The 288,358-nt window shown below is 40.7% G+C and overlaps 4 protein-coding genes and 1 long non-coding RNA gene across 10 annotated transcripts; 2 read left to right on the top strand and 3 right to left on the bottom strand.

Moving 5' to 3' along the window:
• Positions 1–44,010: 44,010 nt before the first annotated feature.
• Positions 44,011–55,655, top strand: BET1 (Bet1 golgi vesicular membrane trafficking protein). Its single transcript, XM_067562187.1, has 4 exons — positions 44,011–44,280; positions 52,715–52,830; positions 54,750–54,806; positions 55,494–55,655. The coding sequence occupies exons 1-4, from the start codon at positions 44,262–44,264 to the stop codon at positions 55,647–55,649; spliced, it is 348 nt and encodes a 115-aa protein (XP_067418288.1). The 5' UTR covers positions 44,011–44,261; the 3' UTR covers positions 55,650–55,655.
• Positions 55,656–65,650: 9,995 nt separating this feature from the next.
• Positions 65,651–180,331, bottom strand: LOC137162403 (probable acyl-CoA dehydrogenase 6). 2 transcript variants are annotated; one of them, XM_067562188.1, is made up of 9 exons: positions 179,563–180,331; positions 159,050–159,170; positions 94,182–94,311; positions 84,257–84,363; positions 81,008–81,175; positions 78,063–78,236; positions 72,044–72,205; positions 71,754–71,904; positions 65,651–65,813 (listed from the first exon to the last, which is right to left on the bottom strand). In XM_067562188.1, the coding sequence occupies exons 1-9, from the start codon at positions 180,175–180,177 to the stop codon at positions 65,690–65,692; spliced, it is 1,752 nt and encodes a 583-aa protein (XP_067418289.1). In that variant the 5' UTR covers positions 180,178–180,331; the 3' UTR covers positions 65,651–65,689. The 2 variants fall into 2 exon arrangements, with proteins under 2 accessions (XP_067418289.1, XP_067418290.1); XM_067562189.1 differs by lacking the exon at positions 65,651–65,813 and adding an exon at positions 66,058–66,859.
• Positions 180,332–180,461: 130 nt separating this feature from the next.
• LOC137162406 (guanine nucleotide-binding protein G(I)/G(S)/G(O) subunit gamma-11) lies at positions 180,462–193,757 on the bottom strand. 3 transcript variants are annotated; one of them, XM_067562195.1, is made up of 3 exons: positions 193,739–193,757; positions 185,125–185,223; positions 180,462–180,710 (listed from the first exon to the last, which is right to left on the bottom strand). In XM_067562195.1, exons 2-3 carry the CDS (start codon positions 185,218–185,220, stop codon positions 180,585–180,587), a joined length of 222 nt encoding a protein of 73 aa, XP_067418296.1. In that variant the 5' UTR covers positions 185,221–185,223; positions 193,739–193,757; the 3' UTR covers positions 180,462–180,584. The 3 variants fall into 3 exon arrangements, with proteins under 3 accessions (XP_067418296.1, XP_067418295.1, XP_067418294.1); XM_067562194.1 differs by lacking the exon at positions 193,739–193,757 and adding an exon at positions 185,618–185,772; XM_067562193.1 differs by lacking the exon at positions 193,739–193,757 and adding an exon at positions 185,346–185,465.
• On the top strand, positions 192,933–200,451 carry TFPI2 (tissue factor pathway inhibitor 2). Of its 3 annotated transcripts, none has more exons than XM_067562190.1 (5): positions 192,933–193,449; positions 193,766–193,948; positions 196,333–196,512; positions 197,790–197,963; positions 199,385–200,451. In XM_067562190.1, exons 1-5 carry the CDS (start codon positions 193,344–193,346, stop codon positions 199,462–199,464), a joined length of 723 nt encoding a protein of 240 aa, XP_067418291.1. In that variant the 5' UTR covers positions 192,933–193,343; the 3' UTR covers positions 199,465–200,451. The 3 variants fall into 3 exon arrangements, with proteins under 3 accessions (XP_067418291.1, XP_067418292.1, XP_067418293.1); XM_067562191.1 differs by having other exon boundaries at positions 199,388–200,451; XM_067562192.1 differs by having other exon boundaries at positions 192,933–193,437.
• A 5,685-nt stretch (positions 200,452–206,136) lies between these two features.
• On the bottom strand, positions 206,137–212,360 carry LOC137162135 (uncharacterized). The gene is made up of 3 exons (XR_010922296.1): positions 212,217–212,360; positions 210,064–210,145; positions 206,137–206,331 (listed from the first exon to the last, which is right to left on the bottom strand). It is a non-coding gene; the product is annotated as an uncharacterized lncRNA (long non-coding RNA).
• Between the last annotated feature and the right edge of the window lie 75,998 nt (positions 212,361–288,358).

Genomic DNA, 288,358 nt, shown 5'->3' on the forward strand with positions numbered 1-288,358 from the left:
CTCTTAAAAATCTCCCATGACAGAGATTCTGTAACCTCCCCAGGCAATTTATTCCAGTACTTAACTACCCTGACAGTTAGGAAGTTTTTCCTAATGTCCAACTCAAACCGCACTTGCTGCAATTTAAGCCCATTGCTTCTTGTCCTAGCCTCAAAGGTTAAGGAGAACAATTTTTCTCCCTCCCCCTTGTAACAACCTTATATGTACTTGAAAACTGTTATGTCCCTTCCCAGTCTTCTCTTCTCCAGACTAAATAAAGCCATTTTTTTTCAGTCTTCCCTCACAGGTCATGTTTTCAAGATATTTAATCATTTTTGTTGCTCTTCTCTGGACTTTCTCCAATTTGTCGACATCTTTCCTGAAATGTGGCACCCAGAACTGAACACAATATGACATCTGAGGCCTAATCAGCATGGAGTAAAGTGGAAGAATTACTTCTCATATCTTGCTTACAACACTCCTGCTAATACAGCCCAGAATGATATACATTTTTTTTGCTTGTTTTTTGCAAGAGCGTCACACTGTTGACTCATATTTAGCTGTGATCCACTATGACCCCCAGATCCCTTTCTGTTGTACTCTCTGCTAGGCAGTCATTTCCCATTTTGTATGTGTGCAATTGATTGTTCCTTCCTAAGTGGAGTACTTTGCTTTTTTCCTTATTGAATTTCATCCTATTTACTTCAGGCCATTTCTCCAGTTTGTCCAGATCGTTTTGTATATTAAAAAGAATTTGAAGGTACCCCAGTAGGTTCCCATGGCTCATAATGGTTGTGGAGGAGGAATTGCTGGGGTCTTCTCGGAACCTCAACACACTGCCTTTTTAAATAGTCTGTTCATAATGGATAGGCTTGACCTAGGGGACATGAACCATGCACTGGCTCACAGCTAGATCCAACTGCAAGTGATATGTCCATGATTGAATGTAGGACTCAGAGAGGTGGGCAGACAAACATGGAAACTTCCAAAAATGGCAGACTACCTGGATTCCTAAGAGTTAATCTTTAAATTCTTATTTAACTTAGAGGGCAATATTGTAATGATTAGTGTACACAGCACATCCCTCAGTAGATGGTCATATCTTTATCTTAATGTTGTTTGTCTTCTTGTGTAGTATGTTGTTCTTCTAGCCAGGGGTATTAGCAGGAAGTGCTCAAAATGTTCCAGTAAATCTTTGTGATTCTATAAGGGAGTATTATAATATACTATGTTTTATGCCTAAACCCCTGGAGAATTCCCAGAGGCTCAGAGACTTGAAGACAGCTGCAAACCCAGCAGAAACTCAAGATGGAATATCAGTAAATGTGTGGCAGGTATAGCACAGCCAACTTTGAACCTGGTTGGGTGGGTGGAAAGAATCAGATGTATTGGAAAGGGGGGAGAGACTAACAATCACCAAGTTGAGGCCACGGTGCTAAAGAGGATAGAGCTATTAGCCCAAAGTATAAAAAAGGTTTGAGGTTGATCTAGTTCTTAGTATTCTTCATAAGATACAAATACATCCCTTTTTTTTTTCTTGCCTACTCTCTCTCTACCATTTCACTTACTGTGTTTAGATATTTATATTAACGATAAACAGCATCATTGACAGTGAGCATTGAGTGGCAAAAGAAATAAAGCAGAGCTGTGAGAATCTAGATTGTGGGTTATAGTTAATTACATATTGATATTGCTTTTGTACTATAAATTGTTTCTTTAAGATAGTCTTTGGAATATAGTTATTCCAAATTGCAAAGGAATCTTTGTTTGAAAGGGGTCACTGCTGTGACATGTTAAGCCATCTCACGTTTTCTGTTTCAACAATAATTATGCCGCCAATGGTAGCTGTTTGTATGTTTCAGGGCTCTTTCTTCCCACTTCTTTTTTTAAAAGCACATTATTTTTTAATGTGGTAACGTATTGCAAAGGGCTTTGTTTCAGATTAAAATTGAGGAGCCAAGTAAAAAGAAAGAGTATCACAAAGCACATTAGCACTGAGTTCCACAGGGACTTACAATGAAGAAGCATTAGTCAAAGTGCCAGTTTCTTCTCTACTAAGGCAGGGGTTTGAAGCCTAGGAGCGTTCCAATTCTTCTCCTTTAATTGCTTTGTCTGTAATACTTGGTAGTTTGCTAAAGGCAAATGTAGGCAATGGGCCAGATTCACTAATGCATCCAGCTCACACTGGGCACCACAGAGTGGCGGCTGTTGTGAAGCTGGTTACAGCTCCCTGATTTTCTGCCCGTGCCACAGGGTATTTTAGAGTTTCATCGGGAGCATATGCCAGCTGTTGATTGATTTCAGAGGAGCTATGCTGATTAACACCAGCTCAGGATCTCTCCCATGAAGTATTTTTCTTAATACACTAACATTTGACTGATTCTGGAAAATACCAGATTGTCAAGTGTTAACATATCCTTCATTGAATCTTGAGGTGCTTCCATTTATGTACTTTAGGCTGTGTAACTTCCATGCTAATACAGAGAGCAGTGATCAAATAAATGTTATTAAATCACAGTAATAAAATATGCTAATATCTAAAATAAGGATAAGTCAACCTAGCCATTTTCTAGAGAACAGATGAAGATCTTTTTATAGCTTTCTTCCTCTATTAAACCCACTATTTCCTCTTCCTGCTCACAGGAGGTTGCCAGTTTTATATCCAAGAAACATATTCTGAACCTCCCAAGAGTATAAGAATTTGGCTGGATAAAGCAAAACATATTATAGATACATTTCACTGTTAACATAGTCAGCTTGAGCCTCCTAAGCTGAATTGCTTCAGACCTGTATTGGCACATGTGCACCCAGGCTGCTTGAAAGTGAACTCATTTCAGTCTCTGGGTCAGAAGCACATGACCTCAAACAAAGGCAAGAATACAATTGTCTTGTGTATCCACATCTGCATCTAAAAGGCTGCTACTGAGATTTTTTTTTTTTTTTTTTTTTTTTTTTTTTTAAAAAACCTTCCTGGTGGATGAAATTGCATCTCTTGTAGAGAAGTTGGATCCAATTAGTAGTTTTTGTTTCTTCAGTTTCCTCTTTAGCATGGAATATTGTTATTTGCACATAGCTTGCATTTGATATATTCTTAACTTTCAGATTCTGGGAAGAAGCAGGATGACACTTTTTAGACAGGGGTTGCTGAAATGAAAGCTGAGTGAATAATTGATTTTGCAGTTCGCTGGCAGTCCCAATTAAAAAAAAATCCGTTTGAATTCTGAAAATTTTTGGCAAATTGAAGTCAACAGCAATTCCATTTTGGGTAAGAAAAAAAAATGTTCTATTTGACTCTAAACAGACTATCATTTTGGAGCAATTTTTGAAATAAAAGCAAAAGGAAATGAAAAGCTAGATTCATAAGACAGCCATAGAAGGGGAATGAGGTGCTTGTGCCCACTTCATAACTTTTAGCCTAATGGTTAGACACCCATCTGTGATATGGGAGATCTGGGTTCAGTTCGCCCCCCCCACTGAGGAGAAAATGGGATATAAACTTGGGTCTCCCAGATTGTAGAAAAGTAGGATAGTCTATGGGATATTCTGAGGTGGGTTTCTCAATCTCTCCTGTTGAAGCTGTTCCACTGTGTATTAATAATTAAAGAGTTATTAGGGAAGGATATGGATTTGGGTCCTCCCCCTCCCAGACAAGTGTCCTAACCACCAGACTATGGAGTCATTCTTTTCCTCATTTGCTCTCCCTGGCTCAATGACTATTGAAGTTTTTTTTTTTTTTTCCTTAGTGTAGAACAGCTTCCACAGAAGCTGCTGCTGTAGTGAGTTCCTGGAATCTCTCTCCTTTGATATCATCCTGTTCGCCCCAAAATCAGAACAGAAAGTAAGGCCATATTTATTTGCTCTGAGAAACCTAGTCAGCTGACAGTTGCTGTTTTTCAGACTGTTCACTGAATAGAATTATTAAAGGCATGTGTTTTTCAGTCCCAGTTAGGCTGGTCCAACTGGCAACATTGCTATTAACCTACCATGGCTTAGCTGTGGGGCCCTTCAAATACAAGGAACCCAATTCTCCAGGACCTCCAAGCTGTGCAGGGAGGGAGATGGTACAGCTCCCTAATTCTGGGGTTCCGGCCCCTGCATAAGAGCAGGATCCTGTTCTAATTTACACTGGTGATGCCCCTTATACCAGAAAAGGTTCAGGTATAAAAGAGTTCAGCCCCATTTTGCCCTCACCCACCATTTCTCCCCCACTTATGCCAGGAACAGGGGAAGTGGCTGCTGTAAAGAGAAGAGGGGCTGGCTTATGTTGCCTCTGTATGGAGAATTTCCTCCTACACTGGAGAATTACCAGCAGGGAATTGCCAGATAGTTGGATTTCTCAGATCTGCTAGTGACCTTAAACTATTTCACAATTTTCAGTATTTTTATTAGCTTTCTTTCAGGATTGACCAAACTAGGGAGTTTTGCTAACAGGAATGGGATGAAGCAATTTTAGATGAGTCAGATGATGACTGGCCAACTTAACTTTCACATTTAGCCCCGTTGACTGATGAAAGCATTGCAAATCAACACAGTGTAATGAATTGGCAACAAAACCACAATACGTGTTGACATTAAAGGCAATTTATTAATTTTATCATAAAAAAATCCCTCCCTTGTGGAATGTGACGTCCATTTCCTTCAGTCCACTTTAGACAGAAATAATTAGTCGTCAGGGTGTACTTTGAAACAGCACACACATCTCAGTCTTTTCCAGATAAAACATTTTTATTACACACAATTCTACCAAGATAACATGTAGAAAATCAAGAAGTGTAATACAAATGTAAAATGATCAGAATAACTCTTTAATACAACATCCTAAATTTCAAAGCTTTGAAAAAAATATTAGTGTATATAAAGCTAAATAAATGAAAGTATATCTAGAAAGCTGCTAGTAGAATTAAGGCACAAAATTAAACAAATAACTGGACTGCATTGAATGAGATCATATTGTTGAACATTTCATGGACTTTACTGACTTGGAGCCTGATTCAAGTCAGTGCAAGCCTTGCCATTGAATTCAATCGTTCAGGATCAGATGATTAATCAGCTGTATGGGGACAATGGTCAAATTAAGAAAGGTTTGGATCTGTCAGGGTCCTAACAGACTGGATTCTGATCTCAACTATAATGTTGTAAATCCACACTAACTCTATTGACTTTAAATGTGTGAATAAAACCAGTTGGATTTGGTCCATTATACGTATTACTGTACTCATTTTGAAGGCTTATTACATGATTTTGTATTTCATTCAAAACACAGCTTGTGTGGGGAGAAGACTGGATTTAATGTCTTGATTACAAATTTTGTCCTGAAGTGAAAATAATTAAAAAATAATTTAAAGGAATTTATTGCCCATCTCCTTGAAATATTCTATTATTTCATCTATATTTTATTAATAGTGGTTTGCATTTTGAAATATTTCTGTGATGTGCTGTGAGAGTGTTTTGACCATGTAAACTATGCAATACATTTTTAAAGGACTTATGCTGCAAGATTTGTTTTTATTTTAAAAGGGATGAAAATTTTTCCTACATGAATGCAATAGATTGTCAAGTCTATTTTCATGAAGCACTTTATTTGGCACTGCAGAAACAAGAAAAAATATGATGCAGATACAAAAACATTATGGGTCAGATCCAAGAGGTGCTGCACTCATGGACTTAAATGGGAGCTCTGGACTCAGTGCTTTGTAGAATCTGGACCTATGACTCTAGCTTTCAGTGTTATACCTGCAAAGTAACAACCCCTGTGGCAGTCTTTTAAAGCGGTAAAATAAAGCAGATCATAATCCAACTAATAAAATGGCCTTTAAAGGCTAAAATTTTCAAAAACAGACAAATTTGAGTCAAATCCTGAAAGCTGTTGAATGCCCTGAGCTTCTATTGACTTCAGATGAAGCTGAACGCTCTCATCAATTGTCAGGAGAAAGCCAGGTGCTTCAGGTAAGGGCCCTAAGCTGTGCTACCAAATATATGTATGCACAATCAATTGTTCATGAAAGATACTCTTTTTAGGTAAGGATAGGACATTGCATAGACAAATAGGTACTTCAGCATACAGGAATCATTTGTATATGATGGTCATCCATGTGTGCGCAAATGCATATTTTGTCCATAAATTACTTGTTTGCACATGTACGCGCACATTTTATAGAAGTAATTTTTAAACAAGTGCATAAAGGTTCCTAAATTATCCTTGAAGAACTAGCAAACTTTCCCTCTTATAAAAAAAAAAAAAAAAAAAAAAACTAGTAATGTGATGGCATGCTTTTTGCTACTTAGGCTTTTCACTGAAATTATGATACAAATGTCTTGGTGGCTCATGGTAGTATTAGTGAAATGGTGACCATTTCAAAAAACAGCCTCAATTGCTATTCAGCAAAAATCATTGCCATTCAAGGTCTGCTTGCTGACCTGTGAGACGTTATTTGGTGGTCTCAGTTAAGAGCTTAATGGACATGCCTCCACATTGCAAAATGCCAGAATTCTAACTTGCAGTTACTGGCCATCTCTGTTGATAAGCCAAGGACTGAGTGAGTAAAAAGCCTAAATTAACTTCTCAGCCAAGAGATGATTTTTCCAAAAAAAGACTAAAACACATCGAAGCACAGCATGGGGAATGTGGAACTGCTGCTGTTTAAGTTATACCTTCTGTTGTGTTCACACATAGAAGTAACCTCTTTAAACAGAGGAAATCACTGAGTGGCCTGATACATTACATTCTGTTATTCCAAGACTATTCCATGTTCATTACATGTGGTTTAACCTTTACAATAGCTCAGGGCTGTCAGACCTCTTTATCTGTTTCATTGATAACATTGTAGTTATTAAAAAGCTGCAACGGTGAACACACACACCAGACACTATAGGCTATTGTGGGTGTAGGTAGGCATTTGATGTCCATGTGGGGAATCTGTGAGGATTCCTTCTCTCATCACAGAAAGCCACTTTTTTCCCCCCTGCAGTGATAAAATGATTATACTTCTCCTTTATAAAGCAGCCAATGTGAACCAATAAGAACTCTTGCTTCAGCTGCCGTACACAGCAGTGAGGGCCTTGTCCCAATTAGACTGAGTACATGCCCACTCTTCCCACACTGTTACTATACGCCTGGTGAGCTGTCAACTGGTGTTGCTGCTTCCCAAACTCAGGCTTTATTTAACCCATGGAGGGGGGTTTCAGATCAGAGTTTTCTTACTCCTAGGTAGGCTGCCCTTCCACTATCTGGTTATTTTTAAGGCACCAGATACCCGCCTTTCACACTCCCACTTCTAGTAAAAATACCTCTGCCACATGATGGCAAGTGACAGGGAGTTTGGCTGTCCAAAACTATCAGACAGTGGCCTTTCATAGATGTTGGGAGCTCATCCCCAAACCCACCCATACCAGCCTCTTGGGAGGCTTATTATAATGCTGGACAATGTCAGCAGAAAGAGCCCAATGGGAGAAAGTGAGAAGCTGCCATATGCAGATGACATAATAATAAGGGCATCCTCAAAAGAAAATCTAGAAGAAATAATAACCCAGTGGTATGACTAGTTAAGATGACATGGGATGAAAATGAGCATGATTAAGACTGAAGTCGTGTGGGTCAACAGAGGCACCACAAGGAAACTGGGCATAGAGATTGATGGAGTAAGACTAAACCAGACTGTGGCTGGGTCATAGAAGACAGTGAGCTTGAACATGAGATATGGTCCGAATTGGGGAACGTTGCAGAGAAGAGGGTGGAATAACTTCTTAGGGGTTGTGTATGACAAGTGTGTGCCACTGAGACTAAAAGCCCATCTGTATAGAACAATAGTGAGCCCACAATGCTCTATGGTGAAGAAATGTGGGTGATAGAGACAGTAGGGCTGTGCCTACAGGTATGAGATGAGAGGTCTTCACACCATAAGGGGAGTTACACAGACAGATTTTGAAACGGAAGTATTATAATGGAAGTCAAAGTCTGTGATGTGGCTGACAAAAATCCAAGAAGTGCAACATCCCTGGTTTGGACACAGGCAGAGGATGAAGGAAGGGGACCTGGGGAAGGCAGCATGGCAGAACAGGATGGTAGAAAGAGACTCAAAGGGTAGCTGAGGAAGTGAAGAATAGATTGCATCAAAGAAGAGGGTAAAATGGGATAAGGGAAAAAAGATCCTTTATAAAGCACTTTACAAGTTCAGGATGATTGAGTTTGCTCAACTTAAATTTAAAAAAAAAAAAAAAAAAAAAAAAAAAAAAAGAGCACAGTCCTGCATTCACTGAACATTCTAAATGCCCAGCAGAGTTGTAGAGTGGGAGCTCTGGCTGCACAAAGCACCTAAGATAGACTCCACTGGGCCAAATTCAATATGTATAGTATAGCATATATAGAATAGTAGAGAAACTCAGTTACAGTAGAGATGAATTTGCCCCAACATATATGGGCTCCTCTGTTGGGAACCCTTTCCAAACATTCCTGTCCCTTTTTCTGTAGTGTGTACTTGGCATATCTTTCTGAGATATGCCACACAAATATTATGGAAAGTTAAAGTTGATCAGAAATGGATTAGCAATTGCACATCCCATTAGTCACAAGCTATAAACTCGGCATAACTAAATCCTGCTCTCAGGATTCCTACTTTATTTACGTACATATATATCTATCCATCCATCTGTTCGGCTACCATAATGCCCCCTCACAAGTTTCTTGCACCCTTGCAATGAGAAAAGATCAAGAGATTAATTTAGATGGGCAAGTAACATTATTTTAACGTCACCCTCCCAGAAGTATTAGCACCAAAAGCTCTACTGTAAGAGCTAGAGCGAAGGAGAAGGCAAGAAACAGCAAGGAAATGACTGAAATGTCATTATTTCTCTTCCAATACTGCTTAATGTGGGGGTCCATTAAACTGGTAAATATTCCTAAGGAAATAAGGCTCTATACTAAATCCAGATATAAACAGTGACTATTCAGTGTTGATTACAATTACAAGTGCTTCTCCATGCCCTCTCTCAATTGATATATTGTACTTATTTGCTTGTCTGTCTTTTTTCCTGATCTGTATTGGGACAGTTTCAGTTCTGCAACGCAACACCTTGCATACACCACCTACAATTTCCACTCAATTGTTATTAAAATATCTATGTAAGTTTGAGTTTCTAAACTGAGGCCCTGTCATAAAAGTTTCATATTTGCAAAGGCGAAGCTTCAGCATATAGAATGTTTGAAGTTCTAGAAACAAAAACTACAGGATATGACTTCCAACAATTCTTAACATTTTCTGGGCCAAATCTTCATATGTCTGTGTCTAACTGAACCTGCAAAATGTGTGCGCAGCTAGATAACTGCACAGATGAAATGAGTATTGGCATACAGAACATAGTTACTTGTGCACAAGCAGTGATTGTGCAGTTACTTGTTTTTGCATGTGCAAATAGATAATGTGTTTGCAATCTACATGTGTGCACACAGCTACTTTCCCCCTCCCCCCATCACAAAATATAGGCACCATCAGTGGAAAAAGTGGCTTTATGTAAAAAGGTGCTAAAATGTAAATACAAAAAAAAAAAAAAAAAAAAAATCAAATAAATGAGAAGGGGATAAAATAAACTGAACGCAAACTTCTCCCTTTTTTTAAAACCAGAGGCTTGGCATTGTTTTGAAAATGTACAAAGCCTCGTGACTAAAATAAGAAAATTTTTGTCAATAGAATCCCCTTTTGTGCTGCATTCATGAATTTCATTTGCTGCAGTGGATTGTGAAAGGTTTAGTTGAAATCACTTCACTCATTTTCAACATGTGTGTCTAGTTTGCTTTCACACACACAAATGTCCTCTTAGTGTGAATAGAATGGCATGTCATTACTGAAGATCTTTAAAACATGCAGAAGAATGGCTAAAGCTGGGAAATGAAAGTAGCTAAAGAAAAGTAATAAAAAGCTAAATGATAAATCTATAGGTTCAGGTGCATCTGTTGCCATTTCAAGGCTTCCAGACTTGTGACTGGGCAATAGAACTACTGATGTAAATAGTAGTGATCTGAGCAGTTCTATACAATAAGATTGTTTTTCTTAAAGCACCACTGGCCAGCTTGTTACCAACCCTTTAAAGCAGTCTATAGGAATAAAGACAAAAAAACATCCCTGCAATATATAGAGACTTCAGACTTCATGATAAGACTCTTTTGGCTAGAAATATGATTATCTAGTTGTGAAGTGCTATGTAAATTTACAGCATTATATAAAACAACATTAACAGGACAATCTACAGAGGTCAGGTTTCTAAGTATTATACATTTATTTATCAGTATTATTAAACAGTACCAGGGACCTGATTTGTGTCTCAGAAACATTAAAAATTGCTTATTTGAGCCCTTATGGAAGATTAACAACCTCAATAGCTTTTTACACTGCTGGCTATTGTGTGATTGACCATGATCTTATGATCTTAATTTTAATTGCCTTTTAAAACTTCATGTTTTAAGGTCTGAAATGCTTAATTGCTCAAACTTAACAGTCCTTCCTACTCTTGCTGCTGCCAGAATTAACACGCAGGAGTGGCCTCTGGGAATGTTCAGAGCAAATTCAGAGCAAAAAAGTATTGAGAGGACAATCAATCCAGAGTTTTTGACCAAGGATATATTCATTCACTAAACAAATGTATTCAGAAAAATTAATGTTAGAGAAGGGAAAAGAACACATCTCTGCTTCATGTAAATTCTGGCTGCAGCATGTTTCTGAAGAACTGAAAAGTTCAAGCAAAGAAGAATGTCAAATCATGCTTTAAAACACAGGAGAAAACCTCCTGCACTTTAGAAAACCATGTAAGGTGGTCACCCGGTCTTGTTAAGCCATCAAGCAAAGCAATTAGACAGTGGAATGATTTGCCAAGGGATAGCATGGAGTTACCAGCACTAAAGGTGATCAAAAACAGACTAGATAAATATTAAGGGGCAAATTCTGCCTTGCATGTCAAAAGTATTTTGAGCTAAAATCTGCATTAATTTGATATGTGCAACATCCATATAGAAAAAAAAAAGTAGAAACGATTCAGAAAAGAGCTACAAGGCTGCTTCAAAGTCTGGAAAACTTGCCTTACAATGAGGGTATGTCTTCAGATCGATCTATCCAGATCAACTGAGTGGTCTGTGAAGACCCACTCAATTGATCTGGAAGTCGATGCATTTAAACCACCCCCTGAAGTGGCGTAGCACTGCATTGATGGGAATGTATTTCCCATCGGCTCAGCGCAGTGAAGATGCTATGAACAAGAGAAGTTACGCAGTCGACAGGAGTTACGCAAGCTACAGCTTGCATAACTCCTGTCAACTGCTACCGAATTTCCAGGTAAGTGTAGTCCTGGCTGAGAGATTTAAGAAGCTCAGTCTATTAGTTTATCCAAGAGAAGGTTAAGAGGTGACTTGATTACAGTCAACAACTTAATACCTATATGAGGAAGAAATTTCTGATAGCAGATAGCTCTTTAATCTAGAAGAAAAAGCCATAATAAGACTCAATGACTGGAAGCTAAAGCTAGACAAATTCAGACTAGGAACTTATCTACACTTGAAATGGTACAGCGGCACAGCTGCAACTGCACCATTGTAGTGCTTCAGTGTAGACACTCTCTACAGCGATGGGAAGGGTTATCCCACCGGCAAAGTTAATCTACCCCTCCGAGAGGCAGTAGTTAGGTCGATGGAAGAATTCTTCTGTTGCCCTAGTACTGTTTACATTGTGGGTTAGGTCAGGTTAATTACATTGCTCAAGGGCATTTATTTTTCATACCCTGGAGAGACGTGGCTGGGTCAACCTAACTTTTGAGTGTAGACCTGGCTTAGTAATAAAGCCCATATTTAAGTGTGGGTAATTAGTCAATGAAATAGCTTACAGGGGGATGTGGTGGATTCTCCATTATTTACAGTCATTACACTAAGACTAGATAGCTGTTTAAAAGAAATGCTGGAGCTCAAACAGAAGTTATGGGCTTAATGCAGAAGTTACTAGTTGAGACTTTGTTATTTGTTATGGAAGAGGTCAGCCTAGATCATAATGGTCCCTTCTGGCCTAAAAATTTATTTTCCATGTGGAAGGACAGCAGAACTAGGCTCAAAGGAGTGCTGAATATTCACAGGGAGGAAGAATTTGACTTTTTCTTGTGTCATAGTAAAGAGCAATTCTACACTTGAGGACCCAAAAGTTCCTTTAAAGACTGATATTATATGGAAAGCATGGCTTTGTATGGAAGGGAAAAGAAACATAAGAACAGATGAGACAATAAAATGGATCATCTGCCTAACACTGATTTTACCATAAATTTTACATAGCAGATATGGAGGTCTCCTACAGCATGAAGCTCTAAATTACAGTTTATTTGTCTGCTTGGAGAGCGGGGGGGGGGGGGAAATCACAAGAGCAGTAATATCTGATCACAATCCTGTGTTTACATTTTTGATATTTGAGAGAAATATCACCAGTAAATTGTTTGCTGCAAGGATGAGTAAATTACTTATTGATGGTTAGCACAGTGAGTTTGTGTACAACAGACTTCAATCAAACCCCAATTTAGGTCACAATTGAAAATGAAATTGATGGTTTTATTCTAGTCCTTCTGTGTATTATAAAAACACTGTACAGATCACATGGTGTGTTTTGGTTTTGGTTCAGGTAAACCAAAGACTGGATCAATAGGGGTGCCACAGGACAAATATCCTAACCTCAGTAGACTATTGCTGTTAGTCCCTAATTTCCATGAGGACAAAATTCACATGGGAATCCAAATCCTGCCTTCTGACAAACATGCGTATTTTCTATTGAATTCCAATGGAAGCACTCATTTGAGAACATAATTAATCAAAGATTGTATATTGCAAAATGAGAGTCCCATAGAACTGTTTCTTTTTTATTTTTACAGAGAGACTCATTTTATTTACATATTAGAAAGAATTGTTAATTTTTCATTCTTGCATTTAGAGGTCAACAATAATCTCATACAAATTGATGTCATATTAAAATGCATTGACCCTTAAAATAAACAGCAGCTTTGTCTGTGTCAGTTTGTAGTATTACATACCTTCTGAATATTTTCATTAGAAATAGTTTGAAATCTTTCCATAATGCCTGTGCAGAATGTACCAGTATTTACAAACAAATGTTCTAAAGGGAAAACTAAGCTACGGATCCAGGCAACATACTGATCTGTGATAAGCCAATCAAGAGGTAAAATTTGCATATGTAAGTTCAATGACTTTAGCACTCATATGCATAAACCAGCAAACATATGTGACTATTTATACATATCTTGCGTGTATCATCTGATTGACTGCAGCATGTGTTCAGAAAAAAATTAGTGGATCTTGAAAATCCAGACATAAGGAACAGCTGGGATCTCATTTTTATGAATTCTCCTTTCTTGGATAGCTCAAGTATTCATTCATTCTCAAAAAATGTTTTTCCCCTTTGTCTTCTATGACAAACTGACCTTTGCTGTCTGTCTTCTAGACAGACATTATCTGCAGTCTTCCAGGATTCATACAGCTTGAAAGGTTATGACATATGGTTTCTGACACTGAAGCACACCACCTCTGTGTGTGTGGGCGTTTTAAACTAGGACACTGAAATGTGGGTCTTTTTTGATTTTGGAGTATAGAATGCATCCTGCATCAAACAACTCATCACAATTAGAAAATTAATGTGTTAGGTTAAAAGTGTTATTTTTATGGAGCTTTAGTATGCAGAGTTTTAGGATTTTATATGACACAGGAAATGTGCATGGCCCTTTACAAACAAAGACCTTACAATCGAAGGCGCCTATTCTCTTGGTACTGAGTGAACCCATTGATTTCATTTTAAGACATGACATGACTCAGGTTCAGGCATGATATTAGGGATGGTAAACTTTTTTTGGGCAAGGTTGGGGAGGAGAGAGAAGAAAGAGGCAGCAGTTGGGACAGGAGGAGAAAGGTGGCAGCAGTAAGACAGTGTGGTTGTTTTAATTAATAACGTGCAGCTTTAGTGTTAGGTATTTGTTTTTCCTGCTGCAACAGTTTATTAAAGAGAGGAAGATTAGTGATTATAAAGCTTGTAGAAATAGTACATTTTGAGGAGAGACTTGGAGACAAAGCAGGAAGATGGGGTTGGGAGGAGAGTACATTCATTTTGATCATCAGTACATTTTGGGTTTGAACAGAGCAAATATTTTCAAGGCTTGGGAGGGTCCAAGGATATGCCAAAAAGTAGAATTTTTGCATCCACCTGCTACAGTATGGTGCTTCACTGTCTTCTGCTTAAAATGTAAATTCAAATGATTTCCCATGACCTCACTATGCCCAGTGAAACACTCGTTTCAACAGCATGACCTTGCTGTACAACTCAACATGCTTAATATGAAATTGCCTGAAAAGGAGTTCACATAAGCTCCTGCGGTGCTGCTATAATGGGAAAGGGGAGGAGAGGTATGTGCAACTGCCTGCATGGAGACCATGGCACCTTCAACAGTGGGACATCTTTGTAAGTCTTGGTGATGTTCCCTGACATCTCTGCATCCTCACCAACTTAAGGAAGAACTTCCTACCATGGTTTCTCCATTGGAAGGTGTACGCAGGCACTATTTCCCAAGCCCACTCCAAACAATTCTCAAACCTCCTCAGTTCTTGTTTAATCAAGTCACAGCCAACTAGTTTTCAGACAGTTATAAAGAACACCTCTTACCCTTAGTCTAAGTTCCATCAGGTCTCTCCTCACCACTCCAGTTCCAAAATCTCTAAAATCTGCCTTCTTTAAGCTTGACTAGCTCTCTACCTCTCTCAGCTCAGGGCTAGTACTTCCATCTCCCTTATAACAGGTGGATAATGAGCCAGCCGCAGCAGTGAGCCAGCCCCCATTTCACCCTTGTTTAGGTAGTTCACTGCCTGATGACAGCCTGTGTTAGGGGAAAATCTGAGTTCAACCATGACAATTGGAGCACAGTGAGAAACCGTGAAGTTAGTAAGACTGTTTGGTCCATTATTTGGGCTAGTGACCTAGGACTTGACTTTTCATATTTCTCTCAGAGTTGTATTATTTCTGTGAAAAAAATAATACCTCAGGGCTTTAATTTGCTGTGAGGCTTTTGGATTCTTTGTGCTGCCATGAGATTCAGCACTGATTCCTATGCTGGTCTGCAGGATTGCTGATGGCTCTTGCAACTAGCTCAGCAGAAGTCTCTCTTGTGCATAACTAATCTTTCTTCTAAATGTAAAGCAACCAATCAGCAGTTAATTAAGCAATAAAGTACAATGGACCATACAGTACAGCTGATTAATTCAAGTGAAACCCAGTGCCTCTAGCCCACCTGAAGCATATGTTAATCTGCACATACAGCCTGATGCAGCTTGTTATAATTATTCAAAGGATATACTGCTAAACAGTGTTCATATCTGAAAATGCCTCTATAGTCCAGTGGTTAGGACAACAACCTCAGCATTGGGAGACCCAGGATCCAGTTCTCCTGCTCAGATCACTAAGTATTTATCTACAGTGGAACAGCTTCAACAGAATATCCTATAGCCCAGTGATTAGTCCACTCTCCTGCGAAGGGGGAGAATGCTGTTCAAATCCTTTCTCCTGCTCAGGCAGAAAAGGGAACTGAACCTGGGTCGTCCATGTCCCAGATGAGTGCACTGATTACTAGCAGATTACTAGCCTAGAAGTTATAAAATGGGCACCACAAACTCGTGTGGAGCGAGGTAAGTGCCTAATTCAATCCCACAAGAAACTACGTATGTGTCTAAGCCACCTGACTCGAGGAGACAGGTTCCCATTCATAGATGGCTAAGCAGAGACTGCACTGCAGGAGGGTGCCAATGCCTGACTGTAGGCTGGTGGCATGGTCCAGCCGGGGGAGCCGTGACCCTTCCTCGGGCCCAGGCTCCAAGGAAGGCCATAGCACCTTTGTCGAGGGGAAGAAGCTCCCTGTTTATGGTTCCGTAGCCCCAGCCCCCAGGCAGGGCGGGCTTCTCTGGCAGTCTGTAGCCCCCTGGCCCTCACGTAGGGCAGGGCTGGCAAGGAGTCCCAGCCTTCCAACAGATGGGGTGGGCCAGCAGTCTATTGCCCCCAGCCCTCAGGCAGGGTGGGGCAGGCAAAGGAGTCTTTAGCCTCCCAGCTCGCAAGCAGGGCTGGAAAGTACAAAGGTCCTACGGCCCACGGCCCTCAAACAGGGCAGGGGTGGTGAGTAGTCTGTGCCCCCAGCCCTCAAGTGGACGGGGCAGGTAAACAGGTTACAGCCCCCGGCCCTCAAGCTGGGCAGAGCTAGGGAGGCAATCAATAGCCCCCAGCCCGCAAGCAGGTGGGGCAGGTACAATGGTTTATAGTCCCCAGCCTTACAGTCAGGCAGGGCTGGCTAAGCTTAGGGTCCTCTGGCCAGCAGTGCAGAGGACACCAAGCACTCCCGGGGTGGTTAGGAAAGGAGGGAGGGGGGACGCAGCCCACCCGACTCCACTGCATCCCAGCCCAAAGCCCTACCAGTGGCAAAGCATTTGCCACTGAGTCAGCGGGGATCCAGCCGCAACACACTGACTGACTCTGTCACACTCAGCCACTCTCTAGTCGACTGTCCCTGGGCTACTTCCTCCCACCCAATCCCCAGGTACCTGCATCCACGTAGCTCCCTCCGGGTCACTGGGGGAGGCAGCAAGCAGGCATCCAGCAAGTCCCTCGCCATCAACTAGTGGCAGGTCTGGAAACTTCTCAGGGTCATCCACAGAGGGTAGCTCCTCCAGGTCCCAGGGGTTCCTCCAGTCCATGAGGTTCAGTCCACTCCAGTGGGTCCTCCACATCCAGCAGCTCCTCCAAGTCAGGGCCGGCCTCAGGGGGTTTCTCCCACCCAGCAGGCTCAGGTAGCTGTTCCCAGTCACTAGAGTCCGGTGTCCCTCTCCAGTCACTTGGGCTCGATGGCCCTCTCCAGTCACTCAGGTCCAGCAGCTCTGTCCAGTCACTTGGGTCCAGCAATTCAGGCAGGCTTTGGAGGCTCCAGCCACAGGGCCTGGGTCAGGCCTAGACCACAACCTCTGGAAAAACACATCTGCCTCCTACAGCAGCTTCACTCTGACTGAGCTGCTGGGCCTGCCTTTTATACTTCCCGCCCTGGCCCTGGCCCTGGCCCTGGCCCCGCCCCTCTGCTTCCGGGTGACTGGGCCTGCAGGGCCTAGTTCTGTCCAGCGGGGGCATCGTGATGCTTCCTCGGGCCCAGGCTCTGAGGAAGGCCACAGCGCCTTGTTACACTGACTTAAACCCCTAACTATAAGAGGGGTTCAGATGTAGCACACATCCCTCACACCATCTCTCTCGATTTAGTTTAGGTGGCTCCCTGCTGAATGCACTGATTTTTGTGAACTGCGTTTTAAGGCATCTATCTCTCCCCATTCACTGTATAGGGATCCTAGGTGCCTGAACTCAGGCTGTGTGGATCATGGTGTTTTTTTGATTTTCTAGGTACCCAAAAGTTAGACACTGCAACCCTGAGCATTGTAGTGCCTAAGTCCCACTGTAAATCCAGGCCTCTGGTATTTAAACAGATGCAGGATGTTAAAAGGAAGAAAATTCTCAGCTGAAGGAAAGAAAGGACAAAAGAGAGGAAGAGGTCGAGAGAGAAATGTTAATAGGATGCACCTGAAAAATTCCCATTTGTGATTTTTCATCAATTTCATCAGTTCTACCATAGTGGTCATAGTTTCTTTATTTTGATTTCTAATAAGATACAAAAATCCATCTATGCAGCATCCTTGACACAACTTAAAAATCAAACTAAAAAACAGCAGAAAACACATTGGCAGCCCCCTGCCAAGTTCTACTTAGGGATTAGAGCAGTGGACTGGAAACCAGGACTTCTGGATTTCTATTCTTGACTCCGCCTCTGAGTTGCTGTGTGGCCCTGGGCACTTAAATTCCCTATCCCTTTGACTTCCACATCTGTAAAATGGGTATGATAATACTCAGCAAATGAATCATACAGGCACATTGCAAAGCTTCATTAGTTTATGTAGAGATGAGCCAAAAGCTAACACTTCAGATTCAATTACCCTCAAACTTTCAGAGTGGATCTAACTTTAGCCCATCTCTGTATTAATATGGTAATAAGGGTCTTTGAGATCCTTGGATTAAGAGCGATATTGGTTTGAGGATCTAAATAAATCTGAACTTTTCCAATATTTGGGGATAAGGGATCCAGTCTGATCCTATTACTCAGAAGTTAGCAGGACTAACTAACTTGGAAAATTTTTTCTTGATTGTGAATCTTTAAACATGGCCACACTCTTACTCCTTCTATTTGTTTCCTTTAACTCAGTCAGGAAATTAAAATCAGCTTTAGATGCACAATGGAAGAAAAAGACAGTTATTGAACATAAGAAATTACAAGATACCTGTGAAAACTCTTCACCAAGCCCTGAATTGACAAGAATTTGGGCTAGAATGCACGTTTAGAGTCATAGAGCTTAAGGCCAGAGAAGACCACCACATCATCTAGTCTCACCTCCTGCATATCACAGGCCACTAAACACCAACTGGCCAAGCCCCATACCAAGCCAACAACCAGAATTAGACCGAAGTATTACGGCTGTCAGATGACAGAACTATTGTGTGCCACAGGCAGAGAACAGGAGGGCCCAAGGCAGGGAATTGATTTAGTGAGATATACCTAGATGATTCAAGCAAGTGACCCGCACCTACATGCTGCAGAGGAAGGCAAAAAAACAAACAAACAAAGGTCCTGCCAATCTCATCTCATCTCATCTCATGGATCCTCTTTCACATCCACCCTTCTAAAGCTAGTGGCTTATAGTGTATTCTACAACCTGAACAGTAGTGTCATATAGTACATAAAGCTGGGCATTGCTGGCATATAGATGTCTGATTACCCTCCTCACCCCACCCCTTAATAGCCGCAGCCTAATTTCTACCTGTGGGAGACTCTTAATTCAACTTCTCTCCTCCTCAGGCAGAGGGATGAATTTAAGCTGGGTCTCCCACATCTCAGGCAAGTGCTCTAGTCACTTAGATAAAAGTTATAAGGTGGGCAGAACCACCACCTCCTGTGGCCAGATTCTGAATGGAGCCCAGTCCAGCTCTGAGCTGACCTACCAGCTTAGGCCCCACAGGTGAGTTCGGTGACAAAATGCCTATCTTCCCCGGGTTGATGGATCACGCTTAGGCAGGATGTAATTATTGGGACTCCTAGAGGAAGGCAGCAGTGTCCACGCCCAGAGGAAAAAACTTAGGCATCAAAGGAACTTTTCCCCTGAAAACCTAGACACCAAGTGAGTTTAGGCACCTACAAGGTTAGGCAGCAGCCAAGCAGGGGTTTTGTGGATTCAATACCCTACTGTGCCACAGACTTCCTGTGTGACCTTGGCCATGTCGCTTAAGGCTTATTTACAAGGGGGTTTTAAACCAGATCAAACAGAGTTAGCTGGGTTTGAAAACGCTTCCACACACAATACAATCCATCATTGTGCACTTACTACACATTTATCACGAGCTCTGGAGGCCTCTTAATCTCTCTGTGCCTCAGTTCCCCATCTGTAAAATGATGTTAGTAGTCCTTTCTTACCTCACTGGGTTGTTGTGAGGATCAATATATGAAAGACGTTGAGGCACTAAGATACTACAGTGATGGGGGTTGTCTAATTACTGAGCTAGATTTACCCTGTAGTGACTCTGAGGTTTGAGCTTGCAAACACTTATGCACATGTTTAAGGTTACTCGTGCAAATAGTCCCATTGCCTTCCCATTTGGAGTAAAGTTAAACCATGTGTAAAGTGCAGGATCTAGCCCTAAACAGATTCTGAACTTGTAATATCTGAAAAGCCTCAAAGTTTACATGTCCTGAGCTCTAAACGAATGTCAGAATTAATTTACATTTTCCACTGAGACAGAGAGATGCCGAATCTCTTACCAAAGCCTCATTATACATTGGCGTGACCAAGATACAACAATTCTTAAACCCGACTTTTGATGTCTTGTCAAAAATATTTCCTCCAAATCATTTGAGGCCAGATTGTGAATCTTTTACAAACAAGTGAAGTCAACAAGATCAATCATGTGAGTCACTGCTCAATACTGTGAGGTCTTCAGAACCTGGCCCTAAAAAAACCCCAAATAGTAATAAATAATAAACCAGATATGTCTAACAGATGTGGCAAATAACAGATATTGTAAAGATATCAGAAATGCCTATGCATCTGAACAAAGGCAGTGAAAGTAGAACACAGAAATATTTAGCTGAGATATTAGAGATTATTTTTTACAATTTGTACCGTACACCTATTCACATATTTATGTCCATCTACAATGCAGAAAACACATACAATATTAATAATCCCCAGATGACTTCATATCAATCCTCTTTTAAAACAAGAAACAAAAGAAAATACGCTTTCCACTCAGCAGAGTGCCTCAGGAATGGAATAAATGAGCAATTTTTTTCTTTGCTTCTCCTCTAACTAGTTTTTTTTTTAGATCTTGATTTTCTCTCTTGGTTTCTATTAACTTCCTGAGCCTGAGGTTTCCTAGTGCATCTTACATTCTGCAGTACCAGTATTCTCCCAATTATCCTGCTTTGATTCATCTGTGTAAAACAAAGATACTTCCTCAGACTCCCAAGACTTCCACAGAGGTCTCTTATAATAGCAAACCCTATTATAATTACCTTTTTATTAATTCTTTTTTTTAAAAAGGAGTACTGTTGAGGATATTTTTCAAAGTTTGTTTTTTAAATATATGCTATTGTTTGCAATATTATCTCAGAAAATTAGTAATACAATATATTCACTTCTAATTCTGTTCCCAGTCTGATTTTTCCCTTTTCTTTGTAGTGAAGTACAGAACCAAGCATCAATCTGGTCACTTCTGTCAGCTCCAGCAGTGGGGAAATTATCACAGGTTCAATCTCCGGTAAAGTGTGTGGGGTAATTCTGATTGGAAATCTGCCCTCCCCAGCATGGAACATGCCGCTGCTACCTAGTTTTACTTCCACCAGGGCCCTGGAGCTATGGTTTTACCCTCATCCCTGATTTTGAGCCCATATTTCCCAGATTTTGCTCCCCTCCACACTCTGTGTGGCTCAGAGTTTATTAATTACTTGTAACAGCACAAGAAAACACAAAATTATTTTGTGTAAGTCTGAAGAGTTGTATGCACGTAACCAATGGCAAGATTTGGCCCTTGATATGTATATTATTTTTAGATTCTTAGTGCAGAAGTGGTTATATATCTTTCTCTTCAGACCCTGGATTAACATCAAAGTGCTTCTACTTTGGGCTCCTGCATAAAATCTGCAGTTTCTTTCTTTTGCTTTGAATAGAAGGCCTATGAATGATCAGATCAAAGTTTACATGGGGTATTTGCTTCTAGAATTTGCAGTCAGCACACAGATCTTTTCTAGTTAATGAAAATACTGCCATTTTTGATATACAGAATAAAGGCAACTGTTGGAAACAATATTGGAATTTTGCACATGCAGCATAACAGATGCTAATATTTCATCTGAAGGAAAGGAGTTGTAATACTGCATTCCATAACAGTTAGACTACATAACAACCTGCTTTAATAAATTGATTCCCCTAATTATGTGTCATCAATTCAATGATAAACTCCACAGATTTAGTTTCATAACATGCAAGAGTGCTAATTATATCCCACACAGCTGCATATTTAGGGAGTCTGGTTATTTATTTATTTACATTTTTACTGTCATGATCACTGTAAAATCAACTTTCTTCATGAAGCTATAAGAATTTTCTCTTTCAGAGTATTTTTCATTAACAAAACGTATCTAGTATAACAACATGTGTGCTTTTTATTTGTCCTCTTATTGACTAACATATACTTAATACTCTGCAAACTGTCTGGGGTCTACAGACAGAATTTTCCCCAGAAGATAGGAAATATATCCTTCAGATACAGGGTCATAACAGGAGCCTTTGAAATATGATAATGAAGGTTGTTAGCAAACTGCAGTATCTTTGCAGAAGAAGATATTAGGAATTCAGAATAGAAACTTTTAAGGAGGACACAAGTACTCATAAAAATAACCCAAAAGAAATTTCTCTGAATGGCACAAATCAAGCATAATAAAAGACCAGTATAGAATTAAAGGTCAGTTAAGTCTGTGTGTGTGCCAAAATATCATTTATGTTTCTCCAACTCCTTAGAGCAGCCCTGCGCATAGTAGTGTGATCATTATGGATTGATATCCTATAGGATATGACTACACAGCAGCTAGGAGGGTGCTTCCCAGCGTGGTCAGACATTCATGCACTAGCTCTGCTTGAGTTAAAGTGCTAAAAATAGCAGTGCAGCAGCTCTGGCTAGTGCCTGAGTACAAACACATACATAGACTAGCCTGAGCTGCCACTCAGGCTACCACAGCCACACTGCTATTTTGAATGTTCTAGTTCAATTGGAGCTAGTGTGTGTCCATCTACCCACACTGACTGGGAAGTACCCTCACAGCTGCTCGGTAGACAAAGAGTTGTGAAGTGGTACAGCATTGCTTTGTAAGCCTGCCTAAAAAATGCTCAGGTTTTGAGTACTCAGAGAACTATTAAGAAACAAAAGAGAGAATCATTCTGACCTTGATTAGAAACTGAAAGAAATATAGTAGATTGTTGTAGTGAAATGACACACACTATGCTTTTATCATGTCTACAAAACATTGAACTTGATTCTGATCACTAGATTTTAACCAGAGAAGAGGCCATTGTTAGCATCTCATCTCATCAATGTAACACAGGCCATACAGTTACACCCAGTAATTCCTGCATCAAGCTCACCATTTCTGTTTGAGCTATAACATATCTTTTAGAAAGACATCCAATTCTGATTTAAAGGCTTCAAATGAAGGAGATTCTCCTACATTTCTAAGCAGGTTTTTCCAGGGATTACTTACCCTCACTGTTAAAATATGTACCTTATTTCTATCTGATTTTAGCTCTAGCTACAGCTTCCAGGCACTGGATCTTGTTACACCTTTGTCTGATAGATAACGTCTGCTACTATAAGAGATCCTCTCTTCATATAGCTACTTTTAGAATGTGATCAAGTTACCTCTGAATCTTCTCTTTGTTAAACCAAATATATTGAGGTTTTTTTGTTTCTCACTGAGGCAGGTTTTTCAGACCTCAGATCATTCTTGTAGCTCTTTTCTAAACCCTTTCCTATTTGTCAACATCCTTTTTGGGGTGTGGACACTAGAACTAGACACATTATTCCAGTAATGGTCTCACTGACACTGTTTATAGAGTCAATACATTCACACTACTCCTACTCAATATCTCACTGCTTAACATTCAATGCTTATGTCAGCCATCTTAAACTGTTGCAGTAGAATGATCTCACCTGGTTTTATTCAAGTGTAACCCCAAGAAGTTTCAATAGAATTACTTCAGATCTACACTGGTGTGAGAGGAGAGTCAGGCTCATTGACTGTGAAGAAAAAGCTGCAGCAGATTTAAACATACCTGTGTTGTACTGTACATTTTCCTGGCTGTCCACAAATGTGGCTTTTGCAGAATGCAGCTTTCTGAAACTTAACTGGATCAACTTAAAGTTTTGAGTAAGTCAAAAAGACTCTCAGGATTTGTGATGATATTAGTAGAATATGAGCTAGCAAAGCTGAACTACAGATAGTTACATTTGTATGCAAAAAACAAAAACAGAAAATTAAAAACTTTCCACTGAGACATGGAGATTCCCAAGTTTGAGTTGCTGCAAATATTTTCAGTTAATTCATTAAAAAAAAACAGACTTTCAAGGGCATGAGCTTGTCTTAGGAAGGAAGATTCTTAGGGTATGGTTTTAGTAGAAGTCAGGATGCTGGACACAGAAGGGTTTAGTAGTGGGGAGGCAAAGGGATAAGAAAGAGAAGAAAAGGCTGCCCATTCCTCCCTTGTGTTTTCTGGTTTGTGTCTTCTTCTCTCCTTTCCTCATATTTCCTCTGCCATTTATTCTCTCTTATCACATTCAATCAAAATCCTTTGTATCCCCAATGCAGCCCTCCTACATCACTCCCAATAACACAATCTGATGCTCACCTTTGGTGTAAGGAAGGTGAACAGAAGCATGGATACCAGACTCCAGTAGTGTCAATAGCCACCTGTACATGATAGTGATGTAGCTGTTCTGCTTGTAGTCTCATCACTTACAGAAATCCCCATAGTTTTATTCCACGTGTCTTATTCTACAAATAGGAAAGAACTGGCTTAAAAGGCTGCCTGGAGGACAGGCTGGGAACACTATTCTCTGACTGACCTAGAAAGAGTTCTTTGAGGTATAAATGTTCTCACCTAGACTACTGCCAGTTACACCAGCTACTTCAGACAGCCAGTCTTCAGCAGGGCAGGGGATTTACACTGTCTTTTGGAAAATTAAGAGACCAGAAAACAAGAAGGAACAAAAGTAAAGTCCCATGAGCACAGTACATGTCTGCTCTTACAGGCTGAAGGAATTCTGCCAACAAAATGGCTACTCTATCCTGCACACTGGGACAGTTCTCAGAAACTTAAAGGCTCAGTACACAGAAGATTTCAAAGCATCGTGGAAAATAACACTAGCTAGCATGAGATTGCGGAGAGGGCACACTGCAGGAATGGAAGTCAATAAAGTTGGGGTCAAGATATATCTATTTTTCTGTTCTTCAGTTTTGACACCTCAGATCAGGCCTTTACAAAGGACCCTGTAAGACTTTGTCATCGTATTGGGCCATGAAGTTTGAGAATGAATTTGGTGACTCTTAGGAGTCTACATATGCAGCAGCTTGTAGGGTGTGTGCAGCTACACATGGCAGCGAAAGGCAGGCTATGTCCACACTGCATTATGTAGATACACGCGGCAACAAAAGGCTCTGGCAAGGGGGAGGCAGCAAGAAAATGCTCCAGCAATGTAATCCTATACTGCTAAAAATAGCAGTGTAGATGTATGAGGCACTGCTTGGGTGTGTAGAGAGCTGTGTAGGGTGTATACTCTATTTCTAGCGTGGTTGCACTCTACTCGCCTACACAGTGCCTCACTGTCAACACTGCTATTAATAGCTGTGCTGGAGGCATGCAATGTATGTACTCTACACACCACTGTAAGTGTAGACAGACTTTAAGAGTCTCAGAATTCATTCTCAAACTTCATGGCCTGATATGATTATTGTGGAACAAAATAACAACAACACTGAAAACAAGCTCCATACACCACACTTATGAATGAACCTGGAGTCCTGTGAAGCAGCCATGGAGATGGGCTTTTTCTATGAAGGTGTCACTTGCTTGTTTCCCACGACTTCCACCATCTGGGTTTTCATCCCTTCACCTGCACAAAAGCTGGGAAAGTTATGACCAAAAACATTTTTGGATATATCAGTAGTTTTAAAGAAAGAAAACTAAAATTGCAGCTTACTAGGATCTTTGAAGTAAATCAAGTTTTTACAGTATAGTTTTAAAATGAGGGATTTGCTAGGAAAGACCTATTTTATCATAACAGTGATCTCAGAAAGCAGAAAATACGTTTTTTGGGGTGAATATAGTTTGTGCAAATATATCTTATTAAATGGCTGTGGCCTTACATTTGCAGAAAAGCCAGTGTGGTAATGAGTTCATTTCCATAGAAATCACCACACTGGTATTCATTCTTCCTGGCATCCAGGAAGTCACAATTCACTTAATGAAATTTGATCAGTGTTCCTGAATCGCTGAGTTTACAGGAATCAGTAAAAGCGTCACAAGGAGATTAGGACACTCTTTTTATTTTTTAAGGAAGAAAAAGTACATTATTAGAGCTGAGGAAGGTGCATTATAAAATTATACTATTGCACACACACAAAATCAAATACAATGAGAAAGCCCTAAGGGAGTGTTCTGTGCCTCTTGATCCTTTTGTGCTAGACATTGTATCTGATTTCAGGGATGAAATCCTGACTCCATTGACATTAATGATGAAACTCATTGATTTCAGTGGGGTCAAGATTCAACCCCAGGTATGCAAATTCAAATCATATTCTCTGACGGCCAAAACCTATAGGATTTACTGAGGCAAAACTCCCATTGACTTGAGTTTTGCCTCAGTATGGACAGAAGACTACAGTATATGGTCCTAGATTCTTATTTATGTTCATATTATGGCTTTTCCAGCTGACCATGGTAGTTTAAAACAACCTCTCTAGTCTGGGGTAGATGATACAATCTGAGAATTAGCTGTGATTGTGACAGGTGAAGTAAATGAGTTAGATTTTTTCCACCTGCCTGACACTTTTGGAAACCTTGCTAGCTAATACTCTTTTTTTCCACCTGTGAAAGCTCTATCTGAATCCTCAAGTGAAGTCCTTTTTCATTCAAATAGATTCCAACAATGCCTCAGAATGCCATTAAATTTACTCTATCATTTCCTGTACTTTACAACCTACATGCTATGGTTCAGGTTCATTTACATAAATCAATTCCATTTTCAAAGACATGTTTATAAAGCCACTTCTATAGCTCACAACTGCATTTCAGTGATAGATTCATAACATAGCTTCTGGTCTCCTGCTAATTGAGTTTAGAAAGCCATTACTGATATAAAAGTAATAATGATATCTTGCAACTCAGTAGGAACCTGATAATAATTCAGCTGTGGGAAGAAAACAATCTTTTCGTATTCCCTTCTTAAATGTCATTTAAGCTCCACGTTAGCATTCCATGAAATAAAATCTTACACATCAGTGTGTTAGGGTCTCTTGATAAAGCATCTAACACTCTGCTGAGTGCTTCCAACATATGGAAAAAAAAGTATTTGACTTTTAGGTTATATTCTGAAGAGTTCAAGAAAACAAAGCTCTTAAAAATCAGAAGTTTAACAGTTAAGCAGGTTTTAAAGACTTGGCTGGAACTTACTTCTACATTATGTGGTAGATAATATGGTATGTGTAATGCTAATAAAAATAGGTCACTTCTATAAAGTAGTACATTTCACAGAAGAATCTCAAACTGTTCAAAATTCACTCTTACAAGCACCCAGGAGCTCTTGTGCCCATGAAAGTATATTGCACTGAGGGGACCAATATCTTTCAGGATAGGGCACTTGATTTTCTTGCCTCCATAGGCAGAGAATCAGGATATCTATGAGTTGCCTGGTTTTGGGCCTGCACTGGTCAGATATGGGGTTCCAAGCAATGTGCTTACCACCATAAAGGGAACACAACCTGATTTCCATTCTGAAGAAGTACCATTTCCTTCATTTGGAGGGTATTTTTTCCCCCTTCATTTGGAGGTTGATTTTTTTTTTCTCCACACTCAGACACTTTTTGATCTCCTTCCAAGGTCATCATCAGTACTGATGACACATGAGAGAATTCAGCCTGGGATAGAATTTAGAAATTAAGAGACTTAGGACCAGATTCTCAGTGGGTTTAACCTGGCATACCCCCAATTCTAAATATAAAATTAACCTGTATTATTTCTCTGTGCTCAGTGATATTTGTAATATATCCTAAGTGCAGATCTAGTGGCCCAAAACTTGTACAGAGAAGCAGAGGAGAAGGGGCTAGTATTTTAGACCACAAACTGGAACAGTGACCACAGAAAGCTCCCCTGCAGTTCCACAGCCTGATTGCAAGTTGAGGGACGGGTGTGAATGTTACGCTCTGCTTCATTTCCTGCAGGAAGTTCAGCTACTTACTTATTGAAAGTCTCTAGGTAAGGATAAAAGGGGTAAAAAGCCAAAGGTGGTGTCATGATAGGGGTCTACTACAGACCATCTAACCAGCAAGAAGAGCTGGATGAGGCTTTTTTTAAACAACTAACAAAATCACACAAAGCACAGGACTTGGTGTTGATGGGGGACTTCCACTACCCAGACATCTGTTGGGAAAATAACACAGCAGGGCACATATTATCCAACAAGTTCTGGGAAAGTATTGGAGTCAATTTTTTATTTCAGAAGATGGAGAAAGCTACTAGGGGAGAAGCTCTTTTAGATTCGATTTTGACAAATAGGGAGGAACTGGTTGAGAATTTGAAAGTAGAAGGCAGCTTGGGTGTAAGTGATCATGAAATGGTAGAGTTCATGATTTGAAGGAGGGAAAACAGCACAATAAAGTCAATGGATTTTAAGAAGGCAGACTTTAGCAAACTCAGGGAGCTGGTAGGTAAGATCCTATGGGAAGCAAGTCTAAGGAGAAAAGCAGTTCAAGAGAGTTAGCAGTTTTTCAAAGAGATATTATGAAGGGCACAAGAGCAAACTATCCCACTGCATAGGAAAGATAGGAAGTATGGCAAGAGACCACCCTGGCTTAACCAGGAGATCTTCAATGATCCAAAACTCAAAAAAAGAGTCCTACAAAAAGTGGAAACTAGGTCAAATTATAAAGGATGAATATGAACAAATAATACAAGTATGTAGGGACAAAATTAGAAAGGCCAAGGCACAAAACGAGATTAAATTAATAGAGACATAAGGGGTAACAAGAAAACATTCTACTAATACATTAGAACAGATATCTTCAAACTGTGGGGGATGCCCTGAACATTTGGGGGGGCGTGGCCGGGCACGGGACCACCCCCCATGAGGGACAGAGAGAGAACACCACCCAGCTCCACTCTGCCCTTAGCTCTGCTCCAGACCCAGCCACGGCCTCCAGCCCCAGCTCCCAGCTCGGCCTCGGCGTCCAGCCCCTGACTCAAATTATAAAGGCCCCTGATTTGGCCTCCGTCCCCAATCACAGTGCATGGCCTTAGCACCCGACCCCGCTTCAGCCCCTGGTCGCAGCGGCCAGCCATGGTCTCGATGCCAACCCCTGGCCATGGCCTCAGCGCTTGGCCCCCTGCAACTTCTGGTCCTGACCACAGGCTCCCAACTGTGGACCCGCTCCCAGCTGCAGTCCCCAACCCTGACTGTAACCCTACTCCCAGCCGCAGCTGGGAAGGGCAGGGGAGTGCATGTACAGGGATAAGTGGGGACATGGGGTAAAAAGTTCAGGGACCACTGCTTAGAAGCACAAGGAAAACCAAGGACAGGGTATGCCCATTATTCAATGATGGGTACGAAACAATAAAAGAAAATGTGGAAATGGAAGAAGTGCTAAATAACTTTTTATTTCAATTTTCACCGAAAAGGTTAGTAGCAATTGAATGTCTAACATAGTGAATGCCAGTGAAAATGAGGTAGGATCTGAGGCTAAAATAGGGAAAGAACAAATTAAAAATTACTTAGACAAGTTACATGGCTTAAAGTCACCAGGGCCTGATGAAATACATCCTAAAATACTCAAAGAGCTGACTGAGGAGGTATTTGAGCCATTGGCGATTATCTTTGAAAAGTCATGGAAGATGGGAGAGATTCCAGAGAACTGGAAAAGGGGAAATATAGTGCCAATCTATAAAAATGGGAATAAGGAAAACCCGGGAAATTACAGACCAATCAGCCTAACTTCAGTCCCTAGAAAGATAGTGGAGCAAATAATTAAGCAACCAATTTGCAAACACATAAAAGATAGTAAAATGATAAGTAACAGTTAGCATGGATTTGTCAAGAACAAATTGTGTCAAACCAACCTGATAGCTTTCTTTGACAGAGTAACAAGCATTGTGGATGTGGGGAAGCGGTAAATGCGGTATATCTTAGCTTAGTAAAGCTTTTGATACCATCTCACATGACCTTCTCATAAACAAACTAGAGAAATACAACCTAGATGGCACTACTATAAGGTGGGTGCATAACTGGTTGGAAGACCATTCCCAGACAGTAGTTATCAGTGGTTCACAGTCAAGCTGGAAAGGCATATTGAGTAGGGTCCGGCAAGGATCAGTTCTGGGTCCGGTTCTGTTCAATATCTTCATCAATGATTTAGGAAATGGCACAGAGAGCACATTTATAAAGTTTGTGGACAATACCAAGCTGGGAGGGGTTGCAAGTGCTTTGGAGGGTAGGATTAAAATTCAAAATGATCTGGAGAAACTGGACCATCTGGAGAAATGACCTGAAGTAAATAGGAAGAAATTCAATAAGCACAAATGCAAAGTACTCTACTGAGAATGGAATAATCAGTTGCACACATACAAAATGTGAAACGACTGCCTAGGAAAGAGTACTGCAGAAAGAGATCTGGGGGACATATTGGATCACAAGCTAAATATGAATCAACAGTGGAGGAACGTGCAGGAGGGTGAGTAGCAATGCCAGCCTTAGTCTCGTACAGGGAAGCAGAGAGGACTGGAGCGAGCAATGACACCAGCCTTGCATGGGGATGGGTGGCAGGGCTCAGGTGAGCAGCTCAGGCCAGCCCTGCATGGGGAAGGGAGGGAGATCGGGCAAGTGGCTCTGGCCAACCCCACGTGGGGAGGAGGGGTCTCAGGCAAGCGACTTGGGCCAGCCCTGCACAGTGCCCTTTGGGAAATATGGTCATCCTAATTATCATCCCCATTTTGTAGATAGGAAAACTGAGACACAGAGAAAAGAAATCACTTTCCAAATGTCACACAGGAATTTTGTGATGGTGTAAAGCATAGAACCCAATTCTCTTTACTTTCAATCCTATGCTGAAATCTCTAGATAGGCCTTCCTCTTTTAGAAAGCACTGTTGCTTTGGCAATCACAGACATAAGAGGAACATTTCAATCATAGCCTGCATTTGAGGTATGATGACACAAGTAACGTGGATGAAAGATGCTTGCAGAGCTAAGAAACTTGGAGCTCTACATCAGCCCAAGATCCTTCCTTCTCTTTTCAGTGGCCCCTCCCTTACCAATAAAGCCCAGAATCCTTCCCACCCATGCCCGTCAAATACACACAAGTTTGACCTCAGCTATATCTAGTAAAAGTATGGAGTGTATGGTGTGCAGGGAAATTGGCATGAGGGTCCTTTGTGGGGAGGGAGGATGTTTCCCTGGGAGGTTGAAGGTCAAACTTGGATCTTCCAATGAACCTGCAGGGTTCACTCTCTGCCAGCTGAACTGCAGAAGACACTTCGTGAACCAAATCCTGTAGGAGTCACCTGGGTCAGAAGCTGACACTTCAGGTAAATTGACAGAGAACTTAAAAGCATTTAAGAATGCTTTGATTATGAATTGCATGGCAGCTAGCTTTAATGTCTCAGCGTGTAGAAGGTTTTATTTTATCTCTTGGTTATTTTTTAGGATGCCTCTTCCAGATTTTTTGTAATATTTGTTTCTTGTGGTGTTTATTTATTTGTTTAAAAATGGCGTTGAACACAAGAGAGAAGTACTATACAGTCAGCTACATTCTGTTAACATTCAGCTACACAGGTTGGATAAATAAACAAAAGCCCGTTTCCCAAACCAAAATGAGTGGGCCAAATTCATCCCTGGTGTAAATAACCCCATTGTGGTCAAAGATGATATACCAGATATAATTTTGGTCTAGTTTCTATATAGCTTAATCTATGCGTTCATTTAAACCATAGAAATGATTGGTTTATGCAGATATTCACTGCGTTTTCTTTCTAAACAAAACCCCAGGATATCCTGACTCTTTCCTGGCTTACTATGTAGCTTGTTCTGGTGGCTTTCCCTCTGCCTCTACCATTTCCTTGAGATCCCCTTGGGGAAACATGATTTTCATATTGAAAAGCTACTAGGTAAGATGGCAAAACCAAGCTTTGCCAGAAAAATCTGTCTTAAATGACTTGCACTGTAACATACTTAAATGCTCTCAACATTTCATTTCAATTTCTAAATAATATCCCTCAATATTAGACTCTGTGGAATTGAGTACTAAAATAGATCAAACATCCTAGACAGACTATTGAACTATCAAGTGTGGTAGCCTGTCTTGAGCAGATGCCAAAACTTGGTGTTTCAGAGAAATGTGAACCAGTCAGTTTTACACAATGCTGAGCTAAGGGTCAGAAGGATGGTGGGGGGAAATTCACTCGACTCTTGTAAGCAAAAAGCATGAACCCTGACGCCCAAGGCTCTAAACAAATATCCAGGACATGTCACTATAAATCTTACAGTCTTAATCTTCCTGCCTTACTGAATAACACCTGTAAATAAAATAAGCTTACTTTTAATAAACTGGGTTTATTGAAGTTTATTAAGACCCACTTTTAAGAAAAATGTACTTAAGAATATATATTGATATTATGATTTTCAGAATTGCTGAACGCCCAGTTTCCTTTGACATCAATGAGATTTATGGATGCTTAGCACTTGTGAAGATTAGGCCACTAGGCTATTATAATGTATAACTTTTTCCTAGAATTTCTAACCGAGCTATGAAAACTCAGTTTTGACTAAAATGTTTCATACACACTGAAGAATACATACAGACCTGAAGAAGAGCTTTGCTGTGTTTGAAAGCTTGTCTCTTTCACCAACAGAAGTTGGTCCAATACAAAATATTACCTCACCTGCCTTCTCCCTCTAATATCCTAGGACCAACATGGCTACAACAACGTTGCAAACAATCATACATGCTGTCAACTCAAGAGTGCTATTCTACCTTTATAGCTAGTTTGATATAAGCTGGCTCTCCAGTCCCTTCTAGAAACCCCTCTCAAGCAGTCTCCTCTGTAGCAACCATCCTTCTGTACTCCTCTCCCATAGAGATCCCGGCCCCCACTCCCTTTACATACTTATGCCATGCTCTTCTGTTCTCCTCCCATAAGTTGGCCCCTTAGTAATGTGTTGATTTGAAATGCCTTTTTGCACTCGTGTAGTTCAAAAATAACTTTGTTTTTAACAAACTTCAGTGAGTTGTTTAAGACATAAAGTTCACACCATAGGTTTCTTAGAGCAATTTTCCATGTGATTAACATTGAAGTGAAGTTGAAAATTTGATAACACTGGTGTTTGCCATTTACTCCATGCCATGAATGTTATTTGACAAACACAAAAGAAAAAGAATTCCTTGTCATTGGAGGAGTTTAAAGTTCCATTCATTCCGTTCAAAATTTTCCATTGCAATGGCTGTTGCAGCCAATTTAAAAGACAACTTATTTCAGGAGGATTTCACATAGCGTGAAATTCACCCTGGTGTAGATGGACGACACAAAGTCTTCCACACCACTTAGAAACTTACTTCAGAAAGTATAGAGGGAGGAGTTGGGCATGGGCTGCAAGCAAGACCATGGGATCCACAATTATATAGATCGAGGGGCCTTAACAAACCACGTAAGCCATTTGGAAGTTCTGTGGCTGCAAGTCCGGCCCACAGGCACAGCAGCTGCAGCGGCAGAATTTGAAGGGTTAAAGATTTCTTCCTCAACACTAGCGGACTTCATCCACATAAACCTCAATTTGTCAGGCTTTATTCAGTGAATTTCACACAAAATAAGAATGCTCTTGAGAGTAAGGGGACACCATGATTTGTGTAGAAATGGAGAGTTGTGACAGAATACATATAGGCCCAATATTCAAATATACATACTTTGATAGGATGTCTATATCTTACATTTGGATTGTCAAATTGGTAGCTGAACATGTAACTGTGTTCTCATGCCATGCCCATGACTTTAATATGAATACTTAAATACACTTTTTTTTTTTTGGTATTGCCTACATGCTGATATGAGCATCCACATAGGGGATCTGGAGGGTCTGTTTAGGCACCTATATTTTTAAAGTAAATCTGAGTGACAATAAGACATTTTTCTATAATTTGTGAGATACTAACATCTGATTTTGCAGGGCAAATGGGTGGGCTGTGGGTGGCTGAAATCTTACTGCTTGTCATATAGTAAAACATAATTTAGAAGGATTGTTGTTGGATTTTATTTTTAAAGCTATTTTTACAGTTAAAAATGAAAAAAGATCAAGATATTTAACTCTAAAATATTGTTTGTGTATTTACATGCTAGTTTCTTTAGGCCTTGTTCCTGTACCATTAAAATTAATAGGAGTTTTGCCATTGACTTCGATAAAATCAAGGTAAGATCCTTAACAAGGATTTTTAGTGAATACAACAGGAGTTTCTTAAAATTATTGTAACTATATTAAATAATATTGAGCATACTGCAGTCCCTTCTTCAAAGCTGTTATACTGTACATTCTAGCAGCTTAATAAAAATATAGAACCTATTGAAAATGGTTATTATACCAACACAAATACCTATTCAGGGATTAGCCTTCTGAGCCAAAGTATTCATTTAGAGCATTTTCTAAACTGAATAACATTGTTCACCTGATTGCAGTATAGCTTTTTACATATTAACTCTTACATTTCAGATTAAGAAACAGTTATATTTTTGTCATTTTCTGACACTAGACAACTAGTTTTCTGACACTAGACAATGTTTTCTGACAACTAGAATGAGAACAAGTATGTACAATATTCTAATTAACTAACTGGACATAATCAAAGGTAACAAACAAATTATGCAGCTACTAATTGATTGTAAAGAAACTACCATAATTGGAATTGTATGAACATAAAGTGCAATGTTTATTTTAGTGAAATCAGAATTAATTTTGTTTTCCTGCCCTAATTTCATTGCTGTGGTCCTACTGGAAAACAAGTAAGATCTTGCAAAATGTTTATGGATTCTCAACAGATGCTTTTTAAATTTTTAATTTCTTTCTTCTCAGATAAAATATAGGATGAGGGGAGCTCCAGATTGGGAATTCTTTCTGTTTAAACGATGACTTTTCTAAGTGCCCCAAAGCATAACACTCGCTTGCCACATGGATTATACTGTGGTGATGCAGAAAGAGAACTCAAGAGGGTGGCTGGCTAGCCACTAATCACAAATTGTGGTGGCTCAAGGGAACATGTGCTGGCCAGTAAATCTAAGCTCATCCTGTAAATTTGAATCTAACCTATGGCAGAAATCTGAAAATGTAATATAGGTATGTTGCTACAAACTGCTTCCATGGAAGATTTTTATTTTGAGGAAATGTAATCTGACTGCAGCAGAAAATTCAGAAGGCTCTCAATCTACATTTGAAAAGAAAACAAATTACACATAGAAATGTTTGCTGGGAGGGAAGAGGAGGGTAGCTGGGGATAGCATCAGGGGATTTGGTTCTGCAGAAAGAAGAGGGGGTATTATTGAGAGGGGAATAAATGGGAATGGATGGTAGAGAAGGGAAGGGAAGAAGGGTTGGGAGGTTCAACTCAGGGGAGAGGGTGAGGATTAGAGGGAGTGGGAGGGGTGACATGGAGATGGGTTGAGGCTAAGAGGGGGATTTGGGGCAGTGGGTGCCTGTCAGCCCCACATTGTCTCCTCCTGGGTGTGAGCTATGATCTGGAAGAGCGGGGAGCCCTGCTGAGTTCAACAAAGTTTAAATGTCTGATAAAAGGAAATGAATAGTTCAGACAGATGCCCATGCAATTGTAACTCTGTCGTCTTTGAGTGATGCCTCAACACATATACACTCTGCCTTTGCTCTGTACTGAACAAGAACTACCAGAATCTGTCCTGCACTCCTACACTTAGCCTACTGCACTGAAAGAACATATCTGCTAAATTTTACAACCTCTTCGATCCCTTTTACAATCCTTTCACCCTTATGTACATGCCATCTAACGTTACACTTCCACTTAGGGCTAGTCTACACTTAAAACTCATAGTGGCACAGGTGCACCGATACAGCTGTGCCACTGTAAGAGCACTTGTGTAGCCACATTATGTCAACAAGAGAGAGCTCTCCTGCCGACATAGTAAAACCACCTAAACAAGTGGTGATAGCTATGTCAGCGGGAGACACTTTCCCACTGACCGCTGTCCACACTGGCGCTTATGCCAGCAAAAGTTTTTCGCTTAGGGGGTGCTTTTTCACACCCCTGAGTGACAAAAGTTTTGCCGGCACAAGTGCTAGTGTAGACAAGGCCTTACCTTCATTAAACCTTGAGATCACACTCATCTACCACCTAACTGCCAACAATCCCCAAGGCAAGATCCCTGTGCCCCACCACTGACATCATCTGACATCAGCTGCAGCCCATTGTTCATGCCATAATGATGTCACAGAGAGATCTGAACAGGGCAAGTAGGCCCACAACAAGTACCTCAATGACAAGTGCACTCTTGGGTAGTCGAAGAGGACTACGTATACCAGAAGACTCGGTTTGCCCTGATCTTCTCAAGCATTCTGGCTATAGCAACCTCATGATGGACATGTGGAGAAGTGATGTTGCTTAACACAGAGAGCCACATTACCAGTGTGGGTCGAATTGTTCCAATTATGATGCACATGAATGAGTGTAGATGTGTGTCAACCAATTTGATGTGAGATGAATAGAGCCAGACTGGCACATAGTAGTTTGCTGCAGAGTAACAGAGGGCTAAACTGGATGATAAGAGAGTTTGAGTATTTGGACCCCATGAAGTGCCAGCCAATTTGCTTAGAAGGTTGTTACGCGTCCTCACCTTAGGAGCAGTTTTCCTCAGGTGGTTAGGATATTTGAGAGATCTACCTAAGGTAACTCTGAGGTAGTTTGGGTGATGTCCACTGAGAAAGATATTCATTCTTAGTCTAGTCTGGTTTTGCAAAGATAAAACATGCAACTGTTTTGGTCACTCTTGCTTGTAAATGACACTGACTACAGTATTCGGTCATTTTAATCAAATTGATGTTTAGGGCATCTTCAAATTTTGGGAATGACCATGCTTGGATGCCTAAGCAAATGTCATCTGCATACGTGAACTTGAAGATCTGGATGAGCGGAAGGTCATTTGTGTACAGGTTGAAAAGTGTTGGTGGCAGCATAGAGCCTTGGATTAGACCATTGGTCTCGCTTGTCAATGTTTAACTTTGTCTCCCACATGCATTCAGAAATGTTTGTTGCAGAGGAGAAGGTCAACGACATTGACTACCCATGCTAGGAGTGCGCTTTACAATTTGATGAAAAGCCCCATGTGTCAGACTGTGTCATATGCTGCAGTCAGGTTCAGAAATATGGCTCCCATCCTCAGGTTTTTTCTGAAAACCATTTTTGATTAATGTTGTCAAAGCTACATGATCACAGTTGCTCTGATACTTCCAAAAGCCTGCTTGCTGAATGCTGAGCATTGACTCCACTTCTGGGGAGATGTGCTGAAAAATGAGATGTTCCAGCATCTTGAATGGCACAGACAACAAAGATACGGGTCAATAGCTTACAACATCATGTGGGTCTTTACTCAGTTTCAGGAGAGCAATGACTTTTGACATTCATCATTATCAAGCTGTCTGAAGTGGCTCGTGAATGTGGGTGCCAACAGCAGGGTAGCCTGTTACAAACCAGGGCACAAACCCCAAACTGGTTGTGTGTTCTACAATTAGATTTCACCAATTCCAAGCATCAAGTGTGAACTCTTCAAGCACTATAGCAGACTTAACATGGAGTCACAGACAGTCCCTTTGGACACTCTGGTCTATCTTGCCACCCAGGCAAGCCTGCCTTTGTGTTAGATTGTCCCTTACCAAAAATCACAACAATATTCAGATTACTCCCAGTCCCAAAGGACCAGTCACTTACCCTAGATCAATTGCACCTCAGATCACACACTGAAGACAATGCTTGTAGCCAATCCTGTAATGAACCGACTAAAGATATATTAACTAAGAAAAGGAAACAAGAGTTATTTACAACGTTAAAGCAGGTAAACATACACACACAAATGAGCTACACTCTTAGGTTCCAAAAAGTAATAGCAGCTCCTGTAATGTGCAAGCAGTACATGTCCTTAAGGACTAGGCCAAGCTTAAGCTTAGAAATATTGCCCTCTCCAAACTCCAAGCCGCACAGTGATACAATTCCTCCAGGTCAGGGATTTTTATTCACTTCTTCCAAAGTTCAAACTGTGATGAGATGAAGGTTTGTGCACATCCCCTCTTCATGGGTGTGGGGAAAGCAATCAACAAAGTCTTTTGTCCACCAATGTTCTGCAATGGTTTGTCTGGTGTCTACAGGCCTTCTTTTGTTGGGCAGTAGATAAGACATCTTGTGGTAAACTAGTAGTTCATATTTGGTAATGCTTCTCTCATGATTGTGGGGGTTGCCAGTTTCAGAGCAAACATTTTTATAATTACAAAGCCAACACTTAAATATGAACTTGTAACATGGATTCAGATATTATAAGTGAGATTAGTGAGTGCAGCAACTCACAATAATATGAGAAAGTCCAAACACTAAACACATTCTTATAAACTTAACATCTGTTTTAACAACACTAACACACAGGTGAGCCAGACTGGTTTTCAGTTATGCATTTGTCACTATGCAATGAGACCGAGAGGCCCTGGTATGAGCTGGCATCTGGTCTGCCAGCATCACAGCCATGTCTTCGCAAGTTGCTTTTCATTGACCATTCGCATGAAGGACCACTGGTAAGCATGAGTGCTGAAGTGTTTCTAGAACTCTGGCTATATGTTGTCATAACTCAGCAGCAGTGCCACTCCTAATATCTCTCAAAATTTTGTGTAACTCAGTGGCTGTAAATGGCTCTAAGTATTGCCAAGTGGCTTTTCTCCAATGGAACTGACACCATTCATCATGGACTTGTTGTCTGACATGATTCTTATTTGTGGCCTCTGGCACATTCAGCAGACGACTGGCAGCTTGGTTGGCTTTGGACTGGTGGTTTCTGAGCTGCACCTAGATGACAAATCAAATTCCAGCATTTCCAGCCTGAGTGAATGATGTCTAGATTCTGAGTCATCCTTTCCCGTTGTGCCCGTCCAGCGGCAAATAGTGACTTGATTAGCTGGTCAGCAATATGTGGGTCTCCAGAAGATTCATGCTGACTGAGCAGGTTAGCACATTCTGCATCCAGGCATGATGTGTAGACTGAATAGTGGCCACATGGTACGGATGGGCAGGTGGCTTTGAAGATGGCTCCTCAGAATCAACTAAAAGCTTCATCGGCTGCCATGATAAATAATGGTAGAGATGACATTTTTTTTCTAGAGCATCTGTGTACTTTCTCCAGTCAGTTTTCCTGAAGTTCCAACTTGCCTTATTAAAGGTGCTAATGATTGGGAGTTGTAACCCCATGTGGATAACAAATGATCTGTGTTGGCTGTGTGGAATGTCTTCCAAAACCAGACAAGATGTAGGTTAGGAGCAACTATCCATGGATGATACCCAGCACAAATCAGGAGTGTATTTATGAGAACATCTGGCTGAGCAGAAGGTCCCTCTCTGCTTTGCATCATGGATGAGGTCAAGATGGTTGTTAGATGCCCACTCCACCAACTGGTCTCTGTTAGCGTCTGATGGTGAATATCCTTAATTGGGTGGTGACTGTTGAAGTCACCTATGTTGACAGCCGGGTGAGCTAGTCTTGGCAGAATTTGCTGGTCCCAGTTAACATTTGGTGGCTTGTAAACATTTTGATCTGGAAACCTCCCACCTGAATCACATCACAGACAACAGTAGATGTAATTGGAGCAGAATCTAAGATGTTTGACCAGATGTAGGTGGCGTGGCTGTGTTTCACAAATTATTATTTAATTGCTTCTTAGGAAATATTAGAGCCATGTGTTCTGCTCATTATTATTACACATTATTGTTTTCCTGAGATAAATTGGCATTTAGCTTCTGGTTTTAAATGGTTTAGTCTTTAAATAATTTCAGTTCTTCTCTTTAGACAGTTATTAATGTTCAGGCTGCTGCAGTTGCTCTGAATTCTTATCTCTCACTCAACTAATATTATTAACCAGTCAAAGCTAACATCAGAAATAGTACCTTAATGTTACAGGGAAAAAATGTGACTAGCATTATTTATAAATTACACAGCATATGCTATGTAGAATACAAAGAACCAACTGAGTTAGTTTGTTATGAGGATTTACAACCAGATCCAAAGTCAAATGAAGTCAATGGAAATATTTCCATTAATTTCATGAGCTTTGGATAAAGCCTTTATTTAGAGAATTTAGGTAGAAAACTTGCAAGTATATGCACAACAATGTATTCTATGTTCTAATCTGATTTGGTAGCCCTGAAAATAAACCTACAAAAGAAAAGCAGAGACATGACAGAGGTTACGCACTAATGAATCAGACAACAGATGCATTAAGAATGCCATCTAAAAAAATTTATTATAGAAAGAACTTATGACTCAAATAATCAAGATCAGACTGTTTAACAATAACAGTTAAGTACATGTTAATTATTTTTCAAATGGTAAATAATCAAAAATTAAATCTGAGAATATTTTTCAAATCTAGGTTACATCAAAGGATATACCTATACTGGAGAAGCAAGCACCCAGTCCTAATTTTAAAATGACTGTTACCATGGGGAATAAGTTACTATTTTTTTTTAATTTAAAATATTTTCTTCTCCTTCTAGGATGCCTTCCACTGAATTCATTCAGATTGTTTCCCGTTCCCTTAGGTTAGTCACAGATGGCATCCCTCAGCATACTCCCTCAACAATTTAAAGCTTTATGTCAATAACAATTCTTTCACGACACCTGATATCCTTGAAGATGGCAATGTTTGGAGTCAAAAATCAATAAGAGGAGGGATACTGACTTCCTTAATAGGACCATCCTCAATGGGAGTTTTGCCAGTGTAAGGAATGTAGGACGAAGTACTTGGGCAGTGAGCATTTTTTGACTGATTTCATTCTGCTGACCCCAGCAATTTGTGCGTTTATAACTGCCAAGTAATGACAGTAAGACACAAGATAATGGGAAGCTGAGGAAAGATGGCCACATTATCTTTTTTGGAAAAACAGTCTGTTAACTTGGAAGATTGTCTGATGCTAGTCCTGCTTTTATGTAGCTGATGTAATGGATTCTGTTTATAAATATGTGCAATCAGCTGTTATCTAATTGCACTGATGGATCACCCATTAGATCACTGGCCAGGCTTTTTAATGGAAAAAAGGTCACTATTTTAACAAATAGCAGTGACTGAAAAATTAGATTCAAACACATATCATACAGTACCAGCTTTACAGCTCTCTAATGATGTCAACATATGGTGGCAGTGTACTGTGATTCATTAGGTTGTTATCACAACTTGTAAATCTGGGAAGCAATGGGTTTTAATCAAGGATAGTGTGAAAAATTGTTTTAAAAACACTGTAGTAACCAAAATATCTCAATCTTTTTATTCAATAATAAATTATTATCGTTATCACATTAGGATTTCTGATTATCTAATAGTGTCTTCCAAGTTCAAATGAATAGGTCCTTCTGAATAGGCCTTTATTAGGCTGTTCCCTTGTCTTTACTGGTAAGGATTGTGACAGAAGTGGAGCTGCTCTGTAATAATTTATGAATCCTGCATCTTGACCTGGTTATTGGGCTATTTAGTTTAATAGGAGGCTGCAAGGTAAAGCAAGCAAGAAGGAAGCAATGGCTCAGGATAAGCCCCTGCCTTGTAAATATTTAAGGGTTGTTAAGAAACAATGCCTGAACTATTAGCTGTGAAGATTCTACCCCCTTGCCCCAGCCAACTTACTGAGCAGGACCAAAGCTCTGACAAGCAGGACCAAAGCTTGAGAACTAAAAAATAACAAATGCCTAGGTTAAAAAGGGACTCCCTCTCAAGAAGGGTGAAGCTGTTCAGGAGTTGCCCCGGTAAAGCAGACGGAGACAGACACCCACTAGAAGTCTGAAGAAGCTAGGTCTGCATCAGGGATTGATAAGCCTATAGGTAGGGCCCTACCAAATTCATGGTCCATTCTAGTCAATTTCACAGCCATAAGATTTGAAAATTGGTCCATTTCATGATTTCAGAATTTTCACAGTGTTGTAACAGTGGGGGTCCAGACCCAAAATAGGGTTGTGGCGTGGTCGCAAATCTGTTGTAGGGGGTGGTAGGATTACCACTCTCACTTCTATGCTGCCTTTACTGGTCACACTTTATTCAACCATTCCATTTATAAATTGCTTACATTACATTAATAAATGGTTACAAGATGTTATAAGCATGTTACAGGCATGAGTGGCATAAGTCCACTTTTTCTACCTAAAGCAAAGAAAACAGAGAAACAAGCCATGGGAAACAGGAAAGATGACGTGCAGAAATATCATGAAGAGCCAGGAAATCCTCATCATAGAGCAGTGACATCATGCACAATATAAAGAAAAAATAAGTGGGATTATATTCCGTAGTAAAAGACTCTGGGTGAACTCCTGGTTACATTGAAGAGAAATAAAGTTTTGCCACTGACTTCAGTGGTGGGCCAGAATTCACTCTCTTAAGTTTGAAGCACTTCCACAGAGATTGTCTCTCTGCAACCCACCAAGGAAGAAAATGTTATTACTGATGGAGCCTAGGTCCAAATTTGCAGAGGACAGGGATAAGGGTCTCTCAGAATATGGCCCTTCGCTATGGATTTCACAATTGCCATAGATGAAGCTAAATCCAAATCTTGCCACTTAAGAAATGACTCCTGGATCACATCCTTAAAAGTAGACCTTTGTTTAACAGCCAAATCAGGGAAGGGACCTGTGGTAGTAAAGTACCTAAAAGATTTTCTCACAAATAAGCATCTTTGATTTGGATGGAAGTGGGGAAAACAATATGAGAACACTGTCCCCTTTCATGAAGGAACTAATACATTTTCCTGAACTGACGTAGATGAATCCTAGACATCTAAAATAATGGACAGCATAGGTACATGTAAGGGTAAATAATAAGAGCCGTTGCATTTCAGATAAGGTTTTATGGAAAACTGCCTGGTGCTGGAGGGAGATTGCACTAGACAGGGTGAAAATTTAATTTTTTCTCATGCTTTGCTTTCTCCTCCATTCTCTACTTTGCCCTGCGCCTAAACGGCCACCTTCACTCCCTCCCTCTAATCCTATTACTGTTGTATGCATGCTGCACACCTGCAAACTGCCAGGCTGCTCCTCTGTCTCTCCTTCAGTATGCCAGAACCCAGTGTAGCCTCCTTTTTCTAGTAAATGACTCACTTAAATTAGGAGACTATAAATAAGCCTCATAAAAGTATTTTCTTGAAACTCAAGTACCAGGCAATCACTCAGCTTCAAATGAAATTAAACCATCTGATATGCTTATGTTTGAAGCTCAATAATATTTTCCAAATAATGTATTTATCAAATTTTATATTTAAAATAAATCATTTAACTTTTTTAATATTCATCCTAATATAAAGCTTTGAGTGGATCATTCATGAATATATTTGTCTGTTTATTACAAAATTGTACAATGTATTTTAAATAAAATGTGACAATTAACACACACACATATATATCCAATTCTAAGTATATTCTAGAATCTTTGTCTGCACCCTAACGCAGCACAAGCCAGTGACTGCTGAGTCCAGAAAGTGAGTTTTATTAAAAAATTGTGGGACGAACAAGGGAAAATTGAATTGCAAAAGGAGTGATCTATTGCATCCACAAAATATATTTTACCAGTAGAGTTATCATCCTGGGAAATAAAATTAATCTAGTGGAATACAGAGTGAATCACAGCCCTAATAAAAGGATATAAAGCATTAGAATGGGTTGAGGATTATAACAGAAGATTCAAATTTCATTTGCAAAGATAATTCATCATTCCTAACACTAAATATTCAGTAATAGTGAGACTGTGAGGTTTGAGCCGCTGCGAACCGCAAGGGCTCCTTTAACATTTACAAAAGGGGCTTCCTCTAGGACAGTGGCTCTTAATTTTTTCAATACTGTGACTCCATCTTACAATAATGAAAAACAATGTCTTGAGAATTGATGCTTCCTATCCAGCCATAAAAAGGGCAGGGGCTCCTGATGCCAGGAACACCTAGACTGAGACTATACCAATATACGAAATGATCAATCCTCAGAAGAAGTTTAGGACACGTGATTCAAAAACGAGGTCTCGGCTTCATAAATTAAAGCCCGCTATATTTGCAAAACAACTTTTAATTTAAGAACCAAGGGGGGGAGGGGCTCACCAGACCCTGGGGCTGGGACAGTCCAGCCGCCACCGCCGCCGCCCCTCCTCCCTAGTGAATAATGTGAATAATGACCCGTCCCCTCCGCACGCTCCTCCCACATCGGCCTCAGCGCCGCCGCTGCGTAGGGAGGTGGCCCGCGCAACTGCAGAGCCAGCCAAGATGGCGCCGCCGCCGCCGCGCTGGAACTACATTACCCAGGAGGCCCCGCTCTCCGCCGGCAGGACCCCGCCCATGGAGCGGAGGCACGGCGTTACTCAGCGGGCCGCGGCGGCGAAGCGATGTCGTGGCGTTCCCTTTGTTAGTGGGGGCGGGGCGAGGGGTGTGTGAAGACTGGGCTGAAGTCCGTGACCCCGGCCCGGAAGGAAGCGGGAACACGGACGGAGCAGCTGTTGGTCGCGGTCGCCGACGCGTCCAGCGCCTCTTCCTCAGCGGCTGCGGGTGGGAGCCGGTCCCGGTCCCCGTCCCCTCCCCTGCCCGTCCGCCGCGCGGGCTCGGGGCGCAGGGATGAGGCGCGCTGGGCTGGGTAAGCGAGGAACGGGCCGGGCCTTGCAGGGCGGAGAGGAGCTGGTGGGGAGGGGGCGGAGCCTCAGCACCCGTGTGGGGGAGGGGGGAGACACGGGCCGGTCACCTGCGAATGGGGGAAAACCCCGGCTTCGGGGAAACCAGGGAGCCGGGTTGGGGGGAGGCGGGCCGTGGTGCGTACGGGATGGGGGAGGGACAGGCCGTGCGAGGTGGTGGGAATGAGGCATTCATCGTTTGTGTGGCCTCTTTACCACCATCCCATCGCTCAGCTGCTTTTTAAGGGAGGCTCTTGGGGGACTTTTCCTTCCCATTCACTGATCTCGGTTCATCGGACACACACCACTCCAGCTGCTTCTTTCCGCTCCCCAGTAAATGCAGGTTGTGATGGTAGAAGTTCTCTCAGGTGCCTTGGGCAGGCAGCTGTTACCTACAGGAAGTAAGAGCAGATACAGTTGACATGCTGTTCTTATTTTTGCCTTTTTGTTTTGCAGCATGTTAGTACTAAGATCACGGACTTAGAGCCACGTGGCTTAAAAACATATCTGTAAATGTATAGGTAGCTTTTTGTTGCTTTTCATCTCCCACCTAAAGACAGGCTACTTCTGCAGCTGGCATCAAACTTGCAGATGTGTCTGGAGATTGGCTTGGAAATAACCCTTTATATGTTGGATAACAAGAATATTGGCCATTGGAAGAATTATGTAAAATGGGGACGTTGGAAGTTACAATCATGTTTCTGTCTGGGGCAGGGACTATTCCTTGTACAGCACATTGCATTTAAGTCCAAAGGAGACTGCAGTGAGTTACAAAGGGATCTCTCAAAACAGGGTGACTGGGCAACAAAATGGCAAATGAAATTCACTGTTGATAAATGCAAAGTAATGCACATTGGAAAAAGTAATCCCAATTAAACATATAAAATGATGGGGTCTAAGGCCTTGTCTAGACTTAAAAAATAAGTCAGTCTAATATACGTCGACTTACACCCACCATGTCCACACTGCTCTCCTTGGGTCGGTGGAGTGTGTCTTCACCAGGAGCATTTCCACTGACCTAAGAGACAGTCGGGGGGCGGGGGTGGAGGGAGGGAGGGATCAGAGATCCCCATCTCTCAGCTCCCTGCTGTTGTCAGTTGTTGGTTGTGTGTGTGTTCTCCCAGTGAGTATGTTGTCTCAGCTCTGTGCAGATAACCAAGACCCCAACCATGATTGGATTACCCAATAAGACCAGAGATCCGTTTCAGTAACAAAAGCACCCAGCCAGGTTTATCGTAGACGAAGCATGGTCCTAGTATCCCATAGACTCTACAGGACCACTAACACATAATGCTTGTTACAAGGGACCAGCTCAATAAACTGTGTTACCCCTTGGCTGGACGAAGACACTCCCTTTGAGACCCTTTTATACACTGATACAAACAAGTGGCATATTGCCTCCCTGACGTGGTAGGATACCTACCACCTTTTACCTTGTACAGGATGGTTTGATCAAAACATCTCTCTATTCATCACATTGCCATTCTGACCTTATCTTTAAGAAGGGTCAGTGTGTCCTCATGTTTGGGGTGTGAGTGTGTATCGTTCCTGGTACTGGGATGTTCTGGTACCATCTTTCTGGAATGTACTTGCTGAGTGTTCTGTGCCTAGTGCTTCTTTAGGAATGTGTGTTTTTTGCAATACCAGCTCTGTTCTTGCCAGATTCTGTGAACTTGGACTCAGCAGAAATCAGGCTGTGAACCTAACTTTGCTTTATAGAGCTTGACTATTACTTTAGCTCAGGCCTTATACCTGGCTTGTCATACTAAGCCTCATGTCTCAGGTTCTCACTTTCTGCTACACCTGCCAGGAGCCCACAGTCTCCTGGACTCCCTGTGGGCTGCCACCCCATTTCCCGGTTCCTGCCAGGCACCGGGGGAAGCTGCAGGGGACTTCCTTCCCATCTCTCATCTGGAATGGGCTTCCACATTAATTTCACAGCTCAGCCCTGTAATTGACAAGGCTGCCCCAGAGGGGAGCAGGTGGACAAGGACCCAGACTCCTGGCTCCCACTCCCAGCCAGGAGCGGGAACCAGCTACCCAGGCTTAGGCTTTGACAAGAATGACATCCCTACAGCCGATGTAAGGGGACGCAGTGTCTCCATTGACGCTGTCACCCTAAACTATATCAACAAAAGCCCTACACTTCTTGTTGAGGTGGTTTTATTTTGTTGAAAAAACTGGGCAGTTTTGTCAGCAGGGGGTCAGTTTCAGTTTGTACACCACCTCTGTTTTGTCGACCAAAGCTGACTTTGGTCAACAAAACTCTCTGGTATAGATCAGGCCTAAGTTAGCTGTTACCACTCAAGAAAGAGATCTAGGAGTTATTGTGGATAGGTCTCTGAAAACATCCACTCAGTGTGCAGCAGCAGTCAACAAAGCTAACAGAATGTTGGGAATCGTTAGGAGAAAGAGAGGTAAGACAGAAAATATATTATAAATCCGTGATACGCTCACATCTTAAATACTGCATGTGGATCTGGTCACCCTATCTCAAAAAAGATAAATTAGAATTGGAAAAGATACTGAAAAGGGCAACTAAAATGATTGGGGTGTGGAAAACCTTCCGTAAGAGGCAAGATTAATAAGGCTTGGAAAAGAGACGACTAAGGGAGGACATGATAGAGGTCTATCGTGACTAGTGTGGAGAAAATAAATAAGGAAGTATTATTTACTCATAATACAAACTAGGGGTCACCAAATGAAATTAATAGGCAGCAGGTTTAAAATGAACAAAAGGAAATATTTCTTCACACAATCAACCTGTGGAATGCCTTGCCAGAGGATGTTATGAAGGCCAAGACTATAAAGGGATTCAAAAAGAACTAGATAAGTTCATGGAGGATAGGTTCATCAATGGCTGTTAGCCAGGATAGGCAGGGATTGCTGTTTGCCAGAGGCTAGGAATGGCCGACGGGTGGATCACTTGATGATTACCTGTTCTATTCATTCCCTCTGAAGCACCTGGCATTGACCACTCTCGGAAGACAGGACATGGGGCTAGATGGACCATTGGTCTGTTCCAGTATGGTCGTTCTTATGTTCACTACTGTGTAAGGTTGTGATTTTCCTCTTCCTTGAAATGGTAAAATAAATGAGGAAAAATTGTCCAAACTGAAAAAACTAATTCTGTAAATAAAATAAAATAATGGATTACCCAGTCTACTAGTTAGTTAGGGTCTATTAGTTTTTACCAAACCATTCAGAATGTGGTAAAACAGGCCCTATTACTTAGGCTGTGTCTATACTACAAATCTGATGTGAGTATAGCCCACTAGGGTGGACTCAGCATATGCCAAGAAACAGAGGAATTCTTTGGGTATAAAAACGCCACCTCCCTCCATGACCTTACCTGTGCCGAGAGAAGCTTTCGTCTGTTGGCATAGCTGCATCTACACTAGGGGCTTTGTCAGCATAGCTATGTCACCAGGTGTGTGTTTTTTTCCCCCCTACACCTCTGACTAACATAGCTATGCTATGCTAGTATAAATTTTAAGTGTAAACGAGGCCTTTGACTAAATACTTTGGGCCACTAAACCATTTTTTTGTTATCGGTTTCCCTGATTCCTGATGGGGCTTTAAGCTATGTCTACATGACACACTGCTTTCAGCAGTGTGTAGGTATGTGTAGATATGTGCTGCAGTGAAAAGCAGGCTGCGTCCATGCTGCAATGTGTAGCTACACGTCAGTGAAAAACTCTTGCAGGGGGTTGGCAGTGGGGAAAGGCTTCAGCAGGTCCCTGAGCCTTTTACTGCTGTGAGGAAAAGCTGTGGTAGGGAGAGACTCAGCCTTTCCCTGCTGCCGGAATCTTTACCTGTGGCGGGGAGTTTCCAGAGCCTTTTGCTGCTGCTAGAGGCTTCCGCTGCTGCCAGAGTCCTTATCTGCAGCAGGGAAAGGCTATGGCAACATCTTTCCCTCCGGTGGGGAAGGGCTCTAGCAGCAAGGTGCTGGCAGAGCCTTTCCTGCTGCCGTTCCTTTGCTGGAGTCCTTACCTAAAGTGGGGACCCCCCTGCCAGAACCTTTCCCTGCTGCCTCCTCCTGCCAGTTTTTTCTTGCAGCAGGGAATGTCTCCAACAACTGAAGTAGTGGGACACTACACGACTAAAAATAGCAATGTAGACAGGAGGGTGTGGTTCAGGCAAGTAGAGACATATTGGGTATGTACTCGGATACATACCCTCACCCTTCAGGTGTGTGTACTCTACTCACCTGAACTGTGCCTCACGGTCTACACTGCTATTTAAACCTGTGCTGGAGGGGCTACCTTAGTACAGTACATACTCTACATGCCACAGAAAGAAGCATACTGTGTAGATACAGCCTTAGAAACTGCTGCAATACCAACAAATATTTTTTTAAATGTACAGAATCTAGGACTATTATTTTACTTCCAGTCTTCCATTATGATGCAACTGCATGATACAACGTACTCTACAAACATAAATTTGGGGTAGAAATCTGGATCTTTAATTTAAATGCTAGAAGAGAGAGAATATATTCTGAGTTATCAGCCATTTTTCTGATTCTTCTTTGTACTGGGGATCAAGCATACTAATTAAGAAATAGGTTCCATAGCTGCTTCTGAATTTTCATTTTTTTTCTGGTGTGGATCTAGTTCTTTGATCAGATCAAGCCAGATTTCCACTGAAGGAATTGTCAGCTTGTAGTGTTAAGTCCCTGCAAACACAACTTCAGTTGCTATTTTTTTTTTTATTTTAGTGCCTCTCTATGTAATCCTCTGATTAAAAATCATGCTTTTTTAAAAAAAAAGTTTGTGCTAAGTATACATTTAAACATTTATGGTAGTTGGGGGCAAATACAGAGACTGTTCCTGAGTTCCAGAGTCTTTAGGAAGTTTGGGCATCCTCATCTTTCGATCAGCCAACCATGGTGATAGTAAAAGAACTTTTGAACTTCCATAATATGTTTTAGGACTGGTAGGTATTAATACTTCATCAACAAGATTTATATAATGCGACCCATGCATCAGAAGTTTAGGATTAATTCAGACCACATTCTTTGATTTTCTGTTCAGACATGGGATCAGTATTAAATTGGAACATGCTTTCCCTGAATGGGTGTTTGTACGCAGTACTGGGTCATATCGTGTCAGTCATCTAAATATAGGGGTTGTTACCAGCTCATTCTAGAATATTGATTCTTGTAACTTTTCTCCTTTTTTCACTTGCAACATCTAGTAGCAGACCTGCAAATTTAAATATGTCTGGATGATTATACTAAGGTTGAGGTGCTTCAGGCACTTTCCTGAATTGCTCATTTTGTGCTACATTGAAGATAGTGTTTAACATAAAAAGGAGTTTGCAAATTGATAAAATTCAGCTCTGTGCTTTTCATTTGTTTCTATAGTATTTGTTGACTTTTGGATATCAGACTGTTCCTGAATGCCTGGCCTTCTAATAGCTTTTCAACATCAGTTTCAAAGTGACTTAAATTTATTGTGTGACCACATCTCTCTTATGATGGCATTAAAAAATGTCCTGCCCGCTTACAGGATTATTAAACTTTGCTCTATCATTTCAATAGATGATTTCATTCAATAGAATATTTGATCTTGAAAAATAAAAAAAAAACCTTTCAAAATTTGTGCATTCGGAGATAAGCGTGAATCCTCTCTGTCTTCCTGTTAACAACTCTTGACAAATGCTTACATTTTACTTTGGGAGAAATCTGGGTTTTTTTGGTTTTTTTTCAGTCTATTCAGTTTCTACTTTCCTACCCAGTCCCTCTCATATTGAAGCAGGTTCAGCGGGGCTGTGTCTAGATAAATTCTTTTATTCTTATTAAAAAAAACCAGAGTCCTGTAGCACTTTTAAGACTAAAAGACTAAAAATTTAATTTCTGTAGGCTTAAGCTTTTGTGGGCTGCAACCCACTTCATCAGATGCAAGAAATAGAAATCAGATAGGGGGTATATATACACATCCTAGGGGAAGGAACAACAATGGGGAGAGTAGGTGTTAGCAGAGTCCATTCAGTTAGAGTAGATGAGGCCTATTCACAACCATTGATCAGAAGGTGAGAATGTGTGAACAGTGACGATTTACTGTTCACACATTCTCACCTTCTGATCAATGGTTGTGAATAGGCCTCATCTACTCTATCTGAATGGACTCTGCTAACACCTACCCTCCCCATTGTTGTTCCTTACCCGAGAGAGAGAGAGAGAGAGAGAGTGTGTGTGTGTGTGTGTGTGCGTGTGTACGTACACACCCCCTATCTGATTTCTGTTTCTTGCATCTGATGAAGTGGGTTGCAGCCCACGAAAGCTTAAGCCTGCAGAAATAAAATTTTTAGTCTTTAAAGTGCTACAGGATTCTCTTTTTTTTTTTTTTTTTTTTTGCTGTATAAAGACTAACACGGCTACCCCTCTGTAACTTTTGTTCTTACAAATACTTATAATTTCTAGACTTTCTGCCACTGCTTCCAGCCACCAGGCCTTCCTTGGTTGCCTATTACACAGTGGTGTTTCCTGTATTCTGGTTGTTACCATAATGACAGCAGACAGCACTGTGGACAGTACAAACACCACTGATTTCTCTTATAATTCAAAAGTCTGCCCTTACTTCTTCCATGCCTGTCTGACAACCCCATTTCCACTTGGAGTTGTGGTTTATGTAAATGAGGTTTGTTTATTAAAAAGGTTTGGAACGGTTGTTCCACTTGTAAAAGACCGCCTCATGCAATGAACTTTGACATATAACTACAGACTTTGGCTTCAAGCTATAGGGTATCAAAGTCCATTGTAAACACATCACTACTATAATAATCACTTAGTAATGAATATTATGAGGTTATTTCAGTTATAACCTATTTTGTACATGACTGTAACACTGTGAAAAGGTGCCTTTTGAGCCAAATTTCCATACTTGGTCTTAGTCCAAATTGGACTCTGGAAAAAAAAAGATCCATTTTCCCCATTTTTGAGTAACATGATTGTGAAATGGAAGCTTTCCAGTTTATTCATCCTTACTGAAAACTTGTCATCAGGCCAACTTGTGAAATTTTTTTTAATGATTTTACAGATTTGTTTTTACAAAAAAAATATTGAACAAAAAACCCACCTTGATATTACATAATATCATAAATCCATAGTATCAGTAATCTGGTTTTGTACTGCAGTTTTCTTGCATAAACCTTTATTATGTAAGGTACAGTGTGAAATTGATCAAGAGATTGTATCAGCGCAGTGCATATCTAATTTTGTGGATATGACTGCAGTCTTCTCTCTCTCAAAACCTTTTCAAAGATGAACTGAGAAACTATTATCTTGTTGAGGGGATTCAAACAGTTTTAGTGTGATTTGAATTTTTCAGCTATCCATCTGATAAATGATTATAGGAACTGGATTGCTAGCTGAAAGAAAATAATACAATCTCTGCCCTAAAGTTTAGCTTTTTTTTTTTTTTTTTGATTTCATCATTATCTTTCCCAATCCTGGAAATCCGGGTTTTTACCCATCCACCTCCCTTGATATGTTTTCTACTTGTGGCCTTTTTCACCCTGCTATTCCTCTTAGCCCTGAGAAGCTAGACTGCTTTTACTTTGAGTAGTAAGGGGTCGGGGCAGGGCTTTTGGTGCATCCCTCTCCCAGTCTGCTGTTTAGCTGATAGTTGGAGAGCACCTCTTTATTACGGGGAGGAGCGGGTGATCATACTGAGCTGAGGAGTTTTGCACTGACTCTCCTCTATTAGTAGTCAGAAATCTGCCAGCTGGCAATCTGAGTAGCAGCTCTGAAGCTCCGTCACCCACCTAGCAGATGATTTGCCAAGTGTAGCATCCCGCTAGAAAGCAGAGGTCTCTTGCTGGTAGACACAGGAGTAAAGCTCTGATTATGCAGTCTATATAAAGCCCTGTATGTTAATCCTTTTTCCCTTTTTATACACTAACGGGATATTAAAACCTATATTCATATAACAGGTTGCAAATGTAAACATTCCAAAGTAAAAAATGTGAAGGTTCTTACTGAGTAAACTTAACTCCTACAAATGGCATATTTGGAATCACTATGTACCTTAATATACAATGGACTCAATTCTACTTTCAGGTATGCGTTTAACATACAGGCTGGCTTCACTGGAGGATGCACAAATGTACTGTATCTGAGAGCAAAATTGGGTCATAATATGATATGATTTATTAAATCAAGGCTACCAAATAACCTTTCAGTTGACTGATTTTTTTAATTGAAAGCTAAACTCAATGGTCTAAATGGCTGAGAGCATTTGTATAAGTAACAGTGTCTCTTGCTCACTCTTGAGGATGCTACGGGGATGCACAAGGAAATGCATTTGTAACCATAAATACACTTGGACCCCCAGGGTACTGTATTTTGCCTGGGTGATATTTCTTTTCTGTAAATCTGATTTACTGGTTTTTTAGGTGAAGGAGCAGCAACTGGTAACTATGGCTATACCAATAGTGGGTACAGTGTACACGAGGAAGAAAATGAAAGGTTAACCGAAAGTCTGCGTACAAAAGTCACTGCCATAAAATCAGTAAGTATACAATTATAGTGGCTTTGTCGCTTTGATTGAATTAAGTGCACAAAGTCTTATGGACCAGTCAAGCAGCAGTATAGTAAAAGTTTAGAACATAAATTGAATACAAGAAAAAAATATTGCCCGTCAAAAAGCACAATGCATCATTCACGTAACTGATTTCCTCTTTTAATTAGATTTTAGCTCCAGATGTCCTTTTTGGCTAATCATGAAGCTACTTGCCTGTTGAAGGCAGTAGAGTCTATACTTACTGCTTATTCTCAACTCTAGAAGTCAGCTTTTCCTGGAATATGAATCACATTGGCCAGGGGAAACTAGAAGCCTGGGTTTAGCTCAGTAACTGACCTGGCAGCCAGTTTGTTTTTGTTCCTGTTAGTTTAGGGAATTAGACTACTTAGCAGAGACAGTAGTTGAAGGACAATCACATAGTTGAGGTTTGGACAATTTTTACTACATCTATTTATGAATTTGTAATACTGAATAATTATATTGGAAGTAATATCCTAACTTCCTCAAAAGGAGAAGCTTCTTGTCTAGGGAACCTAACTCTTTCTAGAGATTAAGAACTGTATTTTTAAAATAAACCCTTTTCTAACCAAAACCCCACTCTGCTCACAAGAATCTCCATTTTTCCAACAGTTACTCCATTCCAAAACCTGTTGAACATCTTTGAGTCCTCACTATAGATGCTGTTTCTAGAGATATAATACAAGGCAATGACTGTTACAGAATCAGAGCTCTTCAAATATTACTGCTCTGGCTGCTGCTCATAATTAAGCTATTCAGTTCCAACTAGACAAGTGTAGATTATTTTCAATAAACACTGTTATCTTAAATCAGATTTTGAACTAGGATTATCAAATTGGGAGTTGCATCACAAGTGGCATCTGGGGTTTTGAAGTAAAATCACCAAAACATGACTGCTAAGACCTAATGGGGGAGTGAGCTAAAGGGAGGAAAGGAAAAGTTCTGGTTTCTGCTCTCACAACTTGTCATTCCTAACCACCTTCCCCACCCCTAGCACTATGCTGTATTCCTGATAAGTTCCACTTAGAATCATCTGTTCAGTGCCCTCACTGAAAAACAGCTAAAAACCATGAGGTTGGGACCATGACACACAAACAGTAGGTCATTTGGATGGCCCCAAAGTAGCAAAGCTTGAATTCTGTTGTACACATACCTGTGTTAATAATATAGGAATATATGGGTGTGCATTAGTTAGGTGATTGACATACGCTCAGGTGCGCGGAGAGTCAGGAACACTGACAGTGCTTTCAGCCATCCATGTGGTCTGCCAGTAGACCAAGAACTGCACTCTTGAATAGCTTATTGCTATTTACATTTGACCCATATCTTTTAAGTTTCTGGAAATTCATGAAATGTCTCTTTTCAGCAGTTCTTAGTAAAATGAGAAAAATAGGGAAAACACTATCAACATCTTCTCCCTACTATTTTGAATATTTGATTCCAAATTCTTAATCTTTATGGACAACCCAAAAAAAAAAAAAAAAAACCCTGAGAAAAATGTGTGCCATAAAATAATACGAGTCCTAGGCTGCATATGTTCTTATCGTAAACTAATACGACATAAATTTTGACACTGTGGTGGCACGACATCACCAGATGAGGATCTGTGTATGTCAGGTAGATGCACTTAGGTTAGAGCTGCTTTGCCATAGGGGAATGATAAAAAGTAATGTGTCCCAGACTGAGGGCCTTATCTATTGCACTTGTGCACAATTTCATAGATGTGTTTCTCTAACTTACATTTAGAAAAAGATTAGAAATCTGTCATCATGTTACTACATCTAGAAAAACAATAGATACGACAGATAGTTTCAGAATGACGTCTTTCACTATATAATAGAATCCAGTTTATATGGCTTAAATAATGGTAATGCTCGCTTCTTTTACAGCTTTCCATTGAAATTGGAACCGAAGTTAAAAATCAAAATAAAATATTATCAGACATGGTAAGTATGTAGCAACTAATCTTATGAATATTTACATTGATATATACATATGCTTTTTTACAACTGGCATTTTTTAAATTAAGAAATTTGTACTGACAGGACTAAGAACTTATCCCTTATGTTATATCACACCACAGAAATGTTAATTACTTCATTATAGGGACAAAAGGAAGAACAGTTGTCCTATCCTTCAAATTTACCATAAGCTACTATTTCTATAGCAGCAGTGTTTTCTCATATAAACGCTTTGTATGAATATAACTTTAAAAGGAACAGTCAAGATTGGTAGATCCCAGGTGAGTCTAATTATTTCTGCACCATTAAAGCAAACATGCAATAGGATTTTAAAATATAGCTTTGATAGACCTGTATAGGAGGCATGTCAGTGCTAGAATTGATTTTTTTTTTTAAATGGCAGAGGGAAGCAAAAATAAGGAAATGAAAGAAAATTGGTTATTTGCTTAAGATGTGCTTTTACCTGAAAATAGGTAATAAGATGTAATGGATTTGTTATAACCTTTGTTATAGGCTAGCGAAATGTAACTTCCTGTTCATGTGCTCGTTTGAATTTTTGTTAATACTCTAAATGTAGGAAGAAAAGACAACTGCAATAAGTGATTGTGCATAGTCCATTCTAATGTGTGGTATTACTTTCTTAGAATCATTCTATGTTCTCCTCTTTCATAGGATTCTGACTTTGATTCTACGGGTGGATTTCTAGGTGCGACTATAGGCAGACTGAAAACACTCTCCAAAGGGAGCCAGACAAAGCTGTTGTGCTACATGATGCTCTTTTCACTGTTTGTCTTTTTTGTAATTTACTGGATTATTAAACTGAGATGATGCAAATTATATTCAGTTTTTTTGTGCCACTTCAACAGAATTACAGAATGGTCTTAATTTGTAGAGAGAGTTTAAATGTACATATTTTGTTGATAAATATGGTTAAATGATGGTTGTAAATTATATTAGATATCAGTGCATTTATGTATATTTTGTCTTAATATTTACCATTCCAGAAGCTTCGTATCATATCCCCTGTGTTCTGGGGTTAACAATTGTAAATATGCACAAGGCTAAACATTAGTATATATAACATCTTGGCTCAAGTTACTTCTTGGGAAATATTTTTGGAAATGCAAAAACAAAGTGTGCCCTTGCCAGGACAAACTTTGAACCTTTAACTCAGAAATTTCCTTTTATGGGTTTCAAACCTTTAATAAAATTTTTTTTTTTTTTAAATTAGGGCCTGATCCTGAGCAGGGACCTCTGGATCGGTTTGGTAGTAATTTGCAGATTATAGAAGTACGAAAAAGGCTTGTGCTTTATCCAAAACAGATTTATTGTAACATTGATAGATTAAACCACCTGAAACTACAAGTACAGCACAGTCATACTTATTATGCTTTGGGTGGGGCTTGGCAAGTTTCTATAAGTATAGTGGCTTAGAATTTTTTTTTTTTTTAAATTTGCAGTTAAGGAGGAATTAACTGACCTAAAGTGGAAGAATGTTGGTTAATGTTTCTTTGAGACCAAGTAGCACTAAGGACTGATCTAGAATGGGAACTTAGATCAGCATAGCTACATCTCTGAGGTATGGAAAAATTCACACCCCTGAGAGATTTAGCTATGCTGACAATCCCTCCTATAGACAGCACTCAGTGGATGGAAGAATTCTTCTGTTGACCTGGCTTCTGCCTCTCAGGAAGATGAATTACCTACACCAACGGAAGAACCCCTCGCATCACCATAGATAGTGTCTACAAAATAATGCTACAGTGGTGCAGCTGCAGCAATGTTTCATGTGTAGACAAGCCCTAAGGCAACATATTAACTACTTAAAACTTACTGATTGTATTGAATTACTGTGGTTTTTACCCTTCGTACATTTGTCAGTTAATGACCTCTAAAGCTACTTAATTTTGAAATGTGAAGTCAGATTGATAAGCTCTTATACTGGAGAGTATTATGATGCAAGATAGTACTAATTACCTCTTATTAGAGGTACTTTATTTGTTTAAGATTTTTAAGCCTTAGTTTTGGTTATACATAAAGATAAAAATTTTTTGACTAGCAACTATTACACTGTTAAATGCATCATACAAAATAGAAACCATTTTCTAGAGATTGACCTTTTAGCTAAAAGAAAACTTATGCCTTGTCTAAATTTTCTAGAATCATTAAGTGCAATATGTTGTCATGACTTGTAGTATTACCCCATTACAAAGTAACAAATAAAGCATGTCTGCAGTATTTTTTTTACCACATGGATTTGTTCTTGAAAATGGAACAAATTTGTGATCTATCTTTTGTCGTCTTTCCTAGCATAAAATATTCAGCACTGTTGAAAAAACCTCTTTTAAAATAGCGTTAGTCAGTATTCAGTATTTTAAAAATCACCATTTAATTATGCAGCTACACCTGTTTGGAAAACCTAACTATTAAACAGCTGGTAACCTGAGGTGCATGATGAATCCTTAAGTATCAGACTAGTATGAGTGTGGTGGCTAGTGACTATTATAATCCATATTCAGCATTGTGTATTTATCTACCATGTTTGAAGAGAATTAGTTCTAGATAGTCCACAAAAGAACTAATTACTATAGTTCTAGTAGACTTGAAAATTTTTGGCTGTCAAACATCTAAGAAAATGTCTATAAACAATGTGTTTGAAACACTGACTCGTATGTAACTCCTCCTCCTCCTCCTCTGAAGAATTGCTGTTTGTGTCACTATAGGTATATTGCAGTGACCCTCTAGCCAAGGAACCCTCCATTTTAACAAATGTGCCGTCAGAAATCGAAGTGCACTCACTATTCTGTTTGTAGATACTTTAGTCTTTGGGAGTGAATATTACCCTCCCCTGCCCCCCCCAAAAAAAAAAAAAAAAAGCGGACACTACAAGCATTAAGGCAGATACATTGCATTTAACCTCCAGATTTTTTTGCCTCCTGATCAGAGTAAATAAGCTCCATTCTGGGGACAGTGTCTTCCCCCTTTGTGCTTATTTATCAATATTTTCAAGATAGGCCTTGGGCCATGCTCCCAGGAGTACTCTGCCAGTAAATGAAAGAAACAAATTTAAATTAAATTTTTTCCTGCCCTGGGCTGCCAATCCTTCCCCTAAACAGGTATTCAGTTAGGCTGCTCTCTTTCTTATAAGGGAGACTTCTCTCCTCCCCCTTTCTCTCCAGAGGAGGGATTTTTTTAAGGTCTCAGGCAGCCCTTAACAGGACTCAGGTGTTTTTAGTTGACCTGAGGGAACTTAGAGGGAAAAGGTCTTTTATCATTTTAGGGCTAATATACCTGCCTTCCTCCCCTCTCTTGCTGCTGTTCAGCCTCAGAGACACAAATTTCACTACAAAAACACTTTTTCCCCTTGCTGCTAAGTCCATACAACTACCAATATGGCCATTATGCTTATGCAACATTTCAGCATAATGGAGCTATTCTTGAACAAATATTGGTATGCTTATTTTCTGCCCTTGCCCAGAAGTGTTGCACTAACACCAATGTACGCACTAAGGTCTAGTCTAAACTAGGAAGTGTTGTCGATGCATGTTACAGTGATGATCAAAAAGCGATATTATTACAACACTTGTGCCTGTCCATTCAGCACTCATTGTCACCAAAGCACATCCACAGATAGTGCTCTAGCATCGATGGTGAGAGCAGTAGACTGTGGGTACTCGCCCACGGTGTAGCCCACTGTGCACGCGCCACCTTGTGCCGCTAGGAGTTGTGGAAAGGTGGAGAGGATCGCAATGCATCATAGGTTTGGGCTCAACGTCCCATGATGCGGTAATTTCCGTCTCATCCCAGGGGTTTCCAACTGCGTTTTCTGGCATTTTTCAACAGCCCCAGTTTCCTGTGTGCTCGCCCTCTCCATCTGAAAGGATGGATCCTGCACTGTTGTTGTCAGTGTTTTCAACACATCACAGCTGGTCATGCAGTATATCATGAGCTCTCAGTTGGAACAGGAATCTGAGGCACCACATCGGCTGTGTGCCATGCAAACAAACACCAGTTACTGTTTGCATTCACGGAGCATCTGCATCTTCTCCATGTGAGCAGCTTCGAACCTGCTCACCTGGGTGTTGCTTTGGTCCCTGCACAAGTGATTGCCGATTGGCACGATAAAGTTTCCTACAATGGGGGAAGAAACAAAGCAGCTCTGCTGAGAATCTCCTGCAGAGGATTGGCGAGTACCTCCAGGAAAGTTTCTAGAGATCTCTCTGGAGGGTTCCTGTGAAAAACCAGTGTGTATTAAGACACTTTTCCACCGCACTGCTTAGCTGTACAGGGGAATGGGAAGCACATGCAAACACAGCTACTGTTGTGCATTTCTATCCCTTCAACCACCTGCATAATGCAACAAAGCAAAGGACAGTTGTACCTCATGTAACCGAGCAGCATCAGCTCAAAAAAATCACTTACCAGAGCCCCCCTCGCCTGCAGCCTGCATGCCGGAGGGCTGGGCCTGGTTCAAACCCTTGGTGGTTGAGAAGAGGTCCTGGCTCCCCATGTCCGCAAACGACACGGTCCCCTGCTCTGCACCATCTGCCAATTCTACCTCCTTGTACATGACTTCTTCATTGGGGTTGAGTCCTGTATCTGCTGCCTCTGGCTGTGCGGAAGTGTCCACGGGTCTCTTGGTGATGGAGGTGGGGTCGCTACTAAGGATACCTTCCAGCTCCTTAGAGAAGCGGCAGGTCTTTGGCTCTGCATCAGAGTGACGTTCTTACTCCCTAGCCTTTTGGTACCCCTGCCAGAGCTTGATTTTCGCATGGCACTGCAGCATGTCCCGTTCATAGCCCTTTGTGATGTTCCCCTGGTGCAATCTGGACTGGTGAATTGCTGTGTCATCGTAATCCCCCACTCCTGGAGCCGTATTATGCAGTTCTGCTGTGAGAACCCCCACTCCTGGGCTGTTCACATACAACCTCCAGCATGTAAGTTGCTCCCAACCCAGTGTGTATTCTAGCCAGCCATTTCTTAGATTATACAACAGAATGACACTAGCAAATACCCCAATCCCAGATGCAACCCTAGGAACCTCTGTCTTGCAATGTCTAGTTATGCCCACTGAACAAGGTAAATTCCTATAAATTCATCAACTTAACAAAGAAATTGATATGCACCAGCCTTGTTATTCCAAGTGGCATCTCCAGCACATTTCAAACCAAATGCACTGCTTTAAACAGAGCAAACAAACAAATTTATTAACTACGGAAGGATTTTACATGATTATAAATTAAAGCATAAATCAGATTTGGTCAAAAGAAATAAAAGCAAAACGCATTCTAAGTTAAGTTTAATCAACCTTACAAATTTAGGTGATACCACAAGATGGCTGGTTTCCCTTCGGCCAGGCTCTCCCCTTTGGTCAGTACTTCAGTTGCCTGGTGGTGTTTGTAGATGGAGGTGGAAGAGAGGGAGCATGGCAAAATTTTTTTTTTTTTGTATTATAATCCTTCTTCCCTCTGGGGCTTCCCCTCCCCCCCCCCCCCCCAGGTCAGGTGACAAACAATGTCCTTATATAGACTTGTTCATGTCCTGTGTCAGTGACCATCGTCTCATCATGGTTCCAAACTCACCAAGGGAAGGGAAGTAATTTACTTGAGAGTCCAATTGATCCTCCATTGATGCCCAGGCCAGTTCTTTGTTCCTGGAAGGCTGAGCTGGGTTTGTCCTATACACACCTTGATGGGGTGCAAACTGACCCTATGCTCTTGGAGAGTTTTGCCTGGACATGTTTTAAGCCATGAGGACACATCTTTGGGAATATTACATAGTGTAGTCTCATAACTATACACATGAAACTGCAACCAACATACTACTATAAGAATAATGATCAGTACCTCATGAGCATTCCAAAGACATCTAATGTGACATACTTTGCATTAGATAATACATGATCATACTCTAAGGGTAACATGGGGGTGCAAGACTTCACACCCTACTCCGCCATTAAATGAGAAATTTGACCGTATGTATTGAAGTTCCTTTGGCTGGAGTGGAGCTGGGACTGCACAGTCTTCTCTCCCCAAATGCCAATCAGATCCAGAAGCTCCGGTGTGCTCCAAGCAAGAGAGCATTTAGTGTGTGGAGCCACCATGGTCAGCTGGGAAGATGAGATCTGAGCTCTCCACACCGACCAAGCAGGATGTGGAATTTCAAAAATTCCCAAGACTTTAAAGGGACAGGGCGGATGCCTGTAGGGCAGTGAATGCAAACTGATGGCCAGAGCAGTCAGGATGGGCACTGTGGGACTCTTCCTGGAGGCCATTTACCACGACAGAACCAAGCGTGATGTCTACACTGACACTTTGTTGCTAAAAGTTTGGCGCAAAAAGCTCTACTCCTGTCGTGAAGGTGGTTTTGTTTTGTCAGAAAACCAGGGGAGTTGGTTGGGGGGAGGGGGAGATTGCAGTGTGTACACCACCGTTTTGGTGCAAAAAGCTGACTTTGGTTGACAAAAGTCTACATCCGGCCTAATACTGCTTTACAGTGTTTATCCTTGTCCTTACTCAGCCTTTGTGGGAATCTTCAGCTAATAAAATATGCTTCTATTTGATTGTCTTAGATTGTCTTAAAATTGACAGGATTCTGAGGTGTAGGTTTTAAACCTCAAACAGTTGAGTAAAAGGTATGTCTATGAGAGACTCAACTTCCTTAGCTCTTGCTGTCTGGGAAAACTGTAGCTCAGGTTTTAGCCTTTTCTGATATCAACCTCATGAGTTTTCCAGGCAAAACAGATCTGATACATCAAATGCAGAAACAATCTTTGGAGAAAATGAGGCTATCTTTAAATAGAAAGGAACAGTAAAATGTGAAGAAGGGAAAAAACAAATTCCTTTAATCTGTTATGTTTGCCTAACTCCTAAATATGCTGTATCAGAAAAAAACAATTTTGTAGCAGTAGTACAGTACAAGGCTGGCCTGATTCCTTGGAATGCATGAGAACTTGATGGCTTTCCTCTCTCCAACCAGAGATTTCTGGTACTCCATTTCCATAGCATCAGTACGGGCTACTTTAAACAATGGACTTGAATCTCTGAGAAATGAGTTGTGAAAAGGGTACGTGTATTTTTAATCCCACTGTAGCACCTCAAATTTAATGGCTATAGGTTATTTTGATATCTCTCATAGCCTGAAATTATTGGGCCGGACTACAGTTAAGATAGTGCAGCTCATGTAGAAGACTAAGTTACAAACTATGTGTTTCAATAGGTTTTACCAGTGTGTGTTAAATTATAAATATGAACAGTGGATGAAGTGTTGGTCTTTTAACAGACATAAATGTACAGTGTGAAGACGTGACTCAGAATACCAGCCATTCATTTGGAAAAGGTTGAGACAGAACTGCTATAGAAATGGAATTACCTCTTACCTCTTCCGGAGGAATATTTCACTGTGTAGATCAGACTATTTGGGGGAGACTATGCATTGCAGCTCCTGTTGTGCAGAGGCCTGGACACGTAAGTTGTTCAAGGTAACAAAAGTCCAACTCAGTCTGTTAACATAAAATTACTTTGCAAAGTCAGCAGCAGTTAGATTGAATTAGTCCAAACAAAAAGGTATCCTTGTATCACCCAAGGATTGCTAAAGTGCTGATAGGTAAGAAAAAGCAAATGGAATAAGAAATGGACCAAAATTGGTGTTAAAAAACTAGACCTAAGCTGGTGGACAAAATAATGAGTAGATGGGCTAGTCTTCTCATTACCCCCTTTTCAGTTGCTTAAAAGACTTTGGAGGGAATCACAATGGTGGAAGGTAGGTGGACTGAAAGGAGTGAGTTTCACCACCCTGACTGCCACCTTCACAGTTTTCTCGGAACTCAGGATTCATTGTGATAGCACTGGTTCTTCATTATCTTGAGCATGAGAGATGTCCTGATCAACCCAGCCCACAGAGGAAACCTAGAGGATATTGTCACTTCCACCAGCTCTGACTAAATCCTGACCACCAGCTGGAATGTAATACTTGGGTTCCTGCTCTTACTCCTTATCTTGTTTGTTCTTTTTCCTTCTCTTTCTGTTTTTTTGTTTAATAAGAGTCTGGCTTAGCCACCCAAACAACTGCAACTGGCACTGTGGTAAAGCCAGAGATAATCAAGAACAATGCCCTAACAACCTTATGTTGCTAAAAGTTGTCAGAATGCCTTGATAAGACTGTATGCTGTACATGTATTTCTTCAGCAGCACGATTGCAAGTAAAAGTCCGCACCAGAGACAGAAGTTGTATTTTCTATCATTGTTTTTCTCCTCTTTTGTGTGTGTTTTGTCTTCAAATAGGATCAGACTTTTATAGATCCACTCTCATCTCAGCTAACCTTTTTTCCCTAAAAGGACAGTTGTTACAGTCTTTAATATCATCTAAAAGATTGTCAAGCCAGGTGCTTTTTCTATTAAATTGTCTACAGCTACATGGAAAGGGATAGTGTTAAAATGAAAAGCTCACTTAATACTTTACATTGCAAATCTCTTATCATTTCCTTTTTCTGTATCTTTAATAAAAGATTAGCTTTTTAATGGTGGTTGTTGCCATGATGGATGAGATCTTTACACAAAACCCTGGCCTAAACCATCTTTAACTGTGTAGTGTTATACAATGACAAGGTCACTAACACCTGTGACTTTCTGGGCCCATTTATTCCATTGAAATTAGCACCCCTCAGAAATAAGCATTGACCTTTGGATAGCTTTAGCTACAACAGAATATAATTATTTAGAACACTTTATAATTCATACCAAGAATGTTAGTCACTCCATATATCAGCAAGTATTTGAATGCTATGAGATGGTCTTATGGTTATAAAATACTCTGCATTTACCTACTGCAGAGGTGGATGCTAGATGAAAACTTTAGTGCATTTGCTAGTAGTTTGTAAATGCACAAATATTAGAGCTGAGTAACATTTTTCAACCAAAACTATTGGTGAAAAGTGCAGATTTGGGTTGACCACAACACTTTGTGAATTTGGGTTGATTTCAGTGAATTGTTTTGGTTAAAAAAAATCAGTTTTGTTCTGACATTTTTTAAGCTAAACATTTTCAATTTAAAACTAGTTGAAATGTCTTTTAATTTGATTAAAAAATCAAATGTTAAATGCAACTTTTTTTTTCTGGGTCAAACAAAAATGTTTGGTTCACCTCAAAATGACTTTTTTTTTTCTTTTAAGTTTTCAGAACTGCCAGCAAACCAAAATGTCTGTTATTCACACAGTTCTACAAAGTATATTATAATTATCTTTGCTTTTGTCTCTAAATGCAATTGCTGTGGATGTTGGGGTTTTTTTAAGTTAGTAGTTTAAAATGACTACCACTTAATGCAAATTATATTTTACTGTACCAGCAATACAAGTATCTCAAGTTGCAATGTACTTTTATATTAGCTTTCATAACGCTTGTATCTACTTTAAAGAATTAACCCTGCAGTGCTGTGGAGGCTCCTTAATACATACTTTATTATTTATCAGTAAACTGAAAATTCTCCATGTTAATAAGGAGTAATCCCATCAAAAGCATCTTTTTTTGGCAGTAAAATGGTTTTGACAGCTGTGATCTTTTCATATATTTTAATTTAAAAAGCTTTGTTCTCATGTAAAAGTGGTGGGAAGAATGACCGAAGTCAAAGGTTGAAGTAAATGTAAGGACTAATTTTTATTCAATGTAAGGCATAGTGTAAAACTAAACTTTACATTTATCGCAAGCAGCTGTACATTTCATGGCAGGGACTTCTGTAACTAATTATGCTCATTGTCCAATCAAATTTCATTTGTCATACATTTGTACTTTAAAGCAATTACAACTTACAATACTCTGAAACAAATTTAATCAAGTTTAAATAATTCCAGTGAGTGTAACTGACATTGATGAATCAACATTCAAAATGAGTAAATATTAATGGCCTGATACATTTAGAGAAAAATGTAAAAAAAAAGTATTGACTATTTGGTATTTAGGCCCTAACCAATGTAAATTGCTGTTAATCATAGATTCCAAGGTCAGAATCATAGAATCATAAAATATGGGAGGGACCTCAGAGGTCATCTAGTTCAACCCCCTGCTCAAAGCAGGACCAATCACAACTAAATCATCTCAGCCAGGGCTTTGTCAAACCAGGCCTTAAAAACCTCTAACGATGGAGATTCTACCACCTCCCTAGGTAACCCATTACAGTGCTTCATCACCCTCCAAGCGAAAAAGCTTTTTCCTACTATCCAACCTAGATCTCCCCCACTGCAACTTGAGAACATTGTTCCTTGTTCTGTCATCTGCCACCACTGAGAACAGCCTAGTTCCATCCTATTTGGAACCCCCTTCAGGTAGTTGAAGGCTGCTATCAAGTCCCCCGGGGGGGGGGGGGGGGGGGAATCATCTAGTATGATCTCCTGAGCAGTAGAACTTCCCTGGTTTGATTGCATACTGTAACAATTTAGCTAAGGACTAGGTGTTGTAAGGCAATATCACCAGACTTATGGCCACTGTTCAAAATGAATGAACTTCATGTAGATCCACTTTTTGCAGTGTGTGAGCTATTAATCATTGCATAATACAAGTGAAAGTTGTGGCAGCTATAGATGAATGAAGGAGAGCAGAATTACTGTTCCAGTAGTTGAGTATGTAAGAGACTGCTTATAAGTTTAAGAAATGAGGCAAAAATTAAGATATTATATTATTGTGGTGCCTAGAAGCCCTAGGTGTGGACCAGGACTGCATTGCTATATTGCAAGCCTCCAACAGAGGATAAGGTGGGTGTTCAGTGCAGTTTTACTTTAAAATTTGCTTAATTACACTACTGGTAGAATTCTCAGTTTTACTGTGGTTTAGGTTTTCTTTCAATATGTAATCAATACACTATATATCTCTCATGAATTTTCACTGAAAAGATGTGATTTTGCTCGGTGTTAACTTCTTCTGTGGAAGAATTTCCATATATTTGCATATAATGGAAAGCATGACTTCATCTGCACCAGCTCCTATTGACAGTAATCTTGAGTCTCTGCAGAGACAAAGAACGGGGGAAAACATTTGTATGATACATTATCAGAAAAGTCATGTTGAACTGAAATATTTCCCATCCCGTCCCCCCCCATATGTAGTTACAACAAAGCTACTTTTCCTCTGGTTTTATTACAATGAAACGTACTCTAGCTTTAGAAGTGTACATGTATCCTAGACAAAACCTTAGTTAATATTGCACGTACACATCAATCAGAGTGAGGGAACCTTTGCAGGTTGTTTAAAAAAAAAACAAACCCACAGGATTGCTTCAGATATAGCTGACGTTTGGAAATGCAATTTTCTTCAAGTGTAATGTTAGCTCTGAATTTCAGTAATTTTGTTTCCCCATCAAATTAAAACTTACAAAGTTTTTCTCTCTTTATTACCTTTTTACAGCTTTAAAAATCTGCCAGAGAAACCTTTAAAGAGCAGTCTGGTGTTTCATTGTCTATCTACACTGTTTGTTTGGACTGTCCAAGTTTGTTAGGCTGATGCTTGAAATCTCCATGCTCACCACTATGAAGGCTGCCACCTTACAAAATGAACTATGATCCATCTCTTCTCTGGAAATATGTCTGCTGGGGGTGGAAGGTGTGAATGAGTAGTTCTAGAGAGAAAAGACATCTTGCACCTTTAAACTTTTCAGAAATTTGGTGTAGTCTGTTACACTGAATTTCAGTGATCTCTGTAGCGAAGGATCACAATCATCCAGCAGCGAGAGTATTGCAGAACAGTGGGGGAAGGCATTTTTGCACAATGACTTCAGAGTAAATACCTCTTAAAAAACATCATGGTCTCTAACATCCACCCAGATCCGACAAGACTTTATTTTTAAGGCCTTACTTTTACTCACTTTATCTACCTGGAAGGGCCACTCTAACCCTACCTACTTCTGAGTGAGTGGTTTCAGCGATATTAATTGAAAAGCTGGTCTTTACACCACTGAGCCATACTCACCAGCAAAGCCTAAATTCTCACAGATACTCAGGCTGTAAACCACCGTGCCCTCTCTCTTTGCTATTTTCTTTGTAAATTTGATTTTCTCTGGGGAAAAAAAATGGTTCTGCTAAACTACCACTCCTCAATTCAATCATGTCATTGTGGCAATCAAAAGCATATCAACGGAAGAATGAATTACTCAGAGTCATTCTAGATCAGATGTATTTATGGTCAGTTTGAAAAACAACATAAAAAGTTACACTGAGGTTTTAAACATTCTCTAACAAAACAAATTGATAGTGACAGCAAATGCTTTGTTATTCAAAGTAATAACTTAAAAATCACACATCTGCATAATTTTTATCTACTATTATTACTACTAAAACTTCACACTGCAATAACAAAGATATTTGAGAAAAATAAATCTCTTGGTTTTCCCCAACTTTGCACATTTCGCAACACCATTTACAGTCATTTTACCAAAGGGCATGCACAGGAATAAAAATTTGTCTGCTTTTGGAAGGGCACAGAAGTACCCCCCATGGCCGGAGAAGCTGCTTCTCCTCCTGCCCCCCGCCATGCAGCTCCCTGGATGGTGAAGCTGGCTCTCCCCACTCTCCAACCCCACAGCTGCTGGAGCTGGCTCTCTTCCCCTTCTCCAGGCGGCCAGAGGAGCTGGCTCTCCCTCACCCTGCCCACAGCCACCAGCCCCCAGGTCCAGAGGAGCTGTCATTTCTCACCCCAGCCTGGGGCAGGAGGAGCTCGCTCTCCTTGCCCAGGCACCGAAGTTCTGTGCTCCTGCTGACTGGGGTGGGGGGAGCCCTGCCCCTGCCCCTGCTTGTTCCCCCTTGCGTATGCCCCCGATTTGACCTGTTTCACATGCACAGCCAATAATCAGTTTCCCCTGGTGATTGCTTGGATTTTACACATAGCAACCGAGGAAGGAAAACATTTAAGAAGCAGAAATGTGAGATTGCAACATCATAACAGTTGGCAGAAGTCAGAGATAATTTATAATACTTAAAACTACTATAAAAATCTTATTTTTTGTAACTTGACTAGATTTCAAGTTGATCATAACCCTTTACAAATGTAAATAGTTTCTAATAAAGCAAATTACTGAGTCACTGACAAGCTAGAAAACATGTTATATTAAAATGAAATCTAAATTTGTTGAATATCCAAATATGTAATATATATGGAAGATGTCTGCCCATATAAAATGTGGATGTTTCCATGAAACAATCAAAATCTCTAGAGTCGGTGAGCGAAACTGATTTTCTCCTCCTCTCTCCCCATCCCCAAAAAGAAAAGAAAAGAAAATCCTTTTATCTCTTATTTAATAAACACTGAAATATAAGAAATGAAACATATGGGAAATGTATTATATAAAATCAGCTAGGTGTGTCGGCAGGGGTGGTAACTAGCCTTCATTAATTTCTTCTTCAGAAAACTCTATACTTCAGAAATACTTGTGTAGAACAAATGACTTAAGGTTTATTGATCTAAAATAATAACAAAAACAACGAGAGTCCCGTAGCACCTTAAAGACTAATAAATTTCTGCGGGCATAAGCTTTCATGGGCTGCAACCCACTTTGTCAGATGCATGAAGTGGAAACCACAGATAGGAGATATATATATACATCCAAAGGTAAGAGACATAACAATGGGGAAGGCAACTGCTAACAAAGTCAGTTCAGTTAGAGTAGATGAGGCCTATTCACAACCGTGGCTTAGGTGAGAACGTGCTCGCACGTTGACTCTAGTGACACCATCACAGGTCCTAACCACATCAGCTGCACCATCAGGAGCTCACTCACTTACACATTTACTAATGTAATATATGCCATCATGTGCCAGCAATGCCCCTCTGCCATGTACATTGGCCAAACCAGACTGTCACTACGCAAAAGAATAAATGGATACAAATCAGACATAAAAAATGGTAACATCCATAAACCAGTCGGAGAGCACTTCAACCTCCCAGGACACTCTGTCACTGACTTGAAAGTTGCCATACTTCTACAAAAAACTTCAAAAACAGACTTCAGCGAGAAACTGCAGAGCTGGAACTCATATGCAAACTTGACACAATCAGACTGGGTCTGAATAGGGACTTGGAATGGTTCTCTCATTACAAGAAGTAATTGTCTCTGTTCACACATTCTCACCTTCTAATCAACGGTTGTGAATATGCCTCATCTACTCTAACTGAACTGACTTTGTTAGCACTTGCCCTCCCCATTGTTATCTCTTACCCTTGGATGTATATATATGCCTCTTATCTGTGATTTCCACTTCATGCATCTGATGAAGTAGATTGCAGCCCACGAAAGCTTATGCCTGCAGATATTAAATTTGTTAGTTTTTAAGGTGCTACAGGACTCTCGTTGTTTTTGCTGTATACAGACTAACACGGCTACCCCTCTGAAGATAATAGCAGTTAATAAAACAACTTGGCAGACAGGTTTGTAGTCTAGTTAAAACTCCCAACACTGTTAAGCAATTTTGAAGTTGAATGTATTGAACAGTTACCACAGTGCATGATACTTGCTGAAGTAATAGCAGACTGACCTGTGTGTCATGTCCTTGGAAGCTTACTAAGAATTATGCTGCAAAATAATTTTCATGGTATGACTGAATGGACACGTCGAGCAGTTAAAGTAACAGCTGCTTGCTGCTATACAAACGTCACAGTGATGTGAACCGATTACAGCAAAGTCTGAGTAAAAGGAAGAGCTAATATTAAGAGACTGGCTGCTTCGTTATAACTAGAGATTACCAGGGATCACAGATTAATCTTGTGTTTGTTCTTTTAGGTGATATTCTTACTTCACCCTCCTGGTGACTATGATTACCCAACCATGGAATTATATTAGTTCATAACAAAATTCTGGAGTTTGAACTTCACTATTTAAGTCTCTTTATAATGATTTTTCTTTTGAGATGGCAAGGATCTGGGTTTTTTTATATTAGATGGCAGGCACAAGCTGGATACCAATAGGAAATGATCTGGATTTGCCAGATGGGGAGCAAATACATGACTACACTAGTCTGCTTCTTAGCTATCCTGGAATGGGCCCAGAACAGCCATGTCACAGAATCAGACGGGTGCTCCCAGAAGTAGCAATAGTGGCAAAACCACAAGTTCGGAGGACAAATCAAACCAATACAAATGTATGAGATTTATTTCCATCCTGCACATAAATCCTACTCCTGAGGCACACTCCCCAGTCCCACACATATATATTACAGCACAACTGCCAATAGCAGCATGTTCTGAAAAGGGCAGGAAGCGTGCAAAAAGATGCTCTGGGGAATGAAGCACTTACAATGCTCCCAGCTGGGGAAATTGCCACATCACCACTCTGTGGTCAACACATCAGCGCTCTCTTTTTCAGCCAGCCCACATCAACCTTGCCTCTCTGAAACAGTAGTTCTACAGTCTTTCCCATAAAGGGACAGCAGTTTTAGATCAGATATGTTTAAACAGCATTTTCCTTTTTCTGTTGCTTTGGTTTAACAGAAGAGGTTGTTAGCAATGAAACTGTTGACAGTTTATGTCCTGTGCTCTGATGTACTTTTTAGTAAAAGTACTTCAAAAGCTTTATTTCTAGAAACAAAGTAATGTGGTATAAAGAAGTAAACTTTGTATAATGTCCATTTTTTCAGTTTACCTGTTGGCACTTTACACAGAAATGGTATATTTATCAACATCTTGACTGATCGAAACACTGATTCCACTAACACTTTATTTGGCATCTTATTATGAGTATTGATATGTACGCTGAAAGCTACTATAAGCAGAAGAATTTAAAATCCATGTTTTGTTTACGAAACAGTGCATACAGCAATAACTTTACTTGGCATATAGACTTGAAACATCCTCCAGAAAAATGCAGGGACACTGGAGCCAGCATTCCGCTTAAAGGATTATTGGCACCTCATGGAAAATACTCTCCTTACAATTTTGCTCATTTTTATAATCAGTATTTCTCTTCCCTGTTTTCATCATTTTCAGCATGGATGTCAGTGGATTCAGGGTGTATAACTTGGCAGCTCCTTTTTAAAAGCCTATGGAGACTCTCCAGGTGAAATTCACTTAGCGTGTAGGGCCAGTGCAAAGACTTTGCACCTATCAAACCCCATCCAAGGGGCTGCACTGCGGCGGCGGGCAGAATCTCATTCCTCCATATGCCTTGGAAAGGATCACTGAGCTAGCCCCACAGAGGCTGCCCAGAGAAGACCATTTTAAGATGGACTAGGGGAAGGGTTGTTGGATCTGTGTGGAGTGTTGAGTTTCAAAAATAGGAATCTAAAGGTAGGCTCCGAAATTCATTTTTATGTTTTGTAGGGGGCCAAGGTCTGTTGCTGTTTCATTTTCATTTTGGTTCTGTAATTTGTGTCAGGAGCACCTAGCACCTTGGATACGCACCCCCTTGCTATCGAGGAAAGACCCTGTCAATGACATGTCTTTCTCTCTGGTCCTACTGCCTGAGAGACCTATAGGGCTAGTAGAGAACTGTAGAAGGACATGGAACCAAATGTGACCACTCCCTTTACTTGAGCTTCAAACCAGACTTGTGGGTAGATGAACCCACACAATTACTGTTTAAGGCCATGATCCTTCAAAAGGGATCTTCTTCCATGTTCCTTGACTGTTAACACCCAAGCAAAGTCACATTGGAGCCAATAAACTCTGTGCCTGTGGATCCCCACTGCAGGATCAGGAAAGAGACAATCAAAGCAAGAGATCTGTGGCTGGTATAACTCCAGTGGAACTTCACATCAACTGAAGATCTGATCCAGATTATTTACACTGCAGCAAAATTGGAAACAGCAAACATCCCATGTAGGGTTTTTACTACTCTATATAGTTATTTACTATTTTATATTAATATTTTATATTTATTTTTATTTATTTATTTATCGTTATTTACTCTATAAGTTATTTAAAGAAGAGTCCAAACCTTTCACATTCTCGAACAGTGGCTCACCTGTAAAGTCTGCTCACTAGCACCTCATTGGTGAATCCCATTCCTCCCCAGAACTGGAGGCAATTATCAGTCAGCTCACGGGCTAGACGACCCGCCTTTAGTTTAGCCATGGAAGCAAATTTGGTCACATCCTTGCCTCTTATATAGAGAGCTAAAATAAAAGCACACGTTCTCCAGTAAGTTACTGACTGCAGTAAAATTTCGCTCCCAATCCCCTTTTTATATTTTTCCAATCATAAAATGTTTTTGATGTTAAAAGTATATTCCTGAAGCCAAATGTGGAAGCTTACCAACAGCCTGGTAGAGCAGAGAGCGAAGAAGTTCCACCTCAGTTGCTAATTCTGCCAGGCGAAAGTGCACTATTTGGTTATGCAGTACTGGCTGGTTGGATATTTTCCGTTGGCGAGTGTAGTCAATAGTTTCTTCTATTACATTTTCCATTGGTGCCAGGACTACAGGAATCAAAGCAAATAACAGCAGCTGTTTTTACTCCAAGGTTTTGGGGTGTGTGTGGTTTGTTAAAAAGGAAGACTTTTTTCTTCTCCCAGATTGTGTAAAATAGGTACAATGAATAAATTAGTTTTTCTAAAATGAATTATTTTATGGGTCTCATTTGGTATTTATAATTTCAATTCCCTGCAAATGTCTGTCATTCCCATATGTCTTGAAGAAAGATTTTAGAAAGTACTGTATATACTGTATTTATAATCTGGAATATTAAAAACACCTTCTTTTCCATCTCTACTGCCAGTACTCTAGTCCATGCTTCGATAATCTCCTACCTGGAATTCTGTAACCTCCTTCTCTCCATCCACCTCACCCCTTCCAGGCCATCCAGATGGCACAGCTGCCAAACTTCTTCCCTGCCTCATCACCAGTCTTTCCTTCAGGTATTCTACATCCCATTCTGCATCACTTTTAAGATTACTCCGTGGTTCAGGCTCTTCATTAGTCACCCATCACTCTCCTCTGTGGACTTTGTGCTCTGCTGGTTCTGCCTCCCTCCATGACCCCTTTGCTCCCTTCCCAAAAAAGTGCCTGCATGCTGTCCCCACACTCTGGAGTATCTTCTCTTATCCTGCACATAATGCAGCCTCCCTCTCACCCTTCAAATACGTCATCCTTATCGACCTCAAACAACACACTCCCTCAAACATCAATCCTCCAATTCGCTCTAAAACAACATACATTTAAAACATTAAAATACACCCACAAAATAAAAACAAGACCCAATAGGCATTACAGGCGCATATTGTACCACCCCACCAACCCCCTCATTCTGTGTATTCTTTCTCCCCTCCCTCAATCTCTTGCCCCTGCCATCTCCCATACAGTGTTCTATCTTGATATGAAAAATTTAAGCCCTGATCTTGAGAGTGACTGCATGCAAAAGGATTGCTGCACCTATGCAGACCCTCATTAACTTCACGTTATGTAAAGTGCCAGTCACATGGATGGTGCTATTTACAAATTTTAAATGACAATAATAAAATTGAAAGCAACAGAAAAAGGATTAGACTGAGTCATAATAGTACTCGATGGTTGTCTGCCATGTTAATCTTAGGAGTGCAGTAAACATGGAATTTTTTTGCCCTGTAGTTGTATAGTATTTTTGGATAACATTTGTACTGGTACAGATGGCCAGGTAAGGCCTATATATCAAGTAAATTCCACGTAAGCCCTATTTAAATGGTCCATAGTTGTTGTGTTGGCTCTCTGAACAGGAGTGAATTTCACCCTTTGTGTGGGAGCTGTACTGTCTAAAAGGAGCAGCCATTAAAAAAAAAAGAAGAAGAATCGAATTATACAATATTATACATTCAGCAACTGCATGAATGAAAATGAAAAAAAGATAACATTACTTTCACAATGTCAGTAAGGTGTTGCCAACCCCTCCCCCACAAAAACCCAACAAAACAAATAAAAATCTAGGAAAAGCAAACTATTAACTACAATCAGCAGGATCTGAAAATTCTTTATTTTGCATATATGACCTTGTGGCCCAAATATTGTGTCTACAACATGCACAAACTCCATTTATCTGGAACTTTGTAAGAACTAATTTGGTTCAGAAAGACTTGAAGGAATTGATCTAACTCTGAAAACACAGAGAAATAGATAAAGAGAATCCTTTAAGGGCAAGTGCTTATATCACTAACATGGCAAAGCATAAATGTACAGCAAATAAAAATAAAACAGAGATGTTACTAAAGTTATTAGTGCCAACATACTTATACAGCAAGAGATTGTACATCTTACTAGAGATATGATAATTACAGATACTGAAGTATCTTTCCCTATGTTAACAATAAACTTTCATTTTCTCTGTATAGTCTATACCCTTCTTCTTCAGCATGAAATTTCACCAAAGCCATATCACTGCTGTCTGGCTGTTTCTCTTGTCATGTAACCTTCCGTACATGTTGGGTCAACCTAAACCTAAAGGAACCAAGAATTCTGAACTGAGCCGGTATATAGGAACATAAGAGTTACTAAACTTGATAAGACCATTGGTCCATAAAGTCCAGTGGCCTCAAAGCATGGTGTAAGAATCCTACAGTAGGCCTGTGTGTGACAATCTGCTCCCCTGAACATAACTTCCAATGCCTAGTCTTTCTGCAACTCTCCTTAAACTAGAAGAAATGAAACCCAATAACCACCTCAAACGCACCAAGAAATCTGTTATCTGCCACCAGAGAATACACTCTGAGGAGAAAGTCCAGGATATACACTTTAACACACTTAAAACTGCTGTCACTGAACAAGGACACTCCACCAGAGAAGCAGATCGCATCATGGAAGAGGCCACACAAATAGCCCAAGAGAAGCTGCTTCAGTACAGAAATAAACTCCCCTCTCACCACACACACTTAGTTGTCACCTACCATACTCCACACGAGAACCCATTTGGGATATGATCAAACAATTACAACACATACCCAATGGGGACCACATCCTGAAATAAATATTTCCTGAACCCCCTCTTCTGCCTTCAAACAGAAGCTTTCCAAGCTTATCATCAGAAGCAAGCTCCACACAGACTATGACACACCAATTCAAATCAGCATCAGCCCCTGCCAGAACAACAGATGCAAAACAGGAGTAACGAGTAGAAGTAGGGAAGTGATTTTACCTCTGTATATGGCATTGGTCAGACTGACACAGAAATAGTTCATACATTGCTTGGGTCAACATTTTTAAAAAGATAGTGACAAATTGGAGAGGGTGCAAAAAAGAACCACAAAAATGATTCTAGGGTTGGAGAAAAGCTTTACAGTGAGAGACTTAAGGAGTTCAATCTGTTCATTTTATCAAAGAACAAATTGAGAAATGACTTGATTACAGTGTATAAGTATCTTCACAGGTGTTAAAGGGCTCTTTAGTGTAGTGAGGTAAGACATAACAAGAACCAGTGCCAATGCCTGAACACTGAAGCCAGACAATCTAATTAGAAATAAGGCACACATTTTTAACAGTGAGGTTGATTAACCACTGGAACAAACTACCAAGGAAAGTAGTGGATTTCCCATCTCTTGATGTCTTCAAACAAGAAGTTATTGTGCTTATTTCTGGAATAACTAGGTGAAATGTGATACACAGGAGGTCAGGCTGAATACACTTCCGGTCCCTTCTGTCCTTAAACTCTATGATTCTATGATGTAATTCAAAGTTTCTCTTCCCTTCTGCTTTTATGTGGCAGGAAAGTGGTTAAAATTTGAGTAGCCTTCTCAGCGGGACAGTTGTTGGAATGTTCACTCATCCCTGCGGAGGGGAAACCCAGCTATTCAGTTACTGTGGTGATTTTGAGAACTAGTCAGAAATGAGAGATCTGCAAATTAAAATTAAAAAATTATTTGACAAGATTTCAATGGGAACAAAGCTGTCTTTTCTTTGCATACGATCCACAAGGGACAGATGGTAACTGCTGTGTAATGACATGCTAATTAATTAAGAAAAAAACTTCTGTTTGATTTTGATGGGACAGGAAGAAGAGCAGAATGATACAAATAGCTGCAGGAAGAATTTTGTGACAGCCTGACTCCTTTTATTTTACTTTTTTTTTTAAAAATACTTTGTATTTTAAGCTTTAGCAGCAAATCTTTCTCTTTGTTATGGAAATAATTCTGCAGTTGATCCCAGTGGTAAGGGACAGCTCATGACTGACTTTGTGGATATACAAGACTGAGGAGATGGAGGCAGGAGTTACGCCCAGCCGAGGATATAGACACAGTCATGATTCTTGCACTCTCTGGATGAAATTCCCCTCTGTACAGAGAGCCAGCATAAGGCAAACAGGAAAAATCAAGTTTTGCCCCTTTAGCTCTGGGCTGGAGGAAGAATGCTCAGTTGCTCTGGGCTTGTCTACGAGTGGCTCTGTTGGTGCAATGTACACAAGTAACTGTAGTCAATGTACCTTGCGTTTAGTAGCCACGCTGTCTCCACTATGCTATGTCAATGGGAGATGCTCTGTCTTTGAAATAGCTTATGCTTCTCGTTCTGGTGGAGTACCAGAGTCAATAGGAAAAGTGGTTGGCAATCGACTGAGCATGTCTTCACCAGACCCGCTCAATCAAGGCCGTTGCATTGATGGCTGCAGCACCAACAGAGCAGCCTAGTAAAGACAAGCCCATTGAAGGGATGGTGCATGCACAGTCTAGTCAGCACTAGGAACTAGGGGAGGCTGGAGCATGCTCAGGGATGGTGGAATCGTTAGAGATATTAAGTGTGAATGAAGCTCCAGCAAGTCTCTACAGAGCATATTTAAACTCTGACTTTTCAGAGGCTTAGCGCTTGGCTTAATTTGGGCAGATTTTCACGGGGCTGGCAAAAGGCACATCCCTCACACAAAGGCCACCCCCTACCAAATTTCAAGTCCCCACTCCAAAGCATGAGGATGCTACAGCTGTTCAAAGAAAAGGTCACTAGCTTGTTTTTAAGAGGAGAAAACAGCCTATTTTTTCCTAGCCTCATTGTCAGAAATGGCTGAGCCATTTTGGATGACATTTCCCAGAAGAACTGATCCTGAATACAGATGCCCAGCATGTAAAATTTCAGCCTGAACAATTAAAGGTGGACAAAGTTACAAGCAACTGAAAACAGTGTCATATAATGGGCATGCTGGGCAACCCTAATAACAGGCAGAGGTACCAGTCCTGCCTACAATATATTTACATAACTTTGAAATTTTAGCAAAGATAATCTTATTAGAGTGGGCCAAATAATACTATAAACTAACCAAAATGCAAATATTGTAAAAGAGTGAATGCTTCAGGAGGCTGGTGAAGGGACACAGGTTTGAATAGGTCCTGGGTTAACCGTGATTGAAATTTGATACCATTTGATTACTGTTTGGTAATCCAAATTAAGTTTATTATTAATAATACTCAGCACTTGTGTAGTACTTTATGCACTAATAAAGTATTAACAAATGCAAGCTGTCACAGTCCAAATGCTAGCTGTCACAATCCAGTTCTCAGTCAATAAGTGTCTGCATCACAAGACCACCACCACCACAAAACTTAAAGGAGGCTCCATAAAAACAACAGACAAACAGAAAACCCTCCATTTGCTTCTGCTTAAATTCTGCAAAATTCCCAGTGACTCCAACTGGAGCAGGAGCAAGCTCTAAATGGGTCTAGAAACTAAGCCACACTCTCATCCCCACAAGAGAGACCTTCCAGTTCAGGGTTGAGACACAATGGCAGAGCAGCATGAGAAAATTTGTCCTACCACTGCTCATGGTGTACCTGTACCTAGGTGAAATAGAGGGTTTGAGATGGAGAGCTGTTAAAGAATAGCACCTTTATACAGCCACTACATTCACTTAAGAAAAAAACAGAAAATTATAACTTCTCCATTATAGTCAGTTTCAGAAGGTCCTTATGGTAAATCCATGGTTGCTATTTTCCATGTGTATTATGATCACTTTTTGTTCCACTGGCACCCCACAAACAGTAATGTCGTATTTGCAGTTTTCTTCATGCTGCGGTCTGAAAGCGCCGGGAAAAAACAAACAAACAAAAACAAACAAACAAACAAACCTCCTTCCCCCCAAAAACAAACCCAAGCCCAAAACAATCAACCAAAAACCAAACAATGAAAACCCCACTGTGCCTCACTAGTAATATCCATAGTTTACTTTCTTTCCATTTTTATTCCATCTACACAAAGATAAAGTTATCCATGTGTAGACTGTGACCAATTTTATAAAAATAAATTACAAGAGGTAACTGCAATTCACCACCAGAAAAGTAAATTTTGTTAGTCATTTTGTAAGAGTGAGTCTTATCTCTTACCAGGAGTACTTACTGTTAGCTACTGCCCATAAACGCTCTTCTTGGAATTGCAACATCTGGTATGTAAAGCCCATTCCTTCCTCCCCGATAAGATATTTGTTGGGAACTCTGACATCTTCGAAAAAGATCTGTGCTGTGTCTGATGATCTCATGCCCATCTTGTCTATCTTTTTAGCAATGTGTACTCCTAAAAATAAAGATATATTAGGAAGGATACAGGAAATAAGAATCTAGGGTATATTTTATATATAATATATACTTAAATATGTGTAATAATAAATAAATAATAATAAATAATAATAAAATAAATTTAACAAAAGAAAGAGTTTTGTACTAAAGTTTGTACATTTCCATGCTTAGGCTATAATAAAATCCTAAATTTAAGAAAAAATAAAAGTGCCCTAAACCATAACATTTCTACCCTACCTATTAGAATGCCACTATTTTTAATGAGCAAATCAGAATTCTCATAATCCTAAAAAAATTAATGATTTGCTAGTAGAAATGGCCTTCATTTTAATGGACCTCTAGAAATCTAGCAATATCAGGTTAGCTTTTATGTGTTATTTTATAACTGTATAAAATGCAGAAAATAATGTAACTTTTTGAGTGACAGCACTGCAATAAAGCCAGTAATAGATATTTAAGAATACAAACATTTTATCTGTGCATTTTGTAACCTCTGAGTTATCTTTTAATTATATGAGCAATTCTGAATTCGTAAGTATCTGTGGTTTAGTCTCACACAATGTACAGGTTGTCATATCAACTCATTTTCAGCATTAATGAAATTAAGTCCAAGACTTTCCTTTCCCTGTATTATTTTGCAATAACAGCATTTTTCTTGAAAGGGGGTAATTGTCTAGTCAAAACTGTCTCTCTCTGTCCAGTGAAATTAAAATAAAAAGTCACATTACATATATATTAAAATACAAGACAACTAACTTCAGTTATTCTCTCATTTTCTTTTGCCAGCTAGCAGTGACCATTTCGCATCTGGACCGTTAAGATTTAAATCACTTGAAATTAATCCCCAAACAGTATCATAAGCACAGAGGAATTTTTTTTTTTCTTTTCACATGAGAAAAAAAAGCATTTCTGCCTGTGGTAGTCTTGAGTGGCATCTAAATGCATATTGCACATTACTTAATCCTCTTGAGAGTATCACTCTTGATATTTTATTAATTGCTCTTTTATGAAAGCAGTTTAAGCATCAGACATTGGGGAAAATGTGTTCTGGTCCACACTGAAACCCTTATTCTCACTGATGATCAGTCATAAAAGCAATCCCACTGAAGTCAGAGGAACTAATCTTGTGCTCCCTGAGGTGTGAAATTTATTCTTGCAGAGATGGGCCAATGAACCACTTAAGATGTGCATAAGTCTTAGGTGGTGAAATTTCACCTAACATAAATAAAATGTGTACAATCTAATTTCAAATTGCCTCTTCTTTACCAACATGGTAATTTGCCAGGCTGTATCATTCACTCACTCCAACAAGGAGAGCCAAACCAAAACAATACGAGAACTCCTCCTTGGCATATAGAGAGCGGATGAGTTTTGCTCCAGGAGGTGGGCCCAAATCCATAATTTTATTCAGCATTACCGAGTTATTCATCTCCATAGTAGACATGATGCCAGATTGGGTTGAAATAAATGTTGTGCTCCTCTAGCCACAGAGTTATTAGTGGCTTGTGCAACTTTAAATGACAAACACCATGTTACTGCAATGGTAAAACTGCATGGCTGACAAAAATGACAAAATTAAAGTTAAATGAATTACCTTAACTCTCTCTCCTTATGTTTATTATGTATTAAAACACAATCTTTATTTACACGATTATACACTATGAATCAAATAATACCATCTCCCATATGCATTTTTATATAACAAATAAATATAATGCCATCCTACTTTATTGTATTATTGTATATGTAATATCTTGTACTGTGTGTATAGCTACAGTCCACAAAAATAATTTTTATTAAAATTGCACAATATAATAATTGAACAACTTACAACAGATAAAATATTGTATACTATTATATAGTAATAGTGAAAATGTGCTCACATATAGGGGCGTATGTTTAAAATTACACCATAAACACTTTCAGTCACTATGTCTTTTCAGTTATGGTTCAAAAATACTTCTTACTTTAAATAATTTACTTAGTAAAACTAAATACTTAATCTCTGGAAATATACATATGTTTTAAATGCTCTTATGGAGAAAAAAGTTTGTAACTTGTGCATCTATGAATATATTGATAACTTTTTAATTGGTAGCATATAAATATAAATTCTGTGCAGTAATTCTCACTCACTAAAAAAAGAGTTTAACAGTGTTTTTGGAAGATGAAAGATGAACACAGACGTTTACAATTTCTATCCACCAACGCTCCATGTGTATTATAAAGATAAAATAATACACAATATATTTTGCGGATTGGATGTAGCTGAACAGAGATGGAGTGGGGTGGGAGTGGGGCAGGACTGGAACCAGGACAGCTTTTGTGGACCCTCTCCAAGACTAAAACACTGGATATTGTGATATTATTGTTCAGAATTTCACTTTAATCTGCTTTTAATTATGTTTGTAAGGTATTAATTTTGTCCTTGGCAATTACTTAACCTATCAATTCCCATAGTAACTTATAAACTACTTCAATACAAGCGTATTGATAGACTTTTTTAAATCAGAAGAACTCTTTGTGTTACAGTAGCTTTGACATCAGAGGCTGAAGTCTGCAAAATATTTAATTTCTGCTCTTTGTCCCTTTCTGATCATCCCTTTATTCAGTGAATTGTGGGTGCACTTGACTGCCTATCATTTAATATTTCAGAGTGACATGGTTACTTTAATGTAACACTGATTTGAGGACACATATACTGAGGACACACATACTGTAAAACACAATAAAAAGAAAACTGTAAGAAAAATAATTCAGTGCTTTTACCAGGTAGGTTCATTGGTAGACATATAAGAGATTTATTTTGGTGGGGAGGTCCTTCACTGGAATTTGCCAGCAGGCACATCCAGTCAGCTTGACACCCAGAAGTAATCCACATCTTGCCACCATTTATAACATAGTCATCACCTTTTCTTACTGCTGTTGTCTTGATATCTATTTAAAAACAAATGTGAAATAAGAGGGAACAGGTGATTCAGGTGTAATTGGTATGGTTAGTCCCTCAGTCACATCAGTCAGATAGCTAGCATTCACTCAATGCTCAACAACTGTTGAGAATCGTGGAAGCAAATGCTAAAGATACCGTAATTGTTCAGTTGCCTTTGTTTAAGTCATACTTCAGATTAAAAAATATCAGGTACCATAATAGGAGTGTGCACACAACCTTTACATTTGAATGACTACTCTACTCTACTACACTTTAGGTCATCTAAAGGAGAAGATGAATGAAATGAAACCAATGAGAAATGTGAAGAACCAGATCATCTAGGCTGTCCTAAAGTTAGCCCATCTGTCACTGGACTATTCCCCCTGCCTAAAGGGAACCTCGTGTGAAAAAGAGCCACTTTAGTAAACATGGCCAGGGCTCCCTTATGCCTGATTGATCCTTGCTTGCCACTTGGAACTACTGGCAGCTGGTACATATAATAGTAGCCTTACACCAGGGAACAGACCCCTCTCCCCCAAGTCTGGGTAAGCACAGAGGTGACTGAAGGCCTCCTTTGCAACCCATATTTCCTTCCTCAGCTGCACTGAGCATTCCTCCCCCTCTTCAGTTAAACAAAGACCTATAAGAATAAAAACAGATTACCTTTGATTTTCTCTTTTATTCCAAGTGTGTTATGCCAATCAAGTTAGATGATAAATAACACATAACTAAACAGAGTATTTAAGTCACCAAGTATCTGAACCACACCATCCCAAAATTAAAACCGTATTTAGAAAGTTCTGATATTGATTTAATTAAACTAGAAAGACATTTGTTAAAATAATTTGTCAGTGCAGTGTTTCTCCAGCTAGTTACTTCAAAGTTAATTTACTTCCTTTTACTGGAAATAAAACTACTGGTGATAACAGTGAACTTTCCTACAAGCACAGGCAATTTTCTGGAAAGAAAACGATGGTGGATGGTACAGAGGGATTTAGATGTATCATTTCCGTTAATGTTATTGGGACTAAACCCCCACATGTAACCTTGAATAATGATCCTGGACATATATTTGTCTTTAGAAATCATAAATCAAAGTGTAATCTCTGTTTTTGACAGAGCAAATATTCAAGAAATGAAACATTTTACATGGTTTTATTGACCAAGAAACTTCAGCCAGCATGAGATATAATCTCATTATCCCTGTCTGCAGGAGCAATTTGTACCATTATAACTTCTACAAGTTCATATGAACTACTGTAATTTGTTAAGAGAGCTGTGTGTCTAAACTAACCATCTTGGCCTGTGTAAATCTGTTTACTGTGTCCACAAACAGCACCACTTCCAACCACTACAGTACCAATTCATGGTGGGTTCCTCTCCCATGGGTCCCTGAAGCAAGGGGCTGTGGGAGTAGCAATCAACATCTGGAGATCTAATGTATCAAATTATTTTTCTGCAAAACACATTCCATTTAATTGTTCAAGATACAGGCTGTTTTATGTATTGAAAAATGTCTACATGGAGAGTTATTCCAGAATAGCTATTCTAATTAAGTATTCCTAATGAACTTCATGTATTGGTGCTCTTATTCCAGAATAATAGTGCCATAATTCTCAATCCATTTTGTTCTGGAATAAGAACGTCCACTATGGAGTTAATCAGGAATCGTTACTCCACTTTAAATTCATACCCTACTTTATTCCAGATTAACTTTCATGTATAAATAAATTCTTAATTTATAACATAGTCTGTAGGTACTGAAACAAGAAAAGGCATAAGATTGCATATGTTGCACTACAAAAACTTGTATGCTTAACATGACAAAATAAATTAGTTCTAAACAAGAAAATAATCAACACTACAGGAGGCATTTTACACTCCACAGAGTGGTCACTGAAGGTGCTGGAAGGATGTATTGCAACAGTGCTGATGAAATGCCAGGGCTTTCAGTACATATTAGTATTGAAACAGTGAATACAAGGGTGGTGAGATTAGCTTTGAACGAACACAACGGCAATTGTGCTGGCAATCCCTGGGCACAGTTCCAAGCACTCTTGTATATTTGGACAAGAGATGTATTGCAAGCATGGTAGGTATTTGCAGTGCTCATTTTCTAGCACAGACAAGGCTAGTGAAGTGAAACTGAATAGGTGCAATTAGTAAATAAAGACAAAAGGACAACCAATAAACAAAGACAGCAAAACTCTAGGGTCAGTATGAAAGGTATCTGTAAAATTTCTTCCAACTTTATAAAAGTATACTTTAGTTTGATAATAATTTCAGGCATATTAACATTTTCCTGCATTCCACAAGATTACTATCTACCCTAACTTATTTAGACAGTGGAATCAGTTGAAAAGTACAATTCACAGCAGGATCTGCAGTGAAGGAGTCACTATGAAATCATAGAGGGAATGGAAGAAAATGAGCATTATGATACATTAATGGAGTTTCCAGCACAATGCCCAATATTTTCCAGTTGTCACCACTGCAAACAAGTGTCAGATCTACATCAGTAAGTGTTGCAAGGGTTATGTCTACATCAGTAACCAGTGCTGGTCTAAGGCTATTTTCTGCAATATGGAGAATTAACATATTCAGTCTCTTCCAGCACAGAATACTTTTCTTCTGAACAATGAGCCAGATTCAGCAATGATGTAAAGAATGACACCTCCCCACTTTATTGTACAATCTCTTGTTAGTTGTGCTTTTCTTTATTCTCTGGTGAGGCGGTAAATAATACTAGTTTCATATATCTGTTGAATGACAAATCAGTGCAAATTACTACCACGTTACCACTTAAAGCCATTGACACCCATTTCTGACCAGTTTATAATTTACACTAATATTTACGTCACTGTGGAATATGGCTGAGAGACTTCCATGGTCTTGTTGGTCTGTTCCCCTTTTCTGACCTTACCCACGCTAGTCATTTTTCCTAGAAATTTCCCACCAATGCCTCCATGGGCGTAGCAGTGATGGGAGAGCCCATATAAACAGGGTACTGACATTTTAATCATCACGCCATCTAAGATTCGCTCCAGTATATTTCCTTTAGCAACCCTAAGCATAATCAGTTTGCTTACTTGCAACATCTGACCCTGCTCCAGGTTCACTGACTCCTAAACAAGCCACCATTTCTCCAGCAATTGTTGGTACAAGGAACTGTTGTTTCAGCTCATCAGAACCAAATCTGCAATGAACGAAGGGAAACACAAGCTATTAAAGGCTTTCGAAGGGGATTTATACATATAAAAGCTAGTCTTTCTTCATGAGACACACTCCACCCACATAACACGTAAATAATTTATCTCTATGGGGTGGTCCAAGCCCAAGGACAGGATAAAGATCCTCTAAGCTCACATTCCAACCCATGGCTGGAATAGCAGCCCTAACGACTTTGTATCCATTGTGTTGGGGGCGTATGAATCTGTATTAATATGGATCCAACCGCCCCCCCCCCCCAGCTTTCTATACCAATCTGCATTGGGCTAGTATGAAGACCATTTCCGCAGTGTGCCTTCTGTACCACGACTTATACAGCAGACCCTTATACACAACCTCTAAACATGTCTTAAGTGGTGTGAAGCGTCTTGTGCTAGACTGCTGCATGGCAGGTGATTTTCACCCACCATGAATGTTAGTACTGCAGGTGTTAGATAGGGTACATCTTAAACTGGTTTTAAAACATGCTGGGAAATCCATTATTGCTTTTTCCCACCTGGACTCCCTGCAGCCCCCACCCATGCAGAGGTAAGAAAGGAAACAAGCAAACCCACTGGCAGAATTTTTCTTCTGTAAACTTAAAAAAAAAAAATTAATACTTGACTTCAGCCCTGTTCTGACAATATACAGCATCTGTGAAACTGCGGTTCAGCAACTTCGCTACATTGAGACGTTCAAGAAAAAATTATGCTCGCTTGCAAGAAGTTAACTGTGTTTTAAAGATCTTAGTTTTATGAAAAAGTAAGCTTGTTTTCCAGCATTAAAATACATGTCAGGGAGAAAAAAATATTCAGTTATTCAGGCAAAACTCCCACTGTGTTGGCTGTGTAAAAAATGTATGTTGTTCAAACAAGCCCACTTTAAACAAGCAACACTATACTAATCTGCCTCCATTGTTACTTACTGTGCTACGATTTTTTGTGCTATCTGCAAATTTTACCGGCAGTGTATTTATATTTTCTTCCAAATCACTGAAAGAAGTTGAAGAGAATGAAGCCAAGAGCAGACCTTTGCGAGACCCCACTAGAAGCATACCCACTGGATGACAATTCCCCATTTACAGTTATTTTTTGTGATCTAACAACTACCATTTTTTTTGAACCCACTTAATATTGGCTACAAGGATTTTGCACACAGCTATTTTTTTTTTCATCAAAATGTCATGTGGGGCTAAGTCAAATGCATTATATAAAATGTAAGCGTATTATGTCAATATTTACCTTTACCAACCAAACTTGTAATCTCATCAAAATATGATATCAGATTTGTTTGCCAAGAGTTATTTTCCATAAAACCATACTGACTGGCATTAATTATGCTACCATCTGTTAATTATTTACTGATCATATCCTTTATCAGCTTTTCATGATTTGTCCAGAATCGATGTCAGGCTAATTGGCCTATAGCAACACAGGTCATCCAGTTTACCCTCTTTAATTATTGGCACATTAACTTCAAGGCAGGTATTGCAATTTACACCACCCGAGGATCTTCCCTTCAGTCAGATGAGCAGGACGGGTGGGAGAACCTGGTAGGTCTGATCTGAATACTAAGCTGAGAACTTTCACTACATCGGTGCATATGGGAGCTGCACTTGATTAATCCTGTTCCTGCTGATATCACATCATGTCAGCAGACCCAATTATAGGAACACCAAGAAACAAACTATGAAGCCTTTGCTCTTTCTCCCCATATACTGGGCCAATTTCTATTGGTTTTATTCATGCAGAAAGAGCTCTCTGAAGACTCCCTTATGGCCTTCTTGCCAGGGATGATCAACTGTGGCTGATCATTCACCAAACAAAACACAAAAATGAATAAATGTTATAGGCGCGGCTGCTAGCACTGCCTGTTATTAAAGCTGCCCAACACTTCCTTTATAAGACTTGGTTTTTAGTTGCTTATACCTTTACCAAACTTTAATTGTTTGGGGCTGATATCTTCCATGACGAGTGTTTGCTTTAGGCTGGATTTTCTGGAAAGTTTCAGCCAAAACAATTCAGCTGTTTCTGAAATCAAGATCAGGGAAAATACAATGTCTTTCTATTTAAAAAAAATACTGACAACTTTTTTTGTTTGCAAAACTCTAGTGCACCCATGTTTTGGAAAAGGGAGCTGAAATTTGGCCGGGGGTGATCTTTATGACAGGGATGTGACTTCTGCTGTTCCTCTGAAAATCCACCTAAAATTTGCCAAGTTATAAGACTTTGTAAAATCTCAAGTTCACACACTCTCTTAGACTTCTTAGAGGTCAGTAGCTAAAATCTCCAGAGATTCCATCTATACAGAGCATGCTCTAGCCCCTCACAACTCCAAGTGCTTACGGGACTGTGCATGTACCATTTCCACAGAGCAACGCAGCATGTTCCAGGCAACCTTAATTCTAACATTTCCTCACATTTGAGTGCTTGACTTTGCAACCTTAGTGTTCTTTTAACATATTTTTATGTGTAATATATATTAAATTAAAGCTCCTTAGAAACATTTTTTTCCCCAGCCCATTGTATAAGCTACTAAGTCCCAATTGTGGCACATTAATCTTTAATGTTAAAATACTTACATAGAAACGATCCATTCTTTTTTGTCCCATACTTGGAATTCATGTCATTCCACCAACATTATTGTTAATATTGAAGCTATGATTAAATATTATACTGTAGATGATGCTAAATGGGGTGAAAAAAAAAAAAGCCCACAGCAAGATCCAAATCCCATTAAATTTCCTTGATCCACTTCTTAGTTCTGTTTATATGCACTCATTTAAAAGCTGAAAGCCCTCTTAATTCATCTTAAATAGCAATACATTTACTTTCTGACAGATGATTCTTGCTGCATTGAATGAAAATATGTCTACTGTGCATCACTATTCTGATTTAATAGAGCTGATGATCATCTTCTTAAAGTGTGTGTGTGTGTGTGTGTGTGTGTGTGGGGGGGGGGGGGGGGGGAAGCTGACAGTTTTAATTCTTTTTTTTAATATTCCTAGGGAAAAAAAGCTGTTCTGAATTGAATTGATTAATTAGTAAGGAAGGAACGTTTCTAATTAGGACTGACACTTTCTGACATACTGTTAGCTGCAAAATGTAGTTTTGAGTATGAACAGTTGCAGATGGTTCTTTACACTATACTCAGCATTTGATTAAACCACATCAAGCTTTCTTGTTTTTGAGCTCACACATTCAACTGGATGATCATCTAACCTACTTCAAACTAGATATCAAGTCTTCTGGGATAAGGTACCATTCCTTACACAGGTGGTTCAGCAATTCTTGTGAGATTAAATGTAACAGCTGATCATGAATGAACATCAGTAAATTCAAAAGGACCAAATCCTGACATGAATGACACAGCTACTTTTAGTTACTCATTATCAAAGGAAATAATAAAGCAGAAAAATAGACTTTGATGAGAAAATCTTAGCTACATCTGCATTATTCCACAACGTGCAACAATGAAAATGATTTAAATGATTTTGCTCATTCACAGTCAAGTAGTATATATATCAATTCCAAATAGCCTCCTACTCAGCCTGGAATTAATTTGTATATTGTAAGTGAATAGAACACCTTCTGGAACAAAGCCCATTCAGCCACAGGGTCGAAGGTTGGATGATTTCCACTCAGTCTCCATTAGGCTGAAATTCTCAGAGTAAAACAGAATTTAATATGACTTTAGCATGGGCATGTCTACACATGAAAGTTATTTTCAGATTAACTTGAATTTTGGGGGGGATAAACTGCCTTGTGTCCACACAAGTTTTTTCTCAATCACCTGGCGCCTCAATACTCATTAGAAAATCCACTTTAAAAGTGAATTTCCATAATAAGGTTGGCATGAATATTGAATTAACTATTCCTCCACTGTCAGCCCTCCCACGGTTTCGCTACACACCTAGATCAACCTGTTTATTTACTGTGTGCCCTTTACTGCTCTGGGATCATCTTGACCAGTATCACCATCCTGTTTAAATGCTGGTGCTCAGCCAGGTGCCCTCATTGCAATTCAGCTCCCAGACTCCAATAGTGAGGGTCAGAAACCTGGGCAATGCACAGGAGGTTATTGATGGATTTCTTGTGGTTGGGGTTCCTGAACTTTTTTGCAATCATTGATGGGACCCATGTGCCTATTCTTTGCCCCTCACACCAGGCCTTGCAGGTCATCATCACTTATGGTGCTGCAAGGCCTGGCTGATCACCATAGAATGATGAGGGGGCAGCAGGGAGCAGGTCAGTAATTGTATGTGCACCTCTGCAGGCTGTCCTTACCTTGGAGGATGTTACCCTAAGGCATCTCTCCAAAAGGTAGAGAAGGATCTTGTTCAGAAACGCAACTGGCCTTTGTCATCCTGAAGTTCTGCTCCCCAGTGCTGCCGTCTGCATCACTACCCTGTCCCAACATGGGATATGCACTTATTTTGAAAAAATGCAGCTTTTTGTGGACGCAAAGTTTCAAAAAGAAATAGCTTAAGCAGTGAGATGTTTTGGGGAATTTATGTACAGCTTATGAATTCCAGTTTGATTGTATGAACTGTCTGTATCTTTATGTCTTATGACCGTCTGTTACTGTATTCTGCCCCAGGCTCCTTGTTCTACGGAGACAAGGGAGTGGTAAGCGCATGTCTATCCATGAATAGGTTGATCATTAAAGATCATCAGCATCTGAATAGCTCTTGGCCATGGGGAACAAAAAGGAGTGACTGCATCCTTCATAAAAGCGATTTTCTCCAACCTTTGTGCAGGTTGGGGCTGAGGTTTGAAGGAAAGGAATTTACCAGTAACAGGACCACAAAACTAGGTGTTAGTGTCAGATTTAAAAACTTGAGTGTGAGTGATATTGTCTCACTGGGTGACCTGAAGGATCAATGGCACACCTGGTCCAAGAACTCCATGTACTCTGCAGCCTGCAGGAGTGGTCAGCAGCGTCAGGTAAATTCACAAATGGAGGGTTTTCTTGTTGAAAGTATGAAAATAACCATGATATCCTTTGTGTTATGGTTTTGATGTTACTTTTTTTTTTTTTAAATTCTGGAACTACATCTTCGGTGACTCTCAATTTTTTGCATTGCATTGGAGAAGCGGTTAGGAGAAAGCTGGAGAATTAGGCAAATGCAGAGGGGATATTTAGGTTTTTTGGCACCCAAGAAAGTGCAGGAGGAAGTTTTGGGTTATGGGATGGGCACATGAGCTGGAAAGTTTCATCAGAAATGGTCACCAGTAAAATAATTAATTATATTGATACTTAAATTTTCGTCATCACTGGGTGTTAGCGTTAAAACAACATGAAAGGAATAAGATGAATGGGGCAGTTCACTCAGTTCAGAGCTATTGTTTTAGGCTTTCTATTGACTCTGTTAGACAAATCTATATTAGTTTGTACTCAGCTCACATGTAATTACCAGGCCGATCACTTAGGGCAAGACCATGGCTCAGCCTATACACTGGCACAGGGGAACAAGATAGCATAAAGTGCACCCTTAGCCCTGGCATGCAAGTCAGAGCACAGTGCGTGGATAAAGGCAGAGGGAAACAGCCTCCGTGGAACTGCTACTCTCTTTTTTGTGCCTTTCCCTCCAAATAATCACCACTCCTCTTAATATCCAGTGCAAGACGGCACAGTTCTGGGGTGCAAGACTGGAGAGCTGAGAGGAATTGGCTGGAGCCTCCCTTTTGATTGTTCATGAATGGCTTGGAAATCATTCATGTAACACAGTTGTGTATGTCCCTGTCTGTGGGTGTCTGCATAAGTGCACTGCTGATCAGAGATTTGTAGCTTGACATCAGCATCCCATTGTGAGGGCCCCCGTCACAATGTGAAAAGCATATTTTAAGTTCAAGTGATTCAATATTGACTAGAAGAAAAATTCAAACTGTAGAGCTGACTGTAATATTCAAAATTAAAATTTGCACTGGTTTGTTTAGTTGGCAAATCTTTCAATGTCTATTCCTATAGTGCGGATCATTTTTTCTGTTCTATATAAATTCTTATACCGCACTCACCACTTCAGCATCTGAGCATTAATCAGCATCATGGACTCACACAGTTTAATGCCATAAGGACAAACTGATTACAGACTGGGGACCGATAAGCTAGGCAGCAGTTCTGCAGGAAAGGACCTGAGGGTTACAGTGCATAAGAAGCTGGATATGAGTCAGCAGTGTACCTTGGTTGCCAAGTAGGCTAATAACATATTGGGCGGCATTAGTAGGAACATTGCCAGCAGATCTAGGGAAGTGATTATTTCCCTCTATTCAGCATTGGTGAGGCTGCATTTGGAGAACTGTGTCCAGTTTTGGGCCCCCCATTACAAAAAGGATGTAGACAAGTTGGAAACAGTTCAGCGGAGGGCAACAAAAATTATTAGAGGGCTGGAGCACAAGACTTATGAGAAGAGGCTGAGGGAACTAGGCTTGTTTAAGTCTGCAAAAGAGAAGAATGAGGGGGGATTTGAATGCAGCCTTTAACTACCTGAAAGGGTGTTCCAGGAAGGATGGAGCTACTAGACTGTTCTCAATGGTAGTAGATGACAGAACAAGGAGCAATGGTCTCAAGTTGCAGTAGGGGAGGTCTAGTTTGGATATTAGGAAAAAGTTTTTCACTAGGAGGGCAATGAAGCTCTGGAATGGGTTACCTAGAGAGGCAGTGGAATCTCCATCTTTAGAAGTTTTTAAGCTGAGGCTTGACAAAGCCCTGGCTGGAATGATTTAGCTGAGGTTAGTCCTGCTTTGAGCAGGGGGTTGGACTAGATGACCTCCTGAGGTCCCTTCCAACTCTAATCTTCTATGATTCTATGATTATCTCATCTCACCTCCTGTATCTCACAGGCCACCAATGTCAGCCACCATCTGCTCACTAAACCCAACAACCAAAATCAGACCAAAGTATTACAGCCAACTGGAGATTAAACTATTATGTGCCACAGGCAGAGAACAGGAGGAACTGAGATGCAACAATGTCCAAGGCCTCAGCAAAGGCAGAGAACTGATTAAGTGAGATAATCCCAGCAAATGACCTGCACTCCATGATACGAGGAAGGCAAAAAAAAATGCCAAGCTCACTCCCAAACTGATCTGGAGGAAAATTCATTCCCCTCCCCACATATGGCTAACACGATGTGACTACCAAGACCTTGAACTTGATTTGAAATTCTATAGGAAACCAGTGTAGACAGCAGAGAACAGGTCTGACATGCTCACAGTAGTCTGTGCTGCTGAGGAGGCATGTTGCAGCATTCTGTACTAGATGACGTTTCCTAAGCACTGAAAGCTTCATGTCCAGGTATATTACAACTTTACCCATTCTAAGCCTTCTGAGCCTCTCCCCAACATCAAAGCAATGAAGGTAGTGTGCTCTCCCACTGGAATGAGATGTTTATGTGTGTCGTCAGTTGTCTTGATCACCTTCCTAAGGGCGGTCACTGCTATATGTTGGGAAAACAATGTAAAATACAAGCCAAAACACTACAGTGGAACAAAATTCTGCTTTCAGATATCTATTGATTTCTTTTAAACCACAGGGAAGAATAAAAAATAACAAAAGCTTGTACAGGTATGGGCTATCCTCTACAATCTTATAAAATATTAGTTTTATCCTCTCCAGTAAAATAAATGAATTACAGTTGTGCTAGGAGTGATCAAAAGATAACTATAGCTACTGTATGTTGTCTTCAGGTTTCTGGTGTATTTGTGTAAGGCAATGGAAAATTCTCTTTGGAAAGATTTCCCATGAGTAAGACCTCCACATTTTTAACTATACAGAAGAAGGATCAGTATAAATCATGGAAATATATCCCTATTTTCAGACTATGGGGCTTCATGACATCAAATATGATGTTATTCAGAAAGGAAAGGAGAAGATATTATGTCCTTTTCTGCAAAACTACATAGGCATGAGTTGACTCTGTGCAATTAACTCTCTTTCTTTATCAACAATAGTTTAAATGACATATTTTAAAGAATATTAATTTTTATTATCTTTATCTATGTTTGACTTTGTTATCACCTTTTACCTTTATTATTAATCCTGCTATTAATAGTTCATCATTCCAGAATGGCCGCTATTATCTAACCCTTCAGTTTTCAGACGTGCTTGTTGCACATACATTGTTTTATTATGGCTCTGATTCAGCAAAGCACTTCAGCATATGTGTAACTTTAAGGATGTAAGCAGTCCCAATGCTGAAGTGCTTTGCTGGCTTGTAACCTAAATCTGGGTAGATGAACTGCTGTTATGGGGCAGGAGTGCTATAGAACTACAGTATGAGCAGGGGCTCCTAGAGACAGGCGAGATCTTTGGGAAGATGACAAGACAACATCTGTCATGTAGAAGTCCATCAAGCTGGATTCAGAAGATGAAAGAGATAGAATGATTAGATACAACACCAGTTGAAGATAAAGAAAGATGAACAATTACAAAGCAAGGAAGGCCCTGTAAAAATAAATATGAATAAACAGCAGTTAAGCAAATACTTGGAAAATGATGAACACATACAGATTAGTCAGTCAGTGTGATATGCATCCTAGGCCATTAAAGGAATTAGTAAAACTTATTGTACAACTGACAATTATTTCAGAAAAGAACCGAGGAAGTACTGGAAGGATTGAGAAAAGCAAACACAGTGCTAAATTGCAAAAGTGAAAGAGGACTGACCCTAGTAATTACTGTTAAATTCATCCTGGGTGTAATTGGATTTGGAAGAATTTAGCCCAGCGAAGATAAAAGAACTATGGGCAACACACAGCATGGATTTATTAAGGGAGGTTGTGGGTGTGGCAAGGGACTCTAAAGCTTATACCCACCTTCCTATGAGTTGTTTTTTCTGCCACCCACACATATACTTCTCCTTACATCATTCGCATGCAAATTACACTCATTTTTAATTAATGCTAATGAATGCCAAAGCTGGAGCAAGTTACCTGTTTTCTAAACAAGTCACACTCAATATGTAAGATACACCACCATTAACATCACTCCTAAATTTGGTTCAATGTGTTTTTATTATTAGTTCTTCTATTTAAACTCTTCCACCTCCCTCTGTCCTCCCACCCCCAACTTCTCCTTTTTCAACAGTTTCATGTGAGGCTATAAAGAGGGTTTCCACTTTTAAGACCATGATATTCAAATCTGCTTTAAGACAGATATCAAAATCCTCTTGAGATTTATCTCCATAGTCAGTGTAACATTAGTCTCAGACTGTCAAATAATTGATTCTCACTTGTTGCTAAGACTACATTACTACCATTTGTCTTCTCACACCAGCTATTGAATCCTTCTCCTGGTGCATATTGATTTGGCCGGCAACGTTAACGTGCTGAGGTTCTGTGTTTAACTTATGTCAAGGTTTGCTTTCAGTAACCAATGTACTGCATTAAAAGGTGGCATATTTATTTTTGTCTGAGAAACATGATTAAATTAGTTAATTTCTATTTGAATAATGCCAACACCAGGAGAAACAAATCAATTATTTAATTCTTTGCTTATTATTCTTCCAGACCAGCTTGTTAGAATGCTTCATATGAGTCAAAGTTCTGTGTGTAGTGTTCTATAGCAATTAGAACACATCACCTGGTTTTAAAAACTTATCTTCCAAATGTAGAATCATATTCTCCAATTACACTGAAATTATTTAAAGGTGGGGGTAAAGAGGCGCTTCTCTTGTTTTTTAAGAAATATGCAAACGGTAAATTTGGTTGATAATGTTTTTCCTAGTGCTAAACATATTATATTATTTCCCAACAATTTTGAAGTTGAAGAGCAGAGTGGGAATTGAGGATTTCTGTTGAAAGTTACCTTGTTAGAGCTGGTGTGGCCATGTCAGTCTGCACTCCAATAGCCATCGGAACACCTCCGCAGCGGATATTTCCCAGTTCCTCAGCCACTGCAATGCTATAGGAGAAGTCCAAGCCCATGCCACCATATTCTGATAAGGAGAAAACATCAATCTTATTAACATTCTTTGTCTGCAACATAAATAAGAGACAAGAAAACCTATTTAATCACAGTCATCTACAAGCTGGGGCTATTATGTACTTTTCAAATATTTAACAATGATCAACTTTCATTCTAGCATAGTGCGACTGCAGATATTTAAAAATGAATTTAAAATTACAACTCCCATATCTTTCCATATGTATTTCATATCTCTTCAGGGCATAATCTTGTAAACTCTCAAAAGCTAAGCAAAATCAGGCCTGGACAGTAGCTGGATGTGAGAACACCATCGAAAACTGAGGGACTACAGAAAATGGTAATTTAGTAGGTGATGCTATTCCCTCTGAGTTAGCACTGAGCCTCCACCCAAAAACTACACTGGGTAGAAATGTCCTAACTATTTATGGTCATTAAAGCACTTTTCACTAGAACAGGGGAAATTACCCTGGTGCTTTGGACAAATTCCAGAGTGGAATTTTCAAGTAAAGAGATATTTTTTAATCTCGTCCCCAAGTTATATTGTGTTGCCTAATACTAATACACAACTGTGTATTGCACCCCAGAAGAAGCTGAGTTTCCATGGTGGGGGAGGTGTTTTCTGTACATGTAATTTATATTTAAGATTCATTAATTATTATTATTTGCCTGAATAGTTTGATTAGGTGGCATTTTACTCCTTTGATTAACTCACTGGAAACTCACCCCAGCCAAGGAAATTTAAAACAAATGGATATGGAAAAATATCATGTGGTTCAGCCACCTGTGTTCTGTTTGTTCTGTTCCCAGGAGCAGCTATGCTCGTTGACATCACACATTTACTATCTGAGCTTACCCATAAATTGAACTTCCTTGAAGTTCGCATTGTAACACCAATAGCCAAATTAAAAACAACACTGCCCATATAAACATATGACTTTATACAGTATTATCTGTTTCCTAAACCCACAGGGAGTGCCTTTTGTGCATCCTCTTTTTGGAGGAGAGGAAGCCGCAAATTCAAAAGGCAAAGTTTAAGCTTTAGTTTTGTCTGGTGCACCTACAGAATATAGCCTGGTTGCACAGGATTTTCAGCATAGTGAAATTACTAATTTCAAAACTTAGTTCAGCATGCACCCAGAAAAAGCCCATACTTAAAAAAAAATCAAAAAACCTCCCACAGAGAGTTTAAGCAATGCAGGGAAATGACAATCACATGGGGGATGTCTGCCACAGACTATATTATCCATCACTGTTAGTGTTACACTAGCCCTAGCAATGAAGAGGCCAGCTGGCAAAGGTTAAAGACAAAAAGGGTTTCACGGCTAGCAATACACTAGCTTCCCAAAAATTGATTTAATATGCTTCCATAACTGAGATTTTTTTTTACAAGTCAGTAACCATATTTCAGATTTAGGAAGTATGGTGGTCAATGCATTGCTTTTCCCCCTAACACTGGATGCTAACTGCAAAGTAGAAAGTAGAGTGGTAAGTAGTATAGACTATCACCACACTCCCCCTGGGGAAGAAAAGAGAGAAAGAATCATATGCGACAGTTGCCAGTCATGCAATACTGTTGTAGTCATATCAGTCCTAGGATATTAGAAAGACAAGGTGGGTGAGGTAATATCTTTTATTGGACCAACTTCTGTTGGTGAGAGAGACAAACTTTCGAGCTTACACAGAGCTCTTCTTCAGGTCTGGGAAATTTACTCAGGGTGTCCCAGCTAAATACAAGATGGAACAGATAGTTTAGCATAAGTAGTTAACACATATTTCATGGGACATTCAGAGTGAAGTGGCCTGTTAACCCCCTCTTGTGGTAGGGAGGAAAGGAAGAGGTGGAAGCAGCTGGGGAAAGGAGCGGGGGTTGTTTGTAGGTGATAGATTATTGTAATAAAAAAAAAATCCAGTGTCTCTGTTCAGTCCATGATTTTTAGCATCTACCAAAGTTATGAATTTAAGCTCCCAGGCTCATCTCTTGAAAGTGTTGTGCAGGTTTTCTTTGAGGATGAAGACTGATAGGACAGATATAGAGTGAGCACTTCGTGTGTGAACACTTTTCACAAAGCGATCACTCCATATCCGAGAGCTTAAATTAATAATTTTGCTAGACACTAAAAATCATGAATGGAATAGAGACAGTGGATTTACAGTTTATTATGGCTATTACAGAATAGGCTTTTAGGTGAGATGGCTTTTAGGTAAGATGCAAGAGTAACAATCTTCAGATGTCATATAATTGGTTTCTTATGTTAATAGAATTTTGAAATCTCTCACATTTACTGACTGTCATAAAAAATGAGATTATGTGGAATCATTCCTGGTATTTGGTACCCTCTTGTAACTCAGTATGAAAACATATAAACTCATTTCTCATGACTTTAGAAAACCAAAAGAAAAAATGAGATTATTCGTTCTCCACCAAACTTGGGTCTGAGAGAATACTATACTGGTGCTAAGAAAATAACAGAATTAACTGACAGTTTTCAGCAGAACATATAATTTTAAATCAACAGATGCAAAGTTGAAATGTTCAGGCCTTAGTCATCAGTCATAAAGATAGTCTAAGAATAACAATTCTAGGCTACACAAGGCCTTGGGGTTGCATAGCTGTTAGTGTTCATTACTAAGCATTACATATATCTCATCATAATTCTCTTCCTGTTTCTTTAACATCAAAAACACAGACAGTTGAACAATATTCAACTGTCTATTCTTCTTGGCGTATTCAAGATCCAAGAAATCCAGCCATTACATTCTGGGATGATCTAAGTTAAATAACACAGCTAATACCCCACCTTCTCTTAATTTGTCTATGCTGGTCATTTGCTTCTTCCCGGTAATAGCAAAAATGTCTCACCACACAGATTGGAAACAACTAGTTAGAGTCCAACTCAGCTATATTTGGATCCACAGATATGTTGCTCAACTAATATGTATGGATCAGTTCACAAAAATGTTAAAGAAAAACAGATGTAAAGCTCTCTACCATGGAGAGGAACTAATTATTCTTTTAATAACCATGTTTGGGCTGGGGCTACAATAGTAAGGACTAGAAACCTCCTTTTTTAAAAAAATAAAAAATTAAAGCTTCAATTCTGCAGAATCTGTCTTGGAACAGATAAATGCATCAAGCCATGTGTCTGACATGCCCCAATGAGTTAAAAAGATATCATGTCAAACGAGCTAGAGTCACATGTTTAAAGGCATCCTTTGCAAAGAGCTACTTTAATTACCCTCCCATTCCCAGTAACCTTCCTTACGTTTTTATTGGGATTTTTATATTTTCAAACATACACAACATGATGTGACTAAATGCCACTTATATGTGAGCAATCACAACTGTATAAATCCTCAAGCCCAACAGAATTTCAGAGTTCCCTGACAGTAAAATACTTTGCAGAGTTCTGTCCCATAACCCACACCGAGGGAATCGAAAAGCTCCACACTACAAATAATGTAAAATGTACACATGACAACAAGAGAGAAACAGTGTGGGAGGAGATTCAGCGAACTTACAAAACCCCAATATTGCAAATGGTCTTATGAACCGCCATCTGTATCAACCCCACGAGAGAAAACTGAAACTAATCCCTACAGAATGTATGGTAATAAAAACCACTGAATCCAGCCAAAGTCCTCATCCTCTTTCTGCTTTTCATCAACTTGAGTTTTTGTTATTGGGGGTTGGTTGGGTTTGGTTTTTTTGATAAGACATAAATAATACAGAAGCTTAGATTTACTGTCCTGGAGGTTTCAGTACCAGAGAATGTGATCTCAGTTATTAAGAATAATAAAACAAAATTAAAATCCAATTACACTCTATGGCAGAGTAAAAAAAAAAAGGGGAAGAAGAAATCAGGACATTTACGAGCCTGATACTGCAGAGTGCCAAGTCCCTCCTGCAGTGATGAGCACCTCCAGCTCTCATTGTAATGCAAAATCAGTTCTAATGAGGCTTCCAGCCCAATTATGCAGGCTAATAGAAACTTCAAATAGACTTCCTAGCTTTCATGTACTTTTCAATGCAAACCTCCATACTAAAAGTCTGTCAATCAGTAATTACTGCAGTAACTCATGAGAAGCATAAACTGCATTGTTGTGATTTGTTTTCACATAGCTGTTTACACTCCATTTACAATTTTTCCACTTAAATCCCTTTTGAGGACAAGCTTAGTTATCTGGGAAGATTGCTGCCCTCCAACCAAGAGGATATCACCCTTCTGACAAACAGGCTCATATTGCAGCAATAATCTTTGACCAGGAAGGTTAGACCTTCAATCCTGTTGACATCATATTGAGGCCTGGTCTACATTGACAATGGAGGTCGACATAAAATGGCTTATGTTGACCACCTAAAGTATGCGTCTCCACTGGCACGTCAGTTCCGCCAACCCAAATCGTGGTAAAATTTGACTTAATAAAGTCAAATAAAAGTTAAATAAAGTGGCGTAGCACTGAAGCTGAATTTTGTAGGTCGAATGAGCATCAGTGTAGGCAGAGTGCAATGTAAATCAATGCCATTGGCCTCCGGGAGGTATCCCATAATGCTCTGTTCTGACCATTCTGCACATTCAGAGTCTGCTGCACTGTGGCCACATAAACAGGAAATGACTCCTCCCTGCAAGCCCCAGGAAATTTTGAATTCCCATTTCCTGTTTGGTCAGCATGGAGACAGCTTGCCAGTACAACTGAACATGGTGACTGCACACCCCAAACACGCTCCAGCCTGGAGTTGACCTTACGTCTTCGATCTCATCAGTCTGTGGCGTGAAGAGTCTGTTCTGGCTCAGCTCCGAGCAAGCAAAAGAAATTTGGATGTCTACGAGAAGATCTCGTGGCATGCTGGAGAACAGACACAACAGGGACGCGCAGCAGTGCCACATTAAGATCAAAGAGCTGAGTGGGACTGTGCTTCCTCATACTTGGTGTGCTTAAGCACTGGGTTCACCCTGGAAAAGATTATTTATGTGTACGGGGATGCTCCGAGAATCCTCCATGCATATCTCCAGGAAGCTTTCATGCAGGTACTCTGCAATCCTTTGCAGAAGGTTTCTTGGGAAGGCAGCCTTATTTCTTCCACCGCGATCAGACACTTTCCCCCGCCACTCTTTTATTAATTGTGCAGGCATCATCACAGAATACAGCACAGTAGTGTAAGGGCCAGGCCTGTAGCCAGATGCTTGCAGCAAATCTTCCCTTTCCGCTTGTGTGACCCTCATATCACTCATGTTTATCTAGGGAAGATGGCATACATTTGCAGAACCCAACTAAGAAAGTTTTTTAAAGTGTGTGTTATTGCTCACTTACTTAAAGTGCGTGTCATTGCGGGGTTGGTTTCTTGGTTCAGCACATCGCAAGTCCCTAAGCAGAATGTTGTTGCTATGGTCATTGGGCATCCGCAAATTGGTTCAAATTTTTTTCCTCCAGAGACAATTAACCTGTACCCACCCCTCACCCTTTTACCACCCGTTAAAAGCCTGATCAATTGGGAGCCCAACATACATGCTGCTCTAGGGAGCATGAACTTGTGCAGCATGGGCCCCAGGGATTTCCCTAACATAGATGCACTCATCCCTTATTTACCACGGCTGGATCGACATTCTGACCCCTGCAATAGTCAGACAATGGTATGCAGTTGTAGCCTTCCCATGGGAATATTCAGGGGACTTATTTCTAATTGTAACATTGCTTTTCATCCATGGGATGAATTAGCAATGGGTACCTTGTGCTTTGCTTCACTGACAGTGGACAACATGACCTTCAACACACCACCGTTTCATACTCCTGCAGAGCACCTGTTGCAGATAAGAAGGCAAAAAAAAAAAAAAAAAAACCCTGGGATGACATTTGATGAGCTAATGAATGCCTCCACAGTTGCTGACACACACCTAAGAACGTGGAGGATTTCATTATCTGACAAACTGAACATGGACATGGACAACAGGAAGGCAGCATAGAAGTATGAGTGTTCAACACAAGAAGAGATGCTGCGTATAATGTGTGATCAGTCAGACATGTTGAGGCATTTGGCTGAGTTTCAGGAAGCTCAGCAGCAAGATAGACTCCCTCTGCAGCTCCTGCAAAACTCTGAGCTAACGCATTCTTTACTTGCCCCCACCCCAAAGTGATCTAGAAGGAGGTTGGGCAGGGTGCAGTATGTGCTGCACTCCTTGTTGGTTGAGGCGAGCAGAAAGAGGTGATGACCCCTTTAAGGAATGAGGATGTGTGATTCTTTCCTGTGTGCACAGCCAAAATGGGCTCTGTATCCCTGGCCCCACATAATGCATGCAGAACATTCCATTTTCTTCCATTTCCCCCCTCCGTGAAGGATCACCAATAAAAAAAGTATTGCTTTACAATTCATTACTGTTTATTTATTGATAAAAATGGAATAAAGGGAGTGGGAAGTGGGAGGGGGAATGGATCAGAGGAGGTGGGGGAAGGAGAATGGGGGGGAACTGGCTCGGTGGGGGATGAGTAGTGGATGCGAAGTGAAGGCATAGCACAGATAAGCAACGCACATCACTGTTGTGACTTGTTGCAAAAGTGGTTTTTCAATGCTTCCCTGAGATGCAGTGCTGCTCAAAATTTGTGGCCAGTCTATCTACTTCCACAACCCAACCCACTGGGAACTTCTCCCCCTTTGTCTCACAGACATTATGGAGCACACAGCAGGCAGAGATGTTTTTTTCACTGGGGTCTAACTTAGTGAGAAGACTTCATCAGTGCACCTTTAAACGTCCAAATGCACAGTCCATCATCGTTCTGCACTTGCTGAGCCTAGTATTAAAACACTCCTTTTTGCTGTCCAGGTGCCCAGTGTACAGCTTCATTAGCCAGGGGAGTAAGGGGTAGGCAGGATCACCCAGAATCACTATTGGAATTTCAACATCACCAATATTTATTTTTTGGTCAGGGAAGAAAATGCCCACCTGCATCTTTTTTAACAGACCTGAGTTCGTAAAGATGCATGCATCATGCACCTTTCCAGACCACCCCACACTGATGTTGTTGAAGCATCCCATGATCCACAATGGCCTGCAACACCACTGAGAAGTATCCCTTTTGGTTTATGTACTCTGTGGCAAGGTGGTCCAGGGCTAAGATAGGGATGTGCATGCCATCTATCGCCCCCCACAGTTTGGGAACTGCATTGCGGAAAAGCCTTCCATCATGTGCTCCATGTTTCCCAAAGTCACTACCCTTCTTAGCAGAAGTCTATTAATGGTCTGGCACACTTAAATCACAGCTGCTCCCACAATGGATTTACCAACTCCGAATTGATTCCCAACTGACCGGTAGCAGTCTGGCATTGCTAGCTTCCACAGAGTGATGGCCACTCTCTTCTCCACTGTCAGAGTTGGTCTCAAGTAAGTATTCATGTGTTTCAGTATTGGGGAGAGCTCTCCGCAAAGTTGAAAGAAAGTGGCCTTTTGCATTCGAAAGTTCTGCAGACACTGTTCGTCATCCAACACCTTCATAATGATACAATCCTATCAGTCACTGCTTTTTTCCCAGGACCAGAAGCGGCGCTCCAACAACTGCAGATGGTGCGTGACAGCCTGCAGCAAAAGGGAATTGTTTCGTTCTATGGCTTGTAGCAAGGCAACCTCTGTAACATCGCAATTTTCAGTGCTGCGGCTCCTGTCTCGCCCCTGAAAATACTGCAGAATAAGTCACGAGGTGTTTGTGATGCTCAGTATAATAGAGCAGAGCTGACCGGGCTCCATTCCTCTCAGGAATGGCGTGCGTGCAGCAGAAAGTGAAGGGTTTGAAAAAATGCCATGAAAAGGAGATTGTCTGTTTGTTTTGGACTGGGACAAGAAGGGATTGGTGGGGTGGGGGGGAGTACGTTGCATCATGGGAGGACGACAACCTTCCCAAAAGCCTCTGCGGCTAGTTGCACTGTAGGATAGCTAACCACGGTGCACTGCTTTGATTGTCGACCAAAGCATGGCTAGTGGGGATGCAATTCCCTGATGCAATGAGCGTGGTGTGATCTCTGACTTCTGAAATTTGGCGGGTGAAAGTTGATTTAAAATAAATCAACTTCACTCCGCAGTATAGACATACCTTAAGTCAGCAACCAGAGTCACCACCAAAGCCACACCAGGATAAACACGTCTTCCCTACAGGCTGAATGTGTCTTCAGTGACAAACTCAGCGCCTGCCAGACCTCACAGAAGACGTGAACTCTGCCTCCCATGGTAGAAAAGAACCCTGTCACTTGGCTATTCTGCGACATTTGAATTATTTCCAAAAGATTAAACGCACATGGAATTTTGAACACATAGGAAATACAAGGAATGCAGCATATTAATATGAGGCTTGGCACAATCTGATTTTTATTTTGTATAATTTCAGCAGATAATATCAGTGTTTATTTTTAAGCATTTTTAAATTTTTATTGATTTAAATTTTTACAGTTGTGGGAAATTAGACAACAGGGGTTCAGATAATAATTATTTAATGACAGACACTGAGATTCAAAGAGTTAAAATTTTATAATTGTTAAAACACAAATTATCAACACTACATGTCAAAATATATAAAGTAAATATCTTTAAATCAAATGCTATTAATTTCTCAAGCAGCATTTTTCTTACTTTGCCTACTGGTAAATTTTGATATTATTGATGAAACTATTTTTGTTGGTTTGTGTTTGCACAGTGAAATTGATGTTTACCAACATTTAGTGATAAAAATCTAATCCTTCTGAGCCTATCAACATACCAGTGTTAGTGATATACTAACCCATCCCTCCCACACACACACACATATACAAATTATGAGTTATTGTGCTCTCATAGGGTGTGGCAGTTGGGCTAAGTACTTCATCATCCATACAGTGTCCCTCATACAATCAATGAAACTGTTGTATGCAAGCTACCTCTGATATCACAATGGTTTAGGACTCTTGGCATGGCATAGATGCATGCCTTGCTGTCCCAGGGGTATAATTTGTAAAGTCAAAGTGGCTGAGAACTTAAAAATTGGACAGCATCAGACCACAATGATTGAATCAGAACAAAAAGAGGCTCAACCATGTAGCTTTTTCCTTCACTTCACACTGACTCAACAGACATCTACCTGTCTTTCTCCAAAGGTCTTTTAGTCCAATCCATGATGGTGAATTAGCTGTTGGAGATCCATATTTGTTTGGGGCAGAAAGAGGAATTGTTTCCAATTAACTGAAGCTATCAATACAACAAGGTTAGGTTTTCTAGATTAAACTCCAGTACAGGAGGTTTATCATTAATGAGGAGCTTAAAGCTATCTTGCATCCCCAAGTATCCATGGCAGAGCATATTGATACTGTTTTGGCCCCAAAAGTGCCATTATCTACATCAATAACAAAAAACGTTCAAACTCAGGCATAAACCACTAAACACCTAGGATTTTGTAACAGCAATGCAAGCATCCATTTAACTACAGCAGCCCTGGCAGGCACAATTATAATACCATTTATCACTGAACACACACCACGCTGCAGAATACGTATCACCATACCAGCAAGCTGAGACCAATAATATAATACGCTTGAATAAACTAGGCTAAAACAGTATGCCTTAAGGAATGATGAGATGTCAAAGTGATCTGTAAGAACTGAGATGAGTTTTAAAACAAATGCCTTTTGGAGTCCTCTACACCTCCTTCCTCCGCACTCCCCCATCTTTTAAACTATAACTTTTGAAAATAATAGAAATACTGAATGAAAATATCTTAGGAGACAGAATTGTTACCAAATTTGTAAATACTTAGGGCCAGATTCTGACATGTTCCTCATCTGGAATAGTACCTCACTTCACAAGTCATTTCACGGCGTCATCTCATGGAGTAAGATACTACTCAAGGTTAGTAAGTGTGGCTCTTCGTGTTTATGTAGATTTACTTTAATCTGATAGCATTTCAACAAATTCTATATTAATTGTTCTTAAAATAACACCATCTAAAATTTTTAAAATATAACAATCATGTATGTGTTTCAGTCTCAGCAGCTTTAATACCTAAATTTAATGCCATACAGCAAAGAAATTTAATTTGCAAATATATTTATATTGTTGATTCTTATGCAATGGCTTTGGAGCTATGATGTAAAATGTTTAAACTCAAAAAGAAAAATGAATGAAAAAATTCACACATACAAAAACATGTCTTCCTCCCCAGAAATCAGACATTTGTGGTAGGCATTTGAGAAAGTCTCTCACAAGCACTAACTTCCTCAGTTATTCATCATGGCTGAATAACCTAGTTCATAATACATCTTGCTTATAATTTAGGAGAAAAGGATCACTGTAAGTCAGAATTTTCCCTTCTCTCCCCTGTGAAAAAAAGACACTCCAAAGTCACTGTTACACCCCACCTCTCCAACACACACGAGTGGTAGTGGTGGTGGGGAGTGGCCAGAAAACAAAAATATTTGTCTACATTCTACATTTTTAACAGTTCAATGTTACAGTTTCATGATATTGTAACATAAATTCTTCCATGTATCTGTGCAATTTGAAAAGGTCCCAGAATTGGCAAACCCGTATCAGACACTGGATCTTTACAAGTTAGTAAATGGAACATCTGAAACTGACCACTGTTAGTCTGTGTGTGTGAGCACATAAATGTATAGTGCTGTATAAAGGTATTCTTGGCATGTATTTGGGAGGACTACATTCCTCTCCATCGTGTATTTTACTCATGCCAAATACTTTACAGAGACACTATTTTAGAAATGTTGGAGAGTGTTTCAAAAATGTTTATTGGCACCACTTTTTCCATCTATCCGCCCATAATATGAGGTTTCTATAGCACCCAGGCACTATTCAAAATCCCTACGTGATGGGGTCTATCAGACCTTCTCTGAACCCCGCTCAAGGAAAATGCATTGAAATCAGGCTACCAACAAGATTTGGTCCTCCAGAAGCCTAGATGGGCTAGGAGGAGACACTGATCAAGCAGGAGCAGCAGGTCAGTTAAGAAAGCTTGCCTACTTCTTCTCAGGGCAGTGCATGATGAGACTAGGACAGAGGATGAGCTCATCATTGACAACCTAGAGCCAGGTCTGGGCCTTGCCCTCAAGCACTTGCCTGGGAGTTTTGTTTGTTTAAAGGTGCAGGAAGACAAGTCTGAGTCTGTTATTTTTACTGAGCTGAAGCCAAGCTTATGGCACAAGCACCCCTGCTCTGAGCAGGCAGCTACAATTGGAGGACTAAGGCAAGGTGTGTGCCTGCAATACAAGACTTGGCCGTACACTCTGCTGAAGTATTGTACCGTGAATATGAAATTATAATTACAAATAAAAGACAAAACAGGATCCGACAAGATGCATACATAATAAATTATGACATTTTGTGTCTTGTCACTATTGCATTGTTAATTTCCTCCTCCCCTTTCCCTCCTTCTTTTGTGTATTGCAAGCATTTGCTGGGCTATGATGTTTAATTGGCTAGATTATGGCATTGGGGCTGATTCAAACTGGGGCATTCTGGCAACTGGGGATCATCAGTAGGTAGTGATACTCTGGCTATGCTTCCTTTCTCCAAGCTATGCCTAAACCCTGAACTACTGCAAACGCACACCAAGAAACCCTTGGTTTATGAAGCTTTTTCACAAGTAGAAGAGTAGGAAAGGGTCATAACTCGCAGGAGTTTCTGGCTCTTATTGTGTTTTTGCTAAGGAAGAAGAGCTCTGCGTAAGCTCGAAAGCTTGTCTCTTTCACTAACAGAAAAGATATTGTCTCACTCATATTGCCACTTTAAATCAACACTGGCAAAAGAGCAGACTAAGCAGAGCAAATGATTCATGCCGGAGTCGAAAAACACATCTCACACTAGCCACCTCAAGGACCAAGCACACTTACTGGGCCAAAGCGTACCAGTGACCTAAGCAATTCTACTCCCAAGCCATACCCTCTTCTCTGCAGTTTAAGGGACGATTAGCCATATAAGTATAAAACAATCCATTCCTTACAGTGCAGATATTTCCTATGCATCCGGTATGCAGGGATGTAAGAAAAACTAATGAAAATATGAAGTTAGATTTTTTTTAAATAAACTTAAATGTTGCTATTGCTAGACATAGTCTATCCAGAGACTGAGTCAGTGAGGCAATCTTTTTCTGATATGGTCTCCAGCTCAGATAATTCCAGTGTATGCAGGCTGCCCATCAGCATACTAAGTCTGTTCTCATCCTGCTGGTCTGAATCAGAGGTCCCTGGCCTCCCAACAGTTAGCTTCTTTCCATTCCTGCCTGTCTTATGCTCTGCTGATTGAGTCCCCACACCTTGCTGGTCAGATCTCACTTGTACTCTGGGCTAAAGGCTCCTGACTTCCACCACCTATGTCTTTCCCAATGAGACAATCATATACCGGAAGGTAAACAAAGCAGCAACACTTTTACCCCTCTTGCCTTTAGAATATAGGCTGTCAGGCTGCACCGTGCCCTACTCACCTGACTTAATCTTCCATTCACCCTGGGTGAGCAACTGAGGGCCTGGGAGCAACAGCAATAATCTTTTAACTGCATTACAACGTAGAAAATTATTTAAATCTTCACCAATAAGTGATGCAGAGAAATGATTCCTTCCTCTCATATTTCCTTTTGGCAGCCGTGCCACTCTTTGACAAGGAGAAGTGTGTGTTCCCACCCAAACAAAGCCAGGTAGACTGGCTGCAGAAGCGGTGTGGAGCCAAGGCCCTGAGCCCCTTAGAGAGGGTAAAATCCAGGAAAATCAGGAAAATCCAGATTGCAATTGTATCTGACCCCTACACAGGGGAAATCCTCCCTTACATCCTCTCCTCTCTCTCTTTGCACACCCATAGACGGATGGACACGATATTCCTCTGAATGGGTTAGGAAAGACTATAGGTAGCAGTGGTATCAGGTAAGCCAAAAGGAGACCTCCTCCATCCATACAAGACAGTTTAAATTGTGCTAATCATGTTTCAGCTGCCACAGTCTCTTTTGTATATCTTAGTGGGTCCCTTATTTTTAATTCTTACATGAAAAAAATACCTGAAAAGCCAAGATGTACAGACAATAACATTTACAATATTGCAGTAGGGTTCACAAGAATTTCTGTGATGAGCACGTATGCTTCTGTCACATAATTCTGTTTTCAGGTGTTTCTGAGCAAAACACTAGGAAGTGCTAAGGCAGTCTCATTAACGATAGTGGAAGTACAATCTGCATAAAGGACCAAGCTGCATGTGTGATAAAAATCTGCTTGGAGTTCACACTCATATCCTAACACACGCAAACTGTTATTGTTTTTTTTATAAATGTCAACTTGGCCATTTTAAATTACAAGAGCTAAGAAATTAAAATAGTTGACTAGATTTTAAATGCATTTGTAGTCTTCTGCTGCATAAAGTTTCATTTAAAAAAATATTTTCAGCCCATTTGTCTGTAATGTGTATTTTACAATACAAATCTTCCAAAGAAAATAACAACGCAGTTAAAGATTGATGTTCTATAGCTGAATGAGATCATTTTCACATTAGTTTCACAGCTAAATAACTTTATATTCTTTACTATTTCAACTGACAATTTGAACTGAGGTAGCTGCGCTGATTGCTGTTACACTACAGAAAACAAAAGAAAGTAGAAAAAACAGTGAAATTCACAAGAGACTAGGAAGCCATTGCTAGTCATTTATACCTGGATTTCGATCTGGTTGAACTATTCGTGGCAAATAACTTTACAAATTGACATTATTTTTTTTCCTGTCTTACAATAGGTAATGATTTTTATGAATTTGTTCACTATTTGTAATTGTTCAATGAACATTTTCTGTGAACAAAATTCAGCATTTAGAATATGTATACATTTTTCATTAACAGTATTCATTTGGCAGTTTCTTGTTGTTATTTGAATTGTGAAATTGTTCACTGAAGAAATATGAGATTGTTTCCATCCCTTGATTGGATGATCACGAGCTTTACAGTTTCTGGGGCACATAAGTATAGCTGCAAAAATTTGAACTTCTCCCTAAAATTCCTAAGAATAAAACACATCCAAGCTTTGTGAACAGCGCATAAAATGGGGGGGTGAGGGATAGCTGTAAATTGAGTTCACTGGTTTTATTTGCATGCACATTCACAGACACTTCTGATTTTTGCAATACTAATCCAGTATACCCTGACTTCTGGCATCTCATGTCTGCACTACAGCATAAGGAAAAATGCTATTTTGAATATGCTTTCAGGAGTATCTTTGAGGACTTTATTTGTTGCTTTAAAAACTGTTGAAGGTAAAATACTACAGACTATTTTACTGCTGGGCAGACAATGAAGGTTCAAGGACTTGGAAGACAAAGCCCAGAATTAACTCATACACATAATATATATTTTAATTTGTATTACTTAAGGCAAATTCAGCCCTTAATAGGTTATTATTTGGCATGAAAAATATGTAATGATATTTACTGTAGAGTCTCTTTGTTTTTACTTGACTTATTGTCACCTCTGTGACTTTTAATATGAAAACTACATTTGAAATGACTCAGGGCATAGTTATTCAAGGTGAATCACAAAGAAGACTAAAATATTACCTTAGTTTCATGGGAAAAATACATATATGGAGATAAGGAATTTAGAAGAAGAAAGAAATATAATTTTATGGTATCAAAATTAATAAGAAGAGAAATTTAAAATAAAAGGCCATTATAAAGCTACCACAATTACTCAGCTTATTATAGGTATTTTAAGACATTGTTAAAATTTAGGTCATCATCATAGCTTGTTGCTCCAAAACCACAGCCAAGACTTGGTGTTATGCCTTATCTTGAATAGTTCCTCGGGAATACAGGATGTTGACAGAGGACACTGCAGCAGGCAGTGTTCAAGTGTTTTCCTAGAACTTCCACAGTCACAGTTGAGGTCATTCCTCAGCTTCCACTTGGTCATACTATCACCAGACTTTACCACCCCAGCTCAATTTAGAGTACACCAGTGTCTTCATTTGAGGTCAGTGCCTGGAGGGAGTTGTTCTGAAGGAACCTCTTCTCCAAGGTCATTAACATTTCCCACCATTTTTGTTACTCTATAGCCTTCCACAGTTGCATTTTTGGGGTAAGGAATTTTCAGAGGCAAAGCTCTTTCTGCACTTCAGCTTCTTGGGTGGTGGAATGTGTTTATGATTTGGATCATGCACCTGTTTTCGTCTCTCCTTCTTACTAAAGGCTTCTCACTTCACAGATGATGGTGCGATCTCTGTGAGGCAGTATAGTGACTGTGTGGGAGCCGCTTTCAAGGTTTCTGTGATGATCCCAGAGGATTAAATTCAGTCATGATTTTGTGTGCTGGCTTGAATGCGACCGTACTTGGGCACGGTACTCTGCAGTAACACAGGGTGAGATGAGCTGCTTGGGGTCGGCTCCCCTTTTTGTGTCAACCCATTTCTGGAGTACACAATTCCTGGAGTTCATTTTCTTTCTCAGCTTCTTGATGTGGTTTTTGAATATCAGTGGTCTAATGTGACCCCAAGGTACATCAGATGTTCACAGAGTTCCAAGATTGTACATCCCACAATATCTGGAGTTTTTGCTTGATCTCTTTCAGGTGAATGGCGCACATCTGTCTTACTAAGGTTGGCATTCAGGAACCATGTGCGACAATATTTTCCAAGTCCATTCAGGGCGTCAGTTAAAATGTGCTCAGTGTTCTCAAATCTTTCTGATTTGGTGGCAACGTAAAGATCATCTGCCTGAATGAATCTTTGCATGTCGGGGAATTCTGGTTGGTCATTTGAGTGGACATTAAACAGCAACGGTGATAGCACTGAACGTTGGGGGGGGGGGAGGGGCAAATTGTTCCATTGAGTTACGCCATCAACTTTGCTGCCCATCCATCTCAACAAAGAAACATTGATTCTCCATCAGGGAAGAGATGACCTGGACCATCTTGCTATTTCTCAAAATTCTTTTCAGTGTCAATGGTTTACAGTGTCATAAGCGGCTAACAGATCAACAAACACAGCCCCTGTAATTTTGCAAGTTTCAAAGTAATCTTTGATGTTTTGAGTTAGGTTTGCAACTTGACCACAGCACAAATATCCTGAGTGGGAAATGGTTTGGTCATCAATCAGCTGCCCTTCTACTACTGGCACTTGTAGGAAGCCGCTGTGGCCTCCCTCGGAGACAGAGCCTGAGAAAGGGCACGAGAGCCCTGATTGGCCCAGCTCACACCCTGCCCCGGAGTCTGCCCGGCAACAAGGAACCCGGGCCGTGATAGAACCACCCGGCCAGGCCAATTGGCAGCCGCGGGGCGGAGCCCCAACAGGAAGGGGAAGGATAAAAGCCTGGCCCCTGAGCTCAGTAGAGCCCAGATTGCTGCCAGAGGCAGACGTGCTGCCCCGCCAGCAGAGGCCGAGGCCAGAGCCTAACCGCCACCGACAAACCCCGGCCCCACCTAGGCCCGGGGATTGGATAGGGCCCTCGAGGAGCTGGACCAGGCAACCCGGCCAGGACGACTGGGCCGAGTTACCCCGACCCCGAGCCCGGGGCCGTGCTCTGGGACCGCCAGACTGGGCTGAGACCCCAGAGCAGCCCGAGTGGCGGGCACCCCCGGAGGCCGGGCCGGATTTGGAGGAACTGCCGGCCGCCGAGCCCCTCCCTGCAGCGGGACAGGACTTGGAGGAGCTGCCCGAGGCCGAGCCATTCCCCACCTCCAACGACCTGGAGGAGCTGCCCCCTGAAGAGGAGCTTCCTGCCTTACCCCCCATTGATGAGGAAGGACTGACGGCACTAGACCAGGTGGACTATCCCCGTGTCACGGAGGAAGCAGGTACTAGGGTCAGCGGGGAGGAAGTAGCCCAGGGACAGCCACGGCCTGTGGCTGAAGCCGCCTTATAGCCGGTGTGTTGCGGCGGGAGCCCCGCCGGCACAGTGGCAGCCGCTTCTGCCACTGCTAGGGCCCTGGGCTGGGACGCAGTGGAGACGGGTGGGCCTGCGTCCCCCTCTCCTTCCCCCGTTCCCTAGCCACCCCAGGAGAATTGCTCTCCTGACCCCGCCTGAAGCTGTTGCCTCCTCTGCTCACCCTGCCTAAGGGTTGGAGCAACTGACTCCTTGTTCGCGCACCCCTGCCTGAGGGCCTGAGTGATCTGCCTTTGCTCACCCTGCCTAAGGGTTGGAGCAACTGACTCCTTGTTCGCTCACCCCTGCCTGAGGGCCTGAGTGATCTGCCTTTGCTCACCCTGCCTAAGGGTTGGAGCAACTGACTCCTTGTTCACTCACCCCTGCCTGAGGGCCTGAGTGATCTGCCTTTGCTCACCCTGCCTAAGGGTTGGAGCAACTGACTCCTGGTTCGCTCGCCCTGCCTGAGGGCCTGAGCGATCTGCCTCTGCTCACCCTGCCTAGGGGTTGGAGCCACTGACTCTTTGCTCGCCCGCCCTAACCGGGGGCCGGAGCGAGTAACTGCTGCTCACCCTGCCTAAGGGCGGACTAGTAGGACTACTCACTCGCCAAACGCGAGCTATTCCCTGTTTGTAGGAAGCCGCTGTGGCCTCCGCGGAACCAGAAACGCTTACACACTATTCTACCGATCGTCATTCGCTCATATAGCTTGTACCTTGAGCAGAATAAGAATGTTGGTCGGTAGCAGTTTGCAGAGTTGGAGTCTTTATGTGGTGTGAATACACGCTGAGTATATGCATTATCTCTATGCAAGAATTACAGAACTCAAGTAGCCACTTCTGTGCTCTCGTCCCAAAGTGCAATAACATTTCCACAGATATACCAGCTGCCTTTTCATATTTCAGGATTTTCATGGCTATTGTGGGCTCCTCAGTGTTGAGCTGCTCATTGTGGACTTTCAAGTCTCCGTTGAGTGAGTGAAGATCCTGCTTAACTTGTTTCATTTTGCATTTTGCTTTGTGGGCTGGTTTACCATTTTGGATGAGTTGGTATGAGACTTGGTTGGGAGCGACTGCGGGGTTCAGCATGTGAATGGTGGCCCATGCTTTTTTCATATTAAAGCACAGGTTTGTTGTTTTAATCAGCTCCCTCCAATTGTAATACCACTCCTTTCTGATCTCTCTCACAAGCATCTCCCTGAGCCCAGTGGTTTCCTAACTAAGGAATCCAAAGTCAAACAGGTCTGAATATCTTATATATTGTTGGCTTGTTTAGTCTGAAAGCCCAGGTACATAGTATGTCCAATATCCCATGGGAAGTGCTTTGGGACAGTCATTCACACCAGGGAAACAAATTCTCCATAGTGCTTGTGTGCTGGAGCAATATTACAAATGTGTTAGTAGCAGATAGGCAATTACAAGATCCAGTGGCTGGACATTAAAAAATAGAAAAATGTAAACTTAAAACAAGACAGATTTTTAACAATGAGGATAAGAAAGGAGACCAGAGAGTGTGTTCCAACTAAAGGGGGATCACACTTCTCAGCTTACCCCACAAAGTCTATGCCAGTGAGTTGGAGAGGAGGCTATGCCTGTTAGTTGAACCTCGGATTCAGGAGGAACCATGCGGTTTCTGTCCTGGACGTGGAACAATGGACCAGCTCTTTGCTCTCTCACAGATACTCAAGGGGTCATAGGAATTTGCTAGCCGTCTACCTTTGTTTTGTAGACCTGGAGAAGGCTTATGACTGCATTCTCGGAGATGTCCTGTGAGAAGTTCTATGGGAGTATGAGGTGCCAGTGCTGCTGCTGCGTGTTATCCAGTCCCTCTATTCCCGAAGTGAGAGTTGTGTCCATATTCTTGGCATTAAGTCGAGTTCATTCAAGGTGAGTTCATTCACTCTGCCAATGGTGTGTCCTGTCCCCACTCCTGTTCATGATATTCATAGACAGGATATCAAGAGACGGCTGTGTTGGGGAGCGTATCCAGTATGGGCACTTGGAGGTGGCATCTCTGCTGTTTGCAGATGATATTGTCCTTCTTGCTTCTTCAGACTGTGATCTCCGATTCACATTCGAACACTTCGCTGCCAAGTGTGAAGCAGCTGGGATGAGAATCAACATCTCCAAATCAGAGGTCATGGTTCTTTCCCAGGAGAAAGTGCAGTGTTCTCTCCAGGTGAAGGGGGAGCAGCTCCCTTAGGTGGAAGAATTTAAGTATTTAGGGGTCTTGTTCATGAGTGATGGTAAGCGGGAGTGTGAGATTGACCGATGAATTAGTGTGGAGGTGGCAGTAATGTGTGTGCTGTTCTGATCTGGGGTGGTGAAGCGGGAGCTAAGTTTTCGGATGAAGCTCTTGGTTTACAGGTCAGTCTATGTCCACATCCTCGCCTATGGTCATGAACTTTGGGCAATGCCTGAAAGGACGAGATCGTAGATACAAGCGATGGAAATGAGGTTTCTCCACAGGGTGGCTGGGCTGACTCTCCAAGATAGGGTGAAGGGCTCCACTATTCGGGAGAGTCTCAGAGTAGAGCTGCTACTACTCTAGATTGAGAGGAGTCAGTTGAGGTGGTTTGGGCACCTGATAAGGATGCCCCATGATAGGCTTCCTTTGGAATTATACTGGGCATGTCCCACTGGGAGGAGGCCCAGAGGTCAAATCAGGATACGTTGGAGGGATTATGTCTCCCAGAATCCCCCAGGAGGAGCTGGAACCTGTTGCAGAAGAAAGAGAGGTCTGGCCCTCCCTACTCTCCATGCTGCTGCCATGACTCTCACCAGGAAAAGTAGCAAGAAGAAGAAGAAACAGCAGCGGCAGCAGGAGGAGGAAGAGGAGGAGAAGGAGAAGGGTGATTAATCACTGGAACAGCTTTCCAAGTGATATGATAGATTCTTCACTCCGTGACTTTTAATTAATATTAGATGTCTTTCTAAAAGAGACACTTTAGTTCAACCACAAGTTATTGGGCTTAAAGCAGAAATTACTGGGTGAAATTCAATGGCCTATATTAAGCACAAGATCAGACCAAATGCTCGTAATGGTCTCTTCTGGCCTTAAAATCTATGTAACTACTGGAATTCAATCAAAGAACCATAGAAATTAGAGATGAATCCCATGAGTTCAGGATAATTCCCTTCTGCTTGTATCTTACTGTCTTATACAATATACTTTAAGACATTTTAAGCAACATTTCCTTTGGTGATTATTTCACAGTCTTATAGACCTCACTGTCAGCAGTTTTTCCTGATATTAGTCTAAATTTTCCTTTTCTTAATGTCATCAAATTAGTGTTAGTACCATCCCAAATAATTCTTTCCTATCCTAGTTTATACTTTTCAGATATTTGTAAATTGTAATCATGTTTCCCTTAGTCACCGTTTAACTAAGCTAAATATTATTTAGCTCTTTAATCTTTTCTCACAAATCAGTCCCTTCAATTATTATTATTTTGTTCTTTCCTGAATTCCCATCAGTTTGCCTACATCTTTCAAGCCAAGACAGCCCCAACCAAGAACTCCAATTTCAAATGCTTGTCAAGTTTGGAAATATTTAGATTCTGAACGCAAGATCCATAGCCACGTTCTGGGTTTGGATCTAGAGTTCTGGATCTGGCTATCTAGAAAAGGTCAATTTCCAATTCTGATATCTTTATTATTAATTATTAATGATTATTCTGACTCTTGCAATATCTGCGCTGTGCGGCTGCAGAAGGCAGCCACCCTGCCAATACAAGGAACATAAATCAACTAAGTAATAAATGCTAGACAGAATTCTGCTCTCACTTACACATGTGCAATAGAACAGCAAAACTGTAAATGAGAGTAGAATGTGGCTCAGTGTATATTACAAAATTTATATTCCTTCTACCAGCAGAATGGCTATCCTCTGCAGCAACAGAAGAAAAATATTGCAAGTGTCACTCATATGTGAATGACTTTTGAAAATGTATTTCTTGCTGACAGAATAGTGATTTGTAAAAACTATTTAAAATCGAGATGACAGTCTCCATGAGATTATAACAATATTAGGTTGTCACATTTTGGCCTACCATACTCACGAGGGCACCTTGAAATGTTCTTTATATTTTATTTGAAAAAAATCAAGCACAATAAACTGACACACAGAAACCAGAAGGCATTTTAAATCAGATCTAAGTTTCTTTTGATGGTGGTTAGACGTGAGACATGGCAAAAAGCATTTTTTTGTTTGTTTCAGATTCATAAGCTCTCAGAACCAAACTGATGCATACGTAGAACTGTGAAATCTCTCTATGCAGCAGTTCCATACTGTATAGTTTATGGCTAATTAGTGAAGAGATACTTCACATAGAAAGGGCCTCACTAGGTAGGTTTATAGACCTAATGTGACTAATAAAATCATCATTTTTATCTGTTTTCCTATAAGAAACTAATTTCACTGATCCATTTGTTCAGTGTGAAAGCTGATCAATCAGGGGTGCTGCAATCATCATTGAGTTCCTGCTACAGAATCCCACTGTCATCTTTCCAATACTGAGTGTGAAGGAAGCACGTAGAACTACAGGTTACCACAAATATTTTACACACTAGAAGTGTCATGTGGCTGGCTATCGCTGCTCATTTTATTCCCTTCAGCTACATGTGAATTACACTGACAGCTGTCATAGAAATGTGAGAAATGTAATATATAGGAGCTTATAATAATAACTATGGGGGCAAGTCCTTAAACTGAGCTATCCTGATTTTTAACAGCTGAGGATCTGACCTAGAAGTCTACATTACCCTTACTATTAATTTAATTAGATAGTCAAGGTGGGTGAGGTAATATCTTTGATTGAACCAGCTTCTGCTAGTGAAAGAGACAAGCTTTTGAGCTTACACAGAGCTCTTCTTTAGGTCTGAGAAAGGTATTCAGGGTGTCATAGCTAAATATAAGGTGGAACAGATTAAGCATAAAGAGTTAACACGTGCTGTAAATGATAATTCAAGGTGAAGTGCGCAGTTAACCCCTCTGCAGTCGTAGGACAAATGTGGTGTACCTCAGCCGCTGCACTAAATGCTCCAATAACAACTATGTGGGTGAAACAACACTATAATTATGCTCCTGAATGAACTCACACAGAAAAATGATAAAAGAAAAACACATCATATCACTTTTCACAAAATAAGCACTCCATATTATTCCTCTTATTCCTTGTTCTCAAAGGAAACTTCCTCAGCACCTTCAATAGAGAGCCTGGGAGCTCAAATTCATAACTTCGCTAGACATTAAAAATCATGTACTCAGTAAAGACACTGGATTTATGGCTCATTACAACAATTTGTAACCCACTAACCCTCCTTTGTTCTTTGACTGCAGACTCCCCATTTGACCTTGAATGGTCTCTTGCAACACGTTAACTCCATTTGCTTAACAATCTGTTCTATCTTGTATTCAGCTGACACCCTGTGTACCTGAAAAGGAGCTCTGTGTAAGCTCAAAAGCTTGTCTCTTTAACCAACAGAAGATGGTCCAATAAAAGAGAATACTGCACCCACCTTCAGATCAAAGAAATCTGATGAGGTTCAACACGGACAACTGCAGAGTCCTGCACTTAGGATGGAAGAATCCCATGCACTGCTACGGATTGGGGACCAACTGGCTAGCCAGCAGTTCTGCAGAAAAGGACCTGCGGATTACAGTGGACAAGAAGCTGGATATGAATAAACAGTGTGCCTTTATTGCCAAGAAGACACGGCATATTGGGCTGAATTAGTAGGAGCATTGCCAGCAGTTCGAGGGAAGTGATTATTCCCCTCTATTCAGCACTGGTGAGGCCACAATTGGAGTATTGTGTCCAGTTTTGGGCCCCCCACTATGGAAAGGATATGGACAAATTGGAGAGAGTCCAGCAGGGGGCTGGAGCACATGACTTATGAGGAGAAGTTGAGGGAACTAGACTTGTTTAGTCTGCAGAAGAGAAAAATGAGGAGGGATTTGATAGCAGCCTTTAACTACCTAAAAGGGGGTTCCAGGGAGAATGGAGCTAGGCTGTTCTCAGTAGTATGATGACAAAACTAGGAGCAATGGTCTCAAGTTGAAGTGGAGGAGCTCTAGGTTGGATATTAGGAAAAAGTTTTTCACTTGGAGGGTGATGAAGCACTGGAATGGGTTATCTAGGGAGGTGGTAGAATCTCCATCGCTAGAGGCTTTTAAGGCCTGGATTGACAAAGCTCTGGCTGAGATGATTTAGTTGTGATTGGTCCTGCTCTGAGCTGGGGGGTTGGACTAAATGACCTCCTGAGGTCCCTTCCAACCCTAATCTTCTTCTATGATTCCCTCTAATATCCTGGAACCAACACAGCTATAATACTGCAAATATTACTTTAACTGAAATTTTATATTGTCACCCACTGCCAAGGTATCCTACCTCACAAAAAATCCCAATCCCTATTATAACCGGTCAAAAGCCTGGATGATATTGACATCAGAACTAAATGAAATATGAAAAAGCTGACTGTCAGATTGGATAAAATCAAACAGTTTCAAAATGAGTAAACTGGGGATTATCACTGTGCTTCTTGTCTATAGCAATGTTACCACTGCTGCAGGTAAGCAGGAATGGATGCCTCTGCAGCGGAATTTGTACAGCATACAGCAGCACCATTTAATGTCTACCAATCTAGCTCCAGTAAATAGTTTCTGAACACTTTTCCAAAGCGACAGAAGGGCAAAACTGAAGTCACATTACTCTGTCATGTAAACAGTTACAGAGGAAGCTAATAAAACTAAAAAGTAAGTGAGGTCTCAGTCTCACCTTGGTATCTTACTTTTGCCATATAAATGACTGGGAGATTTAGGTACTGTACTCTTCATGAGAACTTGTGACGTATAATTGTTTAAGAAATGTTTAAATGAACTACAGAATACTAGCACGTTTCTTATTTTCATGTCAATCGCATTGCCAGATTTTCTAATTTCACTACTAATATTGGGACAGATCTGCATCTGGTGACAACTGTCGTAGTTCCATTGACTTCAATGCTATGACAATTGACATCAGCTGAGCATCTGCCCCACAGTCTGAAACTGGACCTCCTGGTCAGTGAGACTCTCACCAAATTCACACTAGCTGATTAAGGAGCCCAAAGCACTTCCACATCCAGCTCCATTAACAAAGGAAAATAGCCTGATACTAGTACTGTATAGCTTACAACGCTCCCACTCAGAGCAACCCCAGTATGGAAATACTTTCAAGAGAGGACTGGAAGAGGAAGAAGATGATCCACAAGGAGTTGTGCCAAGCACAATGTTGACACTATAATAGACCTGGTCAGGAAATGATTTTTACCCCTCAAAAATATGGGGGAAATGTTCATCAGAATATTTCTGCTAGGGGGAAAAACACACACAATCTGAGAAATCTGGGTGTTTCTTTTTTGTTGTTGTTTTTGACAAAACCCCCAAAAAATTCTGACAAAAGCAGACATATTTAATTTTAAAAATCCATTTAGTCAAAAGTCATTTTTTAAAGCCATGTCAAATGATGTTTCAAAGGAAAATATTTGATCAATTCTAATAAAAAATAATAGCAAATAACTCCTTTTTCATTCTTCACCATCCCTGTAGTTAAGGGCATAAATCTAAAATGTACTTTTAAAAAAAATCTCCCCATGCCATTGTAGTTTATTTGCTATTGTAATATGTAATTATAATGTACTCTTGATTTTAATTGTAAAGTAGAGTGAGAGGTTTTATTGCAAACATTTAGGTTTTAGACAACTTGGTTTAATTATGACACTTAGCACTTACATGGCATTCAGCCTCCATTGGTCCCTGAATGCTTCACAAAGGAGTCTGAATATTATTACCTCCACATACAAACGGATAAAGTGAGGCACAGAGAGAGGTAGAGTGACTTGCCTAAAATCAAATAGCAAGTGAGTAACAGAGTCAGCAACAGAAACTTGGGTCTTTTAAGCCTGGATCCACACCTCCTCACATCCACAGATTGGGCCTTGCAGGCAAGACAGCTGGGGCAAGAAGATCACACTGGGGCTTAAGCACAAGATAGCTATCAGGGTGCCTGCCTGAGGCAGCAGTGTTCATGCCCAGAGGCAGAAACCTGGACACCTAGGGGACTTTTACAGTGGTCATTTATGCACTGAGGGAGTTTAGGCACTGATGGGATTAGGCTGCAGCAAAGCATTTTGTGGATAGCAATGTGCCTAAAACTGGGCCTTAGGTACTTAAATCTGGGGTTTAGGTGCTTAAGTCCCTTTGTGGATCTGGATTTTAACTTCCAGTTCTGTGTGGTCTTTCTATGGGACCACATCCAATGCCTTCATGTTCACTCAGAGAACATTCCTGCAGTTAGTGCAGTTATTTTCAAATTAAATTATTTTCAAATTAAATCATTTTAAAATGGACTAAGGATTAGAGCAAATAAGCCACTTCATTAAATATTAAAACCACAAGTGAGAATAACACCCACAGAGGTCTTTCTGTGCTCCATTGCCAAAGCCCAGGGAATTTAAAGTTGATTGCTTTAACTCTGACTAATTGCTTTTGTGAGTTTGTGTTTCACCCTTATTGTTACTTTAACAAAAGCTGTGTTAAATATGAACACATGCTTTCATATATATATATATCATTTATATATATTTACATATCATATTTATATAGCAGAGTTGCAGGAAATAATGCCTCAAAAAAAAAAAAAAAACAACCCAGCTCAGTATAACCCTTTCTAGAGAATTTCCACTTGCAATAACTTGAATGCTTATAATATTACAAAAGTACATACTCCAAGACACTACTGTACACTGTGAAGAATATACAAAATGGTGATAGTTGTCACTGAGTCAATAAGCAGGATATAAATAAAGGACATAAGGCTTTGTTTCTCAGGAATGATGTTCCTTACTTTGACTAGTGATACATCGACGGGAAAACAGGTAGATTGGGGCATTTAACCGGAGCCCTGAATGAGGTATATTGGGAAGCCACATTCTCTCACGGAGAACACAAAAGGGGGTGCTGTGACACAGAGATCCATATGTGGTTCACTGCTCCACATCAGCAACTTATGTCAGGCCTGACATACTCACCATACCACACACACTGGTGTCATGATATTTATTTAAAAGGTGACGTGATATATTGTTTGAAATCTAGCCATTAATGTCATGTGAAATGTTTGTAACAACTCTATAGGTGAAATTATGGATACTTTCTGATATGTCCTGAAAACTCGAAACAGACAAAGGCGACAAAACAGATTTCTTCCATATAAAAGGGATAGAAAATATGGTGGCAGATGCCCTGTGCAGAAAAGAGAGCTCTGACCAGCTGCCTCTGGGTCAGCCAGTGGCTAACCCTCCTGCAGCTTTCTGAGGGGGAAGGTATGACCGTCAGGGCATCCCCCTGCCCGAGGACAAGGCACTCACTTATCTGGTAAAAGCTGTCATATAATTTGTCACTGGAACACTAATAACTCGCTGATCATTAATATTCTTGCATGATGTATGTATGAGATGCATATAAAGAGTTATGGATATATGCTGGAATGATGACTAAAATGTGTTTAAAGCCAGGCATGTGAGGGAGAGCTGGTAAACCAGGCTGCCCAGACAAAGGAAAGCATTTGCTTCTCTGACCAGCCCAGTCACGCAAAGACAATGAAGATCCATTTACATATTAGGTAAACAAAGCTGTCAAGCTAACAAGTGGGAGAGGAGACAGCATGGCTTCTACACACAGCAACAGAAGAGAGACACTTTGTCGGGGCTAAAAAGACAGAAGGTCTGAACTTCAAGTGAAAAGCAGTTGAACCAACTGTTTATATACAATATTGCTGTATTATAAAAGTGTACTCAGTAAGGTCTTTTCTAAAAGCTTATGACACAGTGGTGATTAATTTCATAGCAAAACGTATGTATTAACACTCTATAAGGAATTTTGGATACTTCACAATCTGTGTCCAAAATGGAGAAACAGGTCTTTCCCAGACAGGAGGGAACATCACAGCTATTTTATGTCTACTATTACAGTAAATATGGTGAAATCAAAACAATGGAAGCCCTATTTACATACAGGAAGGGGAAAACAGCATGAGGTTATCCTGCCTCTTGAAACAAGCTCATTAAACGGTGGAAGATATAAGCAAGGACAGAAGCCATTTTTGTATGCAATGTTTGTAGTTGTGTTGGTCCCAATTTCTGTTGGTGAGAGATACAAGCTTTTGAGCTTATGTAGAGGTCTTCTTCCTGACCTAAAGAAGAGTTCTGTGAAAGCTCGAAAGCTTGCCTCTCTCACCAACAGATGTTGGTCCAATAAAAGATATTATCTCACCCACCTTGTCTCTCTCTAAGAAGCCATCTTTGATATCCATCACTAAACAGACACAAGGGAACGGACCTCTTGCAAGCTGAGAAAGATGGGTCATTCAATTAAAGAGGGGTTGAAGTCTCTGGGAACTGAATATAGGTGAGAAACCTGGTTAGGCAAAGTTCTTACACTAGGACACAAGGAAGCCAGAATCTTGTACTTCTGTTCCTGACTGAGGGAAAGTCAGCCATGGCTGAAGGAATATTGGTGAGAGAAACCATCTGGAACAAAGCCTGTATCTTGCTAGATTAAGTTTTAGACTTTTAAATGCACATGTTTCACTTTTATTTGCTTGTAACCCTTTCTAACTTTATTCCTTTTATTTGGCATCACTTAACCTACATCCTGTTGTTAATACATTTGTTTTATCTTACTATAAACCAACTCAGTGCTGTGTTTGACGGGAAGGGTGTATTTACCCCAGATAAATCAATAAGCTGTAATGTGCTTTTGTCTCTTTGAAGGAGCAACGAACTTACTATTTCTCTGAATGATCCAAGAGAGAGCTGGACACTTCAGGATACATGGTTATGGGAGAATTCAGGACCGGGACTGTGTTGGGGTCTCCCTGCAAGTAGTATCCATGGAGGATCTGCTAGGAGCGGTGGAAGACAAAGTGGGGCTGTAGACAGGCTGCTGAGGTCAGAGTTGCTGAACCAAGGCTCACTGCATAGACACTCAGGGTGCACGATCTGCATGCTTCTGCTGTCTGTGAGCATCCCAGGCAGACAGCTACAGTACTGTGAGGTACTCAGAGTTAGTTGGTAAAAGGTGACAACCCCTCACTGGTCTGAACTGCACCCCAGAACACTGTGACAGGTTTACAGCAAGAGAGAGGGGTGCCTTATGACCCCTATAAGTGTCCTTGCCAGGGGCAACCAGGATCAAAAGTAGTCAATGTTACACTACCAGCCCATGTTCATATATATGAAAGAGAAAAAGCAAATGATATAACATTCAATAGTGGAACAGGCAATTAACAGTACATCTATAATGTCATGGCTCCATAGTTATGGGCATCACTGTCCCCCAAAAGCCATTTCTTCAACCCAAGTGGCAATAATTTTTACTGTATACCTGAAATTGCAGTCTTCACTGTGCTTAAATTCTGCTTTATTTGTGAGAGCTGTGCAGTTTAGGGAGTGGAGTGGTGGCAGACACCCATATGTTCCACGAGCTGGCACAAAGAAGGACGGCTCAGGAGGAATTTCATAGACTTTAGGACCAGAAGGGACCATTATAGCCAGTCCACAAAAGTTCCCCAAAATAATTCCTAGAGCATATCTTTTAGAAAAATATCAAATTAAATTTAAAATGGTCAGTAATAGAAGGTTACAGGAGGCGAGGAGGAAATGCATAGTGAGACATCTTTTCCTGATCTTTAAAGTCAAAAGCCTAGTTTCATTGATCTCAATGGGAATTTTGCCACAGAATTCAACAAGAGCAGGATTTGTCATCGGTCTTCCGAGCTCAGCAGGATTGCAGGACACTGGATCCTACACCTATCACTGATGCAGAATGAATATGGCCCACTCTTTGCCTTCAGTCAGTGTAATTGTATTGGGAACTGGGCTAGTTCCACATTTGAAGGACAGAAATAAGAAGGTTTTGTGGCAGCTGATTTTTAACTGCTTGAAGCTGCTCAGAGATTTGGAATCTTAGACTGAAACCTGAAAATGAGTTAATGAATGGGATGCCAGGAAAGTGGCCAAAAGTGAACAATAAATGCAATTTATCATATGGTGTTTCTTTTCATCACATGACTCAGTGTTATCCTGAGAGAGATTCTCAAAAGCCAAAAAATGGCAATTCAGTGCCTAACTCCCATGACTTAGGAACCTAAGTGCCATTTCATAGTAATAATAATACCTACCTCTTACATTGTGCTTGTCATCGATAGATCTCAAAGTGCTTTACAACACATTAGTATCATTATCCCATTTTACATATGGGAAAATTGAGGTGCAGGGAGGTAAAGTGACTTGCCCAAGATCACCCAGCAGGCCAATGGCCAAGTTGGGAGTAGAACTCAGGTCTTCAGAGTCCTAGTCCAGTGCTCGTGTGCCTTTGAAAATTTCCCTCACATGGATATCATTCAAACAAAGATGGTGTTTGTGTGTGTCTGCATAGACATCTTATTATTAACTATATATAATAATATATCTAATACAGTGAGTATTTAAGGCACTGCTCATAATATAAAGTGTAGATGCTTGCACATAATCTGTGCAAATTATCATGTGGAGAACAAACTTTACAAAAATCCCTTGTGCTTCAATGTCTTCTGCAGAGAAGGTTGACAAATTGTTGAGTTTACAAAACATGAGCAATTGTTATAGTCAGTGTTAGGGAACATTAATTCAAATCCTGTTCAAAACTCATGTTGAATTGAGAGGCAACTTGCAGGTGTAACCTTTTTAATTCCATCTTAAAACAGCTGGCCTGTGCCTTCTTTTTCCCCCCTAAATGATGTCTGGATTCTGCCGATTTGTTCCAAATGCCACTTTGCTTATTTGACCATTACAATACTTTAAGCTTAGCCTCAATATTCCAGCAATGGACAACTGAATAAAATTTGTATTGAAGAATGACTCCAGGTGCTGTAGTGTGAAGCAGTAAGAATGCAGTAAAATGTTTGCTATGCTAAGATGATCTCACATTTCTGAAACTGAAAACGTTCTTTGACTGGCAAATGTCACAAGCAATAAACAGGAGAAAGTATGTATTTTTTAAATGTGTTCTTGGTGTTTCAAGTCTATTCATCTCTCTCTCTAGTTCACTCATGGGAGTCATTTCAGCCTTGGACAAAAGCAGCTCCGAAAGATGACATGGATTACAGAGCATAAATGGACAATCTTCATAATCAAGAGTTATGGAGCGTGAGGTAGACGTGAGGACTGGACTGGGACTCAAAAAATCTGCATTCAGTCTGTCGTTCTGCCAGACTGCCTGTGTGACCTTCTACAAGTCACCTAATTTCTGTGCCTTGGTTCCCCATCTGCAAAAGGGTGGCAATATTTCCTTTCCCCACGCTTTGTTATCATGTCTATTCAGACTGTAAGCTCTTCAGGCCAGAGGCTGTATCTTGTTACATATATCTACAGTGCTTAGTGTGACACTGGCTGGATTGGAGGGGGGCATTTATTATATTATTTAACATCAATATGTCAAAATCATAATAATTCATATGTTATATGCCGTGTCAGGTACCATTAGAAAGGCTATAATGTGCTAAGTAAGATGATAATGTTTATGTTCATGTGTTATGTGTGTAATGGAAGTTATGGATATATTTGTATCTGTATTTCATCTTGTACTGTGTTTCTGGGTGACACCCCCAGACAGGATGGCTGCAGCACTAGCCTGCTTAATGGCACATTAAGGAAATTCACAGGTACAATGGGCCTACGGGGAGAAGCCAGGGATATACCTGAGGAGTCACCAGGACTTACTCATGTGACCCGGGACTCCATCTTATTCCTGTAAATTTCCACAAGCAGCATGGCAAAGGCAAAAAGACATAAAAGGCAGCTACACCGCATCCATTTTGTCTTCAGTTGTCAATCTTCAGTCTTTACCTACCTCTGGATCATCTACAACTTAACGGAACTTAAGCTGTGAAACAAATGACTGAGACCCATCCAGGTACTGGATGTACACCAGAGGGACTATACAAACCTGCAAACTCCACAATTCTTCTAGAAACCTGATATATATGGACTTTCAAATCAACTGTATGTGTCTGATTGCTTTAATCATTTAACATTTCTCATATAGTTTGTTTCTTTCCTTTTATAATAAACCTTTAGTTTTAGTTACTAAAGGATTGTCTAGCAGCGTGGTATTTTGGGTAAGATTAAAACTCATATTTATCTGGTACTGTGGCTGACCCTTTGGGGTCAGGAGAAACCTTTTTGGTAAAGAGCATAGAGTTTTAAATAACGGGTCTCTTTACTGGACCTAGTGGCCAATTGGGAGCCAGAGACTGAAATGCAGTAAAGGGGGCTGTGTATATTTTTATTTTAGCTTCTTGATAACCAGTGTGGGGAATCAGAAGCACTGTTTGTGACTGGTTGGGAAGTCTGACTTCAGTGTCACACACCAGCATTGGGAGAATCTGCTCTCCTTTTGCAGCCTGCCCTGACCTTGGCATTTTCAGGTGGCTACCCTAGGCACAGACAGATCAAGGTCACACTTGGCACAACAGGGTCCGGTTTCTAGGTACTACTGCAACATACGTTGGAACAACTCTCCTCTCTACATGCAGCTCCAAAATTAGGAAACTAGTCATTCCATTGTTACCCAAATTTAAATAATGATTTCACATTACATTTTCTATGTGAAATTATTTGTTTACTTCCTTTTAAAAGTACATTGTAAGGGCATAGTTAAACTACATTTTGAACCACTTTCTGTAAACAGAGACAGGTTAAATGTCAATTATGTTAACTACTTCACTGCTGATCATTTTAGCCGAGACATGCAGCTATCTGGGATAGTGGGCAGAGTTTGGAGTTGTGGATGGTGTTTGTGTAACCCTAACTCTTGTCTAGAAAGCCCTGTGTTGACTAAAACACTGATTCAAATGAAATCTTTATTTTTATTTGATTGAACTTGAATTTTAGCTTCTGTTTCCCTCATATCTATTAGTGTGCTTGAATAATATAGTCTTAAAATGTTCATTTCTAATAAAGCTTTGTAGTTATTTTTAAATAGTCATGGATTATACTCAATATTAAATGAAAAGCTGCATCACAGTGTCAAAAATAATGTCCTAGATTATAATATACCCTTGAAATGTAATTTTGTGTAATTATTGTCATCTTCACATGAAATCCTTTGTGTTTCAAAATAATCTCTACCCTCCCACGCAGAGTATGAGATTATATAGTGTGTGGAGACATTTCCAGAACATGGACCTCTACTGTCCATGGTATTTTAATAAAATAATATTAAAAATGAGTGAAAATTATTTTAAAGTAGTGTAGGATTTTTTCCTTAAGTGCTATCTGCTTTTTAATTCAAAAGACCTTTTTCATTCAAAAGTTACTATTAGGGCTAGATGAAAGGCCCCATTGTTCCTGACATCAGCTACTCCCTGTAGAAGTCTGCAAATTTCCATTCCCAAAGCTTTTTTATGTATTCCACTGCAGGAGAGCTTGTCCTTAACCCTCACTGAAGTAGGATGAGGGGTAGCCCTTGAAACAAATGGTCTGCTGATATCAGTGGGGATCTCATTGCTCCTCCTAGTTCTAATTCCTTGGTCAGGCTGCCAGGAAGACCCTCACAGTAGCTGTGGTTTTCCCTGCCATTGCCATTCCCCTAGAAGGGATTCGGATCACAGAGTAGGATAGCAGATAAGCATTAACTGGCAGGTTTCCAGGAGACCACAGTGCCATGCAGTGGCCATCCTCACAGCTCTCCATTCCTCACAGAACTCACCCTGCACCGCACAGAGCTCCGCATAAGCGGAAAACATGAGAGGTAGTAGTCCGACCAGGCAGGTTTTGTGCCAGCATCCACCCTCCCTGACATCCAGACTGCTCCTCTCCTTCCTTCTGGCTGCACACTTTCAATGTATTTAACTGCAGCAATCTCATTATATTGTGAAACCAATTAATGGTTATTGCAGAGTTAAACCTCAGGATTTTTATATCAATCTCATGTTCTAAGTTTTGAACTCTTAGGTTTATCAGTACTGACACTGGACACCAAGTTATTTTGCACTGTGAGGATTTTATCTTAATGACTTTCCTTAGGCCAGGACAAATGAAAAACTGTTAAAGCTTTAACAGGATCAAAGACTTGAGCGTGTGTGCACACAGTTAAAAAGAAATGAAAATATCCTGCAGAATCTACATCTTTTTAATATTTTGGTGGCCTGATGGTGAGTAAAAAAACAACAACCGCAACCTCCTCGTGGTGAGAGTCGGTAACTGGCGGAGTCCCCCAGGCACTGCTGTGTTAGCCCCAACACCTAACCCCCCTGGTAACGGGTTAGTTTCCCCCTGGAAAGGGTAGCCTCCCCCTGTCCCCCTGTGATGGGTAGTATCTTTTAAATCTATGGAGAAAACAGAAATTTTATTTCATACCGGATTGGCGCTGGACCGGGTTAAAAACGCCCCCGCTACTAGTTTCGATGCCCCGGCTAGTAGTGTTAAATTGATTAGGGGTATTATTCATAGAGCCGGACCGATGCTATCTCCTTATGCTATAGATAGAGTAAAAGATGGAATAGCTGGTTTTATGGATGATTTTAATCTCCGAGTTGGAGAGAAGAGTGTTGTTCGGGAGGAACAAGAGGATTTTAGTGAGAGCCAAGTTTTAGATTTTAATCTTTTACCGATGGCTTTTACGAATGTTTTATATAGTGACCTTAAGATAATCGATTCTAAATCTAGCTTTTATGACAAATATTTAGATTCTTTTGATGATCCATATTTGATAGAATTTAATAATCTTAATAATAATAATACCAATTTTAATAATTTACAACATGATTTTATGGAAAATAGAAGAAATATTTTAGGAGATAATTTTAATACAAATTTTATGAATACAGCTAGTTTTAAAGAGAGTAGTTCATTTAAAGAGGGAATATTTTATTTAGAATATCCCGTAGATTGTTTTAATTGCCCTATATGTTCACAAATTTTAGCTAGTTTCGGTAAATGGGCGAAGCATATAAATAATGTACATAAAAGCACTTCAATAAGAGTTATTTGCAAAAAATGTGGTAAATATTCGCAGTTCCATAACATAGCTTGCCACTACCCCAAGTGCAGGCCCAAGGAGGTGGATAACTCAGAGAAGAAGTATGCCTGCACGGTCTGTGGGTCTGCCTTCTACACTCGCTCGGGGCGGAGTCAACACATCAGACATAGGCATCCTGCGGTGAGGAATGAGGAAAGAAAGGAAGCTAGAGTGGTTGGGAAAACAAGTCGCTCTCGGGTATGGACAGAAGAGGAAATTGAATTATTGATTCAGCTTGAAATAAAATATGCAGGGATTAGAAATATTAATAAGTGTATAGAAAGTGAATTAAAAACAAAAACAAATAAGCAAATATCAGATAAGAGGAGGGACCTGGCCAAGAATAAGGTTAAAAAGGATGAAGATTCTATGGTTTTATGGGAAGAGGGCGGGATGGGAGATATTTTAGAAGATATTCCTCCACGTGAGAAAATTAAACCTTTAAAAGATAAAATTTTAATTGATAGGTTTTTAACAGGAGTTAGGTGTAATGGGGCTCGTATTTTAGAGAAATTGGATTTTATTGAACAGCAATTAAATGCTTCTGCCACTGTAGCAGAAGGTTGGGGATTATTTGAGGAATTATGTAAATTGTTGATGAACTCTCCTCATGAAGATGTAGAGAATTTGGAAAATAATAAAGAAAATAATATACAGAATGATAATGGGAAACAAGGGAGAAAAGTGGGTAAGCCTCCTGATAAATATAATAGAAATAGAAAATATGCTGGGAGAAAAGCTAAATTTAGATTCTATCAAACCCTCTTTGAAAAAGATAAGAAAAGGTTGGCTAGGATCATTATGGGAGAACCTGATAAAGCGACATGTAAGATAGCAGTTAAGGAGATTGAAACCTATTATAATGAAATTTTGGGTAGAGAAGGACATGGGAATACCAGAGGATGGCCAAAAGTAAAAGAAGTGGTAGATAATGAAATTTTAAATTGGCCTTTATCAATTGATGAAATTAGAGAAGCCTTAAGAGAGATTGATAATAGTAGTGCTCCTGGACCAGATGGAATTAAGGTTAAGGATTTATGGGATATTTATAATTTAGACAGTAGGATTTTAGTAAGGATTTTTAATATTTGGTTTTTAAATAGACAGATTCCAGAGTGTTTTAAAAGCAATCGTACAATCCTAATTCCTAAAGTCAAGGATCCACAAGAGTTGAAGAAAATATCATCTTGGAGGCCATTGACTATTGGTTCGATTTGGATTAGGTTGTATACAAAAATTTTAGCTAAAAGATTATCAAGTGCTGTTAAATTATGCCCCAGACAAAAAGGTTTTATCGCAGCCTCTGGCTGTGAGGAAAATATATCGATTTTAGAAAAGTTAATTAAAGGGGCCAAGAAAAATAAAGACGAAATAGCTGTTGTTTTTATTGATCTTGCTAAGGCATTTGATTCGGTTGGCCATGGGCACATTTTAAAGGGGTTAAAGAGATTTGGGATATCAGAGAGTTTTATTGATATTGTAAAGGATTTGTATACAGATTGCTACACTGAAATTAGTGTTGGTGAGGATAAGACAGAACCTATTTTAATTAAGAGTGGAGTTAAGCAAGGTGACCCGCTCTCCCCTATTTTATTTAATATAGCCATGGACCCTCTTTTATATAAATTGGAAGATGAAGGAGATGGTTTTATAGTGCAGGGTAGAAAGATAACTTCATTGGCCTTTGCCGACGATATCGCTATATTAAGTAGGTCCTATAAGGGGATGGTTAAGAATTTAAAAATTCTTAATCAGTTTTGTAAAAATTCAAGTTTAAAAGTAAATGTTAAAAAGACAAAGGGCTTTCATATTTTCCCAAGCATGGGAACATATGTTATTAACCCAAAAGATAAATGGGGATTAGGTGATGAATTAATTGATTATATTCAACCTGGTGAGTCTGAAAGATATCTAGGTGCAAGAATAGATCCATGGGTGGGAGTGGCTAATAATTCCCCTAAGGAAAAGTTAATTGATTGGTGTGAAAGTTTATGTAAGGCTCCGTTAAAACCTGCGCAGAAATTGATAATTTTAAAAGTTTACATTTTAACGAGAGTTTTTTATGAATTACTTTTAATTGAGCCGCCACTTTATATGCTAAATGAATTAGATGTTTTAGTTAGGAACACTCTTAAAAAGATTTTACATCTTCCCCAGTGTACAACTGACGGGCTATTCTATGCTAGAACTAGAGATGGGGGTTTAGCAGTTACAAAATTTAGTACCCAAATTCCAAACATGTTAATTCGTAAATGGAGGAGACATATTGTCTCCAAAGATGATTGGATAGATTTCTCGTTTTTATATGCTGGGGAAAATTTAGTGGAGAAAATTTTAATATATAGTGCTAAAACGGCTAATCCTAAAACGTGGAGAGATGAAGAGTTTTTAAAATGGAGTAATTTAAGATGTCAGGGAATTGGTATTAAATATTTTTAAAATGATGGTATTAGTAATTCGTTTTTAAAATATCCTTGCTTGGCCAAGTCCTCCTCTCTGATTGCGGCATTGCAAACGAGAGCGAATGTTTTTCCCACCAGGGAAGCTCTAGCAAGAGGACGGAAGATGGAGGAAGGGTTATGTAGATGGTGTAGTAAGGTCAAAGAGACAATTCCTCATATCTCTGGTCAGTGCATAAAAATGAAAGAAGCAAGAATTAAAAGACATAATAGGATAGTTAAAGCACTAATTGATAAAGTAGGAAACAAAGGATGTAAAATTTGGATTGAACCTTACCTTCATAATAAAGAAGGGAAGTTGAGAAAACCCGACCTCATTATTGAAAAGGAAGGAGTGGTAGCCGTTGTGGATGTCACAGTTAGATGGGAAGACAACGCTGACAGTGTGGAGGCAGCCCACATTGAGAAGGAGGCATACTACTCTGAGTTGGAGGAGGAGGTGCTGCAGCTCACTGGTGGGAAGATCATCCACTTCTTTGGATTTGTGGTTGGGGCGAGAGGTAAATGGAGTGAAAGAAATGATGAAATTTTTAAAATTTTAGGTATTGATAAATTTAAAAGTTTTAAAGAAAGTGTGTGCAGACTTGCTATGTATGCTACGACGGATATGTTGGCTCTTTTTAGCGATAAACAGTGAACCCGAACATTCATTTCGTGTATCCTGTGGATTTTAGATATATTTTAGATATAGATATATTTATTCTCCATATTTTAAATTTTATCAATGGGCTTTAGTTTTCATACTATTGACCTGTTGACTATGTTTAACTGTCCTTTCATGTAATTTAATTTAATTTTAAAATTAATTGAATAATAAATATTACTTATAGGTTAGATCTTGATTTTAGATTATTTTAGCTACTGAATACTAGATTGGACTGCGGACTGGCCGCATAGTAACCAGGAAAGGGCAGGTATTTACGCCTGTACAAATAGTAACAGCATGGAGAAAGTTCACATAACCAAAATGAAACCTCTGTCTTATCTTAGACACCAGGAAAGAAGAAATTGGATTGCCATAATCAGTAAGTAAAAGTTTAATTTGGAAAAGAAAATTAAGAGCTTGAATATGGTTATGATGTAAACAAGGTGGAAAAAAAGCAGAACATTTCCTGAGGAAATGATTCCTCCTTTACATAAGGTAGGTATTCCAGGAATTTGTCTCATCCTGTCTCTCCCAAATAAGAAACCACATTCTACTCTGTAAAAAAACATGGAAGTTCTATGACTTCCACCCTCATTTCATCACAACAGGAAAGAAAAAGAGACAGCCAGTTATAAAGGTTTTAATGGATTCCTGATGTAAACAGGGTCTGAATGAGCTCCCCCTGACATCCAGTGATGAGCTGGAGGAAAAGACTTCAGGAACAGCCCATGTTTGCATAGACATGCCTGCTCTGCCTAGATGCACAGCATGATGGGACTGCTTTGCCAAAATGATCACTTTTGACTGATGTTGGGTTACAAATCACAGACAGTACCGGGATGAATAAACCGGAACATCACCGCGAGGAATTTATAGATTAAAAGACTATCTACACCACATAACTGACTCAATGAGAGACAATCCACTATTATGGACATACCTACTCCCCATTAACTGCATCCTGTGTAACCCCTGCAATAAGTGATGTTCCCGAATTACTGATCGCTTGTACTGTTAACCGTCATACCTATTACCCCCCATTCAGGATACCACAGATTATGCTTTCATTGTACTCCCTGATTCTCAACCAAACTCTGTACCTGCTGATAATCTGTACATTATGCCTGGATGTCCAGGAACTCTTCCGTTTAAACTCTGTATTTGACCCTTTTTTTTAAACATTATCTTTAATAAAATTTTTAAATCCGAGAGGAGGGGTAACGAAATGTTATCTTTATTGTATGAGCGAAGGGCAGCAGATCTGTACTTAACCTGTCCTGATTGAGGGGATCTCCCTAAACTGAACCTCACTCACTAAGCAGGGGGTGGGGGATGCCAAACCCCAGTGAAGGGGAGAGAGGGTGGCAATAGGTGTTCCTACATGACTTGAGGGTGTGGGCTCTACCTACCGAGTCCTAGATACCATTTGACCCTCTCCTCTTCGCTGTTTAAAGACAGAGCTGATTAGAATCAATTGAAAGTCCTTGTTTTCTTCAGTGATTGCTAAAGCTGAAATCAGTGATAAACAGGTATTGAGCCTTAGACCTGGCTGTGGGACAGTGCTGCAGTGAAAGATCCTGCATTAGCAGTGAGGTTCTCTGCTACCTGCTGAAATCACTGACAGCTGGGTTAAGTGGTAGAATCTCAGAATATGAGGCTGGAGCAGCCAGCAGCAGCAGAGTGAAGGACTATGACTACTGGCCGCTGCGCTAGTGAACAATGGTGGCGGCAGTAGGCAGATTGAACGATGCTACTGTGAGCCAGTTGAAGCAGCAGCGCAGCAGCTGAGGCATTGCTTGAAGCTTCCCTTCCCACTGGGTGGGAAGTTGTGACATTCCCCAGGATGCAACCTTAATTGCTGGACTGCTGTGTCCCTTTAACTCTCTAGCCTCTTCCACTGCTTTACTGTCAAAACAGCCACATCTTGTCTGTTCACAGCCACTAGCATGTAAAATCACTCCCAGATGTTTACATGAATGGTTTCCCCGCCGGTCATGAATAAATACAGAGTGATACCCATATATCCCCAGCCTCCGGCCTTGCGCCCCAGAATTGTGCATCTTGTACTGTTCGGTAGGTCACCGGATCACACAAAATCATAAATAGTGCGTCATTTCAACACAGAGTAATGACTGGATGCACCATCTTTGTTACCGTAAGTTGAGGTTTCCCAAACACTTGAATCAAACACACTGGTTTAGATAAAACAATAAAACAAGCTTATTAACTAGAGAAAGAAAGATTTTAAGTGATAAGGCATAAAAGTCAGAATTGGTTAAAGAGAAATGAAAAGATAAAAAAACCCCACCATCTAATTCTTAAACTTCATGAAGGCTAAAAAGCAAAATAGGCTGTCTCACCATTAGCTGCAATACGTTTCACAGGCTGTGTCTTCTGACAGCCTGGGACTCCTTCTCTTAGTTCAGTATTCTTCAGGTATTCATTAGTATCAAGGGAGGTGGAGAGGTGTCTTGAGGCATTTCCCACCCTTCTTATACTTTGACCCTTTGTACTGTAAAAGTCCTTGCAAGGTCATTGGGTCAAGCAGTTCCAAGGCATATGTGAGTTGCCAACTGTCCTTCAGGAGAATTGTACATTTCTCATTTACAACTCCCCTGCTGGTGAATCTCTGATTAAGCAGGTAATGGCCTGTTAGCCTCTAGCTGGTGTGCCAATGTACTTTTGAGAAAATGATCTGAGGGCATTACCCCGAACTACAGCCTATTTCAGTAACAATCATATAGTAAAATCTCATAGTTCCATGTATTATGTTGATACACACATTTTAACAGGACAATGATGTTCAACAGACTATGAGTTTTCAAATGATACCTCACAAGGCGTACTTTGTGCAAAACGTATCATAACCATATAAAAGTGGTGCAGCATGTCACAGGTGAACACACCTCCCTACTCTGGCTCTTCACTGATCAAGGACAGCAATTGTGAGCAGGGTGCAGTGTAGGAAAAGGAGAACAGCGTGTTAAAGGAACATTTGCTTGTTGAACTTTCAAACTGCAAGTGAGAAACTGAGGCAAAGGACACCATCCAATGTACTCTGGCGTGGGTGTCTGCTCATGGTCATATGCTGTCAAATCATTATTGTAGTGTTTTCCCAAATTAATGCTGGATTCCTCTTCCCTTTTTATTAAAAGGGTTGGTTTTTTTGCTGTACACAGACTCAGTGCTGGTGTTTAATATTCCCAGATTACTAGGTAGGGGCTCAAGTCAATTCTGTTTTGTATTGTTAATAGGAAACTCAGATATTGGACCCAGCCCTTGTTGCTGCCAACTCCACCTGGCAGAAGGGTTACATTAAGGCTATATTGTGACTGGTCATGCAGTGTTGCACCAGTGGAGAATGGGGTGAGCGCGGAAGAAGAAAAAAGCCTCCCTTAATTTTGTGAGGATCTGCTTGATTTATTAGAGAGTTATGTCTCATCAGCCCAATAATTTGGAGTTAAGGAAAGTTCCACTCCAAACCTAACGTCACTGTTGTATAGTAGGTCCAACAGTTATTTAAAAGAACCCTGCAGTTTTGGTGTAAGTTGGCTGGTTTCTGATAGGTTTAGATTTATATTTCAAATTTAAAGGCAATGGATAGTCTAGAAATAGGAAAACAGGGTGTCAGTCTGGCACCATCAAAAACATACATTGGTCATTTTCAATTTAAAATGAAGTCTACAAGCATAAACCAGAAGGCAGAACAGCCCGCAGCAGTGCTGAGACTTTCCCTCTGCCAAGGGCCTCTAAAGGGAACATCATAGCCCACAAATGAGTGGCATTGCCTGGAAGGGAGCATGGGCAGGACAGCAGAGAATGTACTTCCCCTAGTGAAAATTAATTCTCTCCCCCCAGATGGACAGGTTAAATACCGCACAGAATGCAGCAGTAACAAAATCTTTCTCCCACCTTTGACGTGTATCAGTAATGCAAGGAAGTGCAATTCTGATTAGGCAGAAACTTGATTTTTAAGCTTAAGTCTGGTGAAAACACCTGGAATGTGAAAAATATGGAAGGTACTGTTCTTCTCGAGAAGGTCATCTGCAAATGGACAACTTTTAACCACTGAAAGAAAATTCAGCGAAGCACTGAACAGATAAATAAGATGCTATTTTTAAACGATTCCATTTTGTGCAGCAAAGCAGCACAAGGCATACCTATACTGTCTTACTACAGAGGTTATTCTACCTACATGGATCTGAAGAGAACATGGCTAAGCACAAGACAAAGAAGAATCCAAATGTGTTTGAGGAGCTTTAGCGAAAGAGCCACGCTTAATTTATTAGCCAAATGTTACATCAGAGTTGTCCACAGGAAGCATTTGGTTCTCAGAGCTATGGTGATAGAGACTGGGGAAGCAGAATTCCCCTATTAGCATTCTAAGAGAGGGAACTGCTTTATCTACTGTCCAAAACAGAAAATCCCTGAATAGGTTACTGAAAGACAACAAAATAAAGAAAGAACAGGTAAGGAAGTCATATGTATAACCAATTTAATTTTTAATAAGCTTTTCCCATAAAGAGTAAGTTAGTTCTGACTAAATCTGTCTCAATCATTGCAAATTTCACTGGTTTTGAATAAGGATTTTATAGCAAGTACATGTGAGAAAGGGGAACATGTATCAAAAGCATTAGTTTTCAGGCATGCCAGATATATATTACTATGAAAATTTCCAGGTTTTTTATTTTTATTTTTTCCTAAAATGAAAAGTCCAAATTTCCTCTGCAGTTTTTCACAACATACCAGTCACAAGAAACAAAATACAGGGCAGGGTACTTACTGGGTGTGTGCTTTGTGAATTTTATTACTAACACATAAAATATTTTGACTTCAAAGAGATACATTTTAAAAACAAGTAGAAATGACAAACACCCATTGTCAGAGAAACAACAAATGGACAATATCAAATTAAAAAAAACAGAATTCCATAAGAAAGCAGTGTAGGAACTCAGCTGGAAAATTATAGTAGAAAGCTATGTCTTAAGAATGTTAGTAATATTAGGAAGTAGAGGCAAATCTATGCTGACAGTGATAGCCTGTTAAAAGAGGTTCAATAATAAATAACTATTAAAATATATCATCAAGAAGAAGGGTTTTCCTGTGGCTTGAGTGCAAAGTCAAAGATATACTTCAAAAGCTTCCTCTCATAGGTTGTGCATGGGGAATGGGGAAGGAGACTGAAATGCTGAAGACATCTACTATTTTTGAAACACGTGAACTTTGAACATTTGTCCCTACTGAGTCAGGACACCCTGCAAACCCTCCTCTCACAGAAGAAGTTATAAGAAGGTGGGCTGTGCTCTCGCAATCAGCCAGGAAGAAAGGGAGGAAAATATAAAGCATTTTAAAGAAGCCTGGGAAGGTAGATGCACATCCTAATCAAAATTTTTATTAAACTAAAACAGCACATTAAAAATAGAGGGTCTTGTTACTGTACAACAAACAAGCTGATATTTCTCTACTCCATATGCATGGGTGAAATGAAACCCCTTCTACACAAATAATGAGCAGCACCCTGACTCTGACATGGCCAGTACCAGATACTGAAGAGGAAGATGCAAGAAATCCCATACTGAACAATGATACACCTTCCCATAGTGTACGTTTGTTCCTAACCCTCAGTTTATGACCTGAAATATGAAGAATTATGTCTCAAATATTTTAACCTCTCTAATGTAACGATGAATGTTCCCATTACCCATATAAACATCTAATCCTTTTGGGAATCCTACTAATTCTTGGCCTCATTGATACGTTGTAGCAGTGCGTCCCACAGGTTAATTCTGTGTAGTGTAAAAAGTATTTATTTTGAACTAGTTTACATTTGTTGCCTTCTAGTTTCATTGCATGTCTCATTGTTCTTGTACTGAGAGAGGCTGTATTCATCTTCTCCGATAAACAGTACAGTGCAGAAAAATGCTGTCTAAAATCACTGTCACAGAAACACCAAAAGAAAAGGACTGCTGACTGAGAAAGGGCACATTCACCTCTCATGAGTGCCTCCTGTCGGGTGGGTGCGAACCTGCACTCTCTCTGCTTGCAGTGCCCCTCGTCGGCTGTTGCCCTCCTCAGGCAGGTCTTCAGTGGCTCAGCCCTCTGGCTGACTCACACACATGAAGGAACCATTTCTGGGGTAGAAGGTCCAACAGGGCCTGCCTCTGTGCCCTTGTTACCATCTTTAACCCTGTCTCTGGGTTCAGTCCTCATCCCCTTCTGGGATAGCTTTAAGTCTGTGTCTTCCCTGTACAGAGCAGTGCACCCAGAGCTCTCTCCCTGGAGACACTAACTCCTGCCCTTTGCTTGGGCCTCTAAACAAGCCTTATCTTCTTCTTGGGGCTTTGGCCACATTGTCGTGGTCAGTGGGGGGACCAGGGCCTGCCTACTACTCTGGTACTCTGACCCAGGGACGCTATAAATAGCAGCCACGTGCTGCTTCCTGCAATAGTTGCTGCTGCTATTCCCTGGGCCACTTCCCACATAGCCCTTCCTCTTCTTGGGTTCGCTGCGTGTTCCCAGTTTGAGCAGGGTCTCTCCCAGACCTCACTGCCCAACGAGATTCTCAGGCTTGGTTTGCACTACAGCGCCTTATGTCGACCTAATTATGTCAGTGCACACACTACAGCCTTGCTCCCACCGATGTCAGTGCCCTACTACACCACCCTCATAAATCCATCTCCACGAAAAGCATAGGGCTTATGTCAGTGTAGTTAGGGCCACGCAGTGTCCATGTGGACACTGCCGGTTACTTACATTGGCTGTCATCCTTGTCAATTTCACAGCTCTAACATGGAGCCCTGAAATTGACAAGAAAGCCAGGAGGGTGGGGGGCTCCAGCTAGAGCCCGGCTGCTCCTGGGTTGCTGCTGAGGCTCCCTGCTCCGAGCCAGGCAGCACAGCTGCACTGAGGTTCCCAGCTTTCCCCCTCTTTTCCCCCCCACACCCAAGCTCCCTGATGTCCCGAAGCTCCCTGATGAGAGCCAGGCTGCCCCCATCCCAGGCTCTTAGCTCCCTGCTGGGCAGCTACTGTGCTCCCTGGTGGGGAGCGGGAAGCCAAGAGCTGGGGGAGGGAAAGGCAGCCACTGTTCCCAGCAGGGAGCGGGAAGCCGGGAGCCTCAGGGCAGCACCTGGGCTCCTGGCAGGCAGCTGGCGGGGGGCCAGCCGTGCTCCCAGCAGGGACCTGGGAGCCTCAGGGCAGCGGGGAGCAGGAAGCGTCGGTGCAGCCCAGACTCTCTGCCCCTCCTCCCTCTCTCCCCAACACACACTGCTCCTCTTAAGTCAGTGGAAGCCCTCCTTGTGAGGACGCGCACCACTAACAGAAGAGGAGCAATGTGGACATGAACCACCGCCGTAATTACTGAAGTGGCTGTAAGTCAACCGAACATAGGTCGACTTACATTTTTTTATGTAGACACGTCCTCAGTCTCTCTCCTGATTTCTCAGGGTCTTCTCTCAGGCCTCTTTGCTTGGAGCAGTCCTGTCCCTGCTTGAGCAGGGTTTCAACCCATTCTCTTTACCTGGGGAGTTCCACAGTCCCTTAGTCCTTCTTCACTCTTCTGGTCTCAGCCAGTAACTGAATTGTGTTCAGGCCCTGCAGCTCCTTTTAACTGAGCTGGCTGCATTCTGATAGGCTGCAGGGAAGTAGCCATTCTAGGCAGGCCTGCAGGACCCATCTTCACTGCTCCTTTTCTGGAGCGGGGTGTGGTAGGACCACCATGCGTCCAGTAGGGGGCCTCAAAGGGCTTGCTACACCCTGTCACAGTGAAATTACAGAAATCAGAGCAGCTGCCTATCTGATACTCATTCATGGAGGTTTCTTAGATTACTCTTGCAAGAGATCCCTTTTTATATCCTACATAAGCCTTTCTAATACACCCATCCATCCACCTAATCATCTTAAAAACAGATCTTGCCAAAGGGCACATCTTTGAATCCTATCATTTGTTAAGCAAAACTACCCAAATTGAATTAGTTCTGAGAGGAAAGTGAAAGCTTTGTAGATTTTCTCTTTGGTTGCGCTTATCAGCAAATACAGGGCCATACACTACATTCTGCTTCCATAACAATTCCAATTACTTCTCCTGCCTTCAGTGAATACAGAGAACAATTTATTGATCACCATCCTCCTCCTAATAGCCTTTGCATATCTTGAAGAGTTAAGTCCCGTTCAGTCTTCTTTTCTCAAGACTAAACATGCCCACTGGTTAGGTTTTCTAAAACTTCTATTGTTTTTGTAGCTCTCCTCTAGATGCTCTCCAATTTGTCCACATCTTTCCAAAAATATGGAGTCCAGAACTAGACACAGTACTTTGGCTGAGGCCACACCACTGCTGCATAGAGTGAGACAATTACCTGCCATGTCCAACATACCACACGACAGTTAATGCACCCCAAAACAATGCTACCTTTTTCTGCAACTGCATCATACTGTTGACTCATTCAATTTGATCCACTATAACTCCCAGGTCCTCTTCAGCAGTACTACTGCCTAGCCAGTTATTCCCCATAGTTGTGTGTTTGATTTATCCTTCCTAAGTGTTGCGCTTTGCACTTGTCTTTACTGAATTTCATCTTGTTGATTTCAGACCAATTCTCAATTTGTCAATGTCATTTTAAATTCTCATTCTATCCTCTAATGAGTTTGCAACCCCTCCCAGCCTGGTGTCATCCACAAACAACAGAAACATACTCTCCACTCCATTATCCAAGTAATTAATAAAAATATTTAATAGTACTAGACTCAGGACTGACCCCCAAAGGAACTCACTAGATATGTCCTCCCAATTTAACAGCGAATCATTGATAATACGCTTTGAGCATGTCTTTTTTTCAACCTGTTTGGCATCCACCTTATAGTAATTTAATTTAGACCATAATTCCCTTGTTTCCTTACCAGAATGTCATGTGGGATTGTGTAAAATACCTTACTAAAATCAAGATATGTCATTTCTACTGCCACCACTCCCAACCCCCTGGGCCAGTAACCCTGTCAAAGGAGGAAATTAGATTGATTTGGCATTTGTTCTTGACAAGCCATATTGGCTATTACTTATCACCCTATTATCTTCTAAGTGCTTACAAATTGATTGTTTAATAATTTCTGCCAGTATCTTTCCAGGTATACATGTTCGGCTGACTGATCTATTATTCCCCAGGTTCTCTTTGCTCTCCTTTAGAAAGACAGATACGATGTCTGTCTATCTCCAGTCCTCTGGGACCTCACCCTTCCTCCATGGATTCTCCAAAATCATCACTAATGATTCCAAGATTGCATCAGCTAGTTCCTTAAGTACTCTAGGATGAATTTTATCAGGCCCTCTAGCTTCAATACCTCTAATGTACCTAAATATTCATTAACCCGTTCTTTCCCTATTCTGGTTTGTGCTCTTTCCCCCTTTTTGTTAATATTGTGTTAAGTTTCTGGTCACCATTAACCTTTTTAGCAAAGACAGAAGCAAAATAGGGATTGACTCCCTCAGCCTTCTTGATTAGCCTTCCTTTCCCAATTAAATAGTGGGCCTACCCTTTCCTTCATCTGTTTCTTCCTCATATTGTATTGATGAAACCTCTTTTTTTGCCTTTTATGTCCCTTGCCAGATGTAACTCATTTTGTACCTTAGCTTTTCTGATTTTGTCCCTACATACTTGTGCCAGTATTTGTACTCATCCTTAGCAATTTCCTCTTTTTATTGGACTCCTTTTTAAATTCCAGGGAATTAAAGAGCTTCTGAATATCTATGATTTCTCTCCACCTCTTTACTTCCGGCAATAATTTTGACTTTACAGTGCATTCCACCCCATTAACTCAAAAAAGAGAAACAAAGTTGTGATTTGTACCAGTGGCAACTTACTCTGTTTCAAGCAAGGCTTAGCCCCACTGGTCCAAATTACAGCTTTCTTGACTACACCTGGATTTTGCACCACTGCAATTACATTAGTAACTGGCCACTGATTATTACAATTGGGGCAAATTTCCAGTGCAGACAAGGTCACAGAAAGATTAAGTGACTTGCCCACAGGAAGTCAGTGAAAGAGCTGGGAAGAGAATATTCTAACACTCAGCCCTCTGCTTTAGTCACAAGACTAGCCCCTCTCTTTCTTAATACCCAGGCACATACCTATATATACTCGCCAGGCATAGTAAAAAAGCAGATCTTAATTTTTAAAACAATCATGTTATAGCATTCTGGCACAGACAGGATTAAGAGAACTTCATCAGAGGTCACATCAGCGACTTTCGATGACAAAGTTTTAAATTGCAAAATCAGTGGAGTGATTAGCTAAACTGCCTCCACAAAAAGGTTTCCCTGTAACATGACAGTTATAGCAAAGCTGCTACATATTGCCCAAAACATATTCTTCTCTCCAGGAAAGGAAGTGTTCTATACTAGTGACTCACTCCCCTTTTTCTTTTGGAGTATACGTATGTTTGTGGGTTGGTTTCATCTGTAGCAATGACCAGAATATAAAGCATTTGTGAGATATTATGATGGCATCTCTTTTAGTACAAGAGGTAAGTGGGGTTTGGGTTCCTTAGACATATATATATATATATAGGTGGCATGTGAGAGACAAATAAGCAGCAGGACTCAAAATTAAAACAAACGGCAAAAATTAGCAGATAAGGAATGAGTAGATTCTTCCCGAAGGGCCAACCCAATGGGAGAGCTAGTGCTTTTCTTCTCTCCTGCTTCTTACCCGCAAATGTCTCTACTTCAAAGTTAAAGAAACTGCCAAGGGAAACAGGTAAAATAACAAAATAACCTCCTCAGAACACCAGCCCTCAGGAAACGGGAATTATAGGAGTCCGATTTTTATTTTATCTGGCCAGGGTTATGAGCTTTTGTGATTTTATTATTTTAATTGGATGCACTACTGGTTTGATTAAGAATTATACAGAGGAAGGAGGCTAGGTGAACACACAAGTGAAAGGACAGAGGATGCAGCAGGGCTAACGGGAACCAGAATGTACATCAATCTTTTTTAAATAAAAGAAAACTAAATTAAAGCTGACAGTGAAGATTTGATCACAGAGTAGATTTGAAAGAACAAAATACAGGTACTAAATTTCAGAGTACAATAGTTTTGGTTTTTAAGTGACCTCGCCTTTACCACACAATCCCATGCACTTGGACAACAATTTAATATTTTTGTGCTACAGACATCCGTTGAGAATGCAGCATATATAGTTCTAACAACTGCTCCCAGCTCTTTATAAAAATTAATTAAAACATAGTAGAGAAATATGTGTTGAAAAATTTTTGAGGAGGAAATATGTACAATAAGTGCAAAGAACAGCTATAAATATTATTACTCTTACTTAGTAGCTAAAGTTTTATCTCAGCCGTCTCTTTTTATTATATTTACATATTCCTGTTACTGGCAAGCATCCATCTGAATATCAGAAAGTAGGGCAAGCCCTAATCTTCAGATCTGCCTACTGCGCCAAGAAAGGAGGCAGCAGAAAAATGAACAAACCAGTAAAGCAATATAAAGCAAATGCTTTCACTATTGCTACTTCCTCCCTCCTGCCTCCTCCTGGGACCAACTGCATTTATTTCTTCCTTTTTCTCTTTCCTCTGTTGCCCCAAGAAAACTAAAACACTCCTTCTTTCAACGCCCCCATGAACAGCAGCAGCTCGGGAAGAGCCTGAGCAGCTAATAGGAACTCATGGAACTCAGCTTATACTTCTTGATATGTGCTCAGACTACAGTAAACTTGAGCCCTGGAGGCCCAGCTCAGTGCTACTCCCTATTAGAAAGACTTTTGTTGTTTCTTACTGCCTTGCTGCAATTTGGTTTTCCAGACATAGTTTTTGTATCCTGTTGTGCACAGTTCTCTCTGGAATTATACCGGTACTTGATTTAATTTGTCTTGAAATTTCATATCATACATCTCTCTATAAAGATTGGATTTGCATAATTCTTTTAAAATATGCAAGGGAAAAAAATTCAAGGCCCCCAAAATTAAATTGTTGTCATGATGATGGATATCCTTTGGATAGAGTTTCTTTTAAACAGACTCAGCTGAAAAGCATCTAGTAGCTCCGCAGCAGATCACAATTCTGAAAAACAATGTTGAAACACACGTTCTTCCCAAAATATTTCCTGTTGCCTTTATCTAAAATGGTGTGAAAAATAACAACCAGCTTCATTGTATCTTTTCCCTGTACTCTTTTGTACTGTATTCTTATTTGCAGGAAATAACGTTTGCTATTTCTGTTTTTATAATGGATTATTAATTATAGTCAGAAAAACAGCTCCATAAAAGTGTACCTAACTGAGCACCAAATGGTAACTAATTCATGCCACAATATCCCAAGAAACCAATGCAATAAAGGCCTGTTCTATACATTATTTTTTGCATGAGTAATTCTTACTCATGTGAGCAGTCAATAAGACTATTCAACTGAATAATGACTACTAGCACGATGGTTTGCAGAAGGCTCAATATTAACTTCGACGGGTACATATAACACAACAAGGTTTGATCAGGGCATGGAACAGAAATCTTTTTGGTCATACTGATGGACAACTGTCTCATGGCAAAAGACAGAGTGAGACAATGACACTGATACTATTCATGCTATCAGCTGCTTCTAATCATGAAGTACTGTTCACTCACCTATGTATCTATGCAAAAGTTAATGGAATTTCATTATGCTGGCTTCAGTCATTCCTTTCCAACAAATCTCAGAATCATGATGGGCAGAAACTTCTTCTTCCTTAGAGCACTGACAGTGGAGTCCCTAGCTACTTTTGTGTAATGCTCACATGCAACCACTAGGAACAGTGTGCTGGGAACACAGATCCACACATTCTTCTCATCCAGGGCAGGCACACTGTCTCACAGATAACAATGTCTGGAGGAGATTATAGTATGGATGAAGCCCAGATGGCTTAAACTGAATCCAGAAAAAATGAGGTCATGATAATCAGAAGTAATCAACTGAAGCCATACGTGCTCCAGCAGTTAAGATTTTATGCAGTCTCAGGGTCATGCTGGAAACTCCGCTGGCAATGGAGAATCAAACAGCTGCAGTTCACAAAGGGAACTTTCTTCCATCTTTGACCAGACTAAAGACTCTGCCCCCTCCTCTGAGAAGATGACGGGACCAGAGTAGCCCGTGAATTCATCACCTTCAGGCTAAACCACTGCTGCGCTCTTGAAGTTTTGATAAGAAATTCACACAAAAGCCACAGTTGGGTTGGTACACAAACACAGCTGCCCGTCTCCCAAGGGGAACAAGCTGGAGAGAGAATACTGCACCAGTGCTCCCCCACCTGCATTAGATCTACTGGTGCTACTGACTCCAATCCCAGGTCCTCGGTTCTAATATACAAAACAATCAGAGGAATGTATCCACGTCTCTTAAAGCATGCATCTCCTTCAGAAATCCCCCTCAGCAGTTTCAATCGTTCATTACTATAAACTTCTAGATATACTGAACTTACAAGGGAACCGCAGAAAGAGCCTTTGCAACAGCAGACTTAAGATTCTGAAACAACTCCCTTGTGCCCCAATGACTGTTACATCTCAATAATGGATGCAGACGTCTTTTACTCTCACAAAAGGTCCTTGAAATGAGAAATCCAGCTATCTGTGGAGATTGTGAAATAATCCACAGAAAATGGGGAGAAGAACTTGGATAGTACTTAAAATGAAACAACTGGATATGGATATAGAACAACTCCTTCTTCACCCACCTGAGCAGATGAGTTTTTCCAGGTGTAAACTTTTAGCTACAGAGTGGTTACCATACTTTAAATTTCCCCCCAGATATACCACACAATGGTCTCTGAGCTACAGTAAAATTTTCCTAACCTCAGAGTGGCAATACAGTGTTTGGGGAACCAGCTGCTCAAGGCAGCAATGCAAATTTATTCTTGGAGGCTTGGGCCGTTCTTCAATCCCAAGCCTGGGACAATTTCCATACCCCTATTGTAAAACTACCTATCTCTTACAGAAAGTCATACTACTAGAATGGGGCCAGTTGTGTTGCATAGGTGTAAACAAGGGGAAGAATTTATTCTCCCACAAATAAACAAACATGTTGTACCAACCAAATCAGCCTGCTGTGCATCTTCTTCTGGCAGCAGCTAACCAATGTCACTATTTTCAACCATGCTTAATATAATAAAAGATAGAGGGACAGAAAAGAAACATGCTTTAATATAACATGCTAAATACATAATTTTTGCTTAACATTTAAAACAGCCAGAATAATTCCAGTTTTATGCTTAAAAAGCAAGAGAAAAAAGCATTTGATTAAAGGAAAGGGTCAGAAATTAGCAAGGAAAGAAATCTGATTTTCCAATATCTTAAGAGTTTCACAAAACAATGAAAAGTTAAAATAACATTAAACTCTGAACTTGTGTAACAGAGTCCTCTGAATCATTAACTTTCCTATAGCCATGGAAGTATCTGTGTGTAATAATGAGAATACTACTAGTGAAACTGCCCTAACCATTTTGCTAGAAACAATATAATCTGTACAATACTGCAGCTGAATTAATACTATAGTAGAAAAAAATTTGAACAGGAAACATGAATTTTGGTTTGAACTTTTACAGTGTTTAGTATAAAATAAAACATGACACATCTCTAATATTTGTTGTAACCAAACAAGAATTATACAGTTAATTTTAAAAAAGACAATACAAAACTATATACAAAGTAATAGACACTAATATTTCTCTTCAGTATATCTTACTCATTCCCTTTCTATCACAATCAAATCTCACTTCACATCAAAAAGGGGGCGGGGGGAATCCTCACACAATTATCCATCATTTACTGACTGACTATGAAGAAGAAATGTTGCAATTATCCTGAAGAGGACATATTGCTAGACCATTCAATTGAAACTGTAGTCTTCCACTTTCCCTTAAGGAATTATGCAGCGTTCTCAAACCTCAGTGGATTAATTAAGCAAAATTTATAAAGCATTTTCAACATGAGAGTGTTAAGGATTAACCAATTTTAGTTAACACAGAACATAAGTATTTTTATTATTAAGTCTAGTATAATAGACTTCAGAAACATCTTCAGAAACATAAAATACATCTTTTCATTTCCCACTTCACTTACTGTAGAGTATGTTATAACCTCTAAGGTGGCTGTCAATATGATGCCAGCATAAACCAAACAATGCAATCCAAGCAGACCTCAAATGCAGGGTTGGCCCTAGACCCACATGATGCCCCAGGCAAGGAGTGTCTTCAGTGCTCCACTCCCACCTCCCCCCCAATTTGTTAAACTTTTGAAAACCTTGTTTTTTATTGCATTTGCAGCCCATTTCATGACTTCGATGCAGGATTTGCACGCATGATTTATCCCTGTCTTTTAAGACGATAAATGAGCATGCTAGGATCTGTAAATAAAAACATTTATCTCCTCTAAGCTTATAGAAACTTTTAAGAATAATTGAAAGGTACTAACATCAAAAAAATTGAACTGTGCACCAACATTGGACGGACCAGTATTAAATAGTGTTACAGTAGGTGTTAGCCCTAGTCCTTTGGTTCAAAGGTCGCTTTTCTTACCTTTGCCCCCTTATTTTCTAAACAGTAAGGAAAAGTAAACAGGGAAAACAGACACTATTAGGGAGAGCAAAAGTCTATGTTCTGCAGTCTTAGAAAGTCACCAAACACTACGTGTTAAGCATGGTAAAGGAAGTAACAGTATTTCTTTTATATAGTTGTGCACATAGGGGTTTGATAGATCTCTCTGGCATCTTATTAAATATGTCCTTTATTAGTTGCTACTTACACTCTTCAAGTCTTAAGTACACTTTCACAATTACACAATAAAATAAGGTTCATAATATCGCAGCTGGGCTCTCACTTCACTTCAGTTTGTTCTTATATCTCACTGACTGACTGGCGATGCCCCTTACATACCCTTGAGGGCGTGGCTGATAATATCCTAGAACAGTGTTTCTCAATTAAATTTGGCCACGGAACCCTTTTGAACTCGATAAATAATTGCAGAACCCCCCAAACTCTTAACAGTATTTTTACATATGGGGCCAAAAAAAATGTCAAAATAAGCAAATTATATACCAGCGTTTCTCAATTAAATTTCCCCGCAGAACCCTTTAGGCTCCACAGGGAAATTACACTCATACTCAATACCCTCCGCCGAAAAATCCGGGACTTCTTCCCTTTTTCGGCAGTGCGGAGAACAGCTGCTCTCGGCAGCGCAATGTCACTTTTTCGTGGAACACCAATTGAGAAACACTGTCCTAGGAGGTTCAAGGAAAATGCAGTTCTCAGAAAGTCAGGAAGTTTCCATGAGATCCTACAAAGATCCAGAACGTTCTAGGAGGTTAGTGAAATGTGAATCCATATATGGAATACCCGAAACATTTTATTTCAAACATTCCCTTTAGTCACTAAGAACAAAAACAGCATCCTGAGCCTGGCGCCTCCCAAACCCAGCACTCCAGGCAGTTTGCCTGGGTAGCCTGACCCTAAATCCAGCCCTGCTCAAATATAACATACATGAGGTGCTGTGTCCCATGTCACTTAACAAAATGTGTTTACTATCTAAGATTATTTTAAGGCACCTTATCTACTGTAAGTAATGAACAATTAAAAAGGTAGCATGGAGCACGCCAAAAAGGGTCTCAGTTCTCTCCATTTCTACCATGAATCCCAGTTGTCCCACTCCAGCACAAATTAGAGCTGCAAGGCGGCAGCTCCAACGTCACTGGACTATTAGATGCAGTGGAGCTCTGCTCCAACCCGTCCCCGACACCCCTCCTACTCCCTCTATCTCAGCCCAGTAAATAGCTATAGACGAAGTCTCACAGGAGTTCTCCTCCATGGGCCATTTCCAGCTGCTCGAAGTCCTTATGCAGGGAAATGTGGACTTAGAGCAGAGAACCAGGCCTAGCTTCTGTGCGTGGATGGAAAAAACACGCAGGTACAAATTTAGACAGTGGATTGAAGCCATTTTGAAAATTTGTCCCTAAAAGTCAAATTTATTAAAAAAACAACACAACTTGTAATTGTGTACATAACACGAGTAATTGTGAATTACCTATTTTGCATGTGCAATTACTTATTTTGTACATTCCACTCCTTATTTTGTATGCACAGTTATTTGTGTGTATGCGTGAAAAATGTCAGCAATTTAAGCTCCTATTTTAATAGTCTGAAACATTAAGGGTGAAGTCCAGGTCACACTGAAGTCCAGGACAAAACCCATATTGACTTCAACAGGGACAAAATTTCACCTTAAAACTGGAAGTAAGCAAGCATGCAAGAGATCTCAAATTCTCCTTATTCTTGGAATGGTAATTTTATTTTTTTTCCTGAAATGTTTTTTAAGCTATATATAATGTCCTTTTCATTCTCGGAAGAGTCTGAGTGTCTTAGATTTCTAACCGAGGCCTGGTCTACCCTGGAAAAATAGTTTGGTTTAATTGCATCAGTGAGGGGTGTGAAAAATCCATACCCTTGAAGGGAGTAGTTAAACTGACCTAAATCCCCATGTAGCCGTGCTATGTCAACAGAAGAATTCTTCCATCAACCTAGCTACTGCTTCACTGGGAGGAGGATTACCTATGTCCACGGGAGAATCCCTCCCATAGGCATAGGCAGTGTCTGCATTTAAATGCCGCAAAAGCACAGCTATGCTGCTGTAGTGTTTTAAATGTAGACAAGCCATGAGATTGGAGAAAACTAAACTGGTGATGCCTGAATTAAAGGGATGTAATACCTGAGATTAACTGACTGTCCAAGTGACAGCTCTGCCATTTAAGGTATGTCAACATTGCTGCTGCAAGCGAGCTTCCCAAATCAGGTAGACAGATATGCAGCAGTTCTGCTCAAACTAGTGTGCTAAAAATAGCAGCATAGCTGGAGGTAGCATGGGGGCCAACCTGAGTACAAATCCACCCAGACCTCCTTGGAGGGGTTAGCCCAAGCCATCATCCACGCTACCCCAGTCACAATGCTATTTTTAGCACGCTAGTTCAAGCAGAGCTAATGCATGTCTGTCTACCTGAGCAAGGAAGTTTGCTCCCAGCAGCAGTGTACTTGTATGTACCTTAGGGCATAAAGGAACACACACAAAAATTCCATTCTTTCTACAATCTGTCATTATTGATAATAATGTCAACTCTCAAGCCTGGCATAATCCTGGAAAAATATATTTCTTCTGTTTCTTTTGTTATTATTTCAGCTGTTCTATTGGATGGGGGAGTGCAGTGGTTTTGGTTTTATATAAGCTACAACATTTCATCCAAGTACTAAAATCCCCACGCTTCAGATGGGTTCACATCTGGGGCTTTTGAATTAGGCCCATCTCTAAGTAAAATATCACAAAGATATTACTGCACATCTTGAGTGTTTCCTTCATTACTACCTCTTTTTTCCTCCACTGATTTGAACAGTTAACTTCTCCAGCCCCACAATTTCTTCCAGTTGCTGTGATCACTGTTCTATGACTAAAGCTGACCTTGTGTCTTGCAGATTGAAACATTTGTAGATGTAGAAAAAGTAGAACCTGCAATACAATGGACAGAGCAGTGGCCTGGAAGTCTGGAGTCATGGGATCTAATTCTGTCTCTCACTAAACATGTGTGTGATGTTGGGGAAGTCACTGCCCCTTTTTCAGTCGCTGTTTCCCTGCCTACTTGACTGTCTTGACTATTTAGACTATAAGCTCTCTGGAACAGGACTGTATCTGTATATGTGTTTATCCAGTGTCTAGCACCAATCTACAGAAGCTACTGAAATACAAATAATAATCAAAATAATAAATGTAAAGGCTTTCTCCTCTGGTCTCCAGCACAAAAGCAGACCCTTAGGGACTAGTGTGATCCTTTTATAAGTAACCTTGTTCATTTATAACAAAGGTTACCTCACACCCAAAATCTTGTGCATCCCACCACCCTTAAATGAGACTGTATGCACTCTTTTGGATCTTTTTAAAATGTGATCTTCAGAATTGAACTGGACTTTCCCACAAGGTGTAGATGTGCTTCCTAAACTACTCACGAGACCCCCAGCACTCATTTGAGTTGAACCTCCTGTGAACCCAGTGGAATCAAAGATGAGGTGAATTACTCTATTTTATTCCTTACTACAAAATAAGAACTAAAACATTTTGAGGTTCAAAAAGTGCAGCAAATACAAAATATTTTCTCCCCTTTTATTTTTATTTTTCATATGCCTCTACACTTCCAAATTTTAGGCAAGAGTGGAAGTGGCAATGCCAAAATTCCACAATAATGCTGTTCTCTTGATATTTCCAGTTCATTCAGAAAAAGGAAATACCAGAAATTTCATAAGAAAGCCTATTTTCCTAAGATATCTGCTCCATTTTTTCAGATTACAGGGATTCAGATAAGCCTAAACTTTTGATTAATTATCTGAACTACATCTCTGGACCAGGTTCATTCGTCACTAGTTTCGTCAGAGGATCACATCTACGAAGTAGTGAATCATTCTGTTAATTGTTAGTCAGTGACTTACTAGGCTCATTTGTTGATTGCATTTTATCTCACAAGTGCACCACATAATTAGTAAATATTTAAGAGAGCTAATTTGCTGGTTTGTTGGTATGCTTATAAATAGCATATCAGCCCATTTCATTTTAAACTCAAATTCTAAATGCAGCTCTCTGTAGCAGATTGGCAGAGGCCCTAGTATTCCGTGGCACTTCCCTGAAAAGTGAGCTCAAGAGTAGCTTTTTACAGGTCCAATACCATATAGCTGTATACCGAGAACTGAACATGGGGTGCCCAGTTCCAGAGAACATGAAAATAGCCTACCCTGATGGTATACATACAACATATTAGGGCTGAGCAAACAGTTCAGCTGGCCATGTTTAAACCTGCCAAATCAAACACAACATTGCGTGACCATCCCAGATTACAGGAATGGTTTACCAGGGGCTGTGCTTCCAGCCTAGCAAAGCCTCCTGCTATGACGTGACAGGCACCATCTTTTTAGCTTTTACACCCTCCCCTAACTGATGAGACTGCAACATACAAGTTGCCAATTCATCAGCTTCCCAGTGACAAGCCAGGGGACTCCATCCCTTCTCTACTACCAAATCCTCCCCTAAGGACAGATCCCATTGCCCTCCTAGTCCTCCGTTCATAGAATCATAGGACTGGAAGGGACTGCAAGAGGTCATCTAGTCCAGTCCCCTGCACTTATGGCACTACTCCCATAACAAGGGATAGTACCACAAGAAGCCTCTTCCCAAGTGACTTACCAACTACCAAGCCCTAGTAATTTCTTCAGATATCAGTTGCATGCACTGAACTCCACTCAGAACTGCCAGCCACTCCTACTTCCATTCAAATACATAACATCCTTAGGAACCAACTCCCTGGGAGGTGGGGGATGAGGAAATAAATAAAAGCAGAAGAAAGCCTATTCATAATTATGCCAGGGTCAAAATGTTGACTACTATCATAAGAAGAAAAATGTGAGGGGTTTTTCCAAGAGTTTTCATGAAAAATGGATCCACTTTTCATTGAAAAATATGAAATTCTTCAACCAGCTCCATATTAGTTATTTTAAATACAGCTTCCCTCTAAATCTACTTTTAATTCCTCACAGATGTGAGTTTGTCAAATCTCTACCTGAAATATTTGCTCTCCTTTAAAAATGTGTGTGTGTGAGAGGAGTAACAAAATTGGCGGTAGGAGATAAAGAGACCTCTCCCTCCTCTCATCTTTCCATATTTTTATACACACACACACACACACACACACATACACACACACACATACACAAACACACAAATGATGAAGATGGCATTAAAAAGGAAAGATTTGGCAGAGTTTCCAGAAATCCTAGCACTGCAAGCTGTAATTTGAATTCCGAATGTGTTTTTGTGTCAGGTTTTTATCAGGCCCAAGCCAAGAGCGTTGTGATATACAGTGGGGCTCAAGCAATGAATGCACAGCTTATACCGTCCACACTTTCCCAAATTGCATCTCCCAGAAGGAAGGGAAGGACACAGCCATGAATCTAATTTTTCTGTATTTTGTCAGATATAAATTGTATTAGGATTCTCAAACTTTATAAAACGTAACTACAAATGATAAAAATAGACAATATTTCAAGATGGGTTGCTGCAATCATCAAATTACTGAAGGAAATGTTTTGTATGAAATGAGCAACAAAGCAACAACAACACTCTTACATGTCAATTATTTGAACGTGAAAATGCATCACCTAAATGTAGGCACCCATTTACGTGTCTAATTAAATTTACTAAAGGTACACTTGCAAGATAAATTCACCCCAGCAGGAGGTTTCTACTCCATTTAAGCCACCAAAATATGGTTGAAGAGAGATTTACTTGGTGTACAGTCTGCTGTCCCTCTGCTCTGGGGTGCCTTTTTCCTTTGCATGCTTCAGTAGTTGCCCATGCCCTCAGTCTACCCACTTCTTTATCTGCCTTCCTTGAGGCATGTAGTAATATTTGTTCTCTTTGCTATTTTCAACAAGTGGAGTCGGAGTGCATGAATGTGACGTGAACAGTCAGGCATACCACTGCTAATTTTAGGCATCCCTCTCAGCAAAACTTCTTGAAAATTTAGCCACCGTATAAGCATGGGTTCATAAACCATATGGCCAGAAAGAATCACATGGATCTTTCTTCTTGCATTTTTGCAGATCTCCAACTTCTCATCTAATGTGAACACGAAAACCTCCAAAGAATGTGCCTTGATCCCTTTCCTTGGTGACCAACTCTGGTAACCACTTCCCTTGATGGTTAAAAATATTTCCTGAGGTCTAACCTAACACTTTCTGTCCTTAGTTCTGGGAATATCAAATTTAGTTTCAGGGAGAGTTTTAATATCACATTAGTCTAAACATTGTAGTTTTTTGAGAGTCCCACAGTAAACTGAAATGAAAAGGACAGTAATGCACTAAATTATATTGAGATGTTGTTACATTTTTAATTCTGTTTAAGACAGAACTGAGTGAACTTCAGAAACAGACGTTGCTTAGAGAATTAATGTAAAAGAAAAATTAAATTTATTTTGGTTTATTAAATAATAACCTCTCGATTTCACTATGTTTTGTGTATCAGAAAAAATTTCCTAACAAAGTGCTGCAGTAGAATGTATAATACTTTCTCATTGGCCATTGCTTGAGTCACATAAAACCGAACACAGCAAATAACTCAAAAACATTATGCGGGGAAAAATTATTTACTGGCAAGGAGGTGAATAAGATGATATAATATGTCATTTCCTTTACTAATTTCTAGGATTCTCCAGTTATCTTTGGTTTCTTCTTGCCTATGGTGATTACATGACCCCTTCAGTAACCTCTTGAACTCTCATAACAGAACCAGAATTCTGAATTTACAAATACCCACATGTACAAAAAAATTGTACTGAGCAAAAAAAGATATTGAGAAGGTAATAAATCATAATTCCACATGGTGTGAAAATTGATGGCTCCTTTGCAATATAAATACCTCAATCAACTCTCCAATACATAAAAAGTCATTTTCAGTGATAACAATTACTATAGACTTGTAAGACACATGCATTGTAAAATCCTGCTCCCATAAAGCAGTTCATTGTTCACAAACGGAACAGTGTTTATAAAGGAAATAAAACCCAGTTGCAATAAATATCTGTAGTCTAACAGATGTTTCCAGCTATCTAAGCAAAATAATTACATGCCTGATACATGAACCACTTTTCCTCATCAATAAATGCTTGAAAGTTATGTCTGTTGAAAATAAATATTGAACTAAACTGACAGCCTCTTTGTTCCAAAAATGCAGCTGTTACTAAAACAAATGTATTTGATAGATGCAATTCTTACTTAGTGAGTACTGCCTGAATGGAAGCTTAAGTCTGGATTAGGAGGGAAGTAGCATGGAAATTACACTTCTGATTCATGCTGGAAAGAAGAAAATAAGGTATGCGGCGAATGACAAAAGAAACATGAAGAAGTATTCAGTACGTCTGCATCCACTTGAAATTAAAATGCTCTGTTCAAGTTTTCTTCTTTCCACCTATTTCAACAAACACTGATCAGGGCCACAATGGAGCTCTAATATAAATGATAATACAATTTTACATTTGCTTCAAATGTTTACACACACGATAAATGTATATATCACTTCATGACCCACCTGTTTCACTCCACTAATGATAGCAGCCTTCATCACCACTTTCTCTGGCCTCTTCCACAGGCACCTTTGTGCATTCTACCCTGCTGTGTTTATGCATGGGACACGTTCCTCAAATCAAGGTCTACATTCACTTCTCTGCCTGGTTCAAATCCCTTTTTAAGATCCATCTCTTCTGCAATGCCCATGGTAACTGCCTAATGAGAATAGCCAGGCAAGTAAAAAAAAGTAGTTGATCTATTTAATATATCTTATTAAATTACTTTAAAAGCCTCCCAATTGTAATGACAGATAATATACATAACCTTTTATTCCCGTCTTCCCTTCCTTACTTCACTCTCTCCATTGTGTTCTACACCAACCTGTCATGTCTTGTTCTTATTTAGTTTGTAAAATGCTTAGGGCAGGGTCTGTCTTATTTTATGCTTATACAGTAGCCAGCACAATGGGACCCTGATTGGGGCCTCTCCACACTATTTTAATTCAAATAATAAGTAAGATTGTATAATTTGATTGCAATGAAATCTAGAGTCATTACAAAGAGACAATATTAATATTAGAAATGTAAAGGAAACGATAGTTCAGAGATTGCTTTTGGGCATATTTCAGATTTTCCCATCAAACTCATTTACAGGGAGGGGTGTTTTTGGTCTGTATTTTTCTTTCACCCAATAATCCTATTTGTCCTTTAAAGTTAATCTTTAGCAGTCTCTTCACACTGTCAGCATTTTATAAAGAAGTGGCAGCTCAGAGCTAATTGGATTTGTCAAACAATCATAGCTTAACAGTTTTGTGAACTGTAACAACAACGAATAGCCACAGAAAAACCTTCTGGTTAAAATATATTAGTATGCGGATGTTATTTCCAAGAAAAATTCTTCCTCTTCAAGTCATTTTGTGAGAAGACATAATTTGTTCCATAATTCAAACCCAAATCTGTAGCAACATAATGAGATGACATGGTAGCTACGATGAGAGATAATGTGTAAAATACTTTGTGCAGATGATCATTTGCAGTTAAATCACAAATTAACTTTCACCTATTTTTGCTCCAGCCTTGAAAAATAAATTCTTCACTCTTCACTGACCTGACAAAGACCTAGGACTCATTGTCTGTTGTTCTTATAGGCACTTTGACAGAAAAGACAGATGATGAGAGATCTTAGTTGTAGCTGTTGTGATAGAAATGAAATATAATTTAATGGAAGGGGCCAATATACAATCATAGGACAAGGCTATTTAATTAATTATAGTAATAATAGTTTGCATTTCTGGAGCGCCCTCCGCATGAAGATTTTAAATTAAAGCATCAGAACACCTGTATTAAAATAGATAATTATTATCCCCAGAATACCAGGGAAAACAGAGACACTGAAAGAGCAAGAGAGTTTTCCTAAAACACACTGAAAGGCTATAGCAAAGATAAGAACAGAACCCAGATCTCGTCTTCCAGTCCTGTGCTTTAACAACTAAATCATCTTTCTGACTTCTTATTAGATAAATTACATTGTTTAAGATACCGGACCAAATTCTCTAATCCCACTTCGCTCCCTATGTGTTGCTCTGATGGTACAGAGGTGATGGAAACTGCCCACACCTTCACTGCCAGGGATTTCCTCAGTATGAGGGGAGTCGCTGGCTAGTCTAGAGTTGACACAGCTGTTTCTATGCCACCCCTCTTAAAGCTCCCAGAAGAAAGGGTCCATTGGGATGGGATTGGTATCAGGTACCAAGTTTGCTATGTTTGGCTATCCTAAGCAGATACTCCTTTAGGAGTTGTTATCCATTGGGCAGGCTGCTCTGAACTCCACTAGGACTTCAATCTCAGGTCACTGAGAGAACCCACCTTCTCCCTTTCTTCCCCTGGCCCCAAACACATTCTCTTTTAGTGTGCACAGAAAAGGAAGGGCAGAGCAGAAAATATGGGCCAGAAGAATGTATAAAATCCCAGTATCCAGATTTCCTTTCAAATATATATATATATTTTTAAAACTAAATAGATTGCAGCATTTCCTATTCCTGTGAGCTATTGAGGCCTTATTACAGTTTTTTTAAATGATGGATGATGATGATGCAGGCATAGCCTAGAATTGTCTCTATATCTGCTATGTATATCACCAGGTGCTTACTCTGATTTGGCTCCTATGGGCTGGAAGCTGCAGAATAGTGCTTTTTAAACACAGGTACATAATACAGTGATCAAGTGAAACACCCTACCTTTTCTCCTAAATGGTAAAGATAAAATAAGTGTGAGTGCTGTACAGGTCACTCAAGGCACATGTACATGTAGGCATAATGGGTCTAAATTTGTGAGGTACAGAGCACCCTCAAAATGCTTTCATTTTAATGAAGACTGAGAATGCTCAGTATATCTCAGGATCATGCTCAATGTTAACAAGAAGAGGATTCTGTACATAGGCAGACGTGCATCTACAGCAGGGCTTCTCAAACTTTTTTTTCCTGGGACCCCCTTTGAAAATACTTCAGGCTGTGATGACTCCCCCAAAAAAGTGACAATCCCCCCATGCTATGCCACCACCCCCCCCCCCCCCCCCCCACACCCCCATGCCATACCACCATTACTCCTGCGCTGCTCTCTGGCCACCCAGCTCTGAAAGGCTCTGGGCTGTCATCCACACACAGGACTGACAGCTGCAGCCCACAACCTGCCCCCCCCAATAACAACCTTGTGACCCCTTGAGGGGTCCTGAACTCCAGTTTGAGAACCCCTGATCTACAGAGTAACATTCCCAACTCTGGATGTTGTTATGGAAAAAGCAAGCATGAGATTTGCAGGCAGGCAAAAAAGCAAAACAGACAAGCATTTGCTTCCTGTGAATTTCAGAGAGCAAAACAATATAACATTAGGATTACTGCTTGAATACAGGAATAAGCTTGCAAACAGTAGCGAAAATTATTACACGTGTTGCATATGGAGAATAAGCGTACATAAATTCCATTGATTGTCAAATAGCTGCAACTCAGCAATTTTTGAAAATGTTTTCCTTTTTAAGGGTGTCCACATAGTGCATTTAGCAACATAAGCCTCTTTCCTGGATTCATGCTATCGCTTAGATCATTTGAATGTGACCTCAGAAGCAGAATGACTGAATCTCAATGTTGTGCAATTTAAATGTGAGATGCATTATGTGCCGATCATTTAAATTATGCTAACACCTGAGATACCTAGAAGCAAGTGACAGGAGACTAACACCCATGTATTATACAAATTACTAAGGTTTTATTTCATTTTACAGTCTGTAACTAAACCAGGAAAAACCCATCTATTGCATACAAAGAACAACATTTTAAAATACAAATAGTCAACGTTAAGCATCTAAATCTGTGTGTAGGGACCTAAACAGAACACAGTAGACCTGATTTTTAAAGCTCATAAGGAGCCTCAACTCCTAATGACTTTAGTGGAGCTGCAGGTACTCAGCACTTTTGAAAATCAGTTAATTTTTATTTAAGTGCCTCAGTGTGGACTTTGATGCCTTGCTTTATCCACACACATTTGAATACTTTGGCTTCAGGCTTCTGTGTTTAAGCCAATTCCTTCTAGCAATCCATAGTGAGTTTGTTAAACTAAATATAGACATGCTTGTTTCCTGCTCATTCAACATGTACAGTGACATGTATTTAAAAATTCATTTCTGTTACCAGTTCTAGTGGTATTTCCAATTTTAAGTATGTAGAATATCACTAGAATGAGTAACATCTTTAATACTGAAATTAACTTTTTAAGGGCTTCCCACTCTATATTACAACACTACAAGGACCCAAACCAAAATCCCAAATTCAAACTTAGTGTGTCTAGAGCAGGCAAAACAAACCCCCTAGATCTGAATGCATCTTTAACTTGGGGAGAGTGAAGGGAGTAGGGACAGTCCATAGATACAACACCCAGATCTTGAATCTGAACTTTCCCAAAGTCAAGGTGTTCAAATTCAGTCTATAACAGATAGAGATTAGAGCTAAGTGACTTTGGAGCCTGAGTCCCATTTTCAGTAGTGGAAATCAATGGGACTTAGTTTCCCAAGTAGAGCTGTGAAAATAACTGATTTTTTTATTTACTAGCTGTTCTGAAAAAACAGAGGGAAAAAAACCATTTTGAGTCAACCTGAAATGAAATGTTTCCAAATGTTCAGCAAAATGAAAATTTGAAAAATATTTAGTTTAGGGTCAAAAGAAATGTTAATTTAGTTTGAGCTTTTTTAAACTTTTAAAAAATTAAAATAAAATTGAAGTAAATTTCTAAATGGAAACTCATTTCAATTTGAAATACTGAACTATTTCATTTTGAAGAGCTTTTTTTTTGTTATGAAAACAATTTGGTGATTTTGACCCAAATTTGCAAAATGTCTCAGTCAACCTGAATCTGCATTCTGAAACGAAAAAAGTTTCAACCAAAAATTTCACAACGTTCTACTCCCAAGTGCCTAAATCATGTCTGAAAATGAGATTTAAGACACTTTGAAAATTTTACCCAAGATTTCAGATGTAACTTTTGGTTTCTGTCAATATCTATTAAAATAAATTTAAGATAAAAAGATTTTCCTACCTGTTGGTTTGTTAATTCCAAGGAATCCAGCTTGTCCTAGAGTTTTAAATACTTTGTGTGCTGGAAACTGGCTTTCTTCTTCCCATTTGTCCACAAATGGGTTAATCTCTTTGTCAATAATCTGCATTTGGAAAACAAATAAAAGAGTTCTTAAAATCAAAGAGGTTTCTATAGAAACTCTGAATGCTCTGGAGATGAATTTTAAAATAGTTAAAAAAAATTCTACTTTAGCTTTAAATACTTTATCGTAAAAGATATAAAAATATTTATAATGCAGAATGACACTAGTAAAATTTTGAAAACCCATGAGTTTGCTTTCTGTTGGATACATTAATCACCATGGTGTAAATTTGATGTCCAGTAAAACTGCAAATAAGGGCATGATACAAATGTAAATCCATTCTTTTAGAAAGTATAAATGTTGAGTGCATGAAGAGTTATGAAAAAAACAACCCAGAAACCAAGAGAAATGGAAACCACCCCTAGTTTTGCTACATCTAAATTAGTCTTTAGGTAGCACTATGAAGAGGGGCTTACAACAACCTCACATGATTAACTTGTATGTGAGCGATGCAGATTACTTGGACTGGCTATGCACAATGATTACATACACTACAAATAATTGTGGTGACAAAGGCCAAGCCACAAATGAAGACAGCCAGGAAGAGGGGTCAAAATGGCAAAACTAACCATCCAATGACAAAGGAATTCTTTGCCTAACTTGACCCAGACCCAGAGTCCTTGTTAATCTGCAACATTCTGGATCTGGTTCCTGTGCAATGGAATACATCCAATGTAGAGAAGGGCATTCAGGCTAACATCTGCTAATGAGATCCCAACATGGGATGCCCACACCCTGTACGATCCCATATACAATCTCTGTGCTATTAGCTCTTAAATAAAACCAGTCAAAGGGATACATATGCAAAAATGGGATTGGGGTAAAGGAGATGGAAATATATTGGGCCAGCTCCTCGTTCATGCTTGGGCCTATTTGCATCAGAGAGCCTAAAAGGACAGCTGAGGATTCTGCAAGCATTGGGAATTCTTCAACTGGCACAGAGCCAACATAGCCAGCTCCACACCGTAGCATGCATGGTTGGGTTGTGACCATGCTGCAGGACACTGCAGCAATCCCTGCCTATCCCCAATATAATGGCCCAGAGTGGTCCGTACTAGCCAGCATAATTTGAAGCAGCCTTCAAACTGCTCTAAATTATTAAGGGGGTCCCTAATCTGAGGCTAGGGCATAAGCCATTTTTCCTCCTCCTCCAGGTGCACCAATTTTTCAGTGCACATGAAGATTGAGCTAATTAAATATCACACATAGGAGGTCCAAATTAAACATACACACTTTGGAATAAAAAAGTTGCAATATTTTTAATAAGGATAAAGACAGATCTTTAATCTGTGAAGATTTACTTCTCTCCAATATAATGCTGTATTTTAACATACACTTTATTTATTATTCCAAGTGTTTACCCTTCCTAGTGTTTCCCAAGTGTTTACTTTTAGTCCACATCAAACAAATAAATCCTGTAGTGCTGATTACTTCTTAATCTGGAAATAAATACTTACTGCTTCCCAAATCGCTAGGCTGAGAAAGAAGGGACCTTGTGGAGTTTCATTTTGAGAGATCTAGTTATTGTACAGTCTTAGGAGAATTTCAGCCCATTCACGCTGGCTTCCTTCTCTGTGGCTGGCCAAAGAACACTGGATACCTCACATCAGGCAGCAAAAATGACTAATTTTAGATTTCACTCCTAACACCATATTCTGAGAACCAATTACACTAGATGTTTAATTTATTCAATTATTTATAATCTCTCTCACAGTGAACATTACTGATCACATGATTAGCAATAACAAAAATAAACTGCACTTCCCTCTCCCTATGTTGTATCTAAGACAGACTTCCACGATTTTTAGAAATTTTCATATTCCAGATACTTAAATATTCAGGATATAGACCCTTAATGTCGAATTTCCTGTAGCGAAGTATGATTTTTTTTAATAGTGTTCTTCCTTTGTGAGACTTCACTTGATAGTGTTCAGGAAAATGACTGAAAGCGACCACTAACCATGAACAGAAATATACCCGAATGTTTTGATGAAGCTCAGCAGAAGTAGGAAGCAGATGTACTAATATTGTTTTGTGTATTCTATGGCCATTGATACTGAGCCCAGTGCTGCAGCCATATTCATGGATAGCTCCCTTAGAAGTCAATGAAGTCAACAGAATGATTGCAGTATCAAACTCATTTACATTTCCCACCAGTTTTGCAGATTATAACCCTTTGTCCTGTCCTGCTTGTTTTTTGTCCTTTAGTTATAGCTACAAATATTAAACAGGGCCAAAGTAAATTCATTTCTAAAATTAGTGTGATCCAGTTTCATCAAAAATCACTGATCTCTCCAGCCTGACACCATCTTGGAGCTGTAAACAACATAAATGCACAAATCAAAAATGGTGCATTGGGGAGCATTCTACTAATATCTGGAATAAGTAAGACTCATTTTCCAGATGCTAGTAGCATTTCCACCATTTGCCATACCCCATTCTGAATGTCTGATTATCTATGATAATGTGTTTTCACTGTGTTGTCCCAAGTCTTGGCTTGTTGTCATTTGTGTTGTCTGTTTAGAATGTATGCTCTTCAGAGCTGGAAATAGGTCTTACTCTGTTTTGTAAAGCGTTGTGCTCATTTGTGATATTATATGATTATAAATAAAATTATACTTGATCTATTCTAGGTAAGTATTCCAAAAAACAAATATCCAAGAGACTAACGGAAATATAGGAATACATTTGCAAAGGGCCAAAGCCCTGTTACTCAATTTGTAGTAACAATTTGGCTCACAAAATATGTACTTATATTTTTGCACACTTACGGGGGTGAGATGTGGTTGTAAATTGAAGTACTTGCATATCTAACTGCTTGATTTGCACCTGGAATCTGGTACTTAGGTGCACATACTCAGATTTGTGTCCACAATTGAATTTTGGATGCCAAAAGCCAAAAACAATTAAAGTGCAGTTATTAAAAACGGGTGCATAAACTGCAGGCTTAAATTGTGCATTCAAAAGAGAAAGTAGTACCCATTCTAAAATCTAACCCAGAAAGTGCATAGATACATGTATTCAAGAAGTTCACAAAGGAAATATTCCTCCACAATCACAGACAATCAAGTAAGCTGCTGCTGATTATATGCTTCATCATAAAAAGTGCAGAAGATGATGGGTGGCAACATGTAGATTCATTAAAATCAGTGGGACACTTGTGGTATAATAAAACTAACATCAAGCCCTTCAGCAAGATTCAGAGATTTCTAAGGCTGCATTTTGATGTGAGGATTTGCATTTCCATAGGTATTCCCAATTACAAAGGCCAAACTTCTTGGCCTGACCAAGCAGGCATACCGCAAGGGAATTCAGTATCTATGCTGAAGCTAAACAGGAATCAGACTTCCCTTTTTCAGCATGCTGAGAAAGTATCCACAAAAGCATCTGAAGAGTGGCAATACTGTCCTCGTTTAGAGCGACAGCATAAGAATTTCTCTCAGGTACAGAATAGACATTTTCCTCATCCTGCCCCACCAGAGCGTGTCCACTCAAACCCAGAGGCATGATCTCTGTGAAGGAGAGGAGGGTTCAGTTTGTACACCAATGCAAGCTCCTGTCCCTCTGAGGAAACTGCCTGCAAGTTAATATCAATTGTAATTCTTTTAAAAAAACATGGATAGGTGCCCACCAGGAAATTAATCAAGTCAACAAATTAATATAACATAAGATGACAGTAACAACAACAAGCCTTTTTATAAAGTAAGTCTTTTTGAAATTGTATTCAAAATAGCATCTGTAGCTCAGGGTTGAGGAAGGGAGAAATGGGGAAAAAGAGGCAAGGTTTGGTTTTTTTATTTGAGTTTTTTGTAGTTGTTATAGATTATTCTAGCACACATCTAAAATAAACACACAGAAATTTATCTTCAGAAAATCCACATGAAGCTACAGCATACTGCACTATCTACTTGACTTTCCAGACTAAAATTTCACTTACATTGGGATGAATTTTTGCTTAACACTAAAAACTTTTCTGATAAAATTAAAAATATGGGGCATAATTTTAATTCTACCAACAAGGTTTTCCTGTTTTAGACAAAAATACACACATTTCTATATGATTTTACTATGGCAAATTAATGTCAACAGACGAACACATTCTGAAGAAAACAAATCAGGTTTACTTGGGCAGAACAACTCTTCACTTTGTGTATCTGCTTCCAAAATCCATAAACTGAACAGATTTGTATGCTTCCAGTAATGGGTGGGGGAAAAAACTCATAATCCAACATTTTAAGAAAATGTAGTACAGATGACTGCCAAAAAGTTTCATATGAAAATAATTTTATACTCAGAAATTTTAATAGTGCATTTCTTAAATTGAAAAAATAATCTCTGGGATTTCACTCAACACACAGATCTGTAGTTAGCCCTGCAACTCTATACTGCTTCTAGTAAACATTATTAACCATTCTTTGTTAAATTCTCATTACATTCTCTAACAAGTATACTGTTCATACAAGAGCAAAAATATAATTAAATGAATTAGGGCACTGAAAGCAAAAATAAATGTCCTTTAGTGACTAAAGGTCTTTTCCTGTTAGTCACCAGTGAGCTCAGCTTCCACGTAGCAATTTGAGGTTCAAAGCTAAAACAAAACAACTTTTAACCTTTACAAGCATTGTACTTATTACTTACCCCCTCATTTTACTACTTCTTATCCCTCATTTTATACTATTAATGTACAGTGTATTTTTGTCCATGATTAGCAGAATAACATTATACTGAGTGGAAATCTTGTATAAAAATACTGAATTCAAAATAACTCTTACATAAGTTCAGGAATATCATTAAATCTTCCAGTGAGTCCTATTCAAGCTGGGAACATTCTACCAAAATGACAGGGAATTTGAGAGAGAAGAGATATTGTATGAATTAATAGGATATTTAACTGCATTTAATTGTGGTGCCATATAAGTGTATTATGTCAGTACTGATATTAACAGATTTCAGTTCAATGGCTCTAACTTGATTACAAAAAAGATCACTCCCGTTATCATTATGACAACATAATTAAAGAAGTCTCTCTAACTTAGTTTAATGAAAAAATTCAAATGAATAGAAAAGCAACAAACTCAACTAATTAAAATTTTTTACTAATAACTTACTACGAGAAAAACATCAAACAAGTGAACTGGGAGAACTAGATAGTTCAGGGGATTGACAATGGGCTATAGAGCCTTTTACCTCAAGCACTTGGCACAAGCAATAAATAGGCCTTAAGGAGAATAATTAAACAAACAATCTACAGTATAGTGTTTTTCTCTGTCATATCCTACAAAACCTAGAAATATTTGTAATAGCTGCTAATGCATTATAATTTTTAAACACACTATATTTACTGGTATTTAATGTAAAGGGTAATCAGACAAGAATCAAGGGCTCAGAAAAATTTCCTAGATGGCCCTCACCATTTTTATTGTACCAGGATACTATTAATTCATTTAAAACAACCAATGAAAAAGTGTTTCTTATGGTTTTGAGTCCACAGCATATGCAGTACTTTCCTTTTGCTCAGATGTTCAGGGTAACCCTGACTGTTCATAAAAACTGCTTCAGAGCAGCACTGCCTTTCTGCACTTGCAATCCAGGCTGTATCAATATGCTGCATCAGCAAAGTGATGAACGAGGCAGTGAAGCTATAACCCAGAGCATCCCTATGCTTGACATACGCTCATGGAGGAAGTGGAAGGACATACACACTAGTGTGAGGAAGACTCTGCATGGTGCTATTTCATGGAGTTTAACTGAATTGCTTTTTGAGTGAATTGCTTTGTGCCTTCCTACACAGCAAGCAGGGGGTTCCACCTTCAGAAACTGCAGAGCCAAGAGATTCTACATGAAACAGAGAGTCACCTGCATGCTCCTGGGGCCCCAGATCATACACCCCTACACTCCCTGGCCATGGCCTCCCCTGGGAGCTCGCACTTAAAAACAGTCCTCTGGCATACAGGAACGCTTAAAAAAAAAAATAACAATATGGGCCAATACTACCATTCCCAGAAAATCTCTGTGGATCTGGTAGGGTATGATTAGTGACCTCCCCAGACTCCTTTCCCAGCCTGTTGCTTCCTTCCAGATTCTGCAGCCAGCCCTCTGTGGGATTCCAGGAATACAGTGTGGTTCTATGGAGGTCCTCTTCTATATGAGAAAGGCAAGATGCACACATGGAAGACCCTTTTCCTGGGCAGGTTGGCGAGGGGGTGTGTGTTAATCTTTGCCTATGATTCTATATTTGCCTGTCTAGCCAGAAGTATGAAATGGCATCTCTGATCCATCTATATTAAATGTAAATGCTTCAATGAGAGTTGCTTGAATAATGGGCTTCAGGATTGGGCCCAGTGACTAAAGAAGTCTCTGTACCCTTTCATATTGTCACCATGAGGCCTCTGAGAAACAGGCCAAGAAAACATTTTCCATGGGAAGACATGATTTAATTGGAAAAAGGCCATTTTAAGTGCAGACATCTGTTCCATGACCTTATACAAGATACTTGGCACAAATAAAGCCCTTCAAAGATTATATTTTAAAAGAAGAAGATTCACATTACTAAAAGAGAGCAATTAGAATCTTCAGCTTAGACTTTTTTAAAATTACTACTATTGTTCACCTCTAACAAGTCTCAAACTGGCCAGTTTTAAAATTACAATCTTGAAGGGATTCCTTCTGAATTCTAAATATTTTTCTAAACTACCATCAAGAAATTAAATAATAATGTGAGTGTGGTACTCAAAAATGTGAAAGCAACAGAATAAAAATAACAGCTCCCACTTCCCCCTCCCTTCTTCTGCTCAGGCCCCGGCCCCGGGGTTGGGCAGGCTTGGACTTGGGACAGTAGTGTGAGTTGCTGCCCGTGCCACGACGTCCGCACTACTTTTAGTGCCCTAGCCCAAGCAGAACTAGCACAAGTTTGTCTGCCTTCACTGGGAATCATACTTTATACCCAGTGAGGCCACATAAAGGAGTACAGAGGAATGAAACTGTTACTCCAGGAGAGCATAGGACTTTGCAAGTCCAATTCTGAAAAGACTGTGCAGGTAATTAGTAGGGGCAGCCTGTGGGTTACTACTGAAGTCTGAGATACACTCAGGATCCCTTTGATATAATGAGTGAGAAAGGAGAAGAAGGGTGGACAGTTCTGGCTCACTCCAATTTTCCTTGCTTTTATTTGAGATGGTTGTGGCTGGTAAGCTGGTCTCAGCTTCCAGAGGAACTGTGGGATTTGAAGACTGACCTGTACTAACAGCAGTTAGTACAGGGCTTAAGTGGAAAGGTCCATTTATAACCTTACAAATAAATAATATAATTAATGAATAATAATAATACCATGCCATAAAACTCTTAACATTCCTTTGGACATTGTCAGTTATGCTGATGCCCAATCGGTAAAGAGAAGAATGTTGTTTCCTACAGCACTGGAAATGCAAAAGAAAGCAATGATCAGCAAATGTTGGAACTGTTAGTGAATGAAATTGTATTTTCTGATTCTAAGAGAAAAAATAAAGAGGGAAAAAACCCATATGTAATACATCTTTTTTTTTTTTTTTTTTTTTTTTAAATAAAACCACATTTTCAAGAGAAAGAACCACACAACAAATCTTGTAATAAGAGTTATGTATTTTCTTCCTATCCATTCATACAACAATGATTGGGCAGGGTTCTGTTTAAACCACTCAGTATTCTCCCTTCCACTGCTGCTGCAAATGCCAATTAAATTTTACTACTACTATAAATCAATTTCCAGTATCTAAAATACATCCTTGTGTGCAAAGACACTGTTAGTCTATCAGGTCATTTGAGTAGATGTTGCAACCTCAAAGGCACCATTAATCTCCATCTTTCTGTTACAATTCCTGAAAATATATCAATTATATAAAGATGATACAAAGACCCATATTTATATCAAAGCTGTTTTGGCTCTTTGGTCCAGTGATGTTCTTCCAAAGAAACACAAAGGATTAATAAAAAAGTAGCAGAGACTACCCTGTTGCAAAATGTGCTGAGGGCAGCCAACTAAATACCAATGTTTTGCTCATGACCTACACAGTTTCTTAACTTTCCTTTTTGAACAACACTTAGAGTCTATTTTACTAAAGCCATTTCTCCATCTCATCAATGGTAAATTTCCATTACAACTGCTATGAAATCTGACCACAATGGGCAAAGCTACACACACAATACAGCTAGACTAGAGCTTTCTTTATATCACTGTGCTAGTCAACTCTGCAGCTTTCAAATCACGTATGGCACTGTGTTCTTCTTAGGTCAGCTGTACAGACAAAACTATTCAGTTGTTATTAAGATTACATTTTTGCAAAACTGACAACTCTGCTGGGGATATAAAAAACGTATTTGTATTCTAACTTTTAGCACTACAGTATCTGTATTCAGGAATATACACATTATATACAAAAAGATGATATAATGATGGTCTCACTCTCTAGAGAGAGCATGTGATAAGTGACAGCTGGGCATATTCCATATAAATGCAGAGTTAAGTTAGAGTTACTCCAACATTGCTGCAATACCCACCTCTCCCTCGATACCTACTGAGGGCCAGAAATCTGTTCAGATCTCGCTGAATGTTAACATTTTTTTAAAGTAAGAGTATGGGGGAGAGAATGGTGAGGAAACCTAAAAAGATTTTGGAAGAATAGCTTAAATTCTGGAACGCCAGTCTACAAACATACTTAGTCCCAACCACTGTGGTATCTTAGTGCCTTACATAGCTATTAAAAAGAAAACACAAAATTCTCTTTTTTGCCCTCTCTATTTCAGTCAGCAGGATTTTTGTGTGTGTAGTGTTATGGAGGGAAAAGTTAGGTCACAGAAATTCCCTTTTTCATGTACAGCTGGCCAAGAGACTGTGCCCCTCATTCTGCTGGATTCAGACTTGGCCACAGTGACCACATATTCTGGTCTTAATTGTAATTCTCTGTGACTAGTAACGAAACAGATCCCTATAAGAGCTCCCTTGGTTCATAATGAATCAGTCTGGCTGTTTAACACTACAAATTGCCAAGAACACACTACCACATAGCTCCACTTTCTTCACCAGTTCTCTGTTGAATACAATCTCAAACTCAAGTTTAGCATGATCTTCAAAGCCCTCAATAAGACAGCCCAAGCTATCTGATCCAGGACTATGGAGCTCATTTCCAGAAGAGATTGGAAAGACCACAAATCTCACTGCTTTCAGAACAAAATGTAAAACCCACTTTGTGTACCCAGGTCTACTGGGCATCCAGGAACAGTGAGGAATACAGCTGAACTCCAAGGCTGTGGCCACCTTTATGAGCTGAGGCCAGACACATTCAATGCAGGATGATGTTACAGAGGCAATACATTCTTCAAAGTGCCCCCTCTCCCCAACCAGCAACACCTTTCTTTCTTACTAGCATGCAGCTACTAAATCCATCTGTGACAAGTCTGGCATCAATCCCCCTCCATGGGCAATAGTGTCACTGCCTTCATCTCTGTTATGAGATTTCCATCAGACAGTGTTTTTTCAGATATTTCTGACCCTTCTAGTAACACAGCATGATTAATGTATTCCCTTTACACTTGTAGGTCATAACACACCAGGTTTGTACTCTGTGTATATTTTTAATATTAAATTATGCAAGATAGTGGTCACAGGCTCATGTGAGCCAGTGGAGCATCTTATAAAGTGAGCTTACCTAGTCTCACAGAGGTCATATTAACATTCAGTTCAGGGTGGCCCACCTGGACCCTACATTTCAGTCTTTTGTTGACTCAAACAAAAGATGCAGTCAGAGTTCCGCCCTGACCATACCAGGCTTCCTGGGTTCCAGCTTCACCCAGAACCGGCCCCTGGAAGAAGCGTAGTCAGCCTTTTTTATCTTTTCTGCTGGCCTGGATTGGCTTCTGCCTGCTCCCAGCTCTTCTAGCCACTGTAAGACTGATTCGGTGGATTCCACCTGCAGCTGATCCTGGGAGGCCTTTCTAGGCAGCTCCTGGAGGTCTAAACTCAGTACTCTTTTTCCCCCAAAAGGGTACACCATGGCAATGGATCTTCCAGTAGGGGGCAAACAAACACCTAGTACACGTTTTTACAGTAGCAAATTATAGATATGAGGGAGTTGATATAAATCTTTATCTTTATCCATTAGTCCTAAACTCATTGGAGTAGTAAACTTTTATTGAATTATTTCTCTCTTATCATGTAACTTTTCTCTAGGATTTCTGTTAGTCAACAGATGAAACATATAGCAGGAGACAGGAGTTCTCCTGTGCTTCTGCTTTTGGATGAAAGGGTTCAGAATAGCATCTTTTCACCTTCCTTCCCCCCACCTACATGTGAGGGATTTCTCTTTGCCCCCTCAAAAATAATAAAAAAAATAAAATATGCTTTAAGAATTTTAGGGGGCAGGAGTAAAGGGTTAAAAACTCTGGGTGAAATCCTGGCTCCACTGAAGTCAACAGGAATTTTGCTATTGACATCAATAGGCTCAGGATTTCACCCTTTATATGGCTATATTGTACCCTTGATCTTTAACTCAAATGCCCCTTGGCATCAATAGGAGTTCCATTAATGGAATTCGAATAGGTATTCAGTTAGCCCTAGAGTGGTTGCTCTTGGGATATGGACAAATTGGAACGAGTCCAGCGGATGGCAACAACAATGATTAGGAGGCTGGACAACATGACTTATGAAGAAAGGCTGAGGGAACTAGGCTTGTTTAGTCTGCAGAAGAGAAGAATGAGGGGGGGATTTGATAGCAACCTTTAACTACCTGCAAGGGGATTCTAGGGAGAATGGAACTAGGCTGTTTTCAGTGGTAGTAGATGTCAAAACTAGGAGCAACGGTTTCAAGTTGCCCTGGGGGAGGTCTAGGTTGGATATTAGGAAAAATCTTTTCACTACGAGGGTGTTAAAGCACTGGAATGGATTACCTAGAGAGGTAGTGGAATCTCCACGCTTAGAGGTTTTTAAGGTATGGCTTGACAAAGCCCTGGCTGAGATGATTTAGTTGGGGTGGTCCTGCTTTGAGCAGGGGGGTTGGAGTAGATGACCTCCAGAGGTCCCGTCCAAACCTAATCTTCTATGATTCTATGAAATCATAGAAATGTAGGACTGGAAGAGACCTCAGGAGGTCATCTAATCCAGTTCCTTGCACTGAGGCAGGACTAATTATCATCTAGACTATCCCTGACAGGTGTTTGTCTAACCTGTTCTTAAAAACCTCCAATGAGAGTAATTTTTCCAGTACTTAACTACTCTCACTGTTAGGAAGTTTTTCTTAATATTTAACCTAAATCTCACTTGCTGCAATTTAAGCCCATTGCTTCTTAGCCTGCCCTCAGTGGTTACAGAGAACAATGTTTCACCCCCGTTTTTATAACAACCTTTTATATACTTGATGACTGTTATGTCCCCCCTCAGTCTTGTCTTCTACAGCATAAACAACCCAATTTTTTTCAATCTTTCCTCATAGGTCATGTTTTCTAGACCTTTAATTGTTTTTGTTGCTCTCCTCTGGACTTTCTTCAATTTGTCCACATCTTTCCCAAAATGTAGTGCCCAGAACTGGATACAATACTCCCTTTGAAGCCTTCAGATCATAAGAACAGCCATTCTGGGTCAGACCAATGGTTCATCTACCCCAGTATTCTGTCTTCTATCAGTGGCCAATGCCAACTGCTTCAGAGGAAGTGAACAGAACAGGTAATCATCAAGCGATCCATCCTGTCACCGATTCTCAGCTTCTGGAAAACAGCAATCCCTGACCATCCTGGCTAACAGCCTTTGAGGGACATATCCTGTATGAACTTATCTAGTTCTTTTTGAACTTATCAGTGCAGAGTAAAGTGGAAGAATTACTTTTCATGTCTTGCTTACAACACTTCTGCTAATACATCCCAGAATGATGTTTGTTTTTTTTTATTACATTGTTGACTCATATTTTGTTTGTGATCCCTGATAACCCCCTTTCCTGCAGTCCTATTCCTCAGGCAGTCATTTCCCATTTTGTATTTGTTATTTTATATTTAAGATTATTCCTTCCTAAGTATAATACTTTGTATTTGTCCTTACTGAATTTCATCCTATTTATTTCAGATCATTTCTCCAGTTTGCCAAAATCATTTTGAATTCTAATCCTGTCCTCCAAAGTCTAGTTTATTTTTCTCTAGTTTGTTTATGACAAAGTCATGTGAGATAATAACAAAAGTCTTACTAAAGTCAAAATATATCACATCTACTGCTTCCCCACTATCCACAAGGTTTGTTACCCTGTCAAAGAATATTAGGTTGGTTTGACATGATTTGTTCTCAACAAATCCACATTGACTGTTACTTATCACCTTATTTTCTTCTAGGTACTTACAATTTGATTGATTGATTATTCACTCCATTATCTTTCCAGGTACTGAAGTTAAGCTGACTGGTCTATAATAAACTGGGTTGTTCTTATTATTCCCCTTTTTATAAATGGGTACTATATTTGCCCTTTTCCAGTCCTCAGGTCTCTTTCCCATCCTCTACAAGTTCTCAAAGGTAATTGCTAATGGCTTAAAGATCCCTTCATCCAGTTCCTTAAGTATTCTAGGATGCATTTCATCAGGCTCTGCTGACTTGATGACAACTAACTTGTGTAAGTAATTCTTAACTTGTTCTTTTCCTGTTTTAGCCTGGGATCCTATCCCAATCATTAAAGAATGTATCTTACTGAAGATGGACTTGACAGTAGTACTTACCAGTGTTAGTAACCAAAAATCAGTCCAGATAATTTATATTGTGAAAAAAATATGTAATTGTTCTGTAAATCTACCAGGTTGGGCATAATGATATGAAGTAAGTGTGAACACCACTTTATATGGCAGTACTCTTATGCAATCCATAAACAGTACTCACTCCCTGAAGACCAACTACAATAGGTGTAGAAAGGATTTTTAAACTATCATGAGAGAAAGGGAGACATTACAAAAAAACCGCCCAAACAAACAAAAACCCACAGAAAGTTCTAAAATCTAGGACAAAGGCCATCCTCAGAGAAAGAGTATCTCTGAGAATAGGACAAATGGGAGGAAAGATAAACACTGATAAAAAATAATCACATATTCCCACTCAAAAATCCTCAAAACAGAAGCAAGCAACGTTATGTTTTCTGACACACTCTTGCAAGAATCCAAATGAATCACAATATAATCACAGTCAGTTACACTCACACACACATACCACACTTTTTTTAACACAACTTTTAGCTGTGAAAAGTGTGCTAGTATATAGTTGAGTTTAATCAGATGTGCTAATGAAGACAAGCAATATGATATAATAGCTAGCTCTGATCCACAAATAAACTTCTTGGGCCTATTCTCTTATGAACAATAGGAATAATTAATCTAGTACTTGGACATATAGCTGTAGTCGTCTTAGATTTGTGTAACATACTTTGAGACTGAGCGAAACACGAGGCATGATCCTGCTCACAAAATTGCCATTATTGCATTTTGGCTACATGTTAATCATTTCAGTGTCAGATGACACTGGTGACATCAGTCCAATAATCACACAGAGAGAGAAACTTTCTTGAAGTCATAATACAGCATGCTGAACCTTATTTTACTTTTCCACGCTCATCACCGAATTGTAGTTTAAAAGTTAAAACAATTCTTTGCTCTGGCAGCACTCAATATATTGGATGATACTTCTTCTTACACTTGTGTAATATTACTGTCCCTTCCAGCTACAAGATCCATCCTGAAAGTTTTCTCTCTATCAAACTCGTCTAGTACATTGATTCACATCAACTGAGGATTTGCCCCCCAAAATAGTTATACAATACTGCTGTCAGACAAAAGGAAAGGACATGGAGCCCAGGATCTGTGAGTATATTGCATGCTTTCCTCATGAATGCTAGGTTCCATAGAGCTTGTGCCCGTCCTCCCTACAAAACTGAACTTCTCCTACTTAGAAGAACATTCACTGCATAATGTGTGAGACTCATCAGACTTAGTGTTCTGAATCCTTTCCTTCCTGCAGGTTTTAGTGCAAGGAAATATGATTTTGGACTAATATGTTTTTTAACATCTCATGCCCAAATCATGTATTTCCCAACTGATGCATTTTCCTTCATTTCATAATTTAACATCCTCCAACTAAATAATATGATCAGTGGTTAGCCCCTGTTATCTCAACGACTAGATAGCAACCTGTCACCTCCCTCTCAATTTACTAGTGGCTACACTATGAAAAACATGAGGGCATGCTGAAGTATTTTGCAGAAGGTGCTCATCTTCTCAAAGGTTCATGCTCTCCAATATTTACTGCTTTGAAAACTTTTATTTAAATGCTCTATATTTTACACTGGGGAAATGACTCTCGGACTTTAAGGCCAGAAGGGACCATCATGATCATCTAGTCTGACCTCCTGTACACGGCAGGCCATAGAACCTCACCCACCCATTCCTGTAATAGACCCCTATCCTCTGGCTGAGTTACAAAAGATCTCAAATCAAAGACTTCAGGTTACAGAGAATTCACCATTTACACTTGTTTAAACCTACAAGTGCTTGCTTGCTGCAATCCTTGCTGCAGAGGAAGGCAAAAAAAAACAAAAAACCCCAGGGTCTCTGCCAATCCAACCTGGGGTAAAATTCCTTCTTGATCCAAATATGGCAGTCAGTTGGACCCTGAGCATTTCAGCAGACATCTGGGAAAGAATTCTCAGTCGTAACTCAGAGCCCTTCCCATCTAGTATCCCATCACCAGCCACTGGAGATATTTGCTACTAGCTGTCACAGATTAGCTACATGCCATTGTAGGCAGTCCCATCATACCATCCCTGCCATAAACTTACTGAGCTCAGTCTTGAAGCCAGTTAGGTTTTTTGCCTCACTGCTCCCCTTGGAAGGCTGTTCCAGAATTTCACTCCTTAGAAACGTTTGTCTAATTTCAAACCTAAGCTTGTTGATGGCCAGTTTATATCTATTTGTTCATTTCCTTTTGTTACCAATTTCACTGTTCTGGTAGTGGTAAACTCAGGGGGCTTCAGGGTGCCAAATTTAAGTCCAGTGAGCTGCAGAATACACAGGCCTTATCTATACAAAATAAAGAATCATAGATAAGAAGTGGTCACCACATTGATTTGTAGCTTAGCTTTGGGGACATAAATCAAGACTGACTATTAGCCAAAGGACATGGTCTCAAATCTCCTTTATCCCAGTATCCCCTTTATAGCATAACAGCAATGATGGGATAATTGTAACTGGGCCAGATCCTCAGGTGGTGTAAATGGGAAGCTGATTTACACTAGATGAGGCTTTTGCTAAGAATGGAGTATTGCACAAGTTCATGTCCAAGAGCCCCCATCACCAACACAAAATCTAAAAAAAAATTCAGAGTTTATATACAGCAGATTAAGAATTTGTTTCCTCTTCTCTAAGTTAAATTTGAATGTAATCAATCCTTCAAAAAAAGTTGTTGAATCCTATTGCACTATAGTACTATTGTTCAATAGGGGAAAAAGAAGTTACTTCTCAGAGTTTTCCAAGAGGAAGGGTGGTGACCTCAAAAGTAGTAAAGGAAACTACTCACGTAACAATTTCAATACCCCTGCTAAAAACAGCTCCCTGGAATTACATGAGTCTCTTCCTCTTCATACTCAAACAATTGGAAAGTTACAGATAGTTTTAAAATATAACACTGTAATAGATTACAGAAACAAAATGAATGGAAACACAAAATAAGGGTTTCTGAGTAATCGAATCAAATAATTATTTCTGTAACTTCTCTTGTGGTTGCATTAGGGTTTGTCTAATCAAGGAGAAAGTTACATCAATTTAACTAACGGTGTAATTTTAAAACAGGTGCAAATGGTTATGTGGACACTCCTATTTTACTTTAAGAGTGACTTACTGCAGTTTAGAATCTGCTCTACACCTAAAATTTTGCTGACACAGCTTCAGCGCTCAGAGATGTGAAAAATCCACACATCTGAGCAACATAGCAATGCTGAGCTAATCCTCACAGTAGAAACAGCTGGATGAATGATTCCATTGATGTAGTTACTGTCAATCAGGGAGATGGAGTTCCTACAGTGACTGAAAAGCCCTTCTGAAGCTGTAGGCAGGGTCTGTGCAATGGGGTTATGCCAGCATAGCTACAACACATTAGCTATGCCGCTATGGTCCCCATAGTATAGATATGGCCTGTCTTAAGCCAGTTAGGAACAGATTTAAACTAAACCAAAATAAGTCACTCTTGAAATAAAATAAGAGTATCTATGCAAGGGTTTGTACTAGCTTAACTACAGCAATTTAAAAATGGATTTTAGTTGAATACATGTGAAATTTTCACTCATTTAAATCCTCATTCTGGGAGTTATGCATATGCTGTAGAATTGGCCTGTAAAATAAAATAATGGGTTTTATCTTGTTTAATGTAATTTCTTGTGCAATATAGTCATCTATCAAAAGTACTTATATTGCCTCCAAGCTACTGTAGTATCTGAGCATCTCACAATCATTAATGTGTTTATCCTCACAACATCTCTGTGAGGTAGGTAAATGCTATTATCCCCATTTTACAGATAGGGTACAGAAACACTAAGTCACACAGGAGGTATGTAGTAGAAATTAAACCCAGATCTCCCAAGTTCTAGGCTAGTGCCCACTAGACATTTCATTTGTTCTAAGTTTTAGAGTTGTCAAGCTCGTGATATTTTCTATTAACTAAGGGACACGCCCTCGTCCCTATGCACATGCATGCTCCTACAGCCAAGGAACAAAGCAGAAATAATGTAGTTCCACAAGTGAAGAGATGAATGCAATGGTTCTGCAGCCCCTGTGCATCATAGAACCTAGCTCTCCACATGTCTCCCTATGCCCTAGTATGTGGGGAAAGGAGTATGCTGTCCGAGGAAGTTGGTGGATCTGTGATGGTGGATTCTCAGATACACAGGTCAAACCCTCCATCTGCAGCGGGGATCACTACAAACCTAAGGCTGCAGGAGCAGCTATCGAATTACTAGGCTGTCACTTCACAGATTGGGGAGAAGGATTCCTCCACCTCTCTTCCTACTGACCTCGTCTATGCATAGTCAATTTACTCTGGCTTTGTGCAGGGCCCAGGGGGTTCAGTCTAAGTGAATAATAATATTAATGTTTGTATTAACAAACAAATTAATCAAGACACAAAAATCTTCCCTTTATGTGAATGGATATCAAGGCACAACAGACTATATACAATGAACACATACATATACAAAGCTCAGGGGAAGAGGGCTAGCATTATTCATGCATACTGACACTAATTAAACATCCGTTAAAGTAATGAGGCAATGGTACGTTCCTGTTTGAGCATCAGAAGTACAAGATGTATTTTTAAAATGAAAAGAAAATAAACAACACGAATCAAACATGCTCAACTGTCTTTTCTGACACTGAACTAAGAATTAAAAGGAATTTGGAAAGATTAACCTCATCCAGTAATGCACAAAATCCCATAGCAAATGAAATATCATCCACTGGCAGGAATCATAGCATAAGATGGACTTGTTTCACACATATAATGCAAAGGAATGGTGTTTCATCACTACATACTACCTCCTCCCATCATAAACCCTAACAATTTTGACAGTTGTGCCTTGTAGGTCATAGTATAGAAAAAGTGGTTCAAGCTTCTACTTGTGATACTGGTATAGATATCAGGCTGTGATGACCATGTGACTTGGTAATAGACTGAGCTCACTGATGCCATAATTACATTATGTTGTCACTTTGTATTCATTTAAAATATTATTCTATTACAAGCTCCTCTCTTATTTTGTTTTGATGGACGATTTGGTCTTACATAGTCCCTTAATATTCCTCTCAAGAATACCATATGCACTTACAAAAGAGATCCTACTCCATATTTCTTGCACACTTGATATTCTCTCTGAGTTCAATAATAATTTTTCATTTGCCGGGAATTCAGGGTCAGACCCTATTACAAGAAGTATGATCAAGATACTATTGGTTTGCCTGTGGAGTGTACTCTGCATACACTGTGCATATTTAAAAGACCAAAAACATCCATTCAATCCTGTTCAGATACACAGTATGAAATTTACGTTATTATATACATATATAGTGGTATAATACATAATAGATTCTGACCATTACATAATTCTGAAAATGTTTAGGAAAATAGCAAATAATATAAGTATCAAGGAATTTTTCAAATTATTCTTCCGCTTTGAATGGTGAAGCAAACTGCATGTTGTTGATAGCCTACAGCATAAAGAGGATTGAAACAGCTCCAGATGAGAAAGATGGTGGTCCAATCTGTAATTTCTAAACCAACGTCACACGTGGAAAATATTTGTAATTCAGTGGATTAGGAGACTGAGACACTACTGTTTTTCAAATACCAGTACATTATTCATGAGTTAACCTTTTTGTACCTATGAAAATCAAAATTGAACCAGAAATTAGAATTTAGGCCACCTAAAAGGAACTCAGAAAAAAATCTATATTTTACCTACAGCATTCTTACTATAAAGAGCAGCTCTTGGCAATACACACTCTTTCACACAGGTCATAAACCCTGGTTCTCAGTTCTGCATTTTAGTAGTACTCTCTGCAACACTTTTAATGTGCTGAATCTGAGTGTCAGAGAACCATTAGTATGTCTATGTCTGTTGCTTTAACTAGCTGTTAAATCCAGGATCTCTTCACAATAATGATTATTTGGTACAGAGCATGCTGATAGCCACTTCCTCAAATCCCCCCTCACAGAGATCCTTTATTTCACACTAAACAGAAAGTGAAGGGCCAAATTCTAATTTCAGTTGCACCACTGAATGCCTAAGTAATTCCATAATCTCCAGTCACAGGAAATACTCTGAATTTACACAAATGTAACTAAGAGCAGAATTTGCCCTTGTAATGCAGTTGAGAGCAGATTTGAAGCAACACTGTGCAGTCTACTTAGTGCAAAAGTAGATCGAGATTTTAATTATAAACAGAAATGTCAAATTATGACAGCTTGTTTGAGTGTGTGTGTGTCTTTTTAAGTATGGACATCTAAATAGTTTTAAAATTAATCAAAAACAAAGGAATCTTGATCCAAATCACAGAGTCTTGAAAGATCTGTTTAAAAGTCACACACATCTGTTGGATCCCAACCATAAGCCTTCAAATATAATTAGTAGGAAAAGCTCTGTAGCCTCCAGGGCCTGAGGGTGGACTGTGTGTGGCTATGAAGCTAAGTGATGATTATTAGTATTGTCTAGATTACAGCTCAGATTGAAACTGTATTTAAACCACATTACATAATTGCTGATAACAGGCAACACTTAAAGAGTTTTATCAATTAATGTTTTTCAAAATGTGTCCTTGGAGGAAAATAAATCTCTGTCTTGTGATAGAAGGAACGGAATTTGCCCCTGTTGTAACTCTGCTAACTTCTGTGGAACTATTTAAGGAAAAATTTGGATCAATATTGTTAATACACAGTCTCCAAAGAAAGTAATTTTAAAATGATGTATTTTACAGAAGTTTCTTACCTATTTTCTAACAATCTTGAAAAATATTAAGATCATCTGTGTTTTAAAAATCAAATGTCTTTTCTTCCCAACTATGTTTGCTAATTTGATTTGTACGTTTCTTTCAACTTGGCTAGTGAAGCTGCTGGGTGTCTTGCCTCTATCCTTTCTGTCTCTTTCACAACACTACAATTTGCAAGTTGCAAACATGACATGGAGAATGTCTGAATGTGAACAAAATATGGCTTTGCTAATGTTTTTAAACTGTGTCTGAAACGTTGCTTTTAACGTGAGATTGCCTTTGTTATTTTACCAAACCTGCAATAAATGCAGAGACTAAACTACCTGTGATTTTAACTGACGTCATACCAAAGATACTAGCAGCTGTCTTAGGGCAAGGTGATTTAGGCACCTCACTGGAATAGGGCACATTAGGGACTTTCCAGGCTTACACACCAGCCTGCCAGTTCCAGGGCCACCCTTAATTCCTCTCTTCTCCTCCCAGCTGACTCTGGTGCCAGCGGGCTGGGATAGATCCCCAACCATCCTGCTCAGAAAGCTGTACCTCTGCCGACTTGCCAGTCCCTAGCAAAGGGGTCACCGCAAGAGCCTCCCAAAACCCAGAGAGGCTCGGCATGGGGCCTCGAGAGGCAGCAGGAGAGGGCCAAGGAGGAGCGCACTGAGCGGGTGGCGGCAGCCGAAGCACAGGCACAGCTGACCGAGCGGGTGGAGAGAGTCGGGTCACAGGAAGGGGGCCCCGCTGGGCAGCCACAGGGGCGCCGCTGCGCCTAGGCACCATAAGCGCAAAGCCGCTGGCTTGGCTGCAAAGTACCAGAGGGGACCGAGCTACGTGGGGAAACGCCCCTCAGTCTCGGCCGCGCCGCCGGCCAGACCACTACCTTTCTCAGGGACGCCCTCAAGGCGTAATGCTCCGGCGTATACAGCACGTGGTCTCCTTCCCCGGAAGCGCTGCTCCAGCTGCCCGCCCGCAGCTGGGACCGAGCGGGGCCGGCCAGCCAGGAGCACCACTTGCCCCCCTGCCCGCGCGCCAGCAGGCCGGGCCAGCACCGAGCCATGGCGAGGGCAGCACAGCGGCAGCAGCCAGGAGCGCGCGGGCGGCCTGCGGGGACGCTGGCGGGAGTCACCTGCGCTGCACTGCTGGGAGCTTTGCTTGGCGCGTGACTCTTAGAAGGGGCGGAGGGGGCTGTAGACAGCCCTCGCAAAGCAGCGCGCGCAGCCCTGCCGCCGCCTGGACTGGGGGACAAGGCGCTGCGCACAGCACCCTCTGCCCCGTCCCCGGCCGACTGACTGACTGACTGTGTCAGGGGCACAGCCTGCTGCTCCGTTCCTTTTAGTTTGGGGTTGAAAGATGTTTTCTCTTTTGTTTGGCACCGTGGTTCGATAAGACTTTTAACCTTCCCACCTGTCCCCCCGTCACGTAGAGGCATCATCTGAACTGTTACTGCCTCGGTAGTCCAGGGTGGGGCACACGCATTCAACACACATGCAAACATCGGACCACGTTCTTTGCATCTCTGTTTCTGGAGTAACACTGAAGCGTTGGTACAAGCAAGAGTTGTTGGGGTTTTTTTTTTAATTAAAACTAGCTAGGAAACGCAGGAGTCAAGAAAGAACAAGCTAACCAGACACTAGAAGCAAATGCCCATTAGTACATCAAGCAAATAGCTGTCCCCTCTAGGGGACACTATTTAAAAGACAAAGTACTATCGAGTAGAGAGATATAATCGGATCATATAAAACGATAAAGAAATAAACAAGATTCTCATTCTATTTTCACTTAAGATTGTTGTTGTTTTTAATCCATTGACAGTACTCGTTCAACAAGGACCCATGGAACTGAGGACGAACTAGTTATTCACTACGGGTACAATAGTGTATGTTCCAGATGCAGATTTTTCTCTCATGCAATGACACAGCCTCCTTTCTCTTTAAAGGGATTCCTGTCTTCAGGAATACCGTTGACCAAAGGATCTTCTCCAGATCTTTCTTCAATGTAATTCTTTATATCTTCAGAGCATTTGGACACCTTAAAGAAGAGAAGAAATAAGGTTCTGCTTTATACATAGCAATCACTTTTCCCCTTAGAATAAAAAGACAACAGTTCATTTCATAACATTCTTTTTTTCTCTATCTTATATTTACATTATATAGAAAGGATGTAATGCTGCAAGTGCTCCACATGTGATTACTGAGCACCTCCAGAAACAGGCATGGAATTTAAAACAAAAACAAACAAGCACTTGTGTGATAATAATCTCTAACATTATTAAAACTGAAAGTATGTTAAAATTCAAGTTTATTTCTTTCTTTTCCCATTACTGTTTTGTAAGATGTATTTTTTTCTTCCGAACCTGTCAATAAATGGTTTATTTGGTATGCTCTTTGTTCCCCTCCCAAGCATGCTTCATAAGATCAAAGGCCATATTTTTCAAAAGTGACTAGTAATTCTGGGTGCATCAATACTTTAGGTCCAACATGAGACATTGTTTAGGAGCCTCATTTTCAGAAAATATTGAGCATTCTCCCTCTGAAAGTCAGACTTTTTAAAGTATCTCAAGTTGCACTACTAAATCAATAGTCACCTTTGAAAATTTTGGCTAAGATATATTTTTTAAAAAGCAACAGCTCAAAAGTGTGTCCAGGATATTTACTATTACATTGCATCTCCACATAATCTTCTGTGTGAAAACATATATCATAGCCTAGTCCTGCAGTTACTGCACATAAAAATCCTCCACTGATTTCAAAATAAAAATAAAAAGCTAAAATCTAATAATTTAATTAAATTGGGATCACACAAAAATCACATTGATTTCAATGGTATTCGTGGGCACCTGCTGCAGAATCAGTAGTATTTGAACTCAACAATTTTTTATTTCTGTTTTCAAAGTCAATATAACATTACACATTTTTCCAGACAAATGGTTCAGTGGCCTCTTTTTCTATTATAACAAAAGCCAACAGGCCAGGTGCAGTCCTACCATAACAAGCTTGTTGAATGGAAGAAAAAATATTCAACAAGGAAGCACATTTCACTTATCGGTTACAAAGGGTTATTATAAACAACATTAGTACAACATCCTAAAAATTATGAAAAACACATTGTCCTTTCAAGCGTACCATGGTTCTTCATTTGTGTTATGAAATAATATAATATGCTGTGTGATAGTCTGTGACATATACATAGCAAAGTAACATGATCTGCTAACATGATACTATAGTCTCCCTTTCAATTTAGAGAGCTACAGAAGAGAGGAAACTCCTAGAGAAATGTCTGTGCTCTGTGTTCTCTCAAGGGAGAGAGATTTGAAATCCTTCAGAGAAGGCCAAGGGAGCAGTCTCCTCACCCCTTCAGCAAATCCCACAGATTCTCAAGATCCCCTTTGTTTATGCATCCCTCATTCTGCCTGATTGCCTCTTCCTGAGAGCAACATGGCTTCTTCACCTACAGAAGCAACAACTTTTCCCTGATACCTTCCATATCTGAGAGTTGCTGCTTCCCAGCTTTTTCCTCTCTCCCTTCCAACAGAGCCCTGCAAAGGCCATAAGGTGGAGGGGATACTATTGTCTCTGGGAAGGGGAAGACTTGACACTGGCTAATTCTTCTTCTTTTTGGTGGATTTGGGCACCTCCCCAGCCTCATTGTGTTTTGCTCAAACAAACAAATCAAATTCTACCAAAACAAGACACTTCATAGCACATGCTTCTAACAAACAACAAATGAAAGGTGCATAGTCACCTTGCTTAATGCACTATCCGAAGATGTTCAGCTACTATGGTGATGAGCCTGGTATAAAAACTTATATATAATAGAAGTAGAATAGTCATGACAACATAATCAATACATTTGGCCTACTTACAATAGAGAGATTCTAACCGATTAAGTTAAGCCCTAGGCTGTAAGAAAGAACCCAAAGTTTGCCACTGGCCATTAAATGTATCAAATAAGATCTAATTACCCATAACCTATGATTAAGTCACAGTAGGGAGGAACATAGGGCCCATGGTTAATAACTTGGACCCCCTCCTGCAAACTCTTATGCACATACTTAGCTTTACTACCATGAGCAGATCCATTGATTTCAGTTGGGGCTATTCATGGTGGTAAAGCATGCATGTAAGCACTTGCAGGACTGGGGGCTTATTTTGTTTTGATATTGAAGAGGAGTATCTTTTTTGCTTATGAGAAAAAATTCCTCTTAAGTATGAATCAGTGTATTTTCATTCAGGCAGGGAGATAATTTTTAAGGACATTTCTTCACTACACTAAGTCAAAGTGATAAAGAGGGATTTTTTTGCCTTCAGCTGAAGTCAAAGAAACTTTGATAGGCATATTTGCTTTTGTTCAGGAAAGGAGCAGGGGATGTGGCTTTGTATGTGCACAAACTTCTCATTTAAAATGGTGTGAATAATGGGAAATGTAACGGACAGGAATGTAAAAGCTAGGAGTGTATAAGACATTTTTACATTTACAGGAATGTATCACAGGGTGCATCCATAAAGATGAGGGACACTCTCTCTGCTTGCATTATGGAGGGTTCCGGACTATGCATTCTCCTAAATGTCTCAGACTCTCCCAAAGATTTGATTTATTTAAAATAATTTCCATTCTTTTTTAAACAAATTAGATTGTGTGCATCCTTTGGAGTGTTTTTTAGTCACTTCAATGCTTTTTGAGGCAGGCATCAGATATTCTTACACGTCTCTACATTGCACAAGATGTCCTTATGTGTTTACACATTGCAAGAGGCTCTCGATCCTAGTGGAGCTTCTGGGTGCTGTTGTGATATACATAACTATAATCAATCTAATAAAATCATTGACTTCCATTTCATGGGCTAAAGTACACCTCTGACATCAATATTTTGTTTCTGAAGGAAGTCCCTAAACCTGCCCGCTAAGCATCTGTAACTTTATACATATGGGTAGTCCAATTCGGGATTAAATTCGGGGCTCCATCCTCTTCCCCCTGAAGTCAGGAGGAGTTTTGTCAATGACTCCAGTGGGAACAGGAGCAGATCTGAAGCCCATGGATTAAGAGTGTCCATCTACAGCAAATGTGCATGCTAAAATACATCCCACGCTGTTGACTGCATACTACTTCACATGTAAAAGTGAATTGCCAGAAACAACAATAAAAAAATCTTTACTTTTTGAATCAGTCCTTATGGACCATGGTTCTACAACAAGAGTTCTCTGTTGTCCTTCTGTGGCCCACTTCACAAATAGGAAGAGTCTTTGGTGATTTCCTCCCAACTTCCGAGGCCATTCTGTGTCCAGCCTGGTAGCCGAACAAGCCACCAGAAAGAACCCTGACGGCCAGAGTTTGAGAACCACTGGTTTATACAATTTTGTTTTAGCTACCACGACTGTTTTGAATGATAGGACTTGGCTTCTAGAAGCCAACAAAATCATTTTGTGTTCTAGAACATCTCCAACATGTCTATTTTCCGGTCAAATTCAGGGGGGGGGAAAAATCCCTCGGTTGAAGTCATGTGTTCCACTTTTCCGCCCACAGTGGCTATTTTATGCCACAGTTTAAAATTCTGAATGGTTCCTTGTTTTTATTTCCGCTTTAGAGAGCAGTTCAGCTGCCCTGTGCCAACTGCACCACACCCAATCTGGCTGATCCTGTAGGTTTTAGCAGCAGAGAATACCGGATTTATCCCTGCCACCCTATGATTAGCGTGTTAATGTGTTTTCCTCCTCTTTTTTTATTTACAATTACAGGGACATTTCTGGGGCTATATCACGCACATTTAACCTCCATGAGTCTGGATCCTCCTTCCTTGTTTGTTTCCATTAGCATTGCCTCCGATTTCTGTGACGAAGGGTAGCAGGTACAGTCCGCAGAAAATAAACTACGTGGGGGAGAAACTAATCTACAGCTCACTAAAAGTTATTGAGCGTTAAGTATATTTTAAAAACACATAAAGAGATGACGGCCCCAAGGTCTGTTTCATCCCTTCTGTTACCGAGACAGACTTCAATCCCCACCTCTACCTTTCTGCAAGAAGCAAGAGCTCCTGGTATAGGAAATCTCTTCCCCAGTCTGAGATCGCGCGTCTGCTCCTTTTCTCCCAGCAGTGAGCCAATGATCGGAGGCGAAATTAACCAGCTCGTTTAACCGTGCAGACATCTATCTGCATGTCTCATTTCACTCACATAAAGAGGGTCCGCGCTTCACAGGGGCGTGAAAACCCTTCCCCACGCTGTTACATACCTTGCAGTGCCCACCCCTGAGAGGTTGTTTTAGGCGTCATTAACCTGAGGCTGAAAAGAAGTGGAGTAACTTCCAAAATGCCCCTCCCGAGAACTAAGCCCCAGCCGGACCTCATCTCCAATCTGCTTCTCGGGGGACCTTGCTTCCCAGGGCGGTGGGGCTATTTCAGCCGCACCCTCTCGGAGGGTTGGGGAGGGTGCAGCCTAGGGGAACTCACCGGTTGTCTTTCCAACTTCACTTCTTTCCGGAGCTGCTCAACTTCCATTTTCAGTTTATCCTTCTCACTCAGGTCCTCTATATTGATCGCCGGCATTTTCTAGGTATGAGAAGGGGACAGAGTTATCCTCTACAGAGTTGATCATGGGAGCCAGCGATTCCCGAAAGAAACCCTTTCACCTCCCCCCCGCACACACATCCCACCCCAAGGACTTGACTTACTGTTTTCCCGGGCGAAGCTGACCCGATTCCCTGAAGTGACAACTTCCTCTCAAATAAACTCTCTCATCCACCTTCCCCAGACTTCTCCAGTTACTCACACCCGCGACTTCTGGGTTTTAAACCAGCAGCATAAGCCTTCCTAAGCCGATCAAAGCAAGCAGTTTGACCCCCACCCTTCCACCCTGACCAAGCGGACATTTACACTAGGCACTGCACATGTATATAATAACACGCAAAGATTTACTTTTCCCTCCCCTTCCCTCCATTCAAACCTTCAATTCACTCGTTTGCTGTGTGAATAGGTATAAACGCTTGTGTGTAATCTTGGCTGGTCAGTAACGGGGAAGGGGGATCTGGTATCATTGATCAATCCACTGAAATCCCAATGTATTTAATCTGATATTAACACAGAGTAAGACAGCTATGAGCAGTATCACGGGCGTAACACAGAACAAGGCACGGAAGTGAATAAGGCTGACTCTGCTGGGAAAAAGGATGTGTGTGCTGAATACTTTCTCTACAAGCAAGAAGCCAGACATATTTAGAACACACATCGTTTGAGAGGAAACAGATTTGCTAAGGAAATGTCAGGCCCTTTTGTGTGCCAGATTCATGGTGATACCGAATTACAAGGCCGGTTGAGGAAAGCTTAGGGGGAGGTTAAAGACAGCACATGGACTCTCTGTATAATACAGTGTTGCAGCCAGAGTGTTTCTGGTTCACAGCGCAGGGGCTGGAAAAAGACCACGAGATTCTCTTTGAAATTCTTCTTGTTTCAGGAATTAGTGTCTTCCTTTGGTCAAACCAAAAGAATCCTTGAAGATTTAGAGCTCCTGCTGACTTTATTTTCTCTGCTGGCTGCTGGGGATGCAGGTGGAGAAAGGTTGGGATGGAGAAAGGTTGGGGTGGCAAACTCCATGGGAAGAAGGGTGTGGTGTATTTCCAGTTAATGGAGTGGAATGGTTTAAAATCCAGCCCTGCCATTCCCCTACCCTCTCTCTCAGTTTTCTCCCTGGTAGTACCATTCTTCCCCTTCCAAGCAAAGCCTTTTGCATAAACAGCACAATGGCTCAAGCAAAAGGCAGGAGGAGCCAATTAAATGTAGCTGTAGCCCTGTTGGTCCCAACATTAGAGCAACAAGGGGGGGTTAGTAATATCTTCCATTGGACCAGCTTCTACTGGTGAGAGAGACAAGCTTTAGAGCACAGCACTTCTGGAAGGCTTGACACGTTGCTGATTGTGGGCATGGCCAGCTATCTTTGCAAGGGTTCCAGTTTTTAAAGTAGTTCTGCCAGCCCAGCCCAATGGAAATCAGGATCATGTCTGGAGATATGAGTGTGGAATGGATACACAGATAAGTAACACAGACATAATATGTCTCTGTAGGAAATGTCTCCCCCTGACAACTACCCAAGGGTCCCTCCCTGATTGAAGGGAGGACCTGCTACAGAAGCAGCCTGAGAGGGAAGCATCCTCCCTCCCACAAGGACTCTGAGTTTTGTTAATTCTCCTTTACTTTGTTTGGACTACCCCAGCAGGGGAAAGCTCTAGGACTGAGCTGTCTGAGGAGGGTGGGCCATACGGATGGAAGAGGCTGTTACCACCTAAGCAAGGAAGAGAGCTACCATGCTACGTACAGCTGCCAGAAAATGCCTTGTGTGAGTGGACAACCCTCAAACCAGCTTAAAACAGATGGTGACCTTGGGACAATTGCAAGGGGGGAGGTGATAGGAAGTGGCCCAAGGAGGGTAGCCTTCGTGGTCCCTTGATTGTCAGATCACTGATAACTCTCAAAGGGCCATGGGTTGGAGTCTGGTGGAGTGGGAGAGCCTGGGCTCCCCTGACCACTAGAGACAATGCTACCCTACCAACCATCCCCTGGGTGAGGACCATCCCAGAAGAGAAATTGTGTCCTCCCTACCTCCTAACCATCACCATTTTTACAGCCACTTCTGTATCTTGTCTTCAGAGTCTACATTCTCTGGGACATAAACTGTCTCTTAATATGTGTTGTTACAGTGTGTAATATAATGGATCCTGGATCCTGATAGGTATCTCTGGTTATTGCTGTAATATAATTAAGAATACATTCAGACAGTCATGTCTCATTCCACTAAATAAAGCTATGTCCTCAAAGACATCTGACAGGTGATAAGTAACCACATGGAACAAAGAGAGCACACTGTGATGTCATATTTGCTTCCTTTCACCTTCTCCCCACCCCTACCAGCAATGCACCTTTCAGCTCTTATAAAAAATGTCCAAGATCCATCGTTTCCTCGAGTCTTGCTGCTGAAATGCTTTTTGAGGGCTTCAGTCTTCTCTGGCTCCAACCACTTTAACCTCCTCCTCTCTGTTGGCCTATTTGATTTTTACCTTGTCCACCATCAGTCCCCTCAGAATGTAGCTGCTAAAATACATTCCTTTCCTCATTGCTCATTTTCATCACCTCTATACCTGTTACTTTCTGGATCAAATTCAAGCTCATGGTTTTCACTACTAGGCACTGCTCAGCACCACTCCTGCTGCCTGTATCTCAGTGATTCTATTTTCTTGTATCACCACTGCCACACTTTGTACCTCACAAAGCTTCTGCTTATCTCATTTGCAACCATCTTTCATGCAGCTGGTTGTGCTCTCATCATTACATGAATTCATAGGAGATGGATGTTGACTTTTTTTGTGGATGATAGGATATTGTAAACCTTTGGACTAATCACCCTTTACAGTCAGAGGTAAAAAGCAACTGTGCATTAGGGTGAGACTGGTAGAGGACTTAGCTAAGAAATTGTTCAATATCTTCTTTTTATGGGTATGTCAAATGTGAATACTATTCAGGAAAGCTATGGTTCCTGCCAGTCCATCTCCCAAAATGCCTCCAGCAAAGAAGGCAAATCTTACTCACCTTATGCATATGACTAGTCCTACTGACGTCAGTGAATAAGCAAGATTTCACCTCCCCTGTGCATTTTCCAAGACAGTACCCTAAGGCCCATTTGCTATGGTGATTTCATTAGTCTCTTCCTTCTTATTAAGAACACTTCTATGTTTTGTATATCTTGTAATATTGAACTGAAGGCGCAGTTGATTAAAAATTGCACTGCAGTGAAAAGGATAGGTTTAAATTAAACATTGATTTATGTGTGTGTGATGGTGGAAGTCAGCCTCACCTCAGCCTCCAGAAAAATCATCGAGCAGGTCCTCAAAGAATCCATTTTGTAGCACTTGGAGAAGATAAAAGTGATCAGGAACAGTCAGCATGGATTCACCAAGGGCAAGTCATGCCTGACCAACCTGATTGCCTTCTATGATGAGATAACTGACTCTGTGGATGTGAGGAAAGTGGTGGATGTGATGTACCTTAACTTCAGCAAAGCTTTTGATATGGTCTCATACAGTATTCTTGTCAGCAAGTTAAAAAATATTGGTTGGATGAATGGACTATGAAGTGGATAGAAAGCTGGCTAGATCATTGGGCTTAATGGATAGTGATGAACGCCTCAGTGTCTAGTTGGCAGCAGGTATCAAATAGAGTGCCCCAGGGGTCAGTCCTGGGTCAGTTTTCGTTCGACATCTTCATTAATGATCTGGATGATGGGGTGGATTGCACCCTCAACAAGTTTGCAGATGACACTAAGCTGGGGGGAGTGGTAGATACCCTGGAGGGTAGGGATAGGATACAGAGTGACCTAGACCAGTAGTTCTCAAACTGGAGGGCAGGCTGCACTAAGGGGAGCAAGATGGATCATGGGTGGAGTTTGGGAGGGAAATGGCCCCCCAAACTTATGATGATGGAGCCGTCTTCCCCTGCTGGGTGAGGGCTGCCGAGCTGAAAATGGGGCAGGGTGGCGATGGAGACCCTAGCACCTCACATGGGTGCCCCAGGCAGGTGTTGGGGGTGGGGGACCCTTAGGAGGGGAGTGGAGGCTGAGGGAGGTTGTTGCAGGTGGCGTGCCCAGCACTCCTGGTGGAGCGGGGGACAAAGCTGGTCCAGTTCCATGCTCTGTGCTTTGCGCAGCTGCTTTCATCTCCAGTCGGAGCGCTGCTCCTTGCAGACACCACTGTCACCCACCTCCCGCAGCAGCAGCCCCCCCGCTGCTGCTGCTCCGCAGGCTCCCAGAAGCAGCGGCTGCGTCCACGCTGCTGCCTGAGGAGAATCCTTATGAGGTGTAATTCCCCACCTTCGCCATTTTCTCTGGCAGGTCACATCGGGCTCTGGAGCTGTGGGGGATCTGCTGCTACCCCTTGCTCCCCCAAATTAAGCAGTCAAACTCTGCCTATGATATGTAGGCCCTATTTTTTTTCTGAAAGTAGGGGGAGGGGATTGGGGGAAAAGGGAGCAGCAATTGTTAGACAAAAGTCCATGAGGGGGTGGAGGGCTCCATTTAAAAAGTTTGAGAACCGCTGACCTAGACAAATTGGAGAATTGGGCCAAAAGAAATCTGATGAGGTTCAACAAGGACAAGTACAGAGTCCCGCACTTAGGATGGAAGAATCCCATGCACTGCTACAGACTGGGGACTGACTGACTAGGCAGCAGTTCTGCAGAAAAGGACCTGGGGGTTACAGTGGACAAGAAGCAGGATATGAGTAAACAGTGTGTCTTTCTTGCCAACAAGACTAATGGCATATTGGGCTGCATTAGTAGGAGCATTGCCAGCAGATTGAGGGAAATGATTATTCCCCTCTATTTGGCACTGGTGAGGCCACATTTGGAATACTGTATCCAGTTTTGGGCCCCCCAGCACAGGAAGGATGTGTATAAATTGGAAAGAGTCCAGTGGAGGGCTATGAAAATGATTAGGGGGCTGGAGCACATGACTTATGAGGGAGAGTGAGGGAACTGGATTTATTTAGTCTGCAGAAGAGAAGAGTGAGGGGGGATTTGATAGCAGCCTTCAATTAACTGAAGGGGGTTCCAAAGAGGATGCACCTAGACTGTTCTCAGTGGTGGCAGGTGACAGAACAAGGCATTATGGTCTCAAGTTGCAGTGGGGGAGGTCTAGGTTGGATATTAGGAAAAAAAATTTCACTAGGAGGGTGGTTGGAATGGGTTACCTAGGGATGTTGTGGAATCTCCATCCTTAGAGGTTTTTAAGGTGTGACTTGACAAAGCCCTGGCTGGGATGATTTAATTGGGGTTGGTCCTGCTTTGAGCAGGGGGTTGGACTAGATGATCTCCTGAAGTCCCTTCCATCCCTAATCTTCTATGATTATATGAAGTGAAAGTTGATGTTTGTGTGGCTGCATTCATTTTGCTGTTTATGTTTAAAATGATATTAGAATTATTTTCAATTCTAACCAAATGTGATTCATTCTAAAGAACATCAGTCTAGTCACATTTAACATAGTCTCAACTGATTTAATATTAGAAAAATGACATTTTGACTTTGCAAGAAATGGAAAAGGTGTGCTTGCACTTGAGGGATCCAAGTTTCATTACATCTGATGCTACCAATACTCAACTAACACCAGGACATCGGTTATTAACGGTCTCAGTAACAGGATTACTGAACATGACAGTTGTGTCCTTCTGGTAACAGCTCAGATTGTATTTAGGTATTTGGTCTCTGTCACTAACCAGTTCTTTTATTCCTTAGCAATTTGATTGTGTGTGTGTGTGTAAAAATAGATATAAAACTTAAAGCATATATTTTAAAGAGTGAGTATAGATGGATGATAGAAAGATTAGAATGAAGAATAGGGAGAAAGTGTTGTTCATATTTTCCAACAAGCCACATAGTTTATGGAGCTCTTTGTGAGTTTGCTTCTATTATTTGCTTTTCCCCCTTTCTGAAACATTTCTTGTATTAAGTTTAGACTGCATATCCTCCATTGTTGAAAAGTTGATTATTAGAATACATCAGTGGTTCTCAACATGCGGCCTATGGGCTGAGTGTGGCCCAATCAGCACACAGCTGTGGCCCACGGATAGTAGTGCCATACTGGTAGTATATATATATTGTGTGGATGCGGCCCACATAACAGAGAGATGCATATGTGGCCCACAATGGTAAATAGGTTGAGAACCACTAGAATACATCAAAGGTGCCCAAATACACTAGAATACACCAAAGGCATATTTATACAGACTGTATGTGTACATGGCACTTTGCAAACAAATAAAAATGATGAGTCCTTGTTGCTCCAAGGATCTAGTCATCTAAGGTAGACATAGAACAGGAAGAATGACAATTAAAGAAGGAGTGAGGGGAGGGAAAAGAGGAGGACAACAGAGGAAGATCAAAGGATAGAGTTATTTGTTTTCTAGAGGGTTATTATTATTATTATTATTCTTGTCTCAACTAAAGTACTCAATCTGGAGAAAAAGTTAGTTAATGAAAGGTCTACATGTAATGGTAAACTCTAAAGATGAAAAGCTCTACTAGACAATTGAGCTAATCCTCTGCCAGGACAGGATGGACTCCCTTAACGTAGATCTATATATGTTATAGAATATACCTTAATTCAAAGCTATAACTGGGTATATGTGCAAGTGGTTAAAAGCTCTCTGATGCCTCCTTTTGACATTAAAAATTACTCACCATATACAACTCTCATGGGTTACTTTTTTCCTTGCAAAGTGTTTTGAAATGTTGCAGAGAAATGCAGAGGCTACAGCCCTATAATATTAGACAGAGTTGCTCTAAATTGTCAACTTCATTGTAATTTGCATAGATTATTATAAGGCCATAAGGGACCCCATTGTGCTTCCCTATATTGATTCCTGTTTGGACTAAAGGAAAACTCTTAGAAAAACGTTCAATCTTGATTTTAAAAATTGCAGTGATGGAGAAATCACCACAACCCTTGTTAAATTGTTCCAATGGTTAATGGTCACTGCTAAAAATTGCACCTTATTTCTGGTCTGAATTTGTCTAGCTTCAACTTCCAGCCATTGGATTTTGTTGTCTATGTCTGCTTGATTGAAGAGCCCTCTATCATTAAATTTCCCTTCCCTATGTAGGTCCTTATAGACTGTGTTCAAGCTCCTCCACCCCCCATTTTTTTGGTGATAAACTAAACAGTTGGAGTTCCTTGCGAGCAGCACCCTAAAGGTCAACCATGCATCTACTTTTCCAGCAGCCACCAATTTCCCTTTCTAAACTTTTACTCATTTTTTTTCTTTAGTACAAACTAAGCCAGGACAAAAGTGAGCTGTTCCTGCTAACAGTTAGTACAGTCATCCACAGTCACCACAATCCGGCTTTAATGGGATACGCAGCTTTTGCATCATCAAATGAAACAATACCACTTAACGATTTAACCACGATGGTAGCTGAAAAGGAAAGTTAAGAGAGGCGGGGCCCGTATCAGTGGATCTTCTGAAGTCTTCCACTTTTCTTATTACAATGATCATCAGACCAGGACAATTCGGGGGGGGGGGAGGAGGGAGGAGAGAATCATCCTTCTCCCCAGCACTGAGTGTGCAGATTATTGCCTACCCTGATTAATGATGCAGCTTCTTTTAACTGCGGGGGCAACGGTGCCTCCCCTGTACTGCTCAGGGGGTTTAAAGCCTTGGCCACTCACCCGGATCCCTGATGCGCTACTCTTGGCTCACTCGAGCAATTTGTAAATGTTCTTTTCTGTCCCATTCCCCCTAGGTGTGCCCCGAGCTGAGCGAACCCGGAGTCCCCGCCCCTGGTCTGCCTTCCCTGCAGTTACTCCGTCCTGGGACTTGGCCATGACCCCCTGGAACGCGGTAGCCGAGCCAGCGTGACGCGCTGCGGGCTGGGGGAGCTGCCCTTCGCCGCCCCCTGTCCAGGGCTGCGCGTGAATCAGACTGCCGGGCCCCGCCACCCCCGAGCACATGCGCGCTCCGCGGACCCGCGCCGGGGGCGGAGGTGATGCTCTCTCGGCGGATATAAGGGGCAGAGATGGGGCAGGGCAGGGGAGGACAAGCGCCCGCTCGCTCTCCAGTCCTGTTGCCTTGCGGCAGGAGCGCCTCGGGCTCTGTTCAGCGTCTCCCTCCCCGGCGTGGCTGGACCGCAGACAATGAGCTCGTCTTCTAGCCTCTGGAGCTGCTTTGCGCTGGGCTCGCTGCTGCTTGTGCTGGGACAGGTGCTGGGGGAGCCCCATGCGCCAGCAGGTAACCGCGGAGGTACCCGACTCCCCCCGCTCAGCCTGGCTTTCCTGGCCTTCTTTGTTCCCTCGGCAAAGGAGCGAGGCTCCCTCCACCCCGGTTTGTCCGGTGAGACTTCTTGCGCTGGCTCCCACCGCTGCCAGCTCCCCACGTTTTATATTCACGCGTGGCGCTACGATCACGCTCCGCTTCTCCCAGCGTTTAGCTCCGCTTCCTTCTCTTCCCTCCCGCTGCTAGGGCTGAGAGCTGTCCACGTGGAAACCCCCCAGCCCGTTGGCTCTGGATAGGTCTCCGCCGGCTGACTTACCCTGAACGTGCCTGTCTCTCTTCACAGCTAAAGCCCAAGAAGTCTGCTTGCTGCCCCCAGATGAAGGTCCCTGCCGGGCTCTCATCCCGCGGTGGTACTATGACAGATACACTCAGACATGCCAGGAGTTCACTTATGGGGGCTGCAAGGGCAATGCCAACAACTTCGGAAGCTTGGAAAGCTGTGAGAAAAGCTGCTGGATGATCAAGAGTAAGTCATTTCCCCCTCCCTTTCTTTAGACACTGGGGTCCTCACTCCAGAATTGGTGTGAGCATCCTGGGACACCTTCTATATCCTGCCCGGTTGGTTAATAGTTCACTGCCCCGATTTGCACTGAAGGAAGCAGACTACTGATTGTTTTTCATCCCCCAGCCCATCAGTCCATCTACTTAGTCATTCTTATGTGGATGCTTAGGAGCCTATTAGCTCAACAGGGTCAGAGAGTCCCATGTTCTTAATTCTCTCTAACATTTCTATGGCTCCTTTGCATGGTTGAACTACTAAAACTTTTACTATGCCCTGCAGCCAGGCCTGTGGAGTACTTATTTCCTTGACTAAAAGCTTCCTTTTGAACTTCTGGAAATGGTTGAATTCTATCAACATCTGCTGCTTCATAAAGTTGAAGGCATAGACATCAAATTCTATGTTTAAAAAGCATTTCCTCTCAGCGACATAACTTAATGAAAGTTGTAGCTTCCATGTATTTGTTTTATCACTTGAACCAAAATGATGCATGAGCTAGTAGCTCTCAGGTCTGAGGCCTTCTCAAATCTCCACATCATGAAGCTCAGGTGAAAGTTTCCTTAGTCGAAACAACTTGAGTTCTGTAGCACTTTAAAGACTAACAATTTTAATTTCAGCAGGCATAAGCTTTCCTGAACCTCAGCTCACTTCCTTAGATGCAGTTGGTAGAAATGATACAGCAAAATAGGAAACAGAAAATATATAGAAGGCAACATTTACATATCCAAGGGCATGGATAACAATGGGGAAGCTGGGTACTTGAGGCTTGATGACAACCATTGAGTAGGAGGTGAGAATGGGTCATCAGAGCAAATCACTTCTTGTAATGAGAGTGCCATTCCAAATCCCTGTTTAAACCCAGTTTGAATGTGTCAAGTTTGCAGATAATTTCTAACTCAGCAGTTTCTCTTTCAAGTCTGTTTTTGAAGTTTTTTTTTTTTGTTTTTGTTTTTTTTTTTGGAGAAGTACAGCAACTTTCAGGTCAGCGACAGAGGATGTTATTATTTTTTATGTCTGATTTGTGTCCATTTATCCTTTTGCGTAGCGATAGTCCAGTTTGGCCAATGTACATGGCAGAGGGGCATTGCTGGCACATGATGGCATATATAACATTAGTGAATGTGCAGGTGAATGAGCCCCTTATGGTGTGATTGATGTGGTTAGGACCAGTGATGCTGTCACTAGAGTTGATGTGTGGGCAGAGTTGGCAACGGGGTTTGTTACAGGGCTAGTTCCTGGACTGGATTTTTTGTAGGGTGTATGGTTTCTGGTAAGTATTTGCTTCAGGTTGGGGGCTGTCTGTAAGCCAGGATGGGTCTGCCGTCCACTGCCTGAGCAAGAGACGGATCATCTGCTAGGATAGGTTGTAGATCTTTAATGATATGTTGGAGAGATTTTAGCTGGGGACTGTAGGTGGTGACCAGTGGTGTTCTGTTTGTTTTCTTTGTTGGGTCTGTCCTGTAGTCGCTGACCTGAAAGTTGCTATACTTCTCCAAAAAAACCTTCAAAAACAGATTTGAAAGAGAAACTGCTGAGTTAGAAATTATCTGCAAACTTGACACATTCAAACTGGGTTTAAACAGGGATTTGGAATGGCTCTCTCATTACAAGAAGTAATTTGCTCGGATGACCCATTCTCACCTCCTACTCAATGGTTGTCATCAAGCCTCAAGTACCCAGCTTCCCCATTGTTATCTATGCCCTTGGATATGTAAATATTGCCTTCTATATATTTTCTCTGTTTCCTATTTTGCTGTATCATTTCTATCAACTGAATCTGAGGAAGTGAGCTGAGGCTCACGAAAGCTTATGCCTGCTGAAATTAAAATTGTTAGTCTTTAAAGTGCTACAGAACTTAAGTTGTTTTTGCTGTATACAGACTAACATGGCTACCCCTCTGGAACTTTCCTTAGTCGGTGGATTTTTTCAGCTGCTTTTTCTTCTGGCTTTATCTTGTTGCCAGTGACAGCTGTAACAGCACTGGTAATACTAGGCTTGATCTTGCAACCCTAGCTAGGATAAAACTCCCATTGAATAGAGGCTTCTTAGGGCTTTGTTGGCTAAACCAATAAAATCACTCCTCCGAGGAAAGGCCTGAGATGCGTGGAGGTATTTGCCTGCCTTCTTTTTGGCGCTCATTATCTGCTATCCCCCATGTTTTTAAGAAATGCATTGTGCATTAAAACTCCATCTAACTCACTAGATGCTGTCTAATTTCGTATTTTAACAATGAATAATCATTTAACTTCTGCCAATATGCTTAAGAGAGATACTTGTATCTTTGCATGTCAGAAAGATGTCATAAATTTTAGCCTAACTGTGCATTAATGTTTAAATGCTCTTTATTGTAGAAGTGCCCAAAATATGCAGACTGGAGGCTGATCCAGGACCATGCAGAGGTTACCTAAAAAGATATTTCTTCAACCTAAGTTCAATGAAGTGTGAGCAATTTATCTATGGTGGATGCTATGGAAATGATAACAACTTCCAAGATGAAGATTCTTGTGTGGACTACTGCTTGCCTAAGAAAAGTAATGATTACTCCAACATTCTAGTAAAATAACTTATTTTTAATGTGATCTCAATAAAAAAGATGGTGTTCATCAGTACAAATGTTGTTTTTCTTATTACCTATGAAGACCTCTTAAAGTAGGCTTTGCCTTTACTGCTTCAAGTCAGATATTTGCTCACGGCTATAAAATGTTTCTGAGCACGTCTTGTGCATGTCAGTTTTGTGTATGCAATTTCAGGTATCATCAACCTCAACTGTCTGTTACTTAAAGGGTAAAACCACCAATCTAAAAATATTTTGTTTCAAACTGAATCCTGCTCAGTCGTTCCATCCGTGCAACGCTTTCACTTCTGAGAGACTGTAGAGGTGTAATTGAGGGCAAAATTTGGTTGTGTCCATGTTGCTATAGTTCAGTGTAACAGTGGTTGCTGGGCTTTAGGTGGGCGATGCTGGAAGTTCAGGGAAAGAATGCCTTGCTAAAATTAACGACCTGAGAGATGCTGTCGGGCTATTTGCTTTTGGCACTCATTTTAACTCTCCATAAAAGTTCTTTGCTTTTTGAGATGTGACTCTTCATTGTCTCTGGGTCTGATGTTCAAAGAAGAAATATTGTGACTGTAAGCAGATAACTATATCTAAACATTGTAGTAGAACCCCAAATATATATCAGATGCATAAAACTAACATTAGATGAATCACCAGCCATCACAACATTCATCATGACATTTAGTTTTGGTTCATGGAAGAATTGGCAAAAATTTTTCTTGAGTGAAAAGTAACTAATTTAGTTTATTTCTTGTACATCTAAGGAATATCACCAGTAACAAAAGCACAATTTTGGTAAGACAAAACCTGACCTGACTTTTTTTTAAATGATTTTTTTTATACAAGTTATTTAGTTATATGCTGTACTTGTCACATCAGTGAAAGGATTAAGGACAAAACTATGCCTTTCTTATTCAGAAGTAGTCCTATTGAAGTCATTCCTATATAAATAGCTGTAAGGAAGTAGGATATGGCCCCAAATTATTCATATATATCAAATACACAGCACTGTGTCTGGAGAAAGCTGCTGAATCTCACATGCAATGTGACTGTGTAAGGGCTGTTTATATAGTAGTAGATGAGTATATGGTCTACTGCTGGGGAGTGTAAGAAGCCTATCCTACTGAGACAGTGGTAACATCCACCATTTCAATGGGAGCAGGATTGTCCCCAAATTTTGTTTTACATTTAACAAGTCAGATGTACTGAACATTACAGTAATTTAGCTCTCTTTTTATTTATTTTTTTAAGCTGGTCCCTTGTTATGCTATAGCCCAAAGGATGAAGGATTGTGTTCATCTTCTGTGACCCGCTATTACTACAACCCAAAGAGTAAATCATGTGAGGAGTTCAGCTATACGGGATGTGGTGGAAATGCCAATAACTTCATTAGCCAAAAAGATTGTTATAATATCTGCAAGAAAGGTAAGATTTTTATTCTTTAACTATTTAAAATGTACACATTAGTTAGCATTTATACAAAGCTCTTCATTCCCAGCACACTTTACAAATGTTACACTCCCAACAGTTTGGGATCAGTGTTATTATCACCAGTGTGCAGATGGTGAAACTGAGGCAGGGAGCCATATCCTGCTTTCTTTATAAAAATAGTAAGATGGCATTATGATGGATATACACAAAAAGACAGGGATAAGGTTGCAAATTCAGCCTTAACTTTTACCCTTTGAGAGCTCGTTGGCACCTGTTAACATTGCATTAATTCTGTAAGGTTCTTTAAGCAGGGGAAAAAAAGAATAAAGAAATGTCATGAGTTCTATAACACACAGACACTAGTTGGCAAAATCCAAGAGAAGCAAAGCAGCCTCTTCAGCAAATTATACTTTGAGATTCAACAGACACTTGCCAGCCAAAGGGGATTAGGGTCAGTTTGTACTGCAGTGCATGTGTGCATTTCCATACCTTTGTAGTGTATAGACTGGGACACTGCTATTACAGGCAACTTTTAGGCAGTTTAAGCACCTTCGGCTCCCCCAGGCAACTCTTCTGTCACCTTGTTGTGTCCCAAGTTGTGGTGACTTTTTCTTTCCTTTGAATAAATATCTGCTGTTCAAACTGATCTATGGCCTTAAGCACTCCAGGCAGTGTAAAGAAAAAGCACCTGATTAATTTCAATAATTAAAAAACCCTCAAAATTGAGAATTTGGGATGGAAGCAAAGGGGCTGAGGACTGGCCTTTGGGCATATGGATGCAAATTAAAAAGAAGCACTAGGGAAAAGTCTCTTGATCACTTTGGAAAACTGTGTATTTCCCAAGCCCTGCTCACATATGCTCTGTAAAGGCCTGATCCAAAGTCTACTAAAGTCAATGGAAAAACCCCTAATGGGATTTGGGTTTGGCCTTTACTGTGCTCTTCTTGAATTAACGAAAACAAACCGACTGTACCAGGTCAGTATGCAGTTTTCAAATGCTTTGAACTTTGTGAAATCAAAACCCTTTTTTTTTTTAACTTGCAAAAAGTTAAATTTTTAAACTTTGGCTCTGTTTGCTTTATTGCTGTTCAAAGAAATGTGGTTACCATTTTTTTTTCTAACAGAGAAAATGTATTTTTCCTCCCATAATTTAAAAATAGCTGAAGAGATTTTGTTAGTTCTTTCCAGACTGTTTCTTAAGAACAGTCGAGGAAAATTTCAGACCCAAAGGTGAATGTTATGGAAAGGTTAGAACATACGTAAACAGGGAGTTTTATAATGGAAAATGTTCTGCAACCTCAATTACAGCTGTTATCAGTGTGACTGCTATAATAAACATGATGGGAAAAGCAAGTGAGGAATGATGATCCTCTGTCAGACTATTTTTCCTAACTCCGCTTCTTTTATTTTCTTAGCAGGGAGTAAGAAACCAAGTATCAACAAGCCAAGAAATAAACTTCCCAGGACTATGAGAAAATTACAGAAAAAAATCTAGTCAAGCTAATGTAATGTTTTAAATCTGAAGAGCCCATCACTGTTAAATGTACTACTTTGATTTAAAGAGAGCCTCCTACAATTTACTTTTTTTTTGGTAATATATATAGTATGTTGTATATACACAATTTTATTCCTCACTTTAGTTTTGTCTATGAGAACTAGTCTCTTTGACTAGTTTTTACATTAGCAGCAGTAATTATTTGTAATGTGAATTGATTTGTTTGGTTCTCCACAGCACTGTTTTCCTCAAGTCAAATATTTGAATTTCCATGGTTTTTTACTGAGAAATATTAGTACTGTTTTTGGAAAATGGTTTAACTGTTACAGATCTGTGAGGCTTGAAGTGCCCTTCATCTCTCTGTTGGCTTAACTAAGGCTACACCAATCAAGAGCCCTACCCTTTATATATATATATAATTTAGCATTATCTGTTTACTTAATTGAACATCAGCAGAGCCTTCCAAGACTGTATATAAATATCTATAATACTACTCTTGCATATCCTTTTGTCATCATCATTTAAACAGTCTAAGTAGAAGAATCAGAATAGTGGTAATTAATGTGGCAAAGGAGATGACAGTCTGTTTCAATTTAAAAAAAAAGAAAAAAAATCCAACTTCAGTGAAAAGAAGCCTTGATTTTTCAAGTCTTTCCTGGTTTTGGTAATATGGAAAGTAATATAAGCTGAAACCTGGCTCATCCTGCACAAGGAATTTGACAACTTTGACAACTTCTTGTTTTAACAGAAGGCAATTAATAAGCTACGTAAGTATTTGAAATGAAGAGGTAGTAACTGCATTCTGCCTCCCATCTGGATATCTGGTATTGCTGCAAAACTCAGGGTCAGATCCTAAACTGGAATATTGCCATTGACTTCAATGGAGCTAAACTAGTTTACACCCGATGATGATCTGATCCTTCGTATTTACAAGGGAGGCTGTTAGAGCATGGAAAAGTGGCAGCTTCAGTAATGTCTCCTGTTGTCCCTGTTTTGTGTCACTGTTGTAAAACTCATGTTAGTGTCCTGACAGACATGCTATTATGCATTCTTTGGTGTATTGTTTCCAAGATTCATGTATGAATTATGGTATTGGAAGTTAATTGATTCTTATTGTCTCACTGATAAATTTTTTTAAAAAATAGAAAGCTGTTTTTGTCTTTTAATGCTATTAAAGTATCCCTCAATAGATATATTGTGTGTGTGTGTGTGTGTGTGTGTGTGTGTGTAAGGAGTGTAGCCAAATTCAATAAGTCAGAAACATGACTTTCGGGTTCAATCATCTATTAATTAGCTGTTTTTACTGAGGTTTCTATTTGAACAAGGCCTGCAAATTACATCCGTGTCATTCATTCCCTGTGGTTTGTATATCTCAGCTGGCCATAAAGAGCTGCTTTCAAATGGTGGTTGGATAAGTTCCATATCTGTTTTTAGGTCTCTTGTCTGATCTTGCACTATCTGTGGCTCTGTTCAGCAAACAACCTGCTTGGGCACATCCAATTATGTCTGAGACATCTCTGTTAAGAATCTTGGCGCTGAAAAGGGGCAGGGCAGTTCCAGTCCTTTATGGCACTTAACCTGATGACACTCACAACAACTATTCTGTATTCTCCGTGCTCTCATATAAATATCATTTCTGCTCTCGCTAGCCTTGACTTGACTTACTTTAGAACATGTGTTATGTATTTTAACTAAGATTAAAAACACTGCCTATTTCAAACAAGTGAGCTATTTGCTGAACTCATTGTCTGTAAGGTTAAATAAAAAAAACCACAACACACCTGAATCTCTATCTCTGTGGGGATTCAACCCCCAAGTCCCCGGTCCTTGACCCAAAATGTATTTCATGTGGTGTATTTCAACACCGTTAACAGTGAAACTCAGACCACAGTTTGCAAACTTTCTAATGCATGAGCAAAGCTGTCTGCTTTTACTCAACTTCTGTCTGATGAAACCAACTTTTCAAACACAATTACAGGCCAGTCTGGCTGCCACTCAAGTCAATGGGAATTTTGCAAGGTGTTTATGACTGTATAATATGGATCCACAATATTCATTCATAAGAATAACCACTGCATCACACAACTTAGACACTCAGGATGAAATCTTCCCTCCTTACTCTGGCCCTCTACACACAGTAGAAGGCTTGAGCAGCATAAAGGGTCCCAAGAATCTGTATGTATCCCAATGTGGGAGGATTCCCCTGGCTCAGGCACTGTAGAAAACAGCCATGAGGCTGCTTTCTGAGGATCTCCTCACAAGCACTTGTGTAGCGGGTGTGACTGGAGGAAGGAAAGACAGGCCAGGGGACAGCTGCACAACACTGCACCATGGAGATTCCAGGCAGTTCTGCTGTCCATATGGTAGCTATGAGGCGGCTGTCATAACTTAGAATTAGGCACCTGGATTTCAATGGAAGTTAAACACCTAGGTGCTTTTGAAAATCCTGCTAGGAACCTTACTGTATCTTTAAAAATCTGGTCCTTACTAGTTGGCTTATGTCTTGAAGCAGGCTCAGGGTTTCTATCCCTTGTTTTTTTTTTTGTTTGTTTTTTTTTTGGTTTTATTTTAAATCTAAGCTAACTCTGAATATTGTTATCCTTATAAATGTCTAAACCATTTTTGGATCCTGCTGATGTCTGGATTTAGTTATATCTAGTGCCACTGAGTTTCACAGGTTAATGATGGAGTGTTCAAAAAACACTTGTAGTTATTCATTTTAAATTAATTGCCTTTCAATTTAATTGGATCTCCTGCTGTTGTGGTACAAGAGACTAAATAAGAGCATTCCATCTACCTCCCGAGGGGGACCCCGGCTTCCCAGGCAGTGTGCAGACTTTGTCCACCCCCAGACAGCTCACTTGAACCACAGGAGAAGGGGACCAGCAAAGCTCTCGCTCCCAAAGGGCCCTGACCACCAAGCTCCTGACTGGTAGAGATATCCAGTCCCACCAAGTGGCTGGGGTGTACTTCTTAAACCAGAAAGAGGCACAAGAAGTTGTCTGAGCACTTAGATGAGTCTCCAACTGGCAGTTATTATGGGCCCTGCTAATGTGCCTGACTCCTAAGCCCTACCTCCCTCTGTTCCTGGTTCCTGCCTCGCTCCAGGTCCCTGCTCTTATGTCCTGCTCCTGATTCTGCCTCTAGATCTGATCCTTGGCTTGACTCCTGACTCTGGCTCCGGACCTGACCTTTGGCCAGGCACCTGGCTCTGGTTCCAGGCACCTGACTCTAACCATTAGGCATGACTGCCCATGCCCTGGTCTCCACACCTTCTCTATGCCCTTATTTTCTATGCCTTTATCAGGTCCTCTATTCTATGTCTCTTTTGTAAACTGAACAATTCTATCTTTTCAATCTCACCTCATGAGGTAGTCTTTATGGGCTGCTAATAAACTTGCTTGGCCATTTCTGTACTCTTTCTATTTCTGCTATTTCTTTGATATAGGGTGACTAGAACTGAACACAACATTCCAGGTGAGGCAGTACCATTAATTTATATAATGTCTTAAGAATATTAATGTTTTCTGTGATTATTTATTTCCCCTAATCTTTTGTTTGCTCTTTTTGGCCACTGCTGCACATCATTTACCATGGCCCCCTAAGTCTTTGCCCTGAATTGTAAAGTTAATTTAGAATCCATTCATGTCAATTAGTTGTTTAAATTACTCCGTCCAATGTGCATTACCTTGTATTTGTCAATAATGAATTTCATTTGCCACTGTGCTGGCCATTTGCTTAGTTTTGCTAGGCTCCTCTAAAAGTCCTTCCAGTCTTCTGTAGCCTGGACTAACCTAAATAATTCTGTGTCCTCTGCAGATTTTGGTACCCCCTTTTCCAGATCATTAATGAAACAACACTGGTCCTAGGACCGATCCTTGGCATGTCCACTGTTAACCTTTTGTGATGTTTAAATAAATGGCTAATTTTCTGCATTATGGCCATGCTAGGGATTAAGTCTTCTTTTAGTAATTGGTGGCCAGCAACAGGTGTAGCTGTAGGACAGAAAAGGAAAGCAGCAATTTGCAGCACTGGAGCTTACCTTGTTTTCAGTCATAAGTGAACTCCTCTGGTGCAAATCGCTGCTTTCCTGGCTGACAATAGTGGTTTACATTATTGCAGCTCCCTAGCCGTTGGCCATCAGTTGTTGATATCAGCTAATCTCAAGTGCAAACGAGGCTTTTGATTTTTATTTCTTATTCAGTTGCTAACCCACAATTTCTTTTCCTTATTAGTTTCTTATGTGGGTCTTTGTAAAGAGCTTTGTAAAAGTTCAAAAACATTATATTTGCTGGTTCTGGTTTATCCTCCGTTTTGCTATAACGCTCACAGAATTCTAGTAAGATCTAGTATTGATGCGGAAAGTGCCTGAAGTGTAATGATTTCAGCTTTTTCAACTCTTATGTGGAATTAAAGTGTCAGAAAAGAAAATGCATATGACAAAGTGTACCTTTTCTTCAGAAATGGACTGAGTCCTGCACTGATTTCACAAGAAAAGCTTCCGGTTATTTCATTTTGATTTTAATGGTAATTTCACCTGCGTGAGGAGTGCAAGATGAGGTCCTAACTTAGTGGTTTTCTCAGTATTAAAGGGATTATGTGTGAAATCCTTTCTATTGATTTCAGTTGAGCTATGGTCATTTACACCAGTTGAGGATCTGGAAGAAATGCTCTGCACTTTACGTGAAGATTACAGAGCAATCATTTGGTAGGCATGAGGAACCAGATATTCTGCTGGTGTAAATGAGTGAAACATCATGTCATCAATGGAGCTGTGCTTATTTACACTAGCAGAGCATTTGGCCCAAAACTATAAAGCCAGGTGTAATGCTGGTGTCATGTGTTGTCAAGTGTGTGTTATAGATATTTCTTGTTTCTAAGTTCTATATATTGGACTGAATTCAACTTTCATTTATGCTAATGTGAGTATGGAGTAACTCCATTGTGGAGTGATCAGTGGAGTTGTTCTAGATTTACATTAGTGTAACTGAAAGCAAAATTTGGCTAATTATCTTTCCAGACAACTTTATTATGCATAAGTATTGCTACTAATAATTATCCCAAAAATATCTTTATCTATGATGGAATAATTCTTTATTTTTCAATCCATGGTGGTCTTGTAAAGTAATTAATTTTTGGTTTTTTAAATCACAGTATACCATCTAATGAATAGTGATGACCTATTTAAAAATTATATATAAACAGCGAATGTAAATCATGCTTGTATAGGTGGTAGGCAACTGCTGTGATCCTAAGCGGTGATTTCTAAATTAATGCAACAGAAAACAACATTCTCAATTACATGTCTGAACTAGTCATAAAATGAGTGAGATCAGTCAAACAAGTTTGAAAATTATTTTAGGTGGTATACAGCATTGATTCTAATGCATGTGAGTAAAGATGGGAGTAAAATTAGTCCCTTTCATTGATTCCCTTCAATTAAACTATTTACCAAAAGGATTGACACTAATTTTAAGCAACATTCACAGCAATGACACCCTTCTGAATTAACTGTGATGGCCACTTGATTTGTCTTCACTCTTTCTGTGCTAAGGGATTTGAATACCAACTTAAGCATCAAGTAGCCACTATCTTTTCTAATTCAATAAAACAGACTTTTAAAAACAGGCCCAAAATTTGTACCGAGATGAACATATAAGAGAATTAGGGCCAAATTTTTCTCATGAAAAGGATCCCACTAAAGGCCATGCAACAGTTGTGACCCATAGCGTAATTCTCCCACACTTACTCATGTTAAATAGTACCTATTGAACTCAATGAAAACTCTTGAGTAGTAAGGTACCACTTGCTGGGAGTAAGGGTGCAAAATCTTTCCAAGTATCAGGGGCATGTGCAAGGGGATGTAATCAGGGGCATGGACCCCCCCCCCATAATCATTGGGGGCACAGCACTCCTCCGCCCTGAGGCTATGGGTGGGGGGGAGCAAGCTGCTCCTGCCGGGCAGAAGGATGGGGGGTGGGAAGGGAAGAGCTTCTGCCAGGGTGGGAGCACCCAATATTACATTTCTGCACCCCCCAAAGTTAAATTTCTGTGCATGACCCTGCCCATTAGTGTCACACATAGAAAAAAATTTAAAAGCTTAATCTTTAAAATGCCTTAATAAAACCCTTAGCAAGAAGTAAAAGTATATGAACACTGTAAAAGCCACACTAATTATTATTAAAAAAAATTGAGATTAAAACGTGAAAAATATCTCTCCTTGTCAAAATAGACTCTTGCCTTTCAGTGTCATTTTGTTATTAACAAGGAAAATCTAATGTTTTGCTTATAAAATGAATGTTTTCTAAAAATGGCATCAGTAAAAAGTTACTTCACATTTTTCTAAAGGTGGAGGGGAAATAGTGTGCTATGAACAGTATTACTAGGTAATGATTTGCCTCTATCACATGGGCATGGGATAACACTAGAGTACAAGTAGCCACAACCAGCTCCCTTTCACAGTCGATGTAAATCAATCCATTGATTTCAGTGACAGCTGAATCAAGGCCATGGTGCAGAAGCAACCTCTATTTGCATGTAGAAAAAATTCCTTTAAGCATTGATATTCTTCATGCACTGGCATATCCTGATTTCTATCAGCTTTTTCTTAGCAAATCCTCTCTCCTTGGAAACAAACAAACAAAATAAATAAAAATACCTTAAATACTTTCCTAATTTTACTTTCCCACCTAACCATTGCTGTAGATGCCACATAGAAGATATTTGCTTGCTAGTGGGAGCAAGTGGTCCATTCAGTCAGGAATGGAAGGAGAGATGGTCTGTGAGTCAGCAGGCCTGATTCTCCTCTTTACATTGGTGTAGCTCCATTGACATCAGAGGCGTCCCTCTTGACTTAGATGGATGTATCTGAGAAAAGAATCCGATCCAATACCCCTATTATGATGAAGTTCATAATAAGAAAAATACTGAGTCTCTCTGGTTTAATACAAAACAATTGACTTGATCAGTCTTTATCAGGGATAATTCCTCTCAGCCTAGTAAAATTGCAGTTTTAACATCATTTTTAAAACTGTCCAACATTAAATATTAGTGCTAACCAATGTATAGTGAAGGAAGAAAGTTTTTGATTCTAGTTAGTTTTTCTTAAGTTAATTAGATAATTCTGATCATACCCTGATGATACCAAAGGTTTATAGGATACCTAAGAAAGTTGCCACTCCTGTGACATCAGTTAAATTAATTAACTCATCTACAGTGATGCTTTCCAGGAGTACACAGGGCTGTGAGGCACCTCGCTACCCCCTACCTTTAGCGTAAGGTAACCTTGTCTGTGCTTACCGGAGTCAGCACCCTAACTCCACTGGCTCTCTCTCTCTGCGAGTTGGCAATAGGCACGTTCCAACCCCTGAGCCCTCCAAGCATCTCCTGTGAGCATCCACAATATTCAGATTCACTGTTGCCCAAGGGAACGGTACACCCCATCTTACCAATAACACCTCAGATTGCCGTTCTGTTTTACACACAGCACTTAGATAAGTTGATAGTGAAACCAAGTAAAAGTGTATTTAAATGATAGAGAATTGAGAGATAGCAAATAGAAGAATTGGAAACAAAGGGTTACATGTAAAATAAAATCATAACACGAATTCTGGAGCCTAGACTTAATTAACAGGATAGTCATAGCTAATGAAGTATTGCTCCCCAGTGCTTTCCAGCCAGCAGGCTGTGATCCCTTTTTCAAGAGACAAGACATGCTGTTAGCATGCCCCCTTAGATGAAGGATGCTGTGTGTTTCCCTATTACCTGATATACCAGGCTAATCCTTTGATCTTATTTATAAACAGGATGTCCCCTGCTGATTGTTTTTATCCTGTGCATTTTCTCTGCTAGATTTTGCAATCTTACATCTGGTTTCTGGGTTGATATGCAAATAAGGATGCCCAATACACACATAACCAGACATGCCTGGAAGGAACTTGTCCAAGGCACATCACTTCCTGGTGACTTGCCTTACCTTAGAACGTTATTTTCAGTATAGATACATAACTTCTTAAATACTATCCTTACAAACCATTTCACATTGATTATGATGACTCATGGGCTACTGGAACTCGGTAGACATCACATGCCATCCTTTGATGAACTCATATGTATATACCTGACCCAAGGGATCCCTGTAAAACTCTATGCATCCCCTATGCCCTCTGTTAGTTGGCACCAAGAGATTGCTGGGTCTCATCTATTCATTCTGTAATAGTGGTGTTTTACCTTCTTTAGTCTGAGATTAATGAAGAAATTGTGAAAAAACATAATTTTTTATACAATTAAAAAATGAATACTTTGCCAGAACTATCTAAAGCCACTCAGTCCTCAAAAAGAAATTACTTCTTCTCTTGGCTAAAGTCACTTCATTGTTTTTTTTCCCAGCCTTTGTATTTTTCCTGCAAACTTGCAATTGGAGAATAATAATAGACTTTATCTATTCTAGGATTAGAATGGTGATGTGCACTTGATATCTCAAAGGGGCAATAAAGAAATTCTTTCCAAACACCCTGGAAGTGGAGCTGACCTAGAATTAGCAAACTCCTTAATGCTTAATTTTTAATTGGTACCTGTAACTTTATTTGAAAAAGACAGCATTATATCTTTGAATACAATACGGAGCACCCACCATATTTTAAGATTAAGCTTTATCTTTATTGAGATCAGTATATTTGACTATTTGGAGCTGATCCCTAAGGTTTCTTGAGGTCTTTGTTATTTTAAGCAAAGAGGTTCTGTGCAAAGGTATTTCATGTGGGTCTTGAGGGAAAGCCAGAGTTTGGCACTAGCCCTCAGTACAATATAGAAGCCTCAACTCCATACTACACAGCTATAACACATAAAATATGGAAACGAAATATTTATTGCTTAAACCCCTTGACCTTATAAAGAAAGCACTGAGAAACAGCCCAAGTGAAACTATGGAGAGAAGTTTCCATATAGAGTTTGGAAGTTTCCATATGGAGTTTTGAACTTTTTTGCATATGAATAGAAGTTTCCTATGGAGACAGGAGACTGCATTTTACAAAGACTTGGTGAAGATAAGTCAGCTGAAAATAAAAGTCAAATGGATTCCAGGCCCACCATTGCTAATGCATAAGAGCTGATTTTTCAGGTCATTCAGTGACACACATTGCATCTCTAAGACTGAATATGCTGGGAGGTGAGGAGAAGGGAGGGGAGCAGGATCTTCCTTAACTCTCTTCCTTTAACTCTTTGCACTCTTTTGCTCTCACAGCGGCCAAAGAACTTGAAATGGGAAGCTAGTGTTATTGAGGCATGATTTAAATGAGAGAAGCAACTCAAATGAGTTTTTTGGTTAAATTAAAAGAAAAACAGCGCTATATCTAAGGCTAACAGAGCTGGCCAGCGTGTCTTTGTGAACACTACAGGAAGATTAAAGGCCAGATTATACCCAGCCCCTTCATAGGAGCACTGGGGGCCTTCTGCCTTGCATCCCTTGCATCCAAGGACTAATCATAGTCCATGTATTTACCTAAGATCCTAGAGATCTGATTTTGCACCACTGTGGTCAATAGGAGCTTTGCCATAGACTTAAAAGATTTCAGGATCAGCGGCCAAGCTGCTGGGGAGCCCATGAAGCCAGGAAGCCATCATCCTCTGAACAGACCAGAGGATCTGGCCTATTCTGGAGGGGAGAGTGCTCTGGGCAGTCTAAAGGGTGAGATCAGTTGTTGCATTCACAGTTGCTCTTGGAGACTTTGTGCACTGTTGAGGCACCTTGCCTCTGAGACACCCCACTTGGGCAACGCAAATGAATGCAGGGTCCAGCCTAGTGTGTGGGACGTGGAGTGAGGGGAACAAGATAGTGAGGGATGGGTTTTTCACACAGTCTTACATTATTACTTTTGTCTCAGACAGTATTTTGCATATTCTACAGAGTAACATTAACTAGCTCTTTTTACTGGTGTAAACTGGGGTAGCTCCATTGAAGTCCATGGAGCTATATGGATTTACATCACCAGAGGATCTGACCCAAAATCTTTTGTGCAAGGATTGTTTCAGCACCATACTGAACACACTAAAGTGTAAAGAATATGTTGCACCAAACAGAATTAAGAAATTCAAGTATTACCCAATCCCCTAAGATTAGAGCATATAACCTTCTGACATGTAGGCTAACGGTCAATTTATTTTCATTCAGCATCCAACAAGGTAGAATAATGACCGCTTTGCACCCAAGATGAAACAATAAATCACAACAGGATTGAAAGCATTGCCACATTATGCACACCAAGGATGATGTAAAGGTTTTTGCAAGTGTGGAATGATTTTAATGACTCATATTCTATTGCATTGAAACTAAGTGAGTGTGTGTGTGTGTGTATATATATATATATATGGAAATTATAAGCATTGTTACAAAATCAGAGAGATATTTAAACAGCTGTGTTGTTGATAGATTTTTCTTAACTGTGTTAACTCTTTCCCCTCTTCTGTTTTTGAGAATTGTATGGCATGGCTACACTTTGAAAAATGGCTGGGATTCAGCAATTCCATGTTTATTGTCTCACAATTTTCCATTTAGTAGTTGCTCAGTTTACAGGTAAAATGCTTATTTTCCTAGTTACCCACCTGTGATGGGATGTCCCCCTCATACAAGCCTTGTGTGTCTTAATGTGGGCCAGGAAGAGCCAATTAACCTTAGATGCTGCACCTGGAGGGGAACAAGGGTTTGATAAAGCCTAACTGCAGATGAAGCCAAGATGGAATAGAATTATAAAACCAGTCAGTAAAGGGCTGCATGGAGAAGGTATGCAGTCACCCCTCCAAAAGAAAGGGAGTTGACCAGGAAAAAGAAGGAGATCTAAAGAGAGAGTAAGCCAGGGGGTCCTGCCCCAGACAAGGGAGTTTGACAAGAGCTAAGGGATGTGAAGTAGTCACAACAAGCAGGGGAAGTTCTGGTGGGTAAACCCAGAGATAAGCAAGGAGCTAGAGAGGTGGGGTAGGAAGGAACCCAGGCAAACAGCAACAGGGTTGTGACTGAGGACACTTAGGTTGCTAGTCCTAGGGTCCATGGGCTGGAACCTAGAGTAATGGGGGGGCCTGAGTTCCCTTATCAGCCACTGGCAAAATGGCACAGAAGCTGGAGTTGGAACAGAGGACTGCCTGAGATGAAATGCAGACAATTTGTCCAGAGGGACTATATAGTGACCTGGTTAGAGGCCAAGTCATGAAGACGGAGCACCCTAAATCATGGAGAGAAAGAGGGACCACAGCAAGAGCAACCAATGGAAGTGGGGGGTCCAGGCAGGGTGAAAACTGATACAAGGTGTACCTGCAGTAAATGGTACTCCTTTTCATCTCCCCACAAACTCTGCCTGCTCTCAGAGGCAAGCTGCATTCTTTCCGCATCATCACATTTACCGACAACAAAAATTCTGCAGTTTGATTTGGGTTCCTGTGCTTTCCTCCTCTTTCATTAGCAGAGGGGAGTCCAGAGCTGCAATCCTAAGCTTGCCGAGGCAGGCACTCTGCCTTGCACATAGGAAGTGATACAAGGTAAAATTTTCCAAAACACCTAAAAAATTTAGGAGCTTAAGAGCCAGATGTTTAAAGGCAGTTAGGCACCTAAATATGCAGGTAGGCTTTTTTCTTTTTAGTAGGGTTTTTCAAAGCACCTATGTGCCTAACTCCTATTGATTTCAAGGCAGATTTCCTAGATGCTTAGTGGAATTTCCAAAAGCACCTGTCTGCATGGTTAGATGCCTAAAAGGGCCATATTTCAAAGGTATCAAGTCTCATTTTCAACATAGACTTAGGAGGCTAAGTCCCATTTTAGTTTGCTACAACAGTCTCTGCTACTGCATTTGTCTATAGAGGTGGCTGTCATGGTGCTGTAACCTCATGATGTTTGCTTCTCAATATGGTGGTGTTGCTATGCCACTCCAGAGGACTTTGAAACCCTAGGAACCTTTGCTTGAATGTGGATGGCAGGATAAAAACAATGGTATGGGGAAACACGTGCTTTCCCTGGCACCCACTGAGGATAAGATTGCCACCGTACAGGGCTTTCTGGCCAGCCAGTTTGACCTATGGCTGGTTATTTCCTGCATCCTGCTCTCCAACTCCAGAGCAAGGGCTCTGCTCACTGTTACAGTACAGAGTTTATGAATTTCATGACACGGGACATTCCAGAGACTTACCAAATTTGGGGAGTAATTTATTTTTGGGGACAAAAAAAGGACCAATTTTTCAAATTCTAAACTTCGGAAGGATCAGACAAAAAAGTACTATGATGGGAACCACCTCTGGTTTTGATTTTGCAGACCAAAAACCTGACTGTTGAGGTTTTACAAAATCAAAACCACACCTAATTTTTTCTCATCTTTAATTTATTATGTATCTGGCTCTCAAGCCACAACCTCCTCCTCTTGTTGTTGGCAGTATCCAGAGTTTTAGACAATGGGTTTTACTGTGCCTGCTAGTATTATTTATTTGTATTATCAAAAAATCTAGCTATGAACCAACCCCATTGTGCAGGGTGCAGTACAAACACAGAACAACAACAGTCCCTCCCCAATGAGATGACATCTAAGTATAAAATAAGAAAGAATAATGGATACAGCCAGCCAGGAGAATACACAGAAACAATAGACTGGTAACGGCTATTTCATCCTTCGTATTTCCTTTTGCTGTACTTTCCTGTTGTGCAATGAAATATATAGGACAGGAAAAGAAAATATACAAACTAGGTTGAGGAGCATTAAGAAACAACATCTACTCACCATATGATTCAGACTTCACACCTTTCACAAGAAGATCTCTGACTTGCACAAACACGCACATTAAAAATCTATGGATGTGGAAAAAAAACCCTACATTTTGTTGGGATACTGAATAACTTAGATTATATTAATAGGATACACATCCTTTCATGCTCAGGTACTCAGTGCAAATAGGGCCCAGGTCAGTAGTGAGCTAAAGTTCTTACTCGCTGAAGGCTATCAGACAGCCTGTGGGGGTGGTCTCAGTCTAGAACTCAGGGAACAGATGTTTTCCCTTTAACAAACTCATAACTGCAGCTGGCTCTAATTGGTATCTTTAATCACTGCTGGACAAGAACTGAATGAGCATGTAATCTAAATGATCTTCTAATCCATACAGCTATCAATGTAGTCCTTTTCAGGAACACTAAATTTACTTAAGGATAGAAAACTCTGTGTGTGTGTTTGTGTGTATATGTGTTTGTGTGTGTGTGTGTGTGTGTGTGGGTGTATATATATATATATACATGAAAGAAGAGAGATTGCAGTAGTGAAAGAGACTGCCTGAGGCAGAGGGTGGATGAGATTGTCAAGTCAATTTCGAAAAGCTGTAACATTGCAAGCACACACAAAACAATTTGAAGTAATAGTGTTGCAATTTCAGTTCCCTTTGCCATCCAGCTGAAAGGAAAACTTGAAAGACACATTTGCCATTTCTACTCACAACAATTCTCCTAATTTTAACTACTTTGAAAGGCTCAACCATGATGGAAAGGCTGTTTTTAATTCCTTATTTTAAAATGTTTTGCTCTTGATTCAAAGCCTTGTTATTTCCCCCTTCACATCAGACGTCATGCTGTCATGCTGCAAAATCACAGCATTAGAGCCAAGATGAATGTGTGGTATCTGTCAAGTTCTTTGTCAGTGCACCAACCTTATGGATTCCTTTAGTTAATAGAAGTAGTACAGGTATTAATTTAGTCCCAGTGTCAGCCAGTAAGCAAGTTTTTTCTTGTACTGAGGCAGTCTGTATTCTAACTGGGGATTATTTCTCAATTCTCTTGAAATATTCCACCCCCAAAAATATGTTCCTTGAAAGCAACCCTGTTACATGTAAGAAATCTCTAGAGGAAGCATATAGCCGTTGAGGGGTTAAATCCTCCACTTGTCTGTAGGAGGAGGGAAAAGAGTATAAACAGCCATAAATAAGTCAAGGAATGAGCAAAGCGCACAATGGATGAAATTCATCTAAGTGGCACAAGTTTCTTTGTACCACTTAACACTCAGATAAAGACTGTGTGTGTGTCTGTGGGGGAAAGATCATGGGCCGAGCAGTGCATGCACACCTCAGATATGCCATGTAAAGGGTCCCTGCAGTGTTGCAAGGAATTTTAGTCTTATCAAGGATATGTCCAATATAATGGGAATGGGGCTTAATGTTTTCTAAATCTGAGCTTTGATAGAGGCTTTGGTTGATAAACTGGAATCTTTGGCAAATTTTCTCTGCTGTGAATTTGTCTCTCAGTCCAATGAGTAACTATTAGAAGCTTGCCAATTGATTCTGATGGGGTGTTACTTCTCCACTGCTTGATGCTGCAGTGCTTTTCTTTTAATTAAACTGGGTGGCATTTTGAAAAAGAAAAATGTGACCTGATCATAATTCCTTTCAATAGAGTCGCATGGAATTTCACTGGTGAGAAGGCAACATTGTGACCTTTTTGCTTCAGTAAGCTATAATTACAGCCCCTGATATTTTTTTATTAAAAAGCCTGAATTTTAACTTGGATAGGAATTAGTAAAGACTCATCCCAGAATGAAATGTTCTTCAATTCTGTTTCAAAAATCCATTTTAATCCTGACCTATGTGGCACGTACTGTTAAACGTCAGAGGATACATTCCATATTCATTGTTAAAAATCTTAGTTTCTTTTTTGCATAAGAAATTAAAGCGTAACACCAAAAGGGCTTATTTTCTGAAGTTTTGGCTTATTGTTACTGTAACTAAGCCTGGGTCTGAGCACTCACACCCTAGTTTTTGGAAGCTAAGATGCAGATCCAAAGATCTGAACTCTACGACTAGGACTCAGCTCTAGTTAAGAGCAAATAGTGCTGTGAAATCTTGCAAGGCCTCACAGAGAATCTTAAGGCTGATATCAATAAACTGTTTCACATGGAACAGGCAGAAGGTATTTGCCACTTGTCAGATGAGGGATCAGTCTAACTGTTTAAAACCAGACTGGACAAAGCACTAGGAAATACATGGCAGAAAACAACCCAGCACTGAATGGAGGATGAGCTAAATAGTCTGCAAATGTATCTGTGATACTCATATGGCCCCCACTACTGAAGTATCTGAGCATTTTAATATATTTATGCTCACAACTCCCATGTGAGCTAGGACAGTGCTACTATCCCCATTTTACAAATAGGGAACAGAGGCATAAAGAGACTAACTTACTTGCCCACAGTAGCACAGGAAGTCTGTGGGGGAGCAGGAACTTGAATCTGAGTATCTCAGATTCTAGGCTCAGACCCTAACCATTGGGCCATCCTCTCCTGGATGAATCCAGAGAACCCTCTTGTATGCTATGATGATTGAATTTTATTTTACACACATTATGGCAGGCACTCTTCCTGTTTTGTATCAAAGCTTTAGGGTCTTTGGATTAAAAGGCAAACAATTGCCTGAGTCTTCACTGGAATAATTGGGATGATCAGATATTATAATAGGTCTTAGCATAGGCCATTCTGGGTTGGAAGCTACTTGCCAGCTGCTTCTTCCCCCATTAAAATAACTTTAGGATCTGCCACAACAGCTCTTGGAAAGATTAATTCTTTTTTCACTTTTCAAAGTCATCTCTGTAGCTGCAGAGATTTCCATGATACTTTGCAATGTTTATCTGTTACTCAATGTATATGGCCAGCTTTTTTTGTTTACACCAGTCCTATACTCAGGGCTGTACAATGCACACAAATGGAATCAGTGCTGGCCCCAAAGATCTTAGAATCTAAAAGGTAAATGCACTGAACACTGGTCACACTGGGAAAACCATCAGAGATGACTTTGCATGGATTTCATCTTCTAACTATATTAAATGACCTGGAAAAAATATGAATAACAAAGCTGAATATCTCTGTGAATGTCATATGGTCAGGAACAATTATCTTATTCTGTAAGGAAACTTTGTGAATGTACTTATGTGCAGAAAGTCAGTCTCTTTTTGCACTTGTTTTTTGCTCTCAAATACAAACTTTGAAAATAGTTTTAGAAAATGTAGATGTTCCTTTGCTTCCTAAGCCACATTTCTCCCAGAAGTTAAAATGCATGAGGATCTTTAAACAGTGGTTTGTATTTTACTTGTGTATGTGACTGGGTTCTATGTGCTTTTGGTTTTTTGGTCTATTATTTTATGGCCATCATAGACACTCCTCCCACCAAAATGAAAAATGTGTTCCAAGTACTGACAAGAAGACTAATACTGCAGCCTTTCCATGCTAAACTTTTACTGAAGTCAATGTGAGTTTTAGTTGACTATGGACTAATTAAGCATTGGAAGATTTAGCTAAAAGTCCTTTCTTAGCCAACCTGACTTCTCCATCTGCTTCAGCAGTTTAGACTTCAGATATCTCCTATCACAACCAAATATGTTGACAACATCATTCATAAAAACATACAATCTTGGTTTCATTAGTTTACATCTTCTAAGTTCTTGGTCTGTGCTGTTGAAACCCAGCTAACTTATGTTTTATTGCCTTTACATTAATCCACTTCATTACTTAATTATTCCCCTCAGAGAATTATAGGAGTGTAGGACTAGAAGGGACCTCAGTAGGTCATCTAGGTACAGTTCCCTGCACTCAAGGCAGGACTAACTAGTAACTAGACGGTTCATGTTTTTTTGTAAATATCAGACACAAGTTATCAACCTTAATTAAATCATGCAGTATGCTTTAAAACACACTCCTGGCATTAGAATTATATATAAGAGAGAACAATCACAAGAGCCCTTTGGATTGTCTTCAAACTCTATTTTATTTGTTTCTTTTTATTTTAGTGCATGGATTCTGAAACTTAACTTTAGCACATATTAAGTGTTGCAATACAACTTCATAAAAAGCATTTCAATGGCCCAGAAGCAGAAAATATGCACTTCCAGAAATAAATTTAGTTCAGATTTTTTCAATTTTCTTTGTTCTAAATATCATGAAATCCTGCTTTTCTGGTATAAATTTCATTTTTATTCCATTGACTTATGGCAACTGACTCAGTTAGGGAAGGGACCCCCTTATGTATTCTAGAAAATGGGTTTCATTGATGCTGGGTTGCATGTGACTAAACCAGTCACATTGCTCTCTGGTAGCCAGAGCAACTGAACAAGCTGAAGTTCTTCATCCCATCGCTAAGATCATTCCTCTTGTTGTGTCATTCAACCAACTGTGCAACATGGAGCAGCCATATCCCACCACTAGTATCATTTTGCTGATTATTAGAGAACGTTGTATGTCTGCTGCTGCTTAAAACTATGTGAGAATAACAGAGAAGGGGGTTTTGCTCAGAAAGCTTGTTTTTTAAAAGAGGAAAAAAAATTGAGTGAAATCCAATAATCCCCCTCCTTTTTTTTTTTTTTTTAAGGAGGACTTTTCTCTTCATCTTAAGAGCCCAATCTTACTAGGGGTTGAATAACCCCTGTGAGGTACTGAACACCCTCAACTCCTAATGGTTTTGCAATTTTCATTGATACCCCCTTTATTTGGCCATTGGTGTAAAAAGGCCAGATTCTCAGTTGGTGTAGTTTAGCATAGCTCAGGTGAAGTAATTAGAGTTATATTGATTTGCACCAGCGGAAGAACTGGCCCAGGGTCTTTAGTGAAGCTATTAACCTTAACAAGGCTACTGAGTTCGTTGCTTTCATTAATATGTTAATTCCTATTTAACAATTCATTGGTTTAGTAACATATTGAGTCAAGGAACTGGGCAATCTGTTATAAACCATCTTGAACTCCCCCTAAACTAGGTGGTTCAAATATTTGGAATAATACTTGAGCTATTGTATTCTGGACACCGTGAATCTTTTTCTAAAATATAGTCTAAATTTGTTTCTTCTGTGAAGTACAGATATTCTGAGCAACTTCACGCTATACCTTAGGCTTCGGCTAGACTGGTGGTGAAATTCGGTGGCAGTCGACAGGAGATACGCAAACTACGTAGAGTAGCTTGCTTATCTCCAGTTGACTTCCTAACTTCTAAATAGTGTGGCATCGCCACTATGCTGCGCTGACGGGAAATGCCCTCCCGTTGACACAGCGTTAATCCTTTTGTGGGGGTGGATTAATGCTGTCGACTTCTGGATCAATTGAGCAGGTCTCCAGTGCTGTTCAATTGATCCTGAAGAATCGATCTGGCAGCGCCAACAGTGCCACCTCGAGTGAAGACATACCCACAAAGAAATGCCACAAGGATAGGCAGTAAACAGGATAGATCTCTCTTTTGCTCGCCTCATGTTTGTTTCACGTGACATATAAATTAATGAAGAGTTCTGCTGTAAGAAAGGAAAAGGTCTTTTTAATACAAGAGTAAATTGTACCAGGGGTCCTCTTGTCAGTTCTGATTTTTATCATGAAATGGTCCCTTGATGACATTCTTCGACAGGCAATGCCCAGCAATGGAAAACTTCTGCCAGGCAACAGAATCAGCGATAATAAGAATACAGGGATTCAACAAGAATAGTGAATGATCTCAGGGAATGTTGAGAAGAACATTCTCCTAGTTAATATCTCTTTAAGTGGAGGCATTACTTTGAAGCATTGCAGATGGTAACATGCAACAGCTGCGTGTCTGTAAATGATAATTTTCCATGATTCATGCAATCTCCTTTTTACCTATAGCATTTAGCATTTAACTAAACTTTTCATAGTTATATTGAGTAGATAAATGTTTGTCCAAAAAGGAGATAAGATGGTATAAAAATCATTATTCTGAGCTGCAAAAAAAACCAAAAACCCAGAGGCCCCACACTAGCAACAAGGGGGGTAAGGAGACTGACAGGCTGTCCATGGGCAATGAAAGGATTAAAGAAAACTTGTGGACTCATTTGACCCCACCTGCTATATCTGCAGCCAATGTCAGGTATGGAGAGAAGAGCTAAAACGAGTAGCCCAGTTTGGAGCTGACCAGGAAGGAGGACAGAGTTCTGCTTTGCCGGATGGGAGAGAAGCCCTGGATGCAGTCCTTAGATGGAACTTGCTTGCCAGCTGATCAGTCCTCCACTACACGGGACCTCCTAGAGACAGAAACATTCCAGCAGAGTGCTGCAGCTGTGTGAATTGTGCCCAGAAGGGCTACAAGGGGTGGCTGCTGCAGTAATGTGGCTATATGCCTTTTAAAAATGTATTGACTGGGAGGCATGATGGCAGCCTTCAGCATTATCCTGTGGGAGGTCTATGTTTCAGAGCTATCTTCGGATTTCTGCTCTCCAGGCTAATGCAGTTCAGGAACATTAAGACGATGATTCACACAGCCCTTGGAGAGAGAATACTAAGCGTGTTACCACCACCTACCAGGCAATTAATGGAGCAACATGAATATCACACTTACAAAAAAACCTTCATGTTCTGACCTCCTGGTTGGAAAGCAGGGACCACAGTGGGAGTTTGGCTGGGTAGCAGTAAAAGCAGAAGCACTTGGAATGAAGGAGTGAACTTTAAGTAAGTTCAAATGTCTAGCAGCCCTCCCTGGTGAACATTGATTTACTGAAAGGAAAAAAAAAATCTTTAGCCTGCATGATTAAGCTACAGTCACTCATTCACTGATGCATATGTAACCTGTGCTTCTGTCTCTGTTCCTTTTAAACAGTGGCAGCCAGGTTTGTGTGTGTGTGTGTGTGTGTGTGTGTGTGTGGTGGTGGCAGTAGTATTTTTATTTCCAGAAGAATGGAGCAGCTGTCCACTGACTCCAGCTACTCTGGGGCTAGCAGGTAAACAAAGGAAAAAAGTTCATGAACCCTTGGAGCATGCTCAGTGGGACATCTCCAAGGGTGGGAGCCAATTCCACTCTCAAGTATAAAGAAAAAAAGATCAAACTCTTCAGTTAGTTCAGCTAAGTGTAGCTCTCTGCCCTGAGGATGGATGCTCACAGGCCTGCTTTTATTAATTGCAGCAAGAAGATAACCGCAAGGAGGATACCAATGTATTCAAAGAACTGGGTGGTTGCTGATTGTTAGGGCAGTGCCAAATCAGTGATGCGTGTTTTAAATGCATAGGATTTGTGGCTTGTGTATCTTTCGGTACTGAAGAATTCTGTATGTCTGACACTATTTTTTTTCTTGGTTGCATAGTATTTGCTGTATTGATGTAATGACAATATTACGTTTAGATTTATGTGGAGTCCAGTTAACCCTCAAAGTTTCCTCTTATAAACATAAAGATTTTTTTTTAAAGTCTGAATAGCATTACTACATTGTGGTCTCTTTATTCCAAACCGAAGCAACTCAGGGTATGGGTATCCGTGACTGTCCAGATTTACATATTATCTTATGTGTAGTTATCCACAGGCTGAACAAAACAGACTAAACCCACTCACTATTCCCGCAATAAAATAGAATTATAGTGGGTACTTCTGCAGTCGAAGTTTAGTGGGTTAAAAATATACAAGGGCCCAGATCCTCAGCTTTGATATCGGTGCCTAAATACGTTTGAGCATCTGGTCCAAAGTGTGTGTGTATTGTGTTTTATTCCTTACTTTAGGAACACATTTGTGGATCTGATTTTGTAGTCTGCTCCTCCTGTAAAGTCAGTGGAGTTATACTGGTGCAAAAACATTCAGATAAAAGGAAGAATGAGGCTTTGTTCATATTTATGATATATTTCAGATTGTGTTGCTTATTTTTTATTCTTTGATGGTGTTCCTGCTCTACACAGAGGGGCTCAATCTATAATGTTCCCTGTATGCCTACATGAACTGGTACAGAATACTGTCATTTCTTATTCTGTCCCTGCCTTTCCTCCTACCTTTATTGCTGCTTCTTGTGTACGTAAAGTGACAAAGTGAAGACACCAAGGTCATGTATCACAGGAGTGCTTTCCGAAAGTGGACCACAAAGCTCTTAAGAATTGGTTTTAAAAGTAAAGAAAAAAAATCAAGTTTGATAGTTAACTGCTTGTAAAAGTGAATGAAAGATTGTTCATCTTAAAGTAATTACTGTACATGTAATTTGTTGGAACAATAATATTTTCTTCTAGACTTCCTTAAATTGATTTTTCACAAAACAACTATTTACTGACTAGTGTATGCTAAATCCATGGGCATGATTAATTTAACAGATAAAAGTACTAAGTGATCTATGCATTCAGTCCCAAAGGCAGATGATCATTAATTTACCATCATAAAATTACCATCATTGTGGTGCTGAAAAAGCTGGATGAAGCGTCTCTGAGGTTGGCAAGGACTAGAAAGCTGGCACCATAGGGAGAGGGAAACAAGGGACATTTGGAAATATCCTATCAGCATTTACACACTCACAAAGCATGTTTTTGAGCTTCTCCAAACCTTGCCTTAATTTCTTATAATTCTTCTAGAAATGTAAAGTCCCAGTATCAAAAGGCATGTAGAACTGTGGCTGGTGATCTAATCTCTAGCCCTCTTTAAGAGGTAGTGCAGAGCTACCACTCCACAAAGGGAGTTCCCCCTTCCTTCCTTCCTTTCTTGCTCCGAGGGGAAGCACCTTCCTTCCACTCTCACCGTGGCTTAACGTTCCTGGCTAGTGTTGGGGGAGCCAAGGCTACACTTGCTCTCCATTCCTTTCTGTCCACTCCCTGCCCGCTTGCTCACTGGGGGAAGTATCAGTGAGCTCAGGGAGTGTGCTCCCACCCTGTGACCAGAGCCTCAATCTGAGCAGGCCGCACAGAGTAGGACTTCATGTCCTCATCTTTCTCCTGCAAGGTCATCTAATGAAAATGCCAATCTTGTCCTTCCTCATTTATAAAGCACCTGTCACCTCCATCACCTAAATGTACATCTGCACGGCAGCTGGAGGTGTAATTTCCAGCTCCGGTAGACGTACACGTGCTACTTTGATTGAGCTAGCATGTTAAAAATAGCAGTGTGTCTGAAGTGGCATGGGCTACTTGCCCAAGGACCATCTAGGGACTTAGATGGGATCATACTTGGGGTGGCCAGCCCATGCCATTACAACCACACTGTTATTTTGAGCATGCTAGCTCAAAATTATACATGTTCACCTATTGGCGCGGGACATTACACTTCCAGCTGCAATGTAGGCACCCTAAATGCCTAGAGATTCAGAGAACAGAAGAAACCTCACTGCTAAAAACATCTGATTGGTGGATGACAGGGGTTCTCAGATTTTTGCACACTGGTATTTCCTTTTCCATGGCAGGACCCTCCTGTAAACTCTCTGATTCACTTGGGCCCCCACTCCAGTTAGCAAGATGGGAAAGCTGGGGGATCAGGCTCACGACACCCTGACACCTCTGTGGCATGACCCTCAGTTTGAGAACCCATGTGATGTATTTTGTTCGCTACTCATAAATGTTTAATGCTTAGTAATAAAAAGAGAAAAAACTATTCTAACTACAGTAGAATCCTACTAATTTACATTAAGAACAACTGGGGGACCCGTTGTGGATTGTCAGATTTTATGGAAAATTCTGCTTCTGCTGAAGTCTCTTGTTGACTTTAAAGGGAACAGCATTACTCTGCTCTCCTGGCCTAGAGCGGCACACAGGACCTCCTTCCACCCCAGCACAGGGAAGAAAGAGCAAGCAGCCTCCTTAGGGAAACAGGTGGTCTCAGGTAGTCAGGACCCAAACCATACTGGGCATTATAATATAGTTTCAACATCTTTAATTGCACCTAGCCTGAGACCCTATAGGAAAATAATGCAGTCTTTCATGTATTAGTGTAATATATTTCCTTTGGTATCACTGCCAAGTAGCAGGAAAGCACATTCTATGTTAGCTGTAGTTATTAGGTAGTCTTTGAGATTAGCCCCATAAAGAGAACCATATTATAATCCAGTCTGGAAGTCACATGGGTGTGGATAACTGAGGCAAACTCCACATCTGCGAGGAATTATTTGTTTTTACTATATTATTTGTATGCTTCTGTAGCTGTGTTCTCCCTCTTGCCTTCATGTGAGTTATTTTTGCAACTCCTCCTTTTTTTGTACTTTTGATAATGATTGCATGTATGCAAAAACAAATGCTCTAATTCCAAAGTACTTCCTGAAATGTACATATCTTGATGTTTTGTATGAATTCTTCTTTGTAACCTCTAGAAAATGTGCTTTCATGTCACTGAACCCCTTCTTTGTTTGTGCCATTGCTTTCTTTTTGCTTGTTTTTTAAATTCAGGAACTACCAGCAGAGGTTGCTCAATATATTATTTATGATGGGCCGGCTGTGGAAGATGATGAATCAGAAGGAAGTGGTCATATGGAGTCAAGGCTAATGGGGTAGTGGAGAGGGAAGAATGCTTTGATATCAGCGAGGGATGTAATGACAGCTTTTGTTCTTCTCTTTGTGTAAAATCATACATGCCATTTGGCCAGTGCTGAAAGCATAGGCAATGACTTACTTGAGAATGAAGACACCTTGAAGCTATAGTGTCACATGACATAGCGATGCACAGCTATGGGAATAGTGGAATCAGACAGGAAGAAGTTTGGGTATAAATCTTATTGTTTTGCAGGACCATGTTCAACTGTCAGATCATCTGGAGAGAGCTTCCAAAAAACTAAATAGTAACACTGTTTGCTAATGTCAGCAACAATTATTATGTAGAGTGTTGGAGGCCCAGTGCAATCTGAGTTGCTTGACCACTGTTTTGGGGTCTAGCATAGCTTAAGTTGCTTGCTTGACCATTCTGGCCTCAGCAGCCTGACCTCTTCTGGTTGGCAGAGCCAAATAGGAATACTGAGTAACCTTGCAGATGTCTCAGTTTCTGCTTACCACACGGCATATAATAAGACGAAATACATAACATGTATGCTTGCAGCTGCACATAGATAATGGTGATGGGAATAACAACTTATCCTTGAATGTCTGGGGAACACTTTTCTACTGTCAAGGGGCATATTTTCTTTACCGCCCCTCTTATTACCAGATGTTGTTTTGACGACCCCAATTATTATGGTGAGAATGGAATGTAGTTAAGGGTGAGACCGTGATGTAGGTGATACAATATATGATAATTAATAGATAGGTAATTAGGTGAAAGTTGTGTGTAGAGAGGCATAAAAAGTCACCACTCAGACAAAGGAGTGCGCTCCATCAATGCCTGATTCTGCAGGAGGTGCTGCTGGTCGGACCAGAGGATCCATTGACTCCCTGGCAGGGCCCCTGAAGAAAGCCGTTCCTGTATACAGCCTTCTGAGTGACTACTTAGTTCTCCAGGTTTAGTGAGTGTGATATATTGTAGTTAATTTTAGGCTTTGTATTTAATTAGTATATTTATAGAAAACTTTGCACATTAAACTTTATTGATCTGCAAATTGGGGCATACCATGTCTCACTGGTATTCACGTTGATCACTAAGCGTCCAGTATCAAGAAAGAGTTCATAAAACACTATCAGCAGAGAGATGTATGTCAGCAAATGGATGAGTGATAAGGGAGAACTACACATTCAGAACTAATAATGGGGAGTAAAACGTAAAAGTAGAGGTGGCTAAAAAAATTTTAACTAGAGTTTTCTGTCAGAAAATGTAGTTTTGTTGAAATTGAAACATGTTTCAGGAACATGTTGATTTTGATGAAACTGTCATTGGAAACCCACAGTTATTTATTCTACTTTCGCATTTTGATTTGGAAATACCAATACATTTTGTTTAAATGTTGAAACATTTCATTTTCATTTTGAATTTTCTATTATAGTTTATTTAATATTACATCTATATAGTTTATATTGTTTCAATGTTATCAAAACAATTCAATATTATCAACATGAAACATTTTGATGTTTCCATAAGAAGTCCAGTCCGCTGCTATCACAAGCTACCTTGTCATGTTATCCTATTCATACCCTTATCAAGCTCCATCTTAAAAACAGTTAGGTTTCTGAATCAACATTTTTCAGAATTTCCATTCTGCAGGCAATTACAAATTTTCACCTTTTTTCCAATTTGAAATTATTTTTTTAAAAATGTCAGCATTTCCTGTATAGTAAAAATTCCATTTTCCAACCAGCTCTATTTAAAAGCAATAGGGATATCTATATTCAACAACTAAATGACAATCATTGTGAACTACTAGAGTAAGTGGAGGTGGAGAATCAATTATTTCATGAAAATCAGGGTTTATATCATGTAAAGGATAATGACTGGGTCTTTCAAAGGGGCCTCAGAGTTCAGCACCCAGCTCCCATGGAATTTCAGTGGGAATTGGATGTCTGACTCCCTTATGTTCCTTTGACCATCTGAACCAAAATGACTAATGTAAAATCTGATCAGGATATGAAAGACAAAGGGATCATTTCTAGTAGGCAACTTAAACTATGAGTGAGCAATACCACAGTCAAGTGTAGAGACTGAGATTTGTTTTAAATGGAGAGAGAGGATTTTACATGTCAGATTAGGTTGCTGACCAGTGAGTTAAATATGGTAGAATTAAGCTTGCAGGCAGCCTCTCAAATTAAATAGATAAAGCAAGAGAACTCCAGAGTTCAAAAGGAAAGCAGCTGGGCTTACAAAGAGATATTACAGAAGTTGCCAGTGCACATGCACCTATAAGAGAGACCTTGTTATCTACAGCCATTCCATATAGTTCTTACCTTCCAGTACCTGCAGCAGCAGCTTCAGCCCAAGAATAACCTGCCATTTAGACAAAACTTCATTGTGGTGTTACTCCATAGACTTCAATAGAGTTTCACCAAGGATCAATCCAGCCCCTGAGTTTAGTAAAGGAATTTGGTGGTTGACTCAAATTCTAATTAATTTTAATACTCAGGATAAAGAGGATAGTACTGATTTTTTCCCCCCACTTTTGAAATCTTAGCATAGGGCTGGACCCAACACCCAGTGACTTAATGGACTGGTGTGCAGGGGAGAAGTCTTTTCAGACCTAGAGAAAGTGAGGTTGTCACAGTGCATGTATTGCCAACAACTTGATGATTGGATTTTTATATTAAGCGGAGTGTCTTACTTTTTAAGGCACTAAAGGTAGCTGGGTGAAAGGAGTACAGTTGCATTACAGATCTGGGGACAAATTATTCTCTCACTTACATAGAGGTACAGCTGCTGTCTCTCCTCTGAACTCATTTGAGTCACTCCTGCTTTACAGTGGTGTAACTGAGAGTAGAATCTGGCCCCCTATTTCTGCTTTGTTCCTTAGATTTGTGGTTGGAATGTAGCAGGCTTATATGAAAGGTGAAGACAAACATGCATCTTGGGGCAAGTACTGCAGAACTGAGACTTTAGATGTTAGACATGTTTTCTGTAAGAGATTAAAACTTGCTATACAGGGTCATAGAAACCTGACAGAAACACCACACATGAAATAACAGCAGATGCAGGGGAAGGTTGGAAAGGACTGAGCTCCAAGTAAGATACATTCCTTTATCCACAGAACAAATATAGCCACCATAAAGTGATGGAACTGCTACTTCAAAGAGAAGTATCAAGCAAGTTATGTCTTAGATATAAATGAGTGCAAGCATTTGAATCCAAATTGTCAAGCAACCACCCCCATTTCTCTATCTTCTCTATCTCCTGTTTCATCCTCGCTTTCCTCACACTTTACCTTCCTCAGGATCAAGATCTGTGGCTCCTATTCCTCTTCACAACTTTTAGCTGCTTCATCTCCAGACATGACTACCAAAAAGTACTAACAGCCGATATTTGGTACAACGAAATAAACTGAAACCGATGCAGCTTGGTCTGCTGACACAAAGGCCTCCATTTTCAAAAGTGAATAGAGATTTTTTTAGTGCCCCAAATTTTGGATGCCCAACTAGAGACACTTTAAAGGAACCTGATTTTCAAAGTGCTGAGCAACTGTTCTCTGAAAATCTGAACTCTTTAATGTGTCAAGTTGGGCACCCAAAGTCACTGGTTTACTTCTGAAAATTTAAGTCAAAATCTCTATTCAACCCATGCCTGACTGGATACTGAGGCAGAATTATATTTATTGAGCCGCTACTTTTTAAATTTGATAAATACATCTTCACCCCTTAGCCCACAAAGTTAGAGGAAGATTTTTATAAGGATTCCAGGCAAAGTTATGATGGCCCCCTGTTTGAATCTGACTGAAATTTGTTGTTAAACAACTTGAAAGTAAACTTTAATGGTGTTAAAGCTGTTCATTTGACTATGAGTTTAAATTTTCCAGATAAATGGGCATAACTGGAGCAGACTTTAGAAATCAGTTGTAGAGTGATTGTTTGTGACAGAACACTGTGGTTGAGAATGAAAATCCTGCTAAGGGAAAAATGTTGTAATTCTAAAGAGAAGAATTCAGGGAGTTTTAGAATGTTGAAATCTACCTTTCTGAACTGGGAAATATTCAACCCCTCTCTACCCCAGTGAGAAGTGTGAATCTGTAAGATTGTTGAGATAATTCATTCTTCCCAGGTCTCCAACTCCACCACCTCCCTCAGTCCATCTTCTTGTTCTTTATGCTCCTACAGGCCTTGTTTTCATGCAGACATTTCTGAAATGCAATTTCAGTCAATTTACAGTGCTGACACCAGTGTGCACAGCCTAGATCATATGTGTAAGTCAGCTAGCCTGACTCTTTTTTGTGCTCTTTGACTGTGACCCAGGAAGAACTGTCCATGCCTGTGTGTCAGTGTCCATGAAAAAAGGTTTTGACTACATGATTTTTTTTCAATAGTGCAAATATTACTAGCCTTAAAAAGGGTTTCCTTCTTGATCTCCTCCCCTAAGATAGGCTGCCAAACAAAGAACTGAGAATTGTAGAAAGTGACCAGCCTTTCTCAAGCAATTCAAACCTGAAAATACATTCACCCTTCCTGCCCCTCCCCACCTCCCGGCATGTTTACCTGTCTAGTTATTTGCATTAATTACCTCCTAGTAACTTTAGTTCCTGCAGGAAACTCCTGTAACTTCCCCATTGAGCCAAAATAGAAACAAGCTTTGTCAAGAGTTAAGTAGCCTCAGTGTTGGAGGTTGTTGACATTCTCTTGTAGGTGGGGAATAGTAGGTAAATTTATTCTCTGAGTGTGGTAACGTCCCTAATATAACCTCTTTGTGTGGAAAACAACCTTTTGATTTGCCTTGTAACTGTTGTGGACGTTCTCACTGGAGGCAGGATGAGGCTGGCAGAAGGAAGGAACAGAGGAATCAGAAGCATTGGGGGAAGTTGAAAGCCCTAGGGTAAGGGAAAACTGGAGACAGAGGGAAGAGTGAGCTTTGGTGAATGCAATGGGAGGGTGCAGGAGTTGTGGGGAGGAGCACTATAGGGAGAATTAGAAGCAAGTGACAAGAGATAGTTTTGAAGACTCTGATGAAAAGGAATTTGGATACTCAGGTCTAGGATGGAGCAAAAGGGGTGGAGTTAGGGCAGCAAGAAGGAGAGGGGAGTTGTAGGCTGAGGGAAGGGTGGTGACAGGATGAGTGAATGCGGGTGGCCCCAAGAGCACAAAGAGGGTTGATGGATGAATCTGTGAATGTTGAGAGAGAATGAATAAACGTCAAAGCAAATAGGTTAGAACAAATGGGTGGGTTAGTGAGAAATGGAGAAGGCAGGCAAGGAATAAGCTATTCAGGGCAGGAATTCTTTGTTCTGTTTGTACAGTGCCCAGCACAATGGAGCTCTGATCAATGACTAGGGCACTAGTTGCTGCCATTGTACAAGTAAATCATGAATAACAATAATGGGAATAAGGTGAGACAGAGACTCCGACTATGTACAAAATATTTTCTCTTACCTTTCAGCTTGGTTTCCTAATTCTAACGGTGAGTTAGTCAAACATTTTGAATTTGATTAAGGCTGTTGATAAATTTGTCTACAGACTGGAAAAACGTAGCGGTTTATTCACTTCTAAATGGGAAATGATTGTATTGGTTTATCCATCTGTCTTAGTCTTACCATGGATGAAGTCATATATGGAACACTAGAGGAATTTTCACCTTCCTATAAAAGGCATTAGTAAGTCAATGCCAGGCTAAGTGACAAGATACGGATGCGGGAAATCAAGTTACTACCTCAGATGCAGTTGAACCTGACAAAGGTGTTATGGGGCTATCCAGGGACAACGCAGAACCCTACGTAATTGAAGCCTGTTTACAAGATGCAATTGTTTCTGTGTTGTATAATTATCCATACTTTTGAAAAATTCCTCACAATAGAAAAAAGATAGAGAACAGAATATTGATAAACTGCTTAATTCCCAGCATTAGATTAGCATTGTGCAAATGACAAAGTGAATAGCTTCCAAATGACTGTGTTCAACCCTGATCACTGTGCTTCAGCATAGACATGGACATTTGGTTAGCTCTTATATCCACCTGTGAAGATTTACAACATGCTGATTTGCCAGGGTGGTGATACACTCATTTGTAAATGACTTTGTTATTATCCATCATGTATTTCAGAGCTGGCAGATAAGGGCTGATCAGAGCTTGCATAGGGATTTTGGCACTGCCATCAACGTGCCTACACCATTTATATGCTTAGACCATCATTTAGCATCTGACAATGCGAATAAATAAAATGTTACCAACTTTACATCAGAGCCTCAAAATGTTCTTTTCATTCTGTGCAGGATTCTGTGCACACCCACCAGATATACAGGTTTGTCTCCACCTAACCGAGGATTGGCAGCATATATTCCTATCTTTATATATCTATTTCTTGTCACATGCTAGCCACAGAAGATTCACCTTCTGCTGCAAACACAGAAGATTATACTGCTAACTTGAAACCTCATCTATAGGCTATCTTTTCATCTGTACAACAATGGGGGTGGGGAAATGTGCCAAAAGATCAAAATCATACCATGACAGAAAACCAGCTTCAAATAACATCCAAATGGAGATCAGGTGTTTTGTTTTAAATATAGCAGGAAGTGGCACGGACCCAGGAAGTCTGGAGCCTTATATTTCTCTGGTGGTTCAAAGATGCCTTTAAAAGGGTTATTGAAATATTCCCCCCAGGACAGGGTAACGCCTGAGTGGTTCAACTCTTATACCAGTCTCCCAGCTGCCTGTGTAGGGGATGTGTCTACGGAAACGGACTATGGCTGAATATGGAATTCTAGCTGCCTAAATATCACCTTGGGCCCCTTGGTTGGTACAACTTGTACGAGGAACCAGTCCAGTTTTTCATTCTGCCCATGCAACCTCCAATATTTGTGTATTTTTAAACCATATACACATAAAAATCCAGATATTTGGTACTGTAATGAGTATCATAGCAGACCACAGCGAAAACTGAGGCACAGAGAAGTTACATGTATCAGCCAGGGAGTGAGTGGCCAAGGAGAAATAGTAAAGAAATAGAACACAAATCTCCTGTCTTCCTGTACTCTACTCAGGATGGAAGCTGTTAGTCTCCTCCCTCTCTCCCTACACCATCCCCAAAGAGGAAATTAGAGAGACTGACATTTAATTGAAGTGCCTGCAGTTAGGATATCAGTTTCCAATTTCAAATAGTGATGCAAAAAACAAGCCAAAGTTTGTTATATTAAAGTTTTAATCCTTGCAACAGACAGCTGCCGGTCTCTGCACTGTTTACTGCTGTTTCTGATTCATGTTGTCTGTTATCTCAATTAAGGCATCACATCGAAAGACTCAAATTCACACAGCAATGAAGTGCTATGACAGAGCTACCGAAGTTTTCCATGTTTCTTCATTTTTATAGTTTTTGTTTAAGCTGTCACACACATCTCCTCTGCATTGCCAATGCCTGACAGAAAAAATATTCTAGGAAGTGTCACTCCAAATAACCAAACATTTAGTTAAATTTGAAGTTAAAGTCTAAAACTTAATTTTAGGTGAAGAAATGTTTTTAAAAAGCCAGTACCTGTAAGATTTAGTTTGATTTGTGGTCAGAGTGGAAATGTTACTCTTATTGTATTAGTACTATTATTATTTATATACCATTTTAAACCTTGGGTAGCTAAAATTAGACATCTGCATTCATATTTAAGCATCTGAATAGAAGTGGCCTGATTTTTCTGAGATGTTGAGCATCTGTGGCTCACACTGAAACAACGGGAACGCAGCACCTCTGATAACTAGGCCAAATATTTAGGTGCCTAAATCTGCATTTAGGAATCTAACTTTAGACACCCAATTTAGAAACTGTTGATCAGAAGGGCCTGTGTGTGACAGGCAATTACCAAGAAATAAGGAAATAAGGTCTTTGTTATAAAGAATTTACAATCTAAACACTGTAAAGAATACGTGTGGTGAGGCTGAAATCCTGGCTCCTCAAAGGGAACAGCAAAACTCCCATTGATTGCAATAGGGCCCAGATTTCACCTGAGGTATTTAGTAAGAGGCAGATTCTGCCTAGCTCCTGCAGCAGATGTGCAAGGCCTGGAAGGACACAAGAGTTTCCCTTTCTTTTGCACCCTGCACTGGACAAGGGCAGAATCTCAGCAGGGAATGCTGTGCTTGCTCCCTGCTACTGTCCTCATGGGTGCTGTCTGTCTGCAAGGGGACAGGAAGAGGTAGGGTCAGAGTGGAACCTTAGCCTGGTCCCAACCTTACACTGATCAGCAGAACTGGCTAGTCATTGAGTGCGGAGAGTGCGCTGCTCCCTCTCCAATGATGATGAAGCTACCAGTCTGGTATGTAGACACTAAGCCCTGATTCAGCCAGAATTCCTCCTTGTGCTCCAGCTGTAACACAGTCCCTCTGTAACTCTCTCTAGTTTTCCTTCAGAGTCCGAAGGATCCCAAAGGAACCTTGGCCTAAGTTTGTCTCTGTTTCGTCCAAAGAGACCCAGCGATGTGACCTTCTTCTAAGACATGGTGTTAGTTAGATCAGTGATACTTAGACCCCAGTTGTTCAGGAGCCAAATTAGTGATCAACATTACTCGAAAGAGCCATAGTAATGTGTATTCATTGTTTCATTTACTATAAATAAAATTATATATATATATATATATATATATATATATATATATAATTCTCACAGCAAAATGACTGATCAAGTATTATTATTTTATCAACTACAATTGGTTAATAACATTGTAAAAGCATCCTGATGGGTTAATAACTTAGTTTGGTTAATAATTAAAACCATACAGTGTTTTAATATCATGTGCTGCAAAGAGCTGCAGGAGACCCAGTAAAGAGCCACTTGCAGCTCACGAGCTTCAGTCTGAGTACCACTGGGATAGAACCTCTTATTCTGTCAAGCCGTCCTTCCTTCTTGGTGGGGAAGAAAGGGGTTAGCTCTGTTGTTGAATTTTGAGACAGAAATGATAGTCACTTTCCAGCTTTTGACAAAACAGACAGACACAGCTGGGACAGAAGGGATAGTATACTAAAGATGGAGAAAATATGGCTTCTGCTGATGTTCTCAGGGACCGGGCATCTAGTCAGTTACAGACAGATACTTTGGGCAGGCAGGTTGGCCATGATAGCTGCTGCTGTGCACCCCTGGCTTGTCTCCTTTACTGGTCCCTCTCAGACTGAGCAGAGTTTGCTAGGCCATCTCAGGGGCCATGATGATTTCAGGACCAGGTGAAATGCTGAGAGAGAGCGATAGGTCAGGAGTAAGGTCTTGGGGCATGGAAAGGGGCATGCAAGGGAGGGGAAAAGAGAGCAGGATCTCACGTGTCAAGCTGAATTCAAGTATCCTCATGGGTGAGGCAAGGTCTAGGTGTCACAATAAAGATCCTTCCACAGCAGGCACAACCATGGTTGCAGCCTCTTCTTTTTTGGTCTCTTTTTAAGATCATCCTAAAAAAGTGGTGGGCAGAATAGCTCATCCTCTCATTATTTTGTCCAGGTTTAATTTTTGGTCCCACACTCCTTTTGTTTATCAGCCATGATCGTACCACAGTCCTTAGTAAATCTCTTCGGTTAAATTAATACTGTCCCCTCTTTTGCCTCTTTTTTTAAAAACAATTTTGTGTAACAGGTCATGATGACAATTCATCCACTTTCCACCAGTTAAAAGCTCTCAACTGGACTAAATATACTAGACCCCAAATATTACAACAGCTCTTGCCATCTAAGTAGACAAGTCAGACAAAAGGTGAGAGGGAGAAAAGAGGCACAGCGAGGTGAGTTGTCTAGCTTGAAGTCATATAGCAAATCGGGGGAAAAGCTGAGAATAGAATCCAGCTCTTCCGAATCCCAGTCCAGATCCATGTCAGCTATGCTGCCTCTGCAAGGCTTCTGCCTGAGTCTGCAGCCAGACTTGAGCAAAGGAAGGAGCAGCGGCCATTAAAGCCATGAAGGAAGCCACTTTGTTCTGCACCCATCACAAGAACAGACCAGGCCTGGCTCCCCCTTGATAAGGCTCAAGGGTCCTTTTGGGCTCCTCACCATTCCAGTGTGACCTGGCCCTACCTGAGCCTTGCTCAACAGTCTCCTGAGTTAAGGTTGGGGGTGGGGGGCAGTTTTCAGCAGGTTGAGCCAGTTTCCTATATTTGGGTTGGGCGAGTGTGTGTGTGTGTGCGTGCGCAGAGGTGGGGCTCAAGGTCACAAATTTGATGGCTGTGGAGGCTAGTTTGAGGACAGTTCTGGGCTAATTATGCTAGGTCGAACATTAGAGATATGGGACATCTCTTCACCCCTCCCTCCCTGCATCTTTCTTTTATTTAAATTGCTTCAGTTGGATTAGTGAATGTGCAGACTAGCTTTAATCATAACTTGTGTCTATGTCTTATTCATCTTCTTTGTCTGAGTCAAATAAAACCCAAACAAACAGAAACCAAGTGGCGCCTGTATTTGTGTTGCTTTGGTAGAAATGTGTACTTAATGGAAACCTGTAGCACTGTGTTTTAAAAATGAAACCTTGATTCTCCTGCACTCAAGGTCCGTCAGGGTTGCTAGCAGAACGCTTCGGGGCACAGACAACTGCTGTGTGCTTTGAGAGAAGGGCTTCAGAATCTGAATAAAAAAAGCCATTGTATTGTGCAAGAACCGTTCTCTGACCTTTTCCTACAGTCAGGACCTAAACAGCTGTGCTGCTCAGATGCTGTGAGTAATCTCCTCCCAGAAGTGAGCTGGGTAATTGGATTTAAGGGAGCAGATATAGGAACCTTCACAGATTAAGGCCTGTTCTACAGTAACAAGTTAGGCTGACCTAATTACATTGCTCAGGGTTGTGAAAAATTTCAGTAGTTAAAGCTGACCTAATCCCTGATACCCACTGGTCCATGGAAGAATTCTTCCTTTGCCTTAGCTACCACCTCTCGGAGAGGTGAATTTACTACTTCCCCTTCTGTTACCGTTGTAAGTATATACACAACAATGCTACAGTGGCACAGCGGCAGTGTTGCTGGTGGGCCACTGTAGCATTTCTAGTGGAGAAATACCCGTAAGTCTCGTCTACACTTCCAATGCTGCAGCTGCACTGCTGGAGCGCTTCAGTGAAGATGCTACCTACTCCCATTGGCATAGATCAGTGGCTCCCAACCTTTTCAGCTTGAGGGCCACAGATATCTTTTTTACAAACCTGAAGGGCCATCAGTTGCCACCAGCAGTCCCTCCCCACCCCCACCCCACTGCAGCCAGGTGGAAGGAGTTCAGCGAGGAGGCTGCTCCCTCTTCGCTGATCTCCTGTCCCCCTGGTTGCAGCAGGGAAACCCCACCCATCCTGTAGCCCCGTGTGCTCCACATGGGTCCCTTCTGCAGCCAGGGGGACAGGAAATCAGTGCTCCCCTCCCTCTGACTCCAGCAGGTACCTCAGTGCCTAGGAACCCAGGCAAAGCACTTAGCCATGCTCCCTGCTACAACCAGGGGGAGGGGAACGCTGGTCTCCTGTCCCCCTGGCTGCAGCAGGAAAACTGCAGAATCCTGTAGCCCCATGTGCTCTACCTGGGTCACTGGGCAGTGGCTCCCTTCTTTAGCCACTGCCAGAAGGACGGGAGATCAGTGCTCCCCTCCCTCTGGCTCCAGCAGGGACCCAGGCAGAGCACTTTGCCATGCTCCCTGCTACAGCCAAGGGGCGGGGAGCACTGATCTCCCATCCCCTTGGCTGCAGCAAAGAGCTTGTGCTGGTCTTTTATCCCCACGGCAACGCGCTCCGCCTGGGTCCTTAGGCAGTGGCTCCCTATGCAGCCAGCGGGAGGAAAGCAGTGGGCCACTTTGAAAGCCCAGCCCGCGGACCATGGGTTGGGAACCACTGGCATAGGTACTCCACCTCCCCGAGAGGCAGTAGCTAAGTCGACGGGAGTATTCTGTTAACCTAATGCTGTCTACACTGGGGGTTAGGTCAGTGTAACGGCATTGCTCAGGGGTGTGGATTTTTCAACCCCTTGAGTGACATAGTTAGACTGACCTAATTTCCTAGTGTAGACCAGGCCTTAGACAGTTTAAATGACTATGTCCTGAAAGAAACAGGTTTTATGGTGGCACTTGAGTAATGGTAGAAAGAGATACTGCTTTAGATGGACCACATCTCTTATATCAGGTTTGTCATTTTCACAGGGTACCCGGTCATTTCAGGGAGAGTTTCACAGATGAAAGGGAAATATATAAACTCTTTCAATTAGTAACTGATGTGAGCTGATCAGAGTTCTGAAGAAGCAATTATGCATAGCAAATTGTGTGTTCTCATTTCATATCACTGCAGAGTGCAGAACAGGAAAAAATCATGATGGACAAAAACTTGCCCTTGGCATGTATTAATCCAGCAGGGGGTTGTGGGGAACGCACTTGTTAGTGTACCATCTTGCTACTTCCAAAGGCGGCAGTCTTTGAGTGGGCCAAACTAGGCCCAGAGCTGGGCTTTTCAAGGATAATAATTATTCTTCCACCCCAAAACGCAAGGGCAATCCTGATCAAAACTGGGAATCCTTGCCAGCTGATGTGTGGGAAGAAGCAAGCACACCTGAGAAACTTAAAGAAACTTGTTACAGCCATATGTGCAGCAAAGAGCATGTAGCAGAGAATATTTGAATAATGCTGACAGCAAAGAGCAAAAATAAAATACATAGGACCAAATCCTTGAAGGGCTCAAATAATGGAAAATAAATATTTGCAAATTGGAGAATTTTGTGCAGACTGAGAGTGGCTGAGCCTTTAGTTGCGTGGAATCCCATTCCATGAGGTTGGACTCCAGGGTTGTAGTAGCAACACTGGTAAAGGAGGGGTAAAAGAATGGGCATGCTATGCAACATAGTCCTCTGACACCTGCAGGGGAATGGGTGACCTCCTCATAACTATTGTGTTTAGAAACTCCCTCCATGATATGAAGCTCCTCTGAGGGGTTGTCTGAACTAGGCACAGGTGATGTTTCCATGACAGCATGGTTCTGTGTGAGTTGGGTTAGCATTGGGAAGGCCTCAACAATTAACCTTCATCTTTTTCTTTCTATCTGTCTTTCTGTCCCTTGACCCAAACAAACATAGGGGTTGTTTATCTCCATGGTGTGCCCGAGAGTGCAGCACACTCTCGCTAGCTCTGCATTGGCTTTTTGATCCCACACACCAGCCCACTGGATGTGGGGCAAATTCTGACCTATGTGAGTAGGAAACTTATTGAGATCAAACTCATCGAGTTTCTTGGCTCTGTTACAGATATTTTCCATTTCAGCTATTAGTGAAAGAATCATCCTTTATCTGACATAAGTCAGTCTCGAGCTATTTTTTCAACTGCAAAAAAGATGAGGAAAAACTAATTTTAGAAAGAGGGGGTAAGGGCAAGACCATGATGAAAAATAACTAGGATTGGCACAATTTGATTTTTTTTTAAAATAATTTCAATGGATAATATCAATGTTTATTTTTAAGCATTTTTTAAATTATCATAAAAGGTAGAAAAGACAAAGGTCAGGGTTTTTTTAGGGGTTAAAGGTTATATGTGCAGTATGTGTATAAGAAATGCTAGCACAGAATTCCTACATGGCAACCAAATGTAAGAGGTCTATTAGCCCCTTACTGAAACTTAGTGGGTCTTTTTGGTTGGCCATCTTTTGAGAAAGCGGACCCTGAAACAGACACAGCCACCAGGGCCAGTGGAGAGAGACCAACTTCGGTTAGCCTGATTGACAGGGTGGGCAGGGCAATGAGGGAGCCGGAGGGGGGGGAGTCCCATCCTCCATGTGAGCTGCAGCTGCCTGCCTGTGCCTGCCTGGGCAGAGAGTGGGCAGAGCTAAGGACAAAGCAGCCAGTGGCTGGGAGGGCAGAGAGGAGGCCCAGGGAGCTGAGCTGAGCTGACAGATAGCAGGAGAGCCAAAGGGGCATCCCAGAGAGCGGAGCTGAGGCAAGCCAAGCACAGCTGCACTGAGGCAGAGCAGAGCAGGAGCTGGGACTGGAGCTGGGTGCAGTGAGCAGCTGGGGAGAGCGAGGGGGACTCTGGGCAGGGCAGGGAGATGACACCAGCCTAGAGGCCTCGCAGGCCAGACTCAGGGGGACCGTGACCCCAACAGGGGGGCTAACGCTGGGGAGAAGGGCCCTGCCCCCTAAAGCCTGGGGATGTGTGGCCACTGCCAGAGCAAGTGTCTGACTCTCTGTGTCCCTGCAGCGCAGCCAGGGCCTGGGCAGGAGGCCTGCGACGTGTGAGACACAGACTGTGAATGTCCCTTGCACCCTGGAGACGCTGTGCGTGGTGCAGGGGGCGGCGCTGGGTGTTTTACTTTAACCTTTCTCCTCTTTTCTTATTTTTTATTTGATTTTTGATTGCTGTTTGTTTAATAAATTTTATTGCTTTGCACTGTATGCAATGATTAGTGGGTCAGGGAAGCACCCAGTGCAGAGTTAGTACTCTGGAGTGGGGATACCCTAGCCCCTGCCTTAAGGGTCCATGATAAGATTGGGGGCCGAGCCCCAGGAATCCTGGGTTTAGCCTTGTCGGGGTTACAGGGACCCCACCACACAGGAGAGTGAAAGGGGAGCCCTCGAGGCCAGGTGGGCCTCTGGGTAAAGAGAATGGGAGCAAGGATACAAGTACTTTTGCTAGCCAACTCCATCAGAGTAGTGTACGAGCCAGGAAAGTTCCCCTCAATAGCGGGCCCATTTCCCTCCTTACACAAAGAATGGGGGTGGTCAGCAAATACCAAACACAAGCTGCCAATAGATCTACAGTGACTGAATTACTGGAATTATCTTGGGTGTTCACGTCACTTGCTTTACATTGCCAGCAGCAGGGGTCAGACTGAATTGCAGTGGTTTTTGTAGTTCCTTCGCTTTTCCCTCTCATAAATGACAGCCTACAGTGTTCTCACAGACTGAGTTTATCTTTATTAATGTGTTTCTAGGATGGAGGCACCAACTAATTTCCATTCCCAACACAATTCCAGGGACCTGTGGTTTATTCTTTAAGTCCATGCTGAAAGCAAGACTCACAGAATGTAGATATAGCCTGCCAATGAAAGGGTGCCTTCTATTTAATTTAAAATCATAGGAAGCCCAAACACATGTTGGCAGCCGTGGCAGCTTTAATACTTATAGCTGTTTAGAAAAGCAGGCTCAGACTAGCCCAAAGCAACCAGATATTGCCTTACACTATCTCAGCATGGACAATGCACAGATATTTTTGGTACTGGACAATAAATTATTTGTGTGTGTGATATATATTCAGTGAGCCAACTTGCTTGTGAAATGTATTTATTCAGCCAAATATTGTATATTTTTCATGGAGATAAGAATTGTCATAAAAAAGTATTTGCACTCCATTACAATCTTCTGCCATAGACTTATAGGAATAAGTATATAATAATATATAAGAAAAGAGTTGATGTGTCTGTTTCTATTATATTCTCATTTACATCTTGGAAGAAGTTAAAAAATATTTGAAAGATCGAATGGTTACAGAATAATCGTAACTTTTCACCTTGAAAGTGTTGGAACTAATTTTTCCTTTTTATCATTCTTTTGCACTTTAATTTTGCTGTATGATACTCATTTTGTATCCCTGTTATCAGTATGCATCTCTAGGCAATGTGGATGACAGGCTCCATAGTGATAGGCACTTTGGAAATATCTGTAGGTAAACAGAGAGATTAGATTATATTAGATTAGATAGATTTCTTCTGTTGTGTATTATTACATGGAGTCAAGACCAAAACACTCAAAATTTACCACCACCAGAATCAGAAATTCAGATATGATCTAGTCTTGATCAGAATGTTGCATCTTAAGTCCATCTATAAAATTGAATATCCAGAAATCTGTATAACTAGAATAAGTAGTTTGATTAACAGATTCCAAGGCCAGAAGGAACCATTGTTATCATCTAGCCTGACCTCTGTATAAGACAGGTCATAGAAGAAATGATTTTTGTTTGATTTAGAGTAGTTCTTTAAAAAAAACTTTCCAACCCCAATTTTAAAATGGCCAATGATGCAGAATCCACCATGATCCTTGAATTGTAAATTGTATAAACATAGTTAAAATGTAGGAAAGAAGATAAAATAACCACTAGCAGAACCATCACCTAAAATTTGAAATGAACATTTTTAGATGTTTTTATAAAGTTTTTAAACTTTCTTCCATCAACTTTCCCCTGCCCTCAGTAGTTTTAATTTTCGCACACCTTTGTATTTCCTGGTTCTATATGGAACTGGAAGCAGGAATGCCAAATTACTGTTCTCAAGGGCTGTTCTAATATTTCTGTCCCACATTCCAGAGCAGGAAATACCAGATAACTTTCAAAAAAGCCTGTGGTCACACAATTTCTAACCCAATCCTGTAGATTTATGAGATCTGGATACTTCAGATAAATATCTAAACTTATGGGTGCTTAACATGAGGTGAACAAAATCTCAGAATTTTCTGAGGTTTATCCATCACTAAAAACCAGCAGACAGATGCTCACCTGGTGTAAATGGTCAGAAAGCCCCATTGACTTTACATTGAGTTTACATCCCATTGAGTTTACACCATCTGAGGGTTTGTCCCTAATAGCCTTTGGCTTTGTGATACCTTGTACAGTAAACTCATAAATTCATTACACACAAATTACCCCAAATTGTGCAGGCTATAACTGATACCGGAATGAATACCTTTAATATCTTTTTTGAGAGTCAAGATTCTCTATAAAGGGCTTCAGCAATTTTTAAAGTGCATAATTTCTATATGGTTATACATCTTGGAAGAACACAGTGCATGCAAATGAGCAGTGAGTATGGATTGTGCTAGCACAGTTTTTCTCAATTGGTGTTCCGTGGAACCCTGGGGTTCCACGAGCAGCTGTTCTCCGCGCCGCCGAAAAAGGCAAGTTGTCCCGGATTTTTCGGGTGTAAGTGTAATTTAATTTATATTTAATAGAGAAACGCTGACCTAGTTGTTTGTATATAATTTGCTTATTTCGACATTTTTTTTGGCCCCATATGTAAAAATACTGTTAAGAGTTTGGGGGGTTCCGCAATTATTTATCAAGTTCAAAAGGGTTCCGTGGCCAAATTTAATTGAGAAACACTGTGCTAGCAAATTCTAAAAATTCACTGATGCTGCAGAAAAAACATTTACATTGTGTTAGGAAAAAAGGTGATAATGCCTCATGTTGCTCATTAGTGATTCCTATGACAAATGAAAAAATACCATCTGAAGGGCTTCCCAGCAGGGACTGTCATTTAGTACATGTCTTTACAGCACTTAGCACAATTGGGCCCCAACATGGCTAGTCTCTATACATTACTTTAAATTAAATCTTAAATAATCAAAGTAAAAGAATAATTCCATCCAGTCCCCAAGATTTCTGTTGACAGAACAAAGGTGGCTACAACACAACTATACAAAAGAAGGATGAAAAAGTAGGAAAACAAAGGAATCCTTCAGTGATCTAACAGAAGATTAGAACAGAAGATTCCCCCTTTCCCCAGTGGAGAAAATATGCATGCATAAATAAATATTGTGCATGTTCCAATATATAAAAATATTTACGTCTTCCATACAGAAAAGCCTGACTAACTCTTAATAGTAAGATTATAAAAAATCAAATGTTCTTGCTGAATGTTTAACTTTAAACAGTTCAGCCGTTCACACAACATATACTTTCTCACAATCCAGAAATTAACATGTCATTTTTAGAAGACACGATTGCCAACTCTGGAGCCAGTTCTCATTTTTCTTGCAATAGCTACATTTACCTCAATATATACCTGTCTACTAATTCATCCCCATTGAGAATAAAACAGGATGGAGAGCTTAATCTTCCCCTGTGGATAAAAATTGAGTCAAATATGTCAAAATATTAAGCTAACAACTTCATCAATTGGTGTCTTTCTGCATCTTTAAGTGCCTAAATATCTTTGAAAAGCTGGCCTTAAATGCCAAGAGTCACTTTTGAAAATGGAGCTTATGGAGTCATTTAGGTGCCTTTGAAAATTTTGCCAGATATTAATATGTCCAGCTTCACTATCCCATATACTTTCAGTCTTATGAAAAAAATTCCCTCTCTTTGGCAGAAAGTCTTTGATCTTACCTTTCAAGACCTAAACTTTCCTATCACATCACTGACCAAACTGTCTTTGTTAGGTCTGTCTACCTATGTATGTTTGGACATTTCATAGTTCCATCATGGTAGCAGTTAAAGCTTCCTTGGCAGTATTATATCTTCAAGTGATGTTCCCAGTGGACTTCATGGATTCTCTTCCTCTTTTCCCTTTTCTGGCCATAGGAAACTCTGCAGGAGATGTACTTCCCCAAATACATTTTTCTTTCTTTTCATTTTCTAAACAAAGATACCTTTATTCCAGTTGTTTTAGAAATCCAGCTTCTTGGCAATATTAATTTGCATTTGAATCTGTTTTGCCTTTGAGTGTAAAAAACACACACAAGTTGAATCTTAGGGCTATGGGGGAGAAAGCATCTATATTTTAACTTTATCCTTCTCCATGATTCTGTGTTGCACATAGATGACATGGTGATAGAAATGACAGGGCAAAAATTTTCTATTTCTGAGGTAGGGGAAAGATGGAAACACACCGAACTTCAGGCATTTTATTAACTGTGAAAGCTTCTGTTAGCATGTTTTCTGTCAATGCCTTCTGAGAACCATGCAATAAACCCAGACCCACAAAGTCTAGTGAGTGACTCAGGACATCTCAGACCCAGAGGCCAAGGTTGACTTTTTGGTCCCAGCAGATTGTCAGATTTAATCACATGGGAGAAACAGAACCTGCAAAGCAATGTTTATTACTGTGTGTCAAAAAGGGAAAACTCCAAAGGCTTATTCTATGTAGTGCAGTGAGGCTTTTCACTGAGCAACTAAAGTGTGTTGCTGTTTATGTGATAAGCTGTATAGGAGAGTGTTGATATGAACATAAAAAGTTGAACCGCTGAAATGGGAGCCTTAAGATAGTGTTTAACAAACATTTTAAATGGATCTACAGTGGAGCATAGATTCTGTATTCAGGAACTGTTTTGATGGTCTTGTGGGCAAAGGGTAACTGAAGTCATTGTGTGACCGTGAATCAGTGTGCTAACTGACTGATCCATAGATTCCAAGGCCAGAAGGTACCGCTGAGGGAAAAATCTCTGACAACTGTTCACGAGGCTTAAACACACATACTGTGGAATAGACATGTGCAACACATCTCGAAGAAAAACATTATGATTATCTAGTCTAACCTGTATAATAGAACCCATAGAACTTCCCCGAAAATATTTCCTAGATCATGTTTCTTAGCAAAACTTTCAATCTTGATTGAAAAATTGTCAGTGATGGAGAATCCACCACAGCCCTTCGTAAATTGTTCCAGTGGTTAATTATTGTCATTGTTAAAAATGTACGCTTTATTTCCAGTCTCACTCAAATGACATATTTATAAGATAGTATGCATCTCTTCTTCATTAATTATTTGATTTCTAAGATATTTCATTTGGGCAATAAGATGAAGGACATGCATTTTTGTAACACAATCATACTATAAAAGAGCAAGATATTTTATCAACTTTTATCTGCCAAGATTTGTATTGCCAGAGCTGTGTGAACTTGGTATTACAAAACTGAAACAATGGGGAACTTACCAGTTTGGGGTTTCATACCAAACCTGAAATTTGGCCCCATTTCGTTTAAAATGTCACAAAGTTTGCAAGCCTCTTAAATACACCTGGGCCAAATTCTGAGTGAACTTTGGCAGAGTTCCATGTGAATCTTTGGGAGGAATTTATGTTTACATTTCAAATAGGCAGCTCCAAATAGCTTTTTGAAGTCAGGCAAAATTCAAAGATTTTGGTTGAATTTTGCTTTGAATTTGTAAACATCTATTTGAAGTAACATTCAAGAAGCAAGTTCTTGGCCCTGCAATGGCCCCTTGCACCACTCTGGTGGCACAATGTTGCAATAACACCAGCTTAACTGGCCTTCTGGGGATTTTTCTTGTATAGGGGGAATCTTTTATTGGTGTAGAGTGGCAAAATGACTCTGCACTGTGCCCTGACCCAGCTCCCAAACACAGGGGGCATGTTTAGAGGAAGGTGACATGGACACCTCTGGGCCATAGGCAGCCAGGAGAAATTTAGAGCAGCCCTGAGCTTGCTCTAAATGGCACCATGGGCTGAATTGGTCTCCAGGATTGGAGGAATGCAAAACTGGTATTAAATCACCTTTTTCCCTTTTTGTCCTGCATGAAACATAGCTTGGTCTGACTAAACAATCTGGCCCAAGAGGTTTAAACCCATGTAAACTGTAACAAACAACATTGATCACATCACTTGCAAGTTGAATGCACCAAGTTTCACAGAGTTCTAATAATTACTGTACAAGGAGGCTCATTAGAATTTGTATTATTTATTGCATGTATTATTTTAATATTATTTGCATGTTTTATTACAATTAATGATAAATTTACCAGCCAGGCAGGTGTTTACATGGTTATTTGATTTGCAAACACACATTGGGTACTTGATTGTAAATAGCAGGCATGTACAGTAGTTTGTGTATGCAATTGCTTTTGTCTGTCTTTAAAAAGATGTCCTGTTACATTCATACTACTTTAAAAAATCCTGCCCCCCAAATCTTCTGCTCATTTAGGGAGATTCATGCTGTCCCCGCTATGAGGCTACAAACTTATTTACTTTGACCCTCAGCATAACCTGACGTGTCAGAATTTACAGACATGAGAAGGAGTTCGGGCATTTTCAGTGACCTCCTTTGTGTAGTGCATATTTTAAAACAAGAGTGGTCCTCATACTGACTTCAGGCTACTCTTTATATAGAAACCTCCTTCAAGCTTGAAAAGTCTATTACCCTTTGACTCTGCTCTTAAACCAACTTTCTATCCAGCACCCTATTTTATTTCCCATTCCATGATTCCTCAGCCATTAATCTGATGTGGAACTTTGCTGAATGCTTTTTGAAAATCCACTGAATTTTCCATGTCTGTCAAGCCAGTGAAACCTTCAAAGAACTCCAGCAGACTAGTTAAGCATGATCTCACCCACCGAATCTATATTGTTTACCTTTCTTCAGTCAAGAGAAAAGATGGGAAATTCTTGGGAAGAAACTGGGAAGTAATAAATATTGCTGTGAAAGGTTCAGATGTAAGCTACCCGCATATGGGAAGCTACTGTACTAATATCAGCGTATATCAGGAATCAGTGCAGTTGTACTGCCGTAATGAGAAGAGAACCAGAGCCTGCTTAGTCTATATTTGAATTTTATTAGAGTCTAATCCAATTTAGTAGTATTTGTCAAGACAAACAGTGGGACACAGGAAAGCCTTTAGGGACAGTGTAGTTGCTGATCATTCACTCAGTAGCTCCCATGGACGTACCTGGAGCATCTCTTAAAATAGCTCAATGCATTTACTGTGATACCCATAGGGCATGATTCTCCAGTGCCTTGCACCTTATGTTGTCTTTTTCACTTCTGTAAAGTGAGTGCCACTTTATCAGAATAGTGGCATTCTACATCCAATTTGGACAGGTGTAAATCAGAATCAGGCACAGGAAGTCTACTCTACAAAATAGGTAGAATATATCGAAGGGGTCAAGTTGGTGCATAGCTTCAATATACAAAATGACATTATTATAAGAATGCAATTAAAATGTTCAGAGAATTAAACAATAAAAGATTCTTTGAGGGAGGGGAGGAGTGGATGTGGAGAATACTAATATTTCTCCCTCTAGCTTTCAGCTTCCAGCTTTGTGACTTTTTAAGCCTCTGACTATAGGGATTCATAAAGGAAATGCTGATATGCCCCCAAGCACTGATGTGTAAATGGCACTGCTATGTTAGTTTAGGATGCTGCACTTTGGCACATTTCTGTTTAACGAGTCTATTCCTTTGACATGCCAGCTGTCAAACTGTCAAGAGTAATCACAACAGTTCATTAATGACAAAGCCCAATGGAAAATGCATACATCACTTAAGAAATCTTATGAATCAAATATAAAATTGAAAACTAATTTTAAAATTATTACATCATTCTTCTTTTATTCCCCAAAGTATATTCACATATGAAAGTCAAAGAAAAATCCGTTCCTTGCTAGTGGGCTGCTGAGCAGAATTAGCTTTGAGGAGCTCAGCAACTCAGAGCTGCTTTTTTAATGAATGAACTGTTGAGGTCAACAGGGAATATTTGATCCATAATCTAGTACTTGTGACTGTGGAGATGAATTTTTGAAGAAATGCAAAATGCCTGCACTTTTGTGTCAGTAGTAACAAGTCTTGTTCAAGAGGGTGATGTGTATCTTGTTATGGGAAGATTTCTGGGGGTACTAGTGGGAAATAGTCGGTTCTCGATTTGATTTTTTCCAGGAAAAAAATGCAGCTTGAGTTTTGGGGTTTCCTTGGAACAACTGCTTCACTTTTTAATAATGATACAGGTCATGGAGGTCACACTACATGTTAATGAAAGGTTTAACTAGCTTTTTTCTCAAATGAGAGATTTGCTATCTCATTTCAGTTTACTAAGGCAGGAGGATGAATCAGAGATCCAAGGGACTTGAAACCACAGCGCAAACAAGTTTGCCAAGTTTGTCATAGAGATCACATTATTTTCACCTGTGAAATGCAAATTTCAGAAGTTGGCAGCAAATAACCTGGATTGTGACATCTGTGTTGCTTCTTTTTAATGGACCTTTAAAAATAAAAATGCAAATATATGTTTAAATTCACTTGTCATCTTCTTTTTTAATTACATTTGGTCTTCTAGAGCAGAGATGTCTACCTCAGAGCCCTGAGCAAATTCCAAACCAGAACAGACACATTCTGTCTACATAAATTCTCCCTGTTTTAAATGAATCGAGTATTCCTGCCATAAAATGTCATGTATGATTGCCCTGCACTGTTTATAACATCAGTGGTCACTGCCATCTGCCTTTTCACAGGGGTATTAACTTGTGTAAAAATGGTTACCTACCTTTCCGTAACTATTGTTTTTTGAGATGTGTTGCACATGCCCATTCCACTGTAGGTGTGTTTGAGCCTCGTGCACAGTTGTAGGAGATTTTCCCCTCAGAAGTACCCATTGGGGCAACATGAGCACCTTCTGGTGCCTCACACCACTGCATGCAGGTATAAAAGGCAGCGCTGTCGCTGAACCCTTTCAGTTCCTTCCTGCCAGAAAGGCTTCAATAGAGAGTGGAAGAAGGGCAGGTCACGGAGTGGATATATGCAATGCATCTCAAAGAACAACAGTTATGGAAAGGTAGGTAACCATTTTTTTTCTTTGAGCGATTGCACACGTCCACTGTAGGTGACTCACAAGCAGTTCAAGCTGGAGGTCTCAGAGTCTACTTGAACCGGGGCTGTAGGACCACTTGTCCAAATCCGACATCAGCGCTGGATTGATGAGAGGTGCAATAGTGAGAGGCAATGGTATGGACAGATGACCAGGTTGCCACCTTACAAGTGTCCAGGATGGGCACATGAGTGACAGAAGTCTCAGAAGCTGCCTGCGACCTGGTTGAATGAGCTACCACTGAACTTGGAGGTGTGATATCAGCCCATTGGTAGCATAAACAAATACAGCTAGAAATCAGGAAGAGATCTGCTAGGTGGATACTGTGTGGCCCTTCACTCTGTCTGAAACCACAATGAAAAGCTGAGACAAAGATCTGAATGGCCTAGTCTAATCCAGGTAAAAAGGCAAAGCTCTTCTAACATCTAGAGTAAGGAGCTTTTCTTCCCATTTACTCCAATGAGGCTTTGAAAAGAGTGTAGGTAAATAAATTGCTTGATTAATGTGAGAAACGGAAACAACATTAATCAGGCCAAAGGAAAATCTTGTTCTTAAAGAAATTTGTATAGGGAGATTCTGATACTAATTCTCACTGGTCCCTTATTTTCCTGGCCAAGGTTATAGCAACCAAGAAAGTCATCTTCATAGACAGGTGTAACAGAGAACAAGTCACTAGTGGCTCAAATTGGTAATCCATTGGCTTTGCTAGAACTAAATTTCAGCTCCACTGTGGAATGGCTATGTACCTCTGGGTATAATCTGTGCAAACCCTTAAGAAATCTGACAGACATAAAGCTTGGAAAAAATAGATTCCATATCCATTGGGGAGTGGAAACCTGAGATAGGTGCCAGATGGACTTTGATGGAACTCATAGCTATCCCTTTTTGTTTCAGAAACGAGATAATCTAAGATATGTGTGGAAACAGAGAGAAAAACTCTCAGATAGGTTCGGTTTGGGATACGGGAGGTCGGCAAGGCAGTGATGATTCTAGGGGTTTGCTTAAACAATGAACTTTTTATTCTATAATAAACAGTTCTACTTCTATAATAAACAGTTCCGCAGCAAGCAATTGCACAGCAAACAGTGATAGCAAAGGGCAGGGGAACTCCGTGCGTGAAAGGACAAAGTGTGCCACCCAGGACTTTTGCATTCGTGATCTCTGCAGATCAATGCATGGCTGCCAATGTGTGACACTAGGGTGCCCGGTTTTGGAGTTCCCCGAAGGAGTTACAAGACAAACACAACAGAGAACAGTTAATCCATACTCACAAACGCTATGTACAAATATACCGTGTTGGCCAAATTCAGTTGCCGTTTGCTTTAAATCCTGCAGACGAGAGAGAGCCGCTCCGAGTGATCAGTTTGCAGCGAAGCGGGATGGGGAAGATGCGTCAGCCCGGTGAACCAACACGACCAGGAGATACGCGGGGTGCCGGGTAGATACAATTCCTCTCTGCTCTCTGCTACCTGTGTTTGAACTTTTATAGTTTCCCGCGGTCAGCAGAGGCTAAGCCCCATTGGTTGCTATTTGCTGCATGACCTTTTAATGTCATGGCTTGGCGTTTAGACAACCAGGTGCTCATGATTTTCCCGGGCAGGTACTGACCAGCCAACCAGGTGATTACAATTTTCCCAGGACAGTTGCTGACCACGCACCAGCAGGTGAGGTCGCTTCATCCTCTTATAAGGTGTCAGGTACGTGTGGGTCGTGCGGTTCGTGCTGTTGAGTCAACCCTTCCTAGGCTGCTTCTTTATCCGTGTGGGGGGGCGGTGCACGTGGCGCTGCGGACGCCACTATGCAATTTTGTCTCCACAGTATGGTAAATTGGATGAGTTCGAGAGATGCCTCTTTGTATGGACCAAATGGAGAATCTCTTCCATTGAGCAAGGTAAATAGACCTAGTTGAAGGCTTCCTACTATATAGCAGAACTTCCTGCACTGCCTTAGAAAAGATCATTCTGAAGTTGTCGGCTATGAAGCATCCACACTGTCAGGTGGAAGGCCTGAAGGTTGGGATGAAGAAGGTGGCTGTGGTCCTGGGTGGTCACATCCACATCCCTTGGGAATGATGGCAGAGGTCTGACTGACAGGACTAGTAGCATCAAAAACCAATGTTACCGGGGCTAATAGGGCTATTAGAATAAGATGAGTGGAATCTTGCTTGACTTTGGACAAGACTTTGGGCAGGAGCAGAACTGAAGGGAAGGCATACAGTGAGCTTTTTGACAAGGGTAGGAGGAAAACATCTGTCAGTGAACCTGGGCTACAGTCTGCTCAGGAATAAAAGAGATGGCATTTTTTATTTGCTCTGGTTGCAAATAGGTTCACTTGGGGAGTCCTCCACTGCTGGAAAATGGACCTGGATGCATCTGGGTGAAGAGATCATTTGTGGTGTCCTGTGAATGACCTGCTGAGGTGGTCTGCCAGAGTATTTTGAACTCCTGAAAGGAAAGCAGTTTCAGGTTGGTGGAACTGCTGATGCAGAACTTCCAAAGGAGGATTGCTCCTGACATGAACTTTGTTGACTGGGTCTGCCCCTTCTTTGTTTACAGAGAACACGGCTGCTGTGTTGTCAGTGAGCACCAACTCATTCTCTTGATATGTGGAATGAATACCATGCAAGCCAAATGGATGGCCTGCAGCTCCCTGGTATTTATATGGAGACTTAGATCCTGGGGAGACTAAAGGCTTTGAGTCTGAAGGGGACCTAAGTAAGTTCCCCAACCTAGATCTAATGCATCTGTGACTAGTGTGAATGTCTGTCATGGAGTGGCAATGGAACTCCCTCACAAACATTTGCAAGTTCTAGCCACCAGTCAAGGGAGGGTAAAACCCTGAGTAGCTACTTGAACCAACAGACACATACGATGATGGGCCAGTGAATACACCGAGGCTAGCCGACCTTGCAGTTCTCTGAGATGCAGTCTGGCATGCTGCACCATGTGAGTGCACACTGCCATGTGTCCTAAAAGTTCGAGGCAGTTTTGAACCGTAGTGACAGGGTGTGCCTTCACATGTAAAGCAATGACCCACATAGTCTGGAATCTCTACAAAGGCCAGGGTGCTCCTGCTGGAAGAGTCCAGGACTGTCCCAATACATTCTATTCTATTAAGATAGATTTCTCTAGATTGATTAGGAGCCCCAGCACATTGAAAGTGGCCTGTATAATGGCTAAGCTGGAGAGTATCTGAGACCTCAACTAGCCTCTCCCTAGCCAGGTAGGGGAACACCTGGACTCCTGATCTTCACAGGAATGCCACTACTACAACCAGGCATTTTGTGACTATTTGAGTGGCAGCTAATAGGCCAAAAGGCAGTACTGTGAATTGATAGTAGAATCCATTGACCATGAATCTGAGAAACTTTCAGTGGCTTTGATGAATTGCCACGTGAAGATAAGTGTCTTTTAAGTCAAGAGCAGCATACCAGTTCCCGGGATCTAAGGAAGGGATAATAGATGCTAGAAAGACCATCTGGAATTTTGTTTTCTTTAGGACCTTGTTTAGCTGCCTTAGGTCTGAAACAGACCTGTGCCCCTTTTGTCTTCAAGATTAAGAAGTATTTAAAATCACTTCCCTCTGAATGACATGGGAACTTCCTGAATGGCCCCACGTGGAGGAGAGGCTGGACATCCTGAAGTAGCATGCTCTCATGAGACTGGTCCCTGAAGAGAGATGGGGAAGGAGGGAAATAAATAAATTGAAGGGTGTATCCTGGTCCTACTGTGCGTAGGATCCACTAATCAGGACCGGCCCGAGCCATTCTTGCACCCCGGGCAGACATTAAAATTGCGCCCATAGGCATGCGCTCCTTCAATTTCTGCGGCAGCTTGTCAATTTCACATTTGAATTTCCCACCATGTCTTACTCCCCCAGATTCCCCTGATCTGTCAATTTCAGCTGCAGCTTGTCAATTTCGCTTTTGAATTTCCCACAGTGGAAAAATCAGGCTGAGCCTTGCATTTCGGCAGCGGAAGGTAAAAACATTTTGGCGCCCCATGCAATCAGGCACCCCAGGCTGTTGCCCGGTCAGACCGTACCTCGGTCCGCACCTGCCACTAATCGAGGGTGAGGGGGGACCAAGCACTAAGGAAGTGGGACAAGAGGTTGTCAAAAATTGAAGTGGGGAATTGGTACTCTGGGAAGTGGTAGACTGCCCTCAACCAACAGGTCAAAATGATTGTTTAGCAGAGCCAATTTCCCTAGATGAATGGGCAGCTGTTGAAGAGGGGAGGAGGAGGACGCCTCTTATAACTTCTGCCCCTCTTTCTGGACAGGTCCTGGATATGAGGCATGAAGGGCTGAAACCGCTGGGACTGCTGTAGGTAGAACAGTTTTCTTTTTGTCACTGGTGTATAAATTCCAAGACACTTAAGGCCAGGAAATAAATATTACTCTCTTATCAGCACTTTGGTGTCAGTCCCTTATTACATTTCAGGATCAGTATAATTTTCTCTCTGATTCCCTTTCATTAGTGGTCCATCTTCCTTTCAAAGAAGGAATGTGGTGATTTCACCTCAGAATAATCTAGTGTTGATATGGATTATTTAAAAACAAGGTTTATTAAGAAAAGAGAAAAATCAGATTAAAAGCAAAAATAAAAAGGTAGGTTTACCATATTAGCCTTATGGTCTGTAATATATATAGGTAGAAAAATATTTTGGCTTATGAGTAGTAAGAAAACAAAGTCTTACATTCCTAGAGACAGCATCCTGCTTTGCTCAGGGCATGCAGATAAATGAAATATAGTCACTGGAATAGATTTTAAGCAGCAGGCTGCAGCTTTATTAGTTTATCACTGTGTCTGGCCAATATACATCCACCCATCCTGGGTCCAAAGCAGGGTTACTGGGCCCTCCCCATATAACAAATAACATGGAGTAGAACACACAGCCTACCCCCAGGACTCAGCTCACCTCTGAGTCCTTTAATCCTCCCCCTTGTGAGGGTGGTAAAGATGAGTAACAAGGGGGAACCTTGATTTGTGAAGACTTCTGGCATCCCCTTACAGGCACAAAGGTTCATCAGCAAAAATTCTAGATCTTATTTACTCCTGGAAATTGTCCCTTTGTCATGGCTGGGACATGGGCAGTCTGACCTAGTGGTTGGAGCAGGAGTCAGGCCAGGTCCAATACCAGGAGATCAGAGTCTGAGACAGATTAGAAGGCAAACCGGGAGTCAGGCATCAGGTAGGATCAGGTTCCAGGAGAACAGCAGCAGGCAATAGGAGCAGGGATTGCAGGGGAAGCAGTCCAAAGTGGGGAGACCCCAGCTGTATGGACAACTTCCTGTTCCTGTGCTGGGTTTATATAGAAGCTGTGAATGAAAATCATGACCCCCAGCATTCTGTTAATCGAATTCCAGGATTGTAGTCCTCTGTCAGAATTCAGCTCCTATTCTGACAACAGTCACTGGGTGATGGGTTGGAGCTTATGAGCACTGAAGAGCCCTGTGGAGCAATGTTTAAAACCCGTGGTCCCTGCCACCCTGTTAGCATTTATCTGCACTGGACTTCAGCCACTGCGGACACCAACAATTGGCTTGGTTATACGCCCCACCCACACTGTCTGGTATATATTTTCTGCCTCATCCAATCCCTGAAGTCCTGCAACCAAATGTCAGTCCCTGCATCTGACAAGTGTACTCTATTGTGCCTAAAAAGCTCCAGCACGTGGCACTGGATATCCCTGTGTGATTATGGAGCCACCTGCATCTAAGAAGACTCTGACTCTGACAGCCTCTTGGTTCACATATTTCTGGTGCTGTCCATACAGGTTGGCTTCATGGGTCTCTGCCAAACCCACCTTGTGAACATTTCTGACCAAACCAATCTCGTGTTCAGCTGTGAATGCCTAATCCACCCCACATCCCTCCGAATCCTAACTCTCAAATTTACTCCAGTGCAGCCCAAGATGATTTCCCCAAGGTGAATAACCAGGACATTAGGTGGTTTTAGTTCATCCAACAACAACTACAAAAGAGGCATGAGCTGATCCCATAACTTGTCCCTTTGGCCAAAACACTGAAGGCTGATGATCTCAGCATTAAATTCACCTGCTGATCTGGATGCCTGCTGTGGTGCCTGCAGATCCAGACACTGGCTTTGTTTCTGATGCCTCCAGCAATCACAAACAGATAAGGTTAGTTCACATTCTTTACCTGTCCCGGTAATCCATTGGCTCATAGACTCTAAGGTCAGAGAGACCAATATAATCATCTAGTCTGATCTCCTGCACAGCACAGGCCACCGAACCTCACCCATCCACTCCTGTAATAGACCCCTGACCTATGACTGAGTTATTGAAGTCATCATGGTTTAAAGACTTTAAGGTACAGAGAATCCACCAGCAAGTGTGCCATGCCCCATGCTACAGAGGAAGACGAAAACCCCCCAGAGCCTTTGCCAATCTGCCCTGGAGGGAAATTCCTTCCCGATCCCAAATATGGAGATCATGTGGGCAACTCTCACCAGCCAGATGCCCAAAAAAGAATTCTCTGTAATAACTCAGAACCCACCCCATCAAACATCTCTTCACAGGCCATTGGCATATCTACCACCATTGGTAAGTGCAAACATATGTTCTGTAACAGTCTGATTTTCAGACCCTCATTGCTTGGACCCTCTGGGGGCTAAAAATCTCTCATGCAGTCGTACAGGAACGAGTTTCAAAATTTGTCAGACTGAGACCTAAGTGGGCTAATGTCTTTTTCATTACTGCAGCAAACTGATCCCTGTTCAGATAGTTGCCATCACTGTGTACAAATAAGCAGCCTGCCTCTGGCTTCATATGTCTGATAAGGCTGGGACAGCTTTCACAAGATATAACTATTCATCGGAGCATTTCCTTAGCTCCACTGAGGTCCCTTTCCCTGTTTGATCAGTTTTGTAATTCCTCAATTTCAAGGACATTGCTCCTCGTGAAAACTGTACATCTGCCAGTTCCACTGCTCACACAGAGTCGTCCTCTGCTGCCTGTAGCACAAACTCAGTAATCCTGAAAGCATCAAAAAAAGGGCAAAAAATGCTGCTTTAAATGGAACCACCTCCATCCAACAACTGCACACCTGAGGAAAACTTCCAAAAACCCTACATGGTTATAGGATGCTTTTCTCTCCTTTGTGTCCCACACCTTTGTGTCCTTAAGAAGAATCCTCTACAAGTCTTGGCAAATCCTGCCACCCTGATGCAAAATGACAGGCTGTCAGGTGACCCAATATGGTGGATGAAGCCGATCCACAATGCACCAGAGACATCATGTATCTTGCCACATGAAGCTTGGGGATGAGTCAGATGCACTGGAGTCCTTCCCTAACTCTAAATTCTATTAACTTGAAAAAATCAATTCTGTAAACTCTGAATGCCCTTGTGGCGATGGAATTTCATGCCAGTCCTAAAGCTGTCAGGAGCCATAATTCTACAATTGGTGAAGCATCATCTGTGGATCTTGGCTGCTGAAGGGTGCAAGCTCCGGGAATCTGTTGTCCTGAAATCTGGACAGAGCATCAGCAATGCCATTATCTATGCCAGGAATATGTACAGCACAGAAAAGAATGTTAAACAAAAGGCAGTGCAGTACAAATGCCCTTACCAAGTTACCAGCCTCATTACCTGTGCTGCCTGTCAATTAATAATGTGACCCTCTGACTGATTGTCCCACCAAAAATGTACCAATTTATTTTGGAATTCCTCATCCTAATTGGTGACTGCTACCAATATTGGGGAAAAATATCAAGTAGCATCCCTTGTTATAGGTCCAATCCCATACACAGTCACCCTCAAGGAGGTCTATCTCCTATTTGTTCTTCTAGCTAACTTATTCTGGTTAGAGATGTCAAGTCAATAGCTGTCTGCACAGAGATTTTAGCTACTGATGTAGCTACACTGATGAAAACGCCTAGTGTAGCCACAATTTACACCAGTGCAGTGTGATTTCCATCAGTACAGATTACACTATCTGCATCCTGTTTCAAACTGGGGCACTAATGTCAATCACACTGCCCTGATGCAAAATGTGTCTACACTAGGATTTGCACCAGCTACACCGCTGGCTAAAAATCTCAGTGTAGACAATGCCTCAGTCCTCTTTCAGAAACACAGGGCTTCCATAAGAGGTGCTGGGTGCTCACATCTTTTGAAATTAAGGCCACTTACTTAGATGCCTATATATGGACTTCTGAATTTATCTTTTGGTAACTGGTTTTGTGCATTTTGATAAATATATACCGACACAGTTCATACTGTGAAGCATTTTGCTATGATTTAAGACATTTCTTACATGATGGACCAAATTCTCATCTCATTTCATGGAGTTAACTTGGTGTAACTGAAGATAAAATTGGGCCCAAAAGGGGCATAAATAATCTATTTCAGTCAAACTATATGGTTAATATAGGGATTAGTAAATGTATGCATCATCCCTTTTTTTGGTCTGGGATTACTCACCATCTGCAGCTGGTCTGGATCAGGGAAGTTAGATTCTTTGGGGAAAGTGAGACACTTTAAACTCTGATTCAGTGGGAACGTTCTGTCGACAACATTGCAATGTGGTCTCTGAAGATGCATTTCAAATACATACATGACAGTCAGAAGCTCATGAGCTTCAAGAGGGCATGGGTTTTATCCTTTGGGACCAGCACAGTGCACAGCTGTGCTCGTCATTTCACTGCCAATGTCAATACTGAAGAGGCAGGAAGTTGGAACTGGTTGCAGTTGAAAAGCACCTTGTCTCTGACTATCTGTTATTTCATAAAATAAGTGACGTGATTGTGGTACAGCACTGCATGCCAGCCATGAATGAGCTAAGCAGTGTTGGATTAGAGTTACAGACCTTGCTCAAGGACAAATTCCTACTTGTATTAAAAGGCGTTGTACTTGAATAAAGAATGCACGTCATCCTTAATTTTAATAACTAATAGAGACAACTATTGTGATATCAATCTAGTATTTTCAACCACAAGCATTCAAAGCATGAGTCAGGACCTAATAAATCACGAGATTGCCTTAAAAATAATGAGAATTGTTTAAAATAATAAATGTGGGATTCTTTATATTTGCCTTCTAACCTTTTAGGATACATTTGGTTCACGTTTTCAGGCTTTTCTCTGCAATAAGAGAAAAGTGCTAGAAACAAGGGCTAGAAAATTTTTTTTTTCCCTAAGAAAGCTGAGATTCTCACATAATGTTGGGGCTTGTTGTATTAGCTGCAATATAGGGGCCCAAAGATGTTAACATATCCCAGTTACTGCCCAACATTAAACAGTTTTAAAAAAGATTCAGAGTTTGGTATACAGAGGTCTTAGCCTGCTTAGTACCATGGCAAACACACCTTTACAATTCATTTAAACTTTTATTAAAGGTACAGAAGAGAAGGAAAAACAGTTAAAGCATTTGAAATACAAAGTATTAAATAAGAACATAAGAATGGCCATCCTCGGTTAGACCAATGGTCCATGTAACCCAGTATCCTGTCTTCCGACAATGGCCAATGCCAGGTGCTTCAGCGGGAATGAATAGAGCAGGTAATCATCAAGTGATCCACCCGTCGGCTATTCCCAGCCTCTGGGATGGACTTTCATTTTAACAACAGCATTAGTTTCCTTTCCCTGGAGAGAGTTTTCAGAAGGAAAAAAGTCCTTGTTTGACAGTTTTTTGGATGGTATTAAAGATGGTAATAACTGTCCTTTTGGGGAAAAGAAAAGAAGTTAGTAGAGATGGACTGGAGCTGTCATTGTTAAAGTCTGGTCCCATTTCCTAGAGGACCAAACAAGACAAACACACACAAAGGGGAGAGAATAGAACAGCAGTGATAGAAAATGTAGCTCCTGTCTCTGGCGTTGAACCTCACTGCTGGAGAAAAATAGGCACAGTATGTGGTCTCATCAAGCACTCTCAAACCTGGCAAACTTGTACCAGGATGGGGCTGTTTAGGGCATTGCTTTTTGCTAGCAAAATATGTAATCAAAATATGTAAACTCTTATTAGACAGAAAGGAAAAGGAGAGGGACACCTGTGTGTTGCTGGCAGAGCAGGTGCCAACTCCTGCCAAGGTACAGGGCCTCACTGACCACTGACAAATGCATAGGTGGAAACCACTCTGGCTCACCTGTAGGTTAGTTCAGTTAAAACAGATATTAGCGTTATAAAAATATATTTAGACTACATTCAAGGCTTGTAGGATTCTGCATGTGTTAATCCTACTTATATATCCTACCTCATATAATATCCCAGGGCATAAAGTTATTCTGAGCGTTTACATTGAAAACCTCTGTAATTGTGTAACTCGCCAAACGGGAAAAGAACCCATTAATTAAGGCAAAGCACTCAGCTTGCATACAAGATGGCTCATTGAAGGCAAACGAGGCACTGTGTAGCATCAAAGGGCAGAGACCTTGTTGATTATATTCCTTTCTCCTGCCAGGAAGGGGAGGCCTGCCCGTGAACTCATCCCATAATCTCATCCCTGTCTACCTTAAGTGCGCCAGGCTGCAGCCCCTGTTCCGGCTCCTCTAGAACCTCCTGCTGAGGTTCTGGCTGCACTTTTCCCCACTGTTCATCTACGCATATCCCATCCGAGTCCCCACAAAGTTGTGGGACTTCCTCCTAGTGCTGGCCACCAGAGAGACGAGGTTGGCTGGGAGGGGGGTGCTCTGCGACTGTGGGGCCTATTTCCGTTTCTCCGTCTGTTCACGCATCTGTGCAGAGTTCCTTTGGGCAGCGTCCACTAGCTCCGTAGACACCTTCTGGAAGCAGTGGGTGCTGACCGGGGTTCTCTGCTCGGTGTCCCCTTCCGGTTCCCTCCGTTTGACCCTTTGTCCCTCATGCCCTTTCCTGTTTTTTCATTAGTTGTCCCACAAAATTAGTTGAGTCCTGGGCCCAGTGGCTCCTCCCCTTAGGCTGGGGGAGGGACCTTTAGCAGTGGGCAGGCTTGTGCCTGCTCACCCCCCCCCTGGAACTCAAATAGTAACTCATCCCATCAGGTTGGATTCTGGGATGAAGGGAATAAAAATCCCTAACAAGGAGAATCTGGCTGGACTATGAGGGGCAAAGTTTCTTAAACATAAGCAAGAGATCCCCATCTGCTTAGCATGGGTCAGCCCTAAAGGACATATAGAGTTGCTTGTTATAGAAGTGGTTCTCAAACTTTTTATATTGGTGACCCCTTTCACACAGCAAACCTCTGAGTGCAACCCTCTGACCCCCATGGGTGCCTCCCCTTTGCCCTTGTGGACTCCCCACTCACCCTTCACACCTGGCCCTCGTGGGCTCCCCACTCCCCTTTCAACCCTAACCCCAGCACCCGCCCTCCTGTGCCCACCTGGAGAAACTGACCCGCATGCAGGGAGCGGTTGGTATTGCTGCTCGCTCCCCCCTTGAATGCTGCTCCTCCAGGCACCCCCAGGAGGCCGTGGGGAGGGGGGATTGAGGAGTAATGTCAGGGCCACCTGCATTTAGGTAATTTTCCCCACCTGGGCTCTGTAAGGGGAGGGCAGAGAGCAGCAGTTCCTGATGCTCATCTCACAGCACAGCCCAGGTGGGGAAAGTGACCTGGATGAAGGGAGCTCTGGCGTTGCTCCTCGCTTCCTCCCATCACAACCCCCTAGGGAGGCACAGAGAAACGTTGGGGGTAGGTGAGCAGTCTCTTTGTGTCATCACTTCTGCCCCCCCACATTCCTCTGCCTCACAGCCCTGTGCTTGACCAGGGTCGGGGCTCACAGCTCATGACCCTGCATAACTACATCGTGAGCCCCTAAGGAGGTCACGACCGCCAGTTTGAGAACCAGTATTATAGAAGCTTATGCTACCTTTTTAAATCTAAGACTGTAACTCATTTTGTGTGTACATTTCCTGTTGTAATCTTGTAAATAACTCTCATTTCTTTTCTTAGTGAATAAGTCTTTAGTCAGTGTATTACAGGATTGGCTACAGATATTGTCTTTAGTTTGAGATCTGGGTACAAATGACCTGACGTAAGTGACTGGTCCTTTGGGTCTGGGAGTAACCTGAATATTGTGATTTTTGGTGTAAAGTGACCATCTATCACATAGTCCAGCTTGCCTGGGTGGCAAGAGAGACTGGAATGCCCAAGGGCACTGTCTGTGACTCCATGGTAAGACTGTGATAGCACGTTAGGAGTTCACACTCATTATTGGGGTGGTGCAATCTAATTATAGAACATACAGCCAGTTTGGGGTTTCTGCCATCCTTCTTGACAATCTCTCCTGAGAGAACCGTGAGCTGCTCCAGACAGCATGACAATAGGAAAGAGAAGAAATTGAAGGAAGGAAGGAAGGAAGGAAAAAGACACGTGGACAGGAAAGAGAGAATAAGTCTCACATCTCAGATGGTATTTAGCCAGAGCCAGTAGAGGTGGCAATGTCATCTACTGCCCCCTCTCTGGGCTGGTATGGTCAGGACATCCCTCAGGATCTGGACAGATAAGGTTCGTTGTCCCAGCAGACGGTGGGAGTGGCAGTCATGATGGTGATGCTCACTCTAGTAGCCAATTTTTCCTGCCACGTCGCCTTCTTTAAGGACCCACAAAGGGAATGGAGAGTGTCCCCTTGTTATTTTGCCCACCAAATAGGCCTAGTTTCCAACACACCAGTTTTCGTTCACTGATTTCTGGTTCCACACTTTTCTTGTTCACTAAGCCTGATCTTAACCCAGTACTTATGCGATATCAGTAGGCTTTTTTTGTTGGGATTAATTCTGTTTCTCTGTCTCCCTTTTGTACTTTCCCATCAACAGTTGTTGTTATAGGTCACTGTGATACCTTATGAACTTACGCTCCTTTTTCACAGCTGAGCTCACAATTAGGGTAAATTTGTAGGCACAATTATTACAATAGACTTTAAGCAAAGCAAAGCATAACTCACAATAAAATCATGAGAGCTGGTGACACTATAATTGAAATCTATGTGTATGGAGAGATAATTTGCACTTGGTATTTATTTTTAAACAGCAAGCTATAATAAAAGGCATTCAGCAATCTTAACTATAAATATTGCTACCCCTCCATCCATAATGAATACAAATGAAAAAGAAACTGTAGGTCTTTAAGCATTTTGGTGTACACTTGAGTTTCACTGATTGTTAGTCTTTAAAGTGCTACAGGACTCTCATTTTTTTAGTGATGTAAAGCAGAGTGTATCTGGTAATATAAGACCTTCTGTTTGAATTCCACTCAGAGTCCTGCTTTTTATCTGGCAGGTTTCTCTCATTTAAAGGTGCTCCTGCAAAAAACAGGATTTTAGCCTCATATATCACAAGACCCCCCAAATATCTATTTTTACTGAATCAGTTTCCAAACTACAGCCACACTTTAAAAGAACAGTCTGAAACACATAACGGAATACATTGAACGAATACCAGAGCAAGGAATAAACATGTCGAGGGAATACACTTCCAGCATTGAAAAGGTATGGCTCAATAAAAGAAATGAACCAAACAAAATTACAGTGTCAAAATCTGCAGTCTTTGTTCTAGTAAAACTCCATTTCCACCTCAGTGTTCAAAACAGCAAAGTCCTCAAAGAAGACTAGACCTGTTAAACAGTAACATTATGGGCCCACAAGGTTATCCATGTATTAGGTTAGTACAATATCTCCTCTTGTCTAGACAAACTAACCACTTCCTTTCGCTCAGTGTGTTCCTAGTATAGCAGCAAAATCCACAAGGCCCAGGTCATCTCATCCTGTGGAAAAACCCACAGGAGGGAGTTTGGGGAGGGGAATCTCTGGTATTCTCCCCACAACCAGTTTATAGGGATGGGAGGGGCTTTCCCTTTGGAAAGTAGACTGTGGAGCTCATTCCCAAACTTGGTGGATCACTGTATCAGCTCTGGCCCATGGGGACCTTCCTGATTCATTGCCAGTGATGCTCCATTGGAGCTGAAACACCCGAGAGGCCTGCTGGCTACAGTGGCACCCATGATCTCCAAGGAGGACATTAAGCCCCAGTCTGAATGATCTTTTCTGCTTAAGCTCTTCGGGTCTAGAAGAGGGGATGATGTGTGTCCTTCCTGGCCCCTCTCACAACCCAGTACCTTCCCCGCATACTTCCCCGCCACCAACCCTGCTTCCTGTGCAGATCCTGAACCCACAGAGGTTAGGGGCCCAGAGGAGATAATGTGAGGTGCCATGGAAATGTGAGTGGGTAGAAGTGGCCTGGTCAGGGACAAGGGTGATAGGGCCTGTTGTGTGGGGTGTGGTTCAGGGAGGAAGTGAGGGAGGGGAACTTGCTTCTCTCTTACATTACAGCCACCCATGGGGAAACTCTCCATCAACAAACATCTCTTTAAGTTCAGATTGCGACTATACATAAGTGTCGTGGCACAAAGATATAGGAGAGTGGCTGGGTTCAGCCTGTAGCACTGAATGCAGGCCCATTGTGAGAGCCCCATGAAACTGCAGTGCAGGCAGCATATTCATGGGGTTGTCCATAGACAGTGGTATCAGGATCCTGACAAGGGGAGTTAGGAGCAAGAGTTGGAGCAGGGTCAAACTCCCAGTGGGAGAGATAGATAGCTGGATGAAACCTTTGGCCAGATTCTTTTGCAGATAGGCATGCAGGGAAGCCAGTCTGGGTTCTGACATCATGTAGATATGGCCAATGTTACCTTGTCCCCTGCTTTCAGCTTGATCGGGCAATTATACTAGTAGGGTGTTGGCATTCTTCTCAAAGATGTCACCATAGTCACAGTTCTTGGGGGGTGCAGTGTTGCCATCAACTCTGGTGGTGGTCCCACTTGACCCAAGTCCAAGACCTGAGGAAAGGGGTGTCTTGGTTCTGCGGTTCATCAGGCAGTGCACATGGCAAATTTGCTCACAGAACTCAGGGCAGAAACTGACCTGGTGCTCATGTCAAAGGATGGGTGGATCATGAACAGCCAGCCATGAAATGCTGAAGATTATGGGGAAGTGTGGTAAGCGGACTGTCCCAACTGAAGGGCTTCCCAATGGCCCCAAAAGGCAACTTCCAGAGGCACTTTTTCATGTGTTGCTGGCCCCTATGACAGGAGTGAGACATCTATAGTTTCCACTAGGTCAGGGACAGTCTTCTATTGTACCAGAATACCCAATGCTTGGGCCGTGTGGGCATCTATGAAGTTCTCCACTGCACCAGACTCCACCCGTTGCCATTGTGAGGGAATTTAGTAAGGCTTCCTTGGAACACAGGAAGACCTGAACTTTAAGGTGTGGGGAGCACTCTCCATGCCTGGGGTGTGCGCCTTGGTGTGGAGTGGGGAGATGTTATTTTGGGGCTTACCCAGGCCTACCTCCTCTACTGGGCCTGGGCCTGATCATTTCCTGAACTAGGTCATGCTAAACCTCGTGATGGGCCGTTGATGAGCGCATAGCCAGATACTCCCCAATAGAAACACAGCCCATGGTGGCAACTGTGACCTTTTTTCCTCAGGGGTCACATGGCAGTGGGTGGTGTCCAGCTGCATGTGTTTAGGGTCTGGGTTGGAGAAGGGTAACAAGGGGTGCGGTTCAGGTTGTGGCCTGGGCCCCTTCCTTTCCTCATGTCACTCACAAAGCCTATTGTCAATGCATATAAGGAGGTCAACAAAGGCATCTAGGTCGGTCAGACCTGTCACAAAAGCTAGCTCATCCTTAAATTACTCATGTAGTCCCCACTGGAAATGGTAGGGTTGGGCTGCTTCATTCCACTCAGTGTCAGAGGCTAGTCACTGAAAGTGGCTGACATTGGAGGAGGCAGGTCCTGGCCTCTGCTGGAATTTGCACAGGACTGCCTGCACCAATTGGGCACAATGGGGGTAACAAAAAATGATGGGAAAGGTCTGGAGGAAGGCATTCCAGTCAGATAGCATCAGGCTTGCTCATTTGAGCTGTGGTGAAGCCCGGTCCAAAGCATCTCCCATCAGGAGGGTAATAATAAGTCCTACTTTTGCTTGGTCAGTGGGATAGGACTGGGGGGTGGAGCAGAAACAACAGGCAGCATTGGTTAATAAACCCACTGAATTTTTGATGGTCCCCCCTAAAATGTTCTGGGAGGGGGACTGGTGGCCTTGAGTCCAGATGTGTGGCTGCAGCATATGTCCAAAGTGCAGTGTTCCTGTCCCATAGCTGGGCTGCCTGCCCTCATAGCATCTGGTTATCTGTGGTGTGCTGTGCCAGTTGGGCTCCCAGTCCCGTGTTTTCGTGATGGAGCTCAGAGGATTACCTTCACAGAGCTTGATTCTCTGTTGTGAGCTATGAAACTTGGGCTTACAGCATTGGGAGCTCCTCCTAGCTGTGGTCAACCTGTTCAAGTGTCTCAGGCGATGATCAGAGAGTCCATGGTTCATGCTCCCTCACCGGAGGCTAGGGGGCTCCAGTCAAACTGTCAGGATCCTGACAAGAGCAGTCAGGACCAAAGCTTAGAACAGGGTCAAGCCTGAGGCTAAGAGTAGTGGAGGAGTTTGTAGTCAAGTTCCATGCCAGGGTCAATACCAACGACAAGCATCTGAGTCGGGTTTCAGGGTGCGAGTCGGGAGGTGAGGTACACAGGAGTTCAAGAGCAGGAATAATCATGGCACTTACAGGAGAACTGCTCTGTTGCCTGGACAATTCCTGAATGCTTTTTGGGTTTATATAGGGTAGGAAGGCAATTGGGAGCCATGAGGCTGCTGCCTGTCAGACCCTTGAGGTGGTACTTTCTGTGATCTGTGTCCACAGTGGGCCGGGGGTAGTGGAGTGGGAGCTGGTTACAGCCACTGCTGGGTGGCAGCTCTCCAGGCCTGGGTTTGAGACCTGGTAGATTTGGGCTGTGGTGCCCCAGTTCTTCCTTCTGCTACCACAGCAGGTGCTGCAGTATCAAGATGCTATTGCTTATCTTAATGGATCTTGTTCTCGGGACTCCCCACTCCCTGTCTGGTAGTGGCTGTCTCTCCCACCCACAGATGTCCCTCTGCTTCCCAGCCTGCCTTCTCCCTCCTCAAAATGCCATGCCCTCCTGCCTGCCTTGACTATCTGTGGTTCCCCTCCCCTACCCTATCTAGCTACCCTGAGCTGTTCCTGACCTTCAGTCTGTGCCCATTTATAGGCCCCAATAACTACCCTTCTGCTGTGCTAACCTGATCCCTGGCCCTGACCAGCTACCCTATTACCTCTATAGCATCTTCTAATTGCTGTCTTCCCAAATAGATCTTGCATCAGTCATTGGGTCACCTCACCCTATGCTTCCCTGGAGCTCACATGAGCATTTTATGCATGAGGTATGGAGCCTTGCACCTACCGGTGTCCAGCATTTTGCTCCCCATGTTGGGTGGGCTGGTGTATACCTCTGAGCTCCCCTACCAGATTGGGCTCCAAATATGGGATAAGCATCCCCCTACCTACCTTCCCTTGGTTCGTGGATCACACTGGGGCTTAGGTGGAAGATAGGCTTCTAGTTGCCTAATATGAGCCAGCACTGTGCATGGCCCATGGTTTAAAACTTAGGTGCCTAAGGAACTTTTACTTTGAAAACTTAGGTAATGAGTGAGTTTAAGTACCTATAGCATTAGGCAGCAGCTGAATGGGAGTTTTGTGGACTTTGGTGACTAACTCTGTAGTCTGTGGATCCCAGCCTAGATATATACAAGATATTTTGTACAATATGGGGAAGTAGCATGATTACAAAGAAAAATATGATTTCACCCTAAAAAACCATGCTGTAAAATGGCATTGTGGGTACCATATTCATTGTATCTCATATCAAATTTTCTCAGCTTGCACATAAAAGAGACGTTTGTTTACCATAATTGCTAGCCCCATAAACTCACTCTCGGCTCTGACAGTCAAGCTGAATTTTTTTCATCTCTTCCACCATCACCAGTCATAGAGGGTCTGAAGTCCAGATTATTTCATCAGCTACACCTGTGCCTCTCAGTGATCTTCAAATTGTCATCAGTGACATGTATGCAAACTCATGAAGGCTAATGGGGCAGCAGAGGAATGTAAGAAAGAATAATCTAAAAACAAATGGGATGCACAGGTGCAATTGACAGCATAATTTGTCTTGGAGAATCCTTATTATTGGTGCTGATGGGAGGGAAGGAAAAAACCCATCTAAATGTCAGAGCTCAGGGTGATTTTGTAAGGTTAGTAATTAGAAAAAAATCATTTTTACTTGGAAACTGGACTAATTTGCTGTGGAAATCAGTGACATTCAGTGAATAAGAAGCTTGATCATGCCAGTTTTCAAGTCAATTTTCAAAACAGAACAGTACTCATGAGTTTTTTCCTCTCTCTTCTTTAAGTAGTGATACAATGACTTAAACCTAAAACAAATAAAGTGCTGCCTTGATATTTTAGCAGTAATGGGTTGAAACTCTTTTTGGGCTATATCTGTGCTTCCTCAACATTTAAAAAAAAAAAGTAACACCTACAATGAGCAGTAGATTGTTAAAGAATTTACACCTCTGAAAAACTGAGCCCAAGGCAGAGGGGGGAAAGTTTACAAAGGATAATGGTTAATGACTGATTCAGCTTTTTAACATTGCTATATAGATGATAGTACAAGACTCCACTAACACATAGCTCAACTGATACACAATTTAACAAGATAGAAAAATGATTAAACAGCAACTGCAAATAAAATAGACCCTGCTAGCATCGAGTGAGTAATTTGACCTTGTCTGGCTCCTCAGACAAATAGCTCTGCTATTCATTTTGAGTTACTGATGTGCCAGTTCCAAGTCTGAGTCACTAGTTACCAAATACACATATGTTTCCCAAGTGGATATAACAGTCAGTGTGTGAGCTTTGGGGGATAACGCAAATGCTGTACGAATAAAGCCATACACAACTCTGTGTATGGTCAGGGATTACCACTCAAGCAGACTTCACTTATGAATCTCATGGCAAAATAGCCACTGACCATAGCTGAATGATGCTATTCTCAGAAATTGATAATTCAGTCCAAAGAATTCTTTGAGCGTGCACTGTATCTATTTGGTTGCCTGGCAACAGATGGAAACCTCTCCAGCACTCCCTGTTTTGCTTACTGGTTGTGAAGGAGTCTCTTATCAATGCTATACTGGCTGTCTTCTATGAGCAATACTTCTGAACATCTCTCTTATCTGTAGACTGCAATTAATGCCCAGTGCAGGGCTGCTTGAGTTGAAACTTCAGGATAGGCGGAGAAAGAGAATGAGAGCTGAGAAAAACAGAGTTCAATAAACAACAGCATTCTATGTCCAGTTTACAGTCCTGTGTAAATGGGAAAGTCTCCCATGGAATCTAGATAGGCATGTCTTACAGATTTAGTAATGGTGATGAAAAGATCTGATTTGTTTCTTTTTCTTGTGTTGCCATTTACTGTCAGAACTGCCCTTGGAGGGAATAAATATGATTATCTGTTACTCTACTAATTACAATAAAAAACCAGCAGTGAGCTACCTTTAGAAGCAGAAAATAAAATATAACAAAATAAAATAATAATAACTACATTATTATTAATCACCATAATAGTAATTTGCATTTATCTAGTGCCGTTCTCCTTGAAGCTCTTTACAGACTTCAGTTAAATCTCACAACTAATTAGAATTTCACACATACAGGATTATAACTTCATGTGAAAGATAAGAAAGCAGCAAAAGCAGATGAACTGCTAAACAGAGAGGATTTATTTTCATGCAAGACATCTCACAGAAGTAGAGGAGGCTCAGAGATGGGTGACGGATATGACTAGAGGTATGGATGAATGGATATTCCATATGTGAGGAGGCAACTGAGAGGGGATGTGATAAAGGTATACACAATAATATGTGATCCAGAGAAGGTAAATCTAGGACTGGTCTTTAACCTTTCTCATAATACAAGACCAAGGAGGCATTCAGTGAAACTGAAAGGCAGCAAATGTAAAACTGATCAAAGGAAATACTTTTTTTTTTTAAACAATGCGCGATTAGCCTGTGGAACTCATTGTCACAAGATATCATTAAAGACAAGAATTTAGTAGGATTAAACATAGTTCTGTTGAGAAGGTTTTTTTTTTAAGTCCTAAAAGTTTGGCAGGGACATAAACCCTTATGATATATCAGGGGTGGCCAACCAGTCAGAGACGAAGAGCCAAAAAATAGATGTATATCGCAAAGAACAACAGGTGGAAAATTCACGATGATGCATCAATTTCGGCGGCAGCTGGTCAATTTCACTTCTCTTACCCTCCGCCGAAAATTCACGCTGCTGCATCTTTGCTTGGGTTTATTTTTCAGTATTTATAAGGTGGGCCTCAGATTAGGCCCGAGTAATTCTCTTAAGCAAAAACAAAGCCACAGCACAAAATAAATACATTTCCCTGGCCCATCTCCAGGGTGTAGCCTTATTACACTGGCTTCTGGTTGCCAGTCCTTCCCCAAACGGAAGTTAACTTAGTTGTTTCCCCATGGAAGAGAGCAGCTTCCATCTAAGAAAAGCCCTTTCTCCCTGCTAAAGCTTGTTTCTCATACCTCCTTTATGCCTCTCACACTCACCAGAAGAGAGGTTTTTAAAGGTCACCAGCAGCCATTAATTGGACTCAGGTGTCTCTCGTTAACCTGAGGTAACCTCTTTTCAGTTCATAGGAAAAGGGTCTTCTCTTCTGCCTGCCCCATCCCCTTATTCCCTTCCTCTCTCTGCCCCATCCCCTTTCCTCTCCACGCTGTCAAGTATGTGACATCACCAGCAGAAGGAAATAGTGGGATAAGAAGTCAAAATACTAATCTAACAATATGTTGGCAGAAATCTTATAGCAAGAGGTACCCATATTGTAGCAGACAAACCCCATCACATCTACTTTGTCAAATGATTTTGTGGCAGGAAATAATAATGATAGTATACTCATATATGTCACTTTTCAGCGATAGGTCTCAACGCAGTCATACAAATGTGGATAAGAATTTTCATTCCCATTTTACAGATGGGGAAACTGAGGTACAGAGCTGTTAAGTGACTTGCCCAAAACCAAAACCAGAACTTAGGTCTCCTGTTCCTACTCAGATGGCCTAGCCACAGGACTGTATTCACTCACTTCTGCCATCATTTTTGGCAGGGCATTACCCATAAGAACATAAAAAACATAAGAATGGTCATACTGGGTCAGACCAATGGTCAATCTAGCCCAGTATCCTGTCTTCCAACAGTGGTCTATGCCAGGTGCTTCAGAGGGAATGAACAGAACAGGTAATCATCAATGATCCTTCCCCTGTCACCCATTCCTAGCTTCTGGCAAATGGTTGTTTCTTGTTTTCTTCTGTCAGAAAATGGTGCCAATATAGCATGTGCTCTGAAATATGATGTATATAATGTCTTTGGCATACTGCACGTGAATACTCGCTTGAGACAAACTCGGACAGTGGAGAAGTGAGTGGCCATCGCTCTGTGGAAGCTGGCAACCCCCGACTGTTACTGCTTGATTGGGAATCAGTTTGGAGTCGGTAAATCTACCATGGGAGCTGCCATGATTCAATGTGCAGGGCCATCAATAGACTTCTGCTATGAAGGGTAGTGACTTTGGGAAATGTGTTGGACATAGTAGACGGGTTTGCCGTGATGGGGTTCCCAAATTACGGGGGTCCATTGATGGCACGCACATCCCTATCTTAGTGGCTGGCCACCTAACAACAGAGTACATAAACCGCAAGGGGTACTTTTCCATGGTACTGCAGGCCATTGTGGATCACAGGGGTCGTTTTACGAACATCTGTGTGGGGTGGTCTGGCAAGGTTCATGATGTGCGCATAGTTAGGAAATCAGAGCTGTTCTCTAACATGCAGGTGGGCACTTTCTTCCCAGATTGAAAAATTAACATTGGTAATGTGGAAATGCCAATAGTGATCCTGGGGGATTCTGCTTACCCCTTGCTCCCTTGGCTAATGAAGCCATACACCAAGCACCTTGCCAGCGACAAGGAGTGTTTTAATAACAGGCTAAGCACTTGCAGAATGGTGGTGGAATGTGCGTTTGGGCATTTAAAGGCCAGATGGAGATGTCTCCTTACTAGGCTGGACATGAGTGAAAAGAACCTCCCTTCAGTGATATCTGCTTGCTGTGTTCTTCATAATGTGTGTGAAGTGACGGGGGAAAGGTTCCCCCAGGGTTGGGCTGTGGAGGCAGAAAGACTGGCCACCAATTTTGAGCAGACAGATGTCAGCAATACGCTCAGAGCCAACCACGAAGCGCTTTGCCTTTGGGAAGCATTGAAAACCAGGTTCTGCAATGAGATGCAGTAATGTTTTCTGTTTCTGTATGTTTTGTGCCTTTGCTTACCATCCCCCCTTCCATCGATATCAGGACCCTCCAAAGCCCTCCCAAAACAATCTATGAATTAATAAAGAGACATGTATTGAAATGATGTAAACTTTTATTTATGAACATTCAAGTCGGTGGGGGTGCGGGGGGAGCGTTCATTCACAGTCTCAAGGGGTAGTGTGGTTGCTTGCAGGACATCTGTCAGCGTGGCTGATGCCGCTTTCTGCTTGCCTCCACCAGGGTAGAGTGCACCACGTACTGCAGCCTGGCCAGTCCCTTCCGAGACTGCTCAGGGATGGGGGAGTGGGAGGGCAGCAAAGCCATTGGTGGTGGAGCATTCTGGAGGGGCAGCAGTGGGACTCTATCTGGCTGCTGCTCCTCCTGAAGCTCCACGAGCTGCCTGAGCATGTCTGCCTGATCACGCGTGATTCGCAGCATCTCCTGCTGAGTACTGCGATCATGCTCCTGCACTGTTCTTTGATTCTCCCTGTCCATGTCCATGTTCTGGGACAAGGCTAGCCACCACGCTTGGAGCTCTGTGTCAGCAGCCGTGGAGGTGTTCATGAGCTCACCAAACATGTCGTCCCGCAATTTTTTTTCTTTTTCTTATCTGCGATAGTCTTTCTGCAGCAGTTCTTGGAGGCGGGGGCAAGGCCGAGGTGTCTACAGAATGAAAAGAAATGCACAACGTTGCCGTTGTTAGCAGACCCAGGAAAATGAAGCAACTGCAACAATGTATAAAATACTCCCCTTAGTGTGCACAAGGCTAAGCAAGACAGGCAGGTTAATAGTCTCGTCAGATACCTTAGCAAAATTATTTAAAGGACTCAGCAGGACAATACAAAGGGGAATAGAGAGGTACAGGGTATCGGCTGTATAGCTCAGGTACTTTAAACACACGCCGTCTTCCCTAGGTGACCATAAGCGAGACCATGAGTCTCCCAAAGGTAACGCATGAGGAAAGGGAAGATTTGCTGCACGCAGCGGGGTACCGGCCTGGCCCTTATGCCGCTATGCTGTGTTCCGCCATGATTCCGGTTCACTTGATTGCAGCGTGGCATGGCAAAGTATCCTACCGGGGAGGAAGAAACAAGGCTGCCCTCCCCCGAAACCTTGTGCAAAGGATGACAGATTACCTACATGAAAGTTTCCTTGAGATATCAGAGAATGATTCTCAGAGCATACCTCTGCACATAAATAATCTGTTCTGGGAGTAACCCCCCCGTAAAGTCCACTAAACCCCTGAAATCCCCTTCCTCCCCATTTAAAAGGACATAACTGCTAAGAAGGAAAAAAACTCACCAGATGTGCCTTCCAATGTGCCAATCATTATTGCTGTCCTGTGTGCTGCTGGATTGCTCTGGGGTCAGAAATAGATCCTGATGGTCTGGGAGAATGGACACCCCACTCTCCTGCACCCTGCTCTCCTCATCTTCATCCTCCTCCTCGTCCATGGAGTCCTCATCATCCCTGGACTGGGATCCAGTGGAGGTTTCGATGCTGCATGGTGGCACCATGGTGGGGTTGCCATCGAGAATTACACGCAGCTCCTCATAGAAGCGGCATGTTTTGGGTGAGGAGCCAGAACAGCTGTTAGCTTCCCTGGCATTTTGATATGCCTGCCGTAGCTCCTTGATATTCATGTGGCACTGCTGCGTGAAGATGTTGTACCCCTTCTCCAACATGCCCTGGGATATCTTCCCGTAAATGTCCAGATTTCTTTTGCTGGCTCTGAGCTGAGCCATAACGGACTCCTCGCCCCACAGACCGATGAGATTTAAGACCTCTGGTTGACTCCATGCTGGAGCGCGTTTGGGCCTTGCAGTAGCCATGAGGAATACAGCGACAAAGCTCTCTCTATGCTGGCTGCACAGGAAATGAAAATTCAAATTTTCCCAGGGCATGAGGGGAGGGGCCATTTCCGGTTTGCGTGGCCACAAACAGCAGAGCGTGAATGTCCAGAGTGGTCACAATGGAGCATTATGGGATACCTCCCGGAGGCCATTAACATTGAATTACGTTACGCTTTGTCTACACTGACGCAAAATCGACCCATGAAATTCAATTTATGCGCTACGCCACTTGCGTAGGTGGTTTTATTACGTCGACTTTTGCCACGTTTTAAGTCAACAGAACTACCCTGCCAATGTACACGCAGGCTTTAGGAGATCAACATAAGTGATGTTACGTCGACCTCTGTCACCAGTGTAGACCAGGCTATAAAAACTGTGGCTACTTAAATGCTCAGTCATTAATAGAAATATCCTAAAGCTGATCTGAAAGTGTGTTGAAACGCCTTCTATTATAATGCTGAGAAAGTCCTAGAGCTAAAGAAAGCTGGCCATGAATAGATAAGCAAAGGCATCATAAATAATGGACACATTGAGTTTGACCTTATCTTATTAGGATTTAATTGCCAGTTTGCACATCACACATTGCCCTTCTGAGGTCACCAGTCTGCTGAAGAGACAAATTTCACTGAGGACTATTGGAAATAACATCATTAATACTTTTTCTAGCATAACAAACTCAAGGATCACCATAGGCCTCAAAGGAAAAATGCGTGAGAGGGAAGAGTTTATTTGGACCAAATCTTTTGACTTACAATTATAAAAGGAACATGTACCAAACAGATTTCTACTGGGGGGGAAGCATTAATTACTGTATGTATAGGTACAGCCCCAAAAGAACTTTGACATTCTTCTCTCACCTCCAGAGACAGGTCAGTGCAATTGATTATTGCGGAGGCTGAACTCTGGGCTTGCAAAGTCAGGACCTCAGACAGCTCATAGTAAACCTCAAGAGACCAAAATAATAAAAGTTCCATACAGATTTTTTTCCAGATCAGCCACAAGTAGCAGGAAGCATGGCACCAATTTAATACCTGGAAGAACAACTTTATTAGTAGTGCTTAATACTAGTATTCTAGAAGCTTCTAGGGGCCCCAGTTGAGATTGGGACTCCATTGTGCTAGGCATTGTACAAACATGTAGTAAGAGACAGCCCCTGCACTGAAGCGCTTACAATCTAAGTAGAAAAGACAGATGAAGGGTGAGAGAGGAAAGACAGACAAGGCCCACATCCTCAAATGTAGTCAAGCACCTTACTCCCTTTCATGTAATGGGAGTTAGGCACCTAGATACCTTTGGGGACCTTGGCCAAGGTGACTTATCCAAGATCACACAGCAGGCCAAATGTAGAGCCTGGAATAGAACTCAGGTTAATGGCCCAGCTGCTAAACCTTGTTTTCTCTCAAAAGTCTTATAGAGGACTTCATTCAGGTCTAATCATCATTGAAAAAGTCAATTAATTCTTAGTTAAAACAGCTATTAATCAGTTAAAAATAGAACTAACATTAACACGGGCTCTTTAATTTACACCCACAAAAGCAACAGAGTTTCTAGATGATACACTCTTTTGCGGGATCAGTTTCAGAAAGTGACCAAAATCTGAGATGAGTAAGAGTGGCAGAACATCAGAAGATTTATAGTTTGGCTTAAGTTCATATAAGCATTCAAGAACTCAGAAGTTTATCCAAACTAAATGGACTTTTTGAGTCCTGTTAAAGTGGGAAATGAGGTAGAAATCCCTTAAAGTTGCCTTTTTGGATGTCATCAGAAATACCATAATAACCATTCTTCCTGCCTATAACTGGAAGTGAACAAATATTTATCTGAATGCTTCAGAATCCCTTTAAAAAAAAATAAAAATCTGAGTTCAATTCTATAGATGGACAAAAGGCATCTTGCACCAAAATAAGATTCATGCCTTAATACCAATGTAATAAGTGCAAAGTAATGCACATTGGAAAATGTAATCCCAACTATACATACAAAATGATAAGGTCTAAATTAGCTGTTACCACTCAAGAAAGAGATCTTGGAATTATCACAGATAGTTCTCTGAAAACATCTTCTCAATGTGCAGTGATAGTCAAAAAAGGTAACAGAATGTTAGGAACCATAAGGAAAGGGATAGATAATAAGACAGAAAATATCATAATGCCACTATATAAATCTATGTTATGCCCATACCTTGAATACTGCATGCAGTTTTGATCACCCCATCTCAAAAAAGATTAGAATTGGAAAAGTTACAGAGAAGGGCAAAAAAAAAAAAAAAAGAAATGATTAGAGGTATAGAATAGCTTCCATAGAAGGAAAAATTAAAAGACTGGGACTTAGAAAAGAGATGACTAATGGGGATAGAATAATGGCCTACAAAATCATAAATGGTGTGGAGAAAGTGAATTGGGAAGCATTATTTACCTCTTCACATAACAGAAGAACCAGGGGTCACCCAATGAAATTAATACACAGCAGGTTTAAAACTAGCATAAAGTACTTCCACAGTGAGCCTGTATGTTGTTTGAAGAATTCGTTGTCAGGGGGTGCTGTGAAGGCTAAAAGTATAACTGGGTTCAAAAAAGGATTAGATAAGTTCATGGAGGATATGTCCAAACCAATGGCTATTATCCAAGATGGTCATGGAAGAAATCCCATGCTCCCTAAATCTGTTACTGCCAGAAGCTGGGACTGGATGACAAGAGCTGTATCACTCAATAATTGCTCTGTTCTGTTCATTCTGTCAGAAGCATCTGACACAGGTCACTGATGGAAGACAGGATATTCAGCTAGACGGACCATTGGTCTGACCCAGTATGGCCATTTTTAGTTCTTACATTCTTAAAGGAAATTTCTGAAACAACTCAGAACATTCTTTGACTATTTGTATTTATAATTATTGCAGTAAAATCTATTTTGGGGAAGTACTGTGTTTTAATTTCTTTGCATGGATGTGGGCGGGGGCAGGTATTGGCTAGCATATTGTGGGCACTACTGAAAAACAAAACTTTTTTGTAACAATTTCCACTGTAGTATTCATTTTCAGGATTATCCTGAAAAATAGTCCAAATTTCAAAAAGAAGCCCAAACTTTTTTTTTTTTTTTTTTTTTTTTTAATCCTCCACGTAGTTGGGTGCTCCCAGGTATCAGGAGTTGTTGAGGACATCCAACACTTTGGAGGATCAGTCCCTTAATGAGAAGAGAAACAATTCAGCTTATCAGTGTCTGAGCCTCAAATTTGGATAATTTTATTCCAAGGAAGTTCACCAGATGCGGAGAGGAAGAATTTACTGTAGTTTGTGACCGATTCTCCCTCAAATGCAAAGTCTTCAATTCTCAATTTGAAAGACAATGTTCAAAATGTATCAGCAGAAGTCCATCATTTGGTTTTCAAGCAGTCTTGTTTTTAAACACAAGAAGTGAGATCTGTTAGATACATTAGTCATACTATACAGAAAAATATAAATAGAAAACAATTGGATTATTGCTGCTTTTTAGAAAACATGACCCTTTTGGTTGTGTTTTGTCTCAGTCATGCAGGTTGATTCCAGTAAATGACAAAATCACCATTATCATCTTGTGGGTAATAAGTGTTGGTTTTATTTTATAGGATCTCCATATAGACCAAAACTTTTGGCTGACTTTTTATAGTTCAAACTTTATTTGCTGACTGTATGCTTCTGCAGTGTAGGACTTGTTACATTTGCTGAATAGAATAGTAAATTATAAACTACAAAGTGTCAGTACAGAAGAAACTTTAATGTAGCAGACATCTAACAAGTACTCCAGCACTAAATCTTCTCTAAGACACTGGTAGTCTAATCTGTTTGTTCCTTTGTGAGTTGAAGGCAGATCTCAATCGGGGTTTATGTATGTATTTCATGTATTTCAAATGTATTCCAAAGCTGCTATGGCCAGGCTGTATCAAAGTATCCAAAAGGAAGCCATAAAGGCCTCTGTGGGTTATAAAGTTTGATCTAAGAGTGACATCAATGAGGCTGCAGTCTCTAGAAATGATTATCTTATATCTGTGCTGTTCACTGGTTAGAATTTCAGCTGTCCCTGGGGACTCCCTGTGCTAGGTGTATTTCAGCTGAGGAATTCATTTGTCTGTTCCGGTTATATTCACAGTTTATGTTAGAATTATGTCTTTTTTCTCTTTTAAAGTTTTTGTGATCATGGAAATCAATGATTAACAACCTGGAAGTGGGGAGTCCATGGTTATGCCCACCTTCAGGGTTCAAACTGAAAAGAAAAGTAGAAAAACTACTTTCATTTTGGAAGGCAGATCTAAGCTAGGAAGAAGTCAATGGGACTACTCACATGTTCATTGTTAAGCATGCGCTTAAGTACTTTACTGAATCAGAGATACAGCCCATCTCCTGTCTCTGGGTCTGATTCAAGGACCGTTGAACTCCACAGAAAGACTTTCATTGAATTTAGTGGACCTTGAATCGTAACCCCTATCAATGCAGTATGGTTACCCATTTTAGGCCCAATTCAGGAAAGCATTTAAGCATGTTCTTAATCCATCTTATTTCAGGAAAGCACTTAAGCACATGCTGACATGCTGTACCCGAATAGGGATACTTTCCTGACTTGGGACTTGTGTTCGAGCCAAATCCTGGCCTCGTGAAGTCAACAGCAGAAGTCCTCAATCATCTTCAATGAGACTAGTTTTTAGCACCTAATGTTTTTTCAAGTCTAGCTTTTAATAATGTCCCCAAGTTATGGGGCTTCAATCATTTTCAATCATTGCTTTACAGCTTTAATTGACCACAGTGTTAGGATGTTTTTCTTGATATCTAGTTTAAATATCCTTTCCTTTTTCACCTTTGCTAGTTATTTTCATGATATTATTATTAGAGACAGATAGAATGCAGTAAAAAAAAAAAAAGCATACAGTTTCTAGAGTGAATAAATTTTTCAGTGAATAAACACAATCAGGCAAAATAATGTGTGATCTTTAATTCATTCATGCTGGTCCATATTTGAAATAATCTATAGACTTTTGGTTATCTATGAATATCATCAATATTATCTATCATTTGTATTAGGGTAGCATCTGCAGACCCCTGGCAAGATTGGACCCCATTGTGCTGGGCACTGTACAAACACATACTGAGACCTGTTCTGCCTACAAAACTTAGTCTAGCCATGTGATCACACTTCTAGCAGTTTTATATTTTTATAAATTGGCTCATAAAAAGCTGGTCACATTTACAACAGCATTTATGCAAGAGTAAATGTTACAATGTCGTATTTAATTAAGGAAAGTCTATGGATTAGCAGCAATAAGGAGATTAGTTGTTATTCACCAGTATTAATTAGTTAATGTTTAGCATAAGGCAATGGCAGCAAAGGGGTTGTTTAAATTGAATCAAGACACTGGGGAGTCTAGGTCATTGCTTAGTTCTATGATGCTGTTCTAAATGAAGCTTCAGTATATAAAGCACCTATTTTAATTAAGGCTTCCTAATAAGATTATCCATTGGACAGAAATGACTGATCGTTTTGTATATGATGAAAGAACATCTCTTTAGGGAGAGCTGCGTATCATATTTATTCAAAGGAGAAGTAGAATTAAAGGCCCATTTGTATGAAATCCCTGTATAATTACATATACCACAGCATGAAAGTCAGGCATAAACTTTTTGAGAACTTTAGGCCCTGATCCTGCCGTTAACTCTACACAGGTGTAGGGATCCACCAATGTAGAACTCAGTGGAGGACTATGTGGTCTTTTTCATTTAGGTCCCTCTCCTGCAAACAATTAACTTTAAGCATGTGAGTTGTCTCATTGACTTCAGTGCGTTTACTCCTGATCTTGAAGTTAAGCAAATGTGTAAGTGTTTGCAGAATTGGGGCCGTACTGTATATCATGTGCCAATGGTACAATATTGCAAACATGAACATGGGTAACTGCTACTCATAGGTGTAGTGCTGTTGTAGCTATGTTGGTCCCAGGTTATTAGACATACAAGGTGGGTGAAGGTAGTATCTTTTATTGGAACAACTTCTGGTGGTGAAAGAGAAAAGCTTTTGAGATTCACAGAAGAACACTTGAAGAGCTCTGTGTAGCTCAGAAGCTTGTCTCTCTCACCAACAGAAGTTGGGTGAATAAAAGATATTATGTCACCCACCTTGTCACTCATAGGAGTAGTCCATTGAAGTCAGTGGGATTTCTAGCATGAGTAATATTACTCTTCTGCATAAATATTCACAGGATTGGTCCCACAACAGTACCAACTGCCTCAAAGGAGCAGGGATCAGCACCTTATTCCTTTTTATTAGTTTGGACTCTGTACAATATAAAAAAGTTAAGAAATAATGCTTGGCTGGGCATTGAGACCCTAACCAATACTATGAAAGGGATGATCACTTGTATTTAGTTAAATCATTATTGATCTTTCCTCATGTCTTATCCCCAGTTTGGATCAGAAATGCAGAGCAACTTTACACTAAAGAAAACAAGGAATAAATACAAAAAAATGCATCAACAGAGGCTCTTTAATGAGCAACTACACTTAAAAAATAAAACAGAGAAAAAACACAAAGGTGGAATATTATAGGCACATACTTTCCTAAAAACTGTAATCAAATTATAAATAAATAAAAGTAACTGAAACTGAGTGCCATGTATCTTATCCCCTTTCTATGGTATCCTGGGGTGTTACTATCACAGTATGAATTCCTACAGCTCTCACTTCGCAGGGAAATGAAGTCAGTATTTGATATTTGGAGATTTTTTCTTTCAACAAAACCATTTAAAATTAGATATTAGCAACAACAAAATGTATATTTGGGGGCCTGATCCAAAGCCACTGTTATAAGTGATCTTCTCCCTTTGATGTCAGAGGGCTTTGGATTAGTTCCTAAAGTTACTAATGTAATCCTTCTGCCAGTCGGAGTCGACAGCAACAGGAACTGGGTTCAATATCTAGGGGTTCCTTTCAACAATACAACACAAAATTGGCTCGAGCCCCCTTTCAGTAACCTGGGACAATTACACACCACCCCTTGGGCACCTCTAGAGGCAATATTTCCCCTATTGAAAGCACAGAGGCTGAGTGTAAAAAAGAGACTTTTAATAAAAAAGGGAAAAGTAACCCAGCATTAACTTGGGAAAACTCAAGAAGCAGGATTCACATGTATAAAACCATGAACAAAATACCCACCCCAGAGTACGTTGAGCAGTTTCCTTTTGCTTCAGGTTCTTAAGTCCAGCAACAAGAAGTTCCTTTAATGTGCCCCTCCCTTCACAGCACTCCACTCATAGGTGTTGTCCTTGGTCAGGGCAGACCCAGAGTCTAGAGGTGTAGCTGTGGAGTTCACCTTCTACCCTGGTTGGGGGCGGGGGAAAGAAAGTACCTTGCTCGCTCTGCTGTCCTGCTGCTACGTTCCGGCCACCCTACCAGCCGCTCGTTGCTCCACAGGCTGCTCTGCCAGTTGCCCACTAGATGCCCTGCCAGCTGCTCCGCTAACCAATCTGCCATCCGCTCGCTGCACACCATCACCTTCATAGAAGATTAGGGTTGGAAGGGACCTCAGGAGGTCATCTAGTCCAATGTCCTGCTCGAAGCAGGACCAGCCCCAACTAAACCATCCCTTCCGCTACCACCTGCTTCTCCACTATGACCTCTGGGGTAGGCCTCTTGAGATTCCAGCCAGCTCTCAATATCTTCAGCTCTTGGTGATTGCCGGTGTTTAGTGGGTGAACTTCAGGGCTGAAGCCAGGCAGGAGCACTGTCCCGTAATAGATGAGTTCAGCTCTAGCACGCACTTAACAAAACAAAAGACTCCTAAGAGAATCTTAATTCGTAATCTGTTTTTAAACTGTGGGAGGGGATGGTTAAACCATGCCTGGAACTCTTGGGCAAAGCCTATGCTTCCAGACAGAAATACCTGTCCCCACCCCCACCCACCTTCATAGGGCTCTGACATCCGAGTCCCTTGCTTAGCCAGTTCTGTTCAGACAAGAGTGACCCTGCATTCGGAACAGGCTAGGCACAGTTCTGCTGCCCTTTGTTCATAGAATGAAGAGAACAACATTTCATTACCCCTGCATTTAACACTAAAGTGATTTGTAACCCAACACCAGCCAATGGGATTGTTTGGGCAAAGCAGTCCCATCACGCTGAGCACCTAAGCAGGGTGGGTGTGCTCATGAGAATACCAGCTTGGCAGGGGACAGTCCATTCAGACCCTGCTTACACTAACATTTTGGTGCCAGATGAAAGTATAATCGTACTGATGGGAACCGAAGAGTGGCACACTTTGATAAACTTGACATCAACACAGTAAGGAAGGAAGTTTTAGTCTCTCTTGGAGTTGTAATGTGCTTGGGAAATGTTGACATGGGAGGAAATGAAAATCGGAAGGGGAAACAATTACAAGTGCAAGTCACTCAGTGCACAAAGATGGAACATTGTAGGCAAATACTTTGCCAAGAATTGCACTGGAGTGAATTTCACTCCCAAATACTGGTTAAATACACTGCTGGGAAGATCAGACATGGATTGTGCCTGCTGAGGGAACTTTCAAGGGTGACAGAGCTGTGTACTGTCCATAATGTGAGCCTTTGTACAAAGTGCATAGTCTAATCCTCCGTGTACTGCCAGATATCTCGTCCATCCTGGATCTTTAGCAATTTTGCCACATAGGGATGCAGGAAGTCTTTTTATTAATAGATCAGAATGTATTTTTGAATTCTCCTCAGAATGCTAAGAGTGGGGGTGGGGGAGTATGAGTACTAACTGAATTTTTGTCACCATTTTAGTTATTTGCATGATTAAGATAGGGTTTTATCTCATCCTGTATTATAAAAATAATGATAAAACATTAAAGTATTTTGCATTGTGCTGCAGCATACAAATTTAAAATGAGGTAAACTGGTCTCTTCAAATATAAGAGCCAGATCCAGCAGGGCTTATTCACACAAGGAATTATTCACATTGCAATCCAGGGGACTATTTGAGTAAATCAGGACCACTGGTACAGGACTACATTATCAGTCTTTACAAAATATAGACTTGAAATATAGCAGAATCCCTGTTATCTGAGACTTGAAGGATACCAAATACTTCTGGCTAATCAGGATTTCTGCTGCTCAGAGGCACATGTAAGAGAGTTATGAAAGGGTCCATCAAAAATGCACTCTGCTTCTCCCCTTCCTGGGCAGCCATGACCCACACATGTACCTGAAAACTCCCCCTTCCCTGCAGCACCAGGGAAATTCTGGTGGGAAAAGGAAGGAACATCTGGTGAGGGAGTAAAAGTGGGGGGCTAATTTGTCATGGGGATCAAGGAGGAGAGAGTTAAGAAGAACTGTGCTAGGTATGGAGGAGGAAAAGTGAACAGAAAGAGAGATAGAGAAAGGAGAAGCTGAAAAGCCACTGAGGGAGCCAGCTGTTTCCCAGCTGGCTTTGGTATTTAAAATAGAAACCACTGCAGCACTCCAGGAGCTCTGTAACCCTCCATTTATATGTAGCGCAGGGATCCTGGGCAACATCTGCCTGCTCAATCTGCTACTGCTGCCAGCATGATACCTGTTTTGTGGATAAAGGACATCAAGTCTTTAGGACCTCTCACTAGCATGAAAGTCACGTAATAAAAAAATAATGTATTCAGACAGTGAGAGAAAGCAGATGAGGGTCTGAAGGATTCATTTTCTATATATGGAAAAGTTTACCACAGAAAACTGCAGTCATGTTAGCCAGCAACTGAGGGAGCTCCTTCAAAAAAAAAAAAAAAAACCCAAAACCAGAAGTGGAAACAGACACCAAGCATCTAGTTGCCTAAAGTTTGAAGGAAAGCAGAACAAGCATTGAACAACTAGTATTGAGAAAAGATGATCTGATCCTTTGGTGGATAATTTTATGGCAGTGATCTTAGATTGGTGATATTACTTTATCTAATAGAGTCAAAGGAAGAACATTTTTCCTTTACAACTGCTGTCTCGTAAGTAAAACCACTTAAATAAATCAATTTCTGCTTTTAAAATTCTCTTTAAAATAATTGTGGTTTTTTTCCCCTCATTTTTAAAAAAAACATAGTGGTGAAACTAATAGCTGTTAACACCTATTAGAACTAGTCAAAAATCTTGAGGTTTTTTTGGTGGAAAATGCAGACTTTTCACCAGAAACAGAAAATTTTCAATGTTGGGGTCAAAAAGTATTTGGCTTTGGCTCAAAATTAAAATTTTTCAGTTTTTGTGTTTTGTTTTTGCGTACACTTTTGGGGGAAAATTCCAGTTTGTTGAAAACCCGATTTCTCTTCCAAACACATTTCTGACAGAAAATTTTGAACCAGTCCTGGCACTTAGTGATTTGTAATATATGGCAAATCCTGCTCTCCTCCGCCACCTGTGAGGGCCCAGACACAGTGGAACTGCAGTTCCATTGTGCTGGGGGAAAGAAGCCAATGTAACCCTGCCAAAAGGCTGGAGAAGAGCCTAGCAGAGCCCATGGGTGTATTTGCCCACTACGGGAGAGTCAACCTAGCCAAGACTGAGGAGCCCAGCAGCATCCAGCAGTTTGAACATCTGCACAATCTACTGTGATGTCCCATTTTGCCATCTCCACCTGGCAGAACTGAGCTTGAATACAGAGCTTGGCTTGGGAGCGGAACTTGGAATAGTTTTTCCTCCCAATTTGATCCCCACCTGAGCCATGCACTGTAGTTCCCTTCTCCTTCCCTCCACTGTTGCACTCTTAGGTAGCTGGATTTGGGAAGCAGTGATGAGATGTGGAGGCGGAAATAGGGCTTGCAATCCCTTGCTCTATCTAGCTATCACCTATTGCCTCCCACTAAGCTTCTGCTCTGCGGTTCCCAGACTGTGGGGAGAAATGCTGCATCACCTCTGGTTACTACAGCTTGGCAGGATAATGGGAAGGGGTGATTTAACACTATGGTCCAGACCCAGAAAAGGTATTTAGGGTTCTAACTTCCATTAAGTGAGGCGCCTAAACGCCTTTGTGGATCTGGACCTATATACCTTGTAATGGGGTGTATAACCTGCATGACAGTGATAGGGCTAAGGGGTGCAGGAGAGACCAGTTAGCCCATTCCCTGGCATCTGGAGAGGAAGAGAGCAATTAAAGATTAGACCCAGCTGGGGAGAACCTGACTGCATGGTTCCCATAAAGAAAGGACTGTAGGGCAATAGGGAGAGGAGACCCAGGAGAGAGAGCTGAAAGTTTTGGCTCATTGGGAGAGGAACCACAGAAAGGATTGCAGGAAGGAATTTGAACCTTAGGACTTTCTCTGAAGGGAGAGGGCATCTGGGGAGAAGATGACTCCTAGAGCAGGCATGGAGGAGAGAGACTCCAGGGAAAAACTGCAGATGAACAGTGGCTCAGGTGACACCAGGCCTCCAGGGAGAAAGCCCCTGGCAGCAGCACTCTGTAATAGAGTGATGAAGAACTCTGCAGAGCCTGGGAGAGAGACAAAGAGTCTGTGGAGGACTGAGGCTGCCAAGGGTGGAAGAGTTTTCATTCCTCTGTGCTGGGTTATTGTTCCTCTGGTAGCAGTCTTAGTGTGATCTGGCCATAGGGTAAGTCAATGCACAGACCACTGAAGTGGGGAGGTGGAAAGTCAGGCAAAGGAGTTGTGTAACCAGGCTGGATGCCTCTTGTACACCCCCTCATGGCCTAGAGTCATACTACAGGCAGCCTGCCTCAGTTTCCCTTCATGGCTGTTCAAATAAACTTCACTGTAGGCTTTTTCTTGGTCAAAAAATACCCCTCTTTGGGGATTAGGTTTATTAATATAAAATGAACTGTAAATAAAATTCAACCCCCGAAAACAAGGTCCATTCATAAATCCACACAAGCCAAAGTTTCTCTTTCTCCTTCCTGCTGGAAGAGTTTTCCTCACGCACTGCAGAATCTACCACAGCTTCCTCCAGTTTCCCTTTCACTGTAACTTCCTGTTCCTTTTATAATAGAAACACCTGATTCCTCTCAGATGGGCTTCATCCTGTAATCAGAGTTGGTGTAGCCCCAAGCTCTCCAGCCCATAGAGCCAAGCCATCCAGTTACAGGTTGAAATGTTGGGTTTTACTATGGGGAGGTATTCTGGGATGGTGATTCTATGACATATTGATTATGAGAGGATGTGATCATTTTTCTGTCCCTGTAAAGTAATCTCACTTTGGGCCAAATTTAGCTCTTGGTACTTATCTTGTCAGGATAAATTCTGTCCTCCCCTTTGTTTCTCCAGTGAAGTCATTAGGGTGACACTGATGTAAACTAAATTTGGCCCATATCTTTCAATTTGCACCATTTAAATCTCATAATACTGCTTTTGTCTTTTTGGCATCTAGCTGCCATTCAAATACATTCTGCAGAAGAATCATGAGCTGGGATTAATGTAAAAATGGACTTTAAAAAGCTATTTTGGTTTTCAATAATTAAAAGGAAGAATCTTTTCATTTATTAGTGGATGTTTACATACTATTATTTTCAGATTATCATACCTAAAAGTCTGGTTTGATATAAAACTAGTACCACTTGGGCAGTGAGAGCAGATCTACTTATCTTGGCATAGCAAAATGTCCCCAGCTGGTGGATAGGAACAGAAATGCAGCAGCTAACAGACAACTTGGGATCTGTATATTATAAAAAACGATACAAGTGGCAGTGAAAGAAAGATTCTGCTAATAGCTTTTACATATCTTATTGAATGAAATGTATTATTGTATAATTTATCAACTAGTGGGCACAGATGTGGGCACTATAAATATATTATTAAAGCAAAAGGATGTATTTAGTAGTAATTGCTCTGTATATTAGTCTATTCAAGGGAAACACAGCATGACGTGTCTCCTAGCATTGGAAAGGGAGTTAACACTTTGAAATGTTCTCCAGTACAGTTAGTCCAATTGAAAGGTATTGTTCAAGTGCCCACTGAAGCTCCATGGAGGCTGGGCTGAGCTGTGCAGTGCTTCTGTTGCCAGAAGGCGCAGGAAGGAACATACCAAGAAGTTTGCTTTCCCCATCTTCCACCACTTTTAAACACCACATTATTCTGCTTTGGTTCTCCAGTACTGCCTTTATGAAAACCTGAATTCTATGGTGAAGCTGAGAACATCAGACTGCCTTAAAACATATCATGTGGTAAAGGCCTTTAGGCTTTCCCTCCACTGCCAAAAAACGTGTATGTTTACTACAAGAGAATCACCACGATAGTTATCTTGCTAGAGTGGAGAAAAGACACTGTACTTTTTATTGTGAGGTAGCTAGGCAAGGTCAACATTCCATCCCCACCCATGACTGACTTTGCAAGAAAACAGCAGTGCCTTGTCTCCACTAGAATTTCACAGAGGGATAGTTAGTTATCCCACTTTACACTCCCCCACCTTCTCTGCAGTGAAGAAATAACCATAGTCACTAACAGCGCAGAACAAATGTCAAAGATTATTCACATCTGTAGATAAAGTTGAAAAAATCCTTTGTAAATTTCTTTCAGTAACCCTGGAAAATGTTCTGCCTCACTTTGTCAGACATTGCATGCAAATGAAAGACCTGGGTGTATCCAATAGATCTCAGTCTGGAAACTCTGCAGTGCAACACTCCCTTTGCACTTGATAAAAGCAGGTTTACTTGATTCTCTTCTGAATCCTTCAGTCCTGAGATAGGACAACAATAATTTGTGCTGTCTTGCAGTTGGTAGACAGGCTAGTTACGGTCACAGTTCACTGGCTTTTGGATACTCTCCTGATCCGCCAAAACAAATACATCCATTTGTAGACAGTCCCTCAGGCCCACCACCAAAAAACAAGGAATAATTCAGTCTGCTGTTCAGTGTCTGACTGCACAGTGCAATATTGTCTCATAGATAGAAGTCCATAACTTGGCAGCACTACATGTTTCATTGTTCAGATTCAGTGATTTTTCAAAATCTAACTATATAGAGTTTCCCTATCAAAAACTAGTATAAATTTCTCAAGTTCTTTTTGAAACTCCAAATGACAGACTGACCTACATTGCATTTTAAAATGAAAGTCACATTATGAAAGTAAAATAAACCAAGACCACAAGAAAAAAATCAGTTATTATCAACTGGTCAACAAAATTCAAAGGATCAATACCAAGTAGTATAATTTCCTTTTCCTTCAGCCTTTGTCACTACAATACATAGTACAAATACTCAAATATCAGGAAGGAGTGGACACAAATTTGTATGGAGCCAGTTCTAGAAAACTTCTCTCTCCATTCTTACTGATAGTCTTAGATATCTGAAGAATTTATTAAAAACTTTATACTTCTGTTGAAGTGCCAAAAAATCCCTATTGACTTTACTAGCAGACGGGCAAACACACAGACAAGTGCACATATATTTTGGCCTGAATTTTATAAGATTATTAGCTTCTTGATGATTTACTAGACAATCAGTGACCAGGTGAATACAGGAAAAGTAGAAAGAAAAAAATAAGGGGAGTAAAAATTAGTAGCTGATTCTGACTGCTTACAAAGAACACAATCCTCTAAATGATTCCATTCTATTTCTGATTTTCAAACCTACTATATATGAGTGGCCTTCACATTTGGACTAATGGTGGCTGAGCTGTTCCTTACTTTTACAGAGCCTTTTTTTTTAATTTCTTCGTCAGATTCAGTCACAGCATTTGCAGATGTGTATTTGCAGTGCATATTTGAACAAAAAGGGCAAAAAATCTTTGAGGTTTTTCCTCTTTGATCCTGTTTACAGTTTCACTTAGTGTGCATGTCTTGGAGTTTTAAACAACTTCCTTGACCATGTGTAACAGCAATGAATGTAATATTAACACATGTATTGTATGTGATAGTTGATTCTCTTGGAATCCCAAGTTGGCTCTGTTTTGTGCAGTGCTCAGTAACAGCAATGAAGTTTGAGACCTAAGTCAGCACATCCTAAAATGAAATGTTGTCTGTAACAGGGTGCTGGGGGTGACCCCCCTGAACAGCCCCCTGTCACTCCAGCCTCTATAGCTGAGGGGCAGCAGAGCTGGTTAGCTGGGCTGTTGCCTGATTACCTGAGGGGAGGCAGTTGTCAGCTTACACAGGTGAAGCAGGTGTCCAAGTTTGAGTAGGCAAGGGGCAGCAGCTGCCCAGCTGCCCCAGGAGGGTTTATATGCTGGTCTAGAAGGGAAGAGGGGGTGTTTTGCCTGTCTTCCTGCACAGCCCTGGAGACTGCTGACTGAAGCAAGGCACTGTAAGGGGATGGGAATTCACATACACCTTGTAAATAAAAGCACTGCTGACTGCAAACCAAAGGGTCTTTGAATCCTTTGTTGGCCAGAGAGGAACTGAAGCAGAGGGGCTGTGGCAGGAGAGCCCCTTACATTGTCCTTTCAGATAGAAAGATTAAAAATACCATTGGTTGAAAGAGTGCTGTGTAGAGTCTAAAAGCTATACTTTGGTCTCCATCCCAACTAGTAATGGCAGCATAAATGCTACAGCATCCCTAAAGGTCCCAGGACCTCTGACCCCTGTGGGGCTCTAAATTGGCAGAGGGGTCTGCCCCCATGCTTCCCACTGCAGAACTGGAGCCTAAGAGCCTTAGATGCGTGACTTTGAATAGAACTATTGGGCTTGTGAAAATATGTCCACTCAGAGCTAAATTTATCTTCTTATTTCACTGTTTCTTCTACTGTATTTATTTTCAACATTTATTCAAGCTGTGCATAATATTTCAGTCACTTAAAATAGATTCATCTTCCTATTTGACAAGAGTGAATGAGGTTTCCTGCTGCATGCCGGAGAAAGGGCCATGACTCTTAAAATTGCTCTCTCTAGTAAACTGACAAGTTAGTTTGCTATTACCACTAATCCATTTGAAGTCATGGAAGGAAAAAAAATAGACTCCTAAATGAAAAAAGAAATATAGCATACTAAAAATATATGACATACTTTATATAATGGTTTGTGTATTTGGTTCTAAACAAGGACTGCATTTAATCATACTAATAAAAAAATCCCAGTTTCCACACTGTGGTAGCTTGCATGAGGTAGTGAAAGCTCCCAGATATTGATCTTCCTCTGGTGAACAGGGTGGAGAGTCTTTGATCACCTAGCACAAACTTCCAGTCTGTAACACTGGATGGATTTCATTTTTAATTTAAGCCTCAATGAGGAACAAGTGGGAAATACTTCCAGTGTTGTGACTACTCAAACATTTTATTCATAAATCTGTATTTTCAGTCTCAGGAGAGTCCCTTTGGCCAGTCTTTGAAACCAACTCCTTGGTGGCCAATAAGAAAATGTGGGTTAAAAACAGATGGGCTGAACTTTAAAGAGTGAGCACAGATATAATTTAAACTGAGATAATCCGTTAGTGTTAGATCATCACCACAAAAAGCATATCACAGGCTGTAATTCCTACATGGCATAGGGGATAAGATCCGTAGGTAACCCCATGATTCAGATATTTTTCTGTAGTTCTGTCTAACCATTTCTTCTTTCCTTCTTTTTCTCCCCTTTCACAGAAGCTGTAAGATTGATCTTTTCCTGACAGGCAATGAAGATTTTCTAGTGTGAGAACCCTGGTCCCAGTACAATACATAGTAGAGGAAAGCAAAGAACACAGTGCATGGTGTATTGTGGTTTGAGGTCAATGGGGGAGCGGTCTTCACACATGACCATGCAATTTCAGTTAAAACCTAAGTTGAAACTGGGGTACTTCGAGATCAGGAGAGAAACCTTAGAATCTTCAGGAGACTGTGCTGGAAGTTTCCAAGGTAGCTAGTAAAAATTAGAGAGAATGAAAAGAGATAAGAGTCTATCAGTTTGTGATAAGCTTAATGACCATGCTGTTTGGTTAATGAAGCAAGCCCAGAAGTTCTAAGCAATGGGGTAGGGTATAACAACTATCTTGCAGTACAGGACTCCAGACACTGTAGCTATCAGAGAAGGCTCTGGAGTGGCTAGTTGGCTGCTGCCAAATGAAAGAGTTGTACTCTCCAAATGTGACCAGCTTCTGCTTGGTAGTTCTCACTCTGCAAGTACAAGAGCATTTTCTGAGCTGAGAGTAGAGCCCAGGGGAAGAAAGTTATCAGATAATTTAATTGATTATTTTGTTGACATTTTTCAAATATATTATTTTACAACTACCTTTGTTCATTATTCACCCAGCTCTACTAGGGAAATGAGTACAGAGAAGTCTTAAGAAATATTATTTTCTGCAGTGTTGCCTATGTTTCATCCAGGTTTAAGCAATAACAAAAGCTGTCTTGTTTATGTTTCTGGTGGGTGAATGTATCAGTTAATTATATGGTTCGTGTTCAGTGTATGAGTCGAGCTGAGCAAGGTGTCTATTTGAGACACGCAAATGAAGACAAAGGAGAGGGTTAGTCAGGGCCATAGACATTCAAAATCAACATTATATATAATATGGGGGTGGGGAGGTGGATATATTCGAAAAGGCCAAGAGCTCTCATTCTCACAAAAAAGAGAGAACAAATAAAAAGAGAGAAAACATCATGCTTTAAAGTTACCTATGCAACCTTCTCTCTAGCATGTCCTGACTTTGAGTGCTTAGTCCTGCCATTTTAGGGCCAGATTCTGATGTTTCCTCGCAATGACTATTCCCTGAGGAGGCCCACTGAAGTCCATGAGAATACCAGTGGAATAATATACTATTCAACATGAGTAAGGGGATCTGAATCTGATCCTTAGTATTCTCTTAACACAATTGTTTTTGATGGCATATAGATATAGGCTGAGTGAATTACTTGATGATCAAGACTGAATTTGGTCCATACAGAAGTTTTATATTTGTATTTCAAAGATATTAGGTCCTTTATAGGATATGAATCATCTCACCAAGCCAACTGTGCAGGTCTGGCATACTGTATATCCAAAATGTACATCTTAGAACTATATTCAAAGTTTCTAATACCAGTACCAGTAAGCATCCCTGCGTGGCTACTAACTTGGGTATATGTGTACTGTGGGTCATTAAAGAGACATCATTATGGCACTTTTCACAAACATTTGCATTCAGTTAAATAGTTTGGATACCCATCATTAGGATACAGGAAGAATGTACACCCACCACAGCAACAATTACTAGAAATGGATACAATCGCCTGTTGAATTAAAGGGCTAGGAATCTGTTCCAAATCAGATTCTGTAGAATACCTAGACAGATTAGATTCAGCTTCAATTAGATTCTTCTGCATTTTCTTGAGTACACTTAAACCTACATGGCTGCTGTACATTTTACTGGCTTAAAACATTTATGACATGTCTTCAGGTTTTTACATTTGTAAGTGTTCTTATCTTGTCAATGGAAAAACAGTTTCATAAACTCATATTTTATTTGCAAGAAAGGCATATCTGTATGACAGAAATCTGGCATTTTGAAACAGCGGATGAGA

Source organism: Emydura macquarii, unplaced genomic scaffold (assembly GCF_026122565.2).
Source record: "Emydura macquarii macquarii isolate MOO-44397 ecotype Brisbane River unplaced genomic scaffold, CSIRO-AGI_Emac_v2 contig_2422, whole genome shotgun sequence".
NCBI classification, from domain to species: domain Eukaryota; kingdom Metazoa; phylum Chordata; order Testudines; family Chelidae; genus Emydura; species Emydura macquarii.

Bases quoted from the DNA above. Each gene is read 5' to 3' on its own strand.
- BET1 (XM_067562187.1), top strand. The intron at 52,831-54,749 runs GTAAGTATACAA...CTTCTTTTACAG, and splicing joins AAGTCACTGCCATAAAATCA to CTTTCCATTGAAATTGGAAC. The intron at 54,807-55,493 runs GTAAGTATGTAG...CCTCTTTCATAG, and splicing joins ATAAAATATTATCAGACATG to GATTCTGACTTTGATTCTAC.
- LOC137162403 (XM_067562188.1), bottom strand. From the start codon at position 180,177: ATGTTTGCATGTGTGTTGAATGCGTGTGCCCCACCCTGGACTACCGAG. The intron at 84,364-94,181 runs GTAACTTTCAAC...CGTTCATTGCAG, and splicing joins GCCACACCAGCTCTAACAAG to ATTTGGTTCTGATGAGCTGA. The intron at 65,814-71,753 runs GTGAGCCACTGT...TTGTCTCTGCAG, and splicing joins CTAGTGAGCAGACTTTACAG to AGACTCAAGATTACTGTCAA.
- LOC137162406 (XM_067562195.1), bottom strand. From the start codon at position 185,220: ATGCCGGCGATCAATATAGAGGACCTGAGTGAGAAGGATAAACTGAAA. The intron at 180,711-185,124 runs GTGAGTTCCCCT...CTCTTCTTTAAG, and splicing joins TGAAGTTGGAAAGACAACCG to GTGTCCAAATGCTCTGAAGA.
- TFPI2 (XM_067562190.1), top strand. From the start codon at position 193,344: ATGAGCTCGTCTTCTAGCCTCTGGAGCTGCTTTGCGCTGGGCTCGCTG. The intron at 193,450-193,765 runs GTACCCGACTCC...CTCTCTTCACAG, and splicing joins GCCAGCAGGTAACCGCGGAG to CTAAAGCCCAAGAAGTCTGC. The intron at 196,513-197,789 runs GTAATGATTACT...TATTTTTTTAAG, and splicing joins CTACTGCTTGCCTAAGAAAA to CTGGTCCCTTGTTATGCTAT.